At 40.2% G+C, this 230,611-nt stretch overlaps 20 protein-coding genes across 25 annotated transcripts; 7 read left to right on the top strand and 13 right to left on the bottom strand.

Annotated features, from left to right (window-relative positions):
* Positions 1-1,613: 1,613 nt before the first annotated feature.
* On the top strand, positions 1,614-7,172 carry LOC138211767 (myozenin-2-like). Its single transcript, XM_069171887.1, has 6 exons — positions 1,614-1,762; positions 2,584-2,683; positions 3,649-3,809; positions 4,713-4,866; positions 5,405-5,585; positions 6,491-7,172. The coding sequence occupies exons 1-6, from the start codon at positions 1,628-1,630 to the stop codon at positions 6,672-6,674; spliced, it is 915 nt and encodes a 304-aa protein (XP_069027988.1). The 5' UTR covers positions 1,614-1,627; the 3' UTR covers positions 6,675-7,172.
* rbm22 (RNA binding motif protein 22) lies at positions 7,085-14,122 on the bottom strand. Its single transcript, XM_069171888.1, has 11 exons — positions 14,006-14,122; positions 12,504-12,557; positions 12,366-12,395; positions 12,114-12,246; positions 11,922-12,022; positions 11,434-11,606; positions 10,614-10,814; positions 10,312-10,476; positions 8,483-8,571; positions 8,063-8,191; positions 7,085-7,855 (listed from the first exon to the last, which is right to left on the bottom strand). Exons 1-11 carry the CDS (start codon positions 14,057-14,059, stop codon positions 7,701-7,703), a joined length of 1,284 nt encoding a protein of 427 aa, XP_069027989.1. The 5' UTR covers positions 14,060-14,122; the 3' UTR covers positions 7,085-7,700.
* A 1,903-nt stretch (positions 14,123-16,025) lies between these two features.
* ndst1a (N-deacetylase/N-sulfotransferase (heparan glucosaminyl) 1a) lies at positions 16,026-59,312 on the top strand. Of its 2 annotated transcripts, none has more exons than XM_069171885.1 (15): positions 16,026-16,312; positions 46,093-47,112; positions 49,124-49,606; positions 50,364-50,451; positions 50,843-50,997; positions 51,711-51,896; positions 53,041-53,169; positions 54,045-54,227; positions 54,603-54,699; positions 54,971-55,094; positions 55,513-55,687; positions 55,806-55,976; positions 56,292-56,401; positions 57,180-57,282; positions 57,388-59,312. In XM_069171885.1, exons 2-15 carry the CDS (start codon positions 46,567-46,569, stop codon positions 57,505-57,507), a joined length of 2,670 nt encoding a protein of 889 aa, XP_069027986.1. In that variant the 5' UTR covers positions 16,026-16,312; positions 46,093-46,566; the 3' UTR covers positions 57,508-59,312. The 2 variants fall into 2 exon arrangements, with proteins under 2 accessions (XP_069027986.1, XP_069027987.1); XM_069171886.1 differs by lacking the exon at positions 16,026-16,312 and adding an exon at positions 35,016-35,113.
* Positions 59,313-60,428: 1,116 nt separating this feature from the next.
* Positions 60,429-65,049, top strand: cd74a (CD74 molecule, major histocompatibility complex, class II invariant chain a). The gene is made up of 9 exons (XM_069171078.1): positions 60,429-60,600; positions 61,732-61,901; positions 62,567-62,670; positions 62,847-62,903; positions 62,997-63,080; positions 63,221-63,299; positions 63,698-63,889; positions 63,987-64,046; positions 64,179-65,049. The coding sequence occupies exons 1-9, from the start codon at positions 60,512-60,514 to the stop codon at positions 64,184-64,186; spliced, it is 843 nt and encodes a 280-aa protein (XP_069027179.1). The 5' UTR covers positions 60,429-60,511; the 3' UTR covers positions 64,187-65,049.
* Positions 65,050-66,081: 1,032 nt separating this feature from the next.
* On the top strand, positions 66,082-69,467 carry LOC138211616 (kinesin-like protein KIF17). Its single transcript, XM_069171584.1, has 10 exons — positions 66,082-66,119; positions 66,265-66,319; positions 66,402-66,469; positions 66,554-66,604; positions 66,746-66,874; positions 66,960-67,034; positions 67,117-67,199; positions 67,666-67,794; positions 69,050-69,189; positions 69,454-69,467. The coding sequence occupies exons 1-10, from the start codon at positions 66,093-66,095 to the stop codon at positions 69,465-69,467; spliced, it is 771 nt and encodes a 256-aa protein (XP_069027685.1). The 5' UTR covers positions 66,082-66,092.
* golga6l9 (golgin A6 family like 9) lies at positions 67,280-74,066 on the top strand. Of its 2 annotated transcripts, XM_069170868.1 has the most exons (11): positions 67,280-67,436; positions 67,666-67,794; positions 69,050-69,189; positions 69,542-69,753; positions 69,848-69,913; positions 70,002-70,128; positions 70,215-70,339; positions 71,371-71,490; positions 71,669-71,836; positions 73,684-73,834; positions 73,934-74,066. In XM_069170868.1, exons 4-11 carry the CDS (start codon positions 69,688-69,690, stop codon positions 74,005-74,007), a joined length of 897 nt encoding a protein of 298 aa, XP_069026969.1. In that variant the 5' UTR covers positions 67,280-67,436; positions 67,666-67,794; positions 69,050-69,189; positions 69,542-69,687; the 3' UTR covers positions 74,008-74,066. The 2 variants fall into 2 exon arrangements, with proteins under 2 accessions (XP_069026969.1, XP_069026968.1); XM_069170867.1 differs by lacking the exons at positions 67,280-67,436; positions 67,666-67,794; positions 69,050-69,189 and having other exon boundaries at positions 69,492-69,753; positions 69,848-69,946; positions 70,032-70,128.
* Positions 74,067-74,078: 12 nt separating this feature from the next.
* Positions 74,079-75,418, bottom strand: LOC138211173 (probable UDP-sugar transporter protein SLC35A4). The gene has a single exon (XM_069170866.1). It carries the CDS (start codon positions 75,415-75,417, stop codon positions 74,440-74,442), a length of 978 nt encoding a protein of 325 aa, XP_069026967.1. The 5' UTR covers position 75,418; the 3' UTR covers positions 74,079-74,439.
* Positions 75,419-75,999: 581 nt separating this feature from the next.
* On the bottom strand, positions 76,000-78,978 carry slc35a4 (solute carrier family 35 member A4). 3 transcript variants are annotated; one of them, XM_069170871.1, is made up of 3 exons: positions 78,840-78,978; positions 76,912-77,010; positions 76,000-76,197 (listed from the first exon to the last, which is right to left on the bottom strand). In XM_069170871.1, exons 1-3 carry the CDS (start codon positions 78,846-78,848, stop codon positions 76,000-76,002), a joined length of 306 nt encoding a protein of 101 aa, XP_069026972.1. In that variant the 5' UTR covers positions 78,849-78,978. The 3 variants fall into 3 exon arrangements, with proteins under 3 accessions (XP_069026972.1, XP_069026971.1, XP_069026970.1); XM_069170870.1 differs by lacking the exon at positions 78,840-78,978 and adding an exon at positions 77,398-78,066; XM_069170869.1 differs by lacking the exon at positions 78,840-78,978 and adding an exon at positions 77,299-77,382.
* hmgxb3 (HMG box domain containing 3) lies at positions 78,682-90,080 on the top strand. The gene is made up of 21 exons (XM_069170865.1): positions 78,682-78,918; positions 79,483-79,635; positions 79,787-79,961; positions 80,825-81,331; positions 81,469-81,576; positions 81,725-81,859; positions 81,946-82,178; positions 82,547-82,659; positions 82,759-82,839; positions 83,023-83,105; positions 83,215-83,322; positions 83,484-83,624; positions 83,983-84,290; positions 84,502-84,629; positions 85,363-85,494; positions 85,586-85,770; positions 85,894-86,116; positions 86,354-86,487; positions 87,299-87,418; positions 87,611-87,820; positions 88,143-90,080. Exons 2-21 carry the CDS (start codon positions 79,496-79,498, stop codon positions 88,734-88,736), a joined length of 3,858 nt encoding a protein of 1,285 aa, XP_069026966.1. The 5' UTR covers positions 78,682-78,918; positions 79,483-79,495; the 3' UTR covers positions 88,737-90,080.
* A 1,374-nt stretch (positions 90,081-91,454) lies between these two features.
* csf1ra (colony stimulating factor 1 receptor, a) lies at positions 91,455-102,037 on the bottom strand. Its single transcript, XM_069170735.1, has 22 exons — positions 101,942-102,037; positions 101,529-101,646; positions 99,699-99,986; positions 99,244-99,531; positions 99,011-99,147; positions 98,757-98,922; positions 98,434-98,635; positions 97,939-98,054; positions 97,663-97,774; positions 97,303-97,502; positions 96,916-97,007; positions 96,647-96,773; positions 96,436-96,540; positions 96,120-96,230; positions 95,817-95,979; positions 95,621-95,703; positions 95,403-95,506; positions 94,901-95,023; positions 94,698-94,809; positions 94,519-94,618; positions 93,327-93,438; positions 91,455-92,948 (listed from the first exon to the last, which is right to left on the bottom strand). Exons 2-22 carry the CDS (start codon positions 101,578-101,580, stop codon positions 92,802-92,804), a joined length of 2,940 nt encoding a protein of 979 aa, XP_069026836.1. The 5' UTR covers positions 101,581-101,646; positions 101,942-102,037; the 3' UTR covers positions 91,455-92,801.
* A 618-nt stretch (positions 102,038-102,655) lies between these two features.
* On the bottom strand, positions 102,656-130,881 carry pdgfrb (platelet-derived growth factor receptor, beta polypeptide). Its single transcript, XM_069170733.1, has 23 exons — positions 130,337-130,881; positions 119,982-120,056; positions 119,133-119,450; positions 118,556-118,813; positions 117,777-117,907; positions 117,177-117,342; positions 115,842-116,022; positions 114,486-114,601; positions 114,176-114,299; positions 113,731-113,942; positions 113,199-113,293; positions 112,923-113,055; positions 111,798-111,902; positions 111,382-111,492; positions 109,448-109,604; positions 109,115-109,281; positions 108,523-108,635; positions 107,980-108,102; positions 107,564-107,675; positions 106,580-106,679; positions 106,384-106,489; positions 105,463-105,749; positions 102,656-104,203 (listed from the first exon to the last, which is right to left on the bottom strand). The coding sequence occupies exons 2-23, from the start codon at positions 120,028-120,030 to the stop codon at positions 104,059-104,061; spliced, it is 3,309 nt and encodes a 1,102-aa protein (XP_069026834.1). The 5' UTR covers positions 120,031-120,056; positions 130,337-130,881; the 3' UTR covers positions 102,656-104,058.
* A 6,459-nt stretch (positions 130,882-137,340) lies between these two features.
* On the top strand, positions 137,341-141,120 carry cdx1a (caudal type homeobox 1a). Its single transcript, XM_069170389.1, has 3 exons — positions 137,341-137,701; positions 138,881-139,029; positions 140,935-141,120. The coding sequence occupies exons 1-3, from the start codon at positions 137,359-137,361 to the stop codon at positions 141,118-141,120; spliced, it is 678 nt and encodes a 225-aa protein (XP_069026490.1). The 5' UTR covers positions 137,341-137,358.
* Positions 141,121-144,440: 3,320 nt separating this feature from the next.
* On the bottom strand, positions 144,441-149,206 carry LOC138211723 (T-cell surface antigen CD2-like). 2 transcript variants are annotated; one of them, XM_069171812.1, is made up of 6 exons: positions 149,003-149,206; positions 147,566-147,886; positions 147,125-147,382; positions 146,840-147,037; positions 146,598-146,705; positions 144,441-145,469 (listed from the first exon to the last, which is right to left on the bottom strand). In XM_069171812.1, the coding sequence occupies exons 1-6, from the start codon at positions 149,049-149,051 to the stop codon at positions 145,285-145,287; spliced, it is 1,119 nt and encodes a 372-aa protein (XP_069027913.1). In that variant the 5' UTR covers positions 149,052-149,206; the 3' UTR covers positions 144,441-145,284. The 2 variants fall into 2 exon arrangements, with proteins under 2 accessions (XP_069027913.1, XP_069027914.1); XM_069171813.1 differs by having other exon boundaries at positions 144,444-145,469; positions 146,936-147,037; positions 149,003-149,204.
* Positions 149,207-151,778: 2,572 nt separating this feature from the next.
* LOC138211386 (T-cell surface antigen CD2-like) lies at positions 151,779-155,236 on the bottom strand. Its single transcript, XM_069171217.1, has 5 exons — positions 155,104-155,236; positions 153,669-153,989; positions 153,229-153,486; positions 153,040-153,141; positions 151,779-152,757 (listed from the first exon to the last, which is right to left on the bottom strand). The coding sequence occupies exons 1-5, from the start codon at positions 155,150-155,152 to the stop codon at positions 152,609-152,611; spliced, it is 879 nt and encodes a 292-aa protein (XP_069027318.1). The 5' UTR covers positions 155,153-155,236; the 3' UTR covers positions 151,779-152,608.
* Positions 155,237-167,390: 12,154 nt separating this feature from the next.
* On the bottom strand, positions 167,391-169,927 carry LOC138211615 (hepatic and glial cell adhesion molecule-like). Its single transcript, XM_069171583.1, has 4 exons — positions 169,850-169,927; positions 168,124-168,444; positions 167,684-167,941; positions 167,391-167,596 (listed from the first exon to the last, which is right to left on the bottom strand). The coding sequence occupies exons 1-4, from the start codon at positions 169,896-169,898 to the stop codon at positions 167,391-167,393; spliced, it is 834 nt and encodes a 277-aa protein (XP_069027684.1). The 5' UTR covers positions 169,899-169,927.
* Positions 169,928-173,672: 3,745 nt separating this feature from the next.
* On the bottom strand, positions 173,673-178,165 carry LOC138211655 (uncharacterized). Its single transcript, XM_069171636.1, has 5 exons — positions 178,029-178,165; positions 175,837-176,094; positions 175,648-175,749; positions 175,309-175,422; positions 173,673-174,208 (listed from the first exon to the last, which is right to left on the bottom strand). The coding sequence occupies exons 1-5, from the start codon at positions 178,075-178,077 to the stop codon at positions 174,033-174,035; spliced, it is 699 nt and encodes a 232-aa protein (XP_069027737.1). The 5' UTR covers positions 178,078-178,165; the 3' UTR covers positions 173,673-174,032.
* A 10,539-nt stretch (positions 178,166-188,704) lies between these two features.
* Positions 188,705-203,690, bottom strand: LOC138211654 (uncharacterized). The gene is made up of 15 exons (XM_069171635.1): positions 203,451-203,690; positions 203,262-203,363; positions 202,596-202,916; positions 202,156-202,413; positions 193,767-193,868; positions 193,113-193,433; positions 192,673-192,930; positions 192,484-192,585; positions 191,816-192,136; positions 191,376-191,633; positions 191,187-191,288; positions 190,516-190,836; positions 190,076-190,333; positions 189,887-189,988; positions 188,705-189,602 (listed from the first exon to the last, which is right to left on the bottom strand). The coding sequence occupies exons 1-15, from the start codon at positions 203,686-203,688 to the stop codon at positions 189,433-189,435; spliced, it is 3,234 nt and encodes a 1,077-aa protein (XP_069027736.1). The 5' UTR covers positions 203,689-203,690; the 3' UTR covers positions 188,705-189,432.
* Positions 203,691-209,770: 6,080 nt separating this feature from the next.
* On the bottom strand, positions 209,771-214,198 carry LOC138211306 (cell surface A33 antigen-like). Its single transcript, XM_069171079.1, has 6 exons — positions 214,039-214,198; positions 212,374-212,694; positions 211,934-212,191; positions 211,649-211,846; positions 211,406-211,519; positions 209,771-210,304 (listed from the first exon to the last, which is right to left on the bottom strand). Exons 1-6 carry the CDS (start codon positions 214,085-214,087, stop codon positions 210,120-210,122), a joined length of 1,125 nt encoding a protein of 374 aa, XP_069027180.1. The 5' UTR covers positions 214,088-214,198; the 3' UTR covers positions 209,771-210,119.
* Positions 214,199-217,922: 3,724 nt separating this feature from the next.
* LOC138211346 (cell surface A33 antigen-like) lies at positions 217,923-222,212 on the bottom strand. The gene is made up of 6 exons (XM_069171147.1): positions 222,137-222,212; positions 220,470-220,790; positions 220,033-220,290; positions 219,748-219,945; positions 219,503-219,616; positions 217,923-218,402 (listed from the first exon to the last, which is right to left on the bottom strand). The coding sequence occupies exons 1-6, from the start codon at positions 222,183-222,185 to the stop codon at positions 218,218-218,220; spliced, it is 1,125 nt and encodes a 374-aa protein (XP_069027248.1). The 5' UTR covers positions 222,186-222,212; the 3' UTR covers positions 217,923-218,217.
* Positions 222,213-226,048: 3,836 nt separating this feature from the next.
* On the bottom strand, positions 226,049-230,376 carry LOC138211383 (cell surface A33 antigen-like). The gene is made up of 4 exons (XM_069171214.1): positions 230,295-230,376; positions 228,130-228,387; positions 227,600-227,713; positions 226,049-226,499 (listed from the first exon to the last, which is right to left on the bottom strand). Exons 1-4 carry the CDS (start codon positions 230,341-230,343, stop codon positions 226,315-226,317), a joined length of 606 nt encoding a protein of 201 aa, XP_069027315.1. The 5' UTR covers positions 230,344-230,376; the 3' UTR covers positions 226,049-226,314.
* Positions 230,377-230,611: the final 235 nt, after the last annotated feature.

Below are 230,611 nucleotides of genomic sequence, written 5' to 3'. Positions count from 1 at the left end.
TTTAAATCACTCAAATCTGAATATGGGTTTTTAATGTATGTAATGCATTTATTCTTCTTTTTACCCTGAAACTGTATCATGTAATGTATTGCCGTCACTGTTTCCTCCATGTTTATCTGTCCGGCTCAAAACTTCAGTGACAGATTTATGCTCATGAGCACTGAGCCACGTAAAAGCTAAACTTTTTTTTGGTAAGCAAAAGCTACAACCTGCTGTTTTTGTTTTATGAAGCAAAATAGCTTTTTCTTCAAAAACAAACACTCTTAAATAAATATTGAAAAGGTAGCAACTCTTTAACTTCTACTGTGTCTGCAGAAGATTTTCTATGACTCGGGATGAATTCACATTTTCTTTCAGAGGCCGGGAGGCTTCCCAACGGGAGAGATAGTGGTACTGTGGAGCAGGGCAGGTGCGAAATCGATATCCAATCTCAGCGGGGATAAAGAAAATGTTTTTTTTTCCCTCCAAGCTCCTGCAGAGCTCGATGAATCAATTTATGGAGAAAAAAAAACTGCATGATAAAATACAGTTCAAAAAGGGCAACCAAATATAAAGTTAAAGGTCATTACATATAGTGCAACACAAAAAAGGATTTGTGCAGAAATCACAGTTTCTCTGCAGTTGGTAAAGCAGCGAATAAATGAAGGCACAATGGCAAAAACATAGCACTGTTAATGTGCAAAATCTTTCACACTACTGGACAACTGAGAGGAACGCAACACCCATAACTCACAGCAGTTTGAAAGAAATAGATGTCGAAGGTCTCACGCCATCAGAAAATGGAACAGCAATCTGCCACAGAGTTTAACCTTTGGCCCCAAACTGGAAAACGAAGTCACAACCTCTGACCACAGCAGCCTCATCAATTTCAAAGCTGTTTATAAAACTGCCTTTGTGTGTGTGTGTGTGTGTGTGTGTGTGTGTGTGCGCTTCTAATATCACGCATATTTAGATTCATAGAGATTGCAGTATGTAGAAACAGGTGGGACAAGATAAAATGCATTTAGGTCCATAACTGTTTTATAATGATGCGAATGTCATGCGGATTTGCTGGCAGGGACTTCTGTAAACCGTGAAAACAGTTTTAGGACGATAGTTTCCATCATGTGTTCCAGGAGATCCATCAGTTTTGGTGCGTCTCATTCATGACGGTCAGCTGAGACTCGACAAGACCGAAGATCACAGTGAGGACGAGTTGAGAGCAATCCTGGACCGCTGGGGGGCGAGTGTCTCCTCAGGCTCCACCAAGGTGTGTGTGTGCGTGTGTGCGTGTGTGTGTGTGTGTGTGCGTGTGTGTGCGTGTGTGTGTGCGTGTGTGTGTTTGCAGTGAGGAGGTTGGAGGCTTGGCCTCCAAGTGTCAGTCTGGACAGCTGCTGTTACAACACACACGCACAGAGGGGATCAAATTTTTATTATCAGCATGTAAATCTTTGTGCATGACTCTTCTCCTTAATCGCCCTTTTATACTCCCCCAACCCACCTGAACCCCCCCCCCCCCCCCCCAAAAAAAAAAAAAAAAAAAAAAAACCTCCCTCCCTCCATCCATCCTCTCTCTCTCTCTCTCTCTCTCTCTCTCACCCCTCTGCTAAATTAAACTCCATGAGGTAAGCACCGGAGGCATCCTGGGATGAGTTTTATACAGACTGTTCCTTCTCTGCCAAGGAGTGTCAGAGTGAGGTGGGGACGCATCAGAACGGGACAAACCACACAAGCCACCCAGACTTCTTCTAACGCCCGGCTTACGGACAGGCGAAAAACACAGGTAAGGACTGAGCAAAGGGGAGCGCAGGTCATTATATGGTCAAAGTAAGCAGTGACGTAAGACACTAACTGAACAGAGTTTGGGATCTGGAAGCCACTCGGATCTTAAATGAACGCAAAACAGGGAGCATCATACGTTTCTAATATGCTGGACATACAGTCAGAAAATGAAAGATCATCTTGTGGTGTGGTGTGATTAAAAAAATGTTTTTTTTTTATTTTTATTCCATATTAAATTAAAAGAAAGATGGCAGTCCCAGATTAAAAACAAATATTTAGTTTTTATAGTGTTTATCGCTGCTTTGTTTGGACCTATGCAGGCCAAACAACTAGATCTGGATGTATTGTAAGCTCTAGGTTAGGGAGAAAAATGTATACAACATGATTTTGCAATAAGTCGCATACAAATATTGTGTTAATACAAAAAAAGGTAGTCGATCACAATATTTCGCTGCATTTGGTATCTTGTTGGAATACTTGGCATATCACAACTTCGTAATAATATTGTGTCGTGACTCAAGATGCATGAAAATATATCGTATTGTGGGCCCTCTGGTGATTTCCACCCCTACTAGGCCCAGTCAGTTAACAAAATGGAGGTGCCCTTAAAATAACTTGTGACTGTGACATACAGGTTAGGGCGTGTGGCATCGTCAAGTTTAACATCAGCTGTTTTTCTCTTCCTTTTGTCACTGAATCAGAATCCAGTAGAAGAGACTTGTGCTAAAACATTCCATATTAATGTGGTAGCAGTATAACGCTACAAACCAACTACAATTTAGAAAAGCTCTTATAATAACCATGACAATGTGTGTCTATCAGAGGAAGAAGTTGATGATGATGATGATGCATTCAGGCCTAGATGACATGACGAAGCAGAGGATGCTACAGGCTAAGGCTCTGTCTAAGGAGGCCAGGGGAGGTAGGTGAACATTATTATTGGTTTTGTAGAACTGACACGAGTACATAATATTTACAGATAAACCGATGCACATATCGGTTTACACACTGCATCAACAACCTGTGTGTATTTACACCCATATCCTGCGTGCCACAGAGTGAGATCACAGCTGGGGCTGTCAGATGTAATTAAGCCAAACATCAAAGTGTGTTATCCCACCGCCTGGAGACAAGAGGACTGTGGTACACCCAAATCCCGGGAGTGCCAGTGTGTTGATGAAATTCTCCAAACATTCCAACAGGGACCATCCCAGTCGCACTGTTTGCTTTCCTGTGCTGTCCGCCAGCGAGGCCTCGAAACACAGTCTCCTAAACTCAGCAAAATGTGACTTCCACCACTGAATTTTACACAGGCCGATCAAAGGCAGCTCCTCAAGGGTGGCATGTGCCCAGACCTCTCCGAACACTTATCATGAGCGAGAAGGATTGCCATCAGCTCTCACAGGAGTCTTTCATCCAAAGATCCTATTTATATGCCCAGTTACCCATGCAATTCCAGACCACAACAAAGATTACACACCACTCTGACATCATCCTTAGACTATTTCAGACCCTACTCTAAGACCATGATACAACATGAGAAGACACCCTGAGCAAAAGCTGTGAGGATACCAACATACTGCACAGTTTTTTTTTTTTTTTATACCAGTCCCCCTCAGCTGTTTACCGCTGACAGAAACAAGTAGACCAGAGACATTATGATTCGCCAAAGGTCTTATTAGTCTGCGTCTTTCATTAACTTTCCAAATTGCCTTCGCAGTAACGACTAAATACCATTGTGTTTTTATTCAGGCTTAAATTAGAGCCAGGCTGCACAAAAACCTGGAGCAAGTAGTTTTCTCTGCTGTCAATATTTGGCTTCAGAACGTCACGTGATCACTTCTTTAAGCACCGGCTCCGTTTGTCTGTTGTCATGCTGTGCACAAGGTCTGAACCTCGGGAAGAAGATCAGCATCCCAAAAGACGTGATGATGGAGGAGCTCAACCTTCCCTCTAATCGAGGCTCTCGCATGTTTCAGGAGAGACAGAAGAGGGTGGAGAGGTACACGCTGGAGAACGGCGCCAGCGGTGCTTACAACACCAACGACGTAAGGAACTGAACGTGCTCTAACCTGCACACCCAAAAAATTATGAATCGGAAGTGTATTTAACACTAAAGGGCTCCCGGTGTGTCGGATTTATCAAAGAGATAAGAGAGTCTGACCTTTCTTGGTGTCTGCTGTCTCACAGGCCTTAGACATGTCACCACAGTAAGAGCTCCAGCAAAATGGGGCAGTCCACCGTAGATAGGTAGCTTCTCCCACTTTGATGAATGGCTGGCAACAACAAAGACCAATTTGCATAAGACAAAATGGACATTTGTTCGAAGAGATATTACAATGGGAGTCGAGAGATTTAGTCACTAATGGTTATTTCTGTACGAATCTACATGTCATTTTCCCAATTGATTAATTGTTTGGTCCAAAAATATCAGCAAGTTATAAAAAAAAATACTCAACAGAAGTTAGCAGTCAATACAAAAGTGAAACAAAATAGAAAATATTTATATTTGAAAATCCTAAAAATCTCTAAATCTATGCTTGGAAAATTATTGCAATGATTAGTAGATTGTCACAACTGCAGCACATACATTTTCTGTGGCTTGACTAATCCTCTAGTTGATGTCCATATATTTTTTTTTCCTCAAATTGATCCAACAACAGAATGGAAAACATCGAAGTAGCACAGGCTGGAAACATTGTGACTTTTTATGTGTCAGCCTGTTTAAACGCTGCATTCTACTTTTCCAATAATGCAAATCAAGTCTTATTCGTCAAAATGAATAATGAGAAAAAGGCTCCTCTGCAGCTGCGCTCACATTCAAACTAGAACTACTTGAAGAAAACTGAATTCATGTGTAGAATTGGTCGCCTGCTTCTTTAATAAACCGTCTGGCAGTTTTTGGGGAGTAAAATAAATTGACAAGAAACTTAACTCGGTATCTTTCCCAGGTTCATCTCGAGGTCGTTCCTCCCCCGCAGATCATCCTGGAGCTGCAGGGAGGGAAAGAGAACCAGGCTTTCTCCGTCCCGGGTAAGCATAGCCTGGTCATCAACCTTCAGAAGACTGTAGCAAAGAAGGGCAGTCCTGATGTCCTGGCTCCAGGTAAATATTTGTAATACACTGTGAGCAAAGGGTTATTGGCTCTTTGCAATGCATGGACACTCTGATCGGTTGGCGCTCACCTTCCTTATTGAAATGCATCACTGTAAATTAGTTGTACTATTATCTGTGCAAGAAGAGCTGGCAGTCTGAATGTAGCAATTATCTTTGAGCATCTTTGCAGATTGCTGTTGTGTTCTTGGTCTGACAGACGGCACTGCTTGTAGTCTGACTGATTGAGCTGAGCTGTTTATTATCAGGGATTCTCACTGAGATCTAATTACTGTAGTTCCTATTGTTGACAGGAGTGACATCAAAGAGATTTATATGTATAATAGATCTCTGTGTGCTTTAATAGGGCTCGCTTTTTAAAAGAAATCATAGAAGGTTTTTCAAATCAATCCTATTGTCCATTTTTCCTCGACATAATGGACTTTATTTTGAAGTTACAAAATAAAATTACTCAATATTGTAGTACCACTTTTTACTTTGACCTTAATGCTTCTGTTATCCACTGATGTTATGTTTTTGCTGTGGTCAGGGTATTCTGGCCCTCTAAAGGAAATTCCTCGTGAGAAATTCAACACAACAGTAATCCCCAAATCCTATTGCTCCCCTTGGAGGGAAGCTCTGAGAGGCAACGAAGAGCTCCTGAACGCCCTCAATGCCCAGCTGCCCCAGCTCCCGCAAAGACTACAGCCTGCCAACAGGTGCTTCAACAGGTAAGCCTGCCTTTGGTATCGACTTCTCCAGCCACGACCGAGTTCATCCAAATAAATCAGGTGCCGTTAGATCCTGTTCCGTTGGAAGCGCAGTGTTGAGACCCAGTCATCTTCAAATAGACCCACAGATGACCTCACCACGCTATCCATCATCATCATCATCATCTCTTCCCCTCGGCTCCACTCCATGTTTCCAGTTTGAAAATTAATAGTCTCTGGCTTGCACCTCCCTGGAGTGTGGCAACATGATGGTTATTTTGAACCCAGGCTCTTTAAAGAAAGATGATCCACTGTGGGGTGGGGTGGGGTGGGGGGGGGGCAAGCTTTTAATGGCCCCACAAGAGATTGCGCACGAAAAGGAATCACCTTTCTTGTGGCACACAAGAAACCAAGCCTTCTTGTGTCTTCTTGTATCACGCGAGCAAGCCAGAACAAAGGTTAAGCTTGGGCAGATGGAGAAATGGAAACTGTACAAAATGACAAACTTTATTCAATTAAAGCTGTCAATCAAACTGATTCTGCCAGTCAGTCTAGAAATGTAGCTAGCCCCTGTGGAGGGATCTATTTACACCCCAAGATTATCATCAAATTGTGAAGCCTTAATTAAATCTGAACTCGACTAATGGTCGGAGCAGCTATACGAGTAAAGGAGGTGAAGTTCAGCAGGCACCCAGTTTGAGTCTCCCTGAATCCTGGGTGGTTTCCTCCCGTTAACAAGACGTTCTGCTCGAAGCAATGATGACCAAATTCATATCATGTATCGTGTAAAAGACTCCCCTCTTTATAGGAAGGAGTATAATCCATAATTGAGTAAAAGCTGTAATGCCTTGGATCATGTTCTGCCTGGAACATCAAACACAATGCGTTCAGCCTGCTTAGTAAGGACTCTTCTTTTTTTTCCACAGATCTGCGATGCCGTTTGGGGGCGCTGCGGCGAGCAGCAGGGTGATCCCCGTCATCAGCTTTGAGGCAGTTGAATCCCAGAACCTTCCTGGCATCGCTCTGGACCGCATGTGTCGACGGCCCAACTTCAACAGAGCACCGAGGGGCTGGGGAATTGATTACTCCCCTGAATCTAATGAACTATGAAAATAAGTTAACGAGCTAAACACTGAAGCACTGACCTAAAAAGATGATCCCTCTGTTAAATCAGAGGGCATTGAAAGGGAGGGGGAAAAAAAAACAAAAAAAACATTCATGCTTAATATATAAAGTGGTTTGCTTCTGCCGAGTGGTTCGACTTGCTGCAGCAAATTCTGAATGCTGGAGTCGGTTAATTTCACAGTGGAGTCCAGGACCATGCTGCCACAGGCTGATCAGTCCCACCTTTTCTTCCTGTCTGATACACAGAGCGGTATCTGATCTCATCAGTGTCTTATTACCTGACTGCCCTCTCCCTTTATTGTCTCTTTGTGGCTTTACATCTTCTTCTCCACAATCGAGACGCAACACGCAACCAGACATTGTTCTATAAATAATGATGATTTCACACGAGGTGATCAATGACAAATTGTAGTTATTTTAATGACAAATGAAAAGAACATTTAAAGAAAGCCTGACAATAAACTAAGTCATTATGCTGTGGAATATTCAGATTGTGTCAAATAAAAAAAAATTGTCAATGCAACTGAAAATTAACAGGTTTAAAAATGCTCCTCAGAATTCAACTCCATGTGATACAATGCACGAGGCGACAAATACAAGTTTAAAGAAAACATATTTCTATGTACAGTAGCTCCAACCAAAGGAGCTCTTTGAAACCACATGGGCCGGGTCACATTGGTCACGTGGGTGCTCTCATGTTTGAAGTCTTTAACTATGTTAAGTTCCACTGTTTAGATGCTGTTCTGGTGTGTTTTACCTGTGAATACCGACAAAAGTAATCTTGTAAGATCCTGGTTGTCATCTCCTCAGACACAGACGGAGCTCAAATCAGTTCGTTCACTGCTTTGCAGGTGGCATAATAAGACATAACCTCTCTAGGCGATGCATCTCTGCCAGAAGTGGTCCTCAGGTTTCGGGCTCACCGGGCAGCATTTCATGGGAACACACCTGGTCAGGTTGAACGCAAGAAAAAAATGACACCTAATCACAGCAGGACTTCCCTCTTGGCAGCTAATCACCTTGGCGTGAGCCATGAGCGGCGTGAGCACCCATGCGCTGAGGATCCTGGGATGGGTAGTGGATTTGACCGGGAGGTCTCATGCTCATAGGAGGGGGAAGAGGTGGGGCCATGGGACCCATTGGGTGAAACATTGGATGGCCATAACCTGAAGGAGCGAACAAAAAGAACAAATTAAGTATCTACCTAACTAGGGTGAAGTTATTAATTATCACCAAATGTGAAAACAGATTGCAAAATCCATAACAAACCGTAGAACTTAGTTTTTTGTTATATTAGATACACTGTACAATGTATACGATATATATTTTTACTATGGCGAAAGGCTGCAAGAGATAGAAAGCTCTAATTTCACCTGGAGGAGGTGGGTTGATGCCTGGAGGTGGGGGCAAACCGAGGTTCATGACCGCAGGAGAAGAGATGGGGTCGAGGTTGAAGTAGTTTGCAGGAGCCTCTTCATCTAGAGCTGGTGGTGGAGGTAAAGCTACAACAAAGAGGAGCAGAATTCCAGAAGAAAATTAGGAAGCAGAATCACAGTTTTGACGTTATTGTAATGTCTGATTTTGCTGCGTTTTACTCTCAAAACCAATTGTGCATGCATGGATATCAATCGAAGGATTGAACCAACTGACATCATTATTACATGCAGACAGTGCTTTAAATTACACTTGCGTTACTTCATCACCACACAGAGACACACACACACACACACACACACACACACACACACACACACACACACACACACACACACACACACAGTTTGAAGACTCACCTCCAGGCAGTCCGGGTACGGGATCCAGTCTGGTACCCATCTCACTGACACCATCTTTGATACCCTCCTTCCCTCTTGCTGCCTGAGACCTACAAATGACACACCATATACTTTAAGTTAGATATACTGATGAACTTTAATGAATGACTTTAACATTCATGTTGATGTGGACAATGACAGCCTCAGTTCTACATCCAGCTCATTATTAGACTCAATCAGCTTTTCTCAACATGTAAATAAACCCACTCGGGTGTGGACACCACACCCTCCATCTGGTTGTCATATGGCATGGAAACTGAAAATGTAATCATATTTCCTCAAAACCCTCTTTTGTCGGACCACTTTTTTTTTTAATTGCATTTGAAGTTACACTGATGGACTACACAGCATGTGGGAACAAATTCAATTACAGTAGATGTTTGTCTGATGATGCTTTGTCCAAGTTTAAGGAAGCCGTTACATGTTTATCAGTGGAAGGCATCTACGTCGACTTTAGTCCCACACAAGTGGAACATCTTGCAGAAAACACTGCAGCCTCTCTGCTGCAACTCGCGATAATGTCGCCCCTCTGAAGAAAGTAATGAACCAGAGGAGGCGTCTTCGTGGTACAACTCACAAATATGCTCCGTTAAGCAGGCAACGCGAAAACTGGAAAGGAAATGGCGTTCCACTGATTTAGAAGAATTACACCTGGCCTGGAAGGATAGTCTAATATCTTATAAAGAAAGCTCTTCACAAGGCCAGAACTGCATATTATTCATCATTAATAGAGGAAAACAAGAACAACCCCCGGTTTCTTTTCAGCACTGTAGCCAGGCTGACAAAGAGTCACAGCTCAGTTGAGCCCTCTATTCCTTCAGCTCTCAGCAGTAATGACTTCATCAACTTTTTCACTAATAAAATTGTTACCGTTTGGGAGAGAATGGGGCCGACCCTTCCTGCCACTGTCACTGATATGTTGTTAAGCACAGCAGCCCTGGAAGCAACCGTGGGACCAGATTTATACCTCGAACAAATGTCTCCTGCGGAGCTCTCCGAGCTAACTGCAATTATTTCCTCATCTGGATAATCTGCCCGTCTCTTGGATCCCGTCCCAACTAAACTCCTCAAGAAATCAATTAAACCTGTATTTAAAAAGCTGACTCTTGCTCCATTTGTTTTAGGAAACTGCAGACCAATTTCCAACCTGCTGTTTATTTCTAAAATCCTTGAAAACAAGGACATCGAGGCAGATGGCCACCCACCTCCGAGTCTGGTTCCGTCGGAGGTTTCTTCCTGTTACGAGGGAGTTTTTCCTTCTCTCTGTTGGAGGTTCTTCTCCCTTAAAGAAGAGTTGTTCCCTCCTAACTTAAAAGTTGTTGAATTGTTGGGTTTCTCTGTATAATGCTGTAAAGTTCTGCTGTGAGGACTTTAATGTGTTAAGTGCCATGAAATAACCTGTGTTGTGATTTGGCGCTATCTAAATAAAATTGAAGAGAAAATTTAAAGTATCCCACTTGGCACAGTGTCTGTCTTACTGTGTCAGTAATAATTATATTTAATACACTGCAGTAATTTACTGACAGTTGTGACGATGATGGTACAGCAACGATTAAAGCTTGTGCTCCTTGATCTCAACCCTGCGTTTAATAAACAAATCATCACTGTCCATCCTCGCACCTCCTCCTCGGCGACTCTGCTTACTGGGGCTGTATCTGAGCCGACATCTGTTGTTAGAGGACATCTAAACAATACATGTTCGCGCAAGCTGCTTTTAATGCATCCGGTGTCTGGTGGTCAGCGTGGTGACGCACGCAGATGCACAAATACCTTCTTGATCAGCTACTTACCTTCCCCACTTGACAGTGAGCCTCCGTCCATTAATAATGAGTTTATTGAAGGACTTCTCCGCTGCCATTTCAGCTGACTGCCGCGTGGCGAACTGGATGAACGCACACTGCTGCCTCTGGACGATGGTAATGGTTCGAATTTCACCAAACTGGTAGAAGTGACTCCTGCGGTAACACAGAAACAAGCTCTTACGACCCGAAATGTGGTAGCCACAAGTTTCAAAACTGCACAACACAATATTTACAAAAGAGGTGTGAAAGACAAAGTCCAGCGGATATTGTTATGAAACAGAAGCCCTTACTTGAGATCGCCATCTGTGACAGTATCTCCCAAACCCCCGATGTACAGGGTGGTGATGGATTTGTCATCCGGAGGGTCCAGTCGGGGCATAGTTGAGGCCCGCTTCAGCAGCTTGTCAGCTACTGGGTCGTTGATACCGTAGTATCGATCCTTTATGTTCTGGTCGGCCAGAGGGTCATCAGGATCTGTGGGCTTCTCATGCCTGTGTGAAAAGGACAAGTGCAATGAGAACATGCTGACATCTGATAACCCAGATGGAGCAGATGTGTGGCTGATAACATAACACGCCCACCACATACAGGAAATTACAGACAAACTGACACATAACATGTTAATATATAGCTCACATGAGGTGAAGACTTTGAAAGAATCTAATAAAAAAAAGTATTGGGAGTATTTTGAGGGATAAAAAAAAAAAAAATTCAATTCATTTGAGTTGACTTTGCTGAGTTTTGTGGTTTTCCCTCTGCTGTATGAGTTTATAAATTCGGAGAGAAAATCTTTGCACATGTTCATGCGCTTGGCAAATAAAGCCGACTGACAGTACACAATTCTTTAAATATGGATGTTGCTCCAAAGAAGCTACCAATTTGAAAATATAGATTCACACGCACATCTTCAAGTCAACAGCAGACAGAAGATCAAAACAATCCACGCAGATTTAAGGTGGACATTCAATATTAGTGTCACCGATTCAGCATCTGACCCAATGTGAAATATGGTCACAATTTCCCCCTCAAAAAAACTCAGCTCCGCAGCACAATGTCAAACTCAAAACATTAAGTTCGGATGGAGCAGCTGCAGGCCACCATGCCACTCACCTGTAGGGACACTCCTCCCCTCTCTTACACTCTCCCTTCACCCAGAAGGAGCAGATATGTGGCCGGTTCCTCTTGTAATAGGGTGTGGTCCGGGCCAGTTTGAGCAACATATCACTAGAGCTTGCAGCTTTGCCGAGCTGGCCAACCGGCCGTGTGCCATCAGAATTGGCTATCTGTAAACACACAGGTCCAAACAGACATAATGGATCAATCAGAAAATAATCTAGCAAGGGATGTCCCAAGATGAACCAATATCAATGAAATTACAGATTACCACCAAGTGTTGCTGTTGAGTGAAAGAGCGGATTAAACTGAAACATCTTTAAAGAAGGATGTAATGCGGGTTATAATTTTCAACAGGTCACAATTGGATCAGATACTATAAGCAAATACTGGGATCGGATGCAAAGAAAACACGACAACTTGTATAGAACTTTGCAGTTGGATGAAACTCAGTATGAACAGCTGTTACCAGAAAGTAATTATACCTCTCTCTCCATGTTCTGTGTGTAGTACTCTTTATTCACATCGGACTTGGGAACCTCATCTTTAACAGAAATTCCGGTGTCTCGGACCTGGATGGGCAAACCTGCCAAACACAAGGTGCAACAAAGAGGGTTAAACTCGTAGCTCTAACTGCACACGGGCCAAACTAAGCAGGTACCATCAGAGACACTCACCATACTCCAGATCCAGCAGACATGTCTGACAAACATTTTTCATTTTGCTGCAGGTCTGACAGACTTCGGTCTTCTTGAAACGCATCCGTGCCCCCGGACACCATCGGAACACGGTAAAGGGTCGAGCACAAATCTGACGGGCAACCGACGACAAATTGAAAACGTCTTAAATGGAAAATTACCCTGCAAGTTTAAGATAAACTATGTTGTGCGCTGCATAAACACAATATGAAGCTTCAGTGCAAAACATACCTTGCATTCTTTCCCATACTTCTCCTTGGTCTGTAAAACAAAGCATAGACGGATTTGTGCGCTGCACAACAATTGGTCGGAAACGCAACGAGTGAATTACAGTCAATTCATTGCGACGGCGGGGCAACGCTCACTCACCATACGGATGTAAGGATTTTCTCCTAAACATGTCTGACACAGAATTGGAAAATCCTGGAAGAAAACCGAAAACAGATGATCATTTAGTAAAAAAAAAAAAAAAAACCCCAATCATGATATCAGTTACGCGTCCGGCGGTCCCCCGGTGCGAGTTATCCGAAGCAGTAACTTGGCCTCTCGTCTCTCTCACACCTTCTGCCGCGGGGCACCTTGGCGAAGTTACGCGTGTGAATACAGGGAGTGCTGAGGGACTTGCTCGTTCCTACTTTGCCATCTGTTACAGGATGCCGTTTCGGTCCAAGTGCTAGCTGCAGAAAATGACCTTGCGTAAATTCATCCCACCGATAGCATCAGCCACACACCTAAATATAAGCAGCTCCTGTGGCTCAAACGTCAACTACATATTCTAGGGTTGCAAAGTTTATAGTCTGGTGTTTTTATAAAACCAACATTGGTCAAGTGCCCCGTTGAGTCATGGCTCAAGTGTGAAAACTGATCTACTGCCTAATATAGTAGTTATGGACCTTTAAGAGGGTCAAAAACTTACTTGTTCCTTACTTGATGGGGGGGGGGGGGACTGAAAACTGAAGAATTCATAATTGCTAAATATATATATAGTTTCAAAAATATATAAATGATCAAATAAATATATAGTTTCACCAAAGGTTTTTCCACATCTATTTATAATATCCATTGTAATCCTGCAGTCATAAGCAACTGGTTGTATAGAAAAAAAAAGTTATCGTTTCCTTTTTTAAGTGTCATCACAAAATAAAAATATTCAATAGCAAAGTTATATATGACAAAATAATAACGAGGTCAGAGATGAGCAAGAAATCATACAACTCCTAAAATATGTCGTAAACATGATTCATATCCTGCAATGTTACAAACAAACAAACAAACAAACAACAACAACAACTGGACATTAAATTAAATTAAATTAAATTAAATGACTCTCAACTCTTCCTCGAGACACCTGCTGCTATGCTAACGTCACCTCAATATTAAACGAGTTTACAACCCCCCGAGGTTTTAACTAAAACAAAACGCCGGATGTTTCTCTGATGACCGATCAGGTCCGGTTCTGTAAATCTACTGAATTCATCTTTTTATTTTCCTGCCGCCGGTGGTGCTAGCTTCGACTAGCTTAAACAGCTAACGCCAGCCACGTCTCACGTCAAGAGTTAAATTCACGGAGCTCGGTTTGAGTCCGGACTGGGGATGTGTCGCCCATTATTTATTTGCAGCTCGGTCTGCTAGGAAAACGTATGTTGTGTGAAATGATGTTTTAAAAAAAACAAGCGAACTACGATCCGCAGCGAGATGCTAAGGAAGGTAGCAGCCATGCTTCCAGCTAACAAGGCTAACCAGCGAACTGGCACATTTTTTTTAAATTTTTTTTAATCGTTTAAGTCTGTTTCCTGAAATGTAGCCGGGAAATACTGTGTTTCAGCCAAACTCTTCTGTTCTGTAAACTACACATCGACAGTTAAACGTACCGCGTCTTCCCAGTTTTGTCTGTTGTAGGTGTTGGAGCCCAGGGAAGTCGCCATTTTGCAGAGTGAGAGCCAACCGAGCCGGGCGACGCGAGCGGGGTCGGCCCATAATGCACCGCGGCAGGAGGAGGTGGGGGTGGGGGGGTGGTCCACGTTTCACCTTAGGGTGTCGCCCTATTTCAAGAAACTCACGGTTACAAAATTTACCGAATTAATAATAAGTAAAATACAACAGGAAATAAAATGAGAGTCACGTTTGTGGACGATGAGGAACTCATCATTGCATCTGCAGCGTTTTTGTAAAGTTGTTTGATTTTTTACACCATTTTACATATCTGACGATACAAATTAAGATTTAACAACCAAATCGGCTCAGTATAATAAGATGCAGTGCTGTTAAATAGGCCTATTTAATAATTAGATCAAACAGATTAACATTACAGCCTCTATAGAGGAGTCATTTTAATCAGTAATGATTAAATGTTACCGCTTGCTGAATTTCGATGGAAACATTACATTGTAGTTGTAGTAGGCTACTACTTTAAATCACAGTAAGTAAAGGATATAAGTGTCCTTCCCTCTTTTGAGCATGTGAGTGATGGGGAGTGACAGACACACGAATCGGCTGGGGTGTTAAGCCAATTGTGTTGTCCACTTACAGTTTATCTTCCCACCTGTTCAGATTCGGGTCAGGGTGTTTTTGCTGTGTGAAACTCCAATTAGTGAGGCAAAGGATATTGAAGATTACGGATGGGCATTAAGTCCCTAATGTTTATTTAAGGTCAGGGTGAGGTTGTGGAGTCAAAGGGCAGGGATTAGACACAGGCCTGGAGACCTGGCAAATCTTTTATCGTGCGGCTGCCATTCAGCATTTCAGAATGGAAAGTCGGCTGTACTTTTTGCCTACCCACAAAATACCTATATTGTACTGCTGATTTTAGATTGAGTGCCTTGAGGTTATTAATCAGTTGCATCATCAGATAGCTGACAGTGATTGTTAACTATTGATTGTTCCTGTGATCACAATTCCATGAGTAAAGGTTAGATGGAAATTCCTACTGCTTTCTCCTCTTCTTTTCTTCCCCAATTGGGTGCACAGTCTGTCTGCTTCCCCGTGTTTTGTAGGACAGCAAAGTAAACCTTCTGGGAATTGCTTTCTTTGTCTTAATGAGTTGTGTGACCCGGTCTCCTCTATCATGTGATGAGGATGAGACAGCCAAAGCTGTTTTGAAGGAAGGCTTTGTCTTGGATTTGGCCACTCCGTAATCAAAATCACCAACCTCATGAGTCACAAGGTCAGGGAACGTGAAGTTTCACTACTACATCACAAAATAGTTTGGAAATTGTTTCAGAGGTCCATTCAAGAAATTCTATTTTTAAGAGTTGTGTTGATGGTTTTTGTGGTGTTGTACTATCCTCGTTTGTGGTACACTGAGAAATTAGTTTTCAGTGTTCTTGTTGTCCTGTTGGGTAAAGGCCATTTATATAAGTTTTCTATGTCCTTCGAAGCTGCTGGTGTTTGCTGTTCATCGTAGAAATAACCAATAACATAAATTACAATATAGAGATATGTATCTTAAAAGATGATGAAAATATCCATTAAAATTGTAGTATCAAAAGACAATGACATAATCTGGAGGATCATGAGGATTATAAAACCACTATAACTGAAAACTATTACTGATGTTATGGTAATATTGGAGTGATTTATTTTTTTTTTATTAGGAAACGGAGATAAATGAAAACTGGTTAAAAATGTTTTTTTTTTTTTTTTTTTTTTTTACATTGAGCCCTTGTTGTGTAATCTGCATGTGATGACTAATCAAATTCATCTTGACGACCCCTGAGCTCCTTTTGCGGAGAAAACGTTCAGGATAATTCTGCACTTTTAAATTGCTATAACAGCAGTAGCACTCAGAAAATCAAGGCCACTATAATCTCTGTGCTGAAGAGCACGGATGCAGATAAACCCCTGCAGGAATATGACCGTACAGAGATTTCTTTGAGGAGTTCTGTAGTGGGCTACGCATGCATGCGCATGAGACCAAAAAAAAAAAAAAAAAAAGTGCCGTGCGGGCGCCTCCTGACGACAGTTATGGGCTACTGCCGGTGCACAGAGCTGCAGAAAGAGAGGGGCATTCTCACATTTCCCGATTTCTCTCAGCCGAGTCCGCCGTGCTGCCGCTTCTTCCACATCACGGCCGACAGCAAACCGAGACGACGACAAGCGCCCTGCAGCGCGCTTCAATCCCAAATTCATCCCGGCCAGATCGCGTGTTGTTGTCCATATTCCACCTCCGCTCAGACAAGGTGAGTACGTCGACACAACACAAGTCTCGTCGCCGTGTTTTTGCTCGCGTTTGGTACACGGTCGAGAGCCCCGCCGCCGCCGCCGCTCGGTCTCCCAGGCCAGGCTAGTAGTGTACGTTGTCTGGCGCAGACGGAGATGAGGCCAGTTTTTTTCGGCCTGACTCTTCCCCCCCGGCTGGAAACATAAAGCGCCGGCGACATTGTGGAGGCTCGCTGCAGCTTTCCGCTCGTCCGTATGGCAGCGGAGAAAGGACGCTGGCGTTATTGTTGCAGCGGGTCAGGGCGAAGTTTGTGCTCAGGATAGATAGAGCTGCCCGTGTCCGGCTGCTCTGCTCTGTGATTTAACATCGGAATGCCTTCATCGAGTCGGATCCTTTAAAGCAGCCCCGGTACCAGCGACAACCGAGGAACTTGTTCCTGTAAACTTTGTAGCAGCTTCATCTTATAGAGTCTCATCAAACTGGCGCTAACAATCTGACCGCACTGTAACACTTTACCTGTTACAGTCTAGTGGTTCTCTTGCGACGAAAAGGCCAAACGATTTTGTATGCAAAGGTGGACAAAATATGCTCTATTGGAATGCAAGAACTGCTTTAACATTTGTCCAAAAATGATTTAGGGGTTAATTATGGTTTGATGCATCAGATGACTTTGTAGCTACCTGTAGGAATCCTCTGCAGGCGGGTTATCCCAAATATCAGAACATTATCCAAACTATTTCTTTCCAATTATGAGCTGTGTTTGTGCGTAAACAACAAATAATGCTGACAAAAATATACCATTCCCCGAATGCTTTTTTGAGAAAGTAGGACAGATTGAACTGCATGGTCTGCAAAGCTGCATATGCAGTTTTAATGTGTTAAAACTGCTTTGGTGTGTTACATGGAGCAAATGTCTGTCTCCACCAAGAGCTGCATCTATTTAGTACTGTAAACACTTTGACTGTGCTCTGTAGGTGGAAAGAAAAGGGGGACAGTCCAGACCTGCCTGAAATCTGTTGCCTTGGGGTGTACGCGCATGGGAGCGTGCACCTATGTGAGTAAGAGATTACTAGAGAAGAATGACTCACGCTCTGAATGTATTTGTCAAAGTCATAAGGACTTTCCCTGCAGTTCACCTCAGCTGCAGAAGTCATTCTTGTAACTGAAAATTGCTGTCCTTCTGCTTCTATGTATCAGGAGATTTATTTGACCAATGCTTCACATTTTTGCTCTTCCCAAGCCATGTGTTGTTTGTCACATGTTCCACCCTGCATTTGTTAAAAAAAAAAGAAAAAAAGAAGGGCTTATTCCATTTGCAGATTGGATTAAAAAAAAAACAACAAAAAAAAAACCAAGCATGGTTGCTGTCATTTGTTTGTAAAAATTTGTGGCGAGCTGAATCTTAAGTTGCGTTCTATTTATCCGCGCCAACTGTTTGTCTGGTTGTTCTAACCCTGCATCTGACGGCTCCCACTGGCTGCCAAACATGCTGTGATCTAGCGCTTTCAGTTGATAATGGCTGCCACTGCTGCTGCAGCCATTTGATCATATATCAGCATCTTTTCACTTAGATATACCTGCGAAATGGTGCGACTGGGTTGCAGCGCCATGAGGTTGATAAAACACCGTAGGTATGATGGAATATGACAGATCACGTCACCAAGCAGGCCGTGGACGTTCATCAGAATGATACATGATCACAGACAGTTCTTCATTTTAGACTTCAGGTTTGAACAGGGAGCAGAAAGGTGGTTTGTTGTCGATCAGATCTTTGACTGTTTTATTGTTTCTTATCTCCACATGGAGGAGGAAGGGAATTCAATCGTAATCAGTAAACAATACCATCACATTTAAAACTGCACAAGGTAATTGTTGGGAACTACAGGCCGCGACAACATGCCAGCTCTTGTATTTTTCCATGTCAGTGCCCCTTGTAGCCACACTCGGTGTGTGGGGGGCAGACCTCTCTTTAGAGTGGGGCTGAAGCCAGGCATCTTTCCAAAACTCAAGCCCCACAACCCGCTCTGCTGGGTATAAGCACTGCTTTGTGCCACAGTACTGCCTCCTATGGCTCTTATTCATACACTACTACAACACCACTGGCTCCACTAGATGCAGGAATCTACAATTGGAAGCGTACCCTAAACATCCTGCTGTTTGACTGACAACCTCAGATGTTTCCTCATGAAATCAAGATATTTGGATTAATACGGCAGAATGCAAAATGCTGCACGATTGTAGCCTGTAAAGGAGTTTGCATTAAAGTGCCTTTTTCTGCCTGGAATGTGGCTGTGGCATTTTCTGGCTGAGGCTGTGCAGTCGTGTGGGGGGTATTGGAGAGCAGGAGCAGAGTAAATACATTTCAAACAGCACAGCACAACCGCGTATTAGCAAATGATCCGATAGCATCTGTAATCCTCAGGAAAACCTGGAGAGTTGTTTTTTTTAAATAGTGCTAGCCTCCATCAGACAGTTGGCAGGCATTGGGGGTGTCCACATGTGTGACTGGCTGGCTAGGCTAGCGGCTGAATGCTACAGTATGCAGGCAGATCAGATTACTGAACGATTAGCCATGGCCTCCTATCCCCGGCCCAGGGAAATGATTTTCCACTGTCATAATTCCTTAGACTGAATTACGCAGGCCAGTGACTCAGAGATACTCAATACTACAGGCCTGAGTACTGCATGGCATAACTGTTGCTCTCTGGAGAGGCAAGATATCTTGTATACCATTGTTGCACCAGGGCACAAAATTGTTTTCTAATTTGAATTTCCTGTTTGGGGTCTGGTGTTTGCTTTCAAGCATCCAGGGCTGTATGACCCGGCATCAACTGCGGTTGAGCAAAGGGTAAAGTTCATTGTGGTGTTTACTCTTTAGCTGGAGCTGTGACTTAAGGGAGGCAGGAAAATGGTCCCAAAATTCTAAACTGTCGCTCAATTGTGAGATGTACGTCAAAACTCTGAGCACATGTCAGATGGGCAATGAGGCGGTGTAAATCCAGCAGGCCTCCAGTGGAATTTTGCTGAAGGGAAAAGATGGACGAAGAGAGAGCGGGGAGGGGGGGGGGGGGGGGGGGGGGGGGAGGAAAAGTGGGAGAGGCCAGCTGGTGGAGGTAGGACCGTGTTTCCAAGGTGCAAACCCCTGAGGCAGGAATCCGATACATTCCAGAGGCTCCTGTATCCAGACGAATAATGGTGACTAGGGTGTAGCGTTTCATCAGATGACACATGATTGGAGCGCAAGTGCTGGGAAAGTAAGAGCTATGTCATAGGCTCAGAGGTAGCCAGCTCTGGTTGCCGGAGGGATCGGGAAGTATGCTAGAAGAGCAGGACAGGTTATGTGAGATATGGATTTATTCCCAAGAAGAAGACGGCATGTTTTTTTTTTGTTTTTTTTATAGCTCTTTGGCTTATTGCACCCACCATTAAGATACAGACATTTAAATCATTTTAGCCATTTAGGTGACACTCTGATCCAGGATAAGATACAGTGAATGACGTACAAGGAAAACCTTCAATCGTCTTGAGTACTGTAGTCTGATTAGGCCCACATTGGCAGTTAAATGACTTGTCATGAATAGAAAAATCATTACAACCTACGATGCTTGAGAAGTTATGGCAAGGAGCTTTTTTTCTTTAGGTCCATCATTTCCTGGGAACTGTGTGCCATTGCTCTTTATATGGGAAGTTACAACTTCACCCGGTTCTGGATCAACACACGTCAATCTGTGGGTTTAGTTTTCTTCTTTGAGTGGGAGTTTTTAACCCCAGAAATGTGTGCTCCTCAGCCCCTAAAGCTAAAGGCTATTTATACTGCAGACGCAGAAAAACACCCTGTTTTATTTAGTGGTCAAAAAACAAGCTGTCGGGTGTTAATGGACTTCACCTCAGCCATTCCGGCGGACCCTCAGGGTACTGCGCGTTCATACACTCGGCGAGGGAGCTCTCGGTGCTCGCCTGCTAATGAAGCCATTTTCAGAGATGGAGAGATGCAGTAATGGGAACGCACCACTTCACTGCAGGATATTCTAACCCCGTCCTCATCATAAGTGCTATCAGTCATCGGATACGATTAGATTTTCTTTCTTTCCATTTGGCTGTTTGGATGGCTCTTTTTCAGACTCGTAGTTGGAGATGTGTGTCTGTGTGTTGCCTTAGCACTGCATCAAGACACACTGTACGTAGTATTCCTATTGAGAAACTTTTAGCAAGATGTATTGAAGTGAAAGATTGTGTACTATTACTGTTAAAAAATAAAAAAGGAAATCTGTGAGGAAGGCTGTTCTGCCAGTGTAAAGTCTGTGTGTTTATTCAGTTGTCGGACGGCCTCGGCTGTGTGTGGCTGCACTTCAGATACCACACACACACACACATGCTTTCACCTGACATGTGTGCCGCCCTCACTCGTGCATGCCTCAAGTTGTAAACAATGTTCTTGCAAAGAGCAACTGGCAGATTTAAATATAAAAGGAAAGCGCAAGTTATTTGCATGTCTGTCTCTGAGAAACACACTCTAGTTAAAGGTTTTACACACATTCATTTTAAGTTCGAGTAGAACTTCAAGCTTTCTTATTGAAATGTTTACACAGATATTTAGAGACTTACAGAAACAATTCAAAACAAAATTTCAGTCAATAATATCTCCTTTGAAAACAAACGTTCCTTACACGTATGTCACACATAATGTAAAAATCATTATTATATCATATGTATCATCAAATTAGCCACTCATTTGACAGTTGATCTGCACCCCATGCTGAGATTAACCCTGCAGTGAAACAAACCTCCACTCGTGAATTTACTGATATTTTCGTGGTTTTTATTTGTTTACCCGACTTTATAGTTGGTTTTAGAGGTTATTGTGGTGCATTCTACAGAGAGGTGTTTCTATTGTGTAATTTGCCCTCATTGATGCAAATAAAGTGGACAGAATATTAGAAACACCTTTCAGTATTCAACAGCACCACAAACTGCAGCCTCTAAAATGACCATAAAGTGGAATATCTGAAATAATTTAGACAAAAAACTGAATGTTAGGACCTTCTAGAACGTGGGAGTCATTGCAGAGCTGTTGTATTAAATTGCCTCAGTTTTATTTATTTTAGGCAAGAGTATATTATCAGTGTCCTTTTTTGCAGTTGCTGTGATATTTGCTTGTGTTTGGTTCCCTCTAAAGCTTAAACAAGATCGCAGCTTTGACCCGATGCTGCCAAGAAACCCATGTTCTGTGTTTACCAGCGAGACTTTATGTTTACAGCGCAGTCATGATGAGCAGTGATACTGTGAAGAAAGCGAGGAGAGAACACCTACACAAGGGCACGTCGAGGTTTCAGTTTTCCTTTGTTAGCCTGTGATGATAGAGGCTGTTATTAGCTTGCAAAACAGTACAGCATAAAAAACGGGCAGGTCTGTGACACCTTTGTCTGTTCACCGTCCTGATGCTTGAGAGTGGACCAGGCCAGAGCGTCACGGCGCTCCGCCAGGACAGCAGGACTCCGTTAAACTTCAGCAGGGCATCTGGTGCCCAGTGCGCCTGCTCTCCTCTCTTTGCCTCTCTCCCCCGTCTCTTCGCCCCAAAGCAGACCATGCCACCACATCACAGCAAGTCATCTGGTGTCCAGTCGGCTCCCATCTGTGAGTGCATTTGACTTCACTGCAAACAAAGCATTGTGGCGTGCAAACGGCCATTAATACATCTAAACAGCTCAGCCCTGCTATCTGCCCTAATCTTTGGGTGGAAACTCTGAGTGTATCGCCAGTGTTAGGGGTCATCCCCACTTCAAAACAAAACAAAGTGTCCACAGCTGATGAGAGACCATTTCTCCATTTTGAGTAGCTGAGGTGGAAAGAATTGTAATGGTGCCGACCCAAGGCTTAGCTTCTGGCAGCTCCTAGTGTACCCCTCCACTGATCCGAGGCAGTGCCTTGTCTGCTCAGCCGGCTGTCTCTCATCCATCCTGGGTGGTAGGGAGGTGTGTATGTTGGTGTGTGAGTGTGTGCCTGTTCCCTGTCTGTGCAGGACAGGTGTTGGCAACCCGGAGGTCAGTACAGACACAGCTGGGGCACCTAGACAGAAGGGCGGCTGGAGGCTGCAAATGACAGCAGAATGAATGAGCTTTGTTTTGCCAGGTTTTGGCCAGTTTTATTCAGAGAGTGCAGTTTCGAGTGGGGTCAGTTGTGACGGTCAGGTGGTGTTGCGGCTGGCTGCTCTCAGCGCAACGTGCTACAGCAGCAAGCATTTGGTGCTTACCGGGAGGCATGGTGGCTGTTTGGGTATAGAGGCTAAACTAAAGGAACTTTAGTGGGGTGTGCAAGCCTGCAAACACAAACACCAGCCTACCCCCTCTGTGAAGTATTAAGTGGCCGGATATGTTTGGTGAATGGGACGCAGGTGTCTAGGCCTGACTGTGTGTGCCTGGCCAAAGGTCTGTGTTTGTTTTCTCTTGGTAATGGCCCCCAACTCTCTGCTGCAGCTCGACCAGAGCTCATTGGCTCTCAATAGGCCGGGGTGGAGGCCCTCCCTTCTTTTCTTCAACTCTGGGACTGAGGAGTGGATGAACTTCAGTCGAGAATTAGATAATGAAATTCATGACATCCCACAACAACATAGTGTTGTGGCTATACATTGAACAAGCCTGGTGCTTTTTAGATTCCTTTCTTCTATTTTTCTTTCCTTTATTTCTCCATTGCCTCTGATCTACCCCAGCAATGCAGCCATTTGAAGTTGTCAAGGCTCTGGCTTTCCCGTTGAGTCCTCAAAGTGCTTCTGTGACAGGTAGGGAAGAGCTAGAGGGAAGTAATGTGACTCCACAGTAGTCCACATCCTCCCCAGTCTCCATCGTCCACGCCCTTGTCTCCCACTTGCCTTCTGCACACAGGCTTCGTGTCTTTGCTGATGTCACTCCATTGAGCTCCCCTTTGTTGAGTAATAGCCCAAAGGTGCACTTTGGGGTTTGAAGAAAATGCACACATGCACCGCCACCATACCCCATATTGTGTCTCCTCTGGGAGTGCAACAGGGTGAGGTAATGGGTTGTTAACCCTTCAGCCACCTCCACGTTTGCATGTCGTACCGTCAGCAGTGGCTACTATCACCAGCCTGATGTGATTGTCTGAGTAACCTTGTGGCCTCTCCAGATGGCCATGCCTCAGAGCCGGTTTATGATAACCATACAGTTAATATCTGGCCTACATAGCACCCGCCCAGCTTCTTGCCCGCCCCTCCGCTCCCCTCAAACTCTGCTCTCATTTCTCTCTGCCACCCTCTGTGCTATTGTCTCTGACGCCTTCTCCTGAGTGCTCCGTTTCATTTCTTTATTTCACTCATCTTTTTAAGTTCCAGAATCCATTTATTTTGCCCCCAGGCGCAGTGGGTGATGGCTAGAGACAGTGTAGCAAATTAAATTTGGTCTCCCTTTTTTTTTTTTTTTTTTGCTCCCCTTGGACATGGGCACGATGGAACAGTAGAAAGAGAACGGGAGCAAAGAGAGCTGGAGGAAAAAGCCTATTTCCCATACATTACTGTCTCTTTCCTCAGGATCTACAGTGGAGTAACACCAACACCTGTATCGCTTTTTTTTTTTCCTCTTTAATTTTCTTTTTCAAGCTCTCTTTCACTGCTGCCGTTCCTTCTCACACAGCCTAACCTGAAGGTCTCGCTGCTCTTGCTACCACTGCTACCACAATCTGACCCAGTTTATTAGTTTAGGTCTAGTGAATCATTAATCGAGGTTATCTAACTGTTCCTGCAATGATTGCACTGTGACTCGTGTGTCCGAGCCTCTCTGTGTTCGTAACCAATCAAGCTGTACCCTCGTGCTTGCTCGACACATTTGTACTTTATCATAACCATCTTGCAAAAAAACGAAACAACAAAAAAAAAAAACATCGTCCCTCAAGCTACACTATATGTTTAATAGGTGTGCTGTGCACACTGTAATATGTCATTGTGTCAGAGCACAATACGAGGACTAAGTGCACTGAATGCAAATTAATCTTGTGGGATGGCAGCAGCTGAATAGAGTGTGGTTTTGGGGAAAGGAGGGGAGAGAAGGGAGGGACAGAAGGAGGGCTAATAGTGGCGACAGAGAAGAGAGGGAGAGAAAAGAGCATGTGAGGAAGAGGAGGGGTGATGTGGGATGTAGTCATCGCCAGGCCCATTCATCATGCAATGCCTGCTGGGATGCGCTGGGGTCAGTCCCGCACAACACAATTACAGCCTGTTCTGGTGTGTTGTGCTCGGCTCCACTGTGTTCCGACTGTGTTCTGTTGTCTTTTGTTCGGTTTCCCTCTGTTCTAACTCTCTTGTTTTCCTCCTTTGCATGTTTTCTGCTCCGCTCTGTTCTGTTCTGTTTAGTGGCAGATTTCTCATCTCTTTCTTCTTCTGTTAGATATTTTTGAACTTGCTGCTCAAGCTATCACTAAAGCGGTTGTTTGAGCTAAACAGCTCAATTAGCTGCCCATTTGTTTTGTTTTTGTTATTTCTTTGAGTCTTAAACTCTCTTCTTTGTCTTTACCAATAAATTGCCTCGTTTTTTTTTTTTTTTTTTTTGCGCCTCGTGGTTTTGCTGCTTGCTGCACGTGTACCATCCATTGCAGAGCCTTCTTTCATCCACATCTGAGTCGTAGCCACTAGCTTCATTCCTGTGATTGACAGACCTGGATAGCATGGGGGTGTGAGATGCTAGTAAGCATGTTGTTTACCCTGCCTGCCTGACAGTCCTCTATGAGTCTACAGATGTTTCCAGAAAGCTGTAAATATCTGCTATGCGCTCTAATGTCAGTTGACAGCATATCCGATCATAAGGATATCTCTGCCTTCCTGTCCGCGGCTGCGCTTCGTGCAGTGAAAAAGAGTTTTCCCTGTTGGGGAGCCTTCAGGTGGTCTGAAGGTCTAAATGAAAACATTGTGCGAGGATTCAGCAACAACAACAACTTTTGAAGGCTGATCCAGATATTTTTGTTAACCTATTACATGGCAAGACCTAATGTTGTCACTGCAGCATCTGCTCGTCACTTTGCTGAAAAGCAATATAGATGATACGGCACTGATTCTGACCATAGATAGAGCATCTGAATTGACTTTGGAGAACTCACCATTTATATTAAGATGTAAGCATTTGGTGCTTCAAGAAACATTTTGCCAATTTCTTAAAGATTCAGCTTTTTTGGAAAGTATATAGTAGCCTCCATTATAAGTGAACACAATGTTTTTAACATCTCAATGAAAAAAAATAACATTTCTCTGTATTGCGATTAAAAAGACAAATACTATGGCTGCCTGCTGCAAACTTACTTTTACTTAATCACATTTTTTCAAAATACAATGTTACAAAATAGGAAAACATAGCTGTCGTATAAGGACGGGAATCTTTGGCAGTCTCATGACTTCAATCTAATTCAGAGTCATTTCTCAATTCCAAACAAACCCTGATTATAATAAAATGAAAGGGAGACTATTATGTTGGCTTTTATTCCAGTTCATTGTGTGCCAAACCATTGACTCATCTCCTTTGTCCACTGAGCAGCAAATGATGTGGGACATTGTCAATCAAATACAACCAAAGAAATGTGTTTTAAGTATGTAGCTTTTTCATTTAAATTTATTTCCTAAAATATTCTGTCAGTTAGGGTAACTACTATAACTATCTTAGAGTTTTGAAATTCTGAAATGAAAGTTTAACATTTCTGCTGGTTAGCTTCTGTGTTGGTCAAAACAGATGTTGGCATGTGTAAAGCAGGAGAAAATGGAAACATAAAAGATTGCTCCATGATGTTGTTTTTAATGTTAATACTCCAACAGTGGAAAACAGCCTCTTATCCAAAAACGCTGCAAGGCTCTAGATCTTCGTTTTGTAGTGCTGCAGTGTGTGTTGGTCAGCGGGAGTGGATTGGTGATTGGATTCAACGTTCTCAATACATACTTTCCCTTTGTCTAATTATTAAATCGTTAAATCCAAAATGTGGCCAAATATTTTCCTTTTTTTAAGCTAAGGTACAAGATAACTTGCACACCGTCTGGGTGCTGCACTCGTCTGTCACATTGGAGCGCAACCTTTTTTGTTCTGTCCCAAAAATGTTCAACCTTCTGTCAAATGTACCAAAGAAACAGAAACTCGTACACGTTTTGAAAAATACATTTAATCAGTGAATGGTTGTTGTTCCTGCATTATATAATGCATTGCCTGTAATCCACACTTGTGTAAATGAAATGCCGTCAGCAGTTATTAATAGGTCACACCGAGTTGCTGCCTACTGTAGTTTATGTGTCTTGTTAGTTAATGATTCATATTCGGTTCCAGTTGAGTTTTTTGAGTTTTCACGATAGGGCTGCTCTTTAGTTTACTTTTCAATGACAAATGGGCCCTTTAATTAATGGTATCATTAGTGCAGGTGGTTATATTTTTTTAATATGGCATGTTGGTTATGGTGAAATATTTTACAGCTGATCTTCCTTTTGGATTTTTCCACTTTTGTTTCTAAGCTTCATGTAATTCTGACGATTAACCTGCCATGAAATGACAAATACACAGTGTTCTTCCAGAAATTGTTTCTTGGCATAAAATAGCTGTTTATTAAAAAGCATGTGGACCGCAGGGGGAATGGGTTCTTCTTAGTTTTTGTTTCAAAGCATGGTCGACTTCTCTGTATAAAATAATTTCCAGTAGTTATTGAAAGATTTCTTGTAACTGAAGAAAGACAAACGCACCCAAAGGTCCCAGAAGTTCACTTGCTCACAATGCACTCATGCTTTGGGTGGTGGCTTGGCTGACGAGAACTAATACAGCCAATCTTCAACCTCAAGATTGACTGAAAGAATGACAAATTATGGCCAGAAAATGCAACAGTCTAAACTACAGAGCATCTGGAAACAATCTTAAACAATGGATTGTCCTCAGCAGGATCCTCCCTGACTCTCTTCAGTCTTGTACTCTCATGACAACTCTGGAGGACACAGAGTGATTGACTTTGCATTTCACATTCACCTCAAAACTCAAAAACCTTTTAAAGCCTATGGCACTAGTTGTTAAACGTCAAGCCAAGTGAAAACTACAGGTGCTATCTTTAACGTGAAATGGCCTTTAGCTCCTTTTATAACCTCCACCAGCAACAGTAAACCCGGCCGTATTGTATGATCTAGGGCAAGTTCTAAACCACATACCATGGCGGCGGGGTTGCTAAGTACACCTGCTTCGAGCACCTCCCCAACCTGCAGATGCGGTGGTCTGTCTGTCGTCAAGTTGTCTTTTGTGCGCCCTAATGAAGCCGGGGAGATGTGACAGCATGTCTCACGTTTCACTCTTCACCTAATTGTGTTGATGTGGAGGCTGATATAAGTGTTGTGGTGGTTAATCTTCCAAGTGCAAGGAAATGGCGGAGTCATCACGGGATGCGACACGGCTAATTAGACTTGTGTGTATGCTTCCATGTGCGAGGGGAGAGATGGTGGTGGTGGTGGTGGAGGGGGGAGAGGGGGCTCCAGCAACAAGAAGTATTGCATAAAAGAAAATGGCTTTTCTCCCCTTTGAAAGTTTTTTATTGATTAGACGGGTAGTGAAAGTTCCTGCAAATTCCTGTCTTGAATATGTGGCATATTCTTTGAATGTCATGCCGTCAATGACAGCATTCACATCCTGACAAAGGACAAAACGGGGAAACCTCAACATTCATTACAGCCTGACATTTCACCCTCTCAGTAAATCACCATTCTGGAGAGTCTGAAATTAATGCAATTTAAAGTTGCACACACGGAAAATGGCCTAGTGCTACAATAATTCTGTTTTTGACTGCAGCCTCCCTCAAGGAAAGCTGTTAGTAGGTTTGACTGATTACGGCCTGAAGCCTCGAGCTCTCAATTAGACAGAAGACAAAGCTTCAACCCTTGCTGCTGGAAAATCACAAGTAATGAATTAGTGATAAAGGTTTTAAAGACAACACCATTAGAGGAGCTGTCTGGAGGAGGTGGACTGCTTTTTCTTTGCAATTTGCAGAGCACGTAATTTGGAGTTTGCAGGAATACAAGTAAAATGCTTTGGATTTTGCTTTCGTTTTCTTCTCCTCTTCTTCTTCTTTTTCCCTCCCTCTGGCTACCAGTGACAGTAATATTAACCTCATCTCCGCTTGACTATCCTCATGTGACCGGGAAGTCATCTTTTGTGAGAGGTGGTCAACTGCTCTGCTGCTCGGGGTCTTGAGTCTCACTGGAGCTCGTAATGCATTATGACTCCACCGCTCGGGGGCGGGGGAATCAAATAATATATTAATATTATGTTGCGTGCTGTTACACCCCACTTGGGTCGAGAAGCACTATGCCAGCGGAATTTTCTGCCAAGTCATACTCTGATTGTCCTTTATTTCAAAGACGGCCTCAGGCCTTGTTTGATTTTATTTTGGATTCCAACCTATTGCCGATGACATCCACACCCATCATCCGCCATATTGACCGCCATCAGCACACTCAGGTCCCATATTCATCAGGCTGAAATTGGCACTGTTTGCCACGCTCCCCACCGCCCCATCTGCCTGTGTTGATCTCCGTTAGTGCAGGGAGCTCAGTCCTGTCACCTGAGGGATAAACTGTATGGTGGAAACTTGTATCCTCAGAGGTATGCGGAGTAGATGCAGACCCTCCGTTGGATCAGCTGTTGCACCCTGTGCAGACGGGGAGGGCACAGTATGTCTCTGTCTCTGTTATTGGAGGAGTTATAGGGCTGGGCGAGACATTTACTGTTTGCAAGGAGGTTTTCACGCCTCTTTAAATCTAAATTTAGGGTTATGGTAGTCCTTTTGTAGGAGGGCAGTTTATTCAAATACTGCATTAATTCATTTGCATCGTTTATATGTAAATAAATATCCAATTATAACCTCTTGAATTTCTTGTATCTTTTTATTCGCCTGCAAAAAACAAAACATGGGCTTCCCAAAAACAGTTCCATCTCTACCCCCGTGTGACATCTTCAAAGACTTTGGTTAGTGGTTATGGTTTTGATGGCTCTGGTGGCTTGTCTGAGGTCAGCCTGTTTGCACTGCTGACGGCAGAGTGCCAGTTTTTTTTTTTTTTTTTTTTTTTTTTCTTCTAGCGCCTCAAGCTCTGGACTTTGTTGTATTTTGACCAAAAAACTAATTGACAAAATAATTTTTGGCACACACACACGTGATGTAATCAGCCAATAAAGAGCTTAAGCAGTCACAATAATCAAATTCTTACTGTATATAAACAGCTGTGCAACAACTCGGTTTATATAATAAACAGTTAATTTTAGGAGTGTAATCTACCAATTCTTGGCATCTCATCATTTTCTGTTTTTGTTCCTCTGATATTTTACAAACTTTAAAGGGAGATGTTTCTCCAATTCTTCATTTCTAACCTGAGTATGGAGAAACAAATGGCAAAAAACGTGGGTAATGAGTAAAACGGTTGCCTCTCCAGTCCTGACATTACAGCAGTGCCAGTACATAGTGTCTCTGGCTGCTGAGCTCTGTCTCTTGTCTCAGGTCTGAGGTTACTCTGTTTCATCCAATAGCACGGCACTAAAGGCCTGCTGCTTCAGCTAGAGAAAATGTCTCGGTGACCTGGGAATCAGATCAGATCAGATTCAGATCAGAATGAAGTTCTCATCACCACCTCTGCACGCTCCTTCCTTCAATTAGAAAAGCCTCTCTTCCTTTTTGTAGGGACAAGAGGCGGGAGCGAGCAAAGTGATGGGATGTTAGAGGTTCCTGTCAGTATGACTGAGAGAGAGAGAGAGAGATGTCTGTGACAGCTGGATAGTAAACATCACGCCGTCTCTCCCTTTTCGCTCTAGCAGCCATCACTTCACCTCCCTGCAGCCTCACCCTTTCCCTTGATATAACAGTGACATCACCTTTGCATAAAGGATTCCAGCGTTCCTTCCCGTCTCTCTTTGCTCTCATCAGCTGCTTGCTCTAATTAGATGAGGGTGATCTCAATAAAGTTACTGTCGTCCTCACTCCATTAGTTATATTAACACTCGGATTCCTGCCCCGGAGTCGTCTATCTGTACACTGCCTTTCACCGTGGGGGGGGGGGCTATCCTCCTCTTTTCATGGATCTGTGTAACCTAGTTACTGAGGCCCAGCAGGGGAGGCCAATCAATTAATGAACAAAGGAGCCCGCTCACTGAGCAGCAGCACAAGTCTGGGACTATAAACAGGGCGCTCCCAAAACATGGTCGCTGTCAGTTCAGTGCTCATCTGATGGATGTTGTTTTGCTTTGTTGTTTTGCGCGTGTGAGTGTGTATGTCTGAAAGTACTATTTCAGGAGAGTGTAAAGCCACTGGATGTTGTTATCTGTTTGAACACAACACCAGACAATTTTCAGGTGTCCATTATTCAAATTGGGAAGTGAAATAAAGGGATGAATTTGAACTTTTTTTTTTTCCCAGTAAAGCCTTCCATCACCATTATGTTTCAGCATACGTACGTAAATGGACTGTGACATTTTCTGCCACTCGGTTGTGAAAACACTGGAATTGCAGCATTTTAGATATTGTTTAAAACATCTGTACACGTCAGACAAAATGTGGAACTTGGCTTACAAATTCAGTATGCGGTCAAAGGTTTGACATCCATATTCAGAGGTTCTTCTCCGGTAACAGGCACATTAGACGGACAGCCCTCCTCTGCCTATTTCACCCACCTGTGCTCACTCACTGTCTTTCACCAGTTTCTCATCCTTCCCTTTTCATACCTCTTTTCATCCCAATAAGTCCCCCCCCACCCCCACCCAGCACACACAGCACAGCTCACCTTTTTTCCTCATCTCTCAGGTGCACCCCTCATTCTATTCTATCGTTCTTCTCTCCAGCCTTGCGGTCTCTCTCTGTCATTCCCTTTTTCTTAATCCGGCTATTCGTCCCCAGTGTTCCCCTCCCTGGAGTTTCCAGCTCCGTCTCCCTGTGTGTGAGATCAGGGAACAGGCTGTTGTAACAAGCTGTTGAATAATGTAAGCACAGGGCTATAGGCCAGAGTTTCAGTTAACCCTTTGATCTCTGATCACACAGTGGGTGAGGAGGACACATCATAAATGACAGCTCGACAGCAGGGGAAAGCAGCCTGAAGGTCGGTTTTCTTCCGTCTTCCTCCAGCCACTTACCTAAAGGCTAAAGTTCCCCCATCCGGTTTCATTGTCATGGCCTTTGTAAGCAGGAACACAGTGAGCGTCCTTAGCCTTTGTTATTCTAACATTGATGTATAATTAAAGGGTTAGAAAAGGCAATGCTGAATAATTAATATTGGAGCAAAGATGTCGTGGCATCCTGAACCTTATCGTATTTTTACTTGCAGTGCAGATAAAAGATTTACCAGTTTGCTTTTTTTCTGGTGATCTAGTTCATCTTGCACTGATTCATTGTGGCAACGTGCTATGTGCTGACAGAGGAGCTATTATAATTATTTCATTCAGCCTCATTTCATCTTTGTGTACACTGTTAAATGTTAAAACACAAAGCCACGGACCTTACAGTAGTCGTAATAAACTCTCAACTCTAGTCAAGTTACCATTTTGAATCAATTAACTGACTGAGTCACGCATTTCCAGTCTTAAAAAAAAAGAAGTGTAGCTAGCACACAAGGCCTCGTTAACCCTTTGTAATCAATAGACATTCCCCTCTCTATAAGTGCCTCTAGTTAGCTTTAGAGCCTCATATCATTAGGCGAGGGTGTATTGATCTGGCCGACTGATTGGAAGTTTCCCTTCAGGAGGTGAAGGATAGGAGGGGGAGTTGGGGTGTTTTGGCAGGAGTGGGAGAACTAGTGGCTCCTCCTGACTGGATCGGCTTACTCCGTCTTACCCTCACTTCCGTCACCACACCTGTTACAGCCAGAGGGAAGAAGGAGAAAAGAAAAAAAAAGTCTGTGTGGATGTGAAAATGGTTGTGTGTGCGTGAAACTGCTGTTTGTGTGAGCAGGAGAGCAAATGGCTGAGAGGCGTATCAAATGAGAAATGTGTTACATAGGGTTTATGGTGACGGCATGTGCCTGAACTGCATTGACTTTGGCAGCTGCTGGTCTGTTATGGATGGCTGGTAGCAGGCAGATTTGAGATTTTACATGGCTAACGCACTACGAGACAGTCTGCTTTTCCGATTGGGGAGCAGGACCCATAACCCGCTGCCGATCCGCATAAACGCACACAAGCACACATATACATATACACACCATTAAACTGTCAGGCAGTGTGTGTGCTTGTGTATACGATGCTACACAGTGACATTTAATCCATAATGCTGACAGGCTTTCCTTGAACGGACAGTGAAAAGCATAGCTCTCTTCCCACATAAATACACATACTCCTCTTTGCTGCACTCCTTCGGCCTGCTCCCTTTTCTTACAAAACAATAATGAAATGTTTTGATTTGAGAGTGGTGTGTCCCAGGACATACACCATGCATCTTCTTGCCCTGTGAAGGCTTGACCCTGTGCACAGGCTCCAGCTACCTCCTCCTGTAAACCAAAATGTGTGTGTGTGTGTGTGTGTGTGTGTGTGTGTGTGTGTGTGTGTGTGTGTGTGTGTGTGTGTGTGTGTGTGTGTGTGTGTTGTCACAGTCGGATGCACAGCAGCTGTAGAGGCGGCAGTGAAGAGGGAAATGGGAATAGCCAGCACAGTAGACAGAGCCCAGATAGACCTGTCAGCTCTGTGACACCCACACATGCCTCACCCTCTGGTCCGGGACGAGAACAGAGGAAGTGAAAGCAGCTTGGCTGGGCGCAGGTAGAGCACTGAAATAGAGTCTCTACCAGTGGCAAAGTTAAGACTCAAGCTATGAAAGGGATAATGGCGAGCCGTGGCAAGGCTGTGTTTATTTTGGGTCTGGGAGAGGGGATAGGAAACCTGGCAGATACGATGCCTAAACAAGTATTAACCCTCTTAACTTCTTATGTTTGACTGTTTTACTACACAATAGCCTTTTTTTTTTTTTTTTTTTTTCTTTTTTTTTTTACACTGATCCTGCGTTAAAGTAAAAGCAGATCTCCACAAATTAAACTGAATTATGCCCAGGTATTAACAGTAGTTGTCAGGAGTAGATTTAGTGTGTCAGCAATAACAGGCTGATGTGGGGATAAGTTTGTATCTGCTCATGTAGAGACTTACTACAAATTGGTACAGACACTGCCAAGTTTCATGAACTGCAAGTTTAAAGTCCTGTAACTAATTCTGGATTGGCCTGAGGTCTGGAGGCTGACTTGGCCGCCACTTGAGGACATTAACATTGTTGTGTTAAAGCCATTCCTGTGTATCTTTTGGCTCATGTTTAGGATTGATGTCTTTCTAAAGCCCAAACTTCCAGTCTTTGTTATTTCAGGTATTTATTATATTACATTTCACCCTCTACCTGGTCCTGCTGCGAGGAAGCATCTCCAATCATGATATTGCAGCGACCTGACTTCCTGGCAGAACGATGAGTTATGATGACACCACCGTGTTTAGTTTTAACATTTAGCATGGATGTTCCAAAAAAACTTCCTTTTTGGTCTCATCTAAAACCTGCCTCAGCTTTGTTCCAGATTCTCCCACATGCCTTCTGGCAAACACTAGCTGTTACGAGTGTTTTTAGCCGTGAGTTTCTCTCTGCCAGTCTACCATAAAAGTGACTGTTGAATCACCCAGGCAACAGCTGTTGAATGTACATTGTCTCCCATCTCTCAGCCATGAAACCTGATAGATCCTCCGTAGCGGCTACAGGCCTGTTGGTGGGCTTCACGCTCGTGTCCTTCGATGAAGAGACTCAGCTTTTGAAGATGGCCTTCTCTAGACAGACACAGAGCTGTGCTGAATACATTCCTTTTTAATGAATGACCTTACCTTACAACAAGGAATAATTACAAAGTTTTCTTTGTAATTGCTTTTGTTTAGTGTGTCTCTTTATTTTCAGAATTAGGTTTTCTACAGGAAAATGTTGGTTGTCATGTCAGTCAGATGCAAGTTTTCACATAGTACTCGCTCCTCACCATTGAATATAATGAACTATAGAAAACTGGCTGTACTAGTCAGGTGTCATCTAAACACAATTGATTATTATGATATTTTAGATGAATCTCTATTTTCCCTAAATCCTGAGAAAGCAGCAAAGACAATCGTGGGGGTTAACGCTGCCACGTCGGAAAACGGGAACATAGCAGAGCCTGAATTTGGTTGCGTTTCAAAAACTGCGACTGTGGCAGAAAGTATGAGAGGGAGAGGAGAAAAGCTGGAGCTGAGGCTCAGTTTCAAAAAACATGCAGGATTTGTAATAGGATTCATGACTGGGCCCACAACTGGGAGTGTAATTATTGTTATTGCAATAAGCCAATCATGAGGCAGGCTATTTCTCTGCAGTTGGAGTTTTTACACATTAAGTGCCTGTTGTTACCAAGAGGGGGGCATGTGTCAAGTGTTTACTGTTTGTTTATGTAAAAACATACTGTAGACAAATTTGCGCTTCCATCCATTATCTGCTGTTCTTGATTGTGCTTTGAAAGCAAGCTGATGATTAGGAGTGTGTTTTCATGCTGGAGGAAAAATCCTATCTGTTTGATCTCGCAGGCAAAAATATGGGCAGCACTACAGAATCTCATCTCTTGTGTCAGCTATTCTTCCGCACCGTGGTATTCCCATGGGAACGCATTTCTGCTGCGCGAATCAGACAGATCAGTGTGGGCCGTTTCTTATCTGGACATGAAAGAAGGGAAGATGGAAGAGGGAGGTGTAAAAGCAGGGGAGAAAGCAGGAGAGGAGAGGAAGGGCTCCCCTGGGAATCATAATACCTGAAATTCACTGGGCGGCCTCTTGAATCGAGCTCATCATCATTTTTCGAGCAGGTATTGTACTTATCCCGTTTGCAGCCCGGGATACACCGTCAGCTTGGCTGCTTTCCCTCAGTCTCTCCCAGATTGATTGAGTAGATTAGACGGTTATACTGTTTATGTGTGTGCCACAGCCTGTGTTACAGCATGCCCAGGGGTTTTATTATTAGCTTGATCGTTTTCTTCTATTCGTCTGCAGTCATCATGAGCAATGTTGCCGTTTGATAGCATCTCTGGTTCATGTCAGGTCAGCAGATCCGTTATTACCGTTCCGCTGCAGGTGTGAAAACCTTAATAAAACTGTTGTGCTTCAGACAGACTTTCTGCGCAGCCCTGCATCGGTTGTAGCAGCTGAATAGGCATTTGATTTGATCGGCAGACCCTGCAGCATGAAACCACACTCACAAGTGCTGTTATCTCTACTTGCCCCCTCAGCTCCGAGTCCCCCAACTCCCACGCTCGCTCTCGCATTCACACACTCGCACACAGATGTGCCTTATCTACAAGCAGTATGACTTTCACCTCTGAGTGATGCGTATTGTCTGTGTGAGGAGAGACCCATTACGAGTCCTTAGTCCCAATGGAGACATTGTGTTGCCCGCCATGCTCCCCTGTCCTTCAGCGGTGTCCTGAGATGACAGTAGATAAACAATGGGAACAAACAGTCACTCCCACCAACATTGATCTGGCTCCCTCGCCCCTCCCTGCTTTCAACAACAACGCCACATTGATTGCACCTACACTCAATTTATATGAAAGCCCCCCCCCCCCCCCTCCCCCCTCTGAACCACCCCCTTTTCCTACCAGGACTGACAAAAATGATAAACGACCAACCCCTTCCTCCCTCTGCCCCCCTGCCTCACGTTGGCTGTCCGAGGCACTACAAGCCTATTTCTACACTCGCAAGTCCATGAGCTGCCCTTTTTCTCCATTCGACCATGTGTGTGTTTTCTTTTCTTTTTTTTTTGTAGGAGACGTGTGGGGGTTATTCATTGCTTGAAGTTCCACCTATAATTTCCACACATAAACATGTCACTGGCATAATTTCAGCCCTGCAGGACATCCATATGCATGATGTCAGACCATCAAAAGAGAGGAATGAAGGAGATGATTATGCATTTCGGTGGCACACACACTGTAGGATCGCCCCTCCTGTGTCTGCAATGTCACTCAAAGATGGAAATCATGCACAGTCTCCAAAGTGAGGTCAATTATTGCCTTCTCTTCGGATTAATCAGTCGGTTCTCTCGTTATGTGATCATTATCTGGTTGATTTGTCCACCGTGCAATCAAATAATTTAGACATGAAACCCTTGCCTGTTCGGATCAGTTGTTATTTGGAACAACGTTGGTTCGGCTGTTCTTCTTAATGGAGTTTTGGCTTTTGATGATTTTTTTTTTTATTGTACAGATGCAGTGTCCCCATGCCTGTAAATGGAGCACAGAGTGTCTATAAATAGATATACTGTGGTTGCAAGCTGCTGGTGGTTAACAGCAGGATGGAGAGGTTTGTGCATGTATATACAGTATGTGTGTGTGGTGTTTTTCACGTGTTACATGGAGATGATCAGGGCTATTGATGAAGGTGTTGGTTCCAGGCACATCACTCTTCCCCCAACGCCCAGGGGAGTAATACCTTTTGAGGAAAGTCTCCATTTCATATCTCGGTTAGTCCGTTCCCTAATGACCTTTCCCCACTCCATCTCCATGCAGCCACAGTTTCCCCATGGCTCTCACTGCTCATCTACTGCTCTTCCCATTGTGAGGTAATCCATTTTACACTTCCTGATGCTCTCAGATTCCTCGGTTCCTATAGCTCTTGCTTGAGATCTTAAAAAAAGACGGCAGGTTTGGGAGACGAAGATGAAAATGAACAGAGAGTGCCATGTATATTTTATTCTCTGCCCTCCGTGTTTTTATTCATCTTGGTTCTAATCGTCCCCACATAATATGAATGTGTAATCATACCATAATGCCTGTGCCTGCTCAGGTTATCTTCCAGGAGGATGATATCAGTGTTGATGGGATCTAACATGATCTCTCTAATGGCAGTCTGAGGGTGGGGATATTGCTCTATCTGCAGCTGGAATTACAGTACAATAGTGTTACAGGGATCCCCCCCCCCCAATTCTCTCTAATTGTCGCAGAACACACTTTTGCTGTCTTCCCATTCTGCTCATAATTGCTCTCAGGAAAAAGATTGCACTCCCTTGTCTGTATTTGAAGATGAGTCTGTCTCTGTCTTTGCCCTATTACTATGTCAAAGAATAACATTGCAATCATTTCAATTACGACAGCACTGGGATCGAGGTCTTCAAGTAGGGCCTTGAGAAGTAATTGAAGGGGCACGAGTGAACTGAGAAAAGGCATTTTTCCTCTGTGAAATTGCCTCAGTCTTGGGGACAGTAAATCGAGGTGGTGAGAAATGATGTGATAATTCAGCCACATGGTTTGGTAGGGGAAATTGTCTGAAAGTCACTTTCTGGAGAATTAGAAGGCAAAACTACATTTCCCTCCCGAGTCCTTTGTCCTTCACGCAGTGGCATGAAATGAATTGATGAGACAGAGGGAGAGGAAAGTGTCAGTGTAAATGTTTGCAGCTAAAATGAAACTGCCTGCTTGTGCATTCAGATTGGCTGAAGGGTGGGAGGCGGAAGCTGGAGTGAGGATACGGCGCCTCATTCCACGCTATTTCACGGCCTAAGCCGTTAATCGCAGCAGCCACAATGGATGCATAAAATGGAATTCAAATTTCAGATTGATTGATTCTATATTGATGAATGCCAAAGCTGTCTTAAGGGGGGGGGGGGACTGTGACTGTGGCTTTTAAATGTAACCTCTTTAAGAAGGCGAGTTCTTGCCCGTCTTGTGTGCTTGTTTGTTGCTTTAGATGTGCTTCAAAAGAAATATGAAAATTCTTGCTTTTTGAAGTTTAATCTCTCGCAAGAAAGGGTAGGAGGCTGAATGCAAATGAAGAAATTTGCTGTAGCTTTGCTTCTCCCTACTTGTGGTGGAGCATTGCCACTCAGGGATGTTGAAACTGTGTATAGTCAGCACCACAAACTGAGTTTGTCACCTCTACATTGAAGTACAGTCATCCAAATGAGCAACATGCACCATCTCAAAACGAAGCTGAGTGAAGATAGATACCATTTTACCCTCTCTCTTAATAGACTGTTAAAATCCCTCTCTAGTCACTCTATTGTGTCTCATTTCTTAATCCCTTCAAGGCATCTCACACAGTAACAGAGCTGACATAAGCACATTTGGTACTGTTTGCAGTGTTGAGATTAACAGGATTACAGATTAGGGATTACATTGGCATTGTTATTACCCATTTAACCTTGACCCACACCCCGCAAAAACATTTCATACAGTCACACTAAACTTGTTTGTGTGTTTGTATAAAGCCTGAGTGTTTGAACTCTTCTGATGGCTCTCTCAGGTCTGTCCCCACCGTGGTCGAGCCTCTTCGGTCCGTCCACATCAATACACAGACAAAGACAGAAAAGTGACAACAGCAGTAGCCTTTTGATGAGTGTCTTATGGATTACTGCCCTCACTCGATTTCCTCCAGCACAGCCTCCATGCCTCGAAACACAACGTAGCGTTTCCATGGAGAACCTACGGTTGCCAAGGCCTGTGGCGGTTGAACACAGAGGGTCATCGTTTGTTTCTGTCAGTCAGCAGCAAGGGGACTGATCGGGGAGAGGAGGCGCAGGGGGAGATGGGGGCACTGTTGGGCCCTGAGGCACCGTGCGGGTCCAGCTCTCCTTTAAAACTTTATTTGTCCAAGGGATCTCCACCGGGTAGTCTGACTCTGGTTGATGGTGTTAATGTACTGACTCTCCTCACAAATCCCTGGGACTCTTAGTCTCATTCACACTTTAAAAGAAGTGCAACAGCAGTGTCAGGGTGGGAGGGAAAAGAGGGAGCAGGACGTGCAAGGCTACATATGGCCAACCATCGCGCTTTTTACCCAGAGAGTTGTTACAGCTGAGGACCAGCCTTCATCCCCCCCTGTTCCTCTTCGTCTCTCATTAATCTAGCAGTATGGTTCTGGCCTGCTTCCCGTGATGTAGAGCGAGCAGGTTTGACTGGCCACCCACCCTGAGGAAAAGCATTAGTCTGTCCTCTTGGCAGTCACCTGCTATTGTTTATGCCTCCACTTCATTCTCTCTCCATCTTTCAGCTGCTTTAAAATAATGAGGTGAAATGTTTTAATTGAACTTTTCAAAGCTTTTAGATTGATGCTCGCCTGTTTGGGGTGAACGCCTTGCTAATGTCTTCCACCAATCTTTTGGTAGTGGATCAACTTGTCCTTTCTTTTATTTTTGTCTCCATTTCTTCACGTTCCTCTCTGTTCTTTTTTTTCTCCTCCTATTGGGCCGTCTCCAATTTAAGGAGACTTCTAATCCACATGTTCAATTACAGAGCTCATATTTAGTCTGAACTCTTTCCATTATTGAGAATGAAAACGTTGGCGATGAGTTACGCATTGGTCTCCGTCTGACTCTCCTCCATGCATGAGTTAAGACAATGACTCTTGTTGGCAGACTGAAACTCTCTGGTGTTGACGAACCTTTTGGCTGCTCTTCACCTTACCAATATGTCTTCCGGCTATACCTCTCATCAGCTTCTGCAAAACATGAAATATTCATGTCCTCTTTTCTTCCTCCTCTGCATTTTTGCATGTATTATTATGGAGAAAGGAGAACAGAGATGTTTGAGGTTGTACTTTTGGCTTCTTCTAAGGTATATGTAGCACACAAAGTAGGAGACACATTAGGTGGGATGGGCGTGCAGACATTTGAGATCCATTAGCCATTACTCTGCTCAGTCAGTGCCGTATCCTCATCTCCATCCCAGTCTAATGTATTGTACTCTCTATTTAGCCAGCCTGATCTGGCTACCTCGCACTCAAGGCCTTGAGGTTTCCCTTTTTTTTGTGTGTGTCAGCTGCTCTCTCACTCTGCCTCTCATGCCCTCACCCTTCCTTTCTTCAGTTGCTGCAGCCCTCTGTATCGCAGTCTGAAGGTCAACGTTCGGAGGCGGTCATCCCTACTGTGAATGGGGCAAGATGCTAGGTTTTCTGTGCCTCGGCTCTGTTTGTGTTGTGTCACTAAAAAAAAAAACCCTGCTCCCAACCCCGTGTGAGCAGTATCATTAGAGACGCAGCAGAGCTTATTGTCTCCCTGCAGACGCTGGCCAAAGATAGCATGTGTTCAGTATGATTATTCATTAACACGAAATGGCTTTAACATAGACCCTTAAACAACAGGGCAGGGCACCATTGCTGAAATCATGAATGTGATATTAGTAAAATTGCACAAATTGCAGTAAATCTAAATGTTCATATTAATATATGCATTGTAATTGTATTTATGTTCTGTATATCTACTGTTAATCAATTTTCAAAGAAAAGTCCATTTTCAACCAAAATACCAAAGTGTGTGTCCGATCAATGTTAGCATTAATTTGTTGCTTTTCTCTGTTTCATGCTGTTTAAAATTTAACTTATTTGTGCTTCTGACTGTTTGAGAAAACAATACATGGCAATACATCATCTTTGGTCATTATGAACATTTTAGGGCTAAATTTTACTATTAGTACTATAATTTTAATTAATTTTAATACCGTTTTAAATTATTACAGAAATATTAATTGTCAGATTACTATTGCTGCTGCAGGGAGGTATTTATTTTATTAATCCCCGAGGGGAATTTTTTTTCGCTACAGCAGCATACAGAAGCAATAAGATAATAATAGAAATAACAGAATAAAATAATAGAATATAATAATAGAAAAGCAATAAAATAGCAGTAAATAGCAGTAAAAAATATAAATATAAAATGCACAGTACATTATATATCTATATATATTATATACAAACAAACCAAGAACACAGTCAACATATATATGTATATATATATATACAGTACAGTATATATCTATATATATTATATACAAACAAACCAAGAAACACAGTCAACAGTGTTATTGTACTGTGATGGATTTTGCCAGAGGTGAGTTATTGTACAGTCTTATTGCAGTGGGCAGGAATGATCTCCTGTATCTGTCCTTGTGACAGCAGCGCTGTCACAAGGACAAGGAGGAAGGAGATCACAAGGAGCTGGAGGAATCTTTTAGAGAAAGTGCACCGCTGTCCCTGCAGCAGGTGGTGGAGAGGGTGGACAGGATTATCCAATATGGACAATAGTTTGTTCAGCGTCCTCCTCTCCACCACCTTTTCCAGGCTGTCCAGTTTGTAGCCGATGATGGAGCCGGCCTTCTTAACCAGTTTGTTAAGTCTGTTGGTGTCACCGGCTCCAATGCTGCTCCCCCAGCAGACCACAGCGAAGTACAATGCACTGGCCACAACAGACTGGTAGAACATCTCCAACATCTCGCTGCACACATTGAAGGATCGAAGTTTCCTCAAGAAAAAGAGTCGACTCATCACCTTCTTGTAGACAGCATTGATGTTGGTCTTCCAGTTCAGTCTGTTGTCGATGGACACACCCAGGTACTTGTACTCCTCAACCATGTCCACCTCCTCTCCCAGAGCTCTCAGCGGTTGTGGAGCCGTCGTCTTCCTCCTGAAGTCGACCACCATCTCTCTGGTCTTGGCTACATTCAGGAGCAGGTGATTCCTTCCCGCCCACTCCACAAAGTCCTCCACTACTGCCCTGTACTCGTCCTCCCGTCCATCCCTTATACATCCTACCACTGCAGAGTCATCAGAGAACTTCTGCAGATGGCAGGACTCTGAGTTGTACTGGAAGTCAGTTGTGTATAAGGTGAACAGGAAGGGAGACAGAACAGTTCCCTGAGGAGCTCCAATACCACTGACCACCGTATCAGACAGCACACTGCCCAGACGGACAAACTGTGGTCTGCCTGTCAGGTAGTCATTGATCCAGGAGACGGTGGGCGCGTCCACCTCCACCACCCGCAGCTTCTCACTCAGCAGCAGTGGTTGGATGGTGTTGAATGCACTGGAGAAATCAAAGAAAGTGATTCTCACAGATTCACCGGTTCCATCCAGGTGAGACTGAGCTCGTTGCAGCAGGTAGATGATGGCATCGTCCACTCCCACACGAGGCTGGTACGCAAATTGCAGAGGGTCCAGAGAAGATTTCACCAGCGGCCTGAGGTGGGCCAAGACCAGCCTCTCCAGCACCTTCATCACATGAGATGTGAGGGCAACCGGTCGGTAGTCGTTGAGGCCAGATGGAGTCGTCTTCTTGGGGACAGGAACCAGGCAGGACGTCTTCCACAGCACCGGGACCTCCTCCTGCTTCAGGCTCAGGTTGAAGAGGTGTTGTAGGACCTCAGCCAGCTGGACGGCGCAGGTCTTCAGGACCACGGGGCTGATGCCGTCAGGCCCTGCAGCCTTGCGCTGGTGGATTCTCTCCAGCTGTCTCCTAACCTGGCCAGTCGTCACAGAGAGGGGGGCGAAGGGGGTGTGTGTGTGTGTGTGTGGGGGGGGGGGGGGGGGGGGGTCGAGGTGTCGATGGAGGAAGAGCCCTTTGAGATTGAGGGCTCTATGCAGTTCACCAGGGGGCGCTGAGGGGGGAGGGGGGGAGGCAGCAGAGGTGTTTGGGAGGTGTGAGGTATGGAGGAGACAGATGAGGGTGGTGAACTAAACCTGTTGAAGAAACAGTTTAGTTCATTTGACCTCTCCAGGGAGCCCCCTGGTTGTCTCTCTCGCCCCTTGAACCCAGTAATCTCCTTCATACTGGTCCACACCTCCCTCACGTTGTTCTGCTGGAGTTTGGCCTCCAGCTTCCTCCTGTAGGAGTCCTTGCACTCCTTGAGCTTCTCCTTCAGGTGGCGCTGCACTCTCCTGAGCTCCTCCCTGTCCCCAGACCTGAAGGCTGCTTTCTTCTTATTAAGAAGCACCTTCAGGTCACTGGTGATCCACGGCTTATTGTTGGGGAAGCATTTTACAGTCTGGGATGGTACGGTGGTGCGTTCACAGAATTTAATGTATTCTGTGATACAGTCCGTCATGCTGTTGATGTCCTCCCCATGTGGTCCAAACAGCACATTCCAGTCCGTGGACTCAAAGCAGTCCTGCAGGGCTTCTTTAGCCTCCTGTGTCCACCTCCTCACAGTCCTGGTGGTCACAGGCTGCCTCTGCACCAGGGGGACATACTTGGGAGTCAGCAGGACCAGGTTGTGGTCTGATCTACCAAGGGGGGAAGGGCAGTAGTACTGTATGCGTCCATGGCATTAGCATACAGTAAGTCCAGAGTTTTATTGTTCTGTGTGGGGCAGTTAACATACTGGTGCAAAGTTGGCAGTATTTTATCCAGACTGGTGTGGTTAAAGTCTCCAGTAACTGCCAAAAACGCACCGGGATGCTTGGTCTGCAGTTTAGCCACAGTGGAGTGGATGGTGTCCACTGCTGCCTCTGCGTCAGCTGATGGAGGAACGTACACAGCGATAACAATGGCGGATGTGAACTCCCTCGGCAAATAATAAGGGCGCATCCCCACGGCTAGCAGTTCAATGTCCGGGCTACAGAAATGTTCCTTCACACACGTGGTCGGGATTGCACCACCTCTCGTTCACATAGACTGCAATCCCTCCACCTTTCTTCTTGCCGCTCCGAACAACGTCTCTGTCTGCCCGAACAGTCCTGAAGCCGGGTACGGCCTCGCTGTGGTCCGGGAAATGTGAGTGCAGCCATGTCTCGGTGAAACACATGATGCTTGCACTCCCGGTATTCCCGCTGGGTCTTTACCAGCGCGCCGAGCTCGTCCGTCTTGTTGGCCAACGACCTCACGTTCCCCATTAAGATCGCCGGTACCGCTGGTTTATATTTCCTCCTTTCCACCTGTAGCTTAGCTCCAGCTCTGCAACCCCGCCGTCTTCTCCGAAGTTCAACGGGGATCTCAGGCCTCGCTCCGGGCAGCAGCAGTAGGGGCCTACTCAGCGCGATCAGCTGATCACGCGAGTAAACAATAACAGTACCCCCATCCAGAAACGTGGAAAAATTACGGTCCATTGTCTGACCATTAATGACAAACATACTAATGCATTTTTTTTTTTTTTTTTTTTTTTTTTTATCATCCCGGCTGATAAAGCTCTGGCAGTTTTATCAACCAAACTCTTAATTTCCACTGCACAAATTTGTAAAATAATAACATAATGCCATATCATCACAATAAGATTTTGCTGAAAGCTGATGAATAATATTGAGTTATCCTCCCGGCCTCATTTTTTTGCAGCTACATCAGATTCTTTCTAAAAGTGGCGGCACAAGTCCTTTACCCGAGAGGCCTGATAAAACGATTAGGCGTCTGTGTCATGTTAAAAGTTGTCACCCCGGTTTTGTCTTCTGCTTGACTGTTTCTAGCAGGAGTCACTTCCTGTGGCTAATCATGCTCTGATATGCCGTGGCACGAACCCCGGCTCCCTCAGAAGCGAACAAACAAGGTACCCGGGGGATCTCCAAACGGCCAGGGCTGTTGGTTTTTGTCTGCTCCGCTGTGATACATTCTCTGAACGCCCACTGTTTTTTCACGGCCTCTCTTTACATTAGACTCTGCATCTCTATGAAGAGGAAAGTTGGACACGACTCAGAGAAAGAGAAGTGTGATTTCTTCCACCGTGCTCGTAGGGAGATTTAAGGCATCCTCTTAAGCTTAGCTGGAAGGATGGAGGGGGCAGAGACACTTGCCAGAAAGCTGACCTTGATTACATCAAAGGGACACTGTATGGGCTTGATTTTTCTCCATGTCGTGCTGTGTGTGCATGAATTATAACTGATCAATGGATTATCTTTATGGGATTCAGTTAGGATTTAAACGTCAGATCCTTCTATTATTTCTAGCGGGCTGTACGAAATCAGAATTCAGTGTGCTGAGCATAGCATGGCCCCTGTTGTATTTTTAACGTTACTCACCTTTAATTAAACCTTGGTTTATACTGCACTCTTACTAATAAACCCCTTGATGGCATTACTACATCTATTTTATGTCCATTTTGAGTCTTGATGGGTTTGGTGGTCACTGTTTAATGTCTTTGGTTTGAGAGGGATGTGACTGTAATGTGGTGTCTGGGGTTTTATAAAGGTGTGTGTGTGTGTATGTGTGTATGTGTGCGCGCGCAGAGCATTTCCATGCAAAGGTAATGATGCTCCGTCTCATTTCTCCACCAGGACTCTAAATGGAGAAATGATGTTTTTGTGACTAGCTCACACCATCCTCATGCTGCATCCTGTACTTTTCACACTTGGCTTGATGGAGAGTCACTCAAGGGCTCGTATATTATGTTAGGTCTACAGAGGGTATGGAAATGTATATTGAGTGTGGCTGGGGATTTTCTCCAACAGTAAAAGGATCCTATTGTTGCAAGGTCTGTCTGTCACTGTCACTTACTCCTCTGCTCTTGGATTGCTTCCCTTCCATCAGCTTGTTTTTCTTCCCTTCTCCTGCACTTCATTTTGGTCTCAATATTGTGAGGATTTGAGGGGAAGTAGAAGGCGAGTCAGTGTCCCCGCGGGTGATGGCTTCACTTCTGTTCAGTCACACAGTTCTGCTGGACGGAATCGGGAATTGGCTTGCCCTGAAGCTTTGTTGTCACTCACATTCTGCCTATTGATTGTGTGGAGGTTGCGTGAGCGGGTGGTGTGTGTGTGTGTGTGTGTGTGTGTGTGTGTGTGTGTGTGTGTGTGTGTGTGTGTGTGTGTGTGTGTGTGTGTGTGTGTAAGTGTGTGTGTGTGTAAGTGTAAGTGTGTGCTCGCACAGGGGTTAGGTGTGGTCTGTGTAGGGGGAAATTGGCAGCGCTTACTTTGTGTAGGTGAATGCAAGGACTACTTTGGAGTGAACTTTTGGAGTGTTGGCACTGGCACTATACACACATCTCCCACACAGCACTAAACCCACACAACAAAAGGATGCGATACACTGTTTGTTCTATAGGAGCTCGTGTCGTGCTGTTAGATTTTAACATCATTTTCCTCTCTCTTGCTGTTTTTCTAGGTCAGGAGATTTGATCCTGAGGGAATGGTGCTGCTGAGATGACCTGTGTGGCCTTACGTTCCTCAAGAAATTATTCTCCAGTCAAAAGAGGGGAGCGAAATCTAGCCAGGACATGGTTGACAGGCTCACATGATGGACAGGTGATGGAGTCTTCCATCATCTTTCTCCACCAGTGACTCGGCCTGCCAGCCTTTCCTCTGAGGCATAAGTGTGCACGAGTGGTCCAAGGCCCCCCACTTCTTTGCCATGGTGACATAAGCAGTGCTGCAATATGAAGGAGAGCCACCGTGAGACCGTCTCATTTCTTTCTCCAGTAGCTGCTGCAGCTGCTACCTTAACGGCGTTCGTATTTAGCCCACAACGAGGCTGACTTTGTTGTGAATAATCCCTGCTCGCTGCTTCCTACCCACACTGAGAGAGACTGTCCCCAAGGCGTGTTGCTGGGCCGGTGGGGCGGAGTGGTGACGTGAGACGATGCTGGGATGCGTGACACGCGTCCGTCGGCTGGTCCGTCTCCTCCCCCTGCAGACCTCCCTGCTCCTACTGTTCCTCTTCTGCACAGTCAGCGTCTTCATCTCGGCCTACTTCCTCTATGGCGTCAAGCGGGAGCTGGAGCCATCGGGAGGGGGCGTGTCCGGTGCAGAGGGAGCATCTGCCGACTCGGACGACCCGAGGGTCACTCCATCCCGACTGCTGCCTTTGCGGAGCGTCTCAGGGGGGCCGGGGGTGGATCCCGGAGGGGCCAGGACAGATCCTGTGGTTCTGGTGTTTGTGGAAAGCCAGTATTCTCAACTGGGGCAGGAAATCGTGGCCATCTTGGAGTCTGGCCGGTTCAGGTACCGGACTGAGATCTCTCCTGGTAAAGGGGACATGCCCACATTGACGGACAAAGAGAGAGGGCGTTTCACACTGGTGATTTATGAAAACATTCTCAAGTATGTTAACTTGGATGCCTGGAACCGAGAGCTGCTGGACAAATACTGTGTGGAGTATGGAGTGGGCATCATTGGCTTCTTCAAGGTTAGGACAACACCACACTCCCTCTTCCTCCCTCCATCCTCTCCCTCCTCTCACTCACACCTTCTGCCCTGTCCATCTGGCTCCACCGTCTCTAAGGAGATGGGATTCACAGAGTTGGAAAGACCTGCCCAGTTTAATATCACTCAGTTCCACTCTCATGTTTCTCTCATGTTCTCCCTATCTCTGTTTATTCCATATTCTGCAATCTGGCCTCCTTCACTCTCCCCCGGTCTCTTGTTTCTCCTCCCTTGTTTTCTCTGCTTTGTTTTTGTCTCCCTCGCTATTCAGTCCTCCATCGCTCTTATTTTCTCTTTCTCTCTTTCCTTCTCTCGCTCTCAGTAATCCCTAGATACGCCTATTTGCCCAAGGCCAGTTTTCAGGTCTTATGGTTTTAATCACCATCTCGGAGCCTTGGAAAGAATATAGAAAAATATTTGGGGGGTGCAGAGATGTTAGGCAGTGCAGGTGAAGGTTAACCTGGTGGGATTTACCATCTACTGGGAGAGGAGGAAGGAGAACGCAGGGTGTGCATCCCAATGACCTGGTCACACAACAGCGCTGCTCTGCTGTCTGAACTGTTTGCAGTAGCACTCAACCGACATACCAAGTGTATCCGGATATTATTGGCCAGTTTTGGCTTATTACAGATCTGTATCAACGTTTATGTTGGGCTGATGAGTAACCAGATATTATTTGCATAATTTAGAAACCAATTTGAAAGGATGCATTTTAAAAATATTTATTAATCATGTACTTATTTTTTCTAAAACTTGGATTTAAATGGTACTGGAGTGTAGCCTTTTAAAGAGTTAAAAAAAAATTAAAAAATTAAAAATTAAAAAAAAAACCTGTTCAAAACTGTTTATCAAATTGACACTTAATGACTTTTCTTGTCTTATAAGAATCTGACTACATGCTTTCAAAGTCCTGTACAGGAGCAGATGCATTTACTCCTATTCAGGTTTTCAGAAACTCCAGCTGTAAAACATACAATAGATTCTGATCTGTTCTGCATCTGTAATCGGCTTTCGCAGTACTTTTTATGCAGCACTAACGCCCCTGCTAAGTCTATTTAGATTTCTGTTATTGGTGTTTCATATCAGTTTGTTCTTTAGAGTTAGAGCTTTCCGGGATCTGCTTAACATAAGTAACACCTACATGCTGTAAATATGTTTTTAGTAAACAAATACTTCCAGTCCATAGAACATATGATTAATGGGGTCTTTCTGTATCTGGTGGATTAACAATGAAATAATTTGTTTGTTCCCGGCACAATATGTTGTGAAGGAAAGGTATGCTTTTCTATGTTTGGGTTTTAATACGGTTTGATCAAAGAAAAAATGATGTATAAATAGGCAGATTTTTTGCAATGATTTATCATATACACACCCACAGCAGGGGGGTTAGTGACTCTAAATAATGTGAATTAGAGTCCGTGTAAAAAAAACAAACAAGACAATGGTTAAAGATTATATGCTGATATATTTAAAAAAAAAAATTCTAACTCTCAAATACTGTTATCAAAAGTCCAGTATCTTTCAGGCACATCACAATAGATAAACATCAGTAGCCATGATGTGGATGCCACAGAGTACATACCAGGATCAACTTTATGATGCTGTCTCTAACACACACACACACACACACACACACACACACACACACACACACACACACACACACACACACACACACACACACACACACACAGGGTGGTGAAATTCTAAGTAAGACTTGGAAAATCTAAGAGAGAATCGGAGAGTCGTCACTGAAGCCTCCGAACCTTAAAGGACACAGCAGGAGGTTATTCATTTTGTCAGCAATCTCGGCGCATAACAGATTGAGCATAGCAGGTAGAAGCTGCCTCATGCCTTCACGTTTGAGTAGGCCTGACATTCCTTATTTTACACATGACTGAAGAAATTGGGGAATTATATCCAATACGTTTCTGTCTTCATCACTCTGGTGTATGATGATTTCTCTCTTGTCTCTGTCTCTTTGTGTTGATCAGGCCAATGAAAACAGTCTGCTCAGTGCTCAGCTGAAAGGCTTCCCCCTCTTTCTTCACTCTAACTTGGGTCTGAAGGACTGCACAGTCAACCCCAAGTCCCCACTTCTCTTTATCACCCGATCCGGGCAGCCCCTGCCAGGACCTCTCCCTGGGGACGACTGGACCGTTTTCCAGTCCAACCACTCTACATACGAACCCGTGTTGCTGGCCAAGACCCAATCAGCGGAGAGTGTCGCATCGATGGGGCAGAATGCTGCTCTGCTGCCGTCGGTGGTGCAGGACCTGGGGCTTCATGACGGCATTCAGAGAGTCCTGTTTGGCAACAATCTGGTCTTCTGGCTGCACAAGTTGGTGTTTGTGGACGCTGTGGCCTTTCTGACGGGGAAGAGACTCTCGTTGTCCCTGGAGCGCTACATCCTGGTGGATATAGATGACATCTTTGTGGGCAAAGAGGGCACCCGCATGAAGGTGCCTGATGTAAAGGTAAGTTTATGCACGTGTTTCTGAGTGAAAAAAGTTTGTCAGAGCAGAAACTGAACCTACTCATCCAGTCGTCTGCCAATGTTTTCAGCAGCCCTTTGCTAAAATCTTTCAAAATTGACTCGCACATAGCATGTGCTGTCCCATGCCAGTCATACAGAAACCCCTTCTTCTCGCCCTTCTTCTCCTTTTGAATGCATTCGTCCCAGTAGGCTGCTCAAAGCTGACAGGCCCCACTGCTCACACTGTCACAGAAGCTCCACGGCAATGAATATTTCAGGGACCCAGAGACATACAAAGAATGTTGAAAAGCTCCGTGCTTGCGTCCCCTCAGAGCAGAACAGACTCCCCTCACATGTGGAGGCAAAGGGTATAAGAAAAAGTTATGGAAGAAGCATCAAGGCCTCCTCACTGGCAGCGCATCAGCAAGCTTTTAGGAACAAATCACACCCTGACAAGATGGAGAAATCTGAGAGTGAGAGGGTGGGGGGAGGGGGTGTGCTGGGAGTCTCATCCAGCGTGGAGATCAAATGAAACAAACACCCGAATCAGAGGAGAGCCAAATATCAAACAGAATGAAGGAGAGGAGTGAGGCAACAGGGAGTGGATGTTGGATGTTTACTGACAGAAACTTGCAGAATGAAATATGTATGTGGGCACGCGACCGCCTGAGTGTTCACGCTTCCTCATTAATGCACTCGTGCGCCAGTTTGAGCACATCATGTATTGACTCATATTCCTTTTCCTCCCACTGTTTCAGGCCCTGCTGGAGACACAGAGGGAGCTGCGCACCCATGTGCCCAACTTCACCTTCAATCTGGGCTTCTCAGGGAAATTCTTTCACGCTGGTAAGATGCATTCTGTGAAGAGAACCTTTGGCACAGTTAACTCATGCAGAGATGAGAACATGCACTAAACTGAAGGAGATAGCACCTCGAAGTTTGTAAAGTTTAGGTTCATATTCTTTTAATTTTCTTCTCTGTCGCGCATCGACTATTTTTTCCTCACATGCTACATTTTAATATTTGAACTCCTTCTCTCTTTGCCTCGCTGACTTTCATTTCCTCTCTTCGTCATCACTGGCCTCATTTTACCTTTGCCTCTCCTTTGTCTTTGTCCATTTTTATCTCTTCAATTTCCTCCGAACCCATCACCCCTCATTTTTCTGTAAACCCCTGTCTTCTCCCTCCCGTCTCCTTCTTCCCCCATCGGACTGTCCCACATCTCTTCTGTGTCCAGGATCTGATGAGGAGGACCTGGGAGATGACCTGCTGCTTTCATATGTGAAGGATTTCTGGTGGTTTCCTCACATGTGGAGCCACATGCAGCCTCATCTCTTCCACAACCAGTCCGTGCTGGCCGAGCAGATGTTGCTCAACAAGAAATTTGCCATGGTGAGTCACAGGGGGGCGAAGGTCACATTACAGCTTTGGTTGAGCACTGTGATTAGACCTATCCATGCTTATCTAAAGAGGCAATACCAGACATAGTATTAACATTCTTTTTAATTATTTTTAATATGCAAGATTTCCATCCTGGTTAATTAAGCAACACCCGTGGTTGCCGTGGGAACAGTAAATATGGACGTGCAGGCTGTGTACCTCACTGTAACTGATCCTTCTTATCTCATTACTTCCTTGCAGAAAACCTACTTTACACACAATTTTGATAAATTAATTCCATCTGCACTAATTGTGTCGCCATACACACTGTTGTTTTTTTTTTGTGTTTTTTTTTCTCTGGACACCACAATAAAAGTCACCCTGTGTTTTGCCAGTTGAAAGCAGCAGGAAATGTCGGGTTTGCGTGAGCATTAAGTTAGAACTCTGGTACGGTGTAAAGATGCCAAACAATAAGCAGTGAGGCTGTTATCAGTTGGAAAAATTGAATTGCTGCTGGATTACATGCTGCATTGTTTTCCTGTGAATCCCTTGTGCTTATTCTGGCAGCGTGAATCCAGCGAGAAAATGGCAGACTCCCACTGATTTCAGGAAAAGCTTAAGGATTCAAATTTTATCATCTGCCGAGCAGTCGGGTGTCGATGAACCTTGCCCTATGTTTGATACCTTTCCAGTCACTCTTCTTGTCTCTTCACTCTCACCTCCAGGAGCATGGGATCCCCACGAACATGGGCTACGCGGTGGCTCCTCATCACTCGGGTGTCTACCCTGTACACATGCAGCTGTACGACGCCTGGAAAAAGGTGTGGGGCATTAAGGTGACGAGCACAGAGGAGTACCCACACCTGAAGCCTGCTCGCTTCCGGCGAGGTTTCATCCACAGCGGCATTAGCGTAAGGCCACTTTTCATTCATTAGGCCTCATTATCTTCTTACCTCTGGCCTGTTGCTTTCTCACCACTTGGCTTCTCAACATCCATTACATTTTCAGCCAGTAATCCCTTTCAGGGGTGCCCTCCATCATCTACATATTCTATCCTTCATTCGATAATTATCTTTCCATCTCCACTTCATTTGTATTTATTCCTCTCTCATGGCCGGCACTTTCTCTCCATCATGCCTTTGTCCATCGTCCTCCAATCCTCTCCAATTCTGCTTTTCTGAAATGCTGTTTTCGTTTGCCATATATCACAGAGGCAACAGCAGTCCTGAGAAAGGCAGTCATCTCATTAGTCCCGTTGGGTTGTTGAATTTGTGTACGGAGCGGGAGATGATAATAAAGTCAAGTGAAGCAGTCTTGCATGAGACACCTGTCTGAGTAGTGCTGCCTAGCAGTTCTCAGCACCATAACGAAGACTGACATCTTTGGCAACAGCATAGCAAGTGTCTGCACACAACCAATCACTGAAATGTCAACACCCAAAAGAAGCGGCATTTTATTCAGCTTCACGGCCTCAGCCAGAGCTGAATAATACAGGTATGAGGGAAAAAAATAAAGTTGAATAGATTATATTCAAGAGGTTCAAAAGACAGAAAAAAAAAAATCTCCTCCATTTCTTTCCCAGGTTGACCTTCAGCATTGATAAGAAACAGTGCAGCCTCAGTCCAGTTCCTTTGTAGTGCTGGCATTCAGTCCGCCTGTGTGGTCTCAGAGCTCTGTTCCCGTCCTTGAGATAGCGCCGTCAGAATGGACAGTCTCCACTGCTTACTGATGATTGATATTCAGTTCCCCAGACACTCCAAACTGTAAATGCATTCCATGAATTTCCATATAGACTCAGAGTGAATGAGAGGTTTGCTTTGGCTAAATGAGCTGCATAATGTGAATGTTATTGAAAGCAAACAATGTGTGGGGTAACTGCCTGGAGTACTGACAGCTCTGCTCCGCTCTCAGTGGAGGGCTGATGGTGTGTGTGTGTGTGTGTGTGTGTGTTTATTTGTGTGAATGCATTTCTTGTGATCTTTATTTTTTCTTCATGTGACTGTGTAATTTTTCATTTCTTTGCGTGTTGTGACTTAGTGTTTGTTTATATTGCAGGTATTGCCCAGGCAGACGTGTGGTCTTTTCACACACACCATCTTCTATAAAGACTATCCGGGAAGTCCGAATGAACTGGACAAGCTCATCAATGGAGGAGAACTCTTCCTCACCGTTCTGCTGAATCCTGTGAGTCGGTGACACATCCACACGGCACGGCGTTTGTCTTGCGCACTTGGAAACCCATTTAACTGGTGGTGCAAATTGAAATTCAAACAACGGGACAGGACAATGACTACTCAGCCAGTGACTCACGCAGTGATGTTTGCATCGTGCTTTCTCTTTTTACACAACTGTGAAAGCTTCTTTTATCAGAGCCAAAACACGATGTTGAAAATTCCTTGTATTTGTCAACATGTTATTTTTGAGATTGTATAAAAACGTTCCTGTTATTACCGTCGATGAATATTCTTCTCCGTGTCCGACTCTTTTCAAACCAAGACTTGTTCAAACTATGAAAAAAAGAAAACCTTTGTTCCAGCATGCTCATCGTTGTGTGGTTGTTCCTCTGTGTGCAACTTTTTCTCGAAGTGCATTTGTTTAACCCTGAATGGAAAGCATTCACCCATGTGGCTTATTAGGGACAGAGGGACGCTGCCCTAATGAGATAATTAAAATTCATTACACTGTACAGCAATACAAATGGCAATGTCAGATTCAGGTCAGCAACTGGCAATTATTTTCTTTATTTTTTATTATTGTGCTTATTTCCTTGATTAAATCAATTATTTATTTAATCCAAAAAATATCAGAATATAGCAAAACATATTCATAATAAGGTCCCAAAGGTCAAGATTTACTGTGATTATATGACAAAAGTATACAATTTTCACTTAAAAGCTTGAATCATAATTATTTTCTGTTGATTGACTCATCAATAATTCTACTAATTGATTCAGCACTAATCAAAATTATGTCACGTGTTTTTAGTGGCATACATATCGATATCGAGTTTACCTTCACCCCTTATGATAAATTTGACTGCTTGTTGTTTCCATTTACAGATTAGTATCTTCATGACCCATCTGTCAAACTATGGGAACGACCGGCTCGGCCTGTACACCTTTAAAAGCCTGGTGATGTTCATTCAGACATGGACCAACCTGAAGATGCAGACCCTGCCGCCTATTCAGCTGGCTCAGAAGTACTTCAGCCTGTTCCCCTCAGAGAGAGATCCCCTCTGGCAGGTGAGAAGAAAATACTGATGTCTCTCATTTATGTTCTTTCTATCTGTTATAATGTAGAATATCTTTAAAATATTCCATTTAAATGTATCGTCTGTTGTCTAGCCATCCTCAGCGGTACATAATCAGACAGTGTACGTGTGTGTATATATGACTTTGATGTTATGATGAATTCATCTTTTTGTTGATGGGTGTAGATGGATATCATTATCCTAACATGCTTTATTAAAGACACTTCCTTTGAACATGATTGGAGATTATTTGAGTAAACTTGGATATCCTGCTTTCTCTCAGACTTTGAAATTGACATATTTGTTAGCGTTATGTAGGAAGCACACTTACGACAAATGATTGTTTGTGTGTTTTGGGGGGCTACAGGATCCTTGTGAGGACAAAAGGCACAAGGACATCTGGTCCAAAGAGAAAACATGTGACCGCTTCCCCAAACTGCTTGTCATCGGGCCTCAGAAGACAGGTGAGACGCAGTGCTTCAACACCCTCTACAGGACGGAGTTAGAAATGATGAAAAGTGAAGTCGGGTCATGTTCTAACTCTCTTTATATGTTTTTAACTCCTCACTGTTGTTTCCTAAATTTGCCTTTTTTTTTTTCTTTTTTTTTTTTAACACATTATGTGTTGATCTTCTCTTAAATTATGATAGTTTAAACATTCCCTTAAACCTTTTGCTTTTTCCCCCGCTTTATCTTCTTGGCCTCCTCTAAATACCACTTCCATTCTCCTCTCAGGCACAACAGCGCTCTACCTATTTCTTGGCATGCACCCTGACCTGACCAGTAACTACCCCAGCAAGGAGACTTTTGAGGAGATCCAGTTCTTCAATGGACACAACTATCACAGAGGCATCGACTGGTAGGAAACCTCATTTTTCTATGCTCTAGCAGCAGTAAGTAATCAACGACTCTAAACTGCCAATATCTTTTTTTTTTAGAAAAGTCCCCATAATATCAATACTTTTTGTGTTTTTTTCTGTTTTTTGGTGGTTTAATTGATTTCGACCTGCATTAATGCAAAGCTTCCCGCATCACAGCAGCTGAAAGGAATCCAACACAAAATTTACTTGGCAGGCAGGGAACTTCTGTGACTCTGCTGCCCAAATATTAACATTGTATAACACTGTACAATGTTTTTTGTACGTGGGGTGCCAAGCGGTTGTGCATGGTCGATCACCCACACAGTGAACAGTGAAAATATCCTTATCTGTGCAGAGCAAATTGGACCAGATCAACCATGGCTGACACTTTGTATTTTTGTGTTTTCTGTGTTTTAGGTACATGGAATACTTTCCTCTGCCCTCCAACACTAGTTCAGACTACTACTTTGAGAAGAGTGCCAACTACTTTGACTCTGAGGTGGCTGCTCAGAGGGCTGCATCTCTTCTGCCCAAAGCCAAGATCATCACCATCCTCATTAACCCAGCGGACAGAGCTTACTCTTGGTACCAGGTCTGTCACAGGCAACCTGAAATTTCACACCACCCACCGCTCCATTAATCTCTGTGCTTGTTAGGGGATTTATTTTAGACTAAGTAAATGACTCTGATCATTTTCTGTGTGCCCACAGCACCAAAGAGCCCACGATGACCCGGTGGCGTTGAAATACTCCTTCCATGATGTCATCACTGCAGGCCATGACTCTCCAGTCAAACTACGGGTCCTCCAGAATCGCTGTCTGGTGCCAGGCTGGTACGCCATCCACCTGGAGCGCTGGCTTAACTTCTACCACTCCAGCCAGGTATTATGGGTGTTTTATTGCTAATGGTGGTGATCAGTGTACAATCAGTACCAGCGTTAAGTATTTCTCAACCACCTATATCTGTAAAAAACTTCCCCACTGGGTATATCAAGCTTCATGTTCAGAGGGTTTCTGGGGAGGCTTGACCTTGAGGGAAGGAAGTTTCCTTTTATTAGTGCTCTCAAGTACTTTTGAACTGGAAAAAATTTGAACAAGTTTAACTTTGAAAATTGTTGTGATAATGATGATATTTTAAAATACAACAGTGCTGTTCCTGCTCTGATATTTGTAACCATTTGTGCCTTTCTTACCCAGTTGTTAGTGTTGGATGGACAGATGCTGAAGACTGAGCCTGCCTCAGTCATGGATAAAATCCAGAAGTTTCTTGGCCTCGCCAACATCATCAACTACCACAAGATCTTAGCGTAAGTATCCCCCTGTCACAGTTCAGCCACAGTATATTGTTCTCAACTGCCAAGTTTACAAACTAATTTACAGATTGATTTATAGCTTCAACTGTGTCCAAACCACTTCCAAACACAAACACTGATGTGTAAGATGTAATATTATTCCCCCAGCAAGAATTTCTATAAACCAGCAATTTATTGCACAGTTTTCCTTTGAAAGATTTTGAGACTCAAGGGTTATGATGCCGACCAAAAGTCCACCGCAGGATCTTTGTTATCTCAGTCTCACTCTGCTGTTTAGTTGAATCATTGTATTGGAATTACCGAAAAACAGATTTAATTAAAAAGATATACATACACCCCTTCCATGCATTAAAACATTTAAAGATACATTTTATCTTGTGTTTTTTTTTTTTTCACAAAAAAGTAAGTTTGCTATTTTTTTTCAAACTACCATAGCTTTTTCTCCTCAAAGGTCTTTGAATATTAAATATTGTTTATAATAAAGGTTTATAGGCTCAAAACAAGACTCCTACTCTTTTGTGTGTTTTTATCACACTTCTTTCATTGCTTATTGGACTGAAATGCAGATTTTTTTTTTTTTTTTTTTTTTTTTTTTGTGAAGCCATAAATCAACAGAGAACAAGACAAACAAGATATATGCAAAACATAATTTTGAGTGAAGGGGGACTTGAAATACATTTTCAAGAGATGAATGGATGACATTTGTGATTAATTAGAATTCTAAGTTAAGTGTTTGTAGCTCACAATGAAGTTTGTTATCTTTTATGTATAGGTTTGACCCCAAGAAAGGCTTTTGGTGTCAGCTGCTGGACGGAGGGAAGACAAAATGTTTGGGAAAGAGTAAAGGACGCAGGTACCCTGACATGGACCCTGAGGTATGATCATTTATAAAACATCTTCTCTTCACCATCTGCTTCATTTCACTGCTTTAGATTAGTGTTTTTGCATCAAATTTCATCTGACCTCTTTGCCTCGTCCAGTCCCAGGGATTTCTCAGGGAGTACTATCGGGATCACAACATTGAGCTTTCGAAGCTGCTCTACAGGATGGGTCAGCCGCTGCCCAGCTGGCTCCGAGAAGAGCTAGTCCACACCAGGTAGCAGCACCGCAGGGGAAGACCACAGCTCCATACACTAAACCACTGCTCCACCCTGCCGGGGCTCGCTGGCCAAGTGGCCTGACATGTTGAAGATCCCAAATAGTTTTGACTGAACCTGGAATATTTCGAGGTTTGAGGATGGGATACCCAACTAGAACTGAAAAATGAAATGTGATCTTCTCAAATAGGGCAACAGTGGACAAACCAGGAACATGGAAGCCCTAATGGTGAGTCCTGGAGAAGGAACAGGGAAGACTCAGTGACGCACATAAGGGACTTGCAGTGTTTGATAATCACAGCCCTTTTCTCCTCAATCAAACTGTCTTTTCATCACGTGAACTTCTTCAAAGAGAGAAAAAAAACAAAGTCTGACGCTTGAGTGGTCCTCAGTTTCACTTCTGGAAAACGGGTGACAGAGACGTAAACCCTATAACCCGTGTGTCCAGCGAGGAGTCGTGGTGTTCAGAGCACATTAAAAACAGGCAACATAGTATCGACTTAACAGAGGCAGAGACATTGGTTGCAGATGCCTTTGATGTGTTCGTATGAGCGGAGAATGGGACGTCTGGAGACTTGACTCGGGCTGCATGTTGTAGCCTTACTTGATAGGCCTTGTTAGAATCTAGTTATTGCATTTACAAGTGCCAGGACAGAATCTTCAGTCAATTATTACCACATGGACTTTTGAGGGGTTCTTTTTTTTTTTTTTTTTTTTCTTTACTCTGATTTTATTTTAACTTTTTTGTAATGCTGACGGCAATGCATTATTGTAGAATGTACCACAACTAAACATCTTAGCTCTGTTGTTTTCTTCATGCCGGATGTACAGTACAGTTATTTATACCGTTTTTCGGCTCTGCTGCTCTTTAGTCAGTTTCATGACTTTTAAATTGGCTACAGCAGGAACAGTAGGATAGAAGTTGAAAGCACAAAGTTTTACTCGAGTGAACATCAGTTCTGAACATACAGGTTACTGTAAAGCACACTAACAAAACGTCTCCTACTTCAATCTGTGAAGAAAAATCATAAGCTAGCTACTGTATGTTAACTTAGCACCCGGGTCCGATAGATTCAGATAGTGTACAGAACAAGATTGTGCATTTTGAAAAACTGTTTTCCGCATTTGTTTTGTTTTTTTAATCAAAACTGTGTATTTTGTCTTATTTTATTTCATTTCATTTAGTGGAGGAGTTTTAAGTTCAAGGGGGAGGGGGGGGTAATAAAAACTGCGTCTGGGTGAAAAACGTGTAAAGTCACCAGGCAGAGTACTAGTACGCCCAGTGAGACCACACAGACGTTTGGTTGTCGGTCGAGGTATTACCACTGCAACTAGATGTCAAGCATAGATAACAAAAAGCTGCTCTTATTGCAATAGTTTTGTACAATGTTCTGACGTAATAACAATGCACATGTTGGTCCATTATTTCCTGACTTTGTAATGTACATAATGCGAGGCCCGCGGTAGACCTAAATTATTGAATGTGTTTGGGTTTACACTCTCCATCAGCCCATTCTCATAGTGTGAACTGTCAGTGCTGTTCTGAGGGGAGTTTGGATTTTTTTCATTGTGCGGAGGTGTGTCGCTACGATTATTTCCGCTCATGTCCTCTCACTGCCAACTATTGTACAAAAGTACTGAGTCTCTCCATATAAAGTATTAAGTGATAACGCATAACAGCAACGATGGTACTAATCTCCTGGACTGTATGATAAAGATTTGTAATTGTTGTCAATAATTTTTACAATGTAACTAATATTGTCGGTGCTTTTTAATTTGCAAATAAAACACCACTGTATTTTTCAGTAGCTGGATATTTTTTCCGTCCTTTCTCATCTAAGTGTCTGCCTCTGATTGATAATTACAAACCAATTTATATTTCAGGTGCGATTCAAAGTGATTGTGACTACTTTTGTGCAGAGATTTCAGGAAACATGCCAGTTCCTTGTCATCCAGATTGAAGGGCAAAAACCGGACTCTTTGTCTTTTGGTTTCAACTCGTGGGAAGCAAACAAATCCCTCAGAATGAAGCATAAGCCTCATTTTTCAAAAACAAAATGAACTTGAAACTTTTTAAAATCCAAATCCAAAGTAGTGAAGGAAATAATTATTTGATCCTTTGTCGATTTTGTAAGTTTGCCCACTGACAAAGAAATGAATGGTCTATAATTGTAATGGTAGGTTTATTTTAACAGAGACAAAATATCAAAAATATCAATTTGCAGCTCAATTTCAATTTATAATTTTTTATATGATGTGATTATAGACTGTTCATTTCTTTGTCAGTGGGCAAAATTATAAAATCGGCAAGGGATCAAATAATTATTTCCTTCACTGTATTTCCATGTTGTTCATGCTCATTCATTGTAATTCCTTGTTGTGGAAAACACGGAAAAGTTAACTGAGAAGCTTTCTTTGTTGTTCCAGAAAGTAAACAAGGGTCAACATTATTAAAGATGAATTGCTGCTTTTATGAATTATAATAGGCCTAAACATGAATGTACTTTTCACAATTCACAAGTTATTGTGGTCAGCACTAACATTTAACAAATATTTCAGAAGGGCATTTTAGTATTAATAAATCTAATGTTACTGTATTGTTGTTGGTACTAGAGTTCATAAAAATACTTTTCTTTTATCTACTAATATGATCATTATGATATTCAATGTAGCCTACCTCTACAAATTAACTGCATAAACCATGTCGTCGTCTTAGAGTGAGCAGAAATAACAGAAAAAAACATTACAATACAATAAATCAGTAAAATACAGGCAGTGAATACAGTCACTTCACTGTTGTCTGCCTCTGTTAACAAGTGATGATGTGAAATTTGACCAATCAGAGCTGGCTGCGCTGATCCATCCCACAAGCATTTTTAACCGACTGAATTTCACTGGAACCTGTTCCGTGCTCCTTCCTCATTTTCAAGATAACTTATGTGCTTCATCTGTCAGACTTTCTTCAGTTTGTTGCTTTTGAAAAAGCTGAGAGGAACTTCCAAGAGCGATGGACAACCCTCAAGAACATGCACCCCTGGCCGCAGGCAGCCTGGCAGGTAGTGAAGAAGACCTTGTTCTCCCTGGAAGACCAAGAGGGTGAGAGGAACCTTTACCATACACACTTTTTCATTAATTCTAAACAACAGCTGTTTTTCTGATGCAATATAAATACATCTATTTTGCTGAATTCAATCTTTAAATTGAAGTTTTCTACCTGACGTTAGTAACAATCAACAGTAACACGTTTTCCTCCCCTTCATGTTGCGATAATGAACGTCTATCCCTTTTATATGGAATTGTTTGTTTCAGGTTTCCAGTTTCACTTTTTCAGCTTAGTTCACGACACATTATAATGTAGTTAATTTATTATCTGTAATGAATATGAATATGTAATATATTTTGCGTTACTTTAGATGTTTAAAACACATTTACCAATAGCTACTACTTATCCTACCTATTTTGCTGTTCATCAAACTGTAATCAAGGGATCCCACAAAAAGCATCTGCCTAGTAACTGATGACGCTGTCATCGGTATTGGTTCGAAATTAAAAAATAGAGAGCAACGTTGTGCAAGATTTATGAGCGTGAATCTTATCAATAGTGGATGCACTTTTGCACCGTTTTATGAGAGAATTTTTTTTTTTTTCATACTTGTTTGAATGTGCTAAATAGGAACGATATCTCTGCTCGTTATGTAGGCTACTTCCTTATAGCAGCAGAAGGCAGCTGCCTAGTAACTAGTGATGCTCACACCTATTGGTTAACTTATAAGAATATTTGATTTAGTCTCTGGCTTTTTGGTAATATCTTTGTAAAAAAAAATAATTTTGCAGACAGCACAATCCAATTCAGTTCAATTAATTTCAATTAATTTCAATTAATTTAATTTCACTTCATTTCAATTCAATTTGTATAGAGCCAAAGTACAGCACAAAGTTATTTTCGGGCACTTTACATAGTAAAGTCCTTACAACAGAACTTTACAGCATTATACAAGAGAACCCAACATTTCAACAATTCAACATGAGCATCTGGGAGAAAAATCTCAGAGCCGCCATCTGCCTCAACCGGTTGAATCTTTTCTAAAAGTTAAAATCCTACTTTCAGTTTCTCTCAGTTTGTTATGTCATGCTTTCCCCTCCTACTACCACATGCACACTCGTTATGCCCTCTCCTGCTGTTTTAGCTTCCTCAAGTGACAACATATTTTTCTGTTTCTCTCGCAGGGGCTCCAACAGTCGTGCCTTTAAGATTGCAGGCCTGACGACCTTGGCATGTCTGCTGCTGGCCAGCCAGGTCTTCACTGCCTTCATGGTGTTTGACCAGAAGCAGCAGATCCACACTCTTCAGAGGAACTCAGAAAAGATGACCAAGCAGCTGACCCGCTCCGCCCAGGGTAAAAGGGGGTGTCAAAATCTTAATGACCAGACAGAGGCGTGGTCAAACAGGGATGTGTCAGTGTCAGCAATAGTCTTCATCAGACAGGAGGAAGAAGAGGGAGAGGACTGAAGAGGTGGAGAGGGATTTGAAATTCTGCTTTAAGGAAGTTGGAGAGAGAAATGAAAGTGTTGTGGTGACTCATGAGGATGAGAAATGAGCCACGTGATATTTTGGTTCGTTACCATAATAGTTCCTACATCATCTCTACAAGTTTTGTTTCAATGGCTGACATTGAGAAATCTGCTTCACAAAAGAGGATGTTCAGTTTTAAAGCTCAATACCAATAATGAAAAAAGTTTTGCACAGCTAGCCTGTCGTTAGGAATCACCTTTCTGACACCAAATCCAAACACTATAATTACACACAGACACAACAACACATAAAGCAGCCGATAAAAACACCATGTCCAGATCAGTCAAGTTTTGTAGGAGGGTAGACAGCATTTTATTCAGTTTTACTCTTCTCTTCAGTTCAATCCATGTTGTTTATGTATTTATTTATTGATTCATTTATCTTTTTTTTTTAAATTTTACTTAGTTTTGACCCATTTTTAACTCTTCAATTTGTTTCTGTGAAATATAATTTTTTTTTCTTTTCTTTTCTTTATGTTTTCTTTCTCAGCTCCAAAGGCCCCGTTCAGGATGGCCATGCCTATGAACAGCATGCCTCTGCTGACGGACTTCACTTCGGATCAGGACTCTGTGAAAACCAAGACACCCCTAACAGTAAGTTAATGCTTAGTTCCTGGAAAAAAAAACTTTAATTTGAGTCCAGTTGGCAGCCACAGACTTTATGTAAGACTTAAAATGAATAGCAAATGCTTGAATCTGAAACTTGTACTAAAAGTTTCAACATAAAAATATACTCTGAATTATTTGACTTCTCTGTTCCTGCCCTACAGAAACTGCAGAAAACCGCAGTTGTCAGTGTGGAGAAACAGCTGATGGACCTCATGCAGGTATGTTGCACTCCGTATATTGTGTGTCCTCACATTGCTAATGTCTTGTCTTTAGACGCTGTCTTCCCTGAGCTCTTGACATGTTTTCTGCAGGACTCCAAGCTGCCGCTCTTCAATGAGACCTTCCTGGCCAACCTGCAGAGCCTGAAGCAGCAGATCAATGAAAGCGAGTGGAAGGTGAAGCCTCACACACACACACACACACACACACACACACACACACACACACACTCATATGGATACTAACAGAGCAAAAACAGAAATCTATTAAATTAAATGACCCTGTTTATGTTTATTTACTATTTTGTTCTCTGCAGAGCTTTGAGTCCTGGATGCGTTTCTGGCTGATCTTCCAGATGGCCCAGCAGAAGCCTGTGCCCCCCACCTCTCAGCCAGGTTACTGCAAATTTTGTATTTAGTTCACCCAGATTTGTGCTATGACATTACATTCACATTTTCCAAGCATTAACAGTAGCCAGTAGTATGTCATTTAAGACCTCTGGCTGTACAGTAATATATTTCTAATAGAATATTAATGTAACACAGAGACTCTGAGCAGGGATAAAATGTCGATTTTTTGTTTGTTTTGTTTTGTTTTTTTGTTTAGACTTAAAAGTAAGATGTCAAATGTTTTTGAAAAATGACCTTTTGCAGTGCTTTGCCCTGTTTTCAGTTTTTGTGCTATGTTGCTATATAACCAGCTGCTGGATGTGTAGCTTCAGATTAAACAGACAGATATAAAAGTGGTGTTTATCTTCAATGTCCCAATGTTCTCAACTCTTCCCATCGGACAGCTTCTACCATCAAGACCAAATGCCAGACGGAGACAGGCGGTAAGATTGGTGCGTACAAGCCTCAGTGTGATGAGCAGGGCCGCTACCAGCCCATGCAGTGCTGGCACGCCACCGGCTACTGCTGGTGTGTGGATGAGGAGGGCACTGTCATCGATGGCACCACCATGCGGGGCCGCCCCGACTGTCAGAGAGGTAGAGAACATTAAAAAAAAGGACTGTATCTTTTATGTGAAACTGTAATGAATGATGACTCCCTGAATTGCCCCATTTTATTTTCTGTTCATTTCAGGCTCTTTTCCCCATCGCATGATCCCACCCAGAATCATGCAGAAGACCCTCGGCTTTGATGGTGAGTGCCTCAGATCAGGTTTTTATTGGATTACTGCTCGATCTCCAATCACTTTACGAATATAAGACTGTTTATTTGGAAGTATTTTTGGCTGCACCACATCATCACTTGTTGTGTTTCCCCTTTTCGCAGATCAGTGAATGAAATGAAGCAAAGCGCGAAGCAAGGTGTTTCTTTTCATCAAGCAATCTCTGCAGACATGACAAATTGGTTATTTTAAAGTTGATGCTGACCTGCGTATTGCATTGGTTTTAAATCCTGATGAACTTTTCCTCCATGTAATCCTCTAATTCTAACCATTTTGCTGGCTGCTTGCAATCAAATCATTATAGGCCTGTTACACCCGAGTGCATTTATTGTTTTTAATTTCTTTCTTAATAACAAATTTATTTTCGGGTGTGTTCATATAATCTACATTAAGTGCATTAAAGTTTGTGAACGTTTAATGTGTTTCCAAAGAATGCTTAAAGGGTTGGTTTAACTGAATGACAAAAAATGGAGGTGGTTCCAGTTTCACTTGCAGTTGTGATGTATGCCACCTCTCCAACACGGTGGATGGAAATGGCAATTTGTTGATGGTGCATACAGCATTGAAAAATGACATTTAAAAATCTTTTCAGAAACAGTGTGCCCCTTTTACGCTGATAATACACAAACCTCAGAGAGGACGGTTTTCATTGGGTACTATTACTTACGTAGAAAGTAGCTCCAGTAAAACTATTCTCAGTGACGCCTGTTGATTATTCAGAGGAAGAGGGACACGTTCTTGAAAAGGATGTTGCTGTTTCATTTTTTGGTATTTTTTCAATGCGGTGAGTGCCACAGATGAGCATTGAGCTAAATAAAATCGAATCTATCAGCATGAGAGTGGAGTGAGTTTAGTTTTTTTTTTTATTATTATTATTTGGGTGAACCTACCCTTTAAAGAATGTGAATGTGAAAAAAGGGTTCTTCTTTGAAGGTGTTTGTGTTAAGAAGGCTCAATAAAGTTTGTCTAACAACACTGTTTGCATTGGCATGTCACCTTCTGTAGAGATTAATTAATTGGTAAAGCTTTTGATTGGATGCAGTGACACAGCACACTTAGTCCTCGATTTTGTGGCATCTATCTCTAGTTTTCAGTTTCACTTTTCAGTGAAGTGCACTTAAATCATTTCGTTTTATTTTCAAGACCTTTTCTGTTTAAGAACCTTAAATGTGCTGTCGCAGTCTCCATAGTTTGTTGACTGAATCATTGTGCAGACCTTGAACCCTCATTCTCTCCTTGCCGATACGTCTTAAGAGAGGCAGACACAGTCTTGGTAAGCAGTGGAATAAAACAACATATCAACCCGATTCATTTTTGTAGATGTTTGCAACAGGGTTAATTATTGGTTGGTAAATTATTTACAAAAACTAAATCTGTTCTAAATTGTTAATAAGAACAAATTTTGGATCTGGGTTTGAGAATTCCTTTGATTGATTGTACTGAATGACACCTTACCTTTCCATAGGCAGTAATAATGAATTTATTAACAAGTTATCAATGGATTGTGGATATCCATAACTGCACTGTTAATCAATATAAAGCAAAGGAATTTTCCCAACCTGGAACTCTGAACTGATCTGTAAAGCATTATAAAGGTTTTAACCATTAAAACATTGATAGCCTATAATTGCAATTCATTCATCAGGAGAAAATTATATTCTCCTCTTGAAGGGTGCCTTATCAGAAAGTGGTACCCCTGTAGGTAATAAAATAAAAAATTTATCAGTTTCTAATCATACTGTCACAATTTTTGTATGTCACCAAAATCTAGGTCACCATGACTCATTCTCCAAATCATCTTTCTTTTTTTCTGTTACATAAAATGAAACAAAGGTGATTGGGAATTATATCAACATGATTTCTGCTCATTGTTAACCCGAGATGTGACCTCTCTGTCAGCCTTGGTAACTGGACCCTGATCACTGAGAGCAGTGAAAGTAGGTTCTGGCTGATTAATAATTCAGCCCGCTGTAATGAAATCTGGGTGAACCAGTGGCTGTGTCAGACATACGCACAGGATGGCCACTGTGGACATGAACGCACTTGTAAGTATATCTACTCCATACTGCAGTATATATAGATTTTTACACCAGTGATAGTGTATACTATGAATAATGTAGTTTAAGGGAGTGAAGACTGATTTTATTTGAGTCTGTGATCATCTCTCTTACTGATGTCTGTGTTTGACAGATATGTGAGGCAGCTGAATCAGTCAGAGTGGGAGTTGTACTAACAACAGTCCCTGGTAAAACAAGGACAAACATCTGTACATTTGCTGTGCTATCACTGGGGAATTGTCTTCAAATCTTGTTTTTCTTAATGCACAGAGGGCAGAGACTGTGTCGTTATCGGAGAGAAAGGATGCAGCGTCGACTACAAATCAGCAATGGATGAGGTAAAACTCACTGCTTCAGACAACATTTATTAATTTACTTTCTAGAAGCTTTTACTTATTACATGTGTTTTTTTTCTCTATCAGGTTGCAAATTCCTTCTCATTTGACCAAGCTGTGACTGTTGACAACATCGAGGTACAAAAGAGCTTTCTGACCTCTAATTTTAAGCACAGCAACTTTTCAGTTTGAGCTATACTCCACTTTCTAAAGCCTCTATACATCTATTCACAAATACTGTGATGTCTGGAAACTAAAAGTCTGAATGTACATCTGCAGAGTTTCCACCCTGAACTCTTGCAGCCTCTCACCGAGTCTCTATCCAGTGGCTTTAATGGGGCATTGCTGATATGCGGAGCCTCCACAGAGACAACCAGAGCTCTGACTGACTACGGTATCATTAAACAGGTGGAGCCTGAGACCAAACTACACCTAAGAGTGCCAGATTTAATTTTTTTTTGTATTATTAAACTAATTCCTGATTCTGTTTTAGGTCCTGGAAAATCTGTTCAGTTGTATAAAGTCACAAGTAAAAGAGGAATTATTCATCTCTGCCTCATTTCTTCAGGTTTGTCCTTTTATGCAATGGCAAACCACAAAGCAAATTAGACACAATATACAGGATAACTACTAATGCTTTTCAATGCCAGTTTTATCCAGATGGCAGTGCAGTGGATCACCTGAGCCTCAACAAACAGACTCCACAGGTTGTAACACATCCAGTCCTTGGAGGGTAGACTATGTTATAATTTAAAAAAAACAAAAACTTTAATTGATTATTTCCTCAAAAGTTACACCTTGTGTATATTTAAGAGAATGAAATGTAAACAAAATGATGTGTCTTCATTTTTTTTCTCAGTCTTGTAGGAGGTCTATGTGAAGTGTGTGTGTGTTCAGCAGAAGAGGCCTTTGCTCTGTATGAAACATGCAGGGAGACACTGAGGACCAGTACAGGCCCCATTTCCAGTCGGTAAGCAAATAAAGCACAGGTCAAAACAACTCCATTTAATCCATTTAAACAGAATTACTTTAAATGGATTCATTCCAATGGTTAATCACAATGAAGGAGAGTGTATTACCGTCATCTGAGTGATTATGTTGTCAGAGAACAGTGTGTTTTATGATCAGGTTGTTCTGCACGGTGTCATTTCTGAATGAATGAACTTGTTAGGTGGTCATTGTGTTTGTGTTTCCCTCAGATGTAGTTCCCTGTTCTCAGTGGCTGTCGAGTGGGAACTTCATCCACAGGAGGTAGAGTCAGTCGTGTGCCGCAGCAGACTGCAGCTGTTCAGCTTGGCAGGTGGAGCCAGCAGGACTGACCTCAGGGGGTCAGTGACATAGCCAGCGAACTGTCTATTACAGTATATCGACCAGAGGAACTAAAAGTGATATAACCTACCAATGTTCTCGTCACTGATCAAGCACTATGATTGTGGCCACCCAACAATCACGTTACCTCATCTGGAGAAATGATTGCTACCAAATTCATTTGTTTTGCTCTGTCCTGTGCACTGAGGACATTTTCAAATTTAGTATGTTCAGTACTTATAGCACAGCAGGGCTTTGTTAAAAGTGTACAAGGTACCACTTTGTAATGAGGCACATCTTTTAAGAGTTTGATAGATAGATAGATAGATAGATAGATAGATAGATAGATAGATAGATAGATAGATAGATAGATAGATAGATAGATAGATAGATAGATACTTTATTAATCCCTCAGAGGGAAATTTTTAATAAGTTGTATTTTTGAACAAAATTAATTTACTGAACATTTACAATTGCATTGTTTCATGGATTGTTGTAGTTGAGTGATTAACTAGAGAGTGAGAGATGTTAGAACAGGATACACATCAGTCAAGTGTTGTCCATGCAAACGCTATGGACCAATAATACAGTATGCCAATAATGTTCTTTCAGTCAGCCAACCTCACAGGGAATAGATTATTGTCTAAATATAGCATATGTACAGCATTAGTGTTTGGTGTCTGGGCTTGGATTTTCTCTTCTCCCACAAGGAAACATCATGTCCAATTCTGCTGGGAACGTGGAGCGATAATATTAACTTCTCCTAATAAGTAAAGCTACACTCAGAGCCTACAGTTGGATGCTAGGGCCTTTCGAAATACTGTCAGTAGCTACAGCAACTGTGGCAGAAAGCAACAGTATAGCTTTTGAATGAGCGATGTGTGCAGGCATGATTAAAAGTCTGTATACTATATGTTGCAGGTTGGTCATGTGTTGTATTGAGCAGGGTATTTCATGTGAATGCAGTAGTAGACCAAAGTGACTGCCTGAAATAACTCTCAGGCTTCACCCCATAAGCTGTACTTTTCTGGCAATGACAAGTCAAAATGTCTGCAGTCAGAAGGGCCTGATAATTAAGTCAATTCAACATGAGGACAACATCATTTACCTCCTGCATAAACAAAGTTATGATCAATGCATTGCAAGATCTTCTGTCATGGAATAACTTCATTTTTAGTCACATATGACACGTGTTACCACTCCCTTGAGTCTCACAGCTTCATAGAACATCATAACTGTATTGGGATCTGCTAATATTTGAATATATGTTTCCAGAGTCAGCCCACTGGTGAGAGCTGTGGACCAAGTCCTAAATTCTGTAGCCACAGCTACCGTCAACCTCCTACCGTTCCTCCTTAATGAGGCCTTAACAGGAAATAGCAAGACAGTCCTCATCTACTGCATTAACCCTCAAGGTAAGTGGCCACACCTAATTGACCATTGACATGGGCAGCACAATGATGTAGTGGTCAGCACTGTTACCTCGCAGTAGAAAGGTTCTGGGTTTGAATCTCAGTTGGGGCCTTTCTTTTCCTCCCACAATACTTGCATGTTGGGTTAATTTGTGACTCTCAGTTGGACATAGTTGTGAATGTAAGTGTGAACGGTTTTCTGTCTTTCTATGTTGGCCCCGTGATGGAATGGTGACCTGTCCGAGGTGTACCACACCTTTGCCCAAGGTCAGCTAGGATAGACTCCTGTGACCCTGTTAAGGATGAAGTGGGTGTAGATAATGGATAAATAATCCTCTTTTATACCTCTTTGCAGGTCTTTTCAATGATGAGACACTCTCTGCTTTAGATCTGGCCCAGAAAGTGAGAAGTTTGGTAACTAAGGCAACCATTGGTCACTGGAGTCCAAAGAAAACTGAGCGAGAGATTCGTGACAGCATCACAGATATAAGAAGCACCATAATGTCACAGGGGGAGAATGAAGGTCACAGCATTTACAGGCTAGCTGAGCTGACTAAAAACCTTCAGGTAATGATACAAGAAGCCCAACACTAAATAGTGCTTTCACACCAAGTCGATTGGATTTCATGGCAGAAAATGCATTCTGTAATCTCCACAACAGATTGTGAAGAATCAGTCATGGGAGAAGAGACGAGAAGAGTCGGAGAAGATAAAAGTCAAATTAAAGGTTTCAACCAGAATTACAAGCTTTTCTTCACAGGTTAGTGTAGCAAAATTATAACATTGTATATCCATGTTTTACACTATTTTGTCAGAGATCAAAGTCTTCAAGTAGCAATCGGCAGTTTTCAGGGGATCATCACACTAATCAAAGACAGAACACAGACACAATGAAATATCTACAGGACCAGCTGAGACAGGAGATGGAAGAACACATTAGAGGTGATATGCTGTGATTTAAAAAAAAAAAGGAATTTTGTTGCATTGGGCCATCGTGTGACCAGTCAGAGTGTTTTTCATGCTCACAGAGGGTAAAGGGAGTGTAGAAAAAGTCCAGGAGAGGGTAACGAGAATCCAGCAGCTGAAGGAGGCCGTCAGAGAGGAGGCACTGAAGAGTGGAACCGTTACAGAGAAATCTCAGCTCTGTCAACAGGTAACGCACATTGTCTGGCATTTTAAACTCTATATGTTGTATATCTACAGATTATTCAGAAAGTATTCAAACCCCTTCACTTTTTGCTCACTTTTCTGTTGTATATAATATTAGATGGATAACATGACATATTTGCCTAGCAGTCTAAACTAAGTAACATTTATAAAAACAGTTATTGAAAATCAAAAATCTCCCTAATATAGGTATTCAGATCTTTAATTCAGTGCTTTGCAGAAGCCCCTTTGGCAGGAGTTACAACTTAGACGTCTTGAATAAGTACCTCCAAGCTTTGCTGTGCGTTTTGGATAATTGTCACACCGAAAGCTGCCCCAGTCTCAGGTTGCATCCACTCTGGAGCAGGTTTTATTTCTAGAACCTCTTTGTATTTGGCTGCAAATATAGCCTCCCTGTTCCTGTAGCTGAGAGGCATTCCCATAGCATGAACCCACCACCACCACGCTTTACTAATATCATGGGATGATATTAGCCACGTGGTGAGCAGTGGACACACTGCTGGCCTTTTTGCCCAAACAGTTTAATTTTGGTCTCTTCAGACCAAATAATCATTTTCACTGCAGAGGGACTTGTGAAGCACTGCTGTTGGGTGACTGTTGAGTTCTTGTTTATCTCACTAATCAAGACCTTTCAACCTCAGTTAAAAGGTGAACAAACTCTGAGAAGAGTCCAGGTTGTTCCCAACTTACATTTCACAAATATTGAGGCCACTGTGCTTCTGGGAGCACTCAAAGCTTTAGTAATGGTTTCATACCATTTCCCTGATCGATACCTAGACACAGTTTTAATGTGTAGGTCAACAGTGAGTTCCTTCATGTTTTTTTTGTCCTTACACGCATTGTGGATTGTAGGACAACATAATAAAGTGTGCAAGAAGCAAAAGGCTTTGAGTATTTTCTGACAGTATTTTTCATACACACACTCACAAAGTTGACTTAATCGTCTTTTCAACCTCTAAATAAGATTTATGTATTCAGCCCACATTAAGACTTTTATTTTGCCAATTTAATGATTAGTCTCAGTTGGAATTCAACAAAGCACAGGAGCGGAGGAGGCAACTTAAGGAGGATCATGAGAGATTAATTCAGGAGGAGGTGGAAAAGATGGAGAGAGACTTGGCACAGGAACAGCTACCGGTGAGATAATGAGATGCAGTGTTGTTTAACATTATTCTGTTTGTGATCTATCTTAGCTGAGTCAGTTCAAATTAAAGCAAAGTTTAGATTTATGGGGGGCAGTGAAAACTACTGCGTTTGCAATTTAATTCTGTTATTTCCTTGTGTTTTGTTCTGGTTTCATCCATTGCTCTGTTAGACAGAAGGCCCTCAGAGAGAGCTGCTGGTGCTGACCAGAGAGAGGCAGGTCCTGGTGCTGCAGATAGAGGCCCTCCGTGCTGAGGCCCAGCAGGCTGAGAGAGACCTACAGGATCAATATCACAGACACCAAACCGAGCTGCAGTGTCTGAAGGAGGAGAGCCTGCAGGTAGGAGTTTGTTGGGTTAGTGAGAAAACACTGATTCACATAACGTGTCACCCTTCATCTTAAGAGTTATCCAAAGGCAACTGGATTTGAAGACGTTTCACCTCTTCTTCAGTTCTGACTGACTGGAGAGGAGTTCATGGTTTTAACTTCTTGTGGGGTCGTTGACACATGACAACTCATGAGTCGTTGACAGTCGCCTAGGTCACACGTGGGACCCACCCGGCCATCCTGTGGATCGTTAAGGTTCATCTGGCGATCATGTGAGTCGTTAGGGTCCTGGTGTGAATGGTTGTTTATTTTCCTTGGCAGCGATCTCAGAATTGCATTGCAAGTGGCTGATAGGTGGTGTCTTAGACCACATCTTATGTTCAGTGATGGTCTTTCCAGTTTGCAATGCTGGTTTCCTTCACTCCTCTTTCAAACCATCAGACTTCTGAGGACCAAATATGCAGATTGCTTTCCTTACATGAGTGTCCCTTGTCCTTCAGGTGAAGATGGACGGATGAGTCCTGCCATGAGGACTTGAATTTTCCGTGTCGTGCCATGCACTTGTAAAGTGGTTGTTCCCAGTTAAGCATAGCTCCTCAGCCAATAGGAATAGCTGTAGCCATGTCATTACGAATATTACATTATGCAAATATTACAGTCACGATATGTCCCTTGATATCCTCCTGGGTGAACTTGATATTACCGTCCACTGTGTTGATGTTTTAATTTTGACCGAGGTGTCATCCACCAGTGACACCTATCTAAACTGGGTGGGTCCCACATGTGACCTAAACAACTCTCAATGACTCTCAAGGTATTAATGACCCCACAATTTAAAAATTTTGGAAATGTATGATAAAATGGTTGATAATACAAGATCTGTCCCAATACCCACATTTCTATAGAACACAGAAAAGGACATGACCGCGTGGGTTCATCATGAATACACTCAAATGTTTTAATGTTACTCTGATTCGGCCTCATTAAAACCATTTGTATCAATAACAAAATGTGCAAAATACAGTATATTATAGTAGCTGAATTTTTTAATGGTGAGCTTGAAAGACAATAAATGACAAAACATAGATATTACAAGTAAGATTAAACTAAATGAGAACGTGCCTGTAAACACTTTGTTAATGTTTCATATTTAGGCCTGCCCTTATGTTCTCTTAAAACCTGAATCAAATAATTTGTTGGGTACCCCCAGATGGTGCCACCTAAAATGATGTATTGTATGAATACCATTCAAAAAATATCCCATATAGTATATATTGATATATTGAAGAACCTTTTGGGACATTTCTTAAATATGCTCTCTTCTCTCGTGTAAACACTGAAACATTTCTAATGTTTGATACAATGAATGCTGGGTACTAATTTTAGTGTGTAGTGATGATTGATTTAATGCAGCAATGATACATCCCCTCTGGGGTCATGCTACTGACTGATTCAGTTGTCCTCAGTGGGAGTGCATTTAGGTAGATCATATTTGATTAATTGCATTCGGAGCCCCAGAATCACAGTTTAAGTTTGAAAGATTTTAAAGCATTATTTAAGTCTTTCCCACCAGAGGGAATCTAGAACAAAATCCATGCAACAAAAAAACAAAAAAAAACGACTTTGCCAATTAACGCTGAACATCAGGGGGACGGATCCAACAAAAGATCCAGAATTTTTTTTATTTTTTACATCTGATACAACAAGGTAAATAAAAACCCACCATAAAAAACCATAACAACCCATTTAATCGAATAAGCATCAGTTTGTTCAGAATTAGCTGCCTGATAACATTCTTCCATAAAGTGCATTTGGCTGTCGTCCTTCCTGCATCATTCCTCCGTTTGACCGCTCTCCAGGTGTTCAGAGTGTTTCGTCAGGTAAGTGAGGAGCAGAGGAGGATTTCAGAGAGCCGGTACAGAAGTGTGCTGCTGGAAGCCGTGCAGGACGCCGTCTACTTGTCTGCCCAGAACCAGCAGCTGCAGGCCGACAACAAACAACTCCGTAAAGGTCAGTGCATGTTTCCGAGCCTCTACCAGAACAGGGAGGTAATATCACAAATGAAAACTATACTCATCCAAAATTCCTGTTTTTTTTTTATTTTTCCAGCACTGGGAGAGTTAAAGGATACTCTAGCTGTGCGGCGTGATCCTATGGCTGACCTGATATCCCAGCAACAATAAATCAAGATTCAAATATGTTTGTGGATCAGTGTGCTTTATGTAACTCGTGAAAAATAAAGGCTGGATAAATATAAGTCTTGGACAGTTTATTGGTTATCAATACGTTGTATAACACTTTATCTCTGACACAGGTCTTGACAGAGAATGTGATGCAAAATGGAAAAAAACAAAAGACAATAGCAACACTCTTCAGAAATGTTCAATTCAAGCTATTTACCTGCAATATAATAACTTCTGCATATGATTGAAATGGTCAAATTAGGTATCAGCTAACATGACTTAACACTTAACATGATTACAAATCAAATACACGTGATGGATTCTGGAGGATAAAGTCCAGTTTTGAGACTAAGAAGGCAGACAGACAGAAGGCAGAAACACTGTGGAGAGATCTTTTGGTGTTAAATTGCGCTTCCTTTGATGGAGACTCGACTATCTGTAATAAAGATAAGCTGCCAGTCCAATCATAGTAACAGTTAGGGGGAAGAAGGGAGTGAGTTGCAAACCCAAGATAGCCCAGGACATTAGAGCATTAACCAGCATGGAACAGGAAATGACGAAGAGTCTGGTGATGCCGCTGCCATGCTTGAGAACCACCGACATCAGGAGTCCGTTAGCTGCTTGTCCTGCAATGATGGCCCAAACCACACCTGAGTAGCCCTCCAGAAAGCTCTTGTCACTTGCTACAGAAGAGAAGGAGGACAGCACGTTGATGGCCACACCAAACATGTAGAGGTAGAGATTCTGCAGGCTGAGGGGCAGCTTCTGGCTCTTCAGCACGCTCTCTGTGTAGACTGCTGCCAGCCCTGAAACACAGCAGTAGACCAGCACGAGGAAAAGCCCCCAAGCTGTGATGTGAAGCCTGGGACCTTCGCCAGCTTCAGCCCTCTCAGGCACCTCCAGATCCAGGCTGCTGTAGCTGTGGCACACCCCTGCGAGCATTAGGAGCCCCAGGGCTAACCACTGAGTGGGCCGCAGCCTCTTGCCCAGACAGATGGAGTACAGCAAGGCGGTGGAGGCGATTTTAAGATTAGAGAGGACCTGGTACGAGCTTGGGTCCATGTAGGCCTGCATGATGACAACCAGGTTGTTGTTGAGGGCGTAGAGGATGGCAGGGACTGCGTAGGGGGCCACAAGGAAGAGACGTGGAGGAGCATGTAAGGCTGATGTACCCCCCGTTAGAACAAGCGTTGCCAGAGAGATGAGGAGTTTAGCCAACTCAATCAATACAACACATGAGGAGGGGTTGAAGGGGATGTGACCATCCACCTTTGTTAGAGTGATGAGCGGTGCATGAGAGCCATAGATGAAGACCATCAGCCCCAAGAGAACAACCCACTCAGTCTTTTTCACCCAGTGTCTCTTTATCCTTGCAGGGGAACTGGGCCTCACATTTTCAATCACAATCATCCTCAACGACGCACAATAAAAGATTTAAATTTCTAACAAATCTGAATACTCTCCACAGTGCAAAAAACAAAACAAAAAAACTCTCACTTCAGGCTATTTTAACAAGAACAGCTAGAAATCTCTACCATTTCAATATGAATTAAAATACTTACATACACCATTCTCTTTGTATAACTCTGTATATGCATTTTGAGGCGAACAATAAAAGTGTAGGAAATATTTCTAGGAAATATTACCTATTTTACACATGACTGATTCAAAATCTAAATAGCTGCTCCAGGCAACTGAAATCTGAAGGACCAAACCTTAAAACCTTGTAGGCACAAAGTCTTTGCAGATACAGTTGTGTTAACATTAAATACAAGTGGAAATTAATTAGCAGTGTTTAACTGAACTTGAAACAAAAATGCTGGTAAAAAAAAAATACAAATTAAACAAAAAGTATTTTTCTTTGAGTGCCCAGTGAAATTCCAGTTGGACGATCGTAATCCAGTCTCTTAAACTCTGACCTGTCACGATGAGCCAGCAGCTTCCAGAGTGTTTCCTCCTCCTGTGCCTGTTATGTCCAACGTTCAGCCCAAATTACTTTGGTCCTTTTTTCAAATTGTTCATGCACTCTTTAACTGTCCTTTCGATGTTGGGCAATTGATAATTCTGTGCTGTGTAGATGCCAGCGACTGTTCCCAGCAGCATCCCCAGGATGGCAGAGGAGCGGAGCTTGGCCATAACATAGCCGGCCAGAAAGCCCTTCAGAAAAGGAGATCCCAACACAGAGCCTCCCTACAAGAGCAACAAAGATAAGGATACAAATGACAGCGGGGTTTTTAGCACAGTCCCAGCACAGAGAAGTAAAGTAGTATGAATAGGGGCAGATTTATCGCCAGTGCTGTAATGTAATGGAAGTAACAATACTTATTTACAGCTCTTAAGTATTTTTTTGGTAGTATCCATACTTCACTTCACATATTTCTGTTAACTTTCACTTTTAACTACACATTCCCATAATAAAATATATACTTATCTTGGTTACTACAAAATAAAATTGGAAGAAACAAATTTTCTCTTGCAGCCAGAGTGCTTTATGACTTTTACTCAAGTCATTTTCAAATTGGTGACTTTAACTACTACAAAGTTATTTTTTAAAAAACTTTTAGTCAAGTACTTTTATACACTACTGTCACACAGTCAATGATAGAACATCATGTTGACAACAATTTAACAACACAAAATAATCACAAGAGAATATTTAAGGTGATAAAAATCAGAGGCAACAACAGTTAAATGAAGATAACACTGAGGCATAGACCTATGTTTGTTTTTTTCATGACAACTTCACAAACAGATTATAGCCTAGTTTCATTGAGGAGTGGCCACTGTATGTATGTATGTATATATACTTAAATTAAGAACTTAAAAGTATACTTCCAACAATCTTATTTTGCTGAATCTGAAAACACGACAGCGGTGCTCATCTGGACACCTGTAATAACTCACCTGAGGTATTCCTGCGGCCACTTCGTTCTCTACTCGCCTCTGGATCTCCTCCAGCTGGTTCCTAAGCTGCGTTAGATCTTTCAGCTGTTTCAGAGGATCCTAAAGTCAAAGCAGGTCATCAAAACTGGATTAGGACGCAGCCGGATAGTAATTGCAACGAGAATAGTAACTGAGGAAAGCTAACGCTGCTGCACAACAGAGCCTAAACTTACTGACAGCGTTTCCCGTGAAGAGCGTCTCTAGTTATTCAACCAACCCTCCTCTACACAGCTCCCTCCAAGTTGTCAATAATAAACTTGCAGCGTAACAAAGGCCGACCACTTCAATTTAGAAATCATCCTCGTCCTGGTCATTTAATTTTTTTTTTTTTTTTAACATCGAGCTAACCCGCTGCTGAGAGACACCGCTTTCTTGTCCTCTTCTCGCAGCTGTTGTCATCTGACGAAACACGTGAAATTAACACATTTAAAGCCGAACCACACTAACCTTGTCGTCCGCCATTTTTGCTCGGTGGGTTGATCGGCGTTTGACTCGTACGCCTGAACCGCTTCTTCTGCTCGATTAGTCTGGCGTGAAAAGGTGGCTGTGTGTTTTAGGCCCACGGTTTTGTCTTGTAGGAAATGTGAGGCGCCGCTTGTAAATAAATAAAACTACGGAGATAACTCATGGAGACGTATAAAACCTGGATAAAACGTTGTTTTTGCTGTACTTACTCAATAATGTGTCTTTTCGTTTGCGTACTGCAAGACAGTACCGAGGGCGCAACGCGTTTATTTAATAACAGTCCAATAAGGTTTGAGTAGAATTAAATTTGCACCACTGATACCATCACAATTGGGATTTAAGTTTAAGTAGCTGTGTGTAATACGACACTGAAAATAGTCTATTATAAGTTAAACTCCTGCATACAAAACTACACTTAAATAAAAGTAGGCCTATGCAAATATTGTCAACAAAATGTATTTGAAGCATCAAAAGTAAAAGTACGAAATATGCAGCATGCTCCCTTCCTGGGTATTACTATTATATATGGCGTAATGTTTTGGGGTTAATATTACTGTTGAATTGATGAGCATGTAACTGCTGTGTGCTGATGATCAGTTTAATCTACAGTAATGTATCATATGCTATAAGATTATCATATGTTTGTATTGATTATGTTGTATCGATGTATGTTTGTATCTCTAAAAAGTTAAATAACTAAAAAAACAACAACAACAACAACAAAAAAACATTTTTCAGCAAATCCAGTTTAGTTTTAAAACAGTTTATTGAGCTTAAAAAGTACCCTAAATAAACATGCACATCCAATCCTTCAGCTGACCAGAGAAATCCCCAAATTTGGGGATCCGTGGATTTTACTGGACAGAAAGGGGATGACAAACTGCGATCTTAACAGTAACAGGGAACTAAAACTTTCAGACAAACGGAGGCTGTGGTAAAAAGTACATTTTGCCTGGGACATGCGGCAAAGTAGACACATTTTGTTTACATTAAATGGAAATACTCAAGTAAAGTAAAAGTGCCTCAAATTTGTACTTAAGTTTAGTACTTGAGTAAATGTACGAAATTACATCCCACTATTACATTATAATAGTCAACCACATATGCGGTCCTTTTTAAATGTAAGTGTGTTAACAGCGCCGCCTGCGGCCACTAACGGGACTCTGAAGGTAAAGCTTACGGGACGCATGCGTTATTTTCACGTGTCAAAAACGTCTTCCGTGATTGGTCCATGCTGGTTTATTCCGGCCTGTGATTGGTTGATGACCATGATGGCAACAAACTGCCATACTTTTTTTAATTTTTTTTTTTTTTTTTTACACAAGACGACAAGAAACGAAGCTACTTTACAGCTTTACAGAGACCTATGCATCACCACTTCTTGATTTAATATGAAGCACAGGATCATATCAAGCATCGCTTACCGTCGGCATAGTGCCTGACGTTTCCGGCGCCTTGTGAAAGGTTGTTGAGAGCAGTTTGTAGAGGCTCGGGCCGTCGGAGGTAAGGCTTCAATAAGAAGGCATTTCATTGGACAACTGACTGACTGTGCAGGCAGTATGAACACACGCCATTAAACCTACTGTTAAGGCAGGGAAGGACCTGGGTTTTTTTTTTAGCATGCCAGAGCTGTGTTTTTTAGTCTACCCCATTGGTCTACCCACGAACCAAATGCATGACGAGTCGGCATGATATTTTTCTGCAGTGTTACATTCAAGCAGCAGCCTGTAGTTACACTGCTGTAAGCATAAGTAGGCCTATCTATTTCTGTCTGTTACCAGCTGAAGCAGAGATACAACTACAATGTCCTATAATAAACTTCGGAAATCCAGTGCTTCCTTTAAAGATGATGAAAGATGAATCATATTGTTTATAGATTGTGGTATTAGATGCGAAATATTATTCAATCCAATGCATGTTTCTAATTTAGTTGCTGTTTTAGTTGTTTTAGTTTTAGGTGTTGTGGAGAGGAGTGGAAACTTTGACATAACGCCACTGTAATCCCTTATTAAGGGTTAAAACATGAACAACAATCTAATCGTATGCAATTTTTCAACTTTGTCCTAGATTTTTGTAAACCATGGAAAAAGTGGAGGTGTTTGAGGTTGTGAAAGTGACTGAAGAGGTGGAGAGCGTTGACAATCAAATGGAGGTGTCCACCCCAAAAAAGAGGAAGAGCAAAGCTCAAGAAGATAGTGTTGAGAAACCTAAGAAGCCCAGGTGATGTACATAACCTCAAGAGCAGTTGACATTGTCTTAAACATTGAATGTGCCCCCCCCCCCCCCAAAAGAAAAAGAAAAAAAAAGAAAATTAAAACTGATTATCCCTTTGTCATATACTGGTTTTCATTGTATTTGTTGTGTGTTGTAGGTCTGCCTACTTGCTCTACTACTTTGATGTTCACCAGATTATGCAATTTGGAACCCCTAATATGCCGCAGTCAGAGATAAACAAACGTATCAGTGAGAGCTGGAAAAGGCTCAGCGTAGCTGAGAAAAGCTACTACCTGGAGAAAGCCAAGTTGGAGAAGGAGGGCCTAGATACAGTAAGCAATATCCTTAACTTTTTTTTTTTAAATATAAGTAAACCGTTGTATCTGACCAGCTGTGGAGCCTTTTGATACTTTATTTCATGAATCCTCACAGTAAACCTTCCTCCTGTGACTTCTTAAATCAGAATCAGGAACTAACACGTTTTAAAGGACAGTTGGTGTACATGTGAACCTGTTCAACTTCATCCAAAATACAAACATTTATCATGCACATGCCAATTCATACAACTGTCGGACTACTATCACATCTTATGTGCTCGAAGTTAAACAACAATTACCAGTTTCTGTAAGAATCTCAATCATAGTTGATACCAAACAAGCTCATCTGTGGCTGACACACATGGAGGACATGCAAACAAAGACAATATTAACAACTACAAAATAATTATTTACAAAAGAAATTAGCAGAAAGTTAAACAAAGCCAGAATTTACTGAACCCTTTTCTCCTTGTCAATCACTGCAGGGATAATGATGTATATTATATTCTGACAAAACTGTTGTGCCAGTAGAACCAGTAGCAGGAAGTCAATTACAATGCCGCAGTCAACCCAATCTTTTTAAAAGGTTTGCCATGATGCGGTGCTGGATTTGGTCAAAGCTCTTGAGTGTATCAGAGCCCTTCTTTATAATTAAGCATAGGAACTCATCTGCTCAACTGAGCTGATTTCCTTTGTAATGACCACTGTTAGATGAGGTCACAAGGAAGTGACCGATTAGCCTCAGTTATCACAGCAGAGACAAAGCAGCTTTTTCTTGCTTCATCTCAGCAGTGGCCTGATTCACTGCTGTCTAGTATAACATCAGAATGATTCTGTTTAAAGCCGTTTACAATTTGTTGTTTGTGCTTTTCCCTCAGTCATCTCTCAGCCCTTCCAAACACCTGCCAGGTTTCCGCAAAATCCTACCCAGAGCCAGCTACTTTCTCTTGTCCAAAGGCTGCTCCTCAAATCACCAGCCAGGGGGGTCTCAGTCAGAGGTGAGGGCTGAGTCTCTGGACAGTCCAGCTGAAGGAGGCTTGCCCTCAGACTCTCTTACCCCGGAGTCCCAGCTCACACCTCTTGGGTTGGCTGGAGAGGTGGAACTTCCTGAGCACCTTATTGTTGATGACATAGCAGAAGAACGATCAGTGGTGACTCAATCTATGGCCATCCAAGAAATCCCACCCTCCTGTTCTTCCTCCCTCCCATCTAAAGTCACTGCCTCTTCAGACACCCATGTCTCGCAGGGCTGTGCCGAGTTCACAGCAAAGGCGGTCTACCCCAATGGAAACGAGACAAGAGTCACCAGTAGGGGGTGTGGTGGAGCGATGGTGCAGCAGAAATTGGGGGACACTGCACAGGTGGTTACCATCATACCCACCCAGGTAAGACTTCGATATCCCGCTCCGATCTTCATTCAGTCATACATTCATTCATCATTAGGACTCGAAAGGTAAAATGTATGTAGCTCACCATTTTGATCACAAGACAATGTTTTGCTTGTTTTTCTTTGTCACTCCAGAATCTGCTGGAGCCCAAGTCTTTGGCAGGTGTAAGCTCTGTGGGCCCAGTGATGATGGTGTCTGTAGGAGCCAGCTTAGAGCAAATGGCCAAACCGTCATATAAAATGGTAAGCACCCACATTAGTATTCTAACTTTAAAATGTTAAAACTGAAAACGGCAAGCATAGAGTCTGTACACAAAAAAGAAAATCAAGGATGTCGTCATCTAGATTTGAGAAAACAACATGAATTTGAATATTTTCCTCATTTGTTCAGTCTGTGAAGACTTATACCAGGAGAGGTCGAGGGAGGTGTCTGAATCCTGGCTGTTCGTTCATATATGTCACCCGCCACAAGCCACCGACGTGTCCTGAATGTGGGAGCCACTTGGGCGGGAAATGGATACCTGCTGTAAGTGTCAAATAATCCTGTACAAAAGTAAAAATATAATATTTGTGGTTAATATCGATTACCTTTGGATGGCATTCATAAATCAGGCAAAGAGGACACAAGAGAAAGAAACTGCAACCAAGCATGCGCCACGGACAGCCGAATCCAAGTCTAACGAAAGCTGTGAAGCAACACCAACGCCACCCGTCCTGGAGGGGACTGCTGATATCAGTAAAACAAACACCTGTGGGAGAGTTCAGCAACGCTCCAAAAGGCAGCGTGAAGCTTCAGCTGGAGCGCCACCAGAGGGCAGCAGCACCAAGCCACAGGCTCAAACTAAGTGAGTCCCACTGCCATAATATGTGAAGGGTAAACAGAGCTGAAGTCCATGCAGTTGAAAATAGATTGTGTTCAGTCTGCTGCAGAAGTAAATTGACTACATAATCTGTGCTGTCCCATGTTGTACCCTGGCTGAGGAGGGGAGCATGAATGCTTTAAGTGTAGACAGTATATACGTCCATAATTAAGTTTCTAAGTTTTCAAAACCATGCACACTTTTTAATTTATTCTTCTCATTCACTACATTTATTTTTGTTTGTAGAGCTGCAGTGTATATAACTTTAACACAAACACTTTTTGTAAATCTGAAAATATGGATGGAATACTAGTTTGTTTCTGAGTTGACGTATTTTTCCTTTCTTGTTAAAGTGCACAAGTGAAAGACAATCCTAAAAGTGCCATAATCCAAAATCAAGACAGGAGCACTGCTGCTGTGCACAAGAGGCCTGTGAGACCCATCCTTCCTGCCTGCTACAGCACAGGTGAAGTAAAACATGTAACACACAGGTAATGTTTTGTTGTCAGTGTAAAATAGTCTGTTACAACATGGATTCATATACGTGCTTGTGTTTGTGTTTTAGGCCGTGCTTTGTTTCAGATCATCACTGTCCCACCTGAAAAAGGAAAACTTCACGGAACAAACAGCAATAGATCATCCACTGGTACTGTGCATTTGATATTATTTCGAATTATTTGGCATTAAATGCAATCTGAGCTTCGCATGCAGTTTTATTACATGTTTATTACATTATTATGCTTATTATCCAGACTGCCTTCACTATTTAGAGAGAAAGTGATTGTAGTTTCTGAGGTTTCAGCTGATGTGATTGTTTTTCTAACCACAGTGCCTCGAGAGAATTTCTCAGGTCTCAAACCTAGCACTTTAAAGCAGCTCGGGCAGACTGTCCCGCCAACCACAACCAACCAGGTTAACACACACACACACACACACACACACACAAATGAACACCAGAAGGCACACACAAATAGGAAACAGTGCAAATGCTGATATAATCTCTCTGCATGTCTGTCCACAGGACTCCTTTGTCCCAGCAGACAGAAACCAGGCTGTGTCTTCATTGACTGATAAGAGACTGAATATCTTGTCAGTCGTGCCTTTCAAACAGCACACAGTGTCCAGCTTTGTCAGTATTTTCCTTGCAATTTACTTTTGTCTTGATGTTATTTTTTTTTATTAGATTACACTCAATGTTTGAAGTATAATTTTTGTCTGTGGATGTCCGTCGTTCTTTGATGTTTGTGTTAAATGAATTTGTGTTTGAATGTTCTTCTTTTTTCTCTTTAGGACTTGGGACTGTCTACAGCACGAGGCAGGGGTCGGTGTAAGAACCCAACTTGTGACTATATGTATAAGAACAGGCACAAACCTGCAATGTGCCCGAAATGTGGCTGCGAGCTGTCCCAGAAGAGCACCAAGGCCACCAAGGCAAGAGAAACCTTACTCCCTCTTTCAAGCAAGCAAAGCGAATGTAATCTTTTGCTTCCTTACAAGCCATTTGTTGGCTATTTGTGTAATTGTCTTTATTTTGTTTGTCTTAATGGAAGATTTTTTTTTTTTGTTTAAAAATGATTTTATTGGTCTCACTAGTAGTGCTAGAACTATTTTCGTGTCGTGAGTTATTACAAAAGTAGTAATCTATGTTTGTAGCCTATATACCCAAATTATTCCTCATTTCATCTGTTTTCTTTGCTGGACTTTTATCTCTCGCCTTCAAATTTTCTTTAACATCATTTAATGTGGATACTGGGTTACACTGATTACTTATTTGTTTTTCCTCTCTCAGTCTGAAACATTGCTGGATCCGTACCAGACTCTCAGTCCTGCACAGCGGGACATTCAGCGGCAAAATACTCTGCAGCTACTGCGCAGTTCCCTGCAGATTCCTGAGAACGAGACGGAGCTTCAGGAAACTTTAACCCTCATCCAGGAGCTCAACAGTCTCCAAATTGTTCTGGTGCAGCTGGGTGACCAGGAGCAGGAAGGCAAAAGTGAGACTGAGACACTGATTGAGTCTGGGTGGCCTCAGTTCTATGAATCGGCAGCTACTCACTGTGGTCTGTGTAACAACCCTCTCTTCAAAGGAAATCAGAGGTGAGACGATCATGAGATTTGTGACTTTTTGGCTGTCGGGCTTCTCATTATTCAAACCGTCCTGCTTTTGGTTTTATTACGTCAATCCTAGTATGTTGTGTTGATGTTTGGTTGCCTCGTGTGTGTGTGTGTGTGTGTGTGTGTGTGTGTGTGTGTGTGTGTGTGTGTGTGTGTGTGTGTGTGTGTGTGTATCTTTGTTTGCATTCTGTAGTACTGTTGCAGGACAGGAGGACTGCTGGCTGCTCACTGAAACACTGCTGCAGACAGCCTCTCTCCAGCTCAAGGTGTGTCTCAACCTTCAGTGTCTGGCCCTTCACAGCTTCACTGACCTGCATCCAGGTAAACAGAGCCACTTACAAAAGCATTTAATTAATTCATTTTCTTTTGATTCACTGTGTTCCACTGTGTAATTAGAGGTCACGCAGTACATTTGTTTATCATTATGGATACTTCTGGGGATTATTTGTCTCAAATTTATCAATTTACCCCAAAGATTAATGCTGGTTAAGGTGATTGTGCATCAGACACCTTTTAGTTTTATGATTGGTGAAAAGGTGGCGCCACATCTGTAATTTGTGTGTAGAACATGCAACATTTTAAGATTCCAATAAATAGTGTTTTTTCTACTTCTTTTTTCTCAAAATGTTTCACATGTTGATGATTAGCAGCCAATTAATTTTTACTCTAAGATTAAGATGCCTAGCTTATTCTGCTATTTAGAAGTTTAATGTAAACAATACATGTTTCAGACACGGCTATATGGCACAAAGTGCAGTGTAATGCAAAAACTGCTCTTGTCATCATCTTTTTCTTCAGTGTTTTTAGAGTAACTCTCTGTTCTCTTACTTTAAGCAGTTCAGAAGATATTAGCTTGTATGACTGTTTTGTTTCATATGCAGGCAAATGATCACAAATGACAATATTTGTCTTGTGTATAGTCATAGCAAAGCTCCGTCACAGTGTATTAAGTGCATACAAACAGCTTGTCCCGACGAAGAGTTTTAAACTGTGGTTTGGCTTGTAGCCAGATTTCTCTGAATTAAATCCTTGATTCCTGTTTTTATTTTGACAGGTTTGTTCAACATTGGGAACAGACTGCTGGTGAGTATTGACTTATTCCTGAAGATCAGAGCCAACATAAAACTGGGCCAATCCCCCTCTCAGGCCACCAGGACTGTACTAGGCCACGTCCTCAATCATCCTGGTGAATACTGGATTACAGTCTTTGCATTTCTCCTGAACTTTGAAAACGGCTTCTGTCTTTTACAGTCTGTCTCTCTGTTTCTCTGCATCAGTCCACGCTCTGAGTCCAGATGAGTCGTCTCAAATTCAAGAGCTTCTCCTGAGTGGCTACTGGGCCTTTGAGTGTCTGACAGTACGAGATTACAACGATATGATCTGCGGCATTTGTGGTATTGCTCCAAAGATGGAGATTGCGCAGCGATACACAAACAACGTGCTGGAGCTCAAGAACGTGGAGGTGATAGATTAGTGATGAAATATAAATTGCAACATGCATAGAGATATTTAGCAGTGATTGTTTTCCAGCCATGTGTGTTTTTGACCACATCCCTGTTCTTTCCACACTGTTGTGAATCTGCAGTTTACGTGGCCTGAGTTTTCAGACTCAGATGAGGTACATGTGGATGACTTCTGGCTGACCATGGAGAGTGAGGCTATCGAGCAAGCAGCTTTCCCCACAGACATTCCCATCACCCGGGTGGATGCTTCCATCATCGCTCCCTTCACCCCCCCTCTGATGAGGGGTCCCATCGTTATCAATACGGAGAAGGACAAGGTCCTGTCGCACATACAGCAGCCTGCAGGTACATGCTTCCTGTTTAATTGAATCTTTTACATGCATTACCCTCTGACTCTTTCTAATATCACACATATTTAGATTCATAGAGATTACTGTATATAGAAACAGGTGGGACAAGATCAAATGCATTTAGGTCCATAACTGTTTTATAATGATGCGAATGTCATGCGGATTTGCTGGCAGGGACTTCTGTAAACCGTGAAAACAGTTTTAGGACGATAGTTTCCATCATGTGTTCCAGGAGATCCATCAGTTTTGGTGCGTCTCATTCATGACGGTCAGCTGAGACTCGACAAGATTGACGATCACAGTGAGGACGAGTTGAGAGCAATCCTGGACCGCTGCGGGGCGAGTGTCTCCTCAGGCTCCACCAAGGTGTGTGTGTGTGTGTGTGTGTGTGTGTGTGTGTGTGTGTGTGTGTGTGTGTGTGTGTGTGTGTGTGTGTGTGTGTGCGCGCGTGTGCGCATGCCTTTATATTTTCATGTTGACCGAGTTTCTGCTGGTCCTCACAGATACTGCTGTATTGCTGTGAAGCACCTTGAGCTACATTTCTTTTATGAAAGATGCTATACAAATAACATTTATTATTATTATTATTATTATTATTATTATTATTATTATTTAAAAGGCAACTTGAGGGTTTAAACTTGGATCATGTGTTAAAGTTAGGTTAAACTCAGTGTAGGGGTTAAGCTTAGGCAATTAGTTGTGATGGTTAAGGTTAGGGAAAGGGGCAAGGGAAGGCATTATGTTAATGAGTGTCACCGCTGGGAAAGTGAAACAAGAATGTGTGTGTGTGTGTGAGAAGGAGGATTCGAGGAAGGAACGTGCTTTTATGCTTGTTATACTCTTACCTTTTTGCTATAGCACGCTAATGACTGGAAGCAAAGATGTTGACTGTTATTACCAGCTGGAGCATTGCTGATGGAGCAGTCGTAGTAATCGCGATAAATTCTGGATTCCTTGAAAAGCCCCCACCCTCGCCCTGTACCCCGGGGCTCGTAGACCCAGTGTCATGCTCGAGGCTATTTCATCAAGTTGCTTTGCGTTCAGTAGAAAAGAAGGTCCCTTCTATCATCATTACTCCAAACTTTTGTTCATTTAATCTCTGCTTTAGTCTGTAATCTCTGTGTGGGAGTTTGCGTTAAAAATCCCTGTAAAATCATGCTCTCTGTCTCCCTGTCAGGACGAGCTGCTGGCCTCTCTGATCTCCTTGTACACACTTGTTCATAGCGGCCTCTCCACCGCCCCGCAGCCCTCTGCACACCTCACTGCTGGCAAGCTGTGCAAGGTCTGCCCCCACAAGGTAAAAACAGCAGCCCTATCATTGTTTAACCAGCTACCCAGCCTTGTGAGCCAGTAACGTCGGTCCCTCAGCTTGTGCCGCATCCATCGTTGCAACGTAACATTTTAAAAGCCCCCCAAATGTTGAAACTCAAAGGTCCCATGTGTGTTTGTAAAGACTTTGGAGAGCAATGTCTTTTCTCCCTGTCCACAGGTGGTGTGTTCCTCTAAATACTTGGTAAGAGGAGAGACGGCTCGAGACCACGTCGACCTGCTGCTGTCCTCCCGCTACTGGCCTCCGGTCTACGTTTGTGACTGTGCTCGTAAGGTGGCGCTTTGTGCTGACATGCAGTACCCGGACCTGGCAACCCAGATGTGGGGCAGGAACCAGGGCTGTTTCTCTGACCCCTTTGAGAAACCTGAGGTGGGTGATTCAAATTTAATCCAATAACCTGGTGAAGGACTCAAGCCTTTGCAGGTAGTTTCTAAAATCCATCATTTAGTTTTCATATCAAGTTATTTAATGTCTGAAACTGTTGATTCAAGTTGAGGAAAAGCAGGTTTGTTGTTTTTAATGAATTTTTAGTGAGACTGACCTGCTTGTTTGTATCTGGATCAATTAATAAGCTTTAAATAAATCTATTTGTGTTAAAAAAAAAAAAAAAAAAAAAAAGATAATGTCTTCTTCTTTGGTAAAAGTCCTGTGTGCCCCTGCCTCAGACAAACTCTCTTTTTTTCTCCCTAAGTTTGTGTCATGTGCTGAGCTACAAGACCAGCCGTACAGCGCTGACCTGTCCTTGGCGGCAGAGAACCAGCAGGTCCACCCAATCACAAAATCTTCCTCTTGCTGGCTGGTCCATCCTCCAGGAGCAGGCCAGGAACCTCCCGCTCCGGAGCACCACTCCGTGGTCCTCTGCAGAGACCTGGAGCCCTACGTCAGCCTGGTGGCTGAGCTGGAGACAGAGAAGGAAGAGGGCGATTACAAAGAGGCAGAACCGAAAGAACATGCAGATATATTCAAGAATGACTCCGCAGAAAAATCTGAGGACTCTTCCTCAGTGAGCCGAGGACAGAAACAACTTATGGTTTTCAACAACACAGCTTATTACTACCTGTACAATCGTCTGGTAGATTTCCTCACCAGCAGAGACATTGTGAGCCAGCAGATAAACCAAGTTGTGAAGGACTGTCAGCCCGGACAGGTAGTGATCCGGGACGCTCTGTACCGACTGGGAGTGGCACAGATCAACACGGAGAAAGAGGAAGATGAAGGAAGTGGGACGGAGGGACAGGCACAGGAGGAAGGGACAGTAACATACGAGGTTGTCCTGCCGGAGTAAAAACCCTCAGGTAGAGAGCAGGCGGAGAGACGAACTGAATGTAAACATGGCTGCATGCAAAGAGAGGAGTGCAGGTAACACGGCACACGGCAGCGAAGAAAAAGGAGGAGCCGCAACAAGAGACGCCATCGCTACTTGAGGGACTTTGGACGTGATGCGGTGCAGAATAATGAGGACACTTTAGTGCAGGAAAGTATTCCGCTGTTAATATGGAGGAGGAAAACAACTGCCTGTTTAGTTATATTTAACAGGTTTTACACCCTAAATGTATCATGTAGAGTGAAGTTTGCAGAAGTGTTGGATGTGAGAGTGGTCAGGAGTATTTACTATGAAGATGCTAAACGCAAAGAGTGTGAGAACAAGTCAAGATGATGGCGACTGTATATCGAAGTTCTTAAATGACTGTAAGAATGTAATGTATGTATTCTTTTTTTTTTTTTTTTTTTTTTTACCAATAGGATGCCAGGAGGTAAATAAATGTATGTGAGGGTGACATGAACCTAAATCAGTGCTTTCCTCTGACTGCAGGAATGTAAGCAGTATTTTTATTAACTGAGCTGCTTCAAGCCTAGATGTAAATATTAAAACCATGACTGGTCTGATGTATTTATTACCATTTTGTGTTCAGAGACATTTCTGCTTTACCTCTCAACTGCCACTCACTGCCTTTTGGTCTGATGTGTGCTTTCGGAAAGCAACGATAAAATATGCATCTGTTGAATGTATGTGTATCATAATGTGGTGATGGACCTTTGCTGGTGGCCTTCGCTTTAGTTTACATGACACCATTGTCTTGGAGAAGCATGCAGAGGCACATTGAGTCAGTTGTCTTAAGTCATACCAAACAAGCATCCTTTAAGAAATAACTGAAGATGCTAGTTTATCTATCTGCATTTCAAAGAGGTTAATTTTTGTTGTTGTAATTAGTAAAGAGCATTTATTCTTTGCATGGCGATTCAAATCAAAGACAAGCTAACAAAAGTTTCATGAAGCATTGAGGCTGCTAAGACCTGATGTTATCAGTAGGGACACCTGTTGGTAAAGAGACACCCGAGCAGCCATGGACATTGTGTAGATATGCTGTGGTAATAGAAGCAGTACACCCTGTAAATTAAACTGCTAATGAAATAAACAAATGTAAAGAAATGAACCACTTGAACTCTGTTCAACTTCTCTGTTTACCACAAAATGGTGTAATTGTCATGAAACCTAAATGAAAAAGGTAAAATCATTGTCAAATCAACAGACATTATTGCCCATTGTAGCATTACCATTGGCCACACTATGGATGTATTTATAATTATGACGAGACTTGTACACAACATTAAAGAGTGACAAAGCTTCTCTTATGTGGTCTATAAAACTGTTTAGGCGGGTAGTGGAGTGACTCACACAATCTCTTGAATGCCACTACAAGCCTATCAACTGTCAGGAGATTTCTTACGTCTTCATTAGAACTACCAGCTAAAACAGCTATTATTCTGATACCAGTTGTGGTATGACAGAAAGCCTCAAACTTCATCACTGTCGTGGTAATCTTGTGTGCCACAGATTAAAAAGGCGGTGTAAAGAACGGGACAGGCAGATTTTTTTGGGTATGCTTTGATGCAGCAAGGAGAGTCACATACTGTGTCGTTACAGGACTGTTTGTTGTTTAATCTGTTAAGTCATACATTTGAAAGTCATTTCCATGCCTTCATAACCTTCACATACTGTAGTTTTTCTGGTTAATGCGTTCATTTATCTAAAGTTACAAACTTAAATATTTTATGATTTCATGTTTTCTATTTTGTTTTAATTAAATCTTTGTCCTCCTAAAATAACCCCGTTTTAGCATCAAGAGGCTTTTAATCGTAGGAAACCTCCCTGAAGTGAAGTCATCACATTTATGGGTTTACAGAAACAGTGTGTAAAGACCTCGGGGAACTACATGAAGGTTCAAAGACTGATTGCAGTCACATTAGTTTGCAGAATCATATTTTACATGGAAAACTATCTGTAGATTTTGTCAATAATGCACCTTTATATTTACTTAAGATAAGACAGTTGGTTTTTTTTCTGATTTGACACATTCTCATACGTCCAATAGATATTTCATAGTTTGCTTGTCACAGATGCAAAAAAAGTATACAGATAGCAAATACAAACAAAAGGGCAGGAGGTATTTGTTTTTTCTGTCGACATTCAGATCATTACAATGTCATATGATCTTTTTTGGACACGCCACAGTTACCAGAGGAAATTAATTCTGAGGTGTCTGTGAAACAGTTTTACACAGAGCAGCTGACAGAAAGAGACGAGTTAGACTCTGGCAGAGCAGAGAAACAACTGTGGTGATGAGTTTGTTCAATAATGTTTTCGGTTCTAGACAATGAAACAAAGATTGCTGTTCAAGAACCTGATGAAGTTAAAAAAAAAAACAAGTGTCAATAAATAGGATTTTAGCTGAAACCACACAAAGAGGGGAAAAAAAGCACGTCAACTTTGTGTAGCCTCAGTAGCAGGATTGATAGTTCTCTCCAAAGATTTCAGAGTTGTGCAATGTCGACAGATACTGTGGGAAATGTTCCAGAGGAAACGCAGATTGGATGATATCCAATAAAAAATAGGAAGTGAGGAGAGAAGAACATAAACACCACATAGTTTATATCAGCACAGGGAAATAGAGCAAAGAAAAAGATTCTGTTAAAAGTGTCTGACAAATAATTAAATCTGGAGTTTCAATGGTAAAGCTTTATTCAACACCTCTGCAGATTTTCAGCAACTTGATATGCAGCTGTTGCACTGATTGTCTCATTTAAACACACAACACATATATGAAATATTGATGCACTACAATCTACAACATTCCAGTGAAAATAAAGATAATTTTTGATTTATGAGATATATATGTACATTATTGGACATCTCACTTGTGTTTCACTCAGGGGCAAGCACATTAAAAATGCCTGCAGTCTCTATCTGTCACATAGCTTATATGCAATCCTAACATCCTCATACTTTTGGCAGTGTAGGCTGACTGCTACATACAGACACTGGTGAAGCTTACATCCTAACACTCATCTAGTACAGCGGGAAATGAGAAAATTAAGTTGTACCACGCAAATGAAAAAAAAATAAAACTTTCACATTGTCAAACATGAAATATTGTTCATCTGATCCACAATGGATCCACAGATTTCCCTGCTCAGTCCAGTTGTATTCCTTGCTACTAACTCACACTGAACACTGGTAAAATAATTAGAATGAAGTGGAACAATCACATGGTGCGGCCATCTGCGGGCTACTGTAAGTATGTCACAAGAAATGGAGCTATGACCAAAGCACAGAGAGGAAAACAACACAGTCATTCTTTGCCTTCTCCATGGTTGCTTTAGCATGTTTAAATCAGTGGGGGAAAAAAAAAAAACAGCTTTTGCATTTAAGACTTTCGATTAAGATGACCGGAGAATAAAACTTGTCATCCTGAAGGTGGGGAGATCACATAGTTTGAATCCAATGTTTTTGACTGTTGGATGGCTTCCTCTGAGAAACCATACATGCAACAAGATGATGAAAAGGAAGTGAACCTGCTGACAAAATCTCCACAAAACACAAGACATTCACTCTCAGTAGTAAATAAAAAATAGTAATAAACATAGTGTACGATAGATAATTAAGAACATACTCAGAAGAAAGGACAAGGGACAGATTATACCTCAAACACATAACAGAGGGACTGAGAAACAGTCCACCAGGGAGTAATATTTCGGATAAGGTACAGCTTTGAGTGCTTGTGTGGTTTGTTGACATGTTTCCTCCTTTAATGTCTGCAGTCGGTGTTAGACGTGGCAATTTTTGGTCATGGTCTGCAAAGAGCCAAGTCACATGCTTCTTGCGGCAGCTGCTTGTCTGTCTGGAGAGCAGGAACAACAGGCAAAAAATAGCTGAGAGGGCAACTCTCTGCAGCTCTCCGGCGGGCGCCACAAGCTGTGGTGCTTTGGCCATGAACTACAGCTGATCCACATGGCCCTGATGCTTGTTGATGAGTGAATGATTTACTGATTGACTGGTGGTTGAGGGCTTTCAACAAAACTGATAATTGTTGGTCTTCATCAGAGGCTGCTCCTCTTCCTCGTGGTCACAAGACTGGTCACAGGGGCCGTCGTAGCACTTGGGTTTGTCACACACTTCACCCTCGGTGACCTGCTGTTGCACATTCTGGTAGATTAGCTGTGGAGAGGCATCATTTAAGATGGTGAAATGTGATCCAAGAAAGCCAAACATCAGGCTATTGTGATGTGAAACAGTGTAAACATCATTATCGATTCGATGTTTAGTTGGCAGCGGAGGATGTTTCCATGCTAGAAATAGAACCGCTTTTTATTTCAAATAGTATTTCCTTTGGCAGCAACACCCGAAAAAGATTTTATCACAAAAAATCCAATTCATTTAATTGGTTTGACAGCCAAGCTCTTTTTTGGGAGAATTGAATGAAAGGAAATAGGGTCTCCTGAGGACTGCTTGGCTAGAGTATCACATGTTTTGTTCCTTACATAGTTTGGATGAAGCCAGACTGGAATCACTGAACTCTGCTTCACACTGACTCACCTGCTCCTGCTCAGGTTGGTCCCCGAGTAGTCTTTCTATCATCTGGCTGATTTTGCTAAATGTGGGGCGCTCTGTCGGCTCCAGTTTCCAGCACATCTTCATGATCACGTAGCTGAAACAAGAGTGAACCATGCTTAGAAAACGAGATTCCTTCAGAAGAATTCAGTGGACAAAATAAGAATTAATGGTACACATTGTCAGGGATTTATAGATTCCCAACTGGGCACCCTAGTTTCACTGCTTAAACTCTGTGGTTTAAAGTCAAGAAACTGTACAAGCCAAATTAGACAAATTAGGCTTATGGAGGTGGTGATGCAGTTCGGTAAGAGAGACTCGTTCATAAGAAGCCATGCCCTTGCTGTCTCATTTTGCGGCTGTGAAATAGCAGTTACATGGCTTCCTAGCTTTGAGATCATGTGGCTAACAGGCAGAACTAAGGCCTGACTCACAGCAGAACAACAGATCATTAGGCCCTGACTCAGATTCTGTCCCCTTCCATTCACACAGCCCAGTTATTCCGGGTGGTGTGACAGCCAGGCCAAATCAGTGCACACAGATGTTGGGGCCGTCTGAGATACTGGGAAAAACACTCTCTTTCTTTTCTCATTTCGACGGCTTGAGTTTTGGCTTATTAAGTGTTGAGTTGAGCAAGCGAATTAAAATCAGGAATAATGGATGTTCTTCATGAGGTTACCTCATGTGTCAGTTATTTCAGATGTTAGATAGGCCAGAGGGAAAAAAAGGACCTTTGTTCGGTTGTGATAAACATTTGGAACGTCTGCTATTTGAACTGTCTGATGTTCGAGTCAGCTCAACTTCAGCTGTTTTTATAAATCAGTCATTATTAAAGCTAAAATCAACTAAAATTTCACCATTAAAAGTCATTGCATGTTTTCAAATGTTTTTTTTTTTTGGTTAGTAAGCCCAGTCACAGTATCACTACCACTACTTCCCACAGTCTAATAGCTAATTTGATCAGCTCATAAAAAGGCAACTATTACTTTTGACTCAGCTGTAAAAACCCTGCTGATAGTCACTTGATACTGCAGTAAAACTCAACAGACTTAGTGTCAATTGAGGTAAGACTAAGGGGCATAATACCAGTGGGAAGAAAACAAATAATGTTTTAAGCATTGAGGGTGGGGCATCCTTGAATGAACCAGGCCTTATGTTGCTGAAGTATTAAGCTTACATCTCAGATGGAGCAAAGTCTGGTTGGGACATCTGATAGCCGCGCTTCACCATCTTGTAGAACCTGGAATCCACTGCCACACTAGGGTATGGGCTCTTGCCTAGCACAGAATAATATAATGTTATATTTGCAAGCAAATCCCAAGGTATATGTTAGAGGACATGTGCGTGTGCTCTGACCTAAAGAAAAGATCTCCCACAAAAGGATGCCGTAGGACCAGACATCACTCTGGACAGTGTAGACACAGTCAAAGATGCTCTCCGGAGCCATCCACTTCACTGGCAGACGAGCCTTCCCAAACAATGTTGAAATAAAAAGTGATTTTGAATCAATCTATTACTCATGTAATTAAAAGATGGCTGTAATCTCCTAGGGTGCTTACATTGCCCTTCACCACATAGTTGCAGTCATTCATGATGTCCCGCGCCAAACCAAAGTCACAAATCTTTGCCTCTCTGTGGTTGGTCAAGAGGACATTCCTGGCAGCCACGTCTCTGTGAATACACTGCACACACATTCACACAGTTTATCTCCGGGTGTAAAGTCTTGCACACTGAAGACAACAGGATCAGTACATTTCTTAATGCAGCATGAAAGATTATGTTCAAACACAATATCAAACTATGGCGGCAAGTCAATACAAAGATTGTAATGGGAAATACCCCTTATAACACCCTCCCAAATGATTTCACACCCTTGATTTATTATATTCTATAAAAAGACACATTTGTTTCACACAAATAAGGTTGTTTTTTGTCCTAAAATCCAGTGTGACTGTGTACCCTCTCTTGGGCCCACACTGTAGCTGTTGTATATTACCACAGTAGTGTTCTCTGCTTTACAAGTTTGTACAGTAATAGCTTTCAGTGGTAAAAATCACTCACATTTCTAGCAGCCAAAAACTCAAGGCCCTGAGCTACTTGAAAGGAAAACCTCAGCAAGTCATCGATGTCCAGCGGCCAATCACCAGTCTCCTTACACACAGGGTCTATAATCACACGGAAAAAATGGCCCTAAGTCAGGAAGCTAAGAGGTCCAAGATTTTCATCTGCTGGCTACTGACCCTCTGTTACTTCACCCAGGGGTTTGGTGCTGAGCTTACCTTGAGAGGACTCCATATTCAGCGGCTGGCTGGGTCTCATCTCCAAGTAACTGCTGGAGGATTCACTGGAGATCCCACTGTCACTGTTAGATGGAAGAGAAACGCATGAAGAGAGGTACAGGAGGGGATATAAACAGAGACAGATAACAGTGCCTGGATACTTTTCACAAATCCTCAGGCATGTTTGTTGATGTACCTCCTAATGAAATGCTTCTGACTGCAGATGTTCTTGTAGTCATTAGAGCTCTCCATAATGTCGGGAATATTCATAACAAAGTTTACAAATGTCTCTGCCTTCTGACGAAGGAAATTCAGGAGGTCGCCGAGGCTGCAGTACTCAGTGATCACAAGCACTGGTCCTGATGAGGAAACACATGTTAGGGCCATTCAAACAAACAAACAAAAAAAAAAAACCGGGTTTGCATGCAAATTATTTTAGATTTTCCATGAGCTGCATGACTGGGAACTTTGCTAAACATGTTTTTTACAGCTATCCTACCTCCATATGTGCAGGCGCCCAGTAGATTGACAATGTTCTTGTGCTGTCCCAGGTGGCTCAGTATCTTCAGTTCAGACATCAAAGCCTCCCTCTCATCCGAATGGGCCCTGGCTGCAGAAACACATAACAGGTTTTCATCAGACCATCATCCCAACAGATAATGTGAGGACAAAAAAAAAACAAGCTTGTGACATCATGTTTTTAGATGCCTGAGTCCGATAAATTTTTCATGTTATCTGGAACATTTTTTGATTTGCCAGTCACTCTGACGTACTCAAGTAAACAATAAATTCTCTGTTAAATGGTATATATTTACCTTTTAACATTTTTACAGCCACACGCATCACATTGTCATCCTTTCCCAGACCGAAGGCTGTGGCCTCAACTACCTTTCCGAATTCACCTGCACCCAGGATCTTCCCTGTTGGGAGAGAAAATACACAGCGGCAGCATTTGTCAGTGTAACCTGGTCTCTTATTCACTGTCAGACTTTTTTTTTTATCTGCTTCATGTTACATCTTGCAAACCTAGTTTGAGCTTGTCTCTGGGGAACTCCCATTTCTCGCTGTACGGCAGTTGAGAGGGGTCAATGAAGGTGTAGTTGTTGCCATCTCTTGCCTCAATGATCTTCCAGCGGATCTCGTACCTGGGTTTCTGAAAAGTAAAGTGGGAAAGAATGGCTTTGAATTCAAGCAGAAAAACACGTTTACAGACCCATGTCTCTTTGAAATATTTGGATGTCAACTATGTTTTACAACTCATGTTGTGGTGTTTACACTTAAAGAATTGATCTTACCTGCTTGTATTTGTAAAATAGAAAAACCAGCAGCACAAGGAGGATGGCCAGAATGCCTGCTGCTCCAGTCAGGGTGGAAGTGAAGAGTTTGTCTGTCCAATCAGAGAACGATCAATATTATTTAACTAATATAGACTGACTGTATGACACATAAGCTGGTGTTCCCTCATGTAGAATTCATTGTAGCCTTGGCATATTCTTATAAAACATTCAAAATGCAAATATTCTGATATACAAGGAAAGGAACAACTGACCATGAGAGCATGACTTTACAAATCAAAGATCAGATCTGATCTGAGCTATATCCGTGTGAATGTACCATAACAAACTGACGAATACAGCATCAGTAATCACAGCCTGAAAATGGATACGTGATTAAATGCTCACCCGAAACCTCCATGGCAAACGTGTCGCTGCTGACGCCGACAACGTTGAAGGCCACGCACTCGACTGTCATCCTGCGGCTGGAGGGCCCCACGGTGAGGATGCTCTCCACCTCCACGGCCCCATACTCCTCCCTCTGGACCTCCACAGTAGGAGCCTGGAGAGGGATCGCCATCTGCAGCCCTGTGTTATTTTCATTGCACCTGCCACAGCACAACACAGACACAGTCAAAGGTGGTAAGAAAAGGTAAAAACTGAACCTTTTCTCAAATGTGGTGTCACTGTAAAATGTTCCGGGTGTCAGTTTCTAATCAAACATTGAACAAGGATTAGACAAAGTTTTTCCTGTGCAGTTGTACTTACGTGGGACGTATTCCAAAACACTGATACCAGATGATCCTGGGAGCAGGGTAGCCAAATGAGGTGCAAGTAAGTGTGGTTACATTTTCCCATCTCACCACAGCAACAGGTCTCTCTGCCAGTTAAAAAGATAAGAGTGAAAAATGAATGCTTAACTTGGATTATTTGACAGATAGACCAATCAGATTGTTTTACTGCAGGAAACACAAAGTAAAAAATACTAATCATGCCACAGCACCATGAACGTGTTTACTTCTCTGTGTTTGTTGTGTCACTTACGGTACATTTGAACTTGAAATGTGATGGATGCGTTGGCCAGTTCACTCTTTGCATAGAAAGTATACTGGCCCTGCTCCTGCACATTCATCCTCTTTTGCTGCAAGGTGGCGTGGTATCTAAAAAAATACCAAAATAACACAAAAAGGATGTTAAAATGGAGAAAAAGAGGAATGTCTGCAGAATCAGAAGTGACTAATTCTGTGGTTTGAATTCATATGGTTCCTATGTATCACTACTGAGTACACTGACACATTAAAAGGAGAACACCACTCTTCCCTCTGGCAAGTTTCATGACCTGACAAACACAATGACCTCGATGTTCCCTGTCAAATTAGCCCAAAATGCACTGACAGCATATCACAAATCCAGAGCAGCTTCCCCTTCCTGTACTACATTTGATTTTTCGACTTTTCTGCTGAGACCCTCAAACAAGGAGCAGTGAATTACTTCCATCTGGTCTACCCTGTGTTCAGTTCTTAGGCCTTGTTCCTGTACCTGTTGTTGTACCGGATGAACTTGTGCTCCTGTGTGGATGTGTTGGGAGATGTCGGGGTCTGCCATCTGTGCTCTATGATGTGCGGATACGCTTCGATGAGCACGCTGAGCTCCAGATCTTCTCCCTCATTCACCTCGACTGAGAGACCTTTGTGGGCCAGTTTAGGTGACAACTGGGGAGACAGCCTGATGTAGGGCTTGTCTGTTCAAAAGGAATTATGACATAAATACTTTCAGCTTGTTGTTTTTTACTACAGTAAATGTTTCAAGCTTTCAGTCATGGCATGTGTTTTTTTTTTTTTTTGGGGGGGGGGGGGGCTTACCCACTACCAGCAGGTAAGTGGTTGAACTGTTCACCCCTGCTTCATTTGTGCCGATGCAGGAGATGTTTCCTGTGTCTGCGAGGTCCACTGCAGAGATGGTGAGTATGCTCTGTATGTCCAGACGATTTTCTCCACCAGAGCGAACCCTCTCTTCTATGATTGGCTTCTGAAGACAAAAAGATTAAAAAAAAAAAAATCGAAGTGAAAATCATGATTTCTGCCACAGTCAAACTTCAAAAATGTCTCGTACTGACTGATTTGGTGGTGTATTTCCAGGTGACATTATAGTTGAAGTTGGGATTGTGTGTTGTGCAGCGAATCTTGAGTTCTTCCCCAACGATGCGCACATATTCATCTGTCTCCAAGAAGACATATGGAGGGAAACGAAGCTCTAGGGCAAGAGGAAATCATATACCAGAGTCAAAAGGGAGGCACATATCACTTAAAGTGGATTGGTAAATCATTTCGAGCAGCCAAGTGGTCTCACTCTGAATGACGTTGATGGAAAAGGCCTTGGAGGGCCTCTCCACTCCGTTGACCCTGGCTGTGCAGACGTAGTCAGCGTTGAAGCTGGGGTGGAGGCTGTGGATGAGAATCCCACGGTGCCTGTAGATGGTGAAGTTCATTCCTGGTGGCACGGTGGTGCCATTGTCCATGCGGAAGCCAAGGTCTGTGGCTGATGGGTCAGTCAGGAGGCAGGGCAGCAAGTAATCCTCACCCTCCTTCCTCACCACCCGCAGGGACGTGCTGCTGGTCCAGAACACACGGTTTGGATCTAGAAAAAGGTGTTGAGTACAATTTATTAAAAAACAGAACAAATATTAAATTTACACAGAGGAAATCTAATAAAAAGTCACAGAAAAGTATAACTGCAGTGGACAATCATTTATCAATGCACTTAAAAAAATGAACATTAAGAAGCCGGGTCTCATTCAAACTCACCTTTCACATACACATGCACCGAGGAGGTCAGCTCCCGATGTTGTGACCCTGTGGTGTAATAACACTTGTACGTTCCAGTGAACTCCGCAGAGGGATGTTCCACCTTCAAGGTGCGGATGCTCCCGTTGCCCTTGGACACAAAGCGTCTGTGTTTGGCCAGCCTGGTTTGCCAGTTTACTGGCCCGTCACCCTCACACCTCAGATCCAGGGGGGTCCCGAGTCGAACCACCACCTCAGAGCTCCTCACCACCTTAGAGTTGAATTTGATTACTGGGCGCCTCCATTCCGCTGAAAACAATAGAAAATATGAAATAATTAATGAATGCTTATACTGATTTTTTAGGCAATGGAAAAACATAGAAAGAATGTGGGAGAACAATTGAATTCCTTATGTCTTTTAAAGCTTAAGACTTTGTTTCTGTTTGGGTCATTTCAATACTCTCATCTGCTCCATGATTCAGATTTATTTTGGAAGTAATTTTATGAACAGGCTGGACCATGAAACTCTCTATACTTCTCACATCTGCTTTTCACAATGTGTCTATCTGATATAAAAACTGTAATTATGGAGAGCTTCATATTTGTTTCTGTGATATTTCAAATTAAACCCTTGTGTTCAACACCAAAAATACATGTACGCTTTCGTGAATTTTAAACATTGAAAAGGGAGTCATATTTTCCGGGCATACACTGCTGAGCCTCGGGAAACGATAAGGGAAGTTTTCATGATGAAGAACAGTACCCTCTTTGATGCCTGTGTAGAGGATCTGTTTGTACAAACTCAAGTTTGTAGAAACTGAGCTACATATTGTGCTGCCTTCAAGGTTTTTGGGGACCACTTTTGTACAGTTTAATGACACCGGAGAGCCTTTTCCCGTTAACCTGAGGAATTCTCCCATTTCATTTCTCTCATTTCACCTCATCTCTGCACTTTCAGCAGTGGTTATACAAGTTTCCTTTTGGCTTTTTAGACATTGAGTTTTGCATGTTGAAGCAGAACTGAGATTCCATGTTCAGCATTTTTTTCTCTATTCACCACAGCACTCTGAGAAACTGAACCTCCTGATTGTCAGAGTAAACAGCTACCTTGTTTAACCATCTAAATGAACTATTCATTCAACCTTAAACAGACCTCAATTATACCTCTTACAGTAATCCACCAGAAAGCAAAGCGAATTCACTCGAGCTATAATGAAATCAAACAACAGATGCTATTATGTGTACAAATGCAAATACATGAAATTGCAATTTGATGCCTGGTGCATGATATATATGTGATATTATAAGTAAAATGGTGGAAAAAAAGAGAGGAAGAGAGAAAAGAAAGTGTTGCAAGAATGACCCTCAAAACAACTCATGATGTTTAAGACAATTGTCCTGCTCATTAGACACAGCAGTGTCAGATGTCCTCAGCACTGACCACGAGATGAAATGTACGATAAAGTATTATAGCTTCACACACGAGAGAAGTTACGTTTGGATGTTTAGCCTTTTATATCTTATGTAAATAACCGGTTGTTATAATTATTTGGTTGTTAAAATAGTGTCTTATTGCAACTGGATTTAAGTAATCAAACCTTTTAGAGCTTTACATATACTTAACCCTACATATTGTAAGAATTGTCATCCTTTAAGTCCATATGGAATAAAAATACAAATAAAACATGTGTGCTTTTCCCTTTTCTTTTTTATTTTTTTTCATCTTTTCACTTCTATTCTTTTATATCAGATTGTGGATTATACGTCTGCATCAGCCAACCAAAACAATTTGAGCGAAAACAAAAATCCCCACAGCTGTAATTTTTACTATGGGTGTTTGTTGAACCTTACCTGAAGCAGCAGAGGCTACGATCCCCAGCAACAGCGTGAGGCAGGACTGCATCCTGGATCAGCTCCAAGCCTGCAGTGTGAAGAGTGACACTTGCGTGTGCTACAACACCGTCTTCGTCTGATTCGTGGTGTCGCAGATAGAAAGAGCGAAAGAAAGAAAGAAAGAAAAAAAACCCACCTCAGAAGTTGGGCCATCACTCCTCCTTTACTTCTCTTTTCTGACCGGTCAGAGCAACTTTACCCGTGAAAATGCAACTGAACAGTTCTGTTTATATAATCTCGAATAACGTGCAGATTAAAATCGTGAAAAGAGTGAAGCGCTTTACGATGACATTAAATAAGTCACTACAACTCCAAAATACAGCCGAATTAGCACTGTTGAAGCATCACTTATTCATTTCAAAAGTACTCACCTGCAGCCTGACAGCGGGATATAAACACGTCCCTGGGTTTGAAGTTTCCAGCGTCCAGCGCGGACACAGGAGTCCCTTCTTCTCCTTTCTGCTTGTTTACAGTCTTCTCTCCACAGAAGTCAGACAGCAAACATGAAATCTTCCAGAGAGCAAGTGGTGGAGGGAACTGTGTGTGTGTGTGTGTGTGTGTGTGGGTGGAGGGGAGGGGGGGGGGCGGGGGGCATCAGCAAATCACGCTCAACAAATTAATGAGCCTGTGCCAATTTGCCACAGCCAGGCGCAATACTCCCAAGACATCTGCAGAGGTGAGACTAATCACCTGCATCGCCGCTGAACCATGGCTGCCAGGCTTTTCTCGCGTGGACAAGTGGAAGAATGGAGGAAGGGAGGACAGTCAAAGGGCTCTCAGAAAACTGACCCGCGAATCGTAGAGGGACACACGGACAGTGTAGAGGGAGACGAGTCATTGTGGATATATAGTAAATATAAACTGTTCTGAGAAGGACTTCACATCATGAAGTAAATTATAGAAAGATTATCAGATAGAAATCTGTAAATATAGTATATTAGTGACACCAGTGGGAATGATCTTCAACCAGACTCTGATGTTATTTTTGAGCTGCTTAAACAGTGAGAAAACATAAATGAAGATGGAGAAGGGCAACCTAGCAGAGAAACACTGTTGATTCAAACAAGATTCCAGATATCCAGTAATACTATGATAATACACATTTATTGTCACATTTACAACATATAAAATGAAACATATAAAAATACATCTGTAAACGTTAAGAAGAGCTTTGGTACCATAGCTTGTGATACAGTGAACTTGTGCATTTTTAAACTGAGTAACAAATACAACAGCAAATAAAACCGTGTTGTTTTAAATGTACTGAAAGTCGACACAGTGTGTAAGTGAATGTTATCCAAAGCAACAGAAGAATAAAGGCTTCATTTTTACATGTACACATGTGGCTGTCTAGTTTTCTAAAGTACAGTAGCCCTCCATATCGGCAAGCAACAATAGCTGCAAGACAAAAAATAAGTCAGTTCATACTGTTGTGCTAAGGCAGTGATAGGCTGTTTGTATCGTTTTCATTTGAGAGGCATCTATCTGCACAGAAACTGGACATCCTAATAACTGTAACAGCCCCGTACTTAACTCAAAGGTTCTAATGATTTCTGTCTTTCACAAGACTAAATTTATATCTTTAATACGAGTATCCACATTTTTTTTCTAAATAAAGTGCAAATCAGGCACAGAACTATGAAATAACAAAGTATTCAAAATCCAAGATAGTATTCAAACTTCACATATAAAAATCCCAACAGTGTGGCACATGAAACTCAAAGGAACGTATGTCTCACGTTAAAATGGTGCACGAAGAATCTGTCTGCATTTCAGGTCGTGGGAATGATTTTACAAAAATATTATAATGCAGTGAATACAGTTGTTTGTACCCAAGGTAAGGAAAAAAAATTAAAATATACATAAGTCAAATTTGATAAGCAGCTTTCCTTGTCTGATCAAGGTTTAGGACCGAGTATTAATGATTCCCAATAATATGGGAATTGCTCTTGTTTGTACAGTATTTTCTTTCTTTTGTGTATTGTGTTTGAGTTAATTATTTTGTACGGCTAAAACAAAACGAAAGAAAGTTCAATAGACACAAAACAAAATCACCCGCTTTTGCGACAATCTACACTGCTTGTGAACAGTAAAGGTCTGGATTGAATAATAACAGACAGAAAGGCGTATGGCTAGACATATCTAAATAGTAAAGCACATATCTCATAAGGCCTCATAAGTCTCTATGGCTAAAATGGAAAATACAGTAAAAGCGTCACTACTTACTGTAAACTGACTGTATAGGAGTGTGAGTACCGTATTTTTTTTTATTGGCAGGCTTCCAGAAATAACTGGAAGTTAGCGTCATACACATTATTTGTAACTGTTTGTAGTTAATAAAAACTCAGAGTGCTTAGTTGATACACAGAGATTACCTTCTCAGTCTCAGTTCTGCTACATAGTTTAGTCACGTTCCCTTTTTCAGGCATGTTAACCGAACAGAGATCCCCAGAGAGGGGCTCTGCTGTCTCAAGGTTTCTACATGTGGCTACAGGAAGCTGTCTTCTACCTCAGGCGTCCCGGAGGAGCCCAGAAGGGCGTCTCTCTCGCTGGTCTCCTCCAGCCGGTCTTCCTCTGGAAGAGTTTCAGCCGTGTCCTGAGACATGGAGTCGGTCTCCTCCTCCACCAGAGAGCTGAGGGCGGGAAAGCAAAACACAACTTCATCCTCTACACTCAGATGCATAAGACTCACAGAAAGACATGTCGCATAAGTGGTGCTGAGTTTTCATCTCCCCTTCAGCAACCACACAACATATTTTTCACTTAAAAGCAAAACGTTTTACCCATTTTAAGACCCCGCTTTAGTACTTCCCTGTACTTCCTGCACTTCTGGGAACTCTTCCACGTGCACTAAATAACTGGCACTCAACGATTTTCTGCTGAGTAGATCTGATGTTTCTTTCTTAGTAATTAGTAGTAAAATACAGTAGTTATTACTTTCTATAGGGTGTTAAAAAGCATTTCCCTAACAGCTTAAAAACACGATCTAAAAGAAATCAAACAAGCTGACCAACTGTGAAAAATGATAAAACCAGTATTTTTACTTTAAAGGGTCATAAACACAGCTGCCAAAAAAAAATATATTTTACATTTTTTTTTTGAATGATTAGTAAAGTAACTGTTTGGTGTATAAAAATTCTGGAAATAGTGAAAATACTTCAAACAACTTCCTCCACTCAAATGTTCCTCTGTTTTGTCGGTAAATCATGTAAAACAAAAAAGTCTCACAAGCTGACAGCCACAAAAAACACCCTAAAGGATGAGGTGATTATTAAATAGTAATGTCAGTTAATCATCTGTCAATCTAGTAATTGATTAAACGATAAATCATCTCAGCTCTAGCCATATTCATTCATATTCATCCTTAGAAGGATGATTGTTGAATAACCGTTTCATACAACGGACTGCTGGATATGTTTTCATTTAACAAGCATTCTGTCAGATTTATGAGATCTTGATGAATACCAGTCAGTGAACCCGGAGGAACACTTTGTCTGTTTATGAGCCCATCATAAGCAGAAGAGTTGACTCACTGCCTTAACTGAAAACACTGTTTTGGACCCTGCATCACTCCCAAACTGTATGGCAGCTCTTTCAACAAAAGTGTTCAAGTTAATAATCAGTTATGATAAAAAAACAACAACTTTTTGATGTTATAAGTGAATGTGCCTGAAATTTATGGGGCCAAACATTTATGTCATTTCAAGTCTCTGCTTGGCTGCGTGTTTATATATATATATACTATAAAATTATGCCTCCTTGTCCAACTACATAATACAGCTTTTGTCTCAGCTCAACATCTGGATGAGTGGGCGTGTGGTAAAAAAACAAAAAAAAACCACTCTTGTTAAGGTGTTACATGTTCCTCCTTGAACATGATGGCGCTCCGTACCTTGCCGGGCTTTCTGACGGTATGTTGGTGAAAATGTCCTCCGGCTTGGGGTCAGGGATGGGAATGATGTACTCGTTGTATGAGGTTATGACTTCCTGTGTGTCTCCCTCATTTCTGAAGTCTCCAGGCGTCTCGTTGTAAGGGTCTGGGGGGGAGGAGAGGGTGACGGGAGAGTGGGAGCCAAATGCTGGGTTGGCGATCGGAAAGGGTGAGGAGAGTCGAGGTTTGGTGCGGGCGACTGCCGGGTGTTCACTCTTCTGGAAGTTGTCACTGACTTGGCTGTATCTCTGTTGTCAGGAGACAGTAGTTTGATCATGAAAACGATATTACATGAAACAGTGTGATGAGCTTGACAAACAAATGAGCAGTGTGTCTACTAGTTACATTTTCCGGGACAAATGAAATTGCAGTTTACGGAAGATATTAATGTTTTTAATACAGGATACTGAGTGAATGTCTTCCACAGATTTTTATGGCCTTTGATCAACTGGACTCCAACATACGCTATACACTAGACTTTATGTTGAACAAACAAAGGCAAAAAAACTGGACAAAAGAAATACCTGTTTTTTGCTTGTTAATAAAAACAGTTAATATTATGTATCACTACTGCTAATGTATTAAGATGTGAAAAAAGTAGAGCTTCTTTTACCCCATTATTTACAATATTGTTGAGAAGTTTAATGTATAACAATGCATTCTACAGTATATTTTTTGATGTATGTTTATTAATGCAACATTTGTACCGACGTAGCAGCTCGAAGTCAGGCGAATTCAGTTGATTAAAAAGTACAGTATTTTCATTTGAATTTTGGTGACTGAAGTACATTAACTTGAGTAAAGGTAAGAGCTGAGTCCGATCCTGTTAACTGTCTGTATGATTGCCAACCCTCCAACCAGCCACTAGGAAGCATAAATTACCTTTTTATAACTGTCGGTGAGCATATTCCCCACACTGTGGACCAGAAAAGAGAACTCAGGCCTCTTCTCAAACTTTTCATCCCAGCACTTCTTCATGATTTCATAACTGCAACATAAATAACATAAAATATGTTTATTTTTTGTTTGTTTTCTTCATGCCAGGTACGAAGAGATGTTAGAGAGGAAAGAGACTCACACGTCATCAGAAGCGTGGGCAGGTTTGGCCATTCGGTAGCCCCTCTTCAAAGCACTGTAGAATAATTCGTTCATGGGCAAATCGGGGTACGGGGTTCCTCCTGCAGACAACATTTTATATAATTTATATAATTATTCAAAAGCTAACCTAAAAATAAGAAGTCAAGCACAGGCCAGAAATGAAAATTAGATCCCAATAGAAGATTAATCTTAGCTTGAATAAAATAACAATCTGAAGTCAGACACAATAACTGTTTTAACCTAAAAGACATTTCCCATATTGAATTAATTTGATTTATTTTCTGAGAAGAACAGCACTAAGGAGTTATTTGAACTGCATTTTTGTGTGCAATAAAGTAGATGTTGTAACCCAGATCAGTAAGAAAAACAGATCCAAAAAGCCTAATGAATGTCAGATTGAGGCAGGGAAGCACAGAGAATCTTTGGTTATCACTTACAGAGGCGGGATTGTAAGTTGGTTTTCCACCAGTCAAGCTTATGTTGCATATGCTATTAACTGTCTCCTTTGTTTTTATGGTAGTTTAAAAAAAAAATCGTGGGAAGAGGGTTTAAAAAAAAGAGAAAAAGAAGACGCTCACAATATCCTGAGCAAGGAAATGCTAATTTCAGAGCTTGACTGTGCCTAATATGATTTTGAACTCATATGAGTCTTCAAACAAACTGGTATGTACTTGCAATCAGACATGGAATTTGAAATTTGCTGTAGCCTTGCATCCTCTAATTTAGTGTCATTTTAGACACGGGGAAATACATTTTTATAATTCAGAGTTTAATAAAAAGGTGCAGGAGGAGTCAAGGAGTGTTTGTATGACTTTAAGAACTAACAAATACTTCAAACTCGTTAGAAACGTTGTGACCTATATAATCAAAACCAGAGATGAATCCCTCATCACTTCCGGTTTTTGGTTGAATGTGTAGCTATTTTGTGTGTTTTATGTGTGAACATGTGCGTGTTTGGACTGACCCAGGGTGAAAATCTCCCAAAGAAGAATGCCGTATGACCAAACATCGCTCAGGGTGGTGTACAAATTATGGAAAATGCTCTCTGGTGCCATCCACTTCAGGGGTAGGAAGGTCTAAATTAGAGAAAAAAACTTCTCAGAAACATCCATCTTAGAAAATAAAGAGCAGTTTTGAAGCTTTAGACTGTTAGCAGGGCTAAAAGAGTACAGTTTGTAGTTATTTGCTACCATTGTGGATCTACTAAGGATCAAGTCTATTTGCATGTTATTTAGCTACAGTACTATTTATTTTTGTTTAAGTCATATCCATTACATTTACTGAAAAGCGTCTTTTGTCCAAAGCAACTTACTATAAGTGCATTCAAACTTATTAGATTGCTTCCTCTTCCCTGATCTGTGCACTGATTTTGCTACTCACGCTGCCTTTAGAGATATAGTTGGAATCATGCATGATGTCTCTGGCCAGTCCGAAGTCACAAATCTTCACCAGCTTGCCCTCACAGATCAGCACGTTCCTGGCAGCCAGGTCACGGTGGACGCACTGTGGTGGAATGAAAGTAAAAGAAATGACATCATCATTAAATGAATGGAGAGTATGTGCTAGACTTCATCGTGAGGTCGCCACACGGCCAGCTGAGACTTCACATAATACCCACAATCCCCCATGAAACCACAAATTCTTGTTTTCACACTTACATTTAGATTAAACAAACAAGATGCACTGTAATATGTTGATTTATATACGGTTAGACAGATTGAAACTAGCTGTTCCCTCCTGTTTCCACTCTTTATGCTAAACTAAGCCAACCAGCTGTTGGCTTCATATTTATCATACAGACATGAAGGCGGTATTGATCTTCTCCTCTAACGCCGAATAAGTAGATTTGTTTGAGCTGAAACAAATGTATATTACCTAGAGGCTGGAGTCACCAGCTAATAAGAATTACTTTCAGTATCTTACGTTCTTGGAGGCGAGGAACTCCATCCCCTTTGCTACTTGGTAGCTGAAGCCCAAAAGGTCATCGTATGTGAGACTGGGGGAGTCACTGATCACCAGGTCCAACCTGCTGCCACCTGAACACGACAACAAGGTGAGACGACAAACAGGAGAAAAAGAGAAAGTGAGCATCTGGTGAATGAGGACATTGTGTTGTTGGAACGGGGGAACTCCAGCTGTCCTGTGACTGCATGGCCTTAAATCAAGCTCATGATCTTCATATGCTGTAACATTTTATGTTGTCTTTTCAATCTTTGATCAAAAAGCAAACTGTGTTCTTGTTCGATGACACTAAAATAATGTATCTGTTCATGCGAAGCGCCGTTTCACCTTCACAGATTAAAAGTAGTGCTTTTCACATAAATAAAGCTAATGTTAGCAGCGATCAGGCGAATGGTTGACCTCACATCACGCTCTACATGCACGTTTGTCTCATTCTTCTGTGTTTCCTGTGCTCATCGTTCCATCAACGATGGAAAATGTGTTATTGTCCACACTTAGGCGCCCAGAGACTCATGTTAACGTAGACACCAATTTAAACAGGCTAGAATCAAACCTTGTTCCTGGTAGAGGTCCTGCTGGTAGGGAGACTCATAAGGAGAGGGCTGGATATCTGCATATTTGATGGTGTCTATCTGCTCCTGCATGGGCACGTAGATCGAGGGCTCGTCTTTGCTCATGTCCATGTATCCTCCATCACTCTCACTCCCAAAAGACACATAGCTGGAGGTCAACAAAAATGCACAAAACTGACTTACATATGAAATTATACATGAAAAATATATCTGTAGTTGTCTATTAGTATGTGACAGCAGAGGTTTCAATAAAAGAACACATTATACATTATACGTAATGGTCCTTTGTGCTGTATTTTGTCTGCTTCTCTCACCCTTTCCTCTGACTGAGAGGGGTGCTTCCTCTTGAGATGAGGCAGCCGTCATCCTGGTTCTTCTCAGCGTAGTACTGCAGGAAGGTATGCTTGTTCCTGTGCAGGTAGTCCACCAGGTCACCATAGCGACAGTACTCCGTCACCAGGTACAGAGGACCTGAGTGGAGAACAACAGAGAGTAAGGAAAGCACTGTAAGATGATTTAAGGGCACAGTTACTTGTTCCACAATAGAAATATACATTTAGAGAGTATACGATGAAAATGGATGATGTAATAATAATAATCTTTAAATTATACATTAATTTTTTTTTAATATATATAAACGAAAGTCTGTTACATCTAAGCCTAATGAGTTAAATGAGTTCACACAATGCAAAGTAAACCTACCACCACCAAATATATCGTTCTGTTTTCCACAGTATACAGACTTACAGTGGTGCCTGGTGAGTCATTCCAGTGCTGGCCGGATGAATGCATACTGATTGGCAGATTATCCACACCAGAGACTTCTGCCGGCTAATTTCCAGGATGTTAATTTGGACGGGGATAAAATAATTAAGGCATGCAGCTATTCTCGACTTTCCAAATGTTATCAAAACAAATGGTTCAAATTCTGATAGTGACAGTCATTTTGTGGGGTTGTGACGCTCAAAAACAATCTATCTAAAGTTTTACAGCCGCACAGTAGCATCGGATTAGGTTAAAGCAGAGCAGTAGTTTTGTAATTACTCTGTCGTGACAGAGGGGGGAGGCAAAAGGTCTCTACTGAAGGTTTAAATATTAAATCTCCATTTAAACAATAATTCATTATATAATATTTCAATAAATGAATAAAATGTATTATTGGTCCACAATTTCACACATTAGTTACTAAAACAATAGGATGTGATACAAGTTACTTAATTATATATTTATGACTTTTTTTTAAAATTAAAACTAGATGCTTTACCATTTATAATTTAAATTTGAACAATTTATAATAAAAATACATACTTTATGTATCTGTATTAAATATTTAATATTGGCAACAACTTCTGAGGCAAAGTGAATATTTTTACCCATTGCATTAAATCATAACTCTCTTGTTTACATTATCGTCTACTCAAGATACGCAAATACAGTGTTGATGGAGAAAACACTGGAGAATCATTCATTCAATCATTTTTACACTATGAACTGATTTCAGTTTATCATTAGGTCAATGGGCGTTTGGTCTAAATATTGGATGATATGTTTTTGCATATTTATATGATATAACTGTCAAAGAGAAACTGGTTCTCCATTGCTGCTGCTTCACTTTGCAAACTCCGTACTTCTGGCTGGAAAGTTTGATTGATGCATAAAGTAGTGAAAGACTTTAATATTTTCATTAAAGCGTGTGCCCTCAGTGTAGTTTCAAAGATACTACAATCACATAATACCATAATAAATGCAAACTGAATCATATTATGTATAAAATACCCAGAAGAATTATATGCCATTTTAGTCTAAATGAAAATAGCTTTTTCTTCTGGAAAATGAAATGACAGTATATTGAAACATTTGTTAAGGTTTTCCATTTCTAAGGAGGTTAATCTGACACTATTTTTAATTTATATCATTTTTAAATTGGATACTTCAAGCGTTCATGTCAGTAGGAGGTCAGAAATGAGAGTTGTATTGTTCTTCATGAAAGTGTGTTGGCATCCTGTATCCCCTTTTTTGCTTATTCCCTTTTATTGATTATTTAGATGGCAAATGTGACATGACATCAAACTTAAAAGAAAAATAAGAAAGGAGGATGAAGCCAGTTACAAATATCACTAAAAGTCCAGCATGTTTCCCTTCAATAAATCCACCCCACTTATATGGGCTACTGTTAATATGGAAACTATATTACCTAACTATCATGTGTGTTAGATAGTAAAGCGCCGGTTCTCGGGATGATGCTCACCGTGTTTTGTGCAAGCTCCGAGCAAGTTCACGATGTTGAGGTGGGGACCCAGGTGACTCATGATCTTCAGCTCTGACATCAGGGCCTGAGTCTCACTCCTCCGGGCTGTAGCTGGATCATGAGAGAGAGAGAGAGAGAAAGCTGTTAGAAGGAGGGCCGTATGAGGTATGAGACCAGGAGGATGAACAATACTGGGAGCAGGACACACTGTGTCCCTGCCAAACTGCTCAATGACCTGTGGACTGAAACTTGGATCAGGCTGCTCACCAAACTAAAGCTCAGCAGGCCGCTGCGCTCTCCCAGCTCACAGGAATATGCACTGGTGTCACAATATTTGACAGCTATGCAGGGGGCTCTACTATTCACAAAGATTACGCACATGGCTTTGGACGGTGTTTTTACACTGTATGTCTTACATTTCAGCATTTTCACGGCCACTTTTGTGCTGGACTGGGAATGTGTGAGACCATATGCAGTTGCCTCGACCACTCTGCCAAACGCTCCCGATCCAAGAGTGCGACCTGAAACACAAAGAAGGGCTTAGTAGGACAGAGTCTGAATGACCTGAAAGAGACGGAAGAACACTTCTCTTTATTAAAAAATCAGCATAAGCACATTTATATTTTTTACTTCTCTATTATTTTTGTTTTGCTTTGTCGCAGATTTTTAAAATGGTACCGTTTATTTTCCTTGAGCAGGGGTCTAACTGAGCAGCCATGGGAAGCGTCCTGCTTGCAGGGGAGCAGCTGACTACCATCAGCACATCACCAGACATAAAAGTTTAAAAGGACCTTTAAAAGTGAAGCAGGATTGGAGCCAGTTAGAGAAGTTTAAAAACTTCATTTAGAATTCGAGTGTGGACCGTGCCCAGATGACCCAAACCACTCACAGCACTAAAGCCACCTAGCGATCGCTCCAGTTTAAATTGTCTGCTCTCTTCTAGGGAACACACAGACAATTGACTAGGAGACAAAAAAGAAAGGCTGCAGAACATATTTTAGAACCTCTAAGCTTGAGGACCACGAGACCTAAAACAAATGCTTATATAGAAGTCAATAAATTGATCAACAATAAAAAAGAAATAACAAAATACATTAGATGAATAACTGTGTCAAATGAAATACAATTACCCTAAAACAATCATAAATATATTAATTAAAAGCAGTTTAACACCAAAATAAATGTATTTAACTGATGGTTTCAGTTATTTGAAGTCTTAACAAAAATATCATGAATATTTATTAATCTACTTATTAATTGTATAGTGTTATGTACATTTTTATTTTGTTTTATAACTTTTGTTTAGCATTTTGTTGTTTTTGTCTTCAATATCAGGATATATTGCTTTATAATCCTCAAAAAGGCTCATTACGCTCATTTAACTCTTCTGTTAAATGTATAAACTGGCAGCACGTCCAGTCAAGTTCATTTGTAGACCACATGCCACATGCAGAGTTTTACACGTTTACATCAGCGTCAGTTTCCTGACTGACCCCAGCTCTCCACACTGACATCTGTCTCCTTATGGCATGAGGACTCACCCAGTACCAGGTGGTCTCGGGGCATTTCCCAGGCCAGGTCATAGGGCAGGTGGATGGGGTCCACGTAGATGTACTCATGTCCGTCCTGGCTCACAGATTCTATCACCTTCCATCTGATCTCATAGCGAGGTTTCTGAGAACACAGGAAAAAAAAAAATACAAAGTCACACACGAGAACAAAACAAAAGGTTTCTTTTCAAGATTTCCATTCAAAATACGTTATTTTTGCTCACGAAGAGAAACTTAAAAAAGGGCTAATGTTTGAGTTTGTCTTACCTTCCTCCAGACAGCAATGAGGATGATGAAAGACAAGATGATGATGACCACTAAGGCCAGAACAGCAGCCAATATTGCCACTTGGGAGAACAGGGCTGCAACAGGCATAAGGGCACAACATTATTCACAGTTTAGACAAGGTTGTATTTCAAAATCTAAACTAGTTGTCTCAAATTGTTTTTCAATGTTTATAGAAGGATTGATATTTGTTGCTTGAGTACAACAAATTGGATAATATTTTGTCTCGTCACCAGAGTGATCTTACTGTTAGGCGAAAACCTCACACTGCATCTCTAAAGTATAAACTTTTAATACTTTAATATTATGTGTTGTGTAATTTAACATGAATGCAATATAACTGTATCTTTTATGATCATCATGTTTTACTTATTTACCAGTAAAGTTGTACATTTACGCAGCAAAAAAAGTAAACATACATTTGATATAATGCTCTACTCTGTAACATTACTTTGGGCAGGTCCCTAAACTGGCACTAAAATAAAACAATAAAATGGGACAACAGGACACCTACTGCTGGACACCAGTTTGACGTCTCTTCTGTCGATGAGCCCTGCTTGGTTGCTGGTCTCGCATCGAACTGTGACCTGCTGAGGCTTATGGAAGGTCACCTGGCTCCGCACTTGGCTGGTTTTACGCGTCTCACTATAGGTCATGTTGGTCTGGATGCTCAGCAACCCTGGCTTCTCCGTCAGCGGCTGCCACACTGCTGTCTGGTTGCTACACCTGCAGCCAGGAAGACATCGGATCAGCTGGGGAGTGGAGGGTGTGTGTGTGTGTGTGTGTGTGTGTGTGTGTGTGTGTGTGTGTGTGGGGGGGGGGGGATCACAAGAGCTGCAGCAGAGTGTAAAGTCAAAGCAGATGCACCAGATTTGAAAGTCAAATAAATTTGTGTGTATGGTCAGCCCCCTAGTGTTCCCTGTGTGACACTTCAGTGGTGAATGAGTGGTGGGACTTACTTGAGCATGCTGTCACAGCTGTACCACAGTATGGTTGGGGTTGGCACCCCCTCTGCTACACAGGTCACCAAGTGCTTCTTCCCTGGGAGATGGTGGTCGGTCAGGTCTTTAATCTGAGAGGGAACTACACACACACGGGGAGCAGCGGCCATTAATCATCACCGACTTGGAAAAACAAAACAAAATCTTCATTTTTTTTTCAATCCACAAACAACAAATTACCTTCAAATAGTGCGGCCTATGTAGAGAAAGTTCACAAAAACACCCTTCATAGAGGGATCATTTTAAGTTTCCTAAAACATCCTCTCACCTTTGACTTCCAGGCCAAAGGTCACTTGCTTTGTGTCATCTCCGTTGGTAACAAAGACAGTATAGAGACCCTTCTGCTCTGTCCTCACTCTTACCAAGGTGAGAGTAGTGACATACCTGAGTTCGAGGAAACATGAAAACAAAAATGAGAGGAATTCTAAAAATATGTGAATATACAACGATGTTTTCCGCCAATATTCTGTGGATGAACTGCTAAATATTTCTCTGGAGAAATTTGTGTAACTCATACACTAAAAATGACTGGCAGGGGGCCACAGATTTGCTTGGATCTATTTTAACATGCTGCAAGTTGACTGACATTCTGTGCAAATATATCGTGCTTTCTCTCCTAAAACAGGGCGTATATTTCGAGCTTGTCCAGGAGACTCGGTGGGATGTTTTGGAAAACTAAGAAAGAGGCTGGGCCTAATTTTGTAGTGCATTTTTGGATCCAAGCTTTTGAGCCTCATGAAATAATAAAAGGAAGTTCTTGGTTGCTCTCGAATGTTAGGTGACATTTTGTTAAATGACTTAACTGCAGACCTCTTTTAAGGGGTAAGTAGTCCCCTGAGTGATAACCTCTGCTACAAACACTGTAAATATGTACTTTTGAATTAATAGTTTCCAAGAATTTTGTAGACTGCACCTATGTTTTATCATGTTTCTATTTAAATTGATAAAATAAGATGTTCTATAGAATGTATTATGTGCTGTCTGATTGTCAGGCTGCATGCAGGTTCTTTTTTCTTACATTTCATACATTGGTCCAAACTTGGGGAGCGGCTTGAACTCTTAGTGCGTGAGCCATGTCAAAGAAAAATTTACCTTGCAACAGAGGATTTTTTTTAATTCACATTTATTGTTTAAATTTAAGTAATTTACTATAAAAAACATTTCGTATAATTTGATGTTTTTTTTTTTATGTATTTGTATCAGGGGCTTCAAGGTGTTTGGTAACAGACAGGCTTATTTATTTCTCTATCTTTTTGTGGACCCGGCCTGCGGTTCATTTTTCACAAAGATTATTTTTGATTTTAATGTGTGTTGACAATAACGTGAAAACACAGTCCTGCAATTAAAACTTTGTTTGGAATTTGTGTGAAAGACATTAGTGAGTTGTGACAGGTATTTTGTGTTTATGGTTCCTGTGTGATGAATGATGGAGCCCTCTAGAGAGTATTGTGTTTTTCTCTGCGGAGGCCTTATCTGGTGATGACTGATGAGAGCTAGATGCTTGTGGAGGCTGTCACCCTATCATGGGTCAAGCGCTAATTGTTCAAATGTACCAAGACCTATGAGGTGTTCAGTTGCTTTGTGGTATGTGGTGCATTTTTCTGACCCCGGTTGGATGCTTTACCTTATTTCATGCTCTTGTCTGATTGTGATCGTTTTGTCTCCCTTGATGGTGGTGCCATCTTTGGTCCACAGAACCTGAGGGGGCGGGTAGGCTTCAATCTCCACTCTCAGCTCCACGTTCTCTTGAAGTTTGGCTGAAATGTTCACTTGCTGTGCAGGCTTCACATCCACGAAGCCTTGTTCTAATCGGAAAAAATATATATATGAAAAAAATAAAAAATATCATCAGCAATATAAATACAATGTCCCAAATGTATCTTATCTTGGGATAAAAACCTTAAATCATATATGGATCTATGGGTTATCACCATTTAAGTAATGTGGTGAAATTGCTGGCAAGCAGGAGCATATCCCATTTACACTCCCAAGACAGTGAGGTGGATTAACACCATTTAGAGTCCCTCTTTTAGACACTGGATGAATGTAAAGTTAATATTTACACTCTTTTAGCTTTTTGGTCTCCACCAAATTCAGAGAGAAATATCTGTCTCTTTCGGCTCAACTATGTACACATTTTTGTGTCTAAAAACACGAGACTGAACCCAAACAGTAACGTTGCGCAAGAGAAATAAAACAAAGACTTACAGTATATGATACTATGAAGTACCATATATCTGAGAAGATTTGCAGAGTTGGGCAATAAATGTATTATGTTGCTTTAAATTAAGTCTCTAAACGTTACTTTAATAAAGACAGTGGACTGTAGTGATGGTGTTCGTTGTTGAACTTCTGTGACCAAACAGTATGTGTCTTTTCCACTGAGGAGTCCAGTGTGCACCACTGAACTGTCCTGGAATCCTGTCTCCATTGAACATGGCGGTTCAAGCTATTTAAGGGTTTTATAAACATAGCACACCTCGCTGCAGATTGAGTAAGCATTCAAAAACCCAAACTGCACTCAGTGACGGTCAAGAGACAGAGCATGGAAGAAAAGTTCAGTCTGGTGAATCCTGCTTTTATTGGCTCTCTATAACTGCTGCTTGTAGGACGACTTCATTGCTTGGATGCTGACTTACTGTATGTTAATGTTTGAAGTCAAATCTCACCTACACAAACACTTGTGCACTTTGAGTCTAAATATAAAGTTGCGGTACACCCTGATTTAAAGTTCTCTTCTTCAAGGTATCACTAAAAGCATCCACACCATGCTAAAGGTTTAGTTCACTCTTTGAACAGAAATAAATAGAGCTGATCTTCATTTTCTTTAAAAGAAGCTCCTATCCCACCTGCAGGTTGACATAATAAGCAGTTTCCTCTCTGCCAGCGAAACACAATAACAATCCGTAGGGCGTCAGTTTGTTTTAATTTTGTGTAAGTGTGAGGGGGTCTGTCTAACCGAGCACAGTGATGTTGACGCTGGCAGACGCAGTGTGGTCTTGGACACTCTCGTGGACATGGCAGATGTAGTTTCCACTGTTGGCCACCGTGGCACGAGGGAAGATTAGGTAGGAGCGCACGATCATGGCGGACAGGACGTCTGTCAGCGGCTTAACCTTGACAAGCTTCAAGAGAGAGGGACATCATAAGCATGGAGCAAATTTATTATTACCATGTTGAATGTCATCAAAATTTAAGTGGTCCAACATTTGCACAATGCAACCTAATGGAAAGAGGTGTCTTTTCTTTAATAAGTGTCCAATAATCTCCAGGATATCACACATTGGTGAGTGTTGGAAAATATTATCTGAGGTGTACTCCTTAAGAGGAGCAAAAGATGATGAAACAGAGACAGACTATCTTAAAAATGTTCCAAAAAATGAACCCACAAATACTCGGGTACCACGGACACCACGTGTCCTGAGTATAATTCGCAGGGGGATAAAAATCGAGGTATGTCTCTACATCTTGATATAATTTGGGCTTGGCCATGAGACCCGAGGGAGATTACAAAGGAAAAGCTGAACAAAAACGCTTATTCTGCTCCACTCCTACTCACCTCTCTGTTGGGGATATCCCAAGAAAAAAACACAAGTTCCGATCCGTGCGCTGTGCAGTTTACTGTCAGCGGTTCTCCCTGCTTCAGGACGGCCTTTGACGCATTGATGTAGGAGTCGATGGCTTCCGGGACTGAGATTAAACAAAACAATATGTAGAAAAGTCTATCTCAGTACTAATCAATCATGAAGTTGTTCAAAAATAACCCTGGAAATAATATTTGTATTTAATCAGTCAGAAAGTACAAACTTGGCAGCTAGCGCCAGTAGTTCAATCTCAGCTAACAAAAAGTTTACAGCTCCAACAACGTGAAAAATGTTCACATTTTTCTATGGTAACAGCTTGTGCAGCACTTTTCGATGCCAAATGTCCAGTGTTTATCTTCTCTCTGAAAGATTCATCCTGCAGTCTTCTTAAAATCCTGAATGTTGTCCGCCAGAGGTTTGTAAGGTGACCAAATAATGTTTGATAATAAGGGAATGAATTGCACTTTTGGACTTACATTACTTTGGCTCGTAGATTATGCTGCCTAAGCTGTTTCTGGAAATGTGATGGACTTTTTATGGGATTTTTCTTTTTTTATGGTGCTTTGAAAAGATATACTCATTAACTTTAATAGTTTGGGTGTAGGCTGAGATTGAATTAAAGGGGCCAACTCAGTGTGTGTGTTTGCGGGATCTCTGGTGTTTCAGCACACGTGGGGGTGAGTTGATAATGACTGCAGTTTATATTTTGGGAAGAGCTGTTTCTCTAAGTGAACTCTTTAACCTGAACACCTACCTACAATGCTGTAGACGTAAAAGGCCTGAGACTCTTTCACCTCCCCGTTCAGCTCTCCACGACACACATAGGTCCGCTCCTCCAGCGGTGCCTTGTACCCCTCACTGGGGACATAGAGCCCTCCGATGGGTGTGTCAGTGCCCTTCTCATACAGCGTGACATTGATGTTCGGGTTGGTGACCACACAGGGGATAGTGCCTTCCTCATTGGTCTTTGTTACCATGCCATGGGAGCTCTCTACGAACCACATATCAGGGTCTGGAGACAGAAAGATGACTCAACAACGGCTGCATCTTTGCTTCATACTTCAGTGTGACATTCACAAGGAGAAAGCAACGTTTTTCCAGTGATTCAACGCGTCTTCCTTTAAGATCTTCCTGAAGGTCTCTTCACGCTGTAAACACTCAAAAATCTGTTTGCAGAAGTTCTTTTATCTTTTTTCACTTTTCCAATGTGAACACATTACAAACTTGTGACCTGACGTGCATACAGTATGGAACTGAGTAACAATGAGATTGATTTATGGCAAATTTTACAAACTTTATGACACTAAAAGGTAAATCAAAGGGAAACAAACCTGGGACAAACAAAGCCACCTCCTTAGTTTCTCCAGTGTGTTGATCAATGCACTGATACACGCCTGTGTGCTTCCAGCTCACACTCCACAAAGTCAGAGTGCTGGCTGTGGCATTATTTTGTACAATTTCGTAGCTTTGACGGACGTTTTGAACAGCTTCTACTTGAAAATACGGCACGTCGTCCCCCTTAAAACCCCAGGTCGTCTCCCTCGAGCCAGAGCAGGTGAGGGTGACAGAGGAGCCCTCAGCCAGGACCAGTTCTTTGTCACCAGGCGTGATCTCCAGGCAGCACAGTTCAGGGCAGAGACAGAGGAGAGCTGGAGTTTGCACAACAAGAAAAAAAAAAGTTTAGGATGGAGGTCAAAGAGACAGCAGCATGAAGTCAAAGGTTAAGTCAACAATGGAAGTCAGATCCTGCTCTATCTCTACATGATGAAGGATATGAGTTGTCCGGAGCAGAATGGGAGGGTAATGATGCCAAGGCAGTGACAAATGTATTTAAAATGACAGAGGAGTTTTGTCCTTTGCATCAAAGCGTTGTTTTATTTAACAGCCTGGACAACTTATAAATAATCCAAAAAAGATGCTTTATAATTATTTTATTCAAAAATTTGAGCATCCTTTACATTATTACTCCACTATACCCTACACTCCTAAGTAAGTACAAGTCGTGCAAAGTATTAAATTTGTGAAGTAGGATTTAAACATTTTGGAAAAAAAAAAACGTATTCAATTGCTTAAATTATAAAACATTCTAAACCCATGCTTGGCATCCAACTCTTCGCTTCCCTCCAAAACCACCTCTCTTTCTTTCTCTTTTTGTTGGTAGAATGAAACTGAGTTCTCACCTGTAAATGTAACTGTCAGGTGGAGCGCGGATGGCGTCACCCTCCTCATGGTGGAGGCCTTCAAACCACTTGGTTCTGCAAACAAACAGGGTGTGTAACAGTACAAGTGAAACCCCATGTTTCATTTTTGGAAATATTTTTCACATATTGTATTAGTATTGTAATAGTTTAAAAAAAAAACCATTCTGTCCATAAAATTCACATAAAATTCAAATCAAATTGAACAAAACAGCAGAAAGATGTCATTTGTGTTCACACTAATTGACATACAACTCCTCCATGGTTAACATCTGTCCATAAGAGATGAGCTTTATATCATGATGGAGCTCCATCAGGCCAGGTTAATGGAGAAAATAAATCACATTGCGTGTCAGAACAATCTGCTTCAAATAAAAAGAAATGACACAAAACCACGCTCTGCTCAAACTAAATGGAAAGAAACAAAAAGCATTCAATTTGTTGTCAAACTGCTTTCATTAATGGCCTCTGTCCGACACAGAATCTGAGGGTGCAGACACAACTCTCTCTGGAGGTATTTAATGCCTCAGTGCACCAGGACAGAGCAACAATGTCTGGCTCTTTTTGTTCCTGGTTCACCAGCACTCTGCCCACTAACAAACGGGTCACTGTGTGCAGCTTTGCACCACGCTCGCTGGCAACAAAGCTGCGTCCAAGCTATTCTAGAGCCGTGCTGAGCCATTAATTAGTTTTGGTCAAAACAAAAGTGAAAATAAGGGCATTCACATAAGCAGCTGACAGAGAAATGTACTTGCAAGTTTTGAAATGTTGCTTGGTTTGCAACAATAATGGGATATCAGATTGTACACCAATGTGACATTAACATCCCAGAAGTGATTCAGTACCTACTGAGGTCAAAGTTAAGAATAGCTCACCATCATCCCATCACTAGCATTAACTAGTGTTCGCAAAGACCTGAAAGCTCTAATTTCACAGTGCAGTAAGAGGCCAGAGGAAAAAGATGGAAGAGGGGAGGGGTGGTTTGTTGTTATGTTTTGGATGGGGGTTAAGAACTGCAGCACACAGACGTCTGGAAACAGTTAAGGATGGATCACAGGCCTGTACGCAAGAGGGTGGGAAAGAGAGAGAGGGCGGAAGAATGAGTCTTGGGAAGAGCGAGGGTGGAGGGGGAAGACAAGGAGTGAGCCAGTGGAAAAATTGTGAAATATATGTTGAGAAATCTTACGCCATTTAACATTTTTACTTGACAATGCACTCCAATTTTACAATTTCTATTTTAAGAATTTGGACTATCTTCATGCATTATGTAATAAATGACATCCCTCCATCCTATCTGAAACTACTGGTCTTCTCTGTTTTCATTTAACTTTGCATGTCTGGCAACCCCACCTTTAATGTATCTATCAAACTTTATCTAATGGCTATATTTTCAGGTACAAATGATGTGAACGCTCTGGTCACTCAGGGTGTGATGATGAGAAACCCAAGACAAAACCAAAGCCAGTTACTCAAACCAGATACACGTTGTCTCTCTAAATTAACTGCCTTTGGCACTTCCGCTCCCAAAATGAAAAGCTCAGAGCTCTTGAGTTGCTCCAAAAACATGACTGGTCCATTTCCTCCCCCGCCTCCTGGTTCTAATAAAAAGGGGCGAAGGAGAGACAGATGGAGAGCAAGACAGAGTGAGAGAAACTTTTTCATTTCTTTGCTTCATAGTTCAAACACATGCACACGTAAACATTCTTACTGGCACATAGAGCATGCTGCCATGCACATACTATACACACAGGCACACGCTGTATTACAGCCAACCCCGCATTATTCAAACGCTGCCTTTACACACATTCACACACACACACACACACACACACACACACACACACACACACACACACACACACACAAATAGACGTCCCCCCCCCCCCCGTTTCCCCTTTTTGTCACTGGTGTCTGTGTACAGTTTGTGTTCCCACAGTATTACTCTGAAACTTTCCCAGGACCGCTGATACACTTGGGACTGGGCTGTTGATGACGGCAGGAGCAGAGGGGTCACCTCATCCCTGGGGGCCCCAGAAACAAGTGACGCGGGGCTGTCCACTGAGGAAGCCATACATTAGCGCTCAACAAGTACCAGTAACCTCAGTGTCAGTGATGGGGGCTTTAAGCGACAACTGCTAAAGGCATGTGTCATTTGACTACTGCTGCCATGTTTGCTAAAACAAGTCAAACTGCTACAGTAAGGGTTATTGCAGGATGTGAATTTAGATATCAGATCAAATAGCAGAAAACCTTCTTAAATTGACAACAATCTATGTGTTTCTTTGGGTCTTCGAAACGGACGGAAAAATAATGTTTGGCTACTGTAACATGATAAGGTTTCATGTTGACCGATGGGCAGTGGGAGACTATGAACAGAGGCCTTTAAGAGGGAATCTGACCCTAAAAATGGGATGTGCTCAGTAGGATCATGGGCCAAAGGCAGCCAGAAGACCACGTCTACAAGAGTTTGGAGAGTGAACACTACAGCAGGAAATTGTCAAAAATAAAATAGTGCTAATATTTGTCGTGGTCAAGTCTTTGTGTGAGAAAAGAACAAACAATGTTCTGGAGCGTTAAAAGGGTCAGGACACTAGACAATCTGCCAAGAAGGTTTGGCAACATTTCAGTGACGTTAGTAAAAACACTTGGTAGCAGCTTGATCCCTGAACCACAAGGCTGCTCTTTGTTTGAACCACAGAGACAATAGTCATTTACAGTAAGTAATGTCCACAACATCCATAAATTAAGTCAAGTGGGTCTCAGTCTGTGGAGGAGATCCTGCAGAGGACCTCTAAGGAGCTGAGAAACATTTTTCAAAATGTTTATTATTGTCTTAATCTTTGAAATGAGATACTGCATTCCCACAGTCATCTTGGGGGTCTGAAAAAAAATAAACCGTGTTTATGTTAGCGATGGCATGGTAATCGCCATGCGGCATAAATTGTTATCACTCTGTTTGAGTTTTCCCACAGATGCTGGGAATTTGGTGGCTGATTGACCCTTCCCAGTTTTCATAAACAACCCTGCTACACTCGAAGTGTCACCAGCTAACGAGGAAGAATGCTCAAGTCGACCTCAGCGGGACGCACGCAGCCCACGCTCTGCCTCAGGATACAGCTAGTGTGTAAACCCCAGTCCCTCAGCAGCCTGTAATCCCACTCCTGGGATTATCTATATATACTGTAGCTGCATGTTTCAGTTAAACATCTGGCAGTGATAAAGCCGTCCTCGATGAGGTGGGAACTGCTGTCTGAACCACTTTTGCAGCCAACTGTTTGTTTGACTGCATCCCAAAGGAGGGGGAGAATAAAAAGTGTAATCTATAACAAAAGAGAGAACGATTTCCAAAAAGCCTCCCAAAGTGCAGCTGGAGAGCTCCAACTTCCTGTACTGGGAAATGTTCTGGCCTTGTGTGGGTGTAAAGCAGTGATGCACCACTGACACAGCAGACCATCATAACCACTAACCAAATATTCCTACAGAGACAACAAGAGATACCACAATGAGTACAAGACCGACTGCAATGAAACTTCTACAAAGAGAAAAACACCCTTAAATAACAAGCTGCACAGAAAAGATGTAAACTCACAATCAGAAGTGAGGAAAAACAAGAACAAAATAAGAAGAAAGAAAAAATCAATGCAAGAACGGACAGATTAGACCGATGACAAAGCATGACAAACCATTAACACACCACAAGAATACTGCACATAGCTCCAGACGGTGGAAAAAACAGCAAAGGGAGCATGCAGACATGCAGAATATACTTTATGGGAAACACCACATCAAAGTGCAGAGTGGGACATCAGGATTGCACACAGTCTTACATCACAGACAGTGATGTTTGTTCTGTTGAAGTGCCCAGGAAGCTGTGATCTGCAACATAAACATCTCCAATTTAGCGGTTACTTCTTTCCAATGCAAACAATTACTGTTCAGATAAGACAGAATATAAACTGACACTGAAATATTTTTTTAGAAGATCTACTTTCTTATATCACTACACTAGCTGCCGCGCAGAATAAATGTACACGTGCCATATTTGTCCTTTTCTAAGATGGCGTTTTTAGAAGGATGCCAGATTTTCTGGACGTATCTCTGAACAGCAGGACTTTGGCGAGCTCTGTGGGAAAAAAATGACCCTGTGTGTCTTTGTTAAAACAAACGTCCATTTTTATCACGCGTCTTGGACGGACCATCCCCCCCTGAGGAAAACCTTCTGGTCCCTCGTCAGCAGACCCGTGATGCATTGTTCCCACCCCAACGCGGCCTCAACGTCTACCAACTCCATCATGACTAAAACACAAACTTTACATCGCCAGAACTGTAATTATGACTGATAATCTACAGGCCCATAAAAAAAAAAATAAAAAAAAAAAAAAAAAAATCCAGCTACAATCACATGCATGTAACAACATCTTATCAGAAGATGTGAGTTACTATAAGCAGAAAGTGTTCAGTCTACTCATAGAGCCAGTGCTCGTCTCACAATAACTTTCTGGAGTGTAAAAGAAGACAGAGACTTTATACATCTACATTTATGTTACTTCAATGCAAAGGTGTTTGCTTTTATTTGTTTTGTTAAAGCAGTCTTGGAGCAATATGAGGCGTTTAAAGGAATATTAATTGTTGTTTTTTTGCCAGCAGCGGACATAAAATCAAAACATAACAGACTTTGCTGAATTCCTGTTCCTGGGCAGTTTAAACTTAGCGATTCCACTCGGGAGTCTAGATCCCGAGGGCGGGAGGAATACTGCAATTGCTGACATCAGCAGCTCATCTGGGCTTGATTGATTACACAGGACAACTTACTGTAATGTGATGACCTCATAAGTCAAGAAACAAACTTTTGACAAAAGATTGACACGATGTCAAAAGGCACATCTGTTATCCAGTTTATATTGTATATTTCAAAACAAGAAAAAATTATATATGGGCAACACTGCCTCTCTTCATTTACATATATATATATATAACATATTCATTGATTTTTATTGAAATGTGTTCATATTGTTCGGGACCCAATGTCCAGAGAAGTAGAGTTGTGCAACAAACAACTCTGAGACCAAGTTTATTCTTCCACCAGAAATTATATTATATCAAAACACGACAGACATCAGAGCCAGAGTCTAAATTGCCAAAAAGGGGCTGGCAAGATAGTCTATTCTCCCTGACATGACGAAGGAGATGGCCAGGTATCTTGTGAGCTGAGGTGTGATGAGATCACCGGCCAATATCACCCAGCAGGTGGATCCCCACATCTCAGAAGACATCTGAAAAAATACAAAAACTAACTGAAATTACATAATAGCAGTCCTATAATGAAAACTAGAACAGCTTGGCACAAAGTCAGTGGCCGGCCTCACATCTGGGAACCCTGCTCTCTTCCCACTGGTTTGCAGACCGTGGGGTCTTGCCCAAAGCATCCTCGTTAAAACAGATGGAGCAAAGACACTTCCGGGTATTTGATCTGTATTTGGCTTGAAGCGGACGTTGAATTGGAACCGTGCTCGCTGTGATTGATGACGTTTAACAAGCATGCAAGGGCACAACTAAAGACGAGAATGTAGACAGACAAAAGGCTTAGCATATCACATTTGATATGATTTGGATATGGCAAACTGGTTTCAGTGACATCAGGTCGGAGGGCAAAAGACTGTTCACTCAGGAAGGTGGCAATACGCGCCGCTCAAATGTTGTATATTTTCTAAACCGTTTGGTTAATTTATCGGCTTCCGATTCACTTTCCTTTTTGCTCATTTTTTGGTCTCCTCCGCCACTATTTCCTCAAGGACATATCTGGCTCATTAGCAACTAAATGCTCCATTACATTCATTGTGAGTTTTGTAACATTTCTCCAATCTAGTGCTGAGCAGGTATTAGAGCTGACTTGCAGCCTGCTGTGATCATAAACAGTGGGCCAGAGAATAAATTAAAACAGTAAAGACAGAAAAGCAAACTAATCATGAGAAAGATGCCAAAATGCCCGATATAGCTGTATGAAATGTAGAGACAGGTTTAAATTTTCTGTTGGTTCACTACAAGCGACCTATTTTAAGTTACATGTTGTCATGCTACTTAATTGATTTAATGAAACAGGAAAATTTAACTTTACTTTTGAAAAAGTTCTGGTGAAATGATAATCATATCATACCACACATATTTCTTCACTCTAAATCCTTTTGTGTCAAATATTTTGGCAAGAATGTTTGGGACAGACAGAGTCTGTGGAGAGGTCTTCATTTGTTATGACAATGTCTGGCTGACAGAAATAGCTGGTCAAGATTTGTGACACTCTTGCACTGACCCTGAACTACATTTTACAGTAACACAGCTGGACACTGAACTTTCAAAAGTTCTGTCTCATACAAAAAACTGCTTGTACGCTGTAACTTAAGGGGGTAAAGCTGTGCTGAAGTAATCTCAAGTTTGCATTATCGGCATAAAACAATACTATTATCCCAGTTCATAAATCTCCCAATTGGTTTCTTTTGGTTCAGTGTTTGACAACAGAGTCTGTGAGGTCGTATCTCCGAAACCAAAGCGACTCTGTACTCATGCTGGGGCAACACATGTTTGGGAAACTGTGGATTTTGGTTTGCTCCCTTTCAAACAGAGTTGTAAATGCCGTTTGTAGTGGCGGTGGAAGGGATGCAAAGGGCTTCTGGGTAAAACTGATGGCTGTAGACTGGCAGTCTTAGATGTGGCTAGTGTTTGATATCAGTTTAATGATATACGTTTCTTCTCATTTGGGAACCTAAATGAAGTAAATGGAGTTGAGATATCAAAAACTAAAGCAGCTTCTGTCATGGAAGTCATGGACATTTTTCCCTTTTTATGCAGTAAACTTCTGGGTTGCAACCAGTGCCAGTCAAATCAAATCGCCCACTTCCTAGGGAATACAGGTATGTGCAGCTTAAGTGAATATATTTGCTGGCATAAGGGACACTACATCTTCCAAGTTTTTCTTGAGACCTCTCCACCAATCTGCATGGTGCTACCTTCCTCTTTCCTACACACCGGGCGTCCCAGGAAAGCTTGAGGGTATAAGACCCCCAGCCTCATGAGAAATGGAATACACCTACACACACTTGCATTCCCCCTGATCTTACTCGTCCACACCCCCAGAAAGAAAGAAACTGAAACAGCTGAATACAATTAGGACCGACTGGCTTTAAATTCCACTTGTTTTCCTTGTTGTATTTTTGCAGTTCTGGAAAAATGTATATGATGTGGAGTTTGTAGATCTGATATCACTATATCTAATAGATGGTATCTTCTTGAAGCTGAAACAAACAGATAAACTCAACAAAATTTAACTTGGTCTCTATTTTCACCTGTAAATTATATTCTTATCTTGTAAAAGCAGCTGGCTGTTTTTCTTTGTCTTCCTTTCCCACTGCACTGTATCACCAACTCCAACGTGTTTTTGTTGGAAAGAGGACAGCACAAACTCCACAGAGAAAGTACAGGGCTTTAAAAGAATCAGATGAAGAGCAAAACTTCCTGCTCAAAATCTGTATTGTTTCTCATGCAGTAAATTCAGAGAGGAGCTCATATGGGGCTGAAAGAAACAGTCAAATAATTTACTGGAGTAAAGGTAGGAAACCACAATATAAAAATACTTGACTAGAAGTCAAAGTCCTACATTTTACCAAAGATCCCTGAAAACTGATGTTTTTGACATTTTGTGAAATACTTTTATTTTTTGCGGAGTTTGATAAAGATCAATGCAGCTCTCGTGTCTGCACTGTATGACGCTGGAGGCAGCAGGCAGTTAACTTAGCACAAAGAAACAAAAGGAACAGCTATGAATGTTTTCTTAAAAACCCTGTTAGGTTTTTACTTTTCATTTGTTTACAGAGGAATCAAAAGATATATGAGAGTTTATAAGATCTTCAGTTAAATGTTTGGACAACTCTGTTGCATGTGTGAAAAAGACACCTTTTGTTGTCATAAAAGAAAATTATATTAAATCAAATAAATGAATGTTTCCTCAATGGTTCCAGTGCAGGAGTGGCTGTGCTTCCTGCCTGAAGATGTGATACAGCTGCCTGTCAGCTCTGTGTGAGTGGGCGGGAGGGAAAGAAGGAGGCAACGAGGGGGAGGCCAGATGGATGGGCAGCCGTACAGGATGCTTCACTGCAGCACCACTTAGTGTTCTTCAGTAAAGCTGTGACTCAAGTATAAAGTATAAGCACGCATGACTGATAGCCTTACAAAGAAACACCAGCTCAGGTAAAAGTATGAATGGTGAATTATGAATCAGACTATGAATAAGGGAATAAGTCAGAGATTTCTATATTTAAAAAGAGTAAAGATACGCTCATCAGTCACTGTATCAATAATCACGAGGTGTTTTCTAAATCAATATTTCATCCAGATATAAACGTCACACGCTCGTTTTCAGATGGTGGTTGTTGAGCAGCTGTGCTCTCAGGTCATGCCACAGAGGGTAAATCAAAAGTGGACAGAATGGGATCAATGTGTATCAAAACTTGCCGCTGAGCCCAAATTGTTACATATCGGCTCTCTGGAGCACATGTGAGCTGAATCACACTCTTGGCATGTTTTCTGCATGGTCATAATAAGAAGCACATTTTCTCATAGCGGCTGGCATGCAAAGATCCAGGAAACAGCTGATGACCAAGGATTAGGTCTGGGCCAGGGGAATGGAGCCGACTGGGCTGCACAGCATCAGGGTCGGGGAGAAGAGCTCTGCTGCACAACATACCAGCAGCCTGACGCACAAGGAGGAAAATCCCCACTGGTCCGAAGAGAATTTTTTTTTTTTTTCTTTTTACAAATCCTACTATAAAGATTTGTCAGAGCAAATCTACTGTTTGTAAGTTGGTGCTGACAAATTCAGCAAAGGACATTCAGCTGATGGTAAAACTATGATATGAACGCAATACAGTCTAATACCGTTGATGGTAAAAGTATGACATGTATGCAAGTTTTCCAGCATCTCATCTACAGTACTTAACAATGCCTGGACGGAAATAGCCACAGAGACAGAGAAGATCAAAAACTTCAAAAGGAAACTTCTATATGTAGAGGAGGAGAGCAGCATACACTGAACACATGCCAATGTTGTTTTTATTACAACTGATGCTAATCAGTATCTCTCATATCAAAAAGGTCATCTGTATACAGAAGATGGATGTGCAGTTAACAAATCCAACAACTTGAATACCACAGCGGCCATACATGGCAGGGAAGTGGGAAGGCTTTCAGGTGCAGAACATATGGCAGATTAGAGTGAAAAGACATGCATGCCACATGTGTCTCAGCCATGAAATAGCTCCCATTGCTCTAATGTAACTCGCTCCAGGTACTAAAATCTTCTCCTGTGGTAAATTCGGAGATGATTCAACAGATTGTTTACGTCTGCGCGGCTCTGCGTCCCTCGGACGGGAGCAAGTCACCGGTTTATGAGAGATGAAGCTGTAAGCTGGTATGTGTTGTCACTGAAAGGAAATCCATCCAAAGTTAAAGAGGATGTTGGTGACAGTGACTGATGCCAGGTCTAATATCAATACACAGCCATGGTTTTTCGATGAGCTTCTCCATGTAGCTATGTGGAGAAGATTGATTTTGTAAGGGCCATTGACAGGGGAGGAAAGAGACTGATGGTTTAGCAGTGAGGACCGTCAGTTCACTCAGGGTGACTGGAAAGGGCTGTATAAACAAGCTCTTTAGCAGTGAAGCACAAAGTGGAGCGCATACAAACAGCTTGCCCTATAAAACCCAGTGTGTGTGTGTGTGTGTGTGTGTGTGTGTGTGTGTGTGTGTGTGTGTGTGTGTGTGTGTGTGTGTGTGTACCCGAGACCCTGGGACACCTTGTCAAACGTATTCTCTTAGTGGGAAAATAAACAGTGTTAAATTTGTAGTGTAATGAGTAAAACGGTGTCTATGTGCAGAGATGCAAGCCATCACCATGTTGATGTTTGAACAGGTTGCTCACACTCTTTCACATTGTAATGCCTGGTGTGTACACATTCAAGAATGCGGGTTAACAAATACCACCAACAGAGACACATTACCATTAACTAGCAACAACATCACAACAAAACAAGCTTAAGTGTTGTCTAGAGCAACTTAAATATGATTATATTAATCCATTTAATCTATTAAAGCTATATGAGCATTAGGTTGAGTGTTATAAGGATGCGGTGCATCCTCTGTGTCAGATGGCTGTGAAATGAAATCTGTCACAGTGGGCTTGTGAATTTTCACCTCTTTGTTCAGTACATCTTCACTTCTGCCAACAGCTGCCAAGCAGCCGTGACTAACATTAAAATCCTTGACAGTGACAGAGAAGTAGCACCTCTTACCTTCAAACTGATGCTAGACGCGCAGACGAGTCTTCCCTCTCTCAGGTTGCCGGCCAGCAGAGGGAAATCAGAGGAGAGATTTTCAGCCACTTGTCTCCACAGGGGCTGGTGCTTTCAAATGTATAGATCCCTCTGATGTTCAGAGTCTGAGGTTAATCTCTGCTGTCCCAGGAGTCCGTTGGAGGAGGTACTGCACTGAGCTTGGCTGTTTGTTTAGTCAAATCACAGCACCGTGGGGGTCTCTGTCCTCTCTCACACGTTGAAAAAGCCTGCCCAGCACTCAGAAAGAGTGCTGTAAGTTAGAAAAAAAATGTCCCAAAGGAGACATGCACACACACATACACACTCCTTCCCTGACAGATTCGCACAGAGCGGAGTGTCAGTGGTCCGGCCCTGCTGAAGCTGAGAGTGAGCAGAGAGAGGGAGAGGTGGGAGGGAATTGTGAAACAGAGTTGAGCAAAAAGTAAGAGAAGCAAGTTTAAAAAAAAAAAAAAATTGTGAACTAAGAGACGAGACGGAGAAAGAGAAAACTTCAAAATACAGATCAAGTTCCTGCTTGTTTTTCTTAGGTAGCAGCTCAGAGGTCCCGAGCTGGAGTGATTTGTTTATGAATGGAGCGGCGAGCCACTGGAGGTGAACTGAGACAGTCTCTATTGGCAACAGCAATCTGGACCGCATCGAACCCCTCCATAAAACAACAAACACAATAAAAAGGAAGAGAAAGAGTGAGGGTGTAAGAGAGAGGGCCAGGCAGAAAAAAAAGAAAGGGTTTTGGCAGAGCTTATGGTAGCCGGCTTTGGAAACAAACATGGAGGTCTCAGTTTCTCAGGAAAATAGCTACACTTACATAATCACACGGAGATTCAGGTAACTTTTCTGTTCCATGTTATCTCTTTTTCTGCCATATCTTATCTCCTTTCTTGTTTCATTTATCCCACATGAAATAACTCAACACCTCCCACTGTCCTCTCCCCTTCTGTCTCCCCTCTCTGGTCTTTCATCCTCTCTTTCAAACACATGCGTACACACACCATGCAAATATATGGCTCTGTTCCTAATGTCATTCTTTCCCAGGATATGAGGGGATGGCTTGAAATTCATAATGCAACCCTGCAGCTGACAGAGGCCTTTTTTCCTCTAACAAAGAGGCTGGGAGGAGAGTGGGGCGGAGGGGGGTAGGGGGTAGGGGGGGGTAAATTGGACAGTAATACGTTCTCCTCTAATTGTGAGGGCAAATCTAAAAGCCCTGCAGGCAGTAATGAGAGAGCCAGTGACGCCTCAGCTATAAGATAGGAGGGGAGCAACACCACATAGGAGGCCCACCTTAAAGTATATCTAGTTCTAGCTATGTAATTAATACTTCCTGCAATACATCTGCTCTGAATCCACCACATTAACCCCGTCAATCTACAGTACACATTGGCGTAGTTCAGTGCTTGCTTTGTCAATGAAAATGTAATCACAAAAAAATAATGCCGCAATAATGACAGTCACAGTTGTAAATACTCCTCCACACACAATCCTTTATCAGCTGGAGATAAGACACGCAGAGTGCCTAAACATCCTGCAGCAAACCACAGCTTTAACAGGACACAGTGTGATAATATCTAAAATATTTTTTTTAAATCATCCGAGGTCTTTGCATTTCATAATCATGTATAATTTTAGCATGTTGTTACAATGGAATGCCGGAGAGAGACCACGAAGGGGTGTCTATTGCTCTATCTTTGGCAGCAGTCCTGTTTATTCCTACAGCTTGACAGAGTGGTACAGCTCCAAACAAACTGGCCTCCAAAATATTCTGCTACAACAATACTAAGCCTATTCAGACACTCTGAACAGCTAAAGAGTGGTTTCTCTCACTGCTGACCTGAACTGGTGCCATAGCTGGAGTGCAACTAGTGCAACCACCCTGTATGCTGTTGCGGGCTTGTTTTTCTGCTGGGTTTTGGATAAAGCTAAAAGTTATCTTGCTGAGTCCCACAGGCAGGGGCCCCTAAAGAGGCCCCAAGGAGGGGGCAGGGAGGAAGAAGGAGGGAGCGCCAGCGTTTGCGGCCTGGACCTGGAGCTGAACCGAACTCACCTCTGATGGATGAAGATGGATGAAGCCACAAAATGTTTGATCTGGGGTCACAGCCATTTTAAGTTGTGTTGATGAAAGGTCTCTAAACAGGAGGCTCCTCGAAGCTTGATTCAGATGATGTAATTTGGGACTAAACCTGAAAATGAGCCACTAAAATAGCACGTCTGATGGACAACAACAGCTCAAATCAAATCTCAGAGACAGTGCAACACAATTCAAACAGCATCACAGGACAGTAGAAATGTAATTTAGAGTGGAAACAATTAGTCCAACATTCGACCTGTTAATTAACAGAATCAGGATACTTTGATAATTAATGCATCTTAATTCCCTTGTTTGCTACATGTCTTTATCTAATGTGATAGTAAAGTGGCAAACTTTAGGTTCTGGGTTGTTGTGCAGACAAAACAATTTAAAGAACTCACCTAAAAAAAAAAGAAAAGCTGAACAGCAGAAATGATAAAACCTAGGGCTAGTTCAGTGACCTGTGTGTAAAACACACCATGTAATTACAGTGTTCCTGGCTCAGATCTGGTCTGGAACCATTGTTGCAAGTCATCCCATTCCTCTCCTATCAATGTTTTAGTGCGTAGGGACAACTGTCTAATACAGGGATACAATGCCAAATAAAGGAGTGAAGGAGAGACTGAAGACAAACAACAGAAGAGTAATAAATTAACACAGCATGTGCTGTTTTATGTTTGGAGAGTGTGGCTGGACTGAATTCAGACTCAACTGTAATCATTTTCTCTACCTGCCTTTTAAAATGTAAAAATAAGTAGGCTACACAAAGAAAAATGTAGTTGTCTATCCTCCACGACAAAATATTTCACTGTCAGCATAATTGTTACTGGAAGCTATAACTTTGACATAGAAATTTAACCTACATCTGTTACATTTAAGCCCTTGCCAAAAGAGTTCATACAATGCGGATTTAACCTATCCTACCACTGACATCTAATTTTTGGGGGGTATTTCACTGTATACACAACTTTTGCATCTATTATTTGGAGTGAACTTATTGGGTAGAGCGTGCCCAGGAGAGACTTCCACTGGCAGACCTAACTAACTTCCTGTTTAGCCCTAAAATAACCTGATAAAAAAAATAATGCAATCACACAGCTCCTCTATACTTTCCAAATATGATCGGACGAATAGATCAAATTTAACAGTGAAACGAGCCATTTTTCGGGGGGGGGGGGGCTCTGACACTTTTTTTTAATTTCATCTATCTACCATCAATCCACTATTTGTGCAAAGTTTCTTTGTATTGACCCTCATTCATATAAAGATAGTACCAGGACGTCATACTTATAATGGTCATACATTAAAGTATGAAACGCTGGACACTTCATTTGTTGTATGTTCTTTATAATCGTTGAAGTATTCTGGGACCATTTCGTTAAGTGAGTTTACGTTTTAAAATACGATTAATTTGACTTCTCTCCCTCAGCCATGGCCATCGTTCCGACGCAGCGGAAGTGGGAGGAGCCACTAACCGAGTTCCACTCATAACTTTTTATTTTCCATTAAGTACCACTATACTGCCGTCAGATATACGCCATCCCTATAATATATATATATATATATATAGGGATGGCGTATATATATATATAATTATAATAAATATATATAATTTTTTTTTTATGTGCGCGTAACAGGCGGCGAGAAAACACCTTCCTTGTGAAGGACCAAATAAAGTCGGCAGATATCTTGGCGGTCGATGCATTCAAATGTTGCGGCAGTCATTTCCGGTATGTTTGCGATTTGACACAAAACTACTCTTGTCAAAGTTCACACACTACGCAGCGCAACGTAGGCCTATTTCAGAAAACTGGGACGCAAGATGAATCCTACTTGTTGCACAGCATTTAGATAATATAAGCCCCGCTCCAGCTTTTAATATTGCAGGTGTTACGTGAACTGTATTCAGTTTGAAAATCTGACTGTTGCAGGTAAAGTGCCTTTTAAGCACTTACATCAGCTCTCCGTCTCACACATGTAAGATTTTAGAACTGGTAAAAAAAAAAAAAAAAAAAAAAAGAGGACACTGGCCTCTGTTGGTGTTCTCTCTCGGTGAACTTTAACATCAGGGACTCAGTTCATGCTGCACTGTTTAGACTGAATCTTTCCATGGCTCATCCCCATAAAGTGCCCCTTCATTTAGATATATATTGGAGACTTATAAAGCCCAGATCAGCTTTTTATTATTAGCACACAGCAGCATAACTCAAGCTCAAAGGTCCTTTTGTGGTGTCTGAATGCTTAAAGACATTTTCAGCATAAGATCAAGGGTTTTGTAAAAGTCAGATAAATTGTTAACTCCAGTTTGTAGCCTGCATCATCATAAGGCTTTACGTATACTTTATAAGTGCTAAAACCACAATCCTTTATTTTCAGCCAAGTTGGTTTTACTTAATGGCCATCATGAATGTATTTCAAGCTTTTGTGTTTATGTTTGTGATGTTTATGTTGCACTTTCCTTAATGTTCAGACCACTTTTATCCCTATTAACATAAGCTTTCTTCAAGGCAACAGCTGATGGCTGCTGTAGTTGTTAATGACTATTTTGACCAATATACTGGCATGAATATTTTATGATGCACATGAACTCATAGACACGCCTGTTGAGTGGAATATATAGTGTAAGTCATGATGGCCACATAATGTGGAAAAGATAGGTACAAAACAGGCAGCAAGTGGGATGATGAATGAACTACCCATCCTGTTTGCAAACAGTGAATTTGTATCTCTAAAGGATTCTGGACTTGAAAACATTGTCTGCCAGTATTCAGCTTTTTGCTGCCCTCATGTGGATGTTGTAAACTAGGAAATGCTGGGCATTAAAACCTTGTTTCACTTTACCTTCACTTAAAACTTAATTTGAATGACCAGGTTTTTTTTATTTTTTTATATTTGACACTCATTATAACAGACTAAACAACACGGAAAGTATTCAGGATCATATTTGTTGAAGGAAACTAATTTAATATCACACTTTCTTTCCAGTGTATTTTGTCAAGTTACTTCCCCCTTTAGACATAAAGGGGACGAAACTTGACAAAACACCCCATAAGAATGATGAAATACCATTTGATGACATTTTGTCTTCTTAGCTTTTAAACAAGTCCTCATGGGTATTACCTGTTTGTTTGGAAACTTTTTAAAGTAAAGATGTTTTGATTATAATTGCAATTGATGGGCCTTAATGGGTAACAAAATAAGGCTGGTAGTAGAAAATCAAGTTAGGTATTAATGTGGAGAGATAACATTTAGAGAACATATTTTTTATAAGTAAACTGAATAGTTACATAATCAAACAAATATACTTTAAGTGTATTTTTTGCATAAGTAGGTGAGGTTTTGCGGGCATTTTAATTCCACAACTTAAGTATTTTTTAAATCCTGACTACAGTCAGGAGTTATAATGCATGGCTAATTCACTTTTTAAAAGATGATAATAATAATTCTTCACTTTTATACAGGTACAATTTTGAAAAATATTTACATTGTGTTTTCACTTTTAAACAACTCCTTCCACCACTGAGCCCGCACACATATTTTAATTTATAATCTCTGTGCTGCATCACATGAGCCTTGTGCACACGCGTGCACAGGCGTACGCTAACCTTACAAGATGGCCTTACAATGCTTATAAAAAGTATTCACCCCCCTTGGATGTTTCACCCTTTTGTTGCTTTTATACATGAAATCATGGTCAATATAATTTGGCTTTTTTTGACAATAATTTGCAAAAAAAAACCTTCTTTAATATCAAAGTGAAAACAGATTTTTACAAAACAATGTCAATTAATTAAAAATATATAAAGGTAAAGTAAATGATTGCATAAATGCTTTTTTCAACAGTGGCTTTCTCTTTGCCACTCTCCCATACAGCTTCGACTGGTGAAGAACCCGGGCAACAGTTGTTGTATGTACAGTCTCTCCCATCTGAGCCACTGAAGCTTTTAACTCCTTCAGAGTGGTCGTAGGTGTCTTGGTGGCCTCCCTCACCAGTCTTCTTCTTGCCCGGTCACTCAGTTTGTGAGGACGGCCAGCTCTAGGCAGATTTAAACAAGTGCCATACTCCCTCCATTTCTTAATGATGGATTTAACTGAACTCTGTGGGATGTCCAGTGAGTTGGAAATCTTTTTGTAGCCATCTCCTGACTTATACTTTTCAATGATCTTTTCTCTGAATTGCTCGGAGTGTTCTTTTGTCTTCATGTTGCAATTGTAGCAGGAATACTGATGAACCAGAGAGTGGACCTCCCAGACAGGTGTTTTTACACTACAATCACTTGACACACATCAACTGCACTCAGGTGATCTCCAGTTCACTAATTGTGACACTGCTGGCATCAACAAGCTGGACCTCTGTTGAATTAGGTCAGTCACTTTAAAGGGGGTGAATATTTATGCAAACACTTAATTTCCACAATATATTTTTAATTAATTCACATTAGTTTGTAAAAATCAGTTTTCACTTTGACATGAAAGAAGCTTCTTTTTTTGTTGTTGCAAATTTTTGTCAAAAAAAGCCAAATTATATTGGCCATGATTTCATGTATAAAAGCAACAAAAGGGTGAAACATCCAAGGGGGGGTGAATACTTTTTATAGGCATTGTATCAAAATGATCCATCGGGTCAGGCTGGGTGAACAAGGGTCATTGCCCTGGCTGCTGCCAAGACGAGCAGGCAGGTGGTTCTCGGGTAAAGCGTGACGTCACGATGATACTTTTGAACTCCTTGGCAGTAAATCTATAAAGGTGTGTAGCCTTACTGCACAGGTAGCCGGGCAGTAATAAACCTGAACCTTAGACTGAAGTGAAAACAGAGCGCCAGAGCCTTGCTGGGTGTAAACACGGGGGCTCTAACATGCTCCAGAAGGTTTGAGGTCTACCAGAGTCACCTTACCTGTAGGACGAGGACACCGGAATGTACCCCAACTCCCAGTCGGTCAGGTACCCAGGTCAGACACTGTCACTGAACAGTCAGTACATTCCGCCTCCGTATGACTTCACCGGTTACCATCATCACCTCTCGGGAGTCGGCGACCCGTCGACGAGTGCCTGGAACCCCGTTTACACCCCCCGGGAGGAGTATCCGTACAGCTTCCCGGGGTCAAGCCCCAGCGCCGGGCAGGTCAGCTTCAGCTCCCCGGAGCTGAGCGGAGCGCCTTCCGGAGGAGGATCGCTCACCCCGTACAACTTTATATCCGGACAGGACACCTTCAGCCCCAGGAGGAGACCACACGAGGCCATCAGACAGACGGTTTCAGGTGGGACTTCATTCAATGATAACACACGAACTGAATGCAGACCACCATGTACATGCCTACTTATTATAGGCTGATATAGTTGAATTAAATAATGATAATTCCATGTTAAAACATATTTAAGCACCTGATCAAGCTGTTCTATTGTGTTTTTGTCATACATCACCCCAGTTTGAACATATGCGTTCTGGTTTATCTTGAGGCATCATCAGATATCTTAAATGTCAACAAAATCAAATAACAGGGAAAGCATAATCTTTATAACACTCACTCTATCACTAAGGATACCCAAACAAACTGTGTAACCTAGTTATTAGAATCCTGAGTGCAGTCACATGACAAGCTAAAACTTCATCAGTTGAGCAGCTGTACAAATTAGTGACGGTGTGAAACAGGTTGTCATAGACGGGACAATAGCATCACGTCCATAGATTAAAGTCAGACTGACCACACACACACACACACACACACACACACTCACACACACTCATTAAGCTGTTCCCCTCTCCCTTCTGCCAGCATGTTGTGAGATTTTAATCCAAAGCTAATAGTAGAGGCCATGAAGTCTGCACAAGTGTCACTCCCCACCCTTTCTGTCCACTGGGTGGGTGCAAAATAGTGACAAGCTAGATAGATAACATAGGCAGTGCAGGAAGTCTGCAGAAGTCAAACCAAAACTCTAATGCTGAAACCTCACTTGTGTGTGTGTGTGTGTGTGTGTGTGTGTGTGTGTGTGTGTGTGTGTGTGTCTACTTCGATCGATGCCATCAAATGGTCAAATTTTCAAATCAATAACTGGCTCACAGTTTCTTAAGTGTGTATGTGAACATGCGTGTCAATGAATAGCTGCCTGTGTAAACACCTATGTAAACACCACTCAAAGTGATAAGGAGAAACACTGATGCAATCTGGTGGGGAACCTTTACGTTGGCTATAGTTAGCATGATTAATAGAGCTGATGAGGCTTTAAGTGGCGCCTGAACTTGAACGTGGCACCAGACATCTGTTTGGCCACGGCTCACACTGCATGTGACTCACTGACAAATTAATTCCTGTTTGCATTACAAGAAAGAAGGAAGACCTAACAAACTCAGGTGAATGGATTTACTCGCATTCAGTCAGTCAATGACCCATATTTATTTGTGTTTCTTACTAATTCAGGATTGTTTCGTGTGATTTTAGGAGGAAAGACTCGCACCAAGGACAAGTACAGGGTGGTGTACACTGACCACCAACGGCTGGAGCTGGAGAAAGAGTTTCAGTACAACCGCTACATCACCATGAGGAGAAAGTCCGAACTTTCAATGGCGCTCAGCCTCTCTGAGAGACAGGTGAGAGGACTGGAGCAAATGAAAGTTAGAAGTAGAACGCTAAAGGGTAGACAAAGAGTTCAAAGTGCAGGAAGGCATGAGGAATGAGCCATCTCTTTATCATTGTTGAGTGGCTAACATATCAGTGTTTCCTGAACAGGATAATGTGCATTTTGAGTTCAGTCATGACCTTGAAAGCATTCAAAAACACTGACTAGCTTCATCTAGAGCTCTCAATCACATCTTTCGCTCTCCGTCTGCAGAGGAAGATTTCATTGTGAGGCTGCAGAAGCAAAACCTCAGTGTACTGCACTGAGCAAAAGCATGATTTATCATTTATGAAATTAATTTATAACAGTGGGTGCTGCTTTATCGTTCAAGCCTTCCACAGTTTCACTTTAAAGACTGGGACCAGACAGATATCTAGTTGATTGGCTCCTTTTCAGGAGTGAGTGACAGTGTTGGGAAATGTTCCTGCAAAATGTCAAATGTTATCTATGATAGGGAAGATTATCTACACAAAAACACAGACTATCCTTCCCTAAACCATAGTGGTTTAGGTTGTGCAATCCCGTACTAATCCAAATGTGTAATACACCCATCAGTCCACAAGAAGATGCTGCGTCAGTTTCATGTTTTGTCCTGCGTAGGTATGAAATGTAAAGTACCTCAGTTTTAGCCTCCAAAAGCACATTGTTGATCACGGTTTGAGTTAAATGTGACACGGTTGCATTTTGGTTTAGGTTTAAAAATACATTCTAAATTTGGATTAAAGTCATTTTACATTAGTAACATTATGTGGATTACATAACTTATGCTTTTTGTCACATGATTTTCTTCTTTTTCCAGGATCGTAAATGTGTGTAGGTTCCACTCTTGGCAAGACAAAACACGACACTGACACCGCATTCACTCGTGGACTGACGGGTGTATTACGATTTATTGCGGCCTCTAGTGGTTGTAGTCACTATGACGGGAGCAAAAGAGGAGATCCAGCTATGTAGTATTAGTAGTGGGAGAGTCCATGTAGAGAGGAAGTCAGGGATGGTTGGTTGGATTAAACACGGGACTTTCACCAAAGGGACTGTGTGAAAACAAAAGTCAATGTTGACATATTTTAACCTACATACATAAGTTAACGTACGTAAACGTATTGTTAAATGACGTATGTTAGGTAAGTTTCGTAACTAACATAACTAACTTTTCCTAAACCTAACAAAGTATTTTTAGTTTATAAACCTAACCCAACCACATGTTTATTATTGTTACCATGACAACAAAGGCCCAGTGCCAGTCGCTGGTACTCCCCAAGAGTCAGAATGTTGTTCTGAGCTATTCTGTCATTTTGGTATTAGGATTTATTGCAAATACAGGTCTTGACACAGAACCTTTGGTCCTTGTAAATGCATGGTGCAGTATTTTTCTTATTGCCGTGGTGAAATGAAGAGTTAATGCTGATACAGCACGCATTAGCAATAGTTTCTTCAAAAATCCCATTTAAGAAACCAGCTTTTGAAGAAAACCTCGGTAAACCATAATGTTCTGTGGCCATATAAGTAGTGTTAATGGTAAAACACTCACTCTTGCTGTCATAACGTTATTATTGTTGTTTCTTCCACTTCTCATTAAAGCCACAGCTGAGTGCAATGGTTGCAACACCCAGAGTAATTGTGGGAAAGTTGGCGATTACAAAACTCAAGCAGAAGTAGATGAGGCAGGGTGAGGGAAGGTTACCACGAAGAGCAAAATCATTACAGTTTGCTATTAAGAATCGGCCTGTTAAGACAACAAATGTGCAAGACATAGAAGAGAGGAAGACATGAAAAGAGGTCAATAGTAATCACATGCTGTTTTCGAGGAGATTTATAACAGTCCTTACCTAATAAATGTGTTTTTAATGTTGATATCATGGTTTGTGTATTTCAGGTGAAGATCTGGTTTCAGAACAGGCGTGCCAAAGAGAGGAAGATCACCAGGAAGAAGCTGCAGCATTCCCAGCAGGCCTCCACAACTACCCCAACCCCACCTGTACTGGGTGGAGCCACTGACAGTCACATTACCACCAGCCCTAGCAGCAACATTTTGTCTGATACGATATCAGAGGAATACTAGGCAGATTTCATATGGAAGACTGATGCAGAATCTGATGTGTAAATGTTGTTTTGTTTTATAAGTTTACCACAATGAATGAAGATGATTCACACTGGCATGATGTTTCAATGCTGCGCCGCCTGCCTTTTACACCATGTCTGTCGCACTGATCATGTCTCCTGGGCATTTGCCAATCGGCGTACTTTCTTGTGTTAATACAGGTCATTGTCTGTAAAAAATAATAGGAATCATGCCCAAACGAATATATACGCATAAAAAATAGCCCTGCCCCTTATTTTTGTGTCCTTTTACTTCCCTAAAAGTATGTCCTTATGACCACTTCAATTTACAGGAAATTGACACAAAGCAGTGTTAGGTTTGATTCTGCAAAATAAAAAAAAGGGGAAATATCATAATCAACAGTTTTAAAGTTCTTTCTGTTGAAATATTAATGTAGGAAATATCATAGGAATCGATCATTTAGAAAGTATGCACTGATGGATTTCAGTCTGTGGCTTTATATAGCATACAAGATTGCATGAATGCACAGAGAAGTTAATCGAAGTAAAAGCAAGAGCACTGATGTAAAAACACATTTAGTTGTTGACATGACATGAAAAAAGAATTTATTTTTTTTTACTGAAAATATGTTTTTTATTCAGATTTTAGCTGCAAAACTGTGGTAACAGCAAGGAAATGACAGTAACGTGTTTAAAAATGTCCGTGCAAAAAGATGTGCAGCAGAATTAGCTAAGTTTACCCACATCCTGAAAACAGCTGCAGATTGCTCAACCACATGACTCATGATTTATAGTCAGGCACCACTAAACTCAGACATTCAGCTCTGTAATGAACATGGTTGAGAACTTTAAGTGGAAAAAGTCCCTGTTTCCAATTCTTTGGGCGCTTAATGTATGTACTGTATATATGTAATGTTAAGGTATGTTCAATACATAAGAAAATTAACACACTTTGACATGTTCCTGTTTTCACATACAGGAGAAAGAAGAAGTGTTGAGCAAGGCTATGCAAATTACTTCACAATTACAGAAGATTATTTCAAAATAAACTCCTGACCCACCACACTTTCCGGTTTTCTCTTTCAGCACTTGTTTATTTCAATGTATTTTTATGTTTCTGTTGAAGTTCGTGCTGGTTTTGCAGTTTGTAACACATGTTCTGCTACTGTTCAGCATTTGATAAAAAAAAAAACATCTCAGCACAGACTTTATTGATTAGATTGTATTTTTTGTTCATTAGCACAGACCACAGTCACAAGCTGCTTTCACTGCACCACAATCTTCTGAGACATTTTCACAGAGAGGTGCCTTGATGCCACTAAGGAAGAAATGCTCCAGCAGTATAAAGCTTCACCTGCTTCTATACTTAACTAATGCATACATTTAATGAAATGATACCCTAAGATGGCATCAATCTGTTATGTTATATTAAATTATAAAATAATATAGACACTGCCTTTCTCTGATTACTGAACTTCCTGACGTTCACACTGTCCGACAGCAAATAGCAATAATATGTGCAAATTCTGAATATGAAACATGAAGGGAGTCAAACAACTATTTTTGAATCAAACTATTTTCCTTCTTTGCTAACAAACTCTTTTTTACCTGATGGTCACTTTCAGTCATAAGGTGACATTCTCACAATTAAAAAAATTGGCACCTGTCTTGGTTTTAGAGTTAAACAACTTTGGCATGGAAAGGCAACATCATGTGAGGGTGTCACGACAATGATTAAACCACCTGGCTTTCATAAGGAAAAAAAAAAAAAGTTTAATTGTTGTTCAACTGATTAAGAGTCAATGCTCAGCTCTCTGACCTCTTTGGATTTTCCATTAAAAGGTTAACAGCTGAAATAATCCTAAGAAGAAGTATTGGCTAACTGATTAGATGATACAAAAAAAAAAAGGAAACGGATCTCAGGTGGTTGTTTAAGGACACTGCAACTATCATGCATCATAAAAAACGATTTTATGGCCCTTTGAATCAGCTAAATGGTTTCCACGGCTGTCAACCTTTAACCTCAAACTATCAAACCAAACATGAAACTTCTATCTTTAATCAAACACACAGCAAGTAAGCATCTAAACTTCTCAGGTCAAGTTGAAGCTCAGGCTGTCAAGAACTACAAAAAAAGAAAAAGAAACTCCTCTTTTGGGGATGAATCTTTTGAACATTTCAAAAAGACAGAACATTTTTGATAAAGAAGAAGTACAGCAAAGAGAGGAACTGATATAAATGCAAATAAAGTTACAGTAAACTCATGGCAGCAAAAAGTCTAGTTTCAGAAGCAAACTTTTCAATTCTGTGACCTCTTTCAGGCAGATAAGTGCTGAGGAGGTCATATTCTCTGCACATTCAAGACTCAAAGTTTTATGTGTCACGTGTTCTAACAATAAAACTTTTAAGTCTTGACTTGCATGTAAGAGCTACTGGTATCTTGTGAAAACGTATGTACTTACATCCTATCATTGTTTGTGTTTCATTATTTATGCCCCAATCATCTGCACATGTACAGCGACTGCAAATAGTTATAGATCATGTATTTATCCAAAGGCATTGATTTGTGAGTAGTTCAGTTTCACTCCAAGCTTTTCTAATCTTTTTTTTTTTTTTAACACAGCACCTTTCTCAGACAAAGTCACAAAGTGCTTCACAACAATTACAACAATAAATTAAAAAAAATCTTGAACCTTTTTGTTGGTTAATTGTAGATCATAAATATCTACGGCAGCAGCTGTTTGTTCAACTGACTTTCTATTTACCCCAAATAATTAGTAGGAATATCTCTATTCCTCCAGACTTGAAAGTGACGACATGATAAAACTAAAATTCTCAATGATTAAAGTTATTGAAAAATTATAAATTGTTAGTTAAGAAACATCGATGTCAAATATTCTGTTTTCACTGAAAGACAAAACCTTTCTCAGAATCGAACAAGCTGTTAAATGTCTTCCCCTCTCGAACTACGTGCTCTTAAATTTACTGAATTCCTTAAGAACACCACATTTGTCCCTTTCACTTCTCTCCTTCTTTTAGTAGAAGAAAAAAAGTTGTTTTGAACAACACACTCCACTTTAAACGGGAGTTTGTCTTTTGCTGCTAACTCGCTGTTTAAAAAAGGTGTCATTTGTAATTTTAGAGGCAAACACTGGATGTATTGCAATTGCAAAAATTATATAAAAGTATTTAGCTAGTTATGAAAACACTGTTTATGTCAGCATCTACTAGTAGAAATCCACCCACTCAAATTTAGCAGTGCAGTAAGGGGATATTTTACCATTAACTGAACTAAATGTGTTGAACTGTTTCCTCTAGTACCATGATCCTAAAAAAGATAACACCACGCCACTGATAAACCACTAGTCAGAATAAGTGCTCACGCCTGAGAAAAAAGCAGAAGTGTTTGCTTCATGGAAACAAATTTGTGCACACTGTGAACTTTGCAACAGACGAGACATTTTGCTTCTATATCTTTGGTCTAGAGAGCCAAACCAGCGTTGCCATTTATGACATTAATTCTCCCACACTGCACCAAACCATTTATAATTGAAATAACTTTCCCAATACACACTGTGCCAGGATTTATATTTACATACTATGAACCTCAACAAATCCATCAATATCTGTTTAAAAAATACATTTGAATTAAATGTCACTTATGTCACCTTACTTCAAGTTAAAAGTAACATTTTACATGATGTGTAAACACAGACATGCTTTCAGAGTCATGTCTGCCAATCATTAGATTAATGAAGGTGAATGAATTGGAAAGAAAGTTATTCTTAAAATGTATCATTTATTACAAGCTCTCAGTATTTCAACAATGAAATTAAAGTAAATATGTTTATAAATTACAAAAAGCTGATATATCATATGCATATAAAAACAGGGTAAAATAATTCAAAACAATTAAGGAATTGTTAAATATTCCACTAAAAGTTCCAGTGATTAAGCAGGATGCTGTTGTTAAAGGTCACAAAGACAAGATGCTTTGCTTCCCAGAAAAGTGAAGAAAACCCTGATATGTATGAGCTTTAATGGATTTTCTTTCTCTAATGACAACTTCTACAAAATGAAGGTGAAAGACCTTCAGGCATCTTGACATCTCCTCCCTCTCTCTGTCTTCAGGTGTGTGTTCCTCCTGATCTGTGGACACCTGAAATCACCTGCCTTTACGGACATCAGCGTACACACAGTCCCCTCCTACTGGTTGAGTCTGCCGAGGTCGCCCTGAAAACTTGACTTGGCCGTACTCCACCTCCACCTTCTCCCTTTGCTCCACCTGCCTCTGCTGCCGCTGCACAATCCTGACATCAGCGTAGGTCACTTCCTGGTCGTCTTCTCCCTCTGCAGATTAGCAGGTAGAAGTAAGTGACACAAACAAAGTAGAGCCTTCTAATTACATACAATGACTTTGAAGAACTAGTTTAACATTTTGGAGAATAAACTAAGTCTCTGTCTTGCCAACAAAAATATTGCTGTCACTCTCTGCAGCATTAACAGTCAGTTAGCTTTAACACAGAGCCTGACTCAAATGTTACACAAAATCTACCCTTTAAATGGTAGATTTACCATTTACCAGATTTACCAAATGGTAGATTTACTGAACTAGAAAAACATTTAAATTAGTTCTTAATTTTAAACAGAGCCAAGCTAACAGATTTGCCCTGTTTCCAGTTTTTGTGTTAAATCTAACCATCTCCTAGCGGCTTGAGTGTTTTTAGAATTCTTGTTTTAAGGGTTTACACACTATTTTTCTAAATATTCTTGTCCCGAGTACTTTTACAAAGAACATGAATATTTACGCCAAATAATCTACATTTTTCTTTTGGAAGGAAGTTGTTTTTCCTGACCTTTCACACCTCTAGTAAGGTCACCAACCAATCACATTGTGCGGAAATACAACGAACATCACATCAAAACTCCCAACAATAATGTTGATTGTTTCGAGCCACAGAGTATTATAGGCTATGACAGAGGGACATACAAGGACAACAATCTCAAGGACAATGCATTGAGAAGCATTGCCCACCACTATAGCTATCAGAAATGGTTTACTTTTGGATGTAGTAGAGTTGGCAGTGGGCAGTGTCACAAGAAACAGTGTCACAGCAGGTTTGGCTAAAGTAACAAAATCTCCTCTTCTTTCGTGGAGTGAGGAGGAGCAAAACAAGATCGGCATCACTAGATGATGTTGAATCCATTATTGTTCTGAAGAAAGAGGTGACATGTTTCGGTTCAAACCATTTTTTCAAAAGGTGAAAATTTGCATCGCTGCCGGTTTGAATAGTTTTATTGGAAAATATTCATTTATTTGTCACGCCCCCGGTGTGTAGAGGCCTTAACGCTTAGCAAGAAAGCAAATAAATGCAATTACTCAAAATGTTAAACTATTTATTCAGTCTATAAAATGAACAAAATAATGAGTGAACTGTGAATGTAGTGAGGAAGGTAAAAGTAAGTTCTGTTTTGTACCTTTAGGTTTGTTGTTTTTCTTCTTTTTGTGAGCACGGATGACTGCCATGCCGACAATTAAGAAGATAACCAGTGCAGAGAGTACACCTGCCATTATTGGTAAAGCATCTGAAGGAAACATAAAAGACACAACAAACAGATATTGAAGTCAGCAAACTCTACATGTGTTATTAAGAAGACAGAGGAGAAAAGGAGAAAATGACATCAATGAATCCACTGCAGCAGAGTAAGTTTTCACTTACAAAGGTACCATGGGCCATCACTGCTGGGAGTCACAGTTTCATTGAAGGATGTGATATTAATGGAGGGTGTAAGTGAAACTATGCCAGTCTCCTTACCCACAGTGACTGTTGTTGATTGAATACACAGGGTGTTATTGGCTGCAAACACCCACTGTGATATTTCTGTCCCATTGGAGATGCAGTTAATGTAAATGAATCCTATGAACAAACAAACACAATATACAACAGATGAACAGAGTAATTATAATAATCAGTGTCATAATGATCAAATTATTTCTCACTCACCACAGTTCATTATATCCTCTTCTTTGGAGACACTACTGACGTGATTCCAGACTTTACAAGCAACACGTCCTGAGACATGTTGTTTCAGAGTGATACTGTTTTCCTCTTTATTTTCAGAGTAGAGCTCAGCGTCTGTCAGTGCACGTCCACCCAGAGTCCAGCTGTACTGAGGACTGTCCCCTCCCTCAGAGGAGCAGGAAACCTTCATCTCTCCCTGGGATAGACACTCAGAGGCCACCAGGACAGAGGACACAGGAGCTGAAAGACGCAAAAAGGACTTTTGATATTGCAGCAGTATCTTGATCCTTTTTTTACAGTTTCTAAAGGCTCAAAATACAGATACATGTAGAGTATGTGATACATAATGTAGATTATCAATACAATGTGAGATTTATATCTATCCATATGATTAAATTTCTCAGTATGAAAAAAGTAATTTACCTTGAATAGACAAATGTAGAGTCTGCTTCGATGTCAGCGTTCCATTTGAATCAAAGATTAAAAGTGTATAATTACCACTGTCTGTCCTGCTGAGTTTATTGATCCTAAATGTCCCATTACTGGGAGTAAAGACAGATCTGTCTTTTAGAGAATTAGTTATAATTTCATTTTGTCTCCCGCGGAGTATTAATGTGGATTCTTTCTTCCATTCGTATTTAGGTATTTGAGAGGCTCTGTCCATCAGCTGGAGGACCACAGTTCCTCCCAAAGGTCCATAACATTGAACTGCATCCTGTCTGCCATCGCAGTGAGTTTCCACTCCTGTAAAATAGAAAATAATAAAAGCTTTAACAGAAAAGTGTAAATATCACTTTTGAGCTTAAAAGCTTTGCTGGAATATTTAAATCAAATGCAAATATTGACCTAAAGCAGAATTAGAGGGTTTGCTGCAACTGTGTCTCTTTCAGACGTCACTATACAAACAAGCTGAGCGTTTCACAGGTCTGGGACGGGAAAAAAGTTAGATTCAGCTGCAGTTAATTTCCTGTTTCACAAAGGACATTTTACAGTGTAAAAACCACACGTGCACATGATAAAATTAATGATGACTGAATTATTTTTAGGTGCTTCTGCTGCGGGGTTCAGCTGTTGAGCACGCTTTCTCTCAGTCCCAGTATCATGGCATGACACAAACAGGACCACTGTCAACATTATTAGTAACACCCGTGCTTTTCAACAAAAAGTCAAAATGTCTGCCATGAAAAAGGTGACATTTTTTTGAATTCAGTTAACTCTCCCAGTTATTATAAAAGCACACATACAGAACCTCATTTGTAGCAGAGAACCCCAAAAAGTGTTAAATTAGTCAAAAGACCTGCAGAATATTTCCATTTTAAGGAGTAAACATCACTTTACTTTGATGACATTTCACTATAAATTAAAAGTCTGAACTGTAAACATTGAAGAATTTGCAACCTAAAATATTATTACTATTGATAATACTATGATTTTTTTTTTTAAATCTATTGTTAAACACTTATTATCTTTGAATTTGCATTAAGTGTATATTCATGTGAATTTGATTCAAAGACACTTTACAAAAGTTATAATGATCAAAGAAAACAACACTTAAAGTGTACAACACACAACATTAATCATACATTAAAATCAGCACTAAAATGGTGTGTTTTCAGTCAGGTTTTAAACATGGACAGATTGGTGCAGTCTCAGATGTGTTTGGGGAGAAAGTTCCCGAAACTGGATTTACCCAAAAGAAGGAAACAGAACCCATTGCTGTTTTTTCAGTATTTGAGATGCTTCAGACAACACCAAGACTAACGTCAAGATTTTATTTATTGATTCTACTTGATCCCACTGAGGCAAAACATGTTATTGATATACAAAAAGTGTATTAATAATAAAGTGCCAAATGCTCACCATGAGAGACTCTCAGTAGCATCACAAATAGTCCAACCACAGTTTTCATGTCTCCTCACTGTTCAACCTCTTCCCCCCAGTCAGCAGCTTACAATTTTTAAATTCTCCTGAATCTAAACCTGCGTATCGCACTCTGAGCAGCCTGCGATGTGTCCTGTTAGCGATCAGCCCCAAAGGAAAATGTAAAGGCTTTAAACAAGCAGAGTGTTGCTATTTTTTTTAATCTTTTCACACTCTGGGAGGAGACAAGGAAGTGATAGATTTCCTTCCCTTTTTTCAGTCTCCAACAATTGGGCTTTGGTGTGTGATGGACTGAGTGGAAGAGAGGGAAGCATTTCTCTTTCGCACTAAAAGAGGATTTGAAACTGACAGCTGACACGTCGATGTTCCAATATTAACAAAGTGAACAACGCTTACAAAATATGTTCAACTGATACCTCATCTGTGACAAACCAAGCAGAAGATACATCACTGTATTTCTTTATCTCTAAACATCTGCTCGTGGAAAGGCCCAATTAATGACGTAGCGAATTAAGCTGTTTTAAGCACACACACACACACACACACACACACACACACACACACACACACACACACACACACACACACACACACACACACACGCAGAATAGATTAATTCGCTACTTCATTAATCGGGCCTTTCCACGAGCAGGTCACTGTTACAACAGCATGTTGAGCAAATAGAAAGTATTTACACACACCGCACACTGGATTTTTATGGACAGTGAAAAAGTCACATAAAAAAAACTAAGCACTTAAATTACACCAAAAATGTAAAACATTACATGTTGACTTTACAGAATGGAAAATAATTTTCAGTTAAACGTTAAATCTACATAAGGAGACATTTCAGACACACAACGCTGAAGCTTAAACATGTACAAATAATGTCTTCAATGTTCAGACTATAATCTACTAAAATGCTAATTTTATAAATGTATTGAACATGGTTTTATGATGTGATTTGAATTCATGAACACTGCTGTGAAAATACAACGACATTCATCACAATATACATTTTCCATGATGTCATCCTCTAGATACAGTGGTACAGCATTATACAGCTGCAGACTTTATTACTGGCCAGTTAATGCCTTTGTTGCCTTTATATTGGAATACTTACAATACTGTCCTAATTCAAATCAGTTCAATTTACTATTATTTCCATAGCGCCAAATCATAACATACTTCATCTCAGGCACATTACATTAGAACAAACCTGACAATGTTATGGAGACAAACTAGGAACATCTACTGAATTGGATTTGAGCGCTGTCAAACTGGTTGTTATAGCGGTTATGATAATGATACCCAACATTTCCCTACCCTTTATTTCTTTGATAAAACCCGTCTATAGTCGGATAAATTTTGTCTTGTCTTTTGTCTGTGTTGTACAGTATAAACAATAAACCGTCCCTCCTTAAATTATTGCTTAAACAATGTTTTGTCATTGACTGGGATTTGGGGATGACACATATGTGACATCTCGGCACCTTATTTGTAGTGAAAACTTGTTAAAAGCCAGTTTAACACACATCTAGATAATTGATGATCTTCACAGTAGCCAGATATTTTTGAAATGTATTATTTTCAGGTCCAGACGTCCACAAACTGTCAAGCCAACAAGCATCATTAAAAACAAGCTTTTTGAGATGTTTTGTTTATCTAATTGCAGGTTAGAATAATAGTCGTTCTGTCATATACATGGCAAAAGATCAATAACTTTAACAGAACATTTCAGGCCCTACATACATATATATATATGAAATATAATCTCAACCTCATGTTTTTTCTCTCATGTCTTTCAGCCCAGTTAAATCTCTCATGTCGACCTCCTCTCTTTCTCTTTCCTCGTTAGATGATGTATCTACAGTACTGGCAACTATAGTGATTAAAAGCCATATGAAAGTATCGCTCCAGCAAATCATTTTGACTGATCATTATTTTACCACAAATATAACACATTGTAATCCAAGAGTCATACTGAATACAGAATTCTCTTTGAGCCACAGTAACAACTCCAAACCAGCAGAGGGATACCTCACACCAGTGTCAGTCCTCAGCAGTCATTAAAGGTAAAGTCCGTGATCAAAATGCCAGCCTGTTAAAGTAGCTTCCTTCAACAGACTGATGACACATCACACTGATGACTGATTGACAGGTTTTTGAATGCATACAACACAAGAAATCAACTAAATAAAGTTTTACATCATTTAATACTGTTTTATACGGCAACTTGATCATGTTTGTAATTATTGTCAGATGCGTGGTCCATGTAACTATTATTTACATGACTCAATCTTTTACACACTGTAAGCCGGTGAATATACAGTACCTGTCATTTATATTTGTATACAACACAGTTAAGGCTTTAAAAAATATCCTTTGCAAAATTTTAAATATATACTTGTAGTTACTGAATTCAGTTCCTATTCAAAAGTGAAAACCATGTTTCTTTAATTCTCTATCAGAAAATCATCCTTGTTTACAGCTTGGTCGACGAAGCATTTTTCAGAGGTTCCCATCTAAAAATGCTCTGATAACAGAACATTTAATCCTTCAATTCATCAGATATGGAGAAAGATTGCTTTCAGATAAACAGATCAGATGACCCTTTCAGATTGTACCACTTGTGTTAAAAGGTGGATCAAGTATAGCTTATCTTTAATGTTCAACACCCCCCCCCCCCCAAAATGGTATTTACTATTGCAATTCTTTTAATTTCACTGTAAGAATAAGGTATGAGGGCTGTAATCTCATATGTGGCTCTTTTATTCTTTATTTTCACTGTAAGAAAAACCTTGTTGTTACCTAAACTTCAGTTCTGTTTTCCAGTACTTTACACCATATTTTCAAAAATAAATATATATTTTTTTCTCCCTATCACTATTATCCCTGGATTTAAGTACTATTAGTACCCCATACCTATTTTATTGATACTTTATTCATGCAACAGTCACACTGTAAATTGCAGGCTGTAATATAACATGCTGCCGCAGATTTTTACACCAAAAGCTAACAGCATTATGTACACTTACACTGAAATGTGTCTTTGTTTGGACTTTAATTTAGTCTGGCAGCGATGAAACAAAGAACGTTTTCTACAATATAACATATTTACAAGTGTGTTTTCTGTTCCGTGATCACAGGTGGAGCTGTAGGCATCTGGATGTTTCATCACTGTCCAAAGATTGTCGTGCACTGAACATTTTATAAGAAGTCGTTCCTTCCATTTGAATTATTTCTTTGCAAAAGAAAATCTGATCCCAATTTCACCAAATCTACAACCAGTCTAGCGACAAATGAAAAGAGACAGATCGGTTTACTTGTGATCACTGTCGGGTCACAATAAGCTTCCTTTGGGGTTTCTACAGTGATATTAAAACAGAAAGCTCTCAGAGCGTTATATTTGAAATCATGGAGAGCTGCTAAGATGTAAACAGAATTTGTGAAGATTAAAACCAGGAGAGAAATTTCACTCTAAACTTAATTTTCCAACCACAAACAGACACAATGCAAATAACAGCAGGTGAAGAGCGACACTATCGGTGTAGGTTTAAGATGCAGGACTTCTCATTTCAACCATCAAAACCGAGTTCCCTGGCTGGTCTGTCGTTTGTGGGATAGCAGAGCCTTTAGCTTTTTTTTTTTCTTCCAAGCAAAAAATATATGAATCCCAATGAACAAGAGAAATAAGACGGCCACGAGCAAACCATGTACAAGCAAGGAGTGATCTGTTGAGAGACACAAAAAACACAAGTCAAGTTAGAACTGGATTTGATTAATGGAGGGTAAAAATAAAAGACACAACAAACAGATATTGAAGTCAGCAAACTCTACGTGTGTAATTAAGAAAACAGAGAAGCAAAGGAGAAAATGAAATCAATGAATCCACTGCAGCAGAGTAAGTTTTCACTTACAAAGGTACCGTGGACCATCACTGCCGGGAGTCACAGTTTCATTGAAGGATGTGATATTAAAGGAGGGTGTAAGTGAAACTATGTCAGTCTTCTTACCTGAAGTGACTGTTGTTGATTGAATACACAGGGTGTTATTGGCTGGAAACACCCACTGTGATATTTCTGTCCCATTGGAGATGCAATTAATGTAAATGAATCCTACGAGCAAACAAACACAATATACAACAGATGAACAGAGTAATTATAATCATCAGTGTCATAATGATCACATTATTACTCACTCACCACAGTTCATTATATCCTCTTCTTTGGAGACACTACTGACGTGATTCCAGACTTTACAAGCAACACGTCCTGAGACATGTTGTTTCAGAGTGATACTGTTTTCCTCTTTATTTTCAGAGTAGAGCTCAGCGTCTGTCAGTGCACGTCCACCCAGAGTCCAGCTGTACTGAGGACTGTCCCCTCCCTCAGAGGAGCAGGAAACCTTCATCTCTCCCTGGGACAGACACTCAGAGTCCATCAGGACAGAGGACACAGGAGCTGAAAGACACACAGAGGACTTTTGATATTGCAGCAGTATCTTGATGCTTTTTTACAGTTTCTAAAGGCTCAAAATACAGATACATGTAGAGTATGTGATACATAATGTAGATTATCAATACAATCTGAGATTTATATCTATCCATTTGACTAAATTTCTCCGTATGAAAAAAGTAATTTACCTTGAATAGACAAATGTAGAGTCTGCTTCGATGTCAGCGTTCCGTTTGAATCAAAGATTAAAAGTGTATATTCACTACTGTCTGTCCTGCTGAGTTTATTGATCCTAAATGTCCCATTACTGGGAGTAAAGACAGATCTGTCTTTTAGAGAATTAGTTATAATTTCATTTTGTCTCCCACGGAGTATTATTGTGGATTCATTCCTCCATTCGTATCTAAGTATTTGAGAGGCTTCGTCCATCAGCTGGAGGACCACAGTTCCTCCCAAAGGTCCATAACATTGAGCTCCATCCTGTCTGCCATCACAGTGAGTTTCCACTCCTGTAAAATAATAATAAAAAAAAAGCTTCAACACAAAAGTATAAATATCACTTTTGATCTTAAAAGCTTTGTGGGAATATTTAAATCACATGCAAATATTGACCTAAAGCAGAATTAGAGGGTTTGCTGCAACTGTGTCTCTTTCAGACGTCACTATACAAACAAGCTGAGCGTTTCACAGGTCTGGGACGGGAAAAAAGTTAGATTCAGCTGCAGTTAATTTCCTGTTTCACAAAGGACATTTTACAGTGTAAAAACCACAGGTGCACAAGATAAAATTAATGATGACTGAATTATATTTAGGTGCTTCTGCTGCGGGGTTCAGCTGTTGAGCACGCTTTCTCTCAGTCCCAGTATCATGGCATGACACAAACAGGACCACTGTCAACATTATTAGTAACACCTGTGCTTTTCAACAAAAAGTCAAAATGTCTGTCATGGAAAAAGGTGAATTTTTTTGAATTCAGTTAACTCTCCCAGTTGTTATAAAAGCACACATACAGAACCTCATTTGTAGCAGAGAACCCCAAAAAGTTTTAAATTAGTCAAAAGACCTGCAGAATATTTCCATTTTAAGGAGTAAACATCATTTTACTGTGATGACATTTCACTATAAATTAAAAGTCTGAACTGTAAACATTGAAGAATTTGCAACCTAAAATATTATTACTATTGATAATACTATGATTTTTTTTAAATCTATTGTTAAACACTTATTATCTTTGAATTTGCATTAAGTGTATATTCATGTGAATTTGATTCAAAGACACTTTACAAAAGTTATAATGATCAAAGAAAACAACACTTAAAGTGTACAACACACAACATTAATCATACATTAAAATCAGCACTAAAATGGTATGTTTTCAGTCAGGTTTTAAACATGGACAGATTGGTGCAGTCTCAGATGTGTTTGGGGAGAAAGTTCCCAAAGCTGGATTTACCCAAAAGAAGGAAACAGAACCCATTGCTGTTTTTTCAGTATTTGAGATGCTTCACACAACACCAAGACTAACGTCAAGATTTTATTTATTGATTCTACTTGATCCCACTGAGGCAAAACATGTTATTGATATACAAAAAGTGTATTAATAATAAAGTGCCAAATGCTCACCATGAGAGACTCTCAGTAGCATCACAAATAGTCCAACCACAGTTTTCATGTCTCCTCACTGTTCAACCTCTTCCCCCCAGTCAGCAGCTTACAATTTTTAAATTCTCCTGAATCTAAACCTGCGTATCGCACTCTGAGCAGCTTGCGATGTGTCCTGTTAGCGATCAGCCCCAAAGGAAAATGTAAAGGCTTTAAACAAGCAGAGCATTGCTATTTTTTGATCTTTTCACACGTTGAGAGGAGACAAGGGAGTGATAGATTTCCTTCCCTTTTTTCAGTCTACAACAATTGGGCTTTGGTGTGTGATGGACTGAGTGGAAGAGAGGGAAGCATTTCTCTTTCGCACTAAAAGAGGATTTGAAATTGACAGCTGACACGTCGATGTTCCAATATTAACAAAGTGAACAACGCTTACAAAATATGTTCAACTGATACCTCATCTGTGACAAACCAAGCAGAAGATACATCACTGTATTTCTTCATCTCTAAACATCTGCTCGTGGAAAGGCCCAATTAATGAAGTAGCGAATTAAGCTGTTTTAAGCACACACACACACACACACACACACACACACACACACACACACACACACACACACACACACACACACACACACACACAGAATAGATTAATTCGCTCCTTCATTAATCGGGCCTTTCCACGAGCAGGTCACTGTTACAACAGCATGTTGAGCAAATAGAAAGTATTTACACACACTGCACACTGGATTTTTATGGACAGTGAAAAAGTCACATAAAAAAAACTAAGTCATTCTAAATTACACCAAAAATGTAAAACATTACATGTTGACTTTATAGAATGGAAAATAATTTTCAGTTAAATGTTAAATCTACATAAGGAGACATTTCAGACACACAACGTTGAAGCTTAAACATGTACAAATAATGTCTTCAATGTTCAGACTATAATCTACTAAAATGCTAATTTTATAAATGTATTGAACATGGTTTTATGATGTGATTTGAATTCATGAACACTGCTGTGAAAATACAATGACATTCATCACAATACACATTTTCCATGATGTCATCCTCTAGATACAGTGGTACAGCATTATACAGCTGCAGACTTTATTACTGGCCAGTTAATGCCTTTGTTGCCTTTATATTGGAATACTTACAATACTGTCCTAATTCAAATCAGTTCAATTTACGATTATTTCCATAGCGCCAAATCATAACATACTTCATCTCAGGCACATTACATTAGAACAAACCTGACAATGCTATGGAGACAAACTGGGAACATCTACTGAATTGGATTTGAGCGCTGTCAAACTGGTTGTTATAGCGGTTATGATAATGATACCCAAGATTTCCCTACCCTTTATTTCTTTGATAAAACCCGTCTATAGTTGGATAAATTTTGTCTTGTCTTTTGTCTGTGTTGTACAGTATAAACAATAAACCGTCCCTCCTTAAATTATTGCTTAAACAATGTTTTGTCATTGACTGGGATTTGGGGATGACACATATGTGACATCTCGGCACCTTATTTGTAGTGAAAACTTGTTAAAAGCCAGTTTAACACACATCTAGATAATTGATGATCTTCACAGTAGCCAGATATTTTTGAAATGTATTATTTTCAGGTCCAGACGTCCACAAACTGTCAAGCCAACAAGCATCATTAAAAACAAGCTTTTTGAGATGTTTTGTTTATCTAATTGCAGGTTAGAATAATAGTCGTTCTGTCATATACATGGCAAAAGATCAATAACTTTAACAGAACATTTCAGGCCCTACATACATATATATATATGAAATATAATCTCAACCTCATGTTTTTTCTCTCATGTCTTTCAGCCCAGTTAAATCTCTCATGTCGACCTCCTCTCTTTCTCTTTCCTCGTTAGATGATGTATCTACAGTACTGGCAACTATAGTGATTAAAAGCCATATGAAAGTATCGCTCCAGCAAATCATTTTGACTGATCATTATTTTACCACAAATATAACACATTGTAATCCAAGAGTCATACTGAATACAGAATTCTCTTTGAGCCACAGTAACAACTCCAAACCAGCAGAGGGATACCTCACACCAGTGTCAGTCCTCAGCAGTCATTAAAGGTAAAGTCCGTGATCAAAATGCCAGCCTGTTAAAGTAGCTTCCTTCAACAGACTGATGACACATCACACTGATGACTGATTGACAGGTTTTTGAATGCATACAACACAAGAAATCAACTAAATAAAGTTTTACATCATTTAATACTGTTTTATACGGCAACTTGATCATGTTTGTAATTATTGTCAGATGCGTGGTCCATGTAACTATTATTTACATGACTCAATCTTTTACACACTGTAAGCCGGTGAATATACAGTACCTGTCATTTATATTTGTATACAACACAGTTAAGGCTTTAAAAAATATCCTTTGCAAAATTTTAAATATATACTTGTAGTTACTGAATTCAGTTCCTATTCAAAAGTGAAAACCATGTTTCTTTAATTCTCTATAAGAAAATCATCCTTGTTTACAGCTTGGTCGACGAAGCATTTTTCAGAGGTTCCCATCTAAAAATGCTCTGATAACAGAACATTTAATCCTTCAATTCATCAGATATGGAGAAAGATTGCTTTCAGATAAACAGATCAGATGACCCTTTCAGATTGTACCACTTGTGTTAAAAGGTGGATCAAGTATAGCTTATCTTTAATGTTCAAACCCCCCCCCCCCAAAATGGTATTTACTATTGCAATTCTTTTAATTTCACTGTAAGAATAAGGTATGAGGGCTGTAATCTCATATGTGGCTCTTTTATTCTTTATTTTCACTGTAAGAAAAACCTTGTTGTTACCTAAACTTCAGTTCTGTTTTCCAGTACTTTACACCATATTTTCAAAAATAAATATATATTTTTTTCTCCCTATCACTATTATCCCTGGATTTAAGTACTATTAGTACCCCATACCTATTTTATTGATACTTTATTCATGCAACAGTCACACTGTAAATTGCAGGCTGTAATATAACATGCTGCCGCAGATTTTTACACCAAAAGCTAACAGCATTATGTACACTTACACTGAAATGTGTCTTTGTTTGGACTTTAATTTAGTCTGGCAGCGATGAAACAAAGAACGTTTTCTACAATATAACATATTTACAAGTGTGTTTTCTGTTCCGTGATCACAGGTGGAGCTGTAGGCATCTGGATGTTTCATCACTGTCCAAAGGTTGTCGTGCACTGAACATTTTATAAGAAGTCGTTCCTTCCATTTGAATTATTTCTTTGCAAAAGAAAATCTGATCCCAATTTCACCAAATCTACAACCAGTCTAGCGACAAATGAAAAGAGACAGATCGGTTTACTTGTGATCACTGTCGGGTCACAATAAGCTTCCTTTGGGGTTTCTACAGTGATATTAAAACAGAAAGCTCTCAGAGCGTTATATTTGAAATCATGGAGAGCTGCTAAGATGTAAACAGAATTTGTGAAGATTAAAACCAGGAGAGAAATTTCACTCTAAACTTAATTTTCCAACCACAAACAGACACGTGGCAAATAACAGCGGGTGAAGGGCGACACTATCGGTGTAGGTTTAAGATGCAGGACTTCTCATTTCAACCATCAAAACCGAGTTCTATGGCTGGTCTGTCGTTTGTGGGATAGCAGAGCCTTTAGCTTTTATTTTCGTACAAGCAAAAAATATATGAATGCCAATTAACAAGAGAATTAAGACGGCCACGAGCAAATCAAGTACAAGCAAGGAGTGATCTGTTGAGAGACACAAAAAACACAAGTCAAGTTAGAACTGGATTTGATAAATGGAAAGTAAAAATACAACAAGGTTAAAGACACAACATTGAAGTCATCAAACTCTACGTGTGTTATTAAGAAGACAGAGGAGCAAAGGAGAAAATGACAAAGGTACCATGGACCATCACTGCCAGGAGTCACAGTTTCATTGAAGGATGTGATATTAATGGAGGGTGTAAGTGAAACTATGTCAGTCTCCTTACCTGAAGTGACTGTTGTTGATTGAATACACAGGGTGTTATTGGCTGTAAACACTCACTGTGATATTTCTGTCCCATTGGAGATGCAGTTAATGTAAATGAATCATATGAGCAAACAAACACAATATACAACAGATGAACAGAGTAATTATAATCATCAATGTCATAATGATCACATTATTTCTCAATCAACACAGTTCATTATATCCTCTTCTTTGGAGACACTACTGACGTGATTCCAGACTTTACAAGCAACACGTCCTGAGACATGTCGTTTCAGAGTGATACTGTTTTCCTCTTTATTTTCAGAGTAGAGCTCAGCGTCTGTCAGTGCACGTCCACCCAGAGTCCAGCTGTACTGAGGACTGTCCCCTCCCTCAGAGGAGCAGGAAACCTTCATCTCTCCCTGGGATAGACACTCAGAGTCCATCAGGACAGAGGACACAGGAGCTGAAAAACAAACAGAGGACTTTTGGTATTGCAGCAGTATCTTGATCCTTTTTTACAGTTTCTAAAGACGCAAAATACAGATACATGTATAGTATGTGATACATAATGTAAATTATCAATACAATGTGAGATTTATATCTATCCATATGACTACATTTCCCAAAATGAAAAAAGTAATTTACCTTGAATAGACAAATGTAGAGTCTTTATCGATGTCAGCGTTCCGTTTGAATCAAAGATTGAAAGTGTATATTCACTACTGTCTGTCCTGCTGAGTTTATTGATCCTAAATGTCCCATTACTGGGAGTAAAGACAGATCTGTCTTTTATAGAATTAGTTATAATTTCATTTAGTTTCCTGAGGAGTATTATCATGGATTCTTTGTATCTATGTATTTGAGAGGATTCGTCCATCAGCTGGAGGATCACAGTTCCTCCCTAAGGTCCATAACATTGAGATCCATCCTGTCTGCCACCACAGTGAGTTTCCACTCCTGTAAAATTTGAAAAACAAAAGGAAACAATTGTGATCTTTCATTTTATACAGAATGAATGATGATGAGAATTAGATGGAGCAAAGACATTAATATTGTAGGTTTGCTGCATCTCTGTGTCTCACAGACCACAATGGACACACAGGTTTTATTTTCTTGTGCAGGAAACGTAAAAACGTATTTGTATCGAAGTTCTTGTTGTTGTTTTTTTTTACTGCTATTTTGCTACTTTTTACAAATTAAAATATCTCATCACTTTTTCCACCACCGCCTGTGATGGGAAAAAAAGTTGTGGTTCAGCGAACGCCATTATTTCCCTAAAACAGAGTTTTGAGGTAAGTTGACATCAGTCAGTAATTACAATCCTACATCTGTCAAACTTTGTTGAACTCACGGAACATTTTAATTGCTGCACCTCAAGAGAAGCTTAAAATCCTAAAACAAATTATGAGTTGGGTCATCCAGTGTTTTGAACAAATGTGTAAAAAATGAGGAACAATTCAGAACAAGTGCTGCGGCCATAAAAACATGAGCTTTGAATATTTCACTCAGAGTGGGCAGGCGTTATGTAGCGACAATGAAGTGTTGGATCAGTACCATACATGGTATTATAACTGGCATTACCATTTTGTCTCAGGATGTTACACATTAAACAGTTAATAGAGCCTCCAGGCCACAGTTGGTAGTTTAGGTAAAGTGTCTCACTGATGTTTACAACTATGACAATAACCAAAAATACAGCCTTGGAGCAGAGACTTGCTACACTTGCAGTATAGTCTGAGGCAAACACTGTAAAGTTTTTATAAGATTACAACTGCAACATTGAAAACATGGCTCTTGAGAAACAGCAACAGTGAGAAACCAATCTCCTTTACTCTTTATACCATTAAGATCATTTTAAAGGAAGATTTAAACGGCCAGTTAGAAAGCTCAAATTTAAAATGCTTGAAAAAAAATTATAATCTGGATATAAAGTGCCATGATAATACAATCTGTTTATTAGATAATTTACCAAAAACATTTGTAATTTTACTGTGAAACAAGTAACACAAGACAAGAGCTTGGTCTTGTGCAACAAATTCAAACAGAAATAGGCTATATTATTACAAAAGATGTTTTCATTCAAAAAAGTGATGAATATTATTCAGCACTGCTGTTATATAAAACGGTTATTGACTGTACTGATCTTAAACCCAACAATGTTCTTTACAGTATTTGAGCTGCTGTACACATCACTGGAAATATTGTCTTAACTTTATTAACTATATTTGATCCCACATCTACAAAACACGTTGATATTAATCCTATGAGTTTTAATAAAGTGCCAGAAGAAAGAAGTTGAGCAGCTCACCATGAGAGACTCCTAGTAGCATCACCAACAGTCCAAACACAGATTCCATGTCTCTTCACAGCAGTTTAGTCTCTAATTGTCCCTAAACTAAACCTGTGTATTGTGCTTTGAGCAGCCTGCAAAGTGTCTTTTCAGCAATCAGCCTCAGAGGAGGGTGTGAACGTTCTCACCAAGCAGAACATGTCATGTTTACTTCTTTTTACAGTTTGAGGAGAAAACAAGACACGTTTTACTTCCCCTTTCAACCTACAAGTTGGCCTTCGTGTTTGATGGACTGAGTGAAGGAGACTGACAGCAGACATTTCTAAAACAGTCCAAACACAGCTTCAATGTCTCTTTCCGTTCAGTGTTTGATGACCAGGTCAGTATATCGGTCAGACCACTTTTATTTAACAGCATATATCCAACACTTGAGTCACAGATGTCACCTGTTATTGATCAGGTCCAGAAGAAAAGGCGTGCATTGTCTGCTGTCACAGCTTCAACCATGTGAACTATCAGAATCAGCTGTATCGACCAATAGTCATAAAACATACAAGTCTGTGCAGAAATGGCCTCATAAACTGTAGCATCCCCGATGAATGATGGTCTGGTGTCTTTTACTGATGGTTCACAAAACTTTATTGAATTGGACTTGAATCTATAAAACGCAGTGAAAACTGGTAGTGAACACACCGTAAGAGATCTGAAGAAAATAAAGACAAACATTACGAAACAATGTTTAACATCCTGACCATACCCTTCTTGCTACCATGCTAAATTTAACCACCGACTGAATCATGGCGGTGCATTTAAGTTAAACATCAGTTTAATACTTTAAAGATGCTGCAAAGCAAATTCCAAGATTTGCTTCTCAATACATTATATACGAGTGAAATGAGTTGCTGAAAGCACGTGCAAAGTTTTTCAACTTTGTCGCACTGAAATGTGGAGTTAGACCATTTAACAGTTTCTCATCCGTCTGCAGTTCAGGTTTTTTCCGGCGTGGCTAAAACCGAGCTTCAGTACGTCACCGACGTAGCTCACAGACTGTTTATATAACCTTCTGCGTGGCTCCTCCTCTCACACGGTGAAACGGTATAAAAGCCTGGAGCTCATTTGCATAAGAGGTCATCCCACTGGACTTCAGTTCAACTCCTGCTGTAGTCAGATTGTTATTGTACATCAGCTGGCTGCTACAGGACGTCTCCCTCCACCTGCAAGTTCATCTTTCCTGGAAGCAAGAACCTCCAAAGCAGCGCTGCATCGCTATTTAAATGTCCTACTGATGAAGAAAGGAAAAAGAGGTGGATTGATTTCATGAAGAGCTAAAAGAGACTTTAGGATGAACACCAACAGCCGCCTCTGCAGTGATTATTTCACGGTGGATAGTTTCACCAACTTCCACCGGAGACTGACGGAGTTCACGGACACACCGCTCCTCCTGCAGCGCGGAGCCGAACTGAGCTTCACCCTCCCGGCCGTTCATCTCCCGGTCGCACCGGCAGCGGCAGTGTCCGCCGCCGCTGGCAGTTCTGTGTGCTTGTTATAATTATACGAGATAACTTTTCCACAGTAACTCTGCTATATTTAGTCCGCGGTGCAAACCCCTAACGTGATTTTACTTGATGAAGAATAACTTTATTTTGGAGAAATGGGAGATAATGTGCTAATTAGCTTCTATTGAGCTCGTAGCAGAACAGAGTTCAGAGGAAAATGCTCCGATAACCGCGGATTGTTTCATGCGTCTCAATATAGCTCCGATAAGGAACTATAATACATGTAACTCTGTGTTTGACATGTCGGGGTGATGGTGAACATGGACCAGAGGATATCAAGTCCTCCTGGTTTATGAGGCCAGCAGCAAGATAACATTATCAAACAATATGCCCATAAACATGTTACAGCAAAACCTTTCATGAATTAGACACAACGTTAAAGTCCTTCCTCTTAGCAGTACCTGTAATTATTGAATATGTTCTGGTGTAACATCATGTTATGTACAATAGTTGAGTAAGAATCAAATAGATCTTATTCTACTTTTTCGTATCCCAAATAAGTCAAAACATATTTCTGGTCCCACTTGACATGTTTTTTTCATAGGTACAATTCATATTTACACACTGTTACATTTGATTCAATTAAAGTGATATATGGAGGAAATGAGACCAATACATTATTATAAATATCATGAAAAGAAAAGCAAGAGTTTTTGAGATTTCAATTTATATCAGTGAATAGAGAACTTTACAGAACTTTGACAGATGGGATTCTCATAGATTAAAATTTCCCCACTCTGGGATTAATAAAGTCTAATCTAACCTAATCTAATCTAATGAATCCATGCTGAGAAATTGTTGTGAAATAGTTCCTGAGTGGGTGTAGATGAGAGAAAATGTTAAAACCTTTTTGTGCATATAGTCTGACTGACTAATTTACTGTGAAACATAGTATTGTTCTGTTTTATAGGATGAAATCACTCTTTCAGGCAGATAACTGCTGAGGAGGTCATATTCTCTGCACATTCAAGACTCAAAGTTTTATGTGTCACGTGTTCTAACAATAAGACGTTTGCGTCTTGACTTGCATGTAAGAGCTACTGGTATCTTATTAAAACGTATGTACTTACATCCTATCATTGATTGTGTTTCATTATTTATGCCCCAATCAACTGCACATGTACAGCGACTACAAATAGTCATAGATTATGTATTGATCCAAAGGCACTGATTTGTGAGTAGTTCAGTTTCACTCCAAGCTTTCCTAATCTTTTTTTTTTTTTTTTTTTTTTAACACAGCACCTTTCTCAGACAAAGTCACGAAGTGCTTCACAACAATTACAACAACAAATTAAAACATTTTTGAACCTTTTTGTTGGTTAATTGTAGATCATAAATATCTACAGCAGCAGCTGTTTGTTCAACTGACTTTCTATTTACCCCAAATAATTAGTAGGAATATCTCTATTCCTCCAGACTTGAAAGTGACAACCTGATGTAACTAAAATTCTCAATGATTAAAGTTATTGAAAAATTGTAAATTTTTACAGTTAAAAAACATCGATGTCAAATATTCAGTTTTCACAGGAACATTGTCAACTGGAAACCACAAAGACAAAGGAAGAGCATTGGACTAAATATAGAAAGCATGATTTGATGGTGTTGAAAGACAAACCTTTCTCAGAATTGAACAAGCTGTTAAAGTCTTCTCCTCTCGAACTACGTTCCTAAATTTACTGAATTCCTCAAGAAAACCACATTTGTCCCTTTCACTTCTCTCCTTCTTTCAGTAGAAGAAAAAAGGATTTTACCATTAACTGATCTAAATGTGTTGAACTGTTTCCTCTAATACCATTATCCTAAAAAAGATAACATCATGCCACTGATAAACCCTAGTCACAACAAGTGCTCACGCCTGAGAAAAAAGCAGAAGTGTTTGCTTCATGGAAATAAATTTGTGCACACTGTGAACTTTGCAACAGACGAGACATTTTGCTTCTATATCTTTGGTCTAGAGAGCCAAACCAGCGTTGCCATTTATGACGTTAATTCTCCCACACACTCTGCACCAAACCATTTATAATTGAAATAACTTTCCCAATACACACTGTGCCAGGATTTATATTTACATACTATGAACCTCAACAAATCCATCAATATCTGTTTAAAAAATACATTTGAATTAAATGTCACTTATGTCACCTTACTTCAAATTAAAAGTAACATTTGACATGATGTGTAAACACAGACATGCTTTCAGAGTCATGTCTGCCAATCATTAGATTAATGAAGGTGAATGAATTGGAAAGAAAGTTATTCTTAAAATGTATCATTTATTACAAGCTCTCAGTATTTCAACAATGAAATTAAAGCAAATATGCTTATAAATTACAAAAAGCTGATATATCATATACATGTAAAAACAGGGTAAAATAATTCAAAACAATTAAGGAATTGTTAAATATTCCACTAAAAGTTCCAGCGATTAAGCAGGATGCCGTTGTTAAAGGTCACAAAGACTAGATGCTTTGCTTCCCAGAAAAGTGAAGAAAACCCTGATATGTATGAGCTTTAATGGATTTTCTTTCTCTAATGACAACTTCTACAAAATGAAGGTGAAAGACCTTCAGGCATCTTGACATCTCCTCCCTCTCTCTGTCTTCAGGTGTGTGTTCCTCCTGATCTGTGGACACCTGAAATCACCTGCCTTTACGGACGTTGGCGTACAAACAGTCCTCTCCTGCTGGTTGAGTCTGCTGAGGTCGCTCTGAAAACTTGACTTGGCCGTACTCCACCTCCACCTTCTCCCTTTGCTCCACCTGCCTCTGCTGCCGCTGCACCATCCTGACATTAGCGTAGGTCACTTCCTGGTCGTCTTCTCCCTCTGCAGATTAGCAGGTAGAAGTAAGTGACACAAACAAAGTAGAGCCTTCTAATTACATACAATGACTTTGAAGAACTAGTTTAACATTTTGGAGAAAAAACTAAGTCTCTGTCTTGCCAACAAAAATATTGCTGTCACTCTCTGCAGCATTAACAGTCGGTTAGCTTTAACACAGAGCCTGACTCAAATGTTACACAAAATCTACCCTTTAAATGTGTTAATTACTGAACTAGAAACAATTTGAAATTCGTTCTTAACTTTAAACAGAGCCAAGCTAACAGATTTGCCATGTTTCCAGTTTTTGTGTTAAAACTAACCATCTCCTAGTGACTTGAGTCTTTTTAGAATTCTTGTTTTAAGGGTTTACACACTATTTTCTAAATATTCTTGTCCCGAGTACTTTTACAAAGAACATGAATATTTACGCCAAATAATCTCCTCTTCTTTCGTGGAGTGAGGAGGAGCAAAACAAGATCGGCATCACTAGATGATGTTGAATCCATTATTGTTCTGAAGAAAGAGGTGACATGTTTCTGTTCAAACCATTTTTTCAAAAGGTGTTGAAAATTTGCATTACTGCCGGTTTAAAGAATAAAACTAGTCCAAAGAGGATCGAGAGGACGGCTAAGGGGTACAACAGAAAGCATTGTTTACCATTCGGTTTCATTTTAAAACAGTATGTGTTGATTTGAAAACAGCTGCCTTGATTTCTCATCTGGGTTAATGGACATTCTACAACATTGTGCAAGTGTTTTGGAAGGAAATAGTTTTTCCTGACCTTTCACACCTCTAGTAAGGTCACCAACCAATCCCATTGTGCAGAAATACAACGAACATCACATCAAAACTCCCAACAATAATGTTGATTGTTTCGAGCCACAGAGTATTATAGGCTATGACAGAGGGACATACAAGGACAACAATCTCAAGGACAATGCATTGAGAAGCATTGCCCACCACTATAGCTATCAGAAATGGTTTACTTTTGGATGTAGTAGAGTTGGCAGTGGGCAGTGTCACAAGAAACAGTGTCACAGCAGGTTTGGCTAAAGTAACAAAATCTCCTCTTCTTTCGTGGAGTGAGGAGGAGCAAAACAAGATCGGCATCACTAGATGATGTTGAATCCATTATTGTTCTGAAGAAAGAGGTGACATGTTTCTGTTCAAACCATTTTTTGAAAAGGTGTTGAAAATTTGCATCGCTGCCGGTTTGAATAGTTTTATTGGAAAATATTCATTTATCTGTCACGCCCCCGGTGTGTAGAGGCCTTAACGCTGAGCAAGTAAGCGAACAAATGCAATTACTCAAAATGTTAAACTATTTATTCAATCTATAAAGTGAACAAAATAATGAGTAAACTGTGAATGTAGTGAGGAAGGTAAAAGGAAGTTCTGTTTTGTACCTTTAGGTTTGTTGTTTTTCTTTTTTTTCAGAGCACAGGTGACTGCCACGCCGACAACTAAGAAGATAACCAGTGCAGAGAGTACACCTGCCATTATTGGGAAAGCATCTGCAGCTAAAATAAAAGACACAACAAACACAGATATTGAAATCAGCAAACTATACATGTGTTATTAAGAAGACAGAGGAGCAAAGGAGAAAATGACATCAAAGAATTCACTGCAGCAGAGTAAGTTTTCACTTACAAAGGTACCATGGGCCATCACTGCCGGGAGTCACAGTTTCATTGAAGGATGTGATATTAATGGAGGGTGTAAGTGAAACTATGTCAGTCTCCTTAACCACAGTGACTGTTGTTGATTGAATACACAGGGTGTTATTGGCTGGAAACACCCACTGTGTAATGTTTGTCCCATTAGAGATGCAGTTAATGTAAATGAATCCTAAGAACAAACAAACACAATATACGACAGATGAACAGAGTAATTATAATCATCAGTGTCATAATGATCACATTATTTCTCACTCACCACAGTTCATTATATCCTCTTCTTTGGAGACACTACTGACGTGATTCCAGACTTTACAAGCAACACGTCCTGAGACATGTTGTTTCAGAGTGATACTGTTTTCCTCTTTATTTTCAGAGTAGAGCTCAGCGTCTGTCAGTGCACGTCCACCCAGAGTCCAGCTGTACTGAGGACTGTCCCCTCCCTCAGAGGAGCAGGAAACCTTCATCTCTCCCTGGGACAGACACTCAGAGACCACCAGGACAGAGGACACAGGAGCTGAAAGACACACAGAGGACTTTTGATATTGCAGCAGTATCTTGATCCTTTTTTACAGTTTCTAAAGGCGCAAAATACAGATACATGTAGAGTATGTGACACATAATGTAGATTATCAACACAATGTGAGATTTATATCTATCCATATGACTAAATGTCTCTGTATGAAAAAAGTAATTTACCTTGAATAGACAAATGTAGAGTCTTTTTCGAAGTCAGCGTTCCATTTGAATCAAAGATTGAAAGTGTATATTCACTACTGTCTGTCCTGCTGAGTTTATTGATCCTAAATGTCCCATTACTGGGAGTGAAGACAGATCTGTCTTTTAGAGAATTAGTTATAATTTCATTTAGTTTCCCAAGGAGTATTATCGTGGATTCTTTCTTCAATTCGTATCTATGTATTTGAGAGGCTCTGTCCATCAGCTGGAGGACCACAGTTCCTCCCAAAGGTCCATAACATTGAGATCCATCCTGTCTGCCATCACAGTGAGTTTCCACTCCTGTAAAATTTGAAAAACAAAAGGAAACAATTGTGATCCTTCATTTTATACAGAATGAATGATGATGAGAATTAGATGCAGCAAACATATTAATATTGGAGGTTTGCTGCATCTCTGTGTCTCACAGACCACAGTGGACACACAGGTTTTCTTTCCTTGTGCAGCAAACGTAAAAACTTTTTTGTATTGGAGTTCTTGTTGTTTTTTTTACTGCTATTTTGCTACTTTTTACAAAGTAAAATATCTCATCGCTTTTTCCACCACCGCCTGTGATGGGAAAAAAAAGTTGTGGTTCAGCGAACGGCATTATTTCCCTAAAACAGAGTTTTGAGGTAAGTTGACATCAGTCAGTAATTACAATCCTACATCTGTCAAACTTTGTTGAACTCACAGAAAATTGTAATTGCTGCAACTCAAGAGAAGCTTAAAATCCCAAAACAAATTATGAGTTGGGTCATCTAGTGTTTTGAACAAACGTGTCAAAAAAATGAGGAAACATTAAGAGCAAGTGCTGCGGCCATAAAAACATGAGCTTTGAATATTTCACTCAGAGTGGGAAGGCGTTATGAATCAGCAATGAAGTGTTGGATCAAAACCATACCATTTTGTATCAGGATGTTACACATTAAACAGTTAATAGAGCCTCCAGGCCACAGTTGGTAGTTTAGGTAAAGTGTCTCACTGATGTTTACAACTATGACAATAACCAAAAATACAGCCTTGGAGCAGAGACTTGCTACACTTGCAGTATAGTCTGAGGCAAACACTGTCAAGTTTTTATAAGATTACAACTGCAACATTGAAAACATGGCTCTTGAGAAACAGCAACAGTGAGAAACCAATCTCCTTTACTCTTTATACCATTAAGATCATTTTAAAGGGAGATTTAAAGGGCCAGTTAAAGAGCTACAATTTAAAATTCTTGAAAAAAACATTAATAATCTGGATATAAAGTGCCATGATAATACAATCTGTTTATTAGAAAATTTACCAAGAAGATGTTGTAGGTTTACTGTGAAACAAGTAACAGAAGACGAGAGCTTGGTCTTGTGCAACAAATTCAAACAGAAATAGGCTATATTATTACAAAAGATGTTTTCATTCAAAATATGATGCACTTATTTTAAATCCCTCCGTAGACCAACCAGCAACTAAAGTATTCTCCATTTGAACAACACGATATAGTGATGAATATTATTCAGCACTGCTGTTATATAAAACGGTTATTGACTGTACTGATCTTAAACCCAACAATGTTCTTTACAGTATTTGAGCTGCTTTACACATCACTGGAAATATTGTCTTAACTTTATTAACTATATTTGATCCCACATCTACAAAACACGTTGATATTAATCCTATGAGTTTTAATAAAGTGCCAGAAGAAAGAAGTTGAGCAGCTCACCATGAGAGACTCCTAGTAGCATCACCAACAGTCCAAACACAGCTTCCATGTCTCTTCACAGCAGTTTAGTCTCTAATTGTCCCTAAACTAAATCTGTGTATTGTTCTTTGAGCAGCCTGCAAAGTTTCTTATCAGCAATCAGCCTCAGAGGAAGGTGTGAATGTTCTCACCAAGAAGAGTGATGTCATGTTTACTTCTTTTTAGAGTGAGAGGAGAAAACAAAGAGACGTTTTACTTCCCCTTTCAACCTACAAGTTGGCCTTTGTGTTTGATGGACTGAGTGAAGGAGACTGACAGCAGACATTTCTAAAACAGTCCAAACACAGCTTCTATGTCTCTTTCTGTTCAGTGTTTGATGACCAGGTCAGTATAGCGGTCAGACCACTTTTATTTAACAGCATATATCCAACACTTGAGTCACAGATGTCACCTGTTATTGATCAGGTCCAGAAGAAAAGGCGTGCATTGTCTGCTGTCACAGCTTCAACCATGTGAACTATCAGAATCAGCTGTATCGACCAATAGTCATAAAACATACAAGTCTGTGCAGAAATGGCCTCATAAACTGTAGCATCCCTGATGAATGATGGTCTGGTGTCTTTTACTGATGGTTCACAAAACTTTATTGAATTGGACTTGAATCTATAAAACGCAGTGAAAACTGGAAGTGAACACACCGTAAGAGATCTGAAGAAAATAAAGACAAACATTACTAAACAATGTTTAACATCCTGACCATACCCTTCTTGCTACCATGCTAAATTTAACCACCGACTGAATCACGGCGGTGCATTTAAGTTAAACATCAGTTTAATACTTCAAAGATGCTGCAAAGCAAATTCCAAGATTTTCCTCTCAATACATTATATACGAGTGAAATGAGTTGCTGAAAGCACGTGCAAAGTTTTTCAACTTTGTAGCACTGAAATGTGGAGTTAGACCGTTAAACAGTTTCTCATCCGTCTGCAGTTCAGGTTTTTTTTAGGCGTGGCTAAAACCGAGCTTCAGTACGTCACCGACGTAGCTCACAGACTGTTTACGTAACCTTCTTCGTGGCTCCTCCTCTCACACGGTGAAACGGTATAAAAGCCTGGAGCTCATTTGCATAAGAGGTCATCCCACTGGACTTCAGTTCAACTCCTGCTGTAGTCAGATTGTTATTGTACATCAGCTGGCTGCTACAGGACGTCTCCCTCCACCTGCAAGTTCATCTTTCCTGGAAGCAAGAACCTCCAAAGCAGCGCTGCATCGCTATTTAAATGTCCTACTGATGAAGAAAGGAAAAAGAGGTGGATTGATTTCATGAAGAGCTAAAAGAGACTTTAGGATGAACACCAACAGCCGCCTCTGCAGTGATTATTTCACGATGGATAGTTTCACCAACTTCCACCGGAGACTGACGGAGTTCACGGACACACCGCTCCTCCTGCAGCGCGGAGCCGAACTGAGCTTCACCCTCCCGGCCGTTCATCTCCCGGTCGCACCGGCAGCGGCAGTGTCCGCCGCCGCTGGCAGTTCTGTGTGCTTGTTATAATTATACGAGATAACTTTTCCACAGTAACTCTGCTATATTTAGTCCGCGGTGCAAACCCCTAACGTGATTTTACTTGATGAAGAATAACTTGATTCTGGTGAAATGGGAGCTAATGTGCTAAATAGCTTCTATTGAACTCGTTGCCGAACAGAGTTCAGAGGAAAATGCTCCGATAACCGCGGATTGTTTCATGCGTCTCAATATAGCTCCGATAAGGAACTATAATACATGTAACTCTGTGTTTTACATGTCGGGGTGATGGTAAACATGGACCAGAGGATATCTAGTCCTCCTGGTTAATGAGGCCAGCAGCAAGATAACATTATCAAACAATATGCCCATAAACATGTTACAGCAAAACCTTTCATGAATTAGACACAACGTTAAAGTCCTTCCTCTTAGCAGTACCTGTAATTATTGAATATGTTCTGGTGTAACATCATGTTATGTACAATAGTTGAGTAAGAATCAAGTAGATCTTATTCTACTTTTTCGTATCCCAAATAAGTCAAAACATCTTTCTGGTCCCATTTGACATGTTTTTTTCATAGGTACAGTTCATATTTACACACTGTTACATTTGATTAATTTAAAGTGATATATAGAGGAAATGAGACCAATACATTATTATAAATATCATGAAAAGAAAAACAAGAGTTTTGAGATTTCAATTTATATTGGTGAATAGAGAACTTTACAGAATTTTGATGGATGGGATTCTCATACATTAAAATTTCCCCACTCTGGGATTAATAAAATCTAATATAATCTAATCTAATGAATCCATGCTGAGAAATTGTTGTGAAGTAGTTTTTGAGTGGATGTAGATGAGAGAAAATGCTAAAACCTTTTTGTGCATGTAGTCTGACTGACTAATTTACTGTGAAACATAGTATTGTTCTGTTTTATACGATGAAATCACTCTTTCAGGCAGATAACTGCTGAGGAGGTCATATTCTCTGCACATTCAAGACTCAAAGTTTTATGTGTCACGTGTTCTAACAATAAGACGTTTGCGTCTTGACTTGCATGTAAGATCTACTGGTATCTTGTGAAAACGTATGTACTTACATCCTATCATTGATTGTGTTTCATTATTTATGCCCCAATCAACTGCACATGTACAGCGACTACAAATAGTCATAGATTATGTTTTGATCCAAAGGCATTGATTTGTGAGTAGTTCAGTTTCACTCCAAGCTTTTCTAATCATTTTTTTTTTTTTTTTTTTTTTTTTTTAACACAGCACCTTTCTCAGACAAAGTCACAAAGTGCTTCACAACAATTACAACAACACATTAAAACATTTTTTAACCTTTTTGTTGGTTAATTGTAGATCATAAATATCTACAGCAGCAGCTGTTTGTTCAACTGACTTTCTATTTACCCCAAAAAATTAGTAGGAATATCTCTATTCCTCCAGACTTGAAAGTGACAACCTGATGTAACTAAAATTCTCAATGATTAAAGTCATTGAAAAATTATAAATAGTTAAGAAACATCAATGTCAAATATTCTGTTTTCACAGGAACATTGTCAACTGGAAACCACAAAGGCAAAGGAAGTGCATTGGACTAAATATAGAAAGCACGATTTGATGGTGTTGAAAGACAAACCTTTCTCAGAATTGAACAAGCTGTTAAATGTCTTCCCTTCTCGAACTACGTTCCTAAATTTACTGAATTCCTCAAGAACACCACATTTGTCCCTTTCACTTCTTTCCTTCTTTTAGTAGAAGTAAAACATATTTTACCATTAACTGAACTCAATGTGTTGAACTGTTTCCTCCAGTACCATTATCCTAAAAAAGATAACATCACGCCACTGATAAACCACTGGTCTGAATAAGTGATCACGCCTGAGAAAAAAGCAGAAGTGTTTGCTTCATGGAAACAAATTTGTGCACACTGAACTTTGCAACAGACGAGACATTTTGCTTCTATATCTTTGGACTAGAGAGCCAAACCAGCGTTGCCATTTATGACATTAATTCTCCCACACACTCTGCACCAAACCATTTATAATTGAATTAACTTTCCCAATACACACTGTGCCAGGATTTATATTTACATACTATGACCCTCAACAAATCCATCAATATCTGTTTAAAAAATACATTTGAATTAAATGTCACTTATGTCACCTTACTTCAACTTAAAAGTAACATTTTACATGTTGTGTAAACACAGACATGCTTTCAGAGTCATGTCTGCCAATCATTAGATTAATGAAGGTGAATGAATTGGAAAGAAAGTTATTCTTAAAATGTATCATTTATTACAAGCTTTCAGTATTTCAACAATGAAATTAAATTAAATATGCTTATGAATTATAAAAAGCTGATATATCATATACATATAGAAACAGGGTAAAATAATTCAAAACAATTAAGGAATTGTTAAATATTCCACTAAAAGTTCCAGCGATTAAGCAGGATGCCGTTGTTAAAGGTCACAAAGACTAGATGCTTTGCTTCCCAGAAAAGTGAAGAAAACCCTGATATGTATGAGCTTTAATGGCTTTTCTTTCTCGAATGACAACTTCTACAAAATGAAGGTGAAAGACCTTCAGGCATCTTGACATCTCCTCCCTCTCTCTGTCTTCAGGTGTGTGTTCCTCCTGATCTGTGGACACCTGAAATCACCTGCCTTAACGGACGTTGGCGTACAAACAGTCCTCTCCTGCTGGTTGAGTCTGCCGAGGTCGCTCTGAAAACTTTTCTTGGCCGTACTCCACCTCCACCTTCCCCCTTTGCTCCACCTGCCTCTGCTGCCGCTGCACCATCCTGACATTAGCGTAGGTCACTTCCTGGTCGTCTTCTCCCTCTGCAGATTAGCAGGTAGAAGTAAGTGACACAAACAAAGTAGAGCCTTCTAATTACATACAATGACTTTGAAGAACTAGTTTAACATTTTGGAGAATAAACTAAGTCTCTGTCTTGCCAACAAAAATATTGCTGTCACTCTCTGCAGCATTAACAGTCGGTTAGCTTTAACACAGAGCCTGACTCAAATGTTACACAAAATCTACCCTTTAAATGTGTTAATTACTGAACTAGAAACAAATTGAAATGACTTCTTACCTTTGGACTGAACCAAGCTAACAGATTTGCCCTGTTTCCAGTTTTCGTGTTAAATCTAACCATCTCCTTGTGATTTGAGAGTGTTTTTAGAATTCTTGTTTTAAGGGTTTACACACTATTTATCTCAATATTCTTGTCCCGAGTACTTTTACACAGAACATGAATATTTACACCTAAAAATCAACAATTTTCTTTTGGAAGGAAGTTGTTTTTCCTGACCTTTCACACCTCTAGTAAGGTCACCAACCAATCCCATTGTGCGGAAGTACAACGAACATCACATCAAAACTCCCAACAATAATGTTAATTGTTTCGAGCCACAGAGTATTATAGGCTATGACAGAGGGACATACAAGGACAACAATCTCAAGGACAATGCATTGAGAAGCATTGCCCACCACTATAGCTATCAGAAATGGTTTACTTTTGGATGTAGTAGAGTTGGCAGTGGGCAGTGTCACAAGAAACAGTGTCACAGCAGGTTTGGCTAAAGTAACAAAATCTCCTCTTCTTTCGTGGAGTGAGGAGGAGCAAAACAAGATCGGCATCACTAGATGATGTTGAATCCATTATTGTTCTGAATAAAGAGGTGACATGTTTCTGTTCAAACCATTTTTTGAAAAGGTGTTGAAAATTTACATCGCTGCCGGTTTGAATAGTTTTATTGGAAAATATTCATTTCTTTGTCACGCCCCCGGTGTGTAGAGGCCTTAACGCTTAGCAAGAAAGAAAAAAATGCAATTACTCAAAATGTTAAACTATTTATTCAATCTATAAAACGAACAAAATAATTTGTAAACTGTGAATGTAGTGAGGAAGGTAAAAGTAACTTCTGTTTTGTACCTTTAGGTTTGTTGTTTTTCTTTTTTTTCAGAGCACAGGTGACTGCCACGCCGACAACTAAGAAGATAACCAGTGCAGAGAGTACACCTGCCATTATTGGTAAAGCATCTGTAGCTAAAATAAGAGACAACAAATACGTATATTGAAATCAGCAAACTATACATGTATTATGAAAAAAGCCAGAGGAGCAAAGGAGAAAATGACATCAATGAATCCACTGCAGCAGAGTAAGTTTTCACTTACAAAGGTACCATGGACCATCACTGCCGGGAGTCACAGTTTCATTGAAGGATGTGATATTAATGGAGATTGTAAGTGAAACTATGTCAGTCTCCTTACCTGAAGTGACTGTTGTTGATTGAATACACAGGGTGTTATTGGCTGGAAACACCCACTGTGTTATGTTTGTCCCGTCCGAGATGCAATTAATGTAAATGAATCCTATGAACAAACAAACACAATATTCAACAGATGAACAGAGTAATTATAATCATCAGTGTCATAATGATCACATTATTTCTCACTCACCACGGTTAATTATATCCTCTTCTTTGGAGACACTACTGACGTGATTCCAGACTTTACAAGCAACACGTCCTGAAACATGTTGTTTCAGAGTGATACTGTTTTCCTCTTTATTTTCAGAGTAGAGCTCAGCGTCTGTCAGTGCACGTCCACCCAGAGTCCAGCTGTACTGAGGACTGTCCCCTCCCTCAGAGGAGCAGGAAACCTTCATCTCTCCCTGGGACAGACACTCAGAGTCCATCAGGACAGAGGACACAGGAGCTGAAAGACACACAAAGGACTTTTGATATTGCAGCATTATCTTGATCCTTTTTTACAGTTTCTAAAGGCTCAAAATACAGATACATGTAGAGTATGTGATACATAATGTAGATTATCAATACAATGTGAGATTTATATCTATCCATGTGACAAAATTTCCCAAATTGACATAAGTAATTCACCTTGAATAGACAAATGCAGAGTCTGTTTCGATGTCAGCCGTCCATTTGACTCACTGATTAAAAGTGTATATTCACTACTGTCTGTCCTGCTGAGTTTATTGATCCTAAATGTCCCATTACTGGGAGTAAAGACAGATCTGTCTTTTATAGAATTAGTTATAATTTCATTTAGTTTCCCGCGGAGTATTATTGTGGATTCTTTCTTCCATTTGTATCTATGTATTTGAGAGGCTTCGTCCATCAGCTGGAGGACCACAGTTCCTCCCAAAGCTCCATAACATTGAGCTCCATCCTGTCTGCCATCACAGTGAGTTTCCACTCCTGTAAAATAAAAAAAATAAAACAAGGAAACAATTGTGATCCTTCATTTTATACAGAATGAATAATGATGAGAATTAGATGCAGCAAACATATTAATATTGGAGGTTTGCTGCATCTCTGTGTCTCACAGACCACAGTGGACACACAGGTTTTCTTTTCTTGTGCAGCAAATGTAAAAACTTATTTGTATCGGAGTTGTTGTTGTTGTTTTTTTTACTGCTTTGTTGCTACTTTTTACAAAGTAAAATATCTCATCACTTTTTCCACCACCGACTGCGATGGGAAAAAAGTTGTGGTTCAGCGAACGCCATTATTTCCCTAAAACAGAGTTTTGATGTAAGTTGACCTCAGTCAGTAATTACAATCCTACATCTGTCAAACTTTGTTGAACTCACAGAAAATTGTAATTGCTGCACCTCAAGAGACGCTTTAACATCCTCAAACAAATTATGAGTTGGGTCATCTAGTGTTTTGAACAAATGTGTAAAAAATGAGGAACCATTTAGAAGAAGTGCTGCGGCTATAAAAAAACATGAGCTTTAAATATTTCACTCAGAGTGGGCAGGCGTTACATAGCGGCAATGAAGTGTTGGATCAATACCATATATGGTATTATAGCTGGCATTACCATTTTGTCTTGCGATGTTACACATTAAACAGTTAATAGAGCCTCCAGGCCACAGTTGGTAGTTTAGGTAAAGTGTCTCACTGATGATTACAACTATGACAATAACCAAAAATACAGCCTTGGAGCAGAGACTTGCTACACTTGTAGTATAGTCTGAGGCAAACACTGTCAAGTTTTTATAAGATTACAACTGCAACATTGAAAACATGGCTCTTGAGAAACAGCAACAGTGAGAAACCAATCTCCTTTACTCTTTATACCATTAAGATCATTTTAAAGGGAGATTTAAAGGTCCAGTTAAAAAGCTACAATTTAAAATTCTTGAAAAAAAATTAATAATCTGGATATAAAGTGCCATGATAATACAATCTGTTTATTAGAAAATTTACCAAGAAGATGTTGTCGGTTTACTGTGAAACAAGTAACACGAGACGAGAGCTTGGTCTTGTGCAACAAATTCAAACAGAAATAGGCTATATTATTACAAAAGATGTTTTCATTCAAAAAATGATGCACTTATTTTAAATCCCTCCGTAGACCAACCAGCAACTAAAGTATTCTCCATTTGAACAACACGATATAGTGATGAATATTATTCAGCACTGCTGTTATATAAAATGGTTATTGACTGGACTGATCTTAAACCCAACAATGTTCTTTACAGTATTTGAGCTGCTTTACACATCACTGTAAATATTGTCTTAACTTTATTAACTATATTTGATCCCACATCTACAAAACACGTTGATATTAATCCTATGAGTTTTAATAAAGTGCCAGAAGAAAGAAGTTGAGCAGCTCACCATGAGAGACTCCTAGTAACATCACCAACAGTCCAAACACAGCTTCCATGTCTCTTCACAGCAGTTTAGTCTCTAATTGTCCCTAAACTAAACCTGTGTATTGTTCTTTGAGCAACCTGCAAAGTGTCTTATCAGCAATCAGCCTCAGAGGAGGGTGTGAATGTTCTCACCAAGCAGAGCATGTCATGTTTACTTCTTTTTACAGTGAGAGGAGAAAACAAAGAGACGTTTTACTTCCCCTTTCAACCTACAAGTTGGCCTTCGTGTTTGATGGACTGAGTGAAGGAGACTGACAGCAGACATTTCTAAAACAGTCCAAACACAGCTTCTATGTCTCTTTCCGTTCAGTGTTTGATGACCAGGTCAGTATAGCGGTCAGACTACTTTTATTTAATAGCATATATCCAACACTTGAGTCACAGATGTCAGCTGTTATTGATCAGGTCCAGAAGAAAAGGCGTGCATTGTCTGCTGTCACAGCTTCAACCATGTGAACTATCAGAATCAGCTGTATCGACCAATAGTCATAAAACATATAAGTCTGTGCAGAAATGGCCTCATAAACTGTAGCATCCCCGATGAATGATGGTCTGGTGTCTTTTACTGATGGTTCACAAAACTTTATTGAATGGGACTTGAATCTATAAAACGCAGTGAAAACTGGAAGTGAACACACCGTAAGAGATCTGAAGAAAATAAAGACAAACATTACGAAACAATGTTTAACATCCTGACCATACCCTTCTTGCTACCATGCTAAATTTAACCACCGACTTAATCACGGCGGTGCATTTAAGTTGAAACAGCAGTTTAATACTTTAAAGATGCTGCAAAGCAAATTCCAAGATTTGCTTCTCAATACATTATATACGAGTGAAATGAGTTGCTGAAAGCACGTGCAAAGTTTTTCAACTTTGTCGCACTGAAATGTGGAGTTAGACCATTTAACAGTTTCTCATCCGTCTGCAGTTCAGGTTTTTTTAGGCGTGGCTAAAACCGAGCTTCAGTACGTCACCGACGTAGCTCACAGACTGTTTATATAACCTCCTGCGTGGCTCCTCCTCTCACACAGTGAAACGGTATAAAAGCCTGGAGCTCATTTGCATAAGAGGTCATCCCACTGGACTTCAGTTCAACTCCTGCTGTAGTCAGATTGTTATTGTACATCAGCTGGCTGCTACAGGACGTCTCCCTCCACCTGCAAGTTCATCTTTCCTGGAAGCAAGAACCTCCAAAGCAGCGCTGCATCGCTATTTAAATGTCCTACTGATGAAGAAAGGAAAAAGAGGTGGATTGATTTCATGAAGAGCTAAAAGAGACTTTAGGATGAACACCAACAGCCGCCTCTGCAGTGACTATTTCACGGTGGATAGTTTCACCAACTTCCACCGGAGACTGACGGAGTTCACGGACACACCGCTCCTCCTGCAGCGCGGAGCCGAACTGAGCTTCACCCTCCCGGCCGTTCATCTCCCGGTCGCACCGGCAGCGGCAGTGTCCGCCGCCGCTGGCAGTTCTGTGTGCTTGTTATAATTATACGAGATATATTTTCCACAGTAAGTCTGCTATATTTAGTCCGCGGTGCAAACCCCTAACGTGATTTTACTTGATGAAGAATAACTTGATTTTGGAGAAATGGGAGCTAATGTGCTAATTAGCTTCTATTGAGCTCGTAGCAGAACAGAGTTCAGAGGAAAATGCTCCGATAACCGCGGATTGTTTCATGCGTCTCAATATAGCTCCGATAAGGAACTATAATACATGTAACTCTGTGTTTGACATGTCGGGGTGATGGTGAACATGGACCAGAGGATATCAAGTCCTCCTGGTTTATGAGGCCAGCAGCAAGATAACATTATCAAACAATATGCCCATAAACATGTTACAGCAAAACCTTTCATGAATTAGACACAACGTTAAAGTCCTTCCTCTTAGCAGTACCTGTAATTATTGAATATGTTCTGGTGTAACATCATGTTATGTACAATAGTTGAGTACGAATCAAATAGATCTTATTCTACTTTTTCGTATCCCAAATAAGTCAAAACATCTTTCTGGTCCCACTTGACATGTTTTTTTAATAGGTACAGTTCATATTTACACACTGTTACATTTGATTAATTTAAAGTGATATATGGAGGAAATAGACCAATACATTATTTTAAATATCATGAAAACAAAAGCAAGAGTTTTGAGATTTCAATTTACATTGGTGAATAGAGAACTTTACAGAATTTTGATGGATGGGATTCTCATACATTAAAATTTCCCCACTCTAGGATTAACAAAATCTAATCTAACCTAATCTAATCTAATGAATCCATGCTGAGAAATTGTTGTGAAATACTTCATGAGTGGGTGGAGATGAGAGAAAATCCTAAAACCTTTTTGTGCATGTAGTCTGACTGACTAATTTACTGTGAAACATAGTATTGTTCTGTTTTATAGGATGAAATCACTCTTTCAGGCAGATAACTGCTGAGGAGGTCATATTCTCTGCACATTCAAGACTCAAAGTTTTATGTGTCACGTGTTCTAACAATAAGACGTTTGCGTCTTGACTTGCATGTAAGAGCTACTGGTATCTTGTGAAAACGTATGTACTTACATCCGATCATTGATTGTGTTTCATTATTTATGCCCCAATCAACTGCACATGTACAGCGACTACAAATAGTCATGGATTATGTATTGATCCAAAGGCATTGATTTGTGAGTAGTTCAGTTTCACTCCAAGCTTTTCTAATCTTTTTTCTTTTTTCTTTTTTTTTAACACAGCACCTTTCTCAGACAAAGTCACAAAGTGCTTCACAACAATTACAACAACAAATTAAAACATTTTTTAACCTTTTTGTTGGTTAATTGTAGATCATAAATATCTACAGCAGCAGCTTTGTTCAAATTACTTTCTATTTACCCCAAAAAATTAGTAGGAATATCTCTATTCCTCCAGACTTGAAAGTGACAACCTGATGTAACTAAAATTCTCAATGATTAAAGTCATTGAAAAATTATAAATAGTTAAGAAACATCAATGTCAAATATTCTGTTTTCACAGGAACATTGTCAACTGGAAACCACAAAGGCAAAGGAAGTGCATTGGACTAAATATAGAAAGCACGATTTGATGGTGTTGAAAGACAAACCTTTCTCAGAATTGAACAAGCTGTTAAATGTCTTCCCTTCTCGAACTACGTTCCTAAATTTACTGAATTCCTCAAGAACACCACATTTGTCCCTTTCACTTCTTTCCTTCTTTTAGTAGAAGTAAAACATATTTTACCATTAACTGAACTCAATGTGTTGAACTGTTTCCTCCAGTACCATTATCCTAAAAAAGATAACATCACGCCACTGATAAACCACTGGTCTGAATAAGTGCTCACGCCTGAGAAAAAAGCAGAAGTGTTTGCTTCATGGAAATAAATTTGTGCACACTGTGAACTTTGCAACAGACGAGATATTTTGCTTCTATATCTTTGGTCTAGAGAGCCAAACCAGCGTTGCCATTTATGACATTAATTCTCCCAAACACTGCACCAAACCATTTATAATTGAAATAACTTTCCCAATACACACTGTGCCAGGATTTATATTTACATACTATGACCCTCAACAAATCCATCAATATCTGTTTAAAAAATACGTTAAATGTCACTTATGTCACCTTTCTTCACATTAAAAGTAACATTTGACATGATGTGTAAACACAGACATGCTTTCAGAGTCATGTCTGCCAATCATTAGATTAATGAAGGTGAATAAATTGGAAAGAAAGTTATTCTTAAAATGTATCATTTATTGCAAGCTCTCAGTATTTCAACAATGAAATTAAAGCAAATATGCTTATAAATTACAAAAAGCTGATATATCATACATATACAATTAAAAACAGGGTCAAATAATTCAAAAACAATTAAGAAATTGTTGAATATTCCACTAAAAGTTCCAGCGATTAAGCAGGATGCCGTTGTTAAATGTCACAAAGACCAGATGCTTTGCTTCCCAGAAAAGTGAAGAAAACCCTCATATGAATGAGCTTTAATGGCTTTTCTTTCTCTAATGACAACTTCTACAAAATGAAGTTGAAAGACCTTCAGGCATCTTGACATCTCCTCCCTCTCTCTGTCTTCAGGTGTGTGTTCCTCCTGATCTGTGGACACCTGAAATCACCTGCCTTTACGGACGTTGGCGTACAAACAGTCCTCTCCTGCTGGTTGAGTCTGCCGAGGTCGCTCTGAAAACTTGACTTGGCCGTACTCCACCTCCACCTTCCCCCTTTGCTCCACCTGCCTCTGCTGCCGCTGCACCATCCTGACATTAGCGTAGGTCACTTCCTGGTCGTCTTCTCCCTCTGCAGATTAGCAGGTAGAAGTAAGTGACACAAACAAAGTAGAGCCTTCTAATTACATACAATGACTTTGAAGAGCTAGTTTAACATTTTGGAGAATAAACTAAGTCTCTGTCTTGCCAACAAAAATATTGCTGTCACTCTCTGCAGCATTAACAGTCAGTTAGCTTTAACACAGAGCCTGACTCAAATGTTACACAAAATCTACCCTTTAAATGTGTTAATTACTGAACTAGAAACAAATTGAAATTCGTTCTTAACTTTAAACAGAACCAAGCTAACAGATTTGCCCTGTTTCCAGTTTTTGTGTTAAATCTAACCATCTCCTAGCGACTTGAGAGTGTTTTTAGAATTCTTGTTTTAAGGGTTTACACACTATTTATCTAAATATTCTTGTCCCGAGTACTTTTACACAGAACATGAATATTTACGCCTAAAAATCAACATTTTTCTTTTGGAAGGAAGTTGTTTTTCCTGACCTTTCACACCTCTAGTAAGGTCACCAACCAATCACATTGTGCGGAAATACAACGAACATCACATCAAAACTCCCAACAATAATGTTGATTGTTTCGAGCCACAGAGTATTATAGGCTACGACAGAGGGACATACAAGGACAACAATCTCAAGGACAATGCATTGAGAAGAATTGCCCACCACTATAGCTATCAGAAATGGTTTACTTTTGGATGTAGTAGAGTTGGCATTGGGCAGTGTCACAAGAAACAGTGTCACAGCAGGTTTGGCTAAAGTAACAAAATCTCCTCTTCTTTCGTGGAGTGAGGAGGAGCAAAACAAGATCGGCATCACTAGATGATGTTGAATCCATTATTGTTCTGAAGAAAGAGGTGACATGTTTCTGTTCAAACCATTTTTTCAAAAGGTGTTGAAAATGTGGTGAATGTAGTGAGGAAGGTAAAAGGAAGATCTGTTTTGGACCTTTAGGTTTGTTGTTTTTCTTCTTTTTGTGAGCACAGGTGACTGCCACGCCGACAACTAAGAAGATAACCAGTGCAGAGACAACACCTGCCATTATTGGTAAAGCATCTGTAGCTAAAATAAGAGACAACAAATACGTATGTTGAAATCAGCAAACTCTACATGTGTTATGAAAAAAGGCAGAGGAGTAAAGGAGAAAATGACATCAATGAATTCACTGCAGCAGAGTAAGTTTTCACTTACAAAGGTACCATTGACCATCACTGCTGGAAGTCACAGTTTCATTGAAGGATGTGATATTAATGGAGGGTGTAAGTGAAACTATGTCAGTCTCCTTAACCACAGTGACTGTTGTTGATTGAATACACAGGGTGTTATTGGCTGCAAACACCCACTGTGTTATGTTTGTCCCATCCGAGATGCAATTAATGTAAATGAATCCTATGAACAAACAAACACAATATACAACAGATGAACAGAGTAATTATAATCATCAGTGTCATAATGATCACATTATTTCACACTCACCACAGTTAATTATATCCTCTTCTTTGGAGACACTACTGACGTGATTCCAGACTTTACAAGCAACACGTCCTGAGACATGTTGTTTCAGAGTGATACTGTTTTCCTCTTTATTTTCAGAGTAGAGCTCAGCATCTGTCAGTGCACGTCCACCCAGAGTCCAGCTGTACTGAGGACTGTCCCCTCCCTCAGAGGAGCAGGAAACCTTCATCTCTCCCTGGGACAGACACTCAGAGTCCATCAGGACAGAGGACACAGGAGCTGAAAGACACACAGAAGAGTTTTGATATTGCAGCAGTATCTTGATCCTTTTTTACAGTTTCGAAATGCTCAAAATACAGATACATGTAGAGTATGTGATACATAATGTAGATTATCAATACAATGTGAGATTTATATCTATCCATATGATTCAATTTCTCAGTATGAAAAAAGTAATTTACCTTGAATAGACAAATGCAGAGTCTTTTTCGATGTCAGCTTTGCTTCTAAATCAAAGATTAAAAGTGTATATTCACTACTATCTGTCCTGCTGAGTTTATTGATCCTAAATGTTCTATCACTGGGAGTAAAGACAGATCTGTCTTTCAGAGAATTAGTTATAATTTCATTTTGTTTCCCGTGGAGTATTATCGTGGATTCTTTCTTCATTTCGTATTTATGTATTTGAGAGGCTTCGTCCATCAGCTGGAGGACCACAGTTCCTCCCAAAGGTCCATAACATTTAGCTCCATCCTGTCTGCCATCACAGTGAGATTCCATTCCTGTAAAATAAAAAAAAATAAAACAAGGAAACAATTGTGATCCTTCATTTTATAAAGAATGAATGATGATGAGAATTAGATGCAGCAAACACATTCATATTGTAGGTTTGCTTCATCTCTGTGTCTCACAGACCACAGTGGACACACAGGTTTTCTTTTCTAGTGCAGCAAATGTAAAAACTTATTTGTATCGGAGTTGTTGTTGTTGTTTTTTTTACTGCTTTGTTGCTACTTTTTACAAAGTAAAATATCTCCACTTTTTCCACCACCGCCTGTGATGGGAAAAATGTCGTGATTCAGCGAACGCCATTATTTCCCGAAAACAGAGTTTTGAGGTAAGTTGACCTCAGTCAGTAATTACAATCCTACATCTGTCAAATGTTGTTGAACTCACAGAACATTTTAATTGCTGCAACTCAAGAGAAGCTTAAAATACTAAAACAAATTATGAGTTGGGTCATCCAGTGTTTTGAACAAATGTGTAAAAAATGAGGAACCATTTAGAACAAGTGCTGCGGCCATAAAAACATGAGCTTTAAATATTTCACTCAGAAAACTGAGTTTCACTGAGAAACCAATCTCCTTTACTCTTTATACCATTAAGATCATTTTAAAGGGAGATTTAAAGGGCCAGTTAAAGAGCTACAATTTAAAATTCTTGAAAAAAAATTAATAATCTGGATATAAAGTGCCATGATAATACAATCTGTTTATTATAAAATTTACCAAGAAGATGTTGTCGGTTTACTGTGAAACAAGTAACACGAGACGAGAGCTTGGTCTTGTGCAACAAATTCAAACATAAATAGGCTATATTATTACAAAAGATGTTTTCATTCACAAAATGATGCACTTATTTTAAATCCCTCCGTAGACCAACCAGCAACTAAAGTATTCTCCATTTGAACAACACGATATAGTGATGAATATTATTCAGCACTGCTGTTATATAAAACGGTTATTGACTGAACTGATCTTAAACCCAACAATGTTCTTCACAGTATTTGAACTGCTGTACATATCACTGGAAATATTGTCTTAACTTTATTAACTATATTTGATCCCACATCTACAAAACACGTTGACATACATCCTATGAGTTTTAATAAAGTGCCAGAAGAAAGAAGTTGAGCTGCTCACCATGAGAGACTCCTAGTAGCATCACCAACAGTCCAAACACAGCTTCCATGTCTCTTCACAGCAGTTTAGTCTCTAATTGTCCCTAAACTAAATCTGTGTATTGTGCTTTGAGCAGCCTGCAAAGTGTCTTTTCAGTAATCTGTCTCAGAGGAAGGTGTGAACGTTCTCACCAAGCAGAGCATGTCATGTTAACTTCTTTTTATAGTGAGGAGAAAACAAAGAGACGTTTTACTTCCTCTTTCAACCTACAAGTTGGCCTTCGTGTTTGATGGACTGAGTGAAGGAGACTGACAGCAGACATTTCTAAAACAGTCCAAACACAGCTTCCATGTCTCTTTCCGTTCAGTGTTTGATGACCAGGTCAGTATAGCGGTCAGACCACTTTTATTTAACAGCATATATCCAACACTTGAGTCACAGATGTCACCTGTTATTGATCAGGTCCAGAAGAAAAGGCGTGCATTGTCTGCTGTCACAGCTTCAACCATGTGAACTATCAGAATCAGCTGTATCGACCAATAGTCATAAAACATATAAGTCTGTGCAGAAATGGCCTTATAAACTGTAGCATCCCCGATGAATGATGGTCTGGTGTCTTTTACTGATGGTTCACAAAACTTTATTGAATGGGACTTGAATCTATAAAACGCAGTGAAAACTGGTAGTGAACACACCGTAAGAGATCTGAAGAAAATAAAGACAAACATTACTAAACAATGTTTAACATCCTGACCATACCCTTCTTGCTACCATGCTAAATTTAACCACCGACTGAATGATGGCGGTGCATTTAAGTGAAACATCAGTTTAATACTTCAAAGATGCTGCAAAGCAAATTCCAAGATTTTCCTCTCAATACATTATATACGAGTGAAATGAGTTGCTGAAAGCACGTGCAAAGTTTTTCAACTTTGTCGCACTGAAATGTGGAGTTAGACCGTTAAACAGTTTCTCATCCGTCTGCAGTTCAGGTTTTTTTAGGCGTGGCTAAAACCGAGCTTCAGTACGTCACCGACGTAGCTCACAGACTGTTTATATAACCTTCTGCGTGGCTCCTCCTCTCACACAGTGAAACGGTATAAAAGCCTGGAGCTCATTTGCATAAGAGGTCATCCCACTGGACTTCAGTTCTACTCCTGCTGTAGTCAGATTGTTATTGTACATCAGCTGGCTGCTACAGGACGTCTCCCTCCACCTGCAAGTTCATCTTTCCTGGAAGCAAGAACCTCCAAAGCAGCGCTGCATCGCTATTTAAATGTCCTGCTGATGAAGAAAGGAAAAAGAGGTGGATTGATTTCATGAAGAGCTAAAAGAGACTTTAGGATGAACACAAACAGCCGCCTCTGCAGTGATTATTTCACGGTGGATAGTTTCACCAACTTCCACCGGAGACTGACGGAGTTCACGGACACACCGCTCCTCCTGCAGCGCGGAGCCGAACTGAGCTTCACCCTCCCGGCCGTTCATCTCCCGGTCGCACCGGCAGCGGCAGTGTCCGCCGCCGCTGGCAGTTCTGTGTGCTTGTTATAATTATACGAGATAACTTTTCCACAGTAAGTCTGCTATATTTAGTCCGCGGTGCAAACCCCTAACGTGATTTTACTTGATGAAGAATAACTTTATTTTGGAGAAATGGGAGCTAATGTGCTAATTAGCTTCTATTGAGCTCGTAGCCGAACAGAGTTCAGAGGAAAATGCTCCGATAACCGCGGATTGTTTCATGCGTCTCAATATAGCTCCGATAAGGAACTATAATACATGTAACTCTGTGTTTGACATGTCGGGGTGATGGTGAACATGGACCAGAGGATATCTAGTCCTCCAGATTAATGAGGCCAGCAGCAAGATAACATTATCAAACAATATGCCCATAAACATGTTACAGCAAAACCTTTCATGAATTAGACACAACGTTAAAGTCCTTCCTCTTAGCAGTACCTGTAATTATTGAATATGTTCTGGTGTAACATCATGTTAGGTACAATAGTTGAGTAAGAATCAAGTAGATCTTATTCTACTTTTTCGTATCCCAAATAAGTCAAAACATCTTTCTGGTCCCACTTGACATGTTTTTTTCATAGGTGCAATTCATATTTACACACTGTTACATTTGATTCATTTAAAATGATATATGGAGGAAATGAGACCAATATATTATTATAAATATCATGAAAAGAAAAACAAGAGCTTTGAGATTTCTATTCGGTCTTACCAGTGCTTCAACAGGGCCGGTGTTAACCACTACACAGTACTGACACTTCTACATTTAATCTTTAGTTTGCTGTGAATTTGTACTGCATACTGCCACTTCTCTCAAGCTGCCTTCATGCAGGGTGAATATGTTTTTTCTTAATGCTGAGTTTTAAGACATGACTTCTTCATTCAAACATCAAACCAAATTCTCAGATGTTAATGCTTGTTGTGTTCTTCGAAACATTGCAAAGGAAGCATGAATTCCTCTTATTGGGAACAGTATGACTAGAAACTCCCCAACTCATATTGTGCCTCAAGATATAACTAGTGCATTTATGCTGAGCAGTTTTTAAAAGTTACTTTTCAGTTTCATTAAACAGACAGTGTGTGGACTAAAAGCATCTCAGAAATAAAAAAATAAAAAAGTTGCTGGAGACAAGAATCTTTGCAGAAGTTTTGAAATCATTTCTGAAGTTGTTTTTTAAGATTACACGTTAAGTTTAACCAAACAAGGAAAGCTTGTCGTTGCGCTCAGCTATGAAGGAAGTGAAACAACACGCAACAAAAGCTGTCAACATACAAACCATATATGCAGCTTTTCCAACAAAGATCCTCTCTTATTCTATTACACTATCAGTTATCTTCTGCCCCTTTTCACTACATACAAATTTAGTCTGATGGACACACAGTTATAGTTCAATTACTTTTACAATGTTCATATTCATTTTATTGTTACATTTGTTTCATTTAAAGTAGTATATGGAGGAAATGAGACAAATACATTATTATAAATGTCATAAAAAGAAAAAGAATAGCTTTGAGATTTCAGTTCAGCAATAAGTACTATTAGTACCCCGTACCTATTTTATTGATACTTTATTCATGCAACAGTCACACTGTAAATTGCAGGCTGTAATTTAACATGCTGCCGCAGATTTTCACACCAAAAGCTAACAGCATTATGTACACTTACACTGAAATGTGTCTTTGTTTGGACTTTAATTTAGTCCGGCAGCGATGAAACAAAAAACGTTTTCTACAACATAACATATTTACAAGTGTGTTTTCTGCTCCGTGATCACAGGTGGAGCTGTAGGCATCTGGATGTTTCATCACTGTCCAAAGGTTGTCGTGCACTGAACATTTTATAAGAAGTCGTTCCTTCCACTTGAATTATTTCTTTGCAAAAGAAAATCTGATCCCAATTTCACCAAATCTACAACCAGTCTAGCGACAAATGAAAAGAGACAGACCGGTTTACTTGTGATCACTGTCGGGTCACAATAAGCTTCCTTTAGGGTTTCTACAGTGATATTAAAACAGAAAGCTCTCAGAACTTTAGAATTGAAATCATGGAGAGCTGCTAAGATGTAAACAGAATTTGTGAAGATTAAAACCAGGAGAGAAATTTCACTCTGAACTTAATTTTCCAACCACAAACAGACACAATGCAAATAACAGCAGGTGAAGAGCGACACTATCAGTGTAGGTTTAAGATGCAGGACTTCTCATTTCAACCATCATAACCGAGTTCTCTGGCTGGTCTGTCGTTTGTGGGATAGCAGAGCCTTTAGCTTTTATTTTCTTACAAGCAAAAAATATATGAATCCCAATTAACAAGAGAATTATGACAGCCGCTCGCAAACCAAGCAAGTAGTGATCTGTTGAGAGACACAAAAATCACAAGTTAAGTTAGAACTGTATTTGATAAATGGAGGGTAAAAATAAAAGACACAACAAACACAGATATTGATGTCAGCAAACTCTACGTGTGTTATTAAGAAGACAGATGAGCAAAGGAGAAAATTACATCAATGAATCCACTGCAGCAGAGTAAATTTTCGCTTACAAAGGTACCGTGGACCATCACTGCCGGGAGTCACAGTTTCATTGAAGGATGTGATATTAAAGGAGGGTTTAAGTGAAACTATGTCAGTCTCCTTACCTGAAGTGACTGTTGTTGATTGAATACACAGGGTGTTATTGGCTGCAAACACCCACTGTGATATTTCTGTCCCATTGGAGATGCAGTTAATGTAAATGTATCCTATGAACAAACAAACACAATATACAACAGATGAACAGAGTAATTATAATCATCAGTGTCATAATGATCACATTATTTCTCACTCACCACAGTTCATTATATCCTCTTCTTTGGAGACACTACTGACGTGATTCCAGACTTTACAAGCAACACGTCCTGAGACATGTTGTTTCAGAGTGATACTGTTTTCCTCTTTATTTTCAGAGTAGAGCTCAGCGTCTGTCAGTGCACGTCCACCCAGAGTCCAGCTGTACTGAGGACTGTCCCCTCCCTCAGAGGAGCAGGAAACCTTCATCACTCCCTGGGACAGACACTCAGAGACCGCAAGGACAGAGGACACAGGAGCTGAAAGACACACAGAGGACTTTTGATATTGCATCAGTATCTTGATCCTTTTTTACAGTTTCTAGAGGCTCAAAATACAGATACATGTAGAGTATGTGATACATAATGTAGATTATCAATACAATCTGAGATTTATATCTATCCATATGATTCAATTTCTCAGTATGAAAAAAGTAATTTACCTTGAATAGACAAATGTAGAGTCTTTTTCGATGTCAGCTTTGCTTCTAAATCAAAGATTGAAAGTTTATATTCACTACTGTCTGTCCTGCTGAGTTTATTGATCCTAAATGTTCTATCACTGCGAGTAAACACAGATCTGTCTTTCAGAGAATTAGTTATAATTTCATTTTGTCGGACGAGGAGAATTATCGTGGATTCTTTCTTCAATTCGTATCTATGTATTTGAGAGCCTTCGTCCATCAGCTGGAGGACCATAGCTCCTCCCAAAGGTCCATAACATTGAGCTGCATACTGTCTGCCATCACAGTGAGTTTCCACTCCTGTAAAATTTGAAAAATAAAAAGAAACAATTGTGATCCTTCATTTTATACAGAATGAATGATGCTGAGAATTAGATGCAGCAAACACATTAATATTGTAGGTTTGCTGCATCTCTGTGTCTCACAGACCACAGTGGGCACACAGGTTTTTCTTTTCTTGTGCAGCAAATGTAAAATCTTATTTGTATTGTGAGTTGTTATTGTTGTTTTTTTTACTGCTGTGTTGCTACTATTTACAAAGTAAAATATCTCATCACTTTTTCCACCACCGCCTGTGATGGGAAAAAAGTTGTGGTTCAGCTAACGCCATTATTTGGAGGGTGCAAGTGAAACTATGTCAGTCTCCTTACCTGAAGTGACTGTTGTTGATTGAATACACAGGGTGTTATTGGCTGCAAACACCCACTGTGATATTGCTGTCCCATCAGAGATGCAGTTAATGTAAATGAATCCTACGAGCAAACAAACACAATATACGACAGGTGAACAGAGTAATTACAATCATCAATGTCATAATGATCACATTATTTCTCACTCACCACAGTTTATTATATCCTCTTCTTTGGAGACACTACTGACGTGATTCCAGACTTTACAAGCAACACGTCCTGAGACATGTTGTTTCAGAGTGATACTGTTTTCCTCTTTATTTTCAGAGCAGAGCTCAGCGTCTGTCAGTGCACGTCCACCCAGAGTCCAGCTGGACTGAGGACTGTCCCCTCCCTCAGAGGAGCAGGAAACCTTCATCTCTCCCTGGGACAGACACTCAGAGTCCATCAGGACAGAGGACACAGGAGCTGAAAGACACACAGAGGACTTTTGATATTGCAACAGTATCTTGATCCTTTTTTACAGTTTCTAAGGGCTCAAAATACAGATACATGTAGAGTATGTGATACATAATGTAGATTATCAATACAATCTGAGATTTATATCTATCCATATGATTCAATTTCTCAGTATGAAAAAAGTAATTTACCTTGAATAGACAAATGTAGAGTCTTTTTCGATGTCAGCTTTGCTTCTAAATCAAAGATTAAAAGTGTATATTCACTACTATCTGTCCTGCTGAGTTTATTGATCCTAAATGTTCTATCACTGGGAGTAAAGACAGATCTGTCTTTCAGAGAATTAGTTATAATTTCATTTTGTTTCCCGCGGAGTATTACTGTGGATTCTTTCTTCATTTTGTATCGATGTATTTGAGAGTCTTCGTCCATCAGCTGGAGGACCACAGTTCCTCCCAAAGGTCCATAACATTGAGCTGCATACTGTCTGCCATCACAGTGAGTTTCCACACCTGTAAAATTTGAAAAACAAAAGGAAACAATTGTGATCCTTCATTTTACAGAATGAATGATGATGAGAATTAGATGCAGCAAACACGTTAATATTATAAGTTTGCTGCATTTCTGTGTCTCACAGACCAAAGTGGACACACAGGTTTTCTTTTCTTGTGCAGCAAATGTAAAAACATGTTTGTATTGTGAGTTGTTATTGTTGTTTTTTTTACTGCTGTGTTGCTACTATTTACATAGTAAAATATCTCATCACTTTTTCCACCACCGCCTGTGATGGGAAAAAAGTTGTGGTTCAGCTAACGTCATTATTTGGAGGGTGTAAGTGAAACTATGTCAGTCTCCTTACCTGAAGTGACTGTTGTTGATTGAATACACAGGGTGTTATTGGCTGGAAACACCCACTGTGATATTTCTGTCCTATCGGAGATGCAGTTAATGTAAATGAATCCTATGAACAAACAAACACAATATACAACAGATGAACAGAGTAATTATAATCATCAGTGTCATAATGATCACATTATTTCTCACTCACCACAGTTCATTATATCCTCTTCTTTGGAGACACTACTGACGTGATTCCAGACTTTACAAGCAACACGTCCTGAGACATGTTGTTTCAGAGTGATACTGTTTTCCTCTTTATTTTCAGAGTAGAGCTCAGCGTCTGTCAGTGCACGTCCACCCAGAGTCCAGCTGTACTGAGGACTGTCCCCTCCCTCAGAGGAGCAGGAAACCTTCATCTCTCCCTGGGACAGACACCCAGAGACCATCAGGACAGAGGACACAGGAGCTGAAAGACAAACAGAGGACTTTTGATCTTGCAGCAGTATCTTGATCCTTTTTTACAGTTTCTAAAGGCTCAAAATACAGATACATGTAGAGTATGTGATACATGATGTTGATTATCAATACAATCTGAGATTTATATCTATCCATATGATTCAATTTCTCAGTATGAAAAAAGTAATTTACCTTGAATAGACAAATGTAGAGTCTTTATCGATGTCAACGTTCCGTTTGAATCAAACATTGAAAATGTGTATTCACTACTGTCTGTCCTGCTGAGTTTATTGATCCTAAATGTTCTATCACTGGGAGTAAAGACAGATCTGTCTTTCAGAGAATTAGTTATAATTTCATTTTGTTTCCCGCGGAGTATTACTGTGGATTCTTTCTTCAATTCGTATCTATGTATTTGAGAGGCTCTGTCCATCAGCTGGAGGACCACAGTTCCTCCCAAAGGTCCATAACATTGAGCTGCATACTGTCTGCCATCACAGTGAGTTTCCACTCCTGTAAAATTTGAAAAACAAAAAAATAATTGTGATTCTTCATTTTATACAGAATGAATGATGATGAGAATTAGATTAATATTGTAGGTTTGCTGCATCTCTGTGTCTTACAGACCACAGTGGGTATGCTGGTTTTCTTTTCTTGAGCAGCAAATGTAAAATCTTATCTGTATTATGAGTTGTTGTTGTTATTTTTTTACTGCTGTGTTGCTACTTTTTACAAAGTAAAATATCTCATCACTTTTTCCACCACCGCCTGTGATGGGAAAAAAGTTATGGTTCAGCTGATGTCATTATTTGGAAGGTGTAAGTGAAACTATGTCAGTCTCCTTACCTGAAGTGACTGTTGTTGATTGAATACACAGGGTGTTATTGGCTGGAAACACCCACTGTGTTATGTTTTTCACATCCGAGATGCAATTAATGTAAATGAATCCTATGAACAAACAAACACAATATACAACAGATGAACAGAGTAATTATAATCATCAGTGTCATAATGATCACATTATTTCTCACTCACCACAGTTTATTATATCCTCTTCTTTGGAGACACTACTGACGTGATTCCAGACTTTACAAGCAACACGTCCTGAGACATGTTGTTTCAGAGTGATACTGTTTTCCTCTTTATTTTCAGAGTAGAGCTCAGCGTCTGTCAGTGCATGTCCACCCAGAGTCCAGCTGGACTGAGGACTGTCCCCTCCCTCAGAGGAGCAGGAAACCTTCATCTCTCCCTGGGACAGACACTCAGAGTCCATCAGGACAGAGGACACGGGAGCTGAAGGACACACAGAGGACTTTTGATATTGCAGCATTATCTTGATCCTTTTTTACAGTTTCTAAAGGCTCAAAATACAGATACATATAGAGTATGTGATACATAATGTAGATTATCAATACAATCTGAGATTTATATCTATCCATGTGACTAAATTTCCCAAAATGAAAAAAGTAATTTACCTTGAATAGACAAATGTAGAGTCTGTTTCGATGTCAGCCATCCATTTGACTCACTGATAAAAAGTGTATAATTACCACTGTCTGTCCTGTTGAGTTTATTGATCCTAAATATCCCATTACTGGGAGTAAAGACAGATCTGTCTTTTAGAGAATTACTTATAATTTCATTTTGTCTCCAGCGGAGTATTATTGTGGATTCTTTCTTCAATTCGTATTTATGTATTTGAGAGGCTCCGTCCATCAGCTGGAGGACCACAGTTCCTCCCACAGGTCCATAACATTGAGATCCATCCTGTCTGCCATCACAGTGAGATTCCATTCCTGTAAAATAAAAAAAAATAAAACAAGGAAACAATTGTGATCCTTCATTTTATACAGAATGAACGATGATGAGAATTAGATGCAGCAAACACATTCATATTGTAGGTTTGCTGCATCTCTGTGTCTCACAGACCACAGTGGGCACACAGGTTTTCTTTTCTTGTGCAGCAAATGTAAAAACTTATTTGTATCGTAGTTGTTGTTTTTTGGGGTTGTTTTTTTTTACTGCTTTGTTGCTACTTTTTACAAAGTAAAATATCTCATCACTTTTTCCACCACCGCCTGTGATGGGAAAAAAGTTGTGGTTCAGCGAACGCCATTATTTCCCTAAAACAGAGTTTTGAGGTAAATTGACCTCAGTCAGTAATTACAATCCTACGTCTGTCAAACTTTGTTGAACTCACAAAACATTTTAATTGCTGCAACTCAAGAGAAGCTTAAAATCCTAAAACAAATTATGAGTTGGGTCATCCAGTGTTTTGAACAAATGTGTAAAAAATGAGGAACCATTTAGAAGAAGTGCTGCGGCCATAAAAACATGAGCTTTGAATATTTCACTCAGAGTGGGCAGGCGTTACGTAGCGGCAATGAAGTGTTGGATCGATACCATATATGGTATTATAACTGGCATTACCGTTTTGTCTCAGGATGTTACACGTTAAACAGTTAATAGAGCCTCCAGGCCACAGTTGGTAGTTTAGGTAAAGTGTCTCACTGATGTTTACAACTATGACAATAACCAAAAATACAGCCTTGGAGCAGAGACTTGCTACAGTTGCAGTATAGTCTGAGGCAAACACTGTAAAGCTTTTGTAAGATTACAACTGCAACATTGAAAACATGGCTCTTGAGAAACAGCAACAGTGAGAAACCAATCTCCTTTACTCTTTATACCATTAAGATCATTTTAAAGGGAGATTTAAAGGGCCAGTTAAACAGCTCAAATTTAAAATGCTTGAAAAATAATAATAAAATGGATATAAAGTGCCATGATAATACAATCTGTTTATTAGAAAATTTACCAAGAAGATGTTGTAGGTTTACTGTGAAACAAGTAACAGAAGACGAGAGCTTGGTCTTGTGCAACAAATTCAAACAGAAATAGGCTATATTATTACAAAAGATGTTTTCATTCAAAATATGATGCACTTATTTTAAATCCCTCCGTAGACCAACCAGCAACTAAAGTATTCTCCATTTGAACAACACGATATGTTGATGAATATTATTCAGCACTGCTGTTATATAAAACGGTTATAATAAAACTTTACTGATCTTAAACCCAACAATGTTCTTTACAGTATTTGAGCTGCTGTACACATCACTGGAAATATTGTCTTAACTTTATTAACTATATTTAATCCCACATCTACAAAACACGTTGATATTAATCCTATGAGTTTTAATAAGGTGCCAGAGGAAAGAAGTTGAACAGCTCACCATGAGAGACTCCTAGTAGCATCACCAACAGTCCAAACACAGCTTCCATGTCTCTTCACAGCAGTTTAGTCTCTAATTGTCCCAAACTAAACCTGTGTATTGTGCTTTGAGCAGCCTGCAAAGTGTCTTTTCAGCAATCAGCCTCAGAGGAGGGTGTGAACGTTCTCACCAAGAAGAGTGATGTCATGTTAACTTCTTTTTACAGTGAGAGGAGAAACCAAAGACACGTTTTACTTCCCCTTTCAACCTACAAGTTGGCCTTCGTGTTTGATGGACTGAGTGAAGGAGACTGACAGCAGACATTTCTAAAACAGTCCAAACACAGCTTCTATGTCTCTTTCCGTTCAGTGTTTGATGACCAGGTCAGTATAGCGGTCAGACCACTTTTATTTAACAGCATATATCCAACACTTGAGTCACAGATGTCACCTGTTATTGATCAGGTCCAGAAGAAAAGGCGTGCATTGTCTGCTGTCACAGCTTCAACCATGTGAATTATCAGAATCAGCTGTATCGACCAATAGTCATAAAACATACAAGTCTGTGCAGAAATGGCCTCATAAACTGTAGCATCCCCGATGAATGATGGTCTGGTGTCTTTTACTGACGGTTCACAAAACTTTATTGAATGGGACTTGAATCTATTAAACGCAGTGAAAACTGGTAGTGAACACACCGTAAGAGATCTGAAGAAAATAAAGACAAACATTACTAAACAATGTTTAGCATCCTGACCATACCCTTCTTGCTACCATGCTAAATTTAACCACCGACTGAATGATGGCGGTGCATTTAAGTTAAACATCAGTTTAATACTTTAAAGATGCAGTGAAGCAAATTCCAAGATTTTCCTCTCAATACATTATATACGAGTGAAATGAGTTGCTGAAAGCACGTGCAAAGTTTTTCAACTTTGTCGCACTGAAATGTGGAGTTAGACCGTTAAACAGTTTCTCATCCGTCTGCAGTTCAGGTTTTTTTAGGCGTGGCTAAAACCGAGCTTCAGTACGTCACCGACGTAGCTCACAGACTGTTTATATAACCTCCTGCGTGGCTCCTCCTCTCACACGGTGAAACGGTATAAAAGCCTGGAGCTCATTTGCATAAGAGGTCATCCCACTGGACTTCAGTTCTACTCCTGCTGTAGTCAGATTGTTATTGTACATCAGCTGGCTGCTACAGGACGTCTCCCTCCACCTGCAAGTTCATCTTTCCTGGAAGCAAGAACCTCCAAAGCAGCGCTGCATCGCTATTTAAATATCCTACTGATGAAGAAAGGAAAAAGAGGTGGATTGATTTCATGAAGAGCTAAAAGAGACTTTAGGATGAACACAAACAGCCGCCTCTGCAGTGATTATTTCACGGTGGATAGTTTCACCAACTTCCACCGGAGACTGACGGAGTTCACGGACACACCGCTCCTCCTGCAGCGCTGAGCCGAACTGAGCTTCACCCTCCCGGCCGTTCATCTCCCGGTCGCACCGGCAGCGGCAGTGTCCGCCGCCGCTGGCAGTTCTGTGTGCTTGTTATAATTATACGAGATAACATTTCCACAGTGACTCTGCTATATTTAGTCCGCGGTGCAAACCCCTAACGTGATTTTACTTGATGAAGTATAACTTGATTTTGGAGAAATGGGAGCTAATGTGCTAATTAGCTTCTATTGAGCTCGTAGCAGAACAGAGTTCAGAGGAAAATGCTCCGATAACCGCGGATTGTTTCATCCGTCTCAATATAGCTCCGATAAGGAACTATAATACATGTAACTCTGTTTTACATGTCGGGGTGATGGTGAACATGGACCAGAGGATATCAAGTCCTCCAGATTAATGAGGGTTGTTGTTTTTGTATGTCCGGCCAGCAGCAAGATAACATTATCAAACAATATGCCCATAAACATGTTACAGCAAAACCTTTCATGAATTAGACACAACGTTAAAGTCCTTCCTCTTAGCAGTACCTGTAATTATTGAATATGTTCTGGTGTAACATCATGTTATGTACAATAGTTGAGTAAGAATCAAATAGATATTATTCTACTTTTTCGTATCCTAAATAAGTCAAAACAACTTTCTAGTCCCACTTGACATGTTTTTTTCATAGGTACAGTTCATATTTACACACTGTTACATTTGATTAATTTAAAGTGATATATAGAGGAAATGAGACCAATACATTATTATAAATATCATGAAAAGAAAAGCAAGAGCTTTGAGATTCCAATTTATATTACTGAATAAAGAACTTTACAGAACTTTGATGGATGGATTCTCATAGATTCAAATTTCCTCACTCTGGGATTAATAAAGTCTAATCTAACCTAATCTAATCTAATGAATCCATGCTGAGAAATTGTTGTGAAATAGTTCCTGAGTGGGTGTAGATGAGAGAAAATGCTAAAACCTTTTTGTGCATGTAGTCTGACTGACTAATTTACTGTGAAACATAGTATTGTTTTGTTTTAGATGATGAAATCACTCTTTCAGGCAGATAACTGCTGAGGAGGTCATATTCTCTGCACATTCAAGACTCAAAGTTGTATGTGTCACGTGTTCTAACAATAAGACGTTTGCGTCTTGACTTGCATGTAAGATCTACTGGTATCTTATGAAAACGTATGTACTTACATCTTATCATTGATTGTGTTTCATTATTTATGCCCCAATCAACTGCACATGCACAGCGACTACAAATAGTCATAGATTATGTATTGATCCAAAGGCATTGATTTGTGAGTAGTTCAGTTTCACTCCAAGCTTTTCTAATCTTTTTTCTTTCTTTTTTAACACAGCACCTTTCTCAGACAAAGTCACAAAGTGCTTCACAACAATTACAACAACAAATTAAAACATTTTTTAACCTTTTTGTTGGTTAATTGTAGATCATAAATATCTACAGCAGCAGCTTTGTTCAAATTACTTTCTATTTACCCCACATAATTAGTAGGAATATCTCTATTCCTCCAGATTTGAAAGTGACATGATAAAACTAAAATTCTCGATAATTAAAGTTGTTGAAAAAGTATAGATTGTTAGTTAAAAAACATCGATGTCAAATATTCTGTTTTCACAGGAACATTGTCAACTGGAAACCACAAAGACAAAGGAAGTGCATTGAACTAAATATAGAAAGCATGATTTGATGGTGTTGAAAGACAAACCTTTCTCAGAATTGAACAAGCTGTTAAATGTCTTCCCTTCTCGAACTACGTTCCTAAATTTACTGAATTCCTCAAGAACACCACATTTGTCCCTTTCACTTCTCTCCTTCTTTTAGTAGAAGAAAAACATATTTTACCATTAACTGATCTAAATGTGTTGAACTGTTTCTTCTTGTACCATTATCCTAAAAAAGATAACATCACGCCGCTGATAAACCACTAGTCCGAATAAGTGCTCACGCCTGAGAGAAAAGCAGAAGTGTTTGCTTCATGGAAACAAATTTGTGCACACTGTGAACTTTGCAACAGACGAGACATTTTGCTTGTATATCTTTGGACTAGAGAGCCAAACGAGCGTTGCCATTAATGACATTAATTCTCCCACACACACTGCACCAAACCATTTATAATTGAAATAACTTTCCCAATACACACTGTGCCAGGATTTATATTTACATACTATGACCCTCAACAAATCCATCAATATCTGTTTAAAAAATACATTAAATGTCACTTATGTCACCTTACTTCAAATTAAAAGTAACATTTTACATGATGTGTAAACACAGACATGCTTTCAGAGTCATGTCTGCCAATCATTAGATTAATGAAGGTGAATAAATTGGAAAGGAAGTTATTCTTAAAATGTATCATTTATTACAAGCTCTCAGTATTTCAACAATGAAATTAAAGTAAATATGCTTATAAATTACAAGAAGCTGATATATCATATATATACAATTAAAAACAGGGTCAAATAATTCAAAAACAATTAAGGAATTGTTAAATATTCCACTAAAAGTTCCAGCGCTTAAGCAGGATGCCGTTGTTAAAGGTCACAAAGACTAGATGCTTTGCTTCCCAGAAAAGTGAAGAAAACCCTCATATGTATGAGCTTTAATGACTTTTCTTTCTCTAATGACAACTTCAACAAAATGAAGGTGAAAGACCTTCAGGCATCTTGACATCTCCTCCCTCTCTCTGCCTTCAGGTGTGTGTTCCTCCTGATCTGTGGACACCTGAAATCACCTGCCTTTACGGACTTTAGCGTACAAACAGTCCTCTCCTGCTGGTTGAGTCTGCTGAGGTCGATTTGAAAACTTGACTTGGCCGTACTCCACCTCCACCTTCCCCCTTTGCTCCACCTGCCTCTGCTGCCGCTGCACCATCCTGACATCGGCGTAGGTCACTTCCTGGTCGTCTTGTCCCTCTGCAGATTAGCAGGTAGAAGTAAGTGACACAAACAAAGTAGAGCCTTCTAATTACATACAATGACTTTGAAGAACTAGTTTAACATTTTGGAGAATAAACTAAGTCTCTGTCTTGCCAACAAAAATATTGCTGTCACTCTCTGCAGCATTAACAGTCGGTTAGCTTTAACACAGAGCCTGACTCAAATGTTACACAAAATCTACCCTTTAAATGTGTTAATTACTGAACTAGAAACAAATTGAAATTCGTTCTTAACTTTGGACAGAACCAAGCTAACAGATTTGCCCTGTTTCCAGTTTTTGTGTTAAATCTAACCATCTCCTAGCGACTTGAGAATGTTTTTAGAATTCTTGTTTTAAGGGTTTACACACTATTTATCTAAATATTCTTGTCCCGAGTACTTTTACACAGAACATGAATATTTACGCCTACAAATCAACAATTTTCTTTTGGAAGGAAATTGTTTTTCCTGACCTTTCACACCTCTAGTAAGGTCACCAACCAATCTCATTGTGCGGAAGTACAACGAACATCACATCAAAACTCCCAACAATAATGTTGATTGTTTCGAGCCACAGAGTATTATAGGCTATGACAGAGGGACATACAAGGACAACAATCTCAAGGACAATGCATTGAGAAGCATTGCCCACCACTATAGCTATCAGAAATGGTTTACTTTTGGATGTAGTAGAGTTGGCAGTGGGCAGTGTCACAAGAAACAGTGTCACAGCAGGTTTGGCTAAAGTAACAAAATCTCCTCTTCTTTCGTGGAGTGAGGAGGAGCAAAACAAGATCGGCATCACTAGATGATGTTGAATCCATTATTGTTCTGAAGAAAGAGGTGACATGATTCTCTTCAAACCATTTTTTCAAAAGGTGTTGAAAATTTGCATCGCTGCCGGTTTGAATAGTTTTATTGGAAAATATTCATTTATTTGTCACGCCCCCGGTGTGTAGAGGCCTTAACGCTGAGCAAGTAAGCGAACAAATGCAATTACTCAAAATGTTAAACTATTTATTCAATCTATAAAACGAACAAAATAATTTGTAAACTGTGAATGTAGTGAGGAAGGTAAATGGAAGTTCTGTTTTGTACCTTTAGGTTTGTTGTTTTTCTTTTTTTTCAGAGCACAGGTGACTGCCACGCCTACAACTAAGAAGATAACCAGTGCAGAGAGTACACCTGCCATTGTTGGTAAAGCATCTGTAGCTAAAATAAGAGACAACAAATACGTATATTGAAATCAGCAAACTATACATGTGTTATGAAAAAAGGCAGAGGAGCAAAGGAGAAAATGACATCAATGAATTCACTGCAGCAGAGTAAGTTTTCACTTACAAAGGTACCATGGACCATCACTGCCGGGAGTCACAGTTTCATTGAAGGATGTGATATTAATGGAGGGTGTAAGTGAAACTATGTCAGTCTCCTTAACCACAGTGACTGTTGTTGATTGAATACACAGGGTGTTATTGGCTGCAAACACCCACTGTGTTATGTTTGTCCCATTAGAGATGCAGTTAATGTAAATGAATCCTATGAACAAACAAACACAATATACAACAGATGAACAGAGTAATTATAATCATCAGTGTCATAATGATCACATTATTTCTCACTCACCACAGTTCATTATATCCTCTTCTTTGGAGACACTACTGACGTGATTCCAGACTTTACAAGCAACACGTCCTGAGACATGTTGTTTCAGAGTGATACTGTTTTCCTCTTTATTTTCAGAGTAGAGCTCAGCGTCTGTCAGTGCACGTCCACCCAGAGTCCAGCTGGACTGAGGACTGTCCCCTCCCTCAGAGGAGCAGGAAACCTTCATCTCTCCCTGGGACAGACACTCAGAGACCGCAAGGACAGAGGACACAGGAGCTGAAAGACACACAGAGGACTTTTGATATTGCAGCAGTATCTTGATTCTTTTTTACAGTTTCGAAACGCTCAAAATACAGATACATGTAGAGTATGTGATACATAATGTAGATTATCAATACAATCTGAGATCTATATCTATCCATGTGACTAAATGTCTCTGAATGAAAAAAGTAATTTACCTTGAATAGACAAATGTAGAGTCTTTTTCGATGTCAGCGTTCCGTTTGAATCAAAGATTGAAAGTGTATATTCACTACTGTCTGTCCTGTTGAGTTTATTGATCCTAAATGTCCCATTACTGGGAGTAAAGACAGATCTGTCTTTCAGAGAATTAGTTATAATTTCATTTTGTCTCCCGCGGAGTATAATTGTGGATTCTTTCTTCCATTCGTATTTAGGTATTTGAGAGTCTCCGTCCATCAGCTGGTGGACCAAAGTTCCTCCCAAAGGTCCATAACATTGAGCTGCATACTGTCTGCCATCACAGTGAGTTTCCACTCCTGTAAAATTTGAAAAACAAAAAGAAACAATTGTGATCCTTCATTTTACAGAATGAATGATGATGAGAATTAGATGCAGCAAACACATTAATATTGTAAGTTTGCTGCATCTCTGTGTCTCACAGACCACAGTGGACACACAGGTTTTCTTTTCTTGTGCAGCAAATGTAAAAACTTATTTCTATCGGAGCTGTTGTTGTTGTTTTTTTACTGCTGTGTTGCTACTTTTTACAACGTAAAATATCTCATTACTTTTTCCACCACCGCCTGTGATGGGAAAAAAGTTGTGGATCAGCAAACGGCATTATTTGGAGAGTGTAAGTGAAACTATGTCAGTCTCCTTACCTGAAGTGACTGTTGTTGATTGAATACACAGGGTGTTATTGGCTGCAAACACCCACTGAGATATTTCTGTCCCATCAGAGATGCAGTTAATGTAAATGAATCCTATGAACAAACAAACACAATATACAACAGATGAACAGAGTAATTATAATCATCAGTGTCATAATGATCACATTATTTCTCACTCACCACAGTTCATTATATCCTCTTCTTTGGAGACACTACTGACGTGATTCCAGACTTTACAAGCAACACGTCCTGAGACATGTTGTTTCAGAGTGATACTGTTTTCCTCTTTATTTTCAGAGTAGAGCTCAGCGTCTGTCAATGCACGTCCACCCAGAGTCCAGCTGTACTGAGGACTGTCCCCTCCCTCAGAGGAGCAGGAAACCTTCATCTCTCCCTGGGACAGACACTCAGAGTCCATCAGGACAGAGGACACGGGAGCTGAAGGACACACAGAGGACATTTGATATTGCAGCATTATCTTGATCCTTTTTTACAGTTTCTAAAGGCTCAAAATACAGATACATGTAGAGTATGTGATACATAATGTAGATTATCAATACAATCTGAGATTTATATCTATTCATATGACTAAATTTCCCAAAATGAAATAAGTAATTCACCTTGAATAGACAAATGCAGAGTCTGTTTTGATGTCAGCCGTCCATTTGACTCACTGATAAAAAGTGTATAATTACCACTGTCTGTCCTGTTGAGTTTATTGATCCTAAATGTCCCATTACTGGGAGTAAAGACAAATCTGTCTTTTAGAGAATTAGTTATAATTTCATTTAGTTTCCCGTGGAGTATTATCGTGGATTCTTTCTTCAATTCGTATGTATGTGTTTGAGAGTCTACGTCCATCAGCTGGACGACCACAGTTCCTCCCAAAGGTCCATAACATTGAGATCCATCCTGTCTGCCATCACAGTGAGATTCCATTCCTGTAAAATAAAAAAAAATACAACAAGGAAACAATTGTGATCCTTCATTTCATACAGAATGAACGATGATGAGACTTAGATGCAGCAAACATATTGATATTGTAGGTTTGCTGCATCTCTGTGTCTCACAGACAAACAGTGGACACACAGATTTTCTTTTCTTGTGCAGGAAATGTAAAAACTTATTTGTATTGGAGTTGTTGTTGTTGTTTTTTTTACTGCTTTGTTGCTACTTTTTACAAAGTAAAATATCTCCACTTTTTCCACCACCGCCTGTGATGGGAAAAAAGTTGTGGTTCAGCGAAAGCCATTATTTCCCTAAAACAGAGTTTTGAGGTAAGTTGACCTCAGTCAGTAATTACAATCCTACGTCTGTCAAACTTTGTTTTTTTTTTTTATTTCACTTTATTAATCCCCAAGGGGAAATTTCTTTGCTACAGCAGGGGGGCTCTCAGGGGGGAGCTGCTGCAACAGGCTACCACTAGTGCAGCGCCAGGTAACCTGACCTGAGGTGAATGTTTTTGGATAATGGGAGGATGCCGGAGAACCCGAAGAGAACCCACGCAAGGACAGGGAGAACATACAAACTCTGCACAGAAACGGCCAGGACCAGATTCGAACCCTGAACCTTTTTGCTGTGCGGCGACAATGCTAACCACTGCACCACCGTGCCACCCAACTTTGTTGAACTCACAGACAATTGTAATTGCTGCACCTCAAGAGAAGCTTAAAATCCTCAAACAAATTATGAGTTGGGTCATCCAGTGTTTTGAACAAATGTGTAAAAAATGAGGAACCATTTAGAAGAAGTGCTGCGGCTATAAAAAAAAACATGAGCTTTAAATAATTCACTCAGAGTGGGCAGGCGTTACGTAGCAGCAATGAAGTGTTGGATCAGTACCATATATGGTATTATAGCTGGCATTACCATTTTGTCTCGCGATGTTACACATTAAACAGTTAACAGAGCCTCCAGGCCACAGTTGGTAGTTTAGGTAAAGTGTCTCACTGATGTTTACAACGATGACAATAACCAAAAATACAGCCTTGGAGCAGAGACTTGCTACACTTGCAGTATAGTCTGAGGCAAACACTGTCAAGTTTTTATAAGATTACAACTGCAACATTGAAAACATGGCTCTTGAGAAACAGCAACAGTGAGAAACCAATCTCCTTTACTCTTTATACCATTAAGATCATTTTAAAGGGAGATTTAAAGGGCCAGTTAGAAAGCTCAAATTTAAAATGCTTGAAAAAAATTAATAATCTGGATATAAAGTGCTATGATAATACAATCTGTTTATTAGAAAATTTACCAAGAAGATGTTGTAGGTTTACTGTGAAACAAGTAACAGGAGACAAGAGCTTGGTCTTGTGCAACAAATTCAAACATAAATAGGCTATATTATTACAAAAAGATGTTTTCATTCAAAAAATGATGCACTTATTTTAAATCCCTCCGTAGACCAACCAGCAACTAAAGTATTCTCCATTTGAACAACACGATATAGTGATGAATATTATTCAGCACTGCTGTTATATAAAACGGTTATTGACTGTACTGATCTTAAACCCAACAATGTTCTTTACAGTATTTGAGCTGCTGTACATCACTGTAAATATTGTCTTAACTTTATTAACTATATTTGATCCCACATCTACAAAACACGTTGATATTAATCCTATGAGTTTTAATAAAGTGCCAGAAGAAAAAAATTGAGCAGCTCACCATGAGAGACTCCTAGTAGCATCACCAACAGTCCAAACACAGCTTCCATGTCTCTTCACAGCAGTTTAGTCTCTAATTGTCCCTAAACTAAACCTGTGTATTGTCCTTTGAGCAGCCTGCAAAGTGTCTTTTCAGTAATCAGCCTCAGAGGAAGGTGTGAATGTTCTCACCAAGCAGAGCAATGTCATGTTAACTTCTTTTTATAGTGAGGAGAAACCAAAGACACGTTTTACTTCCCCTTTCAACCTACAAGTTGGCCTTCGTGTTTGATGGACTGAGTGAAGGAGACTGACAGCAGACATTTCTAAAACAGTCCAAACACAGCTTCCATGTCTCTTTCAGTTCAGTGTTTGATGACCAGGTCAGTATAGTGGTCAGACCACTTTTATTTAACAGCATATATCCAACACTTGAGTCACAGATGTCACCTGTTATTGATCAGGTCCAGAAGAAAAGGCGTGCATTGTCTGCTGTCACAGCTTCAACCATGTGAACTATCAGAATCAGCTGTATCGACCAATAGTCATAAAACATATAAGTCTGTGCAGAAATGGCCTCATAAACTGTAGCATCCCCGATGAATGATGGTCTGGTGTCTTTTACTGATGGTTCACAAAACTTTATTGAATGGGACTTGAATCTATAAAACGCAGTGAAAACTGGTAGTGAACACACCGTAAGAGATCTGAAGAAAATAAAGACAAACATTACTAAACAATGTTTAACATCCTGACCATACCCTTCTTGCTACCATGCTAAATTTTACCACCGACTGAATCACGGCGGTGCATTTAAGTTAAACATCAGTTTAATACTTCAAAGATGCTGCAAAGCAAATTCCAAGATTTTCCTCTCAATACATTATATACGAGTGAAATGAGTTGCTGAAAGCACGTGCAAAGTTTTTCAACTTTGTCGCACTGAAATGTGGAGTTAGACCCTTTAACAGTTTCTCATCCGTCTGCAGTTCAGGTTTTTTTAGGCGTGGCTAAAACCGAGCTTCAGTACGTCACCGACGTAGCTCACAGACTGTTTATATAACCTTCTGCGTGGCTCCTCCTCTCACACGGTGAAACGGTATAAAAGCCTGGAGCTCATTTGCATAAGAGGTCATCCCACTGGACTTCAGTTCTACTCCTGCTGTAGTCAGATTGTTATTGTACATCAGCTGGCTGCTACAGGACGTCTCCCTCCACCTGCAAGTTCATCTTTCCTGGAAGCAAGAACCTCCAAAGCAGCGCTGCATCGCTATTTAAATGTCCTACTGATGAAGAAAGGAAAAAGAGGTGGATTGATTTCATGAAGAGCTAAAAGAGACTTTAGGATGAACACCAACAGCCGCCTCTGCAGTGACTATTTCACAGTGGATAGTTTCACCAACTTCCACCGGAGACTGACGGAGTTCACGGACACACCGCTCCTCCTGCAGCGCTGAGCCGAACTGAGCTTCACCCTCCCGGCCGTTCATCTCCCGGTCGCACCGGCAGCGGCAGTGTCCGCCGCCGCTGGCAGTTCTGTGTGCTTGTTATAATTATACGAGACAACTTTTCCACAGTAACTCTGCTATATTTAGTCCGCGGTGCAAACCCCTAACGTGATTTTACTTGATGAAGAATAACTTGATTTTGGAGAAATGGGAGCTAATGTGCTAAATAGCTTCTATTGAGCTCGTAGCCGAACAGAGTTCAGAGGAAAATGCTCTGATAACCGCGGATTGTTTCATGCGTCTCAATATAGCTCCGATAAGGAACTATAATACATGTAACTCTGTGTTTTACATGTCGGGGTGATGGTGAACATGGACCAGAGGATATCTAGTCCTCCAGATTAATGAGGCCAGCAGCAAGATAACATTATCAAACAATATGCCCATAAACATGTTACAGCAAAACCTTTCATGAATTAGACACAACGTTAAAGTCCTTCCTCTTAGCAATACCTGTAATTATTGAATATGTTCTGGTGTAACATCATGTTATGTGCAATAGTTGAGTAAGAATCAAGTAGATCTTATTCTACTTTTTCGTATCCCAAATAAGTCAAAACATATTTCTGGTCCCACTTGACATGTTTTTTTCATAGATACAATTCATATTTACACACTGTTACATTTGATTAATTTAAAGTGATATATGGAGGAAATGAGACCAATACATTATTATAAATATCATGAAAAGAAAAGCAAGAGTTTTGAGATTTCAATTTATATTGGTGAATAGAGAATTTTACAGAACTTTGATGGATGGGATTCTCATAGATTATAATTTCCTCACTCTGGGATTAATAAAGTCTAATCTAACCTAATCTAATCTAATGAATCCATGCTGAGAAATTGTTGTGAAATAGTTCTTGAGTGGGTGTAGATGAGAGAAAATGCTAAAACCTTTTTGTGCATGTAGTCTGACTGACTAATTTACTGTGAAACATAGTATTGTTCTGTTTTATAGGATGAAATCACTCTTTCAGGCAGATAACTGCTGAGGAGGTCATATTCTCTGCACATTCAAGACTCAAAGTTTTATGTGTCACGTGTTCTAACAATAAGACGTTTGCGTCTTGACTTGCATGTAAGAGCTACTGGTATCTTATTAAAACGTATGTACTTACATCCTATCATTGATTGTGTTTCATTATTTATGCCCCAATCAACTGCACATGTACAGCGACTACAAATAGTCATAGATTATGTATTGATCCAAAGGCATTGATTTGTGAGTAGTTCAGTTTCACTCCAAGCTTTTCTAATCTTTTTTCTTTTTTTCTTTTTTTTTAACACAGCACCTTTCTCAGACAAAGTCACAAAGTGCTTCACAACAATTACAACAACAAATTAAAACATTTTTGAACCTTTTTGTTGGTTAATTGTAGATCATAAATATCTACAGCAGCAGCTGTTTGTTCAACAGACTTTCTATTTACCCCAAATAATTAGTAGGAATATCTCTATTCCTCCAGACTTGAAAGTGACAACCTGATGTAACTAAAATTCTCAATGATTAAAGTCATTGAAAAATTATAAATAGTTAGTTAAGAAACATCGATGTCAAATATTCTGTTTTCACAGGAACATTGTCAACTGGAAACCACAAAGACAAAGGAAGTGCATTGGACTAAATATAGAAAGCATGATTTGATGGTGTTGAAAGACAAACCTTTCTCAGAATTGAACAAGCTGTTAAATGTCTTCCACTCTCGAACTACGTTCCTAAATTTACTGAATTCCTCAAGAACACCACATTTGTCCCTTTCACTTCTCTCCTTCTTTTAGTAGAAGTAAAACATATTTTACCATTAACTGATCTAAATGTGTTGAACTGTTTCTTCTTGTACCATTATCCTAAAAAAGATAACATCACGCCACTGATAAACCACTGGTCTGAATAAGTGCTCACGCCTGAGAAAAAAGCAGAAGTGTTTGCTTCATGGAAACAAATTTGTGCACACTGTGAACTTTGCAACAGACGAGACATTTTGCTTCTATATCTTTGGTCTAGAGAGCCAAACCAGCGTTGCCATTTATGACATTAATTCTCCCACACACTCTGCACCAAACCATTTATAATTGAAATAACTTTCCCAATACACACTGTGCCAGGATTTATATTTACATACTATGACCCTCAACAAATCCATCAATATCTGTTTAAAAAAATACATTTGAATTAAATGTCACTTATGTCACCTGACTTCAAATTAAAAGTAACATTTTACATGATGTGTAAACACAGACATGCTTTCAGAGTCATGTCTGCCAATCATTAGATTAATGAAGGTGAATAAATTGGAAAGAAAGTTATTCTTAAAATGTATCATTTATTACAAGCTTTCAGTATTTCAACAATGAAATTAAATTAAATATGCTTAAAAATTATAAAAAGCTGATATATCATATACATGTAAAAACAGGGTAAAATGACTCAAAATAATTAAGCAATTGTTAAATATTCCACTAAAAGTTCCAGCGATTAAGCAGGATGCCGTTGTTAAAGGTCACAAAGACTAGATGCTTTGCTTCCCAGAAAAGTGAAGAAAACCCTGATACGTATGAGCTTTAATGGATTTTCTTTCTCTAATGACAACTTCAACAAAATGAAGTTGAAAGACCTTCAGGCATCTTGACATCTCCTCCCTCTCTCTGTCTTCAGGTGTGTGTTCCTCCTGATCTGTGGACACCTGAAATCACCTGCCTTTACGGACGTTGGCGTACAAACAGTCCTCTCCTGCTGGTTGAGTCTGCCGAGGTCGCTCTGAAAACTTGTCTTGGCCGTACTCCACCTCCACCTTCCCCCTTTGCTCCACCTGCCTCTGCTGCCGCTGCACCATCCTGACATTAGCGTAGGTCACTTCCTGGTCGTCTTCTCCCTCTGCAGATTAGCAGGTAGAAGTAAGTGACACAAACAAAGTAGAGCCTTCTAATTACATACAATGACTTTGAAGAACTAGTTTAACATTTTGGAGAATAAACTAAGTCTCTGTCTTGCCAACAAAAATATTGCTGTCACTCTCTGCAGCATTAACAGTCAGTTAGCTTTAACACAGAGCCTGACTCAAATGTTACACAAAATCTACCCTTTAAATGTGTTAATTACTGAACTAGAAACAAATTGAAATTAGTTCTTAACTTTGGACAGAACCAAGCTAACAGATTTGCCCTGTTTCCAGTTTTTGTGTTAAATCTAACCATCTCCTTGTGACTTGAGAGTGTTTTTAGAATTCTTGTTTTAAGGGTTTACACACTATTTATCTAAATATTCTTGTCCTGATTACTTTTACACAGAACATGAATATTTACACCTAAAAATCAACAATTTTCTTTTGGAAGGAAATTGTTTTTCCTGACCTTTCACACCTCTAGTAAGGTCACCAACCAATCCCACAGTGTGGAAGTACAACGAACATCACATCAAAACTCCCAACAATAATGTTGATTGTTTCGAGCCACAGAGTATTATAGGATATGACAGAGGGACATACAAGGACAACAATCTCAAGGACAATGCATTGAGAAGCATTGCCCACCACTATAGCTATCAGAAATGGTTTACTTTTGGATGTAGTAGAGTTGGCAGTGGGCAGTGTCACAAGAAACAGTGTCACAGCAGGTTTGGCTAAAGTAACAAAATCTCCTCTTCTTTCGTGGAGTGAGGAGGAGCAAAACAAGATCGGCATCACTAGATGATGTTGAATCCATTATTGTTCTGAAGAAAGAGGTGACATGTTTCTGTTCAAACCATTTTTTGAAAAGGTGTTGAGAATTTGCATCGCTGCCGGTTTGAATAGTTTTATTGGAAAATATTCATTTATTATTCACACCCCTGGTGTGTAGAGGCCTTAACGCTGAGCAAGTAAGCGAACAAATGCAATTACTCAAAATGTTAAACTATTTATTCAATCTATAAAGTGAACAAAATAATGAGTAAACTGTGAATGTAGTGAGGAAGGTAAAAGGAAGTTCTGTTTTGTACCTTTAGGTTTGTTGTTTTTCTTTTTTTTCAGAGCACAGGTGACTGCCACGCCGACAACTAAGAAGATAACCAGTGCAGAGAGTACACCTGCCATTATTGGTAAAGCATCTGTAGCTAAAATAAGAAACAACAAACACGTATACTGAAATCAGCAAACTATACATGTGTTATGAAAAAAGGCAGAGGAGCAAAGGAGAAAATGACATCAATGAATTCACTGCAGCAGAGTAAGTTTTCACTTACAAAGGTACCATGGACCATCGCTGCTGGGAGTCACAGTTTCATTGAAGGATGTGATATTAATGGAGGGTGTAAGTGAAACTATGTCAGTCTCCTTAACCACAGTGACTGTTGTTGATTGAATACACAGGGTGTTATTGGCTGCAAACACCCACTGTGTTATGTTTGTCCCATTGGAGATACAGTTAATGTAAATGAATCCTATGAACAAACAAACACAATATACAACAGATGAACAGAGTAATTATAATCATCAGTGTCATAATGATCACCTTATTTTTCACTCACCACAGTTAATTATATCCTCTTCTTTGGAGACACTACTGACGTGATTCCAGACTTTACAAGCAACACGTCCTGAGACATGTTGTTTCAGAGTGATACTGTTTTCCTCTTTATTTGCAGAGTAGAGCTCAGCGTCTGTCAGTGCACGTCCACCCAGTGTCCAGCTGTACTGAGGACTGTCCCCTCCCTCAGAGGAGCAGGAAACCTTCATCTCTCCCTGGGACAGACACCCAGAGACCACCAGGACAGAGGACACAGGAGCTGAAAGACACACAAAGGACTTTTGATATTGCAGCATTATCTTGATCCTTTTTTACAGTTTCTAAAGGCTCAAAATACAGATACATGTAGAGTATATGATACATAATGTAGATTATAAATACAATCTGAGATTTAAATCTATCCATATGACTACAATTCCCAAAATGAAAAAAGTAATTTACCTTGAATAGACAAATGTAGAGTCTTTTTCGAAGACAGCATTCCATTTGAATCAAAGATTGAAAGTGTATATTCACTACTGTCTGTCCTGCTGAGTTTATTGATCCTAAATATCCCATTACTGGGAGTAAAGACAGATCTGTCTTTTATAGAATTAGTTATAATTTCATTTAGTTTCCCGAGGAGTATTATCATGGATTCTTTCTTCAATTCGTATCTATGTTTTTGAGAGGCTCCGTCCATCAGCTGGAGGACCACAGTTCCTCCCAAAGGTCCATAACATTGAGATCCATCCTGTCTGCCATCACAGTGAGTTTCCACTCCTGTAAAATTTGAAAAACAAAAGGAAACAATTGTGATCCTTCATTTTCTACAGAATGAATGATGATGAGAATTAGATGCAGCAAAGATATTAATATTGGAGGTTTGCTGCATCTCTGTTTCACAGACCACAGTGGGCACAGGTTTTCTTTCCTTGTGCAGCAAACGTAAAAACCTTTTTGTATTGGAGTTCTTGTTGTTTTTTTTACTGCTATTTTGCTACTTTTTACAAAGTAAAATATTTCATCACTTTTTCCACCACCGCCTGTGATGGGAAAAAAAAGTTGTGGTTCAGCGAACGGCATTATTTCCCTAAAACAGAGTTTTGAGGTAAGTTGACCTCAGTCAGTAATTACAATCCTACATCTGTCAAACTTTGTTGAACCCACAGAAGATTTTAATTGCTGCACCTCAAGAGAAGCTTAAAATCCTAAAACAAATTATGAGTTGGGTCATCCAGTGTTTTGAACAAACATGTAAAAAATGAGGAACCATTTAGAAGAAGTGCTGCGGCCATAAAAACATGAGCTTTGAATATTTCACTCAGAGTGGGCAGGCGTTACGTAGCGGCAATGAAGTGTTGGATCGATACCATGTATGGTATTATAACTGGCATTACCGTTTTGTCTCAGGATGTTACACATTAAACAGTTAATAGAGCCTCCAGGCCACAGTTGGTAGTTTAGGTAAAGTGTCTCACTGATGTTTACAACTATGACAATAACCAAAAATACAGCCTTGGAGCAGAGACTTGCTACACTTGCAGTATAGTCTGAGGCAAACACTGTCAAGTTTTTTATGAGATTACAACTGCAACATTGAAAACATGGCTCTTGAGAAACAGCAACAGTGAGAAACCATTCTCCTTTACTCTTTATACCATTAAGATCATTTTAAAGGGAGATTTAAAGGGCCAGTTAAAGAGCTACAATTTAAAATGCTTGAAAAAAAAATTATAATCTGGATATAAAGTGCCATGATCATACAATCTGTTTATTCGATAATTTACCAAAAACATTTGTAATTTTACTGTGAAACAAGTAACACGAGACGAGAGCTTGGTCTTGTGCAACAAATTCAAACAGAAATAGGCTATATTATTCCAAAAGATGTTTTCATTCAAAAAAGTGATAAATATTATTCAGCACTGCTGTTATATAAAACGGTTATTGACTGTACTGATCTTAAACCCAACAATGTTCTTTACAGTATTTGAGCTGCTGTACATCACTGGAAATATTGTTTTAACTTTATTAACTATATTTGATCCCACATCTACAAAACATGTTGATATACATCCTATGAGTTTTAATAAAGTGAAAGAAGAAAGAAGTTGAGTAGCTCACCATGAGAGACTCCTAGTAACATAACCAACAGTCCAAACACAGCTTCCATGTCTCTTCACAGCAGTTTAGTCTCTAATTGTCCCTAAACTAAACCTGTGTATTGTGCTTTGAGCAGCCTGCAAAGAGTCTTTTCAGTAATCTGCCTCAGAGGAAGGTGTGAACGTTCTCACCAAGAAGAGTGAAGTAATGTTTCTTCTTTTTACAGTGAGAGGAGAAACCAAAGACACGTTTTACTTCCTCTTTCAACCTATAAGTTGGCCTCCGTGTTTGATGGACTGAGTGAAGGAGACTGACAGCAGACATTTCTAAAACAGTACAAACACAGCTTCAATGTCTCTTTCCGTTCAGTGTTTGATGACCAGGTCAGTATAGCGGTCAGACCACTTTTATTTAACAGCATATATCCAACACTTGAGTCACAGATGTCACCTGTTATTGATCAGGTCCAGAAGAAAAGGCGTGCATTGTCTGCTGTCACAGCTTCAACCATGTGAACTATCAGAATCAGCTGTATCGACCAATAGTCATAAAACATATAAGTCTGTGCAGAAATGGCCTCATAAACTGTAGCATCCCCGATGAATGATGGTCTGGTGTCTTTTACTGATGGTTCACAAAACTTTATTGAATGGGACTTGAATCTATAAAACGCAGTGAAAACTGGAAGTGAACACACCGTAAGAGATCTGAAGAAAATAAAGACAAACATTACTAAACAATGTTTAACATCCTGACCATACCCTTCTTGCTACCATGTTAAATTTAACCACCGACTGAATCACGGCGGTGCATTTAAGTTAAACATCAGTTTAATACTTTAAAGATGCTGCAAAGCAAATTCCAAGATTTTCCTCTCAATACATTATATACGAGTGAAATGAGTTGCTGAAAGCACGTGCAAAGTTTTTCAACTTTGTCGCACTGAAATGTGGAGTTAGACCATTTAACAGTTTCTCATCCGTCTGCAGTTCAGGTTTTTTTAGGCGTGGCTAAAACCGAGCTTCAGTACGTCACCGACGTAGCTCACAGACTGTTTATATAACCTTCTGCGTGGCTCCTCCTCTCACACGGTGAAACGGTATAAAAGCCTGGAGCTCATTTGCATAAGAGGTCATCCCACTGGACTTCAGTTCTACTCCTGCTGTAGTCAGATTGTTATTGTACATCAGCTGGCTGCTACAGGACGTCTCCCTCCACCTGCAAGTTCATCTTTCCTGGAAGCAAGAACCTCCAAAGCAGCGCTGCATCGCTATTTAAATGTCCTACTGATGAAGAAAGGAAAAAGAGGTGGATTGATTTCATGAAGAGCTAAAAGAGACTTTAGGATGAACACCAACAGCCGCCTCTGCAGTGATTATTTCACGGTGGATAGTTTCACCAACTTCCACCGGAGACTGACGGAGTTCACGGACACACCGCTCCTCCTGCAGCGCGGAGCCGAACTGAGCTTCACCCTCCCGGCCGTTCATCTCCCGGTCGCACCGGCAGCGGCAGTGTCCGCCGCCGCTGGCAGTTCTGTGTGCTTGTTATAATTATACGAGATAACTTTTCCACAGTAACTCTGCTATATTTAGTCCGCGGTGCAAACCCCTAACGTGATTTTACTTGATGAAGTATAACTTGATTTTGGAGAAATGGGAGCTAATGTGCTAATTAGCTTCTATTGAGCTCGTAGCCGAACAGAGTTCAGAGGAAAATGCTCCGATAACCGCGGATTGTTTCATGCGTCTCAATATAGCTCCGATAAGGAACTATAATACATGTAACTCTGTGTTTGACATGTCGGGGTGATGGTAAACATGGACCAGAGGATATCTAGTCCTCCAGATTAATGAGGCCAGCAGCAAGATAACATTATCAAACAATATGCCCATAAACATGTTACAGCAAAACCTTTCATGAATTAGACACAACGTTAAAGTCCTTCCTCTTAGCAGTACCTGTAATTATTGAATATGTTCTGGTGTAACATCATGTTATGTACAATAGTTGAGTAAGAATCAAGTAGATCTTATTCTACTTTTTCGTATCCCAAATAAGTCAAAACATATTTCTGGTCCCACTTGACATGTTTTTTTCATAGATACAATTCATATTTACACACTGTTACATTTGATTAATTTAAAGTGATATATGGAGGAAATGAGACCAATACATTATTATAAATATCATGAAAAGAAAAGCAAGAGTTTTGAGATTTCAATTTATATCAGTGAATAGAGAACTTTACAGAACTTTGATGGATGGGATTCTCATACATTAAAATTTCCCCACTCTGGGATTAATAAAGTCTAATCTAACCTAATGTAATCTAATGAATCCATGCTGAGAAATTGTTGTGAAATAGTTCTTGAGTGGGTGGAGATGAGAGAAAATGCTAAAACCTTTTTGTGCATGTAGTCTGACTGACTAATTTACTGTGAAACATAGTATTGTTCTGTTTTATATGATGAAATCACTCTTTCAGGCAGATAACTGCTGAGGAGGTCATATTCTCTGCACATTCAAGACTCAAAGTTTTATGTGTCATGTGTTCTAACAATAAGACGTTTGCGTCTTGACTTGCATGTAAGAGCTACTGGTATCTTATTAAAACGTATGTACTTACATCCTATCATTGATTGTGTTTCATTATTTATGCCCCAATCAACTGCACATGTACAGCGACTACAAATAGTCATAGATTATGTATTGATCCAAAGGCATTGATTTGTGAGCAGTTCAGTTTCACTCCAAGCTTTTCTAATCTTTTTTCTTTTTTTTTTTTTTTTTAGCACAGCACCTTTCTCAGACAAAGTCACAAAGTGCTTCACAACAATTACAACAACAAATTAAAACATTTTTGAACCTTTTTGTTGGTTAATTGTAGATCATAAATATCTACAGCAGCAGCTGTTTGTTCAACTGACTTTCTATTTACCCCAAAAAATTAGTAGGAATATCTCTATTCCTCCAGACTTGAAAGTGACAACCTGATGTAACTAAAATTCTCAATGATTAAAGTTATTGAAAAATTATAAACAGTTAGTTAAGAAACATCGATGTCAAATATTCTGTTTTCACAGGAACATTGTCAACTGGAAACCACAAAGACAAAGGAAGTACATTGAACAAAATATAGAAAGCACGATTTGATGGTGTTGAAAGACAAACCTTTCTCAGATTTTAACAAGCTGTTAAATGTCTTCCCTTCTCGAACTACGTTACTAAATTTACTGAATTCCTCAAGAACACCACATTTGTCCCTTTCACTTTTCTCCTTCTTTTAGTAGAAGTAAAACATATTTTACCATTAACTGATCTAAATGTGTTGAACTGTTTCCTCCAGTACCATTATCCTAAAAAAGATAACATCATGCCACTGATAAACCACTGGTCTGAATAAGTGCTCACGCCTGAGAAAAAAGCAGAAGTGTTTGCTTCATGGAAACAAATTTGTGCACACTGTGAACTTTGCAACAGACGAGACATTTTGCTTCTATATCTTTGGTCTAGAGAGCCAAACCAGCGTTGCCATTTATGACATTAATTCTCCCACAAACTCTGCACCAAACCATTTATAATTGAAATAACTTTCCCAATACACACTGTGCCAGGATTTATATTTACATACTATGACCCTCAACAAATCCATCAATATCTGTTTAGAAAATACATTTGAATTAAATGTCACTTATGTCACCTTACTTCAAATTAAAAGTAACATTTTACATGATGTGTAAACACAGACATGCTTTCAGAGTCATGTCTGCCAATCATTAGATTAATGAAGGTGAATAAATTGGAAAGAAAGTTATTCTTAAAATGTATCATTTATTACAAGCTCTCAGTATTTCAACAAAGAAATTAAAGTAAATATGCTTATGAATTACAAAAAGCTGATATATCATATACATATAAAAACAGGGTAAAATAATTCAAAAAAATTAAGGAATTGTTAAATATTCCACTAAAAGTTCCAGCAATTAAGCAGGATGCCGTTGTTAAAGGTCACAAAGACTAGATGCTTTGCTTCCCAGAAAAGTGAAGAAAACCCTGATATGAATGAGCTTTAATGGCTTTTCTTTCTCTAATGACAACTTCTACAAAATGAAGGTGAAAGACCTTCAGGCATCTTGACATCTCCTCCCTCTCTCTGTCTTCAGGTGTGTGTTCCTCCTGATCTGTGGACACCTGAAATCACCTGCCTTTACGACCGTTGGCGTACAAACAGTCCTCTCCTGCTGGTTGAGTCTGCCGAGGTCGCTCTGAAAACTTGACTTGGCCGTACTCCACCTCCACCTTCCCCCTTTGCTCCACCTGCCTCTGCTGCCGCTGCACCATCCTGACATCAGCGTAGGTCACTTCCTGGTCGTCTTCTCCCTCTGCAGATTAGCAGGTAGAAGTAAGTGACACAAACAAAGTAGAGCCTTCTAATTACATACAATGACTTTGAAGAACTAGTTTGACATTTTGGAGAATAAACTAAGTCTCTGTCTTGCCAACAAAAATATTGCTGTCACTCTCTGCAGCATTAACAGTCAGTTAGCTTTAACACAGAGCCTGACTCAAATGTTACACAAAATCTACCCTTTAAATGTGTTAATTACTGAACTAGAAACAAATTGAAATTAGTTCTTAACTTTGGACAGAGCCAAGCTAACAGATTTGCCCTGTTTCCAGTTTTTGTGTTAAATCTAACCATCTCCTAGCGACTTGACAGTGTTTTTAGAATTCTTGTTTTAAGGGTTTACACACTATTTTTCTAAATATTCTTGTCCCGAGTACTTTTACAAAGAACATGAATATTTACGCCAAATAATCAACATTTTTCTTCCGGAAGGAAGTTGTTTTTCCTGACCTTTCACACCTCTAGTAAGGTCACCAACCAATCTCATTGTGCGGAAGTACAACGAACATCACATCAAAACTCCCAACAATAATGTTGATTGTTTAGAGCCACAGAGTATTATAGGATATGACAGAGGGACATACAAGGACAACAATCTCAAGGACAATGCATTGAGAAGCATTGCCCACCACTATAGCTATCAGAAATGGTTTACTTTTGGATGTAGTAGAGTTGGCAGTGGGCAGTGTCACAAGAAACAGTGTCACAGCAGGTTTGGCTAAAGTAACAAAATCTCCTCTTCTTTCGTGGAGTGAGGAGGAGCAAAACAAGATCGGCATCACTAGATGATGTTGAATCCATTATTGTTCTGAAGAAAGAGGTGACATGTTTCTGTTCAAACCATTTTTTCAAAAGGTGTTGAAAATTTGCATCGCTGCCGATTTGAATAGTTTTATTGGAAAATATTCATTTATTTGTCACGCCCCCGGTGTGTAGAGGCCTTAACGCTTAGCAAGAAAGAAAAATACGCAATTACTCAAAATGTTAAACTATTTATTCAATCTATAAGATGAACAAAAATATTAGAAAACTGTGAATGTAGTGAGGAAGATAAAAGGAAGTTCTGTTTTGTACCTTTAGGTTTGTTGTTTTTCTTTTTTTTCAGAGCACAGGTGACTGCCACGCCGACAACTAAGAAGATAACCAGTGCAGAGAGTACACCTGCCATTATTGGTAAAGCATCTGTAGCTAAAATAAAAGACACAACAAACACTTATGTTGAAATCAGCAAACTCTACATGTGTTATGAAAAAGGGCAGAGAACCAAAGGAGAAAATGACATCAATGAATTCACTGCAGCAGAGTAAGTTTTCACTTACAAAGGTACCATGGACCATCACTGCCGGGAGTCACAGTTTCATTGAAGGATGTGATATTAATGGAGGGTGTAGGTGAAACTATGTCAGTCTCCTTACCCACAGTGACTGTTGTTGATTGAATACACAGTTTGTTATTGGCTGCAAACACCCACTGTGATATTGCTGTCCCATTGGAGATGCAGTTAATGTAAATGAATCCTATGAACAAACAAACACAATATACAACAGATGAACAGAGTAATTATAATCATCAGTGTCATAATGATCACATTATTTCTCACTCACCACAGTTCATTATATCCTCTTCTTTGGAGACACTACTGACGTGATTCCAGACTTTACAAGCAACACGTCCTGAGACATGTTGTTTCAGAGTGATACTGTTTTCCTCTTTATTTTCAGAGTAGAGCTCAGCGTCTGTCAGTGCACGTCCACCCAGAGTCCAGCTGTACTGAGGACTGTCCCCTCCCTCAGAGGAGCAGGAAACCTTCATCTCTCCCTGGGACAGACACTCAGAGTCCATCAGGACAGAGGACACAGGAGCTGAAAGACACAGAGGACTTTTAATATTGCAGCAGTATCTTGATCCTTTTTTTAGTTTCTAAAGGCTCAAAATACAGATACATGTAGAGTTTGTGATACATAATGTAGATTATCAATACAATGTGAGATTTATATCTATCCATATGACTAAATGTCTCTGTATGAAAAAAGTAATTTACCTTGAATAGACAAATGTAGAGTCTTTTTCGAAGTCTGCGTTCCGTTTGAATCAAAGATTGAAAGTGTATATTCACTACTGTCTGTCCTGCTGAGTTTATTGATCCTAAATATCCCATTACTGGGAGTAAAGACAGATCTGTCTTTTATAGAATTAGTTATAATTTCATTTAGTTTCCCGAGGAGTATTATCATGGATTCTTTCTTCAATTCGTATCTATGTTTTTGAGAGGCTCCGTCCATCAGCTGGAGGACCACAGTTCCTCCCAAAGGTCCATAACATTGAGATCCATCCTGTCTGCCATCACAGTGAGTTTCCACTCCTGTAAAATTTGAAAAACAAAAGGAAACAATTGTGATCCTTCATTTTCTACAGAATGAATGATGATGAGAATTAGATGCAGCAAAGATATTAATATTGGAGGTTTGCTGCATCTCTGTTTCACAGACCACAGTGGGCACAGGTTTTCTTTTCATGTGCAGCAAACGTAAAAACCTTTTTGTATTGGAGTTCTTGTTGTTTTTTTTACTGCTATTTTGCTACTTTTTACAAAGTAAAATATTTCATCACTTTTTCCACCACCGCCTGTGATGGGAAAAAAAAGTTGTGGTTCAGCGAACGGCATTATTTCCCTAAAACAGAGTTTTGAGGTAAGTTGACCTCAGTCAGTAATTACAATCCTACATCTGTCAAACTTTGTTGAACCCACAGAAGATTTTAATTGCTGCACCTCAAGAGAAGCTTAAAATCCAAAAACAAATTATGAGTTGGGTCATCCAGTGTTTTGAACAAACATGTAAAAAATGAGGAACCATTTAGAAGAAGTGCTGCGGCCATAAAAACATGAGCTTTGAATATTTCACTCAGAGTGGGCAGGCGTTACGTAGCGGCAATGAAGTGTTGGATCGATACCATGTATGATATTATAACTGGCATTACCGTTTTGTCTCAGGATGTTACACATTAAACAGTTAATAGAGCCTCCAGGCCACAGTTGGTAGTTTAGGTAAAGTGTCTCACTGATGTTTACAACTATGACAATAACCAAAAATACAGCCTTGGAGCAGAGACTTGCTACACTTGTAGTATAGTCTGAGGCAAACACTGTCAAGTTTTTTATGAGATTACAACTGCAACATTGAAAACATGGCTCTTGAGAAACAGCAACAGTGAGAAACCAATCTCCTTTACTCTTTATACCATTAAGATCATTTTAAAGGGAGATTTAAAGGGCCAGTTAAAGAGCTACAATTTAAAATGCTTGAAAAAAAAATTATAATCTGGATATAAAGTGCCATGATAATACAATCTGTTTATTCGATAATTTACCAAAAACATTTATAATTTTACTGTGAAACAAGTAACACGAGACGAGAGCTTGGTCTTGTGCAACAAATTCAAACAGAAATAGGCTATATTATTCCAAAAGATGTTTTCATTCAAAAAAGTGATAAATATTATTCAGCACTGCTGTTATATAAAACGGTTATTGACTGTACTGATCTTAAACCCAACAATGTTCTTTACAGTATTTGAGCTGCTGTACACATCACTGGAAATATCATCTTAACTTTATTAACTATATTTGATCCCACATCTACAAAACATGTTGATATACATCCTATGAGTTTTAATAAAGTGAAAGAAGAAAGAAGTTGAGTAGCTCACCATGAGAGACTCCTAGTAACATCACCAACAGTCCAAACACAGCTTCCATGTCTCTTCACAGCAGTTTAGTCTCTAATTGTCCCTAAACTAAACTGTGTATTGTCCTTTGAGCAGCCTGCAAAAAGTCTTTTCAGTAATCTGCCTCAGAGGAGGGTGTGAACGTTCTCACCAAGAAGAGCGATGTCATGTTAACTTCTTTTTATAGTGAGGAGAAACCAAAGACACGTTTTACTTCCTCTTTCAACCTATAAGTTGGCCTCCGTGTTTGATGGACTGAGTGAAGGAGACTGACAGCAGACATTTCTAAAACAGTCCAAACACAGCTTCTATGTCTCTTTCCGTTCAGTGTTTCATGACCAGGTCAGTATAGCGGTCAGACCACTTTTTTTTAATAGCATATATCCAACACTTGAGTCACAGATGTCACCTGTTATTGATCAGGTCCAGAAGAAAAGGCGTGCATTGTCTGCTGTCACAGCTTCAACCATGTGAACTATCAGAATCAGCTGTATCGACCAATAGTCATAAAACATATAAGTCTGTGCAGAAATGGCCTCATAAACTGTAGCATCCCCGATGAATGATGGTCTGGTGTCTTTTACTGATGGTTCACAAAACTTTATTGAATGGGACTTGAATCTATAAAACGCAGTGAAAACTGGTAGTGAACACACCGTAAGAGATCTGAAGAAAATAAAGACAAACATTACTAAACAATGTTTAACATCCTGACCATACCCTTCTTGCTACCATGTTAAATTTAACCACCGACTGAATCACGGCGATGCATTTAAGTTAAACATCAGTTTAATACTTTAAAGATGCTGCAAAGCAAATTCCAAGATTTTCCTCTCAATACATTATATACGAGTGAAATGAGTTGCTGAAAGCACGTGCAAAGTTTTTCAACTTTGTCGCACTGAAATGTGGAGTTAGACCATTTAACAGTTTCTCATCCGTCTGCAGTTCAGGTTTTTTTAGGCGTGGCTAAAACCGAGCTTCAGTACGTCACCGACGTAGCTCACAGACTGTTTATATAACCTTCTGCGTGGCTCCTCCTCTCACACGGTGAAACGGTATAAAAGCCTGGAGCTCATTTGCATAAGAGGTCATCCCACTGGACTTCAGTTCTACTCCTGCTGTAGTCAGATTGTTATTGTACATCAGCCGGCTGCTACAGGACTTCTCCCTCCACCTGCAAGTTCATCTTTCCTGGAAGCAAGAACCTCCAAAGCAGCGCTGCATCGCTATTTAAATGTCCTGCTGATGAAGAAAGGAAAAAGAGGTGGATTGATTTCATGAAGAGCTAAAAGAGACTTTAGGATGAACACCAACAGCCGCCTCTGCAGTGATTATTTCACGGTGGATAGTTTCACCAACTTCCACCGGAGACTGACGGAGTTCACGGACACAACGCTCCTCCTGCAGCGCGGAGCCGAACTGAGCTTCACCCTCCCGGCCGTTCATCTCCCGGTCGCACCGGCAGCGGCAGTGTCCGCCGCCGCTGGCAGTTCTGTGTGCTTGTTATAATTATACGAGATAACTTTTCCACAGTAACTCTGCTATATTTAGTCCGCGGTGCAAACCCCTAACGTGATTTTACTTGATGAAGAATAACTTGATTTTGGAGAAATGGGAGCTAATGTGCTAATTAGCTTCTATTGAGCTCGTAGCCGAACAGAGTTCAGAGGAAAATGCTCCGATAACCGCGGATTGTTTCATGCGTCTCAATATAGCTCCGATAAGGAACTATAATACATGTAACTCTGTGTTTGACATGTCGGGGTGATGGTAAACATGGACCAGAGGATATCTAGTCCTCCAGATTAATGAGGCCAGCAGCAAGATAACATTATCAAACAATATGCCCATAAACATGTTACAGCAAAACCTTTCATGAATTAGACACAACGTTAAAGTCCTTCCTCTTAGCAGTACCTGTAATTATTGAATATGTTCTGGTGTAACATCATGTTATGTACAATAGTTGAGTAAGAATAAAGTAGATCTTCTTCCACTTTTTCGTATCCCAAATAAGTCAAAACATCTTTCTGGTCCCACTTGACATGTTTTTTTCATAGGTACAGTTCATATTTACACACTGTTACATTTGATTCAATTAAAGTGATATATAGAGGAAATGAGACCAATACATTATTATAAATATCATGAAAAGAAAAGTAAGAGTTTTGAGATTCCAATTGATATCAGTGAATAGAGAATTTTACAGAACTTTGATGGATGGATTCTCACAGATTAAAATTTCCCCACTCTGGGATTAATAAAATCTAATCTAACCTAATCTAATCTAATAAATCCATGCTGAGAAATTGTTGTGAAATAGTTCCTGAGTGGGTGTAGATGAGAGAAAATGCTAAAACCTTTTTGTGTATGTAGTCTGACTGACTAATTTACTGTGAAACATAGTATTGTTCTGTTTTATATGATGAAATCACTCTTTCAGGCAGATAACTGCTGAGGAGGTCATATTCTCTGCACATTCAAGACTCAAAGTTTTATGTGTCACGTGTTCTAACAATAAGACATTTGCGTCTTGACTTGCATGTAAGAGCTACTGGTATCTTGTGAAAACGTATGTACTTACATCCTATCATTGATTGTGTTTCATTGTTTAGGCCCCAATCAACTGCACGTGTACAGCGACTACAAATAGTCATAGATTATGTATTGATCCAAAGGCATTGATTTGTGAGTAGTTCAGTTTCACTCCAAGCTTTTCTAATCTTTTTTCTTTTTTTTCTTTTTTTTTTAACACAGCACCTTTCTCAGACAAAGTCACAAAGTGCTTCACAACAATTACAACAACAAATTAAAACATTTTTTAACCTTTTTGTTGGTTAATTGTAGATCATAAATATCTACAGCAGCAGCTGTTTGTTCAACTGACTTTCTATTTACCCCAAAAAATTAGTAGGAATATCTCTATTCCTCCAGACTTGAAAGTGACAACCTGATGTAACTAAAATTCTCAATGATTAAAGTTATTGAAAAATTATAAACAGTTAGTTAAGAAACATCGATGTCAAATATTCTGTTTTCACAGGAACATTGTCAACTGGAAACCACAAAGACAAAGGAAGTACATTGAACAAAATATAGAAAGCACGATTTGATGGTGTTGAAAGACAAACCTTTCTCAGATTTTAACAAGCTGTTAAATGTCTTCCCTTCTCGAACTACGTTACTAAATTTACTGAATTCCTCAAGAACACCACATTTGTCCCTTTCACTTTTCTCCTTCTTTTAGTAGAAGTAAAACATATTTTACCATTAACTGATCTAAATGTGTTGAACTGTTTCCTCCAGTACCATTATCCTAAAAAAGATAACATCATGCCACTGATAAACCACTGGTCTGAATAAGTGCTCACGCCTGAGAAAAAAGCAGAAGTGTTTGCTTCATGGAAACAAATTTGTGCACACTGTGAACTTTGCAACAGACGAGACATTTTGCTTCTATATCTTTGGTCTAGAGAGCCAAACCAGCGTTGCCATTTATGACATTAATTCTCCCACAAACTCTGCACCAAACCATTTATAATTGAAATAACTTTCCCAATACACACTGTGCCAGGATTTATATTTACATACTATGACCCTCAACAAATCCATCAATATCTGTTTAGAAAATACATTTGAATTAAATGTCACTTATGTCACCTTACTTCAAATTAAAAGTAACATTTTACATGATGTGTAAACACAGACATGCTTTCAGAGTCATGTCTGCCAATCATTAGATTAATGAAGGTGAATAAATTGGAAAGAAAGTTATTCTTAAAATGTATCATTTATTACAAGCTCTCAGTATTTCAACAAAGAAATTAAAGTAAATATGCTTATGAATTACAAAAATCTGATATATCATATACATATAAAAACAGGGTAAAATAATTCAAAAAAATTAAGGAATTGTTAAATATTCCACTAAAAGTTCCAGCAATTAAGCAGGATGCCGTTGTTAAAGGTCACAAAGACTAGATGCTTTGCTTCCCAGAAAAGTGAAGAAAACCCTGATATGAATGAGCTTTAATGGCTTTTCTTTCTCTAATGACAACTTCTACAAAATGAAGGTGAAAGACCTTCAGGCATCTTGACATCTCCTCCCTCTCTCTGTCTTCAGGTGTGTGTTCCTCCTGATCTGTGGACACCTGAAATCACCTGCCTTTACGGACGTTGGCGTACAAACAGTCCTCTCCTGCTGGTTGAGTCTGCCGAGGTCGCCCTGAAAACTTGACTTGGCCGTACTCCACCTCCACCTTCTCCCTTTGCTCCACCTGCCTCTGCTGCCGCTGCACAATCCTGACATCAGCGTAGGTCACTTCCTGGTCGTCTTCTCCCTCTGCAGATTAGCAGGTAGAAGTAAGTGACACAAACAAAGTAGAGCCTTCTAATTACATACAATGACTTTGAAGAACTAGTTTAACATTTTGGAGAATAAACTAAGTCTCTGTCTTGCCAACAAAAATATTGCTGTCACTCTCTGCAGCATTAACAGTCAGTTAGCTTTAACACAGAGCCTGACTCAAATGTTACACAAAATTTACCCTTTAAATGTGTTAATTACTGAACTAGAAACAAATTGAAATTAGTTCTTAACTTTGGACAGAGCCAAGCTAACAGATTTGCCCTGTTTCCAGTTTTTGTGTTAAATCTAACCATCTCCTAGCGACTTGAGAGTGTTTTTAGAATTCTTGTTTTAAGGGTTTACACACTATTTTTCTAAATATTCTTGTCCCGAGTACTTTTACAAAGAACATGAATATTTACGCCAAATAATCAACATTTTTCTTCCGGAAGGAAGTTGTTTTTCCTGACCTTTCACACCTCTAGTAAGGTCACCAACCAATCTCATTGTGCGGAAGTACAACGAACATCACATCAAAACTCCCAACAATAATGTTGATTGTTTAGAGCCACAGAGTATTATAGGATATGACAGAGGGACATACAAGGACAACAATCTCAAGGACAATGCATTGAGAAGCATTGCCCACCACTATAGCTATCAGAAATGGTTTAGTTTTGGATGTAGTAGAGTTGGCAGTGGGCAGTGTCACAAGAAACAGTGTCACAGCAGGTTTGGCTAAAGTAACAAAATCTCCTCTTCTTTCGTGGAGTGAGGAGGAGCAAAACAAGATCGGCATCACTAGATGATGTTGAATCCATTATTGTTCTGAAGAAAGAGGTGACATGTTTCTGTTCAAACCATTTTTTCAAAAGGTGTTGAAAATTTGCATCGCTGCCGATTTGAATAGTTTTATTGGAAAATATTCATTTATTTGTCACGCCCCCGGTGTGTAGAGGCCTTAACGCTTAGCAAGAAAGAAAAATACGCAATTACTCAAAATGTTAAACTATTTATTCAATCTATAAGATGAACAAAAATATTAGAAAACTGTGAATGTAGTGAGGAAGATAAAAGGAAGTTCTGTTTTGTACCTTTAGGTTTGTTGTTTTTCTTTTTTTTCAGAGCACAGGTGACTGCCACGCCGACAACTAAGAAGATAACCAGTGCAGAGAGTACACCTGCCGTTATTGGTAAAGCATCTGTAGCTAAAATAAAAGACACAACAAACACTTATGTTGAAATCAGCAAACTCTACATGTGTTATGAAAAAGGGCAGAGAACCAAAGGAGAAAATGACATCAATGAATTCACTGCAGCAGAGTAAGTTTTCACTTACAAAGGTACCATGGACCATCGCTGCCGGGAGTCACAGTTTCATTGAAGGATGTGATATTAATGGAGGGTGTAGGTGAAACTATGTCAGTCTCCTTACCCACAGTGACTGTTGTTGATTGAATACACAGTTTGTTATTGGCTGCAAACACCCACTGTGATATTGCTGTCCCATTGGAGATGCAGTTAATGTAAATGAATCCTATGAACAAACAAACACAATATACAACAGATGAACAGAGTAATTATAATCATCAGTGTCATAATGATCACATTATTTCTCACTCACCACAGTTCATTATATCCTCTTCTTTGGAGACACTGCTGACGTGATTCCAGACTTTACAAGCAACACGTCCTGAGACATGTTGTTTCAGAGTGATACTGTTTTCCTCTTTATTTGCAGAGTAGAGCTCAGCGTCTGTCAGTGCACGTCCACCCAGAGTCCAGCTGTACTGAGGACTGTCCCCTCCCTCAGAGGAGCAGGAAACCTTCATCTCTCCCTGGGACAGACACTCAGAGTCCATCAGGACAGAGGACACAGGAGCTGAAAGACACAGAGGACTTTTAATATTGCAGCAGTATCTTGATCCTTTTTTTAGTTTCTAAAGGCTCAAAATACAGATACATGTAGAGTTTGTGATACATAATGTAGATTATCAATACAATGTGAGATTTATATCTATCCATATGACTAAATGTCTCTGTATGAAAAAAGTAATTTACCTTGAATAGACAAATGTAGAGTCTTTTTCGAAGTCAGCGTTCCGTTTGAATCAAAGATTGAAAGTGTATATTCTCTACTGTCTGTCCTGCTGAGTTTATTGATCCTAAATATCCCATTACTGGGAGTAAAGACAGATCTGTCTTTTATAGAATTAGTTATAATTTCATTTAGTTTCCCGAGGAGTATTATCGTGGATTCTTTCTTCAATTCGTATCTATGTTTTTGAGAGGCTTCGTCCATCAGCTGGAGGACCACAGTTCCTCCCAAAGGTCCATAACATTGAGACCCATCCTGTCTGCCATCACAGTGAGTTTCCACTCCTGTAAAATTTGAAAAACAAAAGGAAACAATTGTGATCCTTCATTTTCTACAGAATGAATGATGATGAGAATTAGATGCAGCAAACACATTCATATTGTAGGTTTGCTGCATCTCTGTGTCTCACAGACCACAGTGGACACAGGTTTTCTTTCCTTGTGCAGCAAACGTAAAAACTTTTTTGTATTGGAGTTGTTGTTGTTGTTGTTTTTACTGCTATTTTGCTACTTTTTACAAGGTAAAATATCTCATCACTTTTTCCACCACTGCCTATAATGGGAAAAAAAAGTTGTGGTTCAGCGAACGGCATTATTTCCCTAAAACAGAGTTTTGAGGTAAGTTGACCTCAGTCAGTAATTACAATCCTACATCTGTCAAACTTTGTTGAACTCACAGAAAATTGTAATTGCTGCAACTCAAGAGAAGCTTAAAATCCCAAAACAAATTATGAGTTGGGTCATCTAGTGTTTTGAACAAACGTGTCAAAAAAATGAGGAAACATTAAGAGCAAGTGCTGCGGCCATAAAAACATGAGCTTTGAATATTTCACTCAGAGTGGGAAGGCGTTATGAATCAGCAATGAAGTGTTGGATCAAAACCATACCATTTTGTATCAGGATGTTACACATTAAACAGTTAATAGAGCCTCCAGGCCACAGTTGGTAGTTTAAGTAAAGTGTCTCACTGATGTTTACAACTATGACAATAACCAAAAATACAGCCTTGGGGCAGCAGAGACTTGCTACACTTGCAGTATAGTCTGAGGCAAACACTGTCAAGTTTTTATAAGATTACAACTGCAACATTGAAAACATGGCTCTTGAGAAACAACAACAGTGAGAAACCAATCTCCTTTACTCTTTATACCATTAAGATCATTTTAAAGGGAGATTTAAAGGGCCTGTTAAAAAGCTCAAATTTAAAATGCTTGAAAAATAATAATAAAATGGATATAAAGTTCCATGATAATACAATCTGTTTATTAGAAAATTTACCAAGAAGATGTTGTAGGTTTACTGTGAAACAAGTAACAGGAGACGAGAGCTTGGTCTTGTGCAACAAATTCAAACAGAAATAAGCTATATTATTACAAAAGATGTTTTCATTCACAAAATTATGCACTTATTTTAAATCCCTCCGTAGACCAACCAGCAACTAAAGTATTCTCCATTTGAACAACATGATATGTTGATGAATATTATTCAGCACTGCTGTTATATAAAACGGTTATTGACTGGACTGATCTTAAACCCAACAATGTTCTTTACAGTATTTGAGCTGCTGTACACATCACTGGAAATATTGTCTTAACTTTATTAACTATATTTGATCCCACATCTACAAAACACGTTGATATTAATCCTATGAGTTTTAATAAAGTGCCAGAAGAAAGAAGTTGAGTAGCTCACCATGAGAGACTCCTAGTAACATCACCAACAGTCCAAACACAGCTTCCATGTCTCTTCACAGCAGTTTAGTCTCTAATTGTCCCTAAACTAAACCTGTGTATTGTGCTTTGAGCAGCCTGCAAAGTGTCTTTTCAGCAATCAGCCTCAGAGGAAGGTGTGAACGTTCTCACCAAGAAGAGCGATGTCATGTTAACTTCTTTTTATAGTGAGGAGAAAATAAAGACACGTTTTACTTCCCCTTTCAACATACAAGTTGGCCTTCGTGTTTGATGGACTGAGTGAAGGAGACTGACAGCAGACATTTCTAAAACTGTACA

Source organism: Embiotoca jacksoni, unplaced genomic scaffold (genome assembly GCF_022577435.1).
Source record: "Embiotoca jacksoni isolate LCO1_2020_lvr unplaced genomic scaffold, fEmbJac1.0.p SCAF_5, whole genome shotgun sequence".
NCBI classification, from domain to species: Eukaryota; Metazoa; Chordata; class Actinopteri; family Embiotocidae; genus Embiotoca; species Embiotoca jacksoni.
Note: the sequence above shows the minus strand (reverse complement) of the source record. Positions and strands in the feature narration are given on the sequence as shown.

Bases quoted from the DNA above. Each gene is read 5' to 3' on its own strand.
- LOC138211767 (XM_069171887.1), top strand. From the start codon at position 1,628: ATGAGTTTTATACAGACTGTTCCTTCTCTGCCAAGGAGTGTCAGAGTG. The intron at 2,684-3,648 runs GTAGGTGAACAT...GCTGTGCACAAG, and splicing joins GTCTAAGGAGGCCAGGGGAG to GTCTGAACCTCGGGAAGAAG. The intron at 5,586-6,490 runs GTAAGCCTGCCT...TTTTTTCCACAG, and splicing joins GCCAACAGGTGCTTCAACAG to ATCTGCGATGCCGTTTGGGG.
- rbm22 (XM_069171888.1), bottom strand. From the start codon at position 14,059: ATGGCGACTTCCCTGGGCTCCAACACCTACAACAGACAAAACTGGGAA. The intron at 12,023-12,113 runs GTGAGTGTCTCT...TGTGTTTGGCAG, and splicing joins TCTGCTGGATCTGGAGTATG to GTTTGCCCATCCAGGTCCGA. The intron at 7,856-8,062 runs GTGAAATTAGAG...TCGCTCCTTCAG, and splicing joins CATCAACCCACCTCCTCCAG to GTTATGGCCATCCAATGTTT.
- ndst1a (XM_069171885.1), top strand. From the start codon at position 46,567: ATGCTGGGATGCGTGACACGCGTCCGTCGGCTGGTCCGTCTCCTCCCC. The intron at 47,113-49,123 runs GTTAGGACAACA...TGTGTTGATCAG, and splicing joins GCATCATTGGCTTCTTCAAG to GCCAATGAAAACAGTCTGCT. The intron at 50,452-50,842 runs GTAAGATGCATT...TTCTGTGTCCAG, and splicing joins AGGGAAATTCTTTCACGCTG to GATCTGATGAGGAGGACCTG.
- cd74a (XM_069171078.1), top strand. From the start codon at position 60,512: ATGGACAACCCTCAAGAACATGCACCCCTGGCCGCAGGCAGCCTGGCA. The intron at 61,902-62,566 runs GTAAAAGGGGGT...TTTCTTTCTCAG, and splicing joins GCTGACCCGCTCCGCCCAGG to CTCCAAAGGCCCCGTTCAGG. The intron at 63,081-63,220 runs GTGAAGCCTCAC...TGTTCTCTGCAG, and splicing joins TCAATGAAAGCGAGTGGAAG to AGCTTTGAGTCCTGGATGCG.
- LOC138211616 (XM_069171584.1), top strand. From the start codon at position 66,093: ATGGCCACTGTGGACATGAACGCACTT. The intron at 66,605-66,745 runs GTACAAAAGAGC...GTACATCTGCAG, and splicing joins TGACTGTTGACAACATCGAG to AGTTTCCACCCTGAACTCTT. The intron at 67,035-67,116 runs GTTTGTCCTTTT...TTTCAATGCCAG, and splicing joins TCTCTGCCTCATTTCTTCAG to TTTTATCCAGATGGCAGTGC.
- golga6l9 (XM_069170867.1), top strand. From the start codon at position 69,688: ATGTCACAGGGGGAGAATGAAGGTCACAGCATTTACAGGCTAGCTGAG. The intron at 69,947-70,031 runs GTTAGTGTAGCA...AGCAATCGGCAG, and splicing joins TTACAAGCTTTTCTTCACAG to TTTTCAGGGGATCATCACAC. The intron at 73,835-73,933 runs GTCAGTGCATGT...TTATTTTTCCAG, and splicing joins CAACAAACAACTCCGTAAAG to CACTGGGAGAGTTAAAGGAT.
- LOC138211173 (XM_069170866.1), bottom strand. From the start codon at position 75,417: ATGATTGTGATTGAAAATGTGAGGCCCAGTTCCCCTGCAAGGATAAAG.
- slc35a4 (XM_069170869.1), bottom strand. From the start codon at position 77,349: ATGACAACAGCTGCGAGAAGAGGACAAGAAAGCGGTGTCTCTCAGCAG. The intron at 77,011-77,298 runs GTTAGCTCGATG...CTTTGACTTTAG, and splicing joins GCGGTGTCTCTCAGCAGCGG to GATCCTCTGAAACAGCTGAA. The intron at 76,198-76,911 runs GTGAGTTATTAC...TTGCTCTTGTAG, and splicing joins TGGCCGCAGGAATACCTCAG to GGAGGCTCTGTGTTGGGATC.
- hmgxb3 (XM_069170865.1), top strand. From the start codon at position 79,496: ATGGAAAAAGTGGAGGTGTTTGAGGTTGTGAAAGTGACTGAAGAGGTG. The intron at 79,962-80,824 runs GTAAGCAATATC...CTTTTCCCTCAG, and splicing joins AGAAGGAGGGCCTAGATACA to TCATCTCTCAGCCCTTCCAA. The intron at 84,291-84,501 runs GTGAGACGATCA...TGCATTCTGTAG, and splicing joins CTCTTCAAAGGAAATCAGAG to TACTGTTGCAGGACAGGAGG.
- csf1ra (XM_069170735.1), bottom strand. From the start codon at position 101,580: ATGCAGTCCTGCCTCACGCTGTTGCTGGGGATCGTAGCCTCTGCTGCT. The intron at 94,619-94,697 runs GTCAGAGCACAC...ATTCTGTGCTAG, and splicing joins GTGGGAGATCTTTTCTTTAG to GCAAGAGCCCATACCCTAGT. The intron at 93,439-94,518 runs GTAAGCTTAATA...CTCTTGTTTCAG, and splicing joins GACTTTGCTCCATCTGAGAT to CTACGTGATCATGAAGATGT.
- pdgfrb (XM_069170733.1), bottom strand. From the start codon at position 120,030: ATGAGGAGGGTGACGCCATCCGCGCTCCACCTGACAGTTACATTTACA. The intron at 111,493-111,797 runs GTAAGACATACA...CTCATGATCCAG, and splicing joins GGCCGTGAAAATGCTGAAAT to CTACAGCCCGGAGGAGTGAG. The intron at 105,750-106,383 runs GTAATTTATGCT...TCCTGACAACAG, and splicing joins TCACCGACAGTTATAAAAAG to AGATACAGCCAAGTCAGTGA.
- cdx1a (XM_069170389.1), top strand. From the start codon at position 137,359: ATGTACCCCAACTCCCAGTCGGTCAGGTACCCAGGTCAGACACTGTCA. The intron at 137,702-138,880 runs GTGGGACTTCAT...GTGTGATTTTAG, and splicing joins CATCAGACAGACGGTTTCAG to GAGGAAAGACTCGCACCAAG. The intron at 139,030-140,934 runs GTGAGAGGACTG...TGTGTATTTCAG, and splicing joins TCAGCCTCTCTGAGAGACAG to GTGAAGATCTGGTTTCAGAA.
- LOC138211723 (XM_069171812.1), bottom strand. From the start codon at position 149,051: ATGAAAACTGTGGTTGGACTATTTGTGATGCTACTGAGAGTCTCTCAT. The intron at 147,383-147,565 runs GTAAATTACTTT...TGCGTCTTTCAG, and splicing joins TCTACATTTGTCTATTCAAG to CTCCTGTGTCCTCTGTCCTG. The intron at 146,706-146,839 runs GTAAGTGAAAAC...TGTTTCCTTCAG, and splicing joins TGATGGCCCATGGTACCTTT to ATGCTTTACCAATAATGGCA.
- LOC138211386 (XM_069171217.1), bottom strand. From the start codon at position 155,152: ATGAAAACTGTGGTTGGACTATTTGTGATGCTACTGAGAGTCTCTCAT. The intron at 153,487-153,668 runs GTAAATTACTTT...TGTGTCTTTCAG, and splicing joins TCTACATTTGTCTATTCAAG to CTCCTGTGTCCTCTGTCCTG. The intron at 153,142-153,228 runs GTGAGTGAGTAA...GTTTGCTCGTAG, and splicing joins AGAGGATATAATGAACTGTG to GATTCATTTACATTAATTGC.
- LOC138211615 (XM_069171583.1), bottom strand. From the start codon at position 169,898: ATGGAAGCTGTGTTTGGACTGTTGGTGATGCTACTAGGAGTCTCTCAT. The intron at 168,445-169,849 runs GTGAGCTGCTCA...CAAATTTTACAG, and splicing joins GCTACTAGGAGTCTCTCATG to GAGTGGAAACTCACTGTGAT. The intron at 167,942-168,123 runs GTAAATTACTTT...TGTGTCTTTCAG, and splicing joins TCTACATTTGTCTATTCAAG to CTCCTGTGTCCTCTGTCCTG.
- LOC138211655 (XM_069171636.1), bottom strand. From the start codon at position 178,077: ATGGAAGCTGTGTTTGGACTGTTGGTGATGTTACTAGGAGTCTCTCAT. The intron at 175,423-175,647 runs GTAAGGAGACTG...CTCTTATTTTAG, and splicing joins ATCAACAACAGTCACTTCAG to CTACAGATGCTTTACCAATA. The intron at 174,209-175,308 runs GTACAAAACAGA...GCTAATCTGCAG, and splicing joins GAAAAACAACAAACCTAAAG to AGGGAGAAGACGACCAGGAA.
- LOC138211654 (XM_069171635.1), bottom strand. From the start codon at position 203,688: ATGGACTCTGAGTGTCTGTCCCAGGGAGAGATGAAGGTTTCCTGCTCC. The intron at 190,837-191,186 runs GTAAGGAGACTG...CAAATTTTACAG, and splicing joins ATCAACAACAGTCACTTCAG to GAGTGGAAACTCACTGTGAT. The intron at 189,603-189,886 runs GTAAGGAGACTG...GTCTCTCAACAG, and splicing joins ATCAACAACAGTCACTTCAG to ATCACTACTTGCTTGGTTTG.
- LOC138211306 (XM_069171079.1), bottom strand. From the start codon at position 214,087: ATGGAAGCTGTGTTTGGACTGTTGGTTATGTTACTAGGAGTCTCTCAT. The intron at 212,695-214,038 runs GTGAGCTACTCA...CAAATTTTACAG, and splicing joins GTTACTAGGAGTCTCTCATG to GAGTGGAAACTCACTGTGAT. The intron at 210,305-211,405 runs GTACAAAACAGA...GCTAATCTGCAG, and splicing joins GAAAAACAACAAACCTAAAG to AGGGAGAAGACGACCAGGAA.
- LOC138211346 (XM_069171147.1), bottom strand. From the start codon at position 222,185: ATGGAAGCTGTGTTTGGACTGTTGGTGATGTTACTAGGAGTCTCTCAT. The intron at 219,946-220,032 runs GTGAGTGAGAAA...GTTTGTTCATAG, and splicing joins AGAGGATATAATGAACTGTG to GATTCATTTACATTAACTGC. The intron at 219,617-219,747 runs GTAAGTGAAAAC...CTTTTATTTTAG, and splicing joins TGATGGTCCATGGTACCTTT to CTACAGATGCTTTACCAATA.
- LOC138211383 (XM_069171214.1), bottom strand. From the start codon at position 230,343: ATGGAAGCTGTGTTTGGACTGTTGGTGATGTTACTAGGAGTCTCTCAT. The intron at 228,388-230,294 runs GTGAGCTACTCA...TGTGTCTTTCAG, and splicing joins GTTACTAGGAGTCTCTCATG to CTCCTGTGTCCTCTGTCCTG. The intron at 226,500-227,599 runs GTACAAAACAGA...GCTAATCTGCAG, and splicing joins GAAAAACAACAAACCTAAAG to AGGGAGAAGACGACCAGGAA.